This window comes from Battus philenor, unplaced genomic scaffold, assembly GCF_028537555.1.
Source record: "Battus philenor isolate CCGP_79_NKW_IND1 unplaced genomic scaffold, ilBatPhil1.0.hap1 SCAF_20, whole genome shotgun sequence".
Taxonomy (NCBI): domain Eukaryota; kingdom Metazoa; phylum Arthropoda; class Insecta; order Lepidoptera; family Papilionidae; genus Battus; species Battus philenor.
In genome coordinates this window covers 8,640,497-8,928,854 of record NW_027181683.1, presented here as the reverse complement: position 1 = coordinate 8,928,854, position 288,358 = coordinate 8,640,497, and the positions used below count along the sequence as shown (strand labels likewise).

General features: G+C 32.7%; 15 protein-coding genes, 3 non-coding genes and 1 pseudogene across 26 annotated transcripts; 10 read left to right on the top strand and 9 right to left on the bottom strand.

Moving 5' to 3' along the window:
* Nucleotides 1–35,255: 35,255 nt before the first annotated feature.
* On the bottom strand, nt 35,256–40,716 carry LOC137922910 (LHFPL tetraspan subfamily member 2 protein). The gene is made up of 5 exons (XM_068766020.1): nt 40,463–40,716; nt 38,668–38,786; nt 37,889–37,999; nt 36,790–36,903; nt 35,256–35,436 (listed from the first exon to the last, which is right to left on the bottom strand). The coding sequence occupies exons 1-5, from the start codon at nt 40,636–40,638 to the stop codon at nt 35,294–35,296; spliced, it is 663 nt and encodes a 220-aa protein (XP_068622121.1). The 5' UTR covers nt 40,639–40,716; the 3' UTR covers nt 35,256–35,293.
* Nucleotides 40,717–41,377: 661 nt separating this feature from the next.
* On the top strand, nt 41,378–80,790 carry Cul1 (cullin 1). Of its 3 annotated transcripts, none has more exons than XM_068766216.1 (21): nt 41,378–41,605; nt 43,426–43,680; nt 64,427–64,509; nt 65,386–65,494; nt 66,450–66,545; nt 67,610–67,756; nt 69,349–69,495; nt 69,872–70,051; nt 70,538–70,672; nt 71,699–71,857; nt 72,990–73,119; nt 73,533–73,666; nt 73,786–73,893; nt 74,451–74,522; nt 75,026–75,178; nt 76,023–76,141; nt 77,199–77,319; nt 78,437–78,537; nt 78,925–79,030; nt 79,876–79,989; nt 80,653–80,790. In XM_068766216.1, exons 2-21 carry the CDS (start codon nt 43,615–43,617, stop codon nt 80,731–80,733), a joined length of 2,361 nt encoding a protein of 786 aa, XP_068622317.1. In that variant the 5' UTR covers nt 41,378–41,605; nt 43,426–43,614; the 3' UTR covers nt 80,734–80,790. The 3 variants fall into 3 exon arrangements, with proteins under 3 accessions (XP_068622317.1, XP_068622315.1, XP_068622316.1); XM_068766214.1 differs by having other exon boundaries at nt 69,337–69,495; XM_068766215.1 differs by lacking the exon at nt 41,378–41,605 and adding an exon at nt 41,753–41,846 and having other exon boundaries at nt 69,337–69,495.
* A 6,899-nt stretch (nt 80,791–87,689) lies between these two features.
* TRNAL-CAA (transfer RNA leucine (anticodon CAA)) lies at nt 87,690–87,804 on the bottom strand. Its single transcript has 2 exons — nt 87,767–87,804; nt 87,690–87,734 (listed from the first exon to the last, which is right to left on the bottom strand). It is a non-coding gene; the product is annotated as a tRNA-Leu (tRNA).
* Nucleotides 87,805–90,620: 2,816 nt separating this feature from the next.
* Nucleotides 90,621–90,735, top strand: TRNAL-CAA (transfer RNA leucine (anticodon CAA)). The gene is made up of 2 exons: nt 90,621–90,658; nt 90,691–90,735. It is a non-coding gene; the product is annotated as a tRNA-Leu (tRNA).
* Nucleotides 90,736–96,821: 6,086 nt separating this feature from the next.
* LOC137922693 (luciferin 4-monooxygenase-like) lies at nt 96,822–106,979 on the top strand. Its single transcript, XM_068765720.1, has 9 exons — nt 96,822–96,971; nt 98,419–98,626; nt 100,279–100,615; nt 100,746–100,908; nt 102,495–102,634; nt 103,249–103,387; nt 105,257–105,478; nt 105,719–105,889; nt 106,808–106,979. Exons 1-9 carry the CDS (start codon nt 96,855–96,857, stop codon nt 106,919–106,921), a joined length of 1,611 nt encoding a protein of 536 aa, XP_068621821.1. The 5' UTR covers nt 96,822–96,854; the 3' UTR covers nt 106,922–106,979.
* A 5,020-nt stretch (nt 106,980–111,999) lies between these two features.
* LOC137922694 (luciferin 4-monooxygenase-like) lies at nt 112,000–121,483 on the top strand. Its single transcript, XM_068765721.1, has 9 exons — nt 112,000–112,123; nt 115,311–115,518; nt 116,647–116,983; nt 117,433–117,595; nt 118,426–118,565; nt 119,266–119,404; nt 119,601–119,822; nt 120,039–120,209; nt 121,376–121,483. Exons 1-9 carry the CDS (start codon nt 112,007–112,009, stop codon nt 121,481–121,483), a joined length of 1,605 nt encoding a protein of 534 aa, XP_068621822.1. The 5' UTR covers nt 112,000–112,006.
* On the top strand, nt 114,614–114,728 carry TRNAL-CAA (transfer RNA leucine (anticodon CAA)). Its single transcript has 2 exons — nt 114,614–114,651; nt 114,684–114,728. It is a non-coding gene; the product is annotated as a tRNA-Leu (tRNA).
* Nucleotides 121,484–122,806: 1,323 nt separating the features above from the next.
* LOC137923033 (luciferin 4-monooxygenase-like) lies at nt 122,807–129,110 on the top strand. The gene is made up of 9 exons (XM_068766154.1): nt 122,807–122,920; nt 123,939–124,146; nt 124,935–125,268; nt 125,783–125,945; nt 126,234–126,373; nt 127,562–127,700; nt 127,841–128,062; nt 128,548–128,718; nt 128,994–129,110. Exons 1-9 carry the CDS (start codon nt 122,807–122,809, stop codon nt 129,108–129,110), a joined length of 1,608 nt encoding a protein of 535 aa, XP_068622255.1.
* Nucleotides 129,111–131,107: 1,997 nt separating this feature from the next.
* On the bottom strand, nt 131,108–138,265 carry LOC137923032 (luciferin 4-monooxygenase-like; annotated as a pseudogene).
* Nucleotides 138,266–149,059: 10,794 nt separating this feature from the next.
* Nucleotides 149,060–154,573, bottom strand: LOC137922745 (fatty acyl-CoA reductase wat-like). The gene is made up of 11 exons (XM_068765795.1): nt 154,490–154,573; nt 154,123–154,294; nt 153,797–153,887; nt 153,037–153,159; nt 152,767–152,891; nt 152,525–152,683; nt 152,276–152,385; nt 151,301–151,368; nt 150,423–150,615; nt 149,962–150,142; nt 149,060–149,885 (listed from the first exon to the last, which is right to left on the bottom strand). The coding sequence occupies exons 2-11, from the start codon at nt 154,290–154,292 to the stop codon at nt 149,531–149,533; spliced, it is 1,575 nt and encodes a 524-aa protein (XP_068621896.1). The 5' UTR covers nt 154,293–154,294; nt 154,490–154,573; the 3' UTR covers nt 149,060–149,530.
* A 4,919-nt stretch (nt 154,574–159,492) lies between these two features.
* On the bottom strand, nt 159,493–170,320 carry Ets97D (DNA-binding protein Ets97D). Of its 4 annotated transcripts, none has more exons than XM_068765753.1 (11): nt 170,269–170,320; nt 168,626–168,724; nt 167,748–167,869; nt 166,831–166,990; nt 165,837–165,999; nt 164,765–164,890; nt 163,723–163,796; nt 163,293–163,372; nt 162,932–163,073; nt 162,128–162,281; nt 159,493–161,170 (listed from the first exon to the last, which is right to left on the bottom strand). In XM_068765753.1, exons 2-11 carry the CDS (start codon nt 168,717–168,719, stop codon nt 161,056–161,058), a joined length of 1,230 nt encoding a protein of 409 aa, XP_068621854.1. In that variant the 5' UTR covers nt 168,720–168,724; nt 170,269–170,320; the 3' UTR covers nt 159,493–161,055. The 4 variants fall into 4 exon arrangements, with proteins under 4 accessions (XP_068621854.1, XP_068621850.1, XP_068621851.1 ...); XM_068765749.1 differs by lacking the exon at nt 170,269–170,320 and adding an exon at nt 169,982–170,238; XM_068765750.1 differs by lacking the exon at nt 170,269–170,320 and adding an exon at nt 169,982–170,238 and having other exon boundaries at nt 167,748–167,866.
* A 1,640-nt stretch (nt 170,321–171,960) lies between these two features.
* LOC137922719 (aldo-keto reductase AKR2E4-like) lies at nt 171,961–185,068 on the bottom strand. Of its 2 annotated transcripts, none has more exons than XM_068765762.1 (7): nt 185,027–185,068; nt 178,053–178,157; nt 176,488–176,670; nt 175,420–175,536; nt 174,856–175,023; nt 174,168–174,368; nt 171,961–172,942 (listed from the first exon to the last, which is right to left on the bottom strand). In XM_068765762.1, the coding sequence occupies exons 1-7, from the start codon at nt 185,051–185,053 to the stop codon at nt 172,715–172,717; spliced, it is 1,029 nt and encodes a 342-aa protein (XP_068621863.1). In that variant the 5' UTR covers nt 185,054–185,068; the 3' UTR covers nt 171,961–172,714. The 2 variants fall into 2 exon arrangements, with proteins under 2 accessions (XP_068621863.1, XP_068621864.1); XM_068765763.1 differs by lacking the exon at nt 185,027–185,068 and adding an exon at nt 180,468–180,512.
* Nucleotides 185,069–191,419: 6,351 nt separating this feature from the next.
* LOC137922738 (protein prune homolog 2) lies at nt 191,420–199,450 on the bottom strand. Its single transcript, XM_068765786.1, has 10 exons — nt 199,263–199,450; nt 197,841–198,666; nt 197,651–197,743; nt 197,246–197,392; nt 196,384–196,514; nt 195,400–195,532; nt 194,467–194,603; nt 193,834–193,965; nt 192,536–192,622; nt 191,420–192,079 (listed from the first exon to the last, which is right to left on the bottom strand). Exons 1-10 carry the CDS (start codon nt 199,265–199,267, stop codon nt 191,950–191,952), a joined length of 1,821 nt encoding a protein of 606 aa, XP_068621887.1. The 5' UTR covers nt 199,268–199,450; the 3' UTR covers nt 191,420–191,949.
* A 1,163-nt stretch (nt 199,451–200,613) lies between these two features.
* On the top strand, nt 200,614–203,355 carry LOC137922739 (uncharacterized). 2 transcript variants are annotated; one of them, XM_068765788.1, is made up of 7 exons: nt 200,614–200,761; nt 201,136–201,225; nt 201,297–201,423; nt 201,497–201,564; nt 201,844–201,943; nt 202,483–202,610; nt 202,972–203,355. In XM_068765788.1, the coding sequence occupies exons 1-7, from the start codon at nt 200,758–200,760 to the stop codon at nt 203,217–203,219; spliced, it is 765 nt and encodes a 254-aa protein (XP_068621889.1). In that variant the 5' UTR covers nt 200,614–200,757; the 3' UTR covers nt 203,220–203,355. The 2 variants fall into 2 exon arrangements, with proteins under 2 accessions (XP_068621889.1, XP_068621888.1); XM_068765787.1 differs by having other exon boundaries at nt 202,483–202,619.
* Nucleotides 203,356–205,018: 1,663 nt separating this feature from the next.
* LOC137923101 (F-box/LRR-repeat protein 20) lies at nt 205,019–219,723 on the top strand. The gene is made up of 14 exons (XM_068766237.1): nt 205,019–205,191; nt 206,203–206,316; nt 207,010–207,093; nt 207,187–207,294; nt 207,899–207,996; nt 208,353–208,419; nt 210,444–210,546; nt 211,242–211,327; nt 211,755–211,937; nt 212,509–212,610; nt 213,186–213,273; nt 213,465–213,589; nt 215,225–215,380; nt 216,227–219,723. The coding sequence occupies exons 1-13, from the start codon at nt 205,162–205,164 to the stop codon at nt 215,330–215,332; spliced, it is 1,296 nt and encodes a 431-aa protein (XP_068622338.1). The 5' UTR covers nt 205,019–205,161; the 3' UTR covers nt 215,333–215,380; nt 216,227–219,723.
* A 1,797-nt stretch (nt 219,724–221,520) lies between these two features.
* qvr (protein quiver) lies at nt 221,521–247,244 on the top strand. Its single transcript, XM_068766018.1, has 5 exons — nt 221,521–221,659; nt 223,655–223,758; nt 238,506–238,565; nt 244,765–244,911; nt 246,914–247,244. The coding sequence occupies exons 2-5, from the start codon at nt 223,734–223,736 to the stop codon at nt 247,114–247,116; spliced, it is 435 nt and encodes a 144-aa protein (XP_068622119.1). The 5' UTR covers nt 221,521–221,659; nt 223,655–223,733; the 3' UTR covers nt 247,117–247,244.
* A 9,276-nt stretch (nt 247,245–256,520) lies between these two features.
* Nucleotides 256,521–263,873, bottom strand: Atf-2 (Activating transcription factor-2). 2 transcript variants are annotated; one of them, XM_068765831.1, is made up of 6 exons: nt 263,546–263,873; nt 262,790–262,907; nt 262,351–262,500; nt 258,733–259,980; nt 257,692–257,837; nt 256,521–257,165 (listed from the first exon to the last, which is right to left on the bottom strand). In XM_068765831.1, the coding sequence occupies exons 1-6, from the start codon at nt 263,682–263,684 to the stop codon at nt 257,122–257,124; spliced, it is 1,845 nt and encodes a 614-aa protein (XP_068621932.1). In that variant the 5' UTR covers nt 263,685–263,873; the 3' UTR covers nt 256,521–257,121. The 2 variants fall into 2 exon arrangements, with proteins under 2 accessions (XP_068621932.1, XP_068621933.1); XM_068765832.1 differs by having other exon boundaries at nt 262,790–262,904.
* A 1,593-nt stretch (nt 263,874–265,466) lies between these two features.
* LOC137923031 (uncharacterized) lies at nt 265,467–274,894 on the top strand. The gene is made up of 12 exons (XM_068766152.1): nt 265,467–265,548; nt 266,647–266,767; nt 268,041–268,136; nt 268,689–268,823; nt 270,113–270,257; nt 270,466–270,521; nt 270,810–270,927; nt 271,872–271,961; nt 272,297–272,499; nt 273,122–273,238; nt 273,734–273,860; nt 274,549–274,894. Exons 1-12 carry the CDS (start codon nt 265,467–265,469, stop codon nt 274,798–274,800), a joined length of 1,542 nt encoding a protein of 513 aa, XP_068622253.1. The 3' UTR covers nt 274,801–274,894.
* A 429-nt stretch (nt 274,895–275,323) lies between these two features.
* Nucleotides 275,324–277,848, bottom strand: bcn92 (LYR motif-containing protein bcn92). The gene is made up of 3 exons (XM_068765947.1): nt 277,712–277,848; nt 277,418–277,538; nt 275,324–276,575 (listed from the first exon to the last, which is right to left on the bottom strand). Exons 1-3 carry the CDS (start codon nt 277,789–277,791, stop codon nt 276,519–276,521), a joined length of 258 nt encoding a protein of 85 aa, XP_068622048.1. The 5' UTR covers nt 277,792–277,848; the 3' UTR covers nt 275,324–276,518.
* Between the last annotated feature and the right edge of the window lie 10,510 nt (nt 277,849–288,358).

Below are 288,358 nucleotides of genomic sequence, written 5' to 3'. Positions count from 1 at the left end.
AGCTGTCTCAGGAGCCTCGGTTTGAATAATTATTTTATTTATATCTTGTTTTTGTATTATAAAAATCTTTAATCGTAGTCTTAAATGTAAATAGTATGATATTCACATTCCCTATTTATAATGTGTATTAATTCTTCCGATCTTATTACAAATCTAACGACGCGGCCTATTCAAATTTAAAAAATATATTTATTGAAGCAAGCCACGCATTTTTGAATCTTCTATTATTTTAACCATTAAAGATTGTCGGTATAGTCTGTAGATTAGCTATAACCGGCTCTGAATGAAGATTTGTTGAGAAACACTGACCAGAAACTCAACAGTTGCTGTTTTTTAATTGAAAATTAAAAAAAAATGTGTATGTCCGGCAGTGGCCTTCCTGTGGCTGAAATAATAATTAAATAATTCAAAGTGTTTTAATTCAAATAGATATTTACAGGTACTTTTGAATAGTTAAATATTTTAAGATTATTAGAAGTAAGCTACCACCGGTTCGAAATGCTGATCTTCTAAGAAGAGCTGGTAAGAAACTTGACAGTTAATGTTGATGATGATCACTTAGTATAGAGTGTGGATATCACTTTGAATATAAGAATACTTCAAAATACAGACGGCCTGTACACGGAGGCAGCGGTCGCTTGCTTGCCTTAGGCCGTCTTGCAACGTGCCCGATGTTATAATTACGTCGGACCTTTCGGGGAACAGCAGCTTTTATTATCTTCTGCTACCGTGATTAGATGGTACACAGATAAATTTGAGCGCGGGAAGAAAAAAATTAAAAAACCATAAATATTCCAAAAAAAAAATCAATACTCTGTTATGTCTCTCAACTGGGTCGATTATAAATAGGTTGTATTAACAAGTTAAGAATTATAACCTAATGTTTGGGCAGCTACTTGAAATAAAATAATGTAGCAACTAATATATAATTGAGTATTCTAAATTGTATTGTTATTGTATGTATTTACCCGTAAGAAAAAATTGTGTAAGAAAAATTGTAAAAAATGATAAAACGCTGTCGTGCCTCGCAGCTGGGAGAAGAAAGATCCGTATCAAATAGCGGCAACCCTCTCCCAACTGTCTGCGTTTAGCTAAAGCGAAAAATAAATATTGTAAAAAAAAAACACTAGCGATACAAATTAGAATTAATAAAAAAAAACCTAATGTTTGAAATCCAAGACCTTTATCGCATCGGTACGCATATGTTACCTTATATATGTTTCTATAATTAGTACAACAACCTTTCATCCAAGACCATCTAAACCCAAACTGTGAAGACCAGCTGTATGAATGAGTTATTATCCGGTATTTTAGTAAAAACTAACTCGAAATTTAAAAAAAAAGTTTTATTCATTATTTTGACAACGGACTTCTACACATTTTTTTCATCTTTCAGATAAGTCATAAAAGCTTTATATCTTAGCAAATCTTGTCGATAGAGTCAACATTACAGTCCTGGCAGTATATGGTATGTATAGTAATATTAAAATTTACATTATAACAAATGTCCTGGCACGAAAGTGCTTAGCAAAGGTGATTCGTAATAATGAATATTTGTTTCATTGTTCAAAGTAAAACCATTCGACAACCCATTTTCTAACTTCTTCGTAATTGCGTAGGTGCTGCTCTACGAGTGCGTGACCTTTTGATGCCAAGATATGATAGTCAGATGGCGCCAGGTCTGGGGAGTGCAACGGTTTCGGCAGACTGTCCCATTCAAGCAATTTCAAGGTGCCTTTCACTAATTTTTTACATTATGTTTTTAAAATAATATTATTCTACTGTGTAAATCTAAGGAAAATGCAGTTATGGACACATAATAAATACAAGAATTAAAAATAAACTCGTAACCCCTAAATTTCGTATGGAAAAAGTTAACAAATCTCGCGTGGCTCTGAATTTACGTAATAATAGAATTTCACATTACTGGATGTAATAAAAGACATTCCTTTTCTTAGTTTTAAATCCAATATGTAACATTCAAGAGTTTATTGTTAATCGAAATGTGTAACTTGTTGACCCATTTACAAAGTTGATATTATACACATATTGGTATAAATACATCAAACATTGTTAAATTTTATTAAAATAGTGTAAATGGCGACGTTCTGGCCGGCTTTTCTCCGAAGATCAGTATTCTGAGCTTACTATTTATAATAGTTAACGATTCAAAAGCGCCTGTAAATGTCTAATAGAATAGAGATATTTTGAAAAGTGTAGTCATAATAAAAGAACGTACGTGTATGTAAATTTACTTATCCTTTATTAGTAGAAAAGATTACGAATGTTCTAGAATTTTGAGTTGTCTACAACATAAAAAAGCGAAATAAAAATACCCATATATATTTTGTACGCCTGTGGCGGAGTCCAAACCTACGCCTCTTTGAAAGGTAGCAGCAAAGTCAAAAATCAAATAATTATATATTACGATCAATACTTTACTGTATTTCCATAACTTTAGGTCTATTTTTAAACAAACCATTACATACGTCGTTATATTTCCAAATAGCGTGCTCTAACAAATGATAAGAGAATTCAATGTAATACATTGATATTACTACTTAATGCAATGTCAGCTGTAAAACTTACAGCCTAAAGTTGAATTTAATGTAATAGCCGGGAGTAATGTAAATTTAATGTTAAAAAATAATTTATTTCTGTCTTTGACCGCAACCACCATTTTATTAACAATAGAGCTTACGTTGAGTAGTACATGTATAAAGAAAATTAAGCTTTACGGCGTTAGTTTAATGTTTAAATTCGCTTGGTGGTGTAAAGAGTAAGATTTCCATGTTCGTCGCGTCGTCGTGACATCGATGGAGTTATTTTGAATATTTAAAAATATCCACGTTGAATATTAATGATTGAGCGATGCATTTTTTGTATCCTTTTTATAGTCAACGATATCTTGATTGGATGGCATATATCGCATTTTAACAGCTTCACGTTAATATGCTATAATAAAAATAGCAAGGTAGCGCATGAAATGAATTATGAAATAATTAATGATCCCTGTTCTATTATAAAGTGCACGTATTTCAATAAACTGTTCAGCCAATCGAAAATGCTATAAATTTAGAATTTTTGGTTGCATAGTTTTAACATCCTTTTTTTTATTAAAATATAAACCATATTTTAAATCCATTAAATTAAAAAAAAATGTTTTTAAAGTTTTTTTTCTGTTTTTTTTTTATAGTTTGGCATCAAAAGGATTGGTAAAGATTATTATTGAAGACTGAATTTAGTATATTATAAAATAACAAAAGACGATAAAAAATTACCCCTCAAAAATTTTATTGTACAAATTAGGTTGGAATCTGAACGTTCTCGGTATATATAGAAATACTGATGACTTGTGTGTATATTTTTTTCTGATTTACAAATAAATGAACTGCTCGTATAAATCTAACTATAATGTTTCACTATTTAAAGTGTACATAACGATTTTCTTTCCAGGTTCTTCTTGGTAGAATCAAGAATACCAATTCCTGGCAATAACAAAATATGGAGAAAATTGGGACCTGTAACACTATATACAAATAAAAATAACTATACGTTATGTCAATGTTTTGATATTTTAAGGCGCTGACTAAGGCTTTTCGAATAAATAAATATTTGTTTATAATTAAATTTTTATTTTATTTTATACAGTATGTCTCTGTTTTTGAATTTTATTTTGAATTTTATTATCATTTATTAACCTTATTTAAATTTAAGTTCTTAAAAACAGTAAATGAAAGTATATAAATAAAAATATATAGTCTCTTTTATTTGTTTAATTATGTTTTAAATAGAAAAGCTTGTGGCTAAGAACTTAATAAAAGTCAATATTGTTACGTCTTAGTTTGAAAATAAAATTAAATAATCTTCACTGATAATATAAAAACTTTTTTAATAATAACCCAATTATGTATAGTGTAAATTAAGTAAATTAATGTGTAAATATAAATATATAATTTCTTTTACAGGTTTATGCTACAGTTGATTCTAAGCGACGAGTCTATAAACAATATCGGATTTAATCTTTCGATATCGCTTTCGTTGAGATTTATGAATCATAAAGTTATTCATATGTAAAAAAAAGCAAATGCCTTTCGGAAGCCGCTGAAGCCGCCCGGTTCGCTCGACTTAATACCTTCCAGAATATAACCGATAGATTAATTCGATAAATGTACGTTGTAACCCGCAATTATGAATTTATCGGGGAGAGAATATCTCTTTGATATTTTGGTTGTGAGCTACGGATGAATTAGATTGATTTTTAGGTTAACTTTTTTTTTTGTCAAATAATATAGCAAACCGCGGATTACCATGCGGCAAGGTTCAAATGGCGTCTAGCCAAGAGTTTTTAAACGTTGCAAAGGTTGTACTTCTAACTCACCGAATTGAGAGTCTACTAAACTATTACGTATCGTATCGTTTCGGCGGAGGCTCCATGAAATAAAATTGTATCGTGTATTTTTTAAAAAGAAGGTCAGTGTTGCCTTCCAAGCATTTACAGATTCCGAAGAAGTCTTATAAGAAGATTTATGATAACCCTGAGAGGAAAGAACAGGGCTATGCTCGGAGCTTCACCTTGATATCAACAAAAAAACTAGATGGGCAGAAGAATGTCACCAATATAGATCGAAGAATTATTTGTCTAAAATAGCAGCGGCCGGGACACATCAATCGTGCAACCGTCGACAGCCGTTGGGGCCAAAAGATTCCCGAGTGACGACCATAAGCTTGTAGACGCGGCATAGTTAGGCCCCTCACTCGGTACACCGATAACATAGTCAAAGTAACAGGAAGTAACTGAATGCGGGCAACGCAAAACCGGTCTTCCAGGCGATTTTTAGTAAAGTTTGTCTTGCTGTGGGCAGATGCCATAATGATGATAATGATTGAATCAGCGCTTATCTTAGACCTTATTTTAAGCTTCAAGGATTGTATCGTGGAACAGAGCGATGATTTCAATAAATAATATATATACAATATATATACATACAATAGCTCTTCACTTGCTTTAGCCTAAAGGCCCTAGCGGCAGTAGTGACTTATATATTTATAAGTGGTTGATAAAAGAAAGCAAACCCACAATGAACAAACCTAAGCTTAACCCTTGCCGTCAAATTACTCAGTATTTATACCCACATGTCCACAGATGAACTATTAGAAAAGTTAAAAAGTGAGTTTGTATTCGGAGGTTCAAAAATATAAAGCCCCATCTCTACAAGACAAATGCAGGGAGGTCAAGATAAGGCTTCATTTAATGCATAGGCTTTTTCTGCTGCACACGTCAATATCAAACCTAAATATCAAATGCCACGAAGGTTTTATTTATTTATATAAATATTATACAGAGTATAAGTATAACGGTGACCTTAATGACTGAGATTTTCTCTACCAGTTACCATTTGGGAGGTGCAGATATATAAAATAAAAAATGAATGAGTTAAATGTAAAAATCTAACATAGCATATATAATCCTTTATAAATCTATTTTATCACCAGAATTTTCAAAGGTTTTCTAAAAGATTACTGACGTGGAAACAAGTGCATGGATTATGTGCCCGTCATACCTTATATAAAAAAATAATCTAATTGTCCCGACAGACTATACTGCCAGAAGTAATTAGCCTTGCATTACAATAGAAAAAATAAATGAATTAATCATATTTCAGAGTTATCACCTTGTTCATTGATTAATTGTGTAATAAATTAATTTTATATTCTATAAACACTGACCTATGCAGGTGTTAAACGACAACATAAATTTGCAGCGGGTGAACTGTCAAACGCGAGAGATCCAAAGCGAACTGTCAATTAAAAATAAAGCCTTTCTACGAGATTAAAAAGAATGTTGTGTGAAGACAAACGTCTTTGTCCATTGTGTTTTTTTATTGCCAATGATGACTTACGGTTCCAAGACGTCGTCGCTTACGACTGGCCTCATGAGATGGTTCAAAGTCACCTAGAGATAATCAGAAATGAAGACTTCTACAGCAGGACTAAGGCTCGAAGAATTGCTCGCTTGAAGTGACAGTGGGCGGGGCACAACGCTCTTGCAACCGATGGCCATTAGAACCGAAAGGTTCTCAAGTGGCAACCACCAGCCAGTAAACGCGGCGTGTGTAATCCCACTAGGTAGATCGACAACATCGATCGAACAACTACAACGTCTTAAAAAACTGTTAAAAAATAGTGATTTTTTAAGAAAACAATCTTCTTAAAGTATTTGGAAAAATAAAAAAAATTGGTAAAGTTGTTCTTGTTATGGCGTGACCAACAGAAATAGGGAATAATTATAATATCAGTTGATAAAAACTGCTAATTATACTCTGTGTTAACCAGAGGCAGATGCGATGTGCGAACTTCACTTGCACGATTATAAATGTATAGATTCGATAAAGATACGAGTACAAAAAGATTTAAAAAGACAGTGTTCTAAAAATGAATAAACACGATTTTTTTTATTTTCAGCTAAAATTATGTTAATGGCCAGTTATGTATGTATGTTTTTAATGAACGAGTTAAACAGCCTTTTTAAATGTTACTCAATATTGAGAAATAATATTCCTTATGTGATGTACTCACAATAAGATCGATGGTAGCTATTCCGAACAGTTAAAAAGCGAAGATATTATAATATGTATTCAAATTGTTGCTACAAGGCTTTATTCGTCCATTTTTATATATCAATCAATTGAAATACATCCACTTATAACGTCTATAAATGTAAGGTAATGTTTTGGATGGAAAAATAATCTTTTGACTATCTTTAGAATTTGTTCACAACCAATAAATAAATAGATGCTTGTAATTTACGCACTTACATAATAAACAGATAATTCAACAAACTGGAAGATATGCGATTATACGTAATATATATATATTTATTTATACACCGCCATGGAGTATGCACATGGATGTACATATATATAAAATAATACTATATAAACAACTTATACATTTACTTGTATGTATATGTATCTATTTGATGGGTTTTCTTTCTTTTTATTCACATATTACAATGCTCCGTGTAATAGAAAGGAACTCTCCGGTATCTAAAAGACAGACTATAAGTAATTTTGATACTAAATGAAAAACGATATAACAATATACACTATTATTATTTTATAACACATAGTAATAGTGGTATAACGGAGTATTTTATAATGTGAACATTGTCGTATATTTTCCCATCGCCTTTAACAACAAGGGGGCTGTAATAAATTGTGTATAAAAAATTAATGACAGTAGACTCATTAACTAATAATGAACCATTCTATGATGGGCAACGGATATTTTTTTCTAAGTCTTATTACATTTATTTACTTCCACTTGCCCTGAACCTGTTGCGTTCGTTACCCTTTACCTTTTTATACGTGAAAAGTTGACGAGGACGTTCACCTGATTTAAAATGTCATGATTTTCCATATACAAAACAGTGCTACGTAGATTTTCATGTCATTGCTAATACTGATTTATAATCATAATAATTTCTGCTATTGGGCCTTAAATACTGAAAATAAGCCTCACCCATATATTTCTTACAGGACCGTTTGGTAGCGGACAGCATCCAGCGTCTAATAAAGGCTTTAACAAGCGCTTGGTCTGTGGTCTTTACTCTAGGCTCCATAGGCTAACAGTTCTGCGAGCTACGTGGCCTGTCAACTGTCACTTCAACTGACAAATCAGCAGCGGATGTACTACAGCTGAAATGAAGACGATGAAGCATAAATCGCAAAAAAAGTATTCTTCTTTTCAGCCGATGGACGACCTATGCAAGGCTTTGGCCTCAACCAAAGATCACTGCGATGACCGGTCCTGCGCTGCCAGTATTCAAGGACTTCCTGCGACCTGAACTATGTCGTCGTTCCATCAGGAGAAGGGCTTACCCACGCTGCGTCTACCGGCTCTTGGTCGCAACCCGAGATTCTTTTGGCACCAATTGCACGGTTGCACGAGCGAAAAAAAATCTCTTATATAATTATTTTACGATTATATGTTAAGTAAAAAAGGACCCATATTTAGCCACATCCGCACATGCAGTGATAGTCGCGCAACAAAGTGCACCGCCCGCTAGCCCGCTGATAAATGCGCATGCGGCAAACAATGCGAATTACACAACTGTCACCGTTAAACCACTCAACACGTGTTTCACCCCTCCACGGGGCATCTTCAGGAGTTATGTTACACTGATTAGTGACATTATTATATATTTTACACAGACACAAACACAGAGTCTTACTTATAATGGACTTACGCAAGGTAACGCCTGATTCCATTAAATATTACTATGTTACTATGATCATTTATGTAACGTGACAAGACCGTGCGCTCTAAACTCCGCAGGCTTATGAAAGCCTTGCACGCCTCACCAAGTCTGTGGTCTCATCCTGAAAAGTCTAATTGCACACACATAAAACATAACATAACTCGTATACACGAACATGCACACATACAAATACTATTCCGATCATTAAGATATATTTTCATGTGTGTATCTATTTATTGTTATTGAAGCTTATTTCTTTTTTAATGTGATTGTATTTTGTGATATTCATAAGTTAAATTACTGTAATTATTGTTTGTAAAATGTCGTCGTTCGCTTAACAATAATAATTCGTTTAATAAATAAGGTAACAAAGCTTAGGGACTCTCTTGAAGGGCTGACGAGTTTAACTGATCACTTAGGCGGACGTAGTATGGAGGATTTCGACTTAGATTGTTATTCAATATGCTTATAAATTACAACTCGGAGTATCGAAACAAACTTCTACTTTTGGTAGAAATATAATTATACTATTACCAACCTCGATAAAAAATACAAAATCATAAATTCAAAAGTTATTTATTCAACATGGTTTGGTTTATCACTTATTGACATCAAGTTTAGTCTACTACCTGTTGGATGGAAAAATGTTTCAGACCTGAAAGAACAGCCATTTATTATAAATTTAAATAGCCTGGTATCATTGTCACATTGGCGCTACGATGGGCGCCAATGTAAAGTTGACGTCTCAATAGAGTTCCATCGTCACACTGGAAGCCAACACGTCATTCCCGAGGTGTACTATCTTCTATGAAGTATATCAATCCTCAGCAAACAAATATTTTTCTTAAATCAGGCAATCAAAACTTTCTGAAAATTATTAGGAATACTATAAAAACGTATACATGCTGCTAACTCGATGAACACGAGTCGTAAATATATGCAATGACATCTAAAAGTTATTATCATAACTTTGTTAAACTCGCTAAGAGATATTTTACGAGAACAGTAGCGCAAGACACTGTAATTACAAATTTCGAAAATTATTATAATCATGCCAACGAAAATTCCATACCAACACTAAGTACTATGGAGTACAGTCAGCAACACAATACATAAGTTGTCACAAAACTTTTGCTTCATACGTATCATACAGATTATATTAGGTGGACTGGAAAGCAATGTCGCTTTCTTAAGTTAAATTCACACGATTACATTCTTAACAAGTTTTTATTTCTAATCAACAATATTTTCACCTCCGTTATCAACAACTTTTTCTGTAAAATATGTCGACAGAAACGATATTACTTTCCGGTCTTACCGATATATAAAGATTATATCATCATAATCCTGTCTATTTTAATCAAAAATTGTTGCAATTCATTTTGCTAAGCGCAAGACTCTAGAACGACTCGAATTGAGCAGTTTTTTTATTTTTTCAAGCACGAGTGCAATAGAGAAGAATATGCTCGAAGCTTCGATGCAAAATCCGCAGGAGAAAGATCACAAACGTATCTTAAAAATTGCTCGGAAGGGTTCTCGAGTCGTCACCACCACGAAGATACGGCGTAAATAAGCGCCTCACTTGATGGTCAGACAACCTCGTTAGAGTCGTTGGGAAATGCTTGATAGAGAACGCTTCTAGCTGGTCCTGTTGGAAATCTGTGGCAGATACCTTTAGCCAGCAGTAAATATCCTACGTTTGAAATAGTGATAACGACGAAAGTTTTTATCTCAGACAAAAATCCGAATTGAGACGAATACTAAGTAGATGATACCGATATGTTAGTATTTGTAAAAACTTTATATTTTGCCGACCATACTTTGAAATTCTCGCCCGCAGCATTTTCGTGAAGGTTTTTTTTTAGAAAATAAGAATGAACGATTATTTCGTCGGTCTGTTTAGAACTGGATATTTTTTGTTAGATTGTTTCCTGAACCAAAAAGACAGTATGAACGTAATGATACTAACTTTATAACATCCGGTGTAATGTCAAAAGATTTGAAAATGTGAATTCATAAAAGAAATTGAAATCAACCCAATTAATTTAATAATTACAGTGATATTACATAACGCAATTCACACATTCGTAATTCTTTCTATAAATTACTTTTTACTCTTTAACAACATAGACTGGATAAAATATCATCAAATAAATATACGACTACAAAAGGGTCAAGTCAGTACAAATTATCGCTGCAAAATTAAGCAACCAGCTAATCCTTTGGGGGGTAAAAAGAAAAATTAATGAAAATAGATAAAATATGTACATATCATAAAAGAGGAAAATAAATGAATTATATTTAAAATAATACTAGTCATTTTTTAAGACAATTTATAATTAATGTCTCTTTTAACACGTTTTAAATATATTTTAGTACTAATTCAGCGAAAGATATGTGCCATCGTAAGCAATGACACAAAAAGTGTTTGATCAAGTATACAAAAAACTATTATAATATACGAATATTACAGACGTTATTTTTTACCGCAAATTAATTATTTTTATTAGCAATATCGTCATGTAACCTTATGATACCACAATGTTCTAAGAACCACCCACTTATTAAAGATTAAAATCTACAGAGGACGCTCAAATGTCAACTCGAACGACGACGTAAACAAACATAAAAAAAGAATAAAGTTTTCATAATGACCAGTATTACCATAAATAATTTAACATTTTAAAGGCGGCCAGTATCGGCTAGTGATTTCAATTGAGATTTTCTTATATCTTACTGTTGATATTTACAGGGTATGTTTATATTTTTATGACATGGACAACGCTCTTTACTATTTACTAAAGTTAGACCAGATTTTATGTATACTTGTTACTATAATACCTTAAGTTACGATTTTAGCGAATCCCGTGCGATGACACACTTTAAGCGAAGCGAAGAAATAACAGCCGTATTTTTGACAGACAACGTATTTCTAGAAATGCCTAAAATGCAACAGTACACTGCATTGACAAACGCGGTTACAACGTACTAATTCTCAGTCTGTTGTGTCTGCTAGAGCTCAGTAACTGTGACTTTGAAGGAACCAAAGATTTTATTTACCGCACTCGGAGAAGGATCTGTATTTGTGGGAACTCGATTTCTGAGTCCCTTTGGCCTTAACGAGACGTAATGGGTGCGAGCACTCTCCCCGGGTACGTTTAGGTATAGCAACCGTGAAGTTTACTTAGGAGAAGAATTTCAGATTTTTTTCTCTCTCGGAATCGCGAGGATTACCGTCGCCGGCAGGGCTGCTGAAGTGTCAAAATATGGCGTCATATGGCGATGACAAAGGAACATTATGATGGTTTTAATACGCGCAAGTCCGACATAACCTGTCCTTTCATCATGCAACGGGACGCAGCCCATTGAAGGAGTCAGAAGAAACCACGAACCTCTGCAGTGAGGTAAACGACGAGAGAGAAAGAGAAAATGAATTCAGTATTACATTGTCATTTGCATGTATGAGATGAAATAGCGCTGAAGGCGCTAAGATTTTTTACAGTAACTAGGTTTGAAAACGCAATCGAGTGTCCCAGTTAAGAGCGGATTGTGGTACAAATAAAGTAATCAAATATAGGTAGACCTTTATCTATGAATGTACATAAAATTAGGTGTAAATATTACATATCGCCATAGTTGGAGTAAGGTACAAAAAGCGAGGCCTGGCTCGACCCCCACACCCTTGCAGCGGGCGTATTTTTAATAAGAAACTAATACATTTTATCATCGGATCGCGTCAGCCGCTCGCGGCACTAAATCACGATATCTCGGCATTCCGGAATTTTGACCGAACATTAATACGTCGAAAAATAAGAATGGAGGAAACGATGCATCAATTAAAATATTGCGCAAGAATCTATAGAGTGGACAGTAACTAAAATCATTTATTTAAGTATCATTATCCATACAGTGTCTTTCGATGAACTCGATAAAATCTTCTGTAAGACTGTGGTCTCCACATCAGAACCTTCTGGCCATCTGTTTTGCGTGCTATGTATCCTGCCCATTGCCACTTCTAGTTGCCAATCCTCTGAACTATGTCTTTGTTAATCCACGGATTTTCTATTCGTTACTCTTTCCCCATGGAGAGATGGCGTAACTGTATTGATAGCTAGCCTCATATTTAAAGTACTGTATTTAGCCCAATGGAGATCATTTTTAATGAGCTTTGTATTTCCACGTTATTGTATTAATGTATTAACTAAATCAATTTACAGTAATAAATGATTTAAGTAACAGAAAAGAGTTTCTGTTTGTAACAATATTTATGACTACACTTCGTGAATTGTGAAAGTCACGAAAACAATACAAAATTTTATTTGTGTGTAACCTTCTTACTGTCGCACTGTATTTTATTTCTCGAATAGACAGGGTGGTTTGTTTTAGGTGTTAAAACTTTAAAGGGATAGATGTACAGTTGATTTACTGTCAATTAATGTATGGTGTACCATACCTAAAAATCATCGGTTCTGTAAAAAATGAATATTGTAGTAGTGTTACATAGTAAGAGAAAACCCTTTCAAAATTCTAATTACTACATATTAAAATTAATTATTGTTTACTCTCTGTCCAGTATTTTCATATAAAAAAATAATATAACATATTTCAGAGTGATCGGTTTTTACAGGATGGTTGGAAATTGGTGTAAAGCCTTTGATGATTTTTTTTATAACACCTTTAAAGATTTTTACATCTTTTAACTTAAAAAATTAAATCAGTATATTTTTATAACATTTTCACAGGTTAGCGTTACATGAAGAAACAAAAATTTTAATTTTTATTATTTATTTCTATTATTATATTAATGACGTTGATGAAAATCTGTTGTTTATACTCATCTATCTTAAAATATTTTTAAAACTATTGCGGCTCCACGCACGCCGTGCGCGGTCGATTCATCACCGATCAATCAGTGAACGTCTCGTGGGCAATAAATTTGATTTTTTCCACGTAAATGCACCGTATTATTACAACGAATAATATCGGCTCGAACCTGCAATTAACCGGCTATAAGTCTATTGATCTAGTGACCGATAGAATTTCGGTAAATCGTTCTTGTTTGGCGTACGCCCTTTTGTTTTTATCGACGTTCCTCACTCGCCGTTTATTCCGTAACTACAATCTGATTATTCCATACAATCAAAGATATTCTATACGAGATCACGAACCAGCCAATAACCTTGTTAAGGTTGTCGGAAAACGCTAACACATTCTACGGCAGAAACGATAGTGAAAGCTATTTTATAGATTCGAATATCGTACTTCGGTACTAATATTATAAAAACTTAAAGTATATGTAGACCAATGAAGACTGCATCGTCTATTAACTACGGGCTGTTCTTCAAAATTAATATATTTATTATAAATCTTACAGATCGACCAAAGTTTTCTCTTGGGTAACTTCGTATGGAAGTTCTAAATACGATTCTATTTACAGCATAAAGTTTCCTCTCGAAGGGCCTTTCGCACCGTCATTCCATGGAGTACCCATAGGAATAAATCGGTAGATTCCTAACATAGTTAAATAATGCAATGACCTATACCGCAACATACGAAGGAGTTCTTAAGATTAATTTCTATAGACGTCAAGGCTTAATGGCGGCTGTGGAGTCACATGCTAGCTCTCGTATCGTTTAGTACTCTACGCACACCTTCGCGCGATATTTATCTGGAGAAAAAATAACTTGAGGTGGTTAAAGTCACGAGATAAAAAAACGCGAGTGAGTCCAACTATAAGAAGATAAAAAAACTAAGAAAATCTGGTAAAAATTCGAATAATCGTTGAGGAAGTAAAGGTACTACTGTATTTTAAATAGTATAAAATATGTTCACAGTTAAAAAAAAAAATTTTACCGCTCTCTATCACGTAAAACCTTGTCATGTGTAGCGGGCAAATGTGGTAACACTGCATATTTAGTAAATATTTCATGCATTTTCGAAATTCCTGGAGAAAAACTTTTGCTAAGAAACTGAATACATCAACATACTAAACAATATCCATTAATTCATTCTATAATGATATCCAAAAGTAATTAACAGCTAAGAACCGTCATTATATATACCATTCGAGTAAAAGATATTTTTTAACTGTATGATTTTTTTCTTTGCTAATGATTTGATAATTCAAGAACGAAGTATAAATGCGTTTTAAAATTTCTGTTTAATTGTTGACATTTGCTTACAAAGGTATAGATGAAAGAGTTATTGACTCTTTCAGGCCACTATGTAATCGACATCGTCATACCTACCGTAGGTCGTTCTCAAGGACCGGTTGAAACCAGCCTGTGTCTCTACAAGGTCGTCTGTCCACCTCATGGCTCGTCATTGGTACAGTCTTGACGTGTCGTCATATCTTTGTATTGAAAACGTACATACGTATGTAGTACATCATTTACATAGCGCCTTGACATAATCACAGAGACTTTCGCAAAATGTTCCGGGCGAGGAAGGCAAGGCTCGCGTGCGTCGGTCGCGTGACTGGCCACAATTACCGGCGGCCAGTTACCGCAGGCTCTGGGGCCCGTTTCGTTTTGTTTGTTCTTTCGTTTCTTTTATCTTTGTCTTTGTTGCGTGGAAAGCAGTAGGGTTAGAACGCTCCGAGGTTGGTTAATCGCGGGAATTAAATCGAGATAAGATTTCTACGAATGCGCTATGTAGAATTGTAAATGAGATATTTTCTATTTCGGCTCGATATTAATCTATTTATTTCATTTTTCGGTCATCGTGACGAGCTTGGGGCTATTCTGTAGGTGCCTGTGTGTTCATTGACTAACATAAGATAATGATGATTATTTTTTCGAACGTAAATAGCCAACATCTATAAATTCAACATTTCTGTAGAGGATATTTATTCAACACTTAAACTAATTTGTAAATTTATTTTGTAATTTAAATCATTATTTGTATTAAAATAGAAACCATACAGTAGTCAGATATTAACTATTTAATTATTAATACTGTAATCTGGATATAACTAGTTATTTTATCTGTATTTATAAGTAGCTTATTTACACAAATTTTTGTTTTAAATGTTATCACCGGTTTATAAGTACAGTCTCTGTATGAAATTTTTTCTTTTATTTACCTGCTATGAAGTAGCAGTAAAGTGAATTAATAAATTAAAAAAGTACTTTTTTTCCTATTGGAAATAATTGGGTTTTTTATGACGGTTACAGTATATATGAATAAGAGAAATATTTCTAGCTCGCATCAAAGTTTAAACTAAATATGTGCTCAAATTTAAAATGGAAAGTTGACATGTATGCAGCAAGTTTATTGTGAATAAATAAATTTTAGTACATCGTCTTTTGCTTAACGTCTGGTGGCGCCATCTATTGTTCAATAGTATTGAACGCCTTGATAGCTTTGGAGACGATTATTTATTTACAGTTGTTAACATATTTTAGTAGTTTTTATAATGATATTAATGTGATACACTTGCTAAAATTGTTTTTTTTTTGTTCTTAAAATATAAAAATTACAATTTAATCATTTACATTAAGGTGCTATTGAGAACACGATAAAGCTTTAAAGGCTATACCTAAAATTTAATGAAATATTACTTAAAGGAAAATTTACGGCACGACAGTTATATTTTAGAACTTAAACTGACACTGATTTACATAAATTCTTACCGCTAAGGCACGAATTCGTCGAAGAAGTATTTCAATTTTCCTCGGCAAACTCACTTCTTGGTAGTAGGAGTTACGTCACTGCGTCCACTTCTTGGACCCGTGGGGTAATACATAAACAAATTAGTAATTTAAAGTATTATTATTTTTTTAGCTACATTTTATATTTTCAACAGTCGAAAAATACTTCCTTTCATTCGTTTGGTAAAAGTTTTAGATTTCAAAAATGAATGAGATACACAATATATTTTAATACAAATCCAGATTTAAAATATCTTTATTGAAGTAGACCTTTACATGCTCTTTTACGTCGTCGATTATTTTAAAACTGTAAGCTTCAAGAAGGTAGACCAGTTCGGAACGCTGATCTACTGAGAAGAGCCAGCTAAAAACTCAACAGTTGCTCTTTTAAATTAAATTTAACAATTATTCATAAGTCAATCATATAAATGAACATCAAACCAAGTTAAAATTTGGTCAACTTAATATTCGTGAATGCTATAATAAGATTTATTTAATAATAAACTTTTAATTTTAGATTCAAAACTAAGAAAAGAAGTCTTTATAATATGCGTACGTTCAGACCCATAAAAGATTTGTTAACTGTTTGAAGACGAAATATAGGCGTTACGAATTATCTTCTGTTTCTTGTATTTATCATGTATATCACAATTTTTATAAGGTTTTAAATTAGGTCGCATAAATAGTGTTACTAAAAATGCATTGCCAAGCAACTGCTAGGATGTCAATTTCGAACTCGAACTCTAGCTTTTAAGTTATAAGTAAATATCCCATACAGCTCTTTTCTGTAAAACAAATTAAGAATAATATAGGTGGCACTGTCTTATGATAAAATACCAGAAGCTAAAACAAATTACGTGTTCTTGAGTCTCGATTTTATTGAATTAGCAAATTTTTTGGTGAGCAATGTATGCCATTTAAAAAAGGATTCCAGGTAATATTCTGAAAGCTTCTATTGCTGGATTTCCAAAATTTGTGTAAGAACTTTTGTGTGCTAAGGGACCACCTACTGTGATTGACTTCATAGAAGATAGCGTACCTTGGGAATGATATGTTCGCTTCCAGGCAGAGATAAATTATAATCACACTGTGTACATTGTTTTCATTGGCCTGTTCTTTTCAAGTTTGTGGCATTTGATGATAGACTCATTGACATCAACAAGAGATGTTCCATGATATTTTGAATAAAGAATTTCTGAATTTGAATTTGAATAAGCAGAAGTAAGTATATCACACATCATCCCCAAACTGCAGTGTATCTTATAAATCAAAGCCGAGCCGACGGTACGCATGAGTTATGAACCGTGTTTTCGCCGGTTTGATTCCCCGGCGTAATCGCAGCTCGAGGCGGTGGAATTAGTTGCAATTAACTGCACATTTCGAGAACCTCGACGTTTAGCTTTTTTCAAAAACAAATCGCCGTTCCTTTTCTGCGTTTGATAACTGCCTGCTGTAGTTTTTTTTTTCTAATCTAAATCGAATTTGATAGACGCAACGTTTGCCTGTGGGTATATCTTAAAAAACTATGTCTAACATATAAGGGCACCTTCATTTTTCATCGTTAAAATTATTTTTTTGTAACAATAACCTGAATATTTAATATTGTTACACAGTACTTATAACCATGTTGTCTTTACAGAAATCAGTTAAGGTCATTTTGACCTTAAACGCCCAGTGCAAGGCACAAGTCTCTCCCAAAGATCATGGGGGATCATCTATGGGGGGATCGCAGTGTGGTATTATGGTACGCAGAGGACGCTGCTGCCCATCCTTCGGAAACTTGTTTGTGAGCAGTGGCAATTCAATGTAATAATGCACAAAGTGTGAATAAGAAAATATTATATCTTGGGAATGGAACCCGCGACTTACGACCGTTAGTCTCAATCCTCTATTGCTGAGCTACCACTACCCAACAGAAGTTAGAATTAGAAGCGAAAACTCTGAGATTCAAATTGTAGATCACATTAAGCCTATAATCTCAATTTACGATCCAAATTATTACCGTAGAATGTAAAACAAGCTCTAATTTCATTAACATTCACTGTAGTAATGGTTTAGGACATTCTTCATATTTTCAAGTGAAACATATTTTCATGGATGCTTGCGGCTTTTTATATGTTTTCGTTAAGTTGCAAGAAATATTCATACTCAACTTAACTCCTGAAGATGCCCCGTGGAGGGGTGAAACACGTGTTGAGTAATTTGGCGGTGGCGGTTGTGTAATTCGCATTGTTTGCCGCATACGCATTTATCAACGGGCTGGTGGGCGGTGCACTTTGTTGCACGACTACCACTGAATGTGCGGAAGTGGCTAAATATTGGTCCATTTCTTACTTAGGATGGACTTCCGCAAGGTAACGCCTGATTCCATTAAATAGGATACTTCTCCACGTGTCTCTGCAACTCACCAAGTGTCTGAAGTATGTTCAACGAACTCACTCAAAGTGACCTCCTCGAGGACCAGAACGCGGCTATTGAGCCCGCTCACCATAGGACAAGAACCAGTTCGGTGGGGTTTGTAACAGAGTCTAGTCTAACCCAATGTTTAGTTATATAGATTTCGGAAGTTAATTCTTAGATTTCGTTTCTGTACAATTCTTTTTATCATATTCTCTGGTCTTAATGGCTATACCTGTAGTTTCAACTAATCTTTGTCTTCTCCCCAGTAGTGCCCTTGGGACATCGTTTCCACACTTACGTACTTCACATACATATATCAGGAACGGTTTTTTAAGATTCAATGGAGAGCCATTGAAAACTTGAGTGACATCTGAATCTTCAACCATTCATTTTATTCTGATCAACCAGTATTTAAATAGCGTCGCCATTCTTGCGCAAAACGTGGTCCATTTATTTTAAAATTTGGTAAAGGTCCAACTCCTGGATAATGAAGATATTGGTGCGGCGTCCATAACGTCCACTCAAGTCTGAGGCATTTATAATCTGAACAGCTTTTAGATTCAGCTTTCCGTCAATGTAAAATGAAATCCATTCTATGTTGATTAAAGAACTTTCGGTTTTTATGTAATACGTCTAGATATTTGTCTTTTTATACTCTTAAAATATATAAAATGTCTTATTTTCTTATCGATGATTTATTAAATTATTCATAAGAAGTTTGAGCTCATTGCGGTTTTTGTCTGCGGTCAGCGCGTAGGTTTGAATTACATTTTTCTTATCATTGTAATTGCGGTAGCATAACGGTATGATTTTAAACAGAAATAGTCGGATTTACGTCGTCGTGGATACAAATTTATAGGATTATTCTTTAAAAATCTTTATATTAAAATCAACACAAATATATTGTTAAAATAAAACACAACGAAATCAAGTACTGATTAAATAACTAAAGTAAACCAATTAAGTATCATGGCTGTGGGCAGATCACAGCGCGCAGAACAGATCGCCTTTTGGACCATGTTCTGTAGAATCATTCTGGAGATCACAAACCAACTAGCATAGCATAAGACGTCCATCCACAAGCCGGACAGACGACCCAGTTAAGGTCGTTGGAAGACGCTGGTACAGATCGTTTCTTACCGATCCTATTGGACATATTTGTCCAGCGGTGGACCGCAATCCACTGAAATGATGATGATTATGAATATACAATTATAACAATTATCACTAGTTAGTATCTCGCGACATAAGATGGTGGATGGCGCCATGTGTCACGCAGCCATAGAAAATTCATACTTTTTTAAAAGAAATACTTATTGAAAATCAAATTTCACATAAATTTACGTATTAAGTTAAACTCTTAATGATATCTCCGATCATGACCACGTTTAGACTGCACTGAATCACATGTTTGTGGTGTTATACTAAAATAAAGTCTACAAAAAGCCAATCGAATTAATTTCAACAATAAATCTCAAAATTCATGACATGTAATTAACATAAATAAAATATACTATAGTAATAAGACGTTACCGTAAATATATTTATAAAAAAGTACAAAAGTAGCCAGTAATGCCCATAACTGGAAACTTGTGGAACATTTTTTCCTGCATTTTACATTTTTTTTAATGAGGTCTCTGCTATTGGGACCTCTCCTTCCACCCCTATTTTGTTGGGAACAAGATTTTTTATTTCTTAACTATTTTTTCACATGAATTTTTTATTTTCGTCCTCGTCTTCCATAGTTCACAATATCTTTTTTTCTTCCGTCTATCATTCCATAATTCCATCTTCCTTTCTCAATCATTCCATTCCTTTCATCCATCCTTAAACACTTCAGTTGTATTTTCAATTGCAGTATCATTATTTAGTTTATTTATTTTTCTCGTGTACATAAATTTTACATTTTTTATTTTTATTTCAATAAATCTATCTTAATAAGATTAAATTGCATTTTACATTGGAAACATTCCAAAAATACTCAAAGGTGAAACACTATCTGTAGATGCCGAATTTGATAGAAACGGATTAAGCCTGCAATAACATAATACGGGTTTATTCGTTGGGGGCGACGATATCATGTATGAACACGCTGGTATTAGACCTTAGGTCACATTATATTTATTTAGAAGAACAATTATGTTTTAGTGGTACACTGACGTAATGTGTATTATGTAAAAGAATTTTATTACACTTCATCATCATCATTTAAGCCATAGCTCGTCCACTGGTGAACATAGACCTCACTCATAGTTTTCCAATATTAGGGGTTTAGAGCTGCCTCTCTGACAATTTGTTTAAGAACATTCTATGCTGCGCTTCCTGTCAAATATTACATACTTAATCAAATGAAAATTCTTAATTGAAACAAGCGTTGTACAAATTGCATACAGGTAGTATTTTTACTTATACCGGTAAAGTACCAACGCCTAAAAAGGAACAAAATATCCATGAATTAAAGCTGATATGGAACATGGATTTTGAATTAAAAATTCTAATTTTTCACCCTCTTTTTTAAATAATTGATTAAGGCAAGACCAGACTCTTGTATTATGTTATTCGATATTAATTCCGTACATACAATTTGAAATAGGAAAAATTTCTTCGTTGATGTTCAAGAAAAGAAATTATGTACACTAATCATCTATCTAGTCAGGGAAATTATTCTAATTGCTATATACGAATAGCTCGTCTTGTACCTTTGAAAATAATAAGAAGGCTACGTTTGAATGTGGATTGTATGAAATAGAGAAATGCTTTATTTATTTTCAGTAACTAACCTATTCAGGATGATTATTGTTGTTTATTTGTGCCTCATGTTTTTAATTAACATACAATCTATCTAAAAATTAAGGTTTTAGAAATGAAATTACGTAATGATACTAAAAAAAAATTTCTACATAAAATATAAATAATAATTGTTCTTTACTATGTTGTATGCTATTACGCCAAAAGTTGGCTGGCCCGTTCCATATCAATGATCAAAACTGATCACTTTATACAGGTATTATATAAAAAAATCATCGTTTTAAACTTATTGTTAAAGTTATAAAATTTGAACCGAATATTTTTGTGCATATTAAAAAATTACCAATAATATATTTTATGTAATTAAACTCACAAAAAGTAGGGCAACGCAGAGCGACTTATACATAAAAGTAAAGAGAAACAGTTCTTGCAAATGTTCTGTTAACATTTTTGTTGTCGTTATGCATACTGTTTGTGGAGGGGTCAAGAAGAAAAGTGTGCACATACTGGCGTGTCTTCACTTGGAAGCATAAGTCTCCTTATATAGTTTTTCTTTCGAGACTGGCCTGGCCGTGGATGGCTGCCACTAGCTAAACTCATGATATTTAAAAACGTTCCAGAGATCCCTCCTTATGACGAAATCAGAAGAACATTCTGGTAGTTTTAGTCAGTGCAAACCTGGTCCCGTTATTGACCAAAGGTATTCGAAGGCAATTCAAATAGTTCATGGTAATGATATGCAAGAAATAATATTGAATGATTATAACTTGAACCGAATTAAGTTCAAAAATCGTCTGTATAGGATATTAATACAGCTAAAAGGAATGCATTGGCGCACAACTGTCAATCCATCCGACAATCCTTTGTTTAATTATAGAAGGCACTGTTAGCTATGTATAAACGCACGTACGTCCGACGGCCGGCTAATTGCGGAGCCGCGATTGGTTGATTATAGGGGGTTCGATTCCCGGGCCGTTCTCACGCCGTACCTACATGTGCGCATGATATATTGATACAAATGCGTGGATTGTTGTAGGGTGGATATGCGAGATACATAAAACTATTTTACTAATGTCTGTAAGCAAAGTCAATCAAAAGTGATGACATTTTTCTTGTCTATTAAATGGAATCAGGCGTTACCTCGCGGAAGTCCATCCTAAGTAAGAAAAGAACCAATATTTAGCCACTTCCGTACATGCAGTAGTAGCCGTGCAACAAAGTGCACCACCCGCCAACACAGTCTCTGTGTTTAGCACTAATTGGTGTAACATAACTCCTGAAGATACCCCGTGAAGGGGTGAAACACGTGTTGAGTAATTTGGCGGTGGCGGTTGTGTGATTCGCATTGTTTGCCGCATACGCATTTATCAGCGGGCTGGCGGGCGGTGCATTTTATTGCATGACTACCACTACGTGTGCGGAAGTGGCTAAATATTGGACCTTTTCTTACTTAAATTTTCTTGTCTTCATCAGACTCTGGAACTATAGAGGTCCACGGAAGACCCGATGAGAGTCAACATGGATGTGACACTAAAAAGAGGGTTCACGTTTTGTTAACTAGAGTCTACGAAAACGTATCTAATTTCGAGAATGAATAACTAAACATTAGCCTCTCCATATAGACAGGTAATATTTTAAGAAGCTCAGCGCCTATCACTTGTAAAAACTTGCATATTTCATATTCGGTACAACGTGTAAAGACTAGCAAAAGTTCAACTTTAATTTTTCCATTCACTGTACAATCAAATAATTAATTAAATAATCAATTCTCACTTTTTTTGTAAACTATTAATTCGTGGCTGGAACACGCAACGTAAATTATAAATATATATATATAATTTTTACATTTTCAGTAGAGTTTTAGAAAATTGGTAGAAATGGAGGTCCACTGGAACTAGGTAAGTTTTGGAAATTGTCTATGAGAAAAAAGGCTAGAACCTTTGGTTGAGGGTAAAAAAATGCACAATCCTTTAGTCCAGATTCATTAGATTTAGGGTAAAGTATCCCCTGCCTGTCGTAAAAGGCGACTAAAAGATACTACTCAAAGCAAATTCGAGAAAGGCAGCATTGCGAAGTGATCTAATGTTGCTGCGGCATAAAGAGGATGTCGAAGAAGGGTCAGCTTCACCCAAATATGTGCCTTCACACAATGCATAACGCGCGCATGTACAGTGCATTTGCGCAGGTGCAGGAGTTTTCCAGATGCACCTCTAAATTTTTCCTTTCGAATTTTATTTTGGTTGTCTTAAAAATTTCCCCAAATGCATAGTCACTCTATTGGTTAGCGCGAGCGAAAATGCAACGATTTGAAATGTATTTTATTTCGGTGTTGCGAGGAGGATTTAGGCTGTATAATCGGTACAAATTAATAATATTCCTGATGTATAAATTTAATTTTGTAAATTTTATAATTACTATGAATTTCAGAGTTTCGAATTCGATAGGGGAAAGAACGAAATCATGTTTAAAAATAAAGGATATTCCCGGTTATCTACATAGTGTTTAACTGCAACACTAGAAGCTACATACAATCTTTCTTTGAGTGAAAAGAGGACAACTATCTTTTTTAACATGCGACTCGCCTTTAAGTACAGCGTCGCAAAACTTTGTCAAATGTCGTCACATCGTGTTTTTATATGCCTCGCGACTGTCGAAACTCTTTATAATATTCCAACGATTTATTAGCCATGGAAGAGTTATCAATACAAGCCTTAAGATTATCAATCTTCAGAGAAGACGTTCACGCCTTTCACCCACGAACGAATAAATGTCAATTAGTAAATACATTATGTCAGGCGACACATCTAATGTATTTTTTTAATCTATTAGATTGCAGATTTTGGATCCACCAGCTATAACTCCGATGAATATGTAAAATTCAGAAAGGCTAACAATACCGAGCATAAATCGAATATAGCTAGTCAATACAAACATTCTATGTCATGAGATTTAATTCACACAACAATGCTTGATTTTAATTAAAATGGATAACCGTTCTGCTCCTAAAATTCTATGAAATAGTCCAGATTTTATTTGAGTACTGAATCAATCCTTTTTATACCTTTGTTCTTGTATTCAGCAGCAGATTGTAAACTAAAAATAATCCCTATTTATTGTTTATATATTTATATGTATCCATGTCAAACGCATTTATTGCGCATTTGACAGTTTGCTTTGATCTTTGCTCGTTTGACAGTTCACGAAATGCAAATTTATAATGTCGTTTAATAGCGAAATTGATCAATATTTATCGATAACAAATTTTGTCAATTATTACACATTTAATTAGAAATTGAAGTGACCAAATCCGAAATGTACACTTATTGTATTAATTCATTGTGTACTATTTAATTTTTTTTTTATGTTAGGATGCGACAAGCAAATAAATATTTACATTAATCTAAGACATTATTAAGCTAACTGTTTTCAAAAGTTACGTGGATTTTAATAATATATAAATGAATAAAACTCGACTTTTAACTATAAAATTTTTAAGTAAAATACTAAGGCATTTCCCACAATATCACAAACAAAAACGACATAATTAAATGTCCATTGCCGTCAAAATATAAGTTAATGCTCTCTAATTGGTAGCCGAGTACGGTAGTTGTTAGGAGCTTTATGTTTCCGTGGTGTAATTACAGGTTACATTTGATGCGGCCAAGAAGCGCACTGCTCCAGGGCAGACGCTATGAGTCGGCTTCCAGATCATTACTAAATTTAGGGAGTTCATCTACTTACTTGGTACTTGGACTTGGGCTACTTAAATGGTCTCTTTTTAAGACGATGACATAGCTCCAAATATTTTATTTAAGTAAATAATATTTCTTGTTAGATGATTGTCTGATCATGAACTATGTACCTAATTTGTCATTAATTATAATCAACCTCAAATAATAAAATTATATTTACCTACCTCCAGACTTCAGACTTATTATTAGTGCTAAATATTAAGTCTGCGAATATAATAATTTAAATTGATTTTATTACCTGTATTAAATAAATTGAATCATTGGGAATAATTCGTTTTCGTCGGAATCATTAAAAATATTGCTGCCATGTTTCTATAATAAAAGCTTCATGATATATTGTATACCTATTTTTAAAAATCTATAAAATAGTAAGAAGGCTCTTACTTTATTCAATAAAACATTAGTATGCATTTTATCACTACTATACAAAGGAAGAAAATCCGTCTAAATCCCAAGGCGGATAGAAATAAATTCAGTTTTAATTACAGCCTTTTTTAAGGAATAATAAATGGCCATGTTCATTCTTTTAATTTAAGTAATTAATTATTACAGCAGATAATTACAGTCTACTGTTTGTACTTGTAACGAAGCATTCTTTCAATGAAAGTTTGGGAATTAATGACAGTTATTTTTTTCATAGACCACTCAAAAATTTTAAAAAGGAATTGTTATTGTTTTTGTTCGGACAAATTCGTTTATCTGTAAATGTTTTTTTTTTGTACAAACTGTCAAACAAGATTTGGTGCTGTCAAAAGTCATTGACAAAAAAAAATTAAAAATATATGTATTGTACTTTAAATCATATTTTTATTAATATAATTTTTTTATAATAAATAATGATTACTTGCAAAATTTTGTTTTATATCTTGTATTGTTGTTGTACATTTCGATAGCAATGGAATATAATTTTCATTGTAATGTTTCGTGGTAAAAAATATTTTTAATTTGATTATATCTTATCATAAATTTTTGGTTTTGAAAGACGACAAATATTTTACATCTATGGTCAGGTGTTTAATTATACTCAATGTATTTGTATGGGAAAAGTGACGATGAGGTTCATCAGATAGTAACAGGTGCGATAAAGAAGATGCCTTATCAACAGACAAGATTTTATTGTCGCCAATGATGTTTCACTGCATTCTTAAGGCAAACCGAATGAAGTTGAAATAGGCCTCCCTTAATGTACGTCCCCTAACGTATGTAACTAATTCTAGGTGACTGAAAATTATATATACATATATCCCTTTAAAAATATGTATGTGAAATAAAATTCAGAAATCTGTGTAACATCGTACGCGCTGTGATAACACACAATTTGAAGTACAACGTTTGATTTCATGTTCGCTTACTAAGATTTACGTCTCGTTATCTCCATAGCGAGAGGCAGGATTTATTCGGTCATATATATCATACAATAACCACAACCTCGCAACTGTCAGAAGTGTAAAAGGAAAACGATAGCATTAGGATATGTATTACAAAAGGGAGCCCTCGAATCGTGATCGGCTGCGGGCGTGCTGCCCCGCCATTGGTCGACGCCGCGTGATATTTGTTACTTAGATCGAAGCCCCGGCGCAATGGTGCACGAGAACCTTCGTATTTATAGATTTTACGTGTATACTGGACCACACAAACTTGCAACGGATTTGACAGCTATAACAATAATGTACCCGACTATCTAGCGTAATGGGTTAGAAAAAAAGATGTAAAAATATCTAAACTTATAGAATTATGCACTTTTTTACACATTAGCTACGTTTCTTATAAAAGCTTGGAAAAAAATCTTGTCAAAGTACATATGACATAAGCTAAATGTGAGGATATTTTCCACAACTAAAAAACTGTAATAGATGAGAAAACTCTAATTATTTTCCCTATAACCTGTGCAAAAGATTTATTAAAGGAATACATAAAACGATAAAAAATTATAACAAAAAAAAACTTAAATTGACGTGTATAATCAATTTCGCAACTATTTATTACAGTTTATTTAAAAAAAAAAACTTTAAAAAAGATCCGTGCTGCAACAAAAAAATCTAGTGAAAAAGTAAATTTATTCTTAACCGTAAAACGCGTTTTTTTTTAAATTGTAAAAAATGTTTAATTAAAAGAAGAGTTGGGTGTACTTGTATAGTCAAAGGCATATTAAAAATAAAAAATTTAATCGTGTACGATTCACTTTTTTAAAATGCAATGTCAATAATTAAGTTGAAGTATAAAGTAAAAAAGCATCAACCATTCAATATTTAACAGTAGTGAATTTACTTTTAAAAGTAAATCCATACTGACCAGAAAGATAAAAAATAAAAAGGTTAACGAGAAGTTAGGATTTGTAAATCACAAAGAGAAAAATAGACGAGTTTTGATTGATGTCTCACACGCATAGGCATCGAACGCACTACCCTCGGGTAACGTCGCTCTGTAATCACTGGCTTGCTATCCACTTGATTGATTTACTGAAGCCGCAACATCTAACCGGTTTATAAACCACAGACGATTTTCAACCGCAATACAGTGTCGGTAAACGCCGCCATATTGCTGACCAATTTTCCCGCCCGCACTGAAAAGTTGGCGCGAATTTTAAGACGGAATTCAAAAATGGCTGCAGGAGACGTTGGTTTTTTGATTGATAGAAGTGATTTTTCGATTCTTTTCTGAAGATGTATCGTTTTTCGGTTAGATTCATGGTAGATGGTTGTATTTTATACGTTCGTAAATCTCTTTTTTTAATCAAAATGTTGGTGTGGTTGAAGATTAATAACCGGATAAAATAAATAAATCTATTATACATCCATTGTACATCAAAAAAATTATAAATATTTCTATTTATTTTATTTCATTCGAATTTTTAATATTTATGTTTTATTAATTACGAACGAAAATTACAACGATTAACATTAAAAAAAATTTCTTAACCTAAACATATTGTGACACGTTATTCAAATGATTTGAAATTTGTCATGTGAATATTACTAAAATTCTTTCTTCCTCTCTTCTTATTTTTTTCTTAGTTGTTTCCTTATGACTGAGAGTCTGACCAATCATGTCAGTCTCCGTTACCCTTTTTCTCCAGGCTGTACTATTTTCTGAAAGTTTTATGAAGAACGTTAAAGAAGATGCCTTAGTCCAGCAAGTACCTTCCTCTAGCTCTTTGTAAATTAGCTATTATAATTTGAAAAGAATGTTACCCAGAACACAAATAATGTCGTATCAATTGTAGTGTACAAATAAATGTCGTGACTTATAAATCCAAACTCTGTGGATTATGAAGTAAAACAACCAGAGGACAAAGGTATATTTTGGGCATATTGGTTAAAAAATATGTTTATATCTGGCAAATTGTACTGAGATCGCGTTGTTGATGAAAGCCCGTGCCTTGTAGGTGAGAGAAAGCTTGGTATAAAACAGTGGAAATATAAACCTAAAAAAAACTGTTTCCTTTTCACCCTATCGTTGTTACAAAGCAAGTCTCTTGGATTTTTTTTTTTGAATAATTAAGATTGACTGGGGATATTACGTCATCATCATTATTTCAGCCGTAGAATGTACAAAGCTAAACAAAGTCACACCTACAGATTTTTAACGGGACTGCCAATTTTACTCGCCTTTTCAGCTGCTGTTGGTACATTACATACAGTTGCATTGGAGGTCTGACAAGTTTAGGTTGAGGAGATTTCATTTAGGGTACAACGGCCCAAAAAAAAATAAGTCGTCTTGGTCTCGAAATTCATTAAGAATTCTGATTCAGATATGCCAGCAGAATTTGGTACATAGTATAACTTATGTATTACAGTATTTAATATAGTCAACAACTGATTCATACCTAGCAAATTTAAGCTACATACACAGGTGGATGTTGTACAAAAACGGTTGGTTGCGAAAGTAAATGGTAGGTGAACACTCAGCATAACGTTGTGATATAGTGCAAATTACATCATAACACTGATTTTCAATGATCACGAAGTTAGTTCTACGAATGCTAAAACTATGCGACAGTAATGTAAAACCAAAAAGTATGAAAATATACAAAATAATTTATACTGTAATTATTTGCAACCAACTGCTCTATGCTATCATGCATAACTCACCAAAAAAATTTATTTTAATATAGAATGACCTGTAAATAATATCTTTATTTTTTTATATAACACTGTTGACAGATGACTTTTTTAAGATCTTCGAAAGACGCTGTATGCAGGCCGCTTTCAACCTGTTCTATTGGAAATCTATACGGGGACGCATATGTCCAGCAGGAGACAACCTACGATTGAGACGATGATCATTTATTTATTCCCATGTCCCCGAGATCGTGCAGAGGGCGTCCACAGTACGTCGCCATCCCGAGCGGTCTTGAGCCTCGCGCATACTTCGCTCCACGTCATTCCAATTGCCTTCATTTCTGCAGTGATCATTCGCCGCCAGATTTGAGGATTCCATTCTAGGGCTTGCCTCAATATCTGATCAGAGTCCCTTCGAAGTGTGTGTCCTATCCAGTTCCACTTGCGGCGCTTGATCTGCTGGTCGATCGGCATCTCACCGCAGCGTTTTCAGAGATCTACTTTGGAGGCTTTCTCTGGCCAGTATATACCGAGAACATGTCGAAGACAGTTGTTAGCGAAGACTCGAAGCCCACACGAGATATACGCACGAGGTATAGGTGAAACGACGATAAAGAATAAATTTTCGAAATTACAATGCACTTAAGGGTATTTAATGTTAGCTGTCTCTGGGCCACGAGTTTAGATTACTGTTTAAATAATTGGGTTCGGATGTTCATATTTAAAAATAAAAAAGGATTTACATGTCTTTATAAAGGTATTACTCTATGTCACAGTACCAGCGTATACACGAGTGGCTAAAATAAGCGACAAATAAATAATTTAACTTACATAACTACACGGAATTGATTACGTAATATGGCATGTCATAATAAAAGCCCTATCGGAATAGTAAATGTAATAAAATTAGATCTTTTAGTTCAGTAATTGCTACAAGAAAGCAACTTGTCGCTAATGGACGGCGCAGTGGTCGTCGTGCGGAATTGGGGTTTCAATAATTAATCGACAACCTGGACGCCATATTGTGATTTTATAATGTCCGACGCACATACCTATATGGAGTGGCAGTAATTAAATTGGAATAATTTAAATAAAGAACATGTAATAATTATACGACTTTTTCGATTGCCAGCAATATACGTACAAATACGTATATGATTCACGAAAAACATTTTTATTAAGTCCTTTTAATATGGTACGAAAAGGACCAATATTTAGCCACTTCCGCACCCGCACATGCAGTGGTAGTCGTGCAACAAAGTGCACCGCCCGCCAGCCCACTGATAAATGCGTTTGCGGCAAACACACAGAGAGTCACTCTGTGTTTGGCACTAATCGGTGTAACATAACTCCTGAAGATGCCCCGTGGAGGGGTGAAACACGTGTTGAGTAATTTGGCGGTGGCGATTGTGTGATTCGCATTTTTTACTTAGGATGGACTTCCGCAAGGTAACACCTGATTCCATTAAATGACCTTTTAATAGTTTTTGTTTTAATAAATCTTATCCCACATAAGATTTTAAACACAGTCCTTCTATTGGCTAAGGAAGGTAACAATTTTTAAAAACTTACAAATTTACGATAACAAATTTGCAGTTGTCGTCACACTCTGTTGCGTAAAAAGTGCCAGCAGTGTTTGATGACCACACACACACACACTCTTCATCAAATAAACTAAAAAAACTCGTTTCTTCATCAAATAAATAGAAAAGGTATTGAAACAAGAATTGATAAATTTTTCATCGTCAACATCATTTAGCTGTAAAACGTTTAGTTGGAAGTTTAATTAAAATATACAGTACGCTTTTTTATATATTTATCTTTGTAATATTTTACGTCTTTTCGACCGCATAAAATTCTTGTTGTTTTTTATTATTACTTTTGTTGCTCCAATACATCATCAAGTTATAAAATAGGATCAATACATTTTGCATAAAATTCAGACTTCGAGCTCCAATAAAAAACACAACTACAATTAAATATTAACTTTTTGAAATAATCAAAAATAGAAATTGTGCGGTTTTTTTTTTTTAAATATGTCATCTCAATGCTGATTAGTATTTCATACCACTCGCTACAGGTGATCGTGGGATAGCGGACTCGCGAACGATATTTTCTGTAAGTTTGGTCACCGAGTTCATTTCGAAGGCCCTCTAAATATCGTACTAAAAAAGTCCATGTGCGTAAGACCCGGTAACATACGTTGCCAGGAGATTTCACCAAAACGACTTCTAAATTTTAGGGAAGGAATCATGTAAAAGCGCTATGGTTTTTCTAGCCGTGTGAACTGTGGCATCATCTTGTTAAAACTACGTGTGGGAACTCTAATGACATGAAATAATTGTTGAACATTTACCGTTAAAAAACACTGATCACAGTTATTGTTAGTCCTCGTTGATTTTCTTTGGGAGGATGCTTCAATTGTGGGTTCTGTGCACAGAGCGAACAATAACGGCAATTTCGTTCGATCGTTTGTCGAAAATGAGTTACGTCACTCCAAAAGATGGCATTACTCTACAAAAACGCTGTGACATTTTCTTACAGATTTTTTTACGCAATTCGTAATCATCGCGTTTAAGTGCTTGCACGATCTAAATTTTAAACATACATGTATTTGTTCCTTCTCTTTGTCGAGGAATATATAGGCCAGTTGTAGAAGTGATGTGTTGTATATGTATACAAAGACTTTTACAAACATATTTACTGTTTATAATTTTGACACCAACACACATGGCAGCGACTTTCACTGATACGTTCGAATTCGAATCGGGATATGAATATGATTAAAATTCGAATGCTAAAAGATAACAAATTGTTAAAAGTATTACGGTTGAAGAGGGCAGTATTATGGAGCGTTCTCACGTAAACACTACACCTGCTAAAACAGATACTTGTTAAGCCAAAAAAAAACCAGTCAAATTGTAAAAAAGTATATTTTTGTAAAAATATGTCATCGTATAAATGTGTGTAAAATTCTTAATGTAACAAAATTTACTTAAATCTCATAAATGTTTAATTACACATCAAGAGTACAAACTTTGTGAAAAATTAAAATAAAATAGTGACTAAAATTTCAGTCATGAATAGTGCCTAGTCACAATCATAGTCATAATAATTGCATAAGATCATAGTCTTGATTGGGTCACAAATGAATTATGAGTCAGTCATAAAATATACCCTCACGGGCTTAATCTACAGGAATAGTAAAATTAGCACCAATATTATAGTTTAAAAAACTGTAAAAAATATTCTAACGTCTTATACATCTCTGGTAAATATTGTGATGTAAATATAATGTAATTCTAATGTAAAATAGAAAAGAAAATTATCATTAAACAGGTATATCAATAACATATTATTTTTTTAAAAATATGGAATATTTTTAAATACATGGTTAAATTATAAACTACTACAAGTATTCTCTCACCTTCACAACCATTTGAATCATAAAAATAATTATATAGCCACAGAAATAATTAAAAAACAAAGTTTGCAGTCATTTCAAGTTTTTTTTTTACTAGCGATAAGAGTTCATGGAGGCTTCTAATGCATGCAAAGACCAGACCCCTCGCCATACTTAAGCAAATTTTAATTCATACTACCAATGCTGCTGTGGAAGCCCATTCCAAAAATAAGCTGATGTTCACTATTGACAGGCCTAAATCCTTCAGCAGGTTATAAAGATATTTTGCTCTCTCTCGCTCATACCTTTATCTAATATTGCAAAAAAAAATTATGTAATCTTTGCAATAAATTATACATTGAAGTGATGAATAAAAATATAAGAAAGTTCCACATTAAACATAGTATGTAAACAAAAACTAATAGTAGTAACTAGTAGTAGTATAATCAACAGATGATATATTATGAAGTGATATATGTGTATATATAGATAATATATAATAGTTAAAAATACAGGACTAATATTAAAATTACATTCGTAATATATTTTACATCGTACGTACAACAAAAGTATACCTTTAAGAATATTTGTGAAATCGAGCTTATTCTACATGGTTTTATATAAATTATTAGTGTAATCTCTATGATAGACCATAGTAACGTCATATTTGCATATTCAACCATTTGACTTACAGAAATTTCAAACTTATAATTTCTATGTCTGAAAATGTAAGTCAGCAATACCACAGTTACAGATTATGTTTAACATTTATTTCACAGATTAAAGTATATACCAACTTACACCAAAAACACAAATCGTTAATTTCAAAGGAACAATTTTCAAAATAATACTGGTGGATAATAAATATGTGTAAAACCATTCTAAGAACACTATGGCACCGAATTTTGTTCATTTTTCTTCTTCTTTCAAGCTGATAGACGCATGTTGCGATGCTTAGGCATCTCCCCAAAGATCCTCACGTTGAACAGCCTTAAGCTGCCCACATCTAGATACGTCCTATCTCCTATCTAGTGGGGGGGGGCTACGATCACCGCACCTACTGGTTCGTGGTCACCACTTGAGAACCGACTCCAGGGGTCATCGGATGTAAGAGTGATGTGCTACACCCACTACCATTTCAGACGAGCAATTCTTTTTAGGTGACCTTGAGCTTTTTTACTAAGCCCACTCTACACGACCGTGTCTCGGATTCGTAATTTATCATAACTAATACTAGACTATTTAAAAATATTTTAGAAAAACTATTACAAATTTCAAACTGTTCATTATTCGAGGACAAATATGTATGTAAAAGATGGAACAATATCCAACAAAACTGGTTGGAAGCCATCGCCCTACATACAGCGTCTTATCACCTAAAGTGTGTTTACTTTTCGGGTGGACTTCAGCTCTTGATTCTTAAGCTCCCAGCGGCAATCTATTCTACTATGTTGATTTCCTAAATCGCAGGGCTGTGTCTAATAATATTAATTTTGTAAAATTAATCGTAAAAGCATTCTCCATAGTATACCAGCACTTCAACCGAACTCTAATAATATTTAACAATGGCGAATAAATAATCCATCAAAAATATCAGTTTTACATAATGTCATAAAATGAGTATTATAGAAAAAGAAATTCTTTGATTTTTTCCGACTATATATGGGTAAACGTACTGTATATGTTATGCCTAACTTTTTAAGTTAATAATATTAACCATTGTAAGAATTGTATTTAAAAATAAATTATAATTAATTATTAACCGTTATAATAACCTTACAAGTTCTATATAAAATAGATGTTAATTTTTAATCTATGGTTACATGATAGACGTGGTTAAGATCAACAATCGAATAATCGGACGCATATTTACTAAAATAAAATTTCAAATTATGAAAACGGCTTAAGTGACTTATACAGGTTGATTAGATATAGGGGAAATAATTTTGAATAGGTGAAAGTATAGCTTAATTTGTCAGCATCAAGCTTTACGAGTAAAGCTTTAACAACCATCCCCAATCACCCTGTATAAAGTGACCATTCTGAAACTATTGAAATGAGTTAGACCAACAACTTCTTGGTAAACTCTTCTTGGGTAGGTAGTAAACAATAATTAATTTCAACATACAGTAATCCGAATTTTTATAACACCTTTTATAATAAAACATAACATTGTTTGTATTTCTGAACAGTTATTGCATAAACAGTTATTATTGGGTGAATTCAATAGAAGTAATTTCCATAGTAAACCAACACATGATCTTTATGTAAATATGCATCCGAATATCCAGATTATAATACACTATTTCTTAAATAATATTCAAGGATTACAAATACCTTAAGCGAGGTTTTGTGATAATTGCGTATTTCTATATTATAGAATTAAAATTATTGTAGATATGTATATATTATAATTTTTTTCATCAGCCGTAGGTTGTCCATAGCTGGACATAGGCCTCCTCCATACAAGAAGCGGCCTGCATCCAGAGTTTTTGACAACCTTAACGAAGTCGTCTGACCATCTTGTGGGATTAGTTTGAGTTCAAATATAAATATATATAGATGTTCACTGTTATCTAACCTTCTTTCAATATTGTCTAACAACATGTTGAAATAACATGTTGGACTGGTATCAACTTAATTTACTAAGATATTATTAAAAAAAATTATCATTGTTATACATTAAACATCAAAAAATATAATAATGTATTTTAAACTTTATGCGAGCTTACTAGCACCTAAGTTAATTAAGGATATCAGTACGAAAATGAAGATTACATTACTACTTGTGCACAATACAAAAGCGTTTTCCATAATAAGCAAACCATTCAACTTTAGGTAAACATACATTAGAACATTTGGCTTTTTATATAACTTGAATATGCATGATTAAGAGAGTATTTTCACATCGTATCAAAATACACGGTTATTGTGCAAAATAGGATTAATTACAAAGTTTACATGTAAGAATTCCCATGTATATATGATTAAAAATTTGTGATGAATAAATTATTTCACGCAAGACATATGAGCTGCTTTCCTTCATCTATTTGAAACTGTACTTTGTCAGAGTTGGAAGCCCTGTCCGCTGACTTCGAAAGAGCGCTTGCAATAAAAATCTGAGCCACCCCTGTTGCAGTCACAAAGAAAGCCCAACCTGAAATTAATACAAATTAATATTTAATTTGTACATCCTTACAAATATGTTACACGATAATCAAATTATTCATCCCATAATTTAAAGTTTACAAAGAAAAATGTAAATATATAATAACAAACGAAAAATAATGGACTACTAATTAAAGAAAAAACAATTTTTCATTTTTAAAAATAAATATTTATCGATAAACAGTATAATTGGTAACATGTGCGATAGTTTAGGCTGAATGTATAGCTCATATGTTAGCAAAAAAACATTAAAGCTATTTCACCAATTTTTAATTACAGAGTATAAAGTGATCATTCCCAAATATGTTTTATAATAATTATTTTTTTCTATTGAAATGCGACAGGCCAATAACTTCTGGTAGTACAAAGTCTGCAGGGACAGATAATAAAGAATACAAAACACGAAACAAAACAGGATATTTGGATAAGCTAAATATCTTCTTGTTCTGTGCTGTAGAACTTTTCCTTTATCGCACAATAGCGGAAATGGCAACAGACAATGTAAAAGGTTATCTTTTTTTTACTTTGCTTAAAATGAATGTTTGTCTATCTATCCATCTTAACAAAACCTTAGCCGAATATTTCACTCTTACTTCTGAAGTCTTAAAGTTAACTGTAACCGTTCCAAAGGTCCTTTCTCTAGAATCCGTTACTTTTTACATAAATACATTAAGGAAAAATGAAAGAATAATTAACATAAATACGATCTCACTTAAAACAACACACACATTTTAAAAATAAAAAATACCATGGTTGTTAAGTTTATGGTGATCCAACATTATGACATTGAATTCTCAAAACACATATATAATATGTACTTGTACATACTTGAAAATTTTATTGTTTAAAAAAACTTAACATGTATCAAAACGCCGTAACCTGGGCCAGCGCTGATAGATGGCGCTTGTAGACGATTGACCCGCGCTATCGCTTAACGCAGTTGCACGAAGAAGCACCACCGCTTGCTTGAATCGAAAACTAAATTAAATTTGGTAAAGACAAGAAACCCAATACCTGTGACATTTGAGAAGTGAGGCGAAGGATGAAAGGTGATGAAAAGAAGGAAACTAAAAATGAATGAGTATGTAAAATCATGTGAAGTATCTTAGAAGAACGAATGAATGATACTAAGAAGGCTGAAAGAGTGTATGTATAAATAAGTGAAATAATTAATTAAAAATTGTAAGTTCCCTGTTCTTAAACGAGATAGGGAAGAACGAGAGTTCCCCAAAAAGAAGGTCATTATAAAAAGAAATAGCTATTATCATAAATAATAAATTGATCAATCACAGAAATCACTACAAATGTTTACCTAAAATATAGACAAGTTTTAAACACTTACCAATGGAACAGTCACCAGGGATATACGGTTCAGAATTTTCACCACACAGACGTTTTACTCTTTGCGCCCCCCATCCCCATGGATACAGCAATAGACCAAGGACACCAAATAATCCTAAAATATGGATACATTAATAAATATATATTGCATTCCCTGTTCTAATATCACAAGCTCAAAAAAGGTGACAATAAGGTTAAAAAGGAAATGAGATTACAAATTATTTTACATTTGTTGGTTAAAAAAATGAAACATCACTTTGTGATAAATGATTTATCCCTACATAATATGGAACAAATACTGAGTCATCTTTGCTTTAACTAGTATGTTGACGTCGTAATCTCGATTGGACGCTGCTGCCCATCCTCTGGAAACGTGTTCGTGAGCAGTGGCAATCTTACATATTTAATATACAAACTGTGAATTATATAAAAGTATATTCTAGTAATCGAACCCGCGACCTACGATTGCAAATCTCAGTTCTCTACCACTGGGCTACCAATGCTCAGTACATACAAATCAATATTTAAAAATTATCCGTATTCGCTGTAGAGAGTTATTAGCAGACCTTATCTCATTGATTAGCAATAAAGAGCAAAGCCGCGTTTATACTAAAGATTAATATATTTAATTTCTCATTTTCATTCTCAGAAGTAAAATAATAATCTGTGTCTATTATTTGCGGTATCGACGCGTTCACTTGCTCATTTCGATTGTTCATTATAACCATATTACTTGGTGTGCTTTTGTAGTGATTTCTATTTAATCAGCGATTGAAACTTGTGGAGGTTTTGAAGTCAAATGTGATTGCCATATACCTGAACATGGTAATAATGACTTAAAAATCATTTAAATCAAATAATGGCAATATCTTAGAATAAAAAAAAACTTCACAGTTACACACCTTGTAACAAAGGTATACGCAAACTAATTTTTAAATTTCTTTAGCCTTTTTGACGCGCGCTAGTATCATTTATACGTTATATTAACTCGTTTCGGCGAATTTACTATAACACTAGTCACGTGTCTTAAAAGGCGCAAAGAAACCTAAACACACATGAATTAATTTTTAAATATAGAATAAAATACTTATTTACTTTACCTCCTAAAGCTTGCATTGCTCCTGCCAGAGATATAACACTTTTCTTGAACACAGACTGCACACAACACGCTAAGACTCCAGCAAGTACAGTGGAGAATTGTATTGCTGCACCTATAAGTGCACAAAACCAGTTATAGCATTTTAAATAAAATTTACTACTTTATATTTGACAATTATATTAATGATTATAAATGATGAATTATTTCCTTAATACTTTGTTCAATAACATAAATTTGCTCAAAAAATGGGAAAAAAGCATTATTTTGGGAAAACGTCACAGAGTAATTTTCAACGCCATCTGTTGTTTTATTTTAACATTATCGGCAGTAAACTAGCGGAATGATAGCAATACATGATAACAATAAATAAAATTAATGTATAGTACATTAATCAGTTTACTACGACATTCTTGTAAAAGAGTGCAAAACAGAGCGACAGAAATAACATGGTCTTGAATATATGCTCAAATAGTCTCATATACCTGATTAATAATCAGTATAAATGATACTATGCTGCTCATTTATTTCAATGCATATATTGTCCCCCACATCAAAATGTACTTTTGACTTACTAAGTAGCAAAAAATATAAACTTCTAAAACACCCTTATAGTCATAGGGAAATCCTGCATGGGATACTCCTCCATTGCGGACTCCTAGGGGTTTTAACCAACTGTACAGTTTTGACCCTACAATCTTTTTTAACCCCTTTTAAAACTAGACTATAAACAGTTTTAACTTTTACAGATGTAGTTTTTTTCTTAAAAATGGTATTACTTACATAATGACAAAAAAAACATTGCAGCTTTCCATGGAGTTGGATAAACGGTGGAATCAGTTGCAAGTCCGTAGAAGGAAAAAGATGCACAATGGTTGTGATCATGAGGCATTCGAATACAGCTGTAATTAAAAAAGTGTTTATCAGCATTGAATTAATAATAATTATGGATCAAGTACCTTATACTTGAGTCCTATCTGAAACTATAAAGATAACACTCCTTTCATAAAGGCATCAATTTAAATATCATGCACTACTCAACAAACATTAAATGATTAGTATATTTGAAGCAACTCTAATAATATAAATGATCTAATAGAAATGATTGGAAAATTATAATAATTAATTAACGCTTTTTCTGCCCATCCTATGTTCACTTGAAAGAGTTATTTTAGTAGTCATAGAACAGTGGTAACCCTATGGTAGAGGACAAAGACTCGTAATCATAGGTTGCAGGTTTGATTCCCATGACATTCTTTTGTAATTCACAATATGTTAATTATATAAGATTGCCACTGTTCACACAAGTTTCCATAACTTAGGCAGTAGCATTCTCTACATACTGTAATACCAAACTGAGATCGCCAACTGTCCTGCTAAACACGGCAATTATGGTAAATATATATTTTAGATATTTTATACCATAGATATTTTTGAGGGAAGTCTATAACCTGCAGTGAGCATCTATAGGCTGAAATGACATAGACCACAGAACTAAAGTGCATTGGTTCAATGACCTAAAAAACAAAATTACTACAAATAAAGTCATATTGAATTTGTATATGGAAAAGGTAAGAGCAAGTACTGTAACAACAAGAATGAACATCAGTACATTTTTGAAACTGGTTCCTAAAGCAGCATTGGTAGGATTATTTAAAATTTGGTTGGGTGGAATGAAGAGTCAAAAGAGAGGAGAGTCTATCAGTAAAAAGGTAAACATAGGAGCAAACTCATTAGAAAGTATCATTCCAAAACTTGCTATATGGGTCATAAGTGTGGAGTACCATACCTAGCCTCTATCCCTGCAAAATGATGAACATGGCACCCACATTGAAAGTCCATGGAATGCTAAGTTTGTCTTTCAACCACTCTTAGTGAAAAAGAATGTAATCCTTTTGCAGTGACCATATTCTTTTTAAAGTAGTTACAGAGAATTATCATTATGTGATCACTTTCAGTTCTGGGTATCTTACATTAATTATAAATTGCTCTATTTTGTTGAAGGTTGGAATATCATTTTTTAAAAGAACTGACAATATTCTTAAAAGTGCATTAATTGTGGGTGAAGTTGAATACTGTTATAGGGTGGCCTTTTCTTTAAAGGTGATAAATCAGAACTGGTCATTGTTCCAAATTTTTTTTCTCAACAAAAGTTTACTGCCATTTTAATATGTAAATGGACAAATATATGTGTATATGACTACACAATTATATAAATTATACATTTTATAATATTAACTCTGATAAATACAATAAAGAAAATAGTGGTCAAGTCATAATCAATACTATACACATTATTAATATTGTATTGATTCCTACGGTATTTTTTCTGATTGCTATTAGTAACATGGTAGTATACCGGTTGGAAAAGGCGAAGCTTGTGGGAGTTCTGGGCATAATAATTACCGAATCATCTATCGAAAACCACGAGAACATTTCCTTAGCAAATTTAATAGCTTATTATTAGTTAATATTAAAACATTCCTAAAATATTAACAAGTAACAAATTTAATTTTCCCCTATTTTTCAAACTCAACATCTCTTCGCTGTATAACTTAAATTTTTAAATAATACTTACCGATTGTAAATACCAACTGTAGGCACAAAAAATCCAGTAACATTATTGTCATTCGTAATTACAGGCTGTCCCAAAAGCCATTTAGGTGTCATAATGCCGGTTAATATTAACATAAATGCAGCTAAACTTAGTAATAACCAGGCTAAACTTCGTCCCGTTATTATCACAAAACACATTTTGAAGTTTTTTAATATTAATGTTATTTGGCATCAAAAGAATCTTCCTACAGGATAAACAAATTTATATAATTTCGGATAACAGTTTTAGTCACTTTTAGTATGTAAATAAATAAATAAAAAACAGATGTTTTTATTTCGTATACATTTACGCCATTCGCTTCTACTTGTTTAGTATAAGTGTTTCCATCGCCATTTTTTCATTTTCCCTAAATTTGCCCATTAAATTTTTTGTTAAATATTATGGAATGATAAAATTGAAAAAAAATGCTAGACGATTAATTTGACGATTTGATGAATCTTTTTCTTAATTATTAATAATAACATGTTTTGATTAACTTAACATATTTATTATTAACATATTTACCATTGTTTGATTCACTACCTGTTTTGGTTAGTTTATATTAGTTATAAAGTTTATTTACCACTAGTTATAAAATTACCCTATTGGCATTAATCTTTGGTTCAAGGACCTTGTTAAAATGATTGATATAATTTTTAAACAAGTAGTATACATAAAACAATTAACGTATGAGCAAGGGCATGTTTATGCCCGAAAAAGGTGACGTAGATATTAGTTTTGTCGCAAAAAATAAATTTGGCGTACAAACGAAGCCTTGTAATCGCTAACAAAGTAAATCAGTTTTGGATTTTTTGTTACTAATAATTTTTTTGTTATTTTCAACCACCACACTAACGCTTACCATAAAGATTATTAGAACCATAGACTTTCTGGATCTCATATGTGTATGTGTATATATTTTCTTTTTTCATCAGACGAACAAGTGCGTGAAATGGTTAATCGAAACAAGGCCTACTGATAATTCATTTAGCAGTAATGTATGTTTATTTTACAAAAATATCCACTGCTGTTGTATAAAAGTGTTAGAAATCTAATTGTTCAATGTGTCGCGCTAGATCCCGAAGTGAAATGTGGTCGATGACAGTGTAAAACGGTGCTCGCTACGTAAGTATAATTTTGCTGATTTAGATAGTAATGTCTTCTTCGATTGTTAAACCAACTCCTTTGGTATTTTCTATTTCGCCGTGTTTGACGGTAATTTGACAGGTAAATTCAGGTGATTTACATTTTGATAGTACCTCAGAAAGCAGGATGAAGCAATTTATTTAAAAGAAATCTTTTATTAGTACACATTAATAACTGTAAAACTTGATCTTCAATTGTTTTGTAAAGATCCGAAAGAAAGGTACGTTTGTGATGCTTACGGAAGTTGATAAAACATGTTTTCGTTTGCCCTTGTTCGTTGCTAAATCTCGATTCCTTTGTCATACTTATTTTACTTTTACTTTTAATAATAAGCTGCAGTCATGAACGATAAATATTTATGTTTATTTTCGCTAATTTAAATATTTTTGTGTAACAGAATTACTATTTTGTAATAATTTCTATATTACCCTCACTAGTTAAAAAGCGTAAATATTACCAGGGTACAATTTACGCTAGACAAGTCTCATGTTGCAGAACTAGTTTTAATGCAATACTTTTTTATTTATTTTACTCATACTCATGAACATTGTGTAATTGACCAACTTTTTAATGTTGTACTATTTTACATATACAGGTTTTCATTTTCATTGTGATACAATACAAAATATAACCCCATTAATTATTAAAAATATTAATGTTCATTGTATTGGGATTATCTATCTTATATTTATTACTTGTTAAAAGGCTTAGATAGAGGTTTCTATAGTGAGTAATTAACAAATGAAATTCTTTATCTTTGAAACCTTACACACACTATTTTCAAGGGAATTCAGCGGTTGTTATTTATTATCTACATAATAGATATTGAAAATATGGTATATGAAAACAAGACTATTTTTACCAATTGGAATGTCAATACAAATTTGTTATTTGTGTAATAGCCTTTCAATTTTGATTTTCTCTTATTAGTGTCAAATTTAGTAGTATCAACATGACATGTATTTAAGAAGATTATTCCATTGTTTTAAGTTAATATTTTTCATTCTGCACTATAACTGATATAGGAGGTCCAGTTAATAGTAAAGTATGCCTTACCTTTATAATCAGAAATAATATCTATTATATAGGCAGAGTATAAACTTTCGAATTCTAGAATTTTAAAATAGATTTTAGTTATTTTAGTAACTAATAAGTATTAAACTTTTAGGCTACTAATCTTATTAAATTACCAATAATTAGTGTTTATGTATAGTTTGCTTTGAAAATTTAAATTAAATTTTCCCAAAGTTGCTGGTTATAAAAATTGCTTTTTCAGTTCCAATTATTCCATATGATTTTAAAATTAAAAATCCAGTAAAAATGCTATTGGTGTCAGTTGTTTTGTTGCATGCATATTAAGTTAAATATATTGGCATTGTCATAGTTTCTCAGTTAGCATTTTAGTAAGATGTTGAATGATATGAGTGGAAAGTTGAGTATTTCCACATAGCCCATACGGGTTACCAATGAACCATCTTTTACTGATTTTTTGTAGAAATGTTTCCCTCAACCTATTTAACACAACAAACAGAAGAAACTGCGGCTCTGTTGTCTAACTAGACAGTGTGGTTTTCACACTCACATTAAAAAAAACCCCTATGGGTTTTGCGTCTTTTGCTATTCAACTAAAACTAGGTAAAAGTCATAAAATTTTATTTTATGCATAAATAATCGCTTTCCATATATTTTAGAATGTAAATCACAATTAAGTCATAAAGCAAGCAAAATCCTAAATTATTTAATCCTAATTGCAATTGCAATTTACATTCCCTTATTAATAGCTGATTTTTTTGTTTCAGAGCCAACAGACCAGAATTCAAACAGACAGTGCCGTTCCAGTAAAAAATATTAACAAATTATGTTATTTTAAATAACATTCAACTGTGATCTCCATTTTGTGACTAGTTATATTTTTATACTCATATGAATTGTGGTGGGCTATAGTGCAATTTGTTTGTTTACTATTTATGAACAAGTGCTGATTGAGGATGAGTTCAATCAATTCAAACAATGTGAGGCCACAGTTGCCTTTACGGCAGATCGATTTGGACCAGGTGAGTTTTGTCTCAAATTTCTTATGTAACCTTTGTATTATGAGCAATCATTGAATATTTGGTTTATGTAGTTACTTACTATAGACAGTATAGTTAAGGGGCTTATCATATTTGTCTAAGTGAAGCACACAACTATTTCTGATTGTAAGAGTGAGATAACAAACTATTGTTGCTTATTCGCAACACCCCCCCTTCCTCTGTTGTTTTGTCTTTCTGAAAGGTGTTGCCATTTTTAAATGTCTTTATGTAAAGCTCTTTCCATACTATTCTCGTTTCTGCTTTCCTTAAGAAAGTAGTAATGAAGACTCAGTGTAGTTATTGATTTGACTTGGTCAGACTCTAGGCAGTAGATGATCATGTAGGCATATGGTCTTTTACTATCAAAGTTATCAGGTTGTCTGAGCCGGATGTGGTCAAAACAGGACTCATTATGGAGAACCTGGTCTTATTCTTGTGCCCTGGTTTTGAATGGTCTTACTGATGTCCATGGTATGCTTAACATTTTTGTTTATCATTTTTTTAAAATTTTTAATAACATTTTTTTTTAAACAGGAGATTTATTATTATTAAAACTTATTAGATTATATGTTATGTTTAACAGGACTATAAATAACTTCATTAAGTCTCTTTCATAATTTGGTTGTCAGAAATGTTTCTGGAAGATATGCATTTTGTATTTGAAGACTAATTATCAGTATTTCTGCATTAACTGCACTACACATAAAAATTAGGTGACCTTACAACATATTCCATATCTGAATAGAAATAATTAAAATTAACAATTTACCATGTTTTGTAACACACTCATCACTTTAATTTTTTTTTTATTTTTCTTATTACATATGCTTAGTTGTAACAATAAACATACTATGTGAATAGTATTTTTATCACCTTAAGTTTATTATTATAACTATACCCTTTTTACAATTTTATTCATGTATTAATAAAAAGATATAATATTGCTTGCAAATAAATATTGCTTTTATGTTTTTATTATCGCTACTGTTCATTATAATACTATCATAAAATCTGTAGTTTCTTTTTAATTCACAAGAGATTTTCTTTAGATTACAGTAGAATATAGAAAATAATTAATGTAAATGACTTGTGGGTCAATATGGTTTACATAAAAACTAATGTTATGAATGTTTTAATTCTTTTTGGTTATGTAATCAAGTGTTTATATATGTACATACACAAGTGCATGCTTGAGTAACTTATCTATCATTTAATATGGATTCCATTATGTAAACTTTAAATCTAAGCAACATTAGTTGCTTATATGTTTTCTAGTAAAATGTTAGAAATCACAGCAGATATATTTACGAGTTTAATTTGTTGAATTTGGTAAGAAGTTGAGGGACATTTATTTATAAGCTTGTAGATGAATTTGTCTGTTAAAATAGGCATTTAAATAAATCATAAAAAAATCAGATTTAACTATACTTTACCATAGTATACATAGACCATTCTGGGAAACAGTGGTTTACCACTGGTATACATATATGTGGACTCTCTTTGACCATGGGAGACTTGACAGGGTCTATGTTGGCGTGAAGAAAATGGGGGTTCACGATATATAGGCAAAGGTCCTTGAAAATTTCTCTGCCTTATATAGTGAAGAGAGAAATGTTGGTTTGACTTCATTTATTCTGCCTATATTGGCAGATAATATTTTAAGAAGCTCAGCAACTGTTAATAAAAACTTGCATATTCCATATTCAGTACATGTAAAGCCCTGCTGTCATCTGTGACACTTATTCACACCTGTGAAGGGACAAATTACGACTTGTATGTGTGTGCTTGCAATCTTGCATAAACTTGTTTGATTCTTCTTTAATATAAATATGGATGCTAAAAATAAATATTAGAGTTTTGGAAATATTGTAGAAATTTATTTTAATATTTATTTATTGTGTAATTACACTGGCAATAAAATAAGAATCTATCTTATCTGTAAGTTGATATAATGCCATTGCACTGTATACAGGAAAAACAATGGATAAATGTGTATCTCTTCTGTTGTATAGAGGTCTTAAAGGCCATCATGCAGAGATATGTTGGCCAGTTTCTGTAAAAAAAATTGTCAGTATAATATATGGATCATTAAGTTTAATATATGAAATCTTTACTACACTAATCTCTTAAAAATATTCGTCGTCGAAGAACAAAGGATATTTAATAATCGTCGATTATTAAATATCCTTTGTTCTTCTACTACAGCAGAAATGTCCATTTTTTATTTAATTAAAATTATAAAGTGTTCTAGTAAGTTGTTGGCAGTTGTACTAATTATTAACTACATAACAGCTGTCACCATACTCCTCCTTAAATATCTAAATAATTAAATGATACATTCAAATGTTCACAAAAATTCAAGTTAAGAATTGTATATGTACAAACAAGTACAATTTATTTATTCCTTAACCTGTGACACTTTTTTGTCTGTGTTTAAGTGTATAAAGAGCTTGATAGAATTTGTTTTCATTTATAATATTTTTTCTTAAAGAACCTGTGTATATTTAATGTTACACTGTCTCAATACAATTTTTCCTTATTTAATTGCAAACTATATTCTTTTAGTAATTAAAACTTATTTTGATAGAACAAAGCCAGAACCTTGTTATGAAAGGAAATCAATAATTGATTGCTGTTTGAACAGCATAATAAATACGTTGTCATCTCCATCATTTCAGTCGTAGATCATCTACTATCAGACGTGAGCCTCGCCTATAGATTTTCAAGGTTGGAATTGACTTGCACCCAAAGTCGAGAACTTTTACAAGGTGATTTGTCCTGAGCTTCTTATGTCTCCACTCCAGAACCTATTCTGCGCTTAATGCCCACTGCCTGATGATTTTCAAAGTACAACTTGACAAAGCAATAGTTACATGTACAAATAAAAATACCTTTGCATATTTAATTAAAGGAGATTAGCAAACCGTGCTAAAAATGTAGATATTTTTCTTGCTTATCGATATGTATTATTGTTACGTCGACCTAGTTGTGTTACAATAGCGCCTTTATGTTCGTGCGACTAGTGACGTTCGTGCACGTGTCCTTACGTATTGTTTAACTCTCCAACTTTTGCTGACAATTGTTTTTGAAGATGAAAAATAAAATTGTTTAAAAAATTTGTTAAATTCTTAGTAGTATACATAAGCATAGGCGCATATTTAATCACGAGTTGTTCCTGATCTCTTTTAGAACCTTGTAAGGAACGGCAGCTTGAACCAAGTTAGACTCGATTCCAATTGCTTTGATGCTGGTAGTAAGGTAGTATGATCCTCAATATTTTAATTTAAATGCTCAGGATCAAATAAACCATATCAAATTAAGCTTAATAATAAGTGTTATTAATTATAATCGAAAAAAATAGCTATGTATGTATATACGTACATAAGCGCTAGCGCCCTAGTTACATAACACGCAAACATTCGCAGGCCCTCTCTCATACGCGCACACATCCCTATGCGCACACGCGTGCGTCCATACGCATTCACATATATACTCGATCTCCAAAAAAGTTACACTGAAATTTTGAAGTATGATGTTTAAAAACTTTAATTTTAATATAATTTCTTTGTCAAAGTCAAAAGGGTGTAGAAAGATATGTATAAATGTTATCAGCTGTTTGAAAAATAGAAACGAGATTCATTCATTAAATATTAGGCTGTTTTTGATTATAGTAGTAAAACTGTTTTGTCGATTTTCGGAATGTCAAAGCACATCACTATACGATACACTGTTTTGAAAGCTACACCGGTGTGTTGCTAATTGAAATAACTGTACTTTTATTTACTGGTTTCGTGGCGGATGTGACCCCAAATAGATTGGATTTGGTATAATTAATGTAAAATAACTAAAATCATTTTTTTTAATCCAGCTGTGCATGTAAGCTTTTTTATATGATACACGGGATAGATGGTTATATGTGTAAAGTTTTAAAAAGGTAAATCACCGTGTATAAAGTGAATATTTTGGCATATTTTACATTAATTTTATTTTTCTGTTTGACTGCGACAAGCCATTACCTTCTGGCAGTACAAAGTCAGATGAAATAGATAGTAAACATTAATTATTTTAATACGTAGTAACACGAATTTTTAAAATGCTTTTTTTTCCTTACTATTTTAGCATTATGTTATTTTTTATATCAGAAACCATTGATTTTACGATGGGGCGTTATCCGCAATAATTGAAAGCAAAAGTCCGATACACTCCTTTAAAGATTAACACCTGTAACTAATCACTCTGTATAAATATTATAAAAATATGCCTTAAAGTTGACTCAAAGACGATGCGTCGACGCAGGTGGGCGTTACCGTATATGTACTGGGCCCTTTGACCGGTTTTGATCTTGTTTTTAAATTTGCTCATTGACCGTATTACGACGTTGAATACTAAGAAAGAGAAAAAAACAGTTATGGCTTTCTGGAATATTAAAAAGCAACAAATAATGTCGAATATATGATGTCAATGTTTCTAATTTAACACATTTCATGCCATGTGTACCGTATACGACCCCCGTTGCAATTTCCGTTCAGGCCATTTGCAATTCTCATTGAAAAATAAAGGATTCTTAAAAAATCAATTGTAGTTTCGAATATAGATAACTTCATATCACGTATGTGCGTACGTAATGCATATTAAAATTTATAAAATTTTCTCGCTAATTATGGCTTTGCAATATTGAAAAAGCATACGTCTTAAACGACTTATATTTTAATTTTTAAAGTGGGTCGTATACGCCCCACGCGGCCTCAATGGAAAATCTTTAAAAATTGCCGTGGCACGGAACATTTTAATAATCCTGTTAATAGTACTAAAACTACATTATTTTACGTTTACCATGCTCCTGCTAAACCTTGTATTTGTCATCAACCAACAATTGTTATAAAAATGTCCTAATTACGAATACAGAGTGATTGTTAGTAGATGTAAAAGCTGTAAAAAATGTTTAATGGATTCAGGCGTTACATTGCGGAAGTCCATCCTAAATAAGAAAGGACCAATATCTAGCCACCTCCGCACATGCAGTGGTTGTCGTGCATGAAAGTGCACCGCCCGCCAGCCCGCTCGTAAATGCGCATGCGACAGACAATGCCAACTACACAACCGCCACCGTAAATTCACTCAACACGTGTTTCACCCCTCCACGGGGCATCTTCAGGAGTTGTTACACAGATTAGTGCTAAACACCGAGTCATGACTCGGCGGTTTCTGGCATTTACGAGCGGGCTGGCGGGCGGTGCACTTTCATGCACGACAACCACTGCATGTGCGGAGGTGGCTAGATATTGGTCCTTTCTTATTTGTAAAAAATGTATTACTCATTTTCTGCCAATTTATGCATTGTACACCCTATATGCATATAACATACAAATGGTTCTAGAAATAAGAAGAAATAACGTAACAATAAATAAATAATAAGCGTTTTCAAAATTCTTATTACTACGCAGTAAAATTAATTATTGTTTACTGTTTGTCCCTGCAGACTTTGTACTGTCAGAAGTTATTGACCTGTCATATTTTAATAGAAAAAATTGATATTTCCTAGTGGTTACTTTATACAGGATGGTTGAAAGTTGGTGTGAAAACTTTAAACCTGTATACTCACAAATAAGCAAGTAACAAGTTTGTTGTTGTTCGTTTGTCTAAAACTTTTAAGGTAGCGATGCTCAAGGGCTCCTATCGGAGTCTCGGCCTGCTATACACTACACATCTAGTTCACGGACCCTTCCGCTCCGTGAACTCGGTATCGATGAAGCTGTAAAAGCCTTAGGGCTACCAGCATTAACATCAACAGAGAAAAGGCAAAGCAAGTATATACTACAGCTTTACTTCATTGTCTCTCCCAAGAGAGCAAAGTATCTCGTGTATAGTAGATTTTGTTTCGGTTCTATATTAATAGTATGTATATTAAGATCTTGTCTATATTCCATAAATACCGTGACTTTTTCAAAGTGAGAACGACAACCAAGTAGATTTAAGTGTAGTAGAAAGTTCCACATAACACCGTCTTCAACCAAAAAACAAAAGATTTATATCCCCGAAACAAAAAACACAGTTCTTGAGGCCGTCAAGCACAGACTATGGACTTCCTGCGTACGTGAACGACCACCAAGTAGGTTTTTTTATGTATAAATCCTATGTAATCATTGCCTTTGCCCTAAAGAGTCTAGTTTTATTTTGTATAGATTTCATCCCCGAAATATAAAATTAAGGATTTAGGGCCATTAATTACAGCATTAGGAACTCTTCAGAATTCTATTGCAGATTCTAAGACCCTTTGACTAAAACTTTGTCTTTTCTCCCAGGTAGCAGAGTATCTTGTGTATAAAAGATTTTGTCTTAGAAATAAAAAAAATGGTCATAAGGCAATCTAGATGGTGACGCTTATACCGTCAAAGCGTCTTCCGGTTTTAATATACCGTAGCTAATGCAATTGCTGGCGCAATGAGGCGTACGTTTCCTAAGGTGTCCCAAGCAGATTAGGTGTTTTGAAGGATATTGTATTACAAAATTCTACGTTGTGCTTCCGTGATGGTCGATATTGATCTAACTATAATCTCAATTTATTCAGTATTAAAAAAAATTACGTATGTTTTACAAGTGTTGGATAATTGATTTTTAAATCTATTGAATAGAAGTACATTTATTATGAGGAAAATTCTGAATATATGTAGTGACAAAATAGAACACAAAGATTCGTTCATTAAGTGACGAAAATAATTAGACACAATTAACTAATCATATATGAAATTTAAAGAAACTGTTGATATTGGAAATCTCTGGGGAAGGCCTAGGACCAACAGTGGACATATTACGGCTAACATAACTATAATGCCTGTCAAATTTTTTTAAGTAAAAGATTGTTTAAAATCGTCATCATTTTAGACCGTAAACGCTCAGGGCAAGGCATATCGCCACGCTTGACCGGTGGATTGGCGATCGCAGTATAATATTATAGTAGGCAGAAGACGCTGCTGACCATCATTTGGCAACTTGTTTGTGAGCAGTGGCAATCTTTTATAATTACCCCACAAAGTGTAAATTATATAAGATTGCATATCGGGAAACGAACCTGCGTCCTGTGATTGCAAGTCTCAGTCCTCTACTGTTGGGCTACTAATTCCTACGAAATTACTTCTGTGTCACACATCTGTTAGTAAAAATTATGTTATGTATAATACGATTATTCTAACGTGTTATCGTATATCTTAAATTGATTCCTTGGCTTTTATTTAATAATGTTAACCATTTCGTTACCAGTGCCGGAGTTAGCCGGCATCCACCTTTTGATGTGGGCTTATGTGTAGATCCCTGTTTTTAGATTTGTCACAGCCATATAAATTACTTAGAACTAGCCTAACTTCTATTTTTAATTAATATACCAGTAGAATCTTTAAATATGTAACCCAAATGAGAAAATTCCAACATCAGCTTACCGCTATGCAATGTATATAATGCGCACTTCGCAGCGCACATGCCCGGTTCAGTAGCGTCACTTCGGCGGAACGGACTACGATAAGGAAAGGGTTAAATGTAAAGTAATATTAAGAACGTTTGAACTATCACGAAGACTTCAATACAGAGCCGTTAGTATAGAAACATTACACGGTGGCGAGAGACACGTTCTTACAACACCATCCTGAGACATAAACATTCACTTTCTATGTAACAAGACATCTGTAAAAATGTATCTTGTTTAGACTTGTACTCGTATATCACGTCATGTAAAAAACCCTAATGATGATAAAAAACAAAATTGTATCGCCGCTTAGGAAAACGCTGCGAGTATTGACCAAGGGAAAATAACTTGAGAGCCGCCGCCACGAGTTTTGACATCAGATTGACGGATAGATACGCCGATACGCCACATTCTATCTATCTAAGGCGCGGTACAGAGGTTTCGGTAGCACTATAATTAGAGTGCTATACAGAATGGATATTCGAATGTTGATGTGTTGGTTTATTATGGAACGCACTTCTGTATCGATAGTCCAGAAATGGTCATGTCAGACGTTTGACCTTGAGAGTAGGCAGGGATATTAAAAATAGTTATTTTGGTAATTTATATATTATTTACTCAATGACTAGAATTTGAATGAAGCTGGTCTCAAAATTTCGTATCGGAATTTTCTCTCTTAGTATAATTCATTTTATTAATTTCTTACTCGTGGTATAATGTAAATATATGTACTATTTCAATTAATGTGACATTAAATGTCAATGAAATTTATTCATAAATAATAAATAATATCATGTTATAATAAGAAAAATCATTTTCAAAATTTGGTTTATTATATATAAAAATTAAATATTGTTTATCTGTCTCTGCAAACTGCCAGAAGTCGTAGATCAGTTGAATTCCAATAGAAAAAAAAACGTGACAAATTTCTGTGAATACTTTAAACAGATTGATAGGTGTAAAAGCGTTTTGCTAAGAAATGAGATATACATTTACACCTTTAAAGCTTCAACAAATATAATCAATCGCCAGGTATAAACTTAGTAACAAAAATTTTCTTATTTATTTCAATGCAGATTCAATAAAGAGTTTTGCAAAGAAATTGGACCCTCTTGTAACATTCACTCCCGTTGTCAATCAAAATCAGACTGTCCGAGCTTAGTACTTTCACCAGGCTACATGCTCCACCAAGTCCGAGGCCGTGTAACACCACGGATGCGAAAAGAACTTCCTCATGACGTCATTAACTTTGAACATTGTACGTGCTGTATCGTGTAACTCAAATCCGCATTTACGCCGTCGCTTTGCTCGTATTTGGCGGTGACCTACATGCTAAGGTTTCCTTGTTTTGTATTAATGCATACGTTGAGAAATTTAAATTAACTCATAATTAAAAATTTACTACGAATAGCGAAAAATAATTCCCGATAATATTATTCTTTTAAATTTTACATTCAGCCACAATGTTACAAACGTTTGGCAAGTGTGACGTACATCCACACGGTTTTTCGACGATGTTTCGATTTAATCCATCTATCAAACGCTTTCTTAAGTTAAATTCACACGACTACATTTTTAAGATTTTTTTTGTAATCAACAATATATTCACCTTCGTTATCGGAGCAGTAAAAATCAATCGGTTTTTCTGTAAAATATGTCGACAGAAACGACATTACTCTCCGGTCCCTCTAATATTTTCATCGCGTAGATATCCCAAAGTAACCTTTAATAAGTAGTTAAATAGTAGTAGCCCAGCGCTAGAGCAATGAGTCTTGCGATAATAGGTCGAGGTTTCGATTTCCGAGATACAATCTTATGTAATTCATTCTTTGTGCATTAATTATTTAGGATTGTAAGTGCTTACAAGCAAGTTTACAGAGGATAGGCAGCAGGGTCCGCTGCGTACCATAATACCCTGCTATCTCCAGACCCACTGCCAAGAATGGTGATTATAGTATATCCCCCATAGATATCTTGCCGTTGGCGTCTATGGGCTGAAACGACAAAACTTAAATAAGGCACACCTTGCAAAAATTAATATCGTGTGTAGATTTTACTCTTCATATAATGTTTTCGCCATTTTGAATTTAATTGAGGTGATTAATGCCAAAAATATGTCGATACATATATATTTTCCGTATTAACATACGTCTAAAAATAAAAATTTATAATTAAAAATCAAAATATATGAGAATTATTCTTATTTATAGCAATTTTATATTGTAACTTTAACCAAGTGAAAATAATTGTCAATGTTTAATCAAGGATTGCTGTGAAAAAATCCAAAACAATTAGGTATCTCTTGTCATATATATTCATTCATTCATATCATTTGTGTACATCATAATAAGAATGCCAGAAAAGCCCAATTTGATAGAAACTAATTAATTTGAGCTTCCCTAATTATGGATTGTTGGATTGTTTTAGGATGTTTCCAAACGCGCCCCGATTTGATGAAAACCCACACAAATTCAGCTGGGATTTTTTTAAAGGCAATTCATTATTTATTTCAAAGAGATTATTTTATGAGTTATTTGTTTAATAAAATTTAAATTTATTGTTACAAATGAATACTGTAAAAATATATATACAGTTGCCCACAAAAATTATGAATATTGATATTATGATTTTTAATATTAATACATTTTTTTATTTTTATGCGTGCGCTATTTTTATTAGAATATTTAATCAGTGTGAAGATTTGTAATATTTTTAAATTCACTGTTTTGTTCTTGATCGTGTTTCACCATTTTATCGTAATGTGTTTACCAATGTATACAATATAAAAACTTCAATTCCTTTTTTCCCGTTAGTTATTATAGCTTCAACTTTACAGCCACAAATCTCGAGTGATCATACGGGAGCAGCGTCTCAAAATGTTATGTTATATACTCCACCGGGTTGGGAGACTGCCAACCTCATAGAGTGAATGGGCACAAAGGGTCTCCGAAAAGTTCCGCGTATATGTACCGCGCTTAGGTATTCATTTCCGGCCCTAATGTTCTTTTTTTCTAGGCTACAACCTAGCCGCACTTTCCTAAGTCGGGTACAGGGGTTTTAGTACAATATATCAATTATTGGATTTGTAGTAAGCATGCTGCAATATGTTATACAACAGAGACTAGAAACATATTTTTTTTATTCGTCTGCCTGCAAGTTATCTTCCCATGTCCTCATTGATTCTGATTGTCCCATGCAATTATTTGTTTTTCTGTGAAAACACTATACATTTCTTCAAAACTAGATGAATTATTTGAAATGTCATGTTTTTCATAATAATTCCTTCCAATGTTTAATAATGTATGATCTGTCTTTACTTCGACAGAGAAAACATTTAAAGTTAAAAAAATGACAATGTTCAGTTATATAGTCTCTGATATTGTCAGATTTGTCCATATTTTGAAAGAACTGTGTTGTTATGCTTTACATTGAGTAGATCATTACTTTTAAAGATCAGTTAGAGGACTGGGACTTGCAAGCGTAAGGGCGCAGGTTCGATTTCCAGGGTACATTCTTATTTTATTTTAACATTTATTAGCGAAGGTGAATCGCTTGATGTTAAGCGTTGACGAAGTCTACGATGGTACTGTATATTGCATTTGCAACACGTTGCCTACAAGAAATCTATTCACTGTTGTCTTGATTTTCACACTTTGTACATTCATTATATAGTATTGTCACTGATTACAAAGAAGTTTCCAAATGATGGGCAGTAGTGTCATACCACACAGCGATTGTCAACCTGCCTGTGTCAAGTGTGGCAAGTGTGGCAATTATGGTATACCCCCCCCCCCCCATACAAATCTACAAGAGGAATGCCTTGCAGTGGGTCTATGGCCTATTCACAAAATTTAAAAATACAAAATATGGAATGAGTATAATACGTTCAAATCATTTGGGTTTAATAATACAATATTTGCTAGACTTCTTTAATTCTATTTGTGCGGTTTTAAAACAGTGAAAATAATTTAAATATTATATTTTTAAGTAAGTTTTTAAATTGTATTACGTTTCGCCATGTTCAAATATGCTATGCGTTCAAAATCGCGAACCTCTTTGAATACAGTTTTATTTCACCGTGAAGTGACACGAGGTTCCGCTTAACAAAATATTATTTTTTATACAGAATATAAATAGTTGATTCAACGGTCTATAAACTGGGTCGCTGAATACCCGTTTTAATAAATATTTACGACATCTTCGACAAAAGGTGACGATCAGATGACGTTGGATCGCGTTGCAATTGTGCAATTAAACGGTAATCAATAAATTTAACCTCGTTCGGTATTTGCGTATTATAATTGCATTTTCGTCATCTTACTTCGAGTTCCTTTCACACAAACAAATAAAACAGATACATTATCTATGAATATTTATAACATTTATTAGCAGTCTTTAGTATTTTTTTTTAAATATGACATGTCTAATTACTAGTTGTATTAAATTGTTTATTGTGTTACTGCCGTCAGCGTTCTCCGGATAGTAAAAAATAAATAAATAATATTCAAATGTATGGAATGTCCGGTGGCAGAATTCGGATTTCAAATTCAATTTTTTTCTTAACTGTTAGGCGGGGGAGAGGCAACTTCGTTATCCGTGGTGGTTTTTTAGTCATCATTACGCATTGGTCGGAATAACAACGCGCGGTCGCTATCAAAGCGTATTTAGCCCTTTAAATGTTTAATTTTGTTTCGAAAACCTTATTCTGCCTGCTTAAATATTTTTCAGCGAAGACGAGTATACTCGACATAAACAGAGTAAAATGTTTCTGCCTGTAAAAGTAGGCAATTATGATTAAAAACCAACGTTGCGTGTTGGTTTTTGAAAATATGTATTTTTATTCATTGTTAACAAACAAAATTATTAATTCATTGATTAAAAAAAATGTCACAGTTAAAGATAAAATTAAGGCATTATAGGAATAAAAACAGAAGCATGAAAATAAATTACAGTTGATTTGTTTAATAATAATACGAATGTGATTTTTTATATCTTTTTGACGAGAGAGTCACATTATGCGAAAAAATTTCGTTTCGCTATCACGAGAATACTCGACATAAACAATTAAAGGGTTAAAGGCCAATATGATTCGTGTGATTGTTCGTGAGTTACGTGATGCTCCAAGTGAAGATCTGATTCATTTGTGGGTGCGGAGGTTCCGAGCAGCAGATTCAACAAACAACTCTATATATACATCTATCTATCTATCTATCTATATATATATTCAATATATAAAAATACAAATAGCTTAGTTACATATTAAGGCATTTTAAACAGTGTCCAATTTTTTCCCACAGGAGTAGATTTATGCATATATAACCGTCCTTCTTGGTACATTTTACAGTCACGTCAATCAAAATTTCAATTTAAAAATGTTGTTGTTAGAATGTGTTTGTTTTCTTTTAGTTCTACCGCCGCGTAAACTTTGTATAAGAAGTGAGAGCATGCTTAAATAATAAAAATATATTCGGTTCTTCAAACTTCATATAAACCAGAGTTAACTGAGATCGCCATACTGCATTCAAATATGTATCGATAAAAGAAAGTTTCCAATAACGTACCGCTTTCGGCGGACATAAGTTGCCTTACAAGGAATGATTAAAAAAAATTCTTATTGCGCTTTACTAGTGCGATCCAACATTTACAATATCTGACATGACCGCCATTTATGACACTTTCTCCGAATTATTTGCATTCGTTTCTCTGCTTTTTGCCTGATAACAAATATAGTTTCGGTTCTTGCAAAATAACTAGCATTGCACTGAGTCTCTTTTGAAAGAGGTCGTCTAGGTTACATCGTGACGACTGTATCTACTGTCAAATAATATTGTACAAAGGTTATTGTATACCTGTTCAAAGAACGTCATTATATATATATATATATATAGTTGAACTGAACTGAAGCTGAACCAATTTCCATCATTTAAAAATACAATTTTTTAAATTCTCTCCGTCCCAAATTGGGCTATTAAGTATTATAACATGCACATATGCGTCGTAAGAAAAGTAATCAGTCTAGTCGTTCATTTAATAAAACAAACTCGTGTTAATTACACCATTTATAACAAAAATACCTTTTAATTTATTTATGTTTATTATCCTAATAAAATAATTGATTTTCGGTAATTATTCATAATCGTAATGATTCATTTACAGTAATTATTGAAGAAACGTGTGCCTTAGGTCTTGAGGCAAAGGCTCGATGGTGGTTTGTAAATTAAAAATTCCGTGTAACCTCCTAGCTCCACGTATCATTTAATATCAGTTTGATTGTTTATATATTATTATATAAAATAAAAAAAAACTTAAGAGATATTTCATTTTGTTCCGAATAACGCAGTATGAATGTGACATTTATTCAATAATTTGTTATTTAATAATAATAAACTTTGCATAAATGGTTATTAATATCATGCCTTTCACGAACATGTTTTGTGGTTACGCGAAAAGAAATTTTCTGGGAACGAAACAACCTACTCTCTAAAGAGTTCTCCTAAAAAGTTATGTAGTATTGCTACTTTAAAACCATCGTGGTGGTCGTCTTAAGTGCTTGTGACACCATGGAACCTCCATCAGCATACTGCTGTACTCCACGGGTTGAATAATAGATGAAGGGCCCCTAGCATCTACTTCTGCGAATCTGACGACCCCTTTTCTTTGAGAATAGAAGAATTTCATTTTGTAACAATGTACTGCTGTTTGAGGATGTTCTATTGTCACTAGATATTCAAAAATTCATAATAGTGATAACGATTTTTGTAACAAGTATCTGAGGCATGCGCATGCCGGATGTCGATTCCTTCACTATTATGTGTTTAATATATATTCATCTCACTCGCACTTGCCAGCCCGCTTTTTGTTGTGTGCAATCAATATTATCTTAATTATTCGAAGTGGTGAAATCTTTTCTTATATCAATACGTACTTAACAGAAATATTATAGCAATTGCGCTTTTTAGGAGTTTTTACATTATTCATGCATTAGTTATCTATGCCAAAAGTGTTGCATTTAATATTAGTACTTACATTAGAGAGTCAATTTCAGACAGCTTATGACGGTAAAAGATATGAATGCATACCATTTGCTGTCAATTTATGCTGCATACTATCCAAAAATTAGTAGACTCAGAAATAATAAATAACGTAAGTATAATATAATAAGACAGACTTTTTAAAATTTGGATTAGTGCATTTAAAATTAATTTATTGTTGCCCTTTATCCGTGCAGACTTTGTACTTTCAGAAGTTATTAATTAGCCTTTTGCATTCCAATAGAAAAAAATATATTGATCAGTAATAAGTGTAAAACATTTAAAGCTTTTTCCTGACAAATAACGACCTCAACATTCATACCTACGTCTCCATGCTTCTTATCCAATTATACAAAACATTAATACTCGTAAGACCTTCAGTGACGTCGTCGTCGATAAACGAGGTTTTACATTATGGTAAAACTTACCACATTAGCATGCACACCTCTGTTGCAGAAACTCGTGTATGATATCAACGTTTTTAAATCAGCAGCCAAGCTATTGTTTTCAAACATTAATGTTAGCATTTAAAGGACACCGAGATATGTAAAATTAAGATTTCTTAAAATACTCAACGCTATTTATTGTTAGGGTATGTTGTTTGATTATAGATAAACGTAAATTGTTACGCATTATAAAATATTGAATAATATTATACAATATTTTATATAATAATGTTTTGGTGCAGTGGTTTGGAACTGAATAAAAGAAAACTCATAAAAAACGTTTTAAAAACGTTTTTTATGAGTTTCCGCAACGTTTTCGCAACAATGGTATCTTTATGCGGTGAATAGGGTTCCGCATTAAAAATTCTCATGTAGGAAATATCTCAGACTCGGAACCTTACGAAATTATTAGGGAATATAATATAATATGTACAAGCATTATCTTTAGTAATCTGACAATATGTGTACTTGTTGTAAATTGGTTCATTACACTTTCGTCACCTGATAGTCAAGAGGTCATCAAGATACTGCCTCTCACTCTTTTAGTGTTGACTATTTATTATTTACCTTGTAGTACCTATGATCAGTTTTAACAACTGCTGTTTCGTTAGATTGTATGGGTGTCTGATGGCAGATTAATGTTTTTGAATACGATTATTAAAAAAAAAGGTTGGGGGGTGGGCAGATCTTAGTCACAAATGCAGTGGTCGAGTGGCATTGCGCGTTCTCAGTCGAGTAATAATGATTCTTACTTAAATGCCCAAGGAAAAGATTGTTCTCACTTCTCATGATGGACCGAGTGTAAATTTAATTCGTTTCTGGGTGTAGAGATTCCACACAACTGCTACGGCTATGGCATCCCAGGGCCAGGACCCAGTTGATCTTCAACGACTCCCGAAAACATCGAACTGGCTTAAAGCAGTTTAAATTTCAAAAAAAGAATTCGAAGATCCATCCTTTTAAAAGTGAATTTGGTTCACGCAAATTATTTTTACAAACTGTATTGGAGTGTTTTTGCATTGTAAATCCCAGTCACCAAGAACACGCAACCTTGAAACAAAAAAATGCTATGACCACGAGTGGTATAATGGGACAATTTTTTTTTTCGAAAATGCTCAAGGCCAGACAACGATTATCAATGTTGAGAATTATAGACGCATGATTATGGATTTCTTTTTGCTGAACCTGGGAGCTCATACATCGTAATCATTACACACGTGGTTCCAACATGATGGTGCAACTGAACACATGCCCACGCGGCTTCGATAAATTTGCTTCGGAAAGCTTTCTTTCAAAAACTGAAGAGTCGCTTTGGTATTATCTCGTGGTCATAGAGGTCACCCGTCTTACCTCCAATGGATATCTTTTATGTGGCTACCTCAGAGATAGAGCTTACAATAACAATCCCGAACTCTTATGAATTTAAAAGAGAATATTCGTCGAGGAATTATCACAATTGAAGCACGTTTACTGTGGTAAAGAATACAATGCTCCGTTCGGAACATTGTGTGTAAATCGATAGAAGACATTTGGATGACATACTCTTTAAAAAATTAATTCCGCATTACTGTTCTATAGTTCAATGCTTTCATTAAAAATACGTGTCATATATTTCATATTTTAAGATTGAAAACATAAGACATACTGCATATGCCTCGTTTCGTTAGCTAGTTATAAAAGTCCTACCTACTTATTTTTATTTTTCAATTATGTTTAAATTTGTTCGAAATTTTCATATACCACGCAAAAAAAGACCGCAGAGAAACAGACCTGCGTGTAAAATATTAAAAAAAACACTGTCAAAAAATTATCCACAATGGTGGGCTTTTGATAGTCTTGTGACATTTACGACTGAATAGTTGAGATATTGCGAAAATGTCTCAGCTGGCCCTTGCTTGCGACGATGAGGCGAGATGAAATGAAAACACCGTTTAGCGTTTCCACTTTATAACCGTTTGCTTTAACGCAACGCAAATCAAAACTGGTTTAGTGGGTCAGTGTCGATTAGTTTAGTTGCTATAATATATTTCATAATATTATTTTACGTATTTATAGAGTATTCCTGTTGATTTGCAACAATTTTTGTCGTTATAAGTTGTTATCTATAATAATGGTGATATTAAAAGTCATAAATTTGGAATAACTTCTTTATTAAAACTTTATTATAACAGAAATATCTCGTTTATAAGAACTCAAGGTCTCAAGACAGAGGTCTGTGACCAGTTTCCTTATGAATCTAAGACGGAGTCTGACGCGAACTTGACTATGTCGTGCTCACCCTCCTGTAGGTGGATCGACGACATAGTCAAGGTCTCTGGAAGTTGCTGGATGTGAGCAGCGCAAGTCTGGTCATCGTGGCGATCTTCGAGAGAGGCTTACGCCTTCCAGTTGGAGTCTATCGGCTGACATGCTGATGTTTATAATCGTGTTGCTAATTGATAATTGTTAGCTCACATCAATATTCTGTGGCATAAGTTCCAATAGACTTTTTATTGCTAGAAGTTATTAAGCAGTTCAATTTCAAACGAAAACATAAATTAGGATACTATATTCCAGAGTACTCACTTTTCTTTATTAAATGAGAAATAAATATTTTAATCTCGTGATCGATTAACACTGGCCGAAGCAGCTGTTGTTGAACAACAAATGTTATAAAGTTTCAATAGTCATTAAATTTTCTAAACATTTACTAGTTACTGTGCAATTTTAATTTTACAATTTTTACGGAAAAGAATCGCCTATTAAGTGTGGAGAAATATACAAATGATACAGTTATCAATTTTTAATTGAACAGATTTATAATTCTAATGTTATCTTACGTTTAGTGTAAATTTAGGATACAATTTTAAATTGCTACATCGAGCCGCAGAATACGAACATTATATCAATCTTTATGCATAAAAAGTATTTTTTTTTAAAATACATGGCATCGTAAGATTTAAACTTGAATATTGAATATATAATACGGAGATACTCTTTCCGATTTTGTTATATAAGGCGTGGTATTGAATTATGGAGACATGAGAACACAGGTATGCAAATAGATATACTACCTACTTTCTGTTTCTGAATAAAGTTTAGCTTAATAATTTCTTGACCGATTGATAATATTACGTTAGTTAAAAATTTTTTGCTGTACTGATAAAGCTATAGAATGAATTATTGTAAATTGAAATCTCTTAAAGATGCAACTAATTAACTACAATAGTTAAGCAATGGATATCATGTATACGACTAAGAATAACCTTAACATTCGTATATAATTGCAAACGTAAAGCGAAGCGGTCAGATTGTTTAACCACAGTGCGCAGTTCCCGGATTTGCAATAACGAGTATGTCCGTGACGTTCAAGTGTGCTCGATTTGTTACACAACAAAAGACAAACGATTTATCAAATGCTAAATATGTTTGAAAAATATCTTTCCATTTAAGCTATAACATAAAGGTTGGTGATATGTCAATATCAAACAGACATCTTACTGGCACACACTTTGTTTACAGTTATTTAAAAAAGAATATTTTATTTTTTCGTCATTGATGCAACTTGTGAATGTCGATATAAAATTAAAAAGATTTAATTATTATATTAAAGGCTGACTTTCATATTTTGATTATGGAAAGAAATATTTATAATCTGGATGTATATAAGATACACTGCCTTCTAAATGAAGAACAGATATTAGTCTTCTCCAATAACTCTTTTTTTACAGAAATACTGCGTAAATAGCGTTTGTAAATTCCGCGAGATCAAGGCAACAGGGCGCAGAGGGCGCCTAGCCTAAGACCTCTTTTAAGGTTAAGGTCTCGAGGGCTCCCGTTGGTGCCTCGGCTCAGGCGGCTATTTACTACTACTATTACTACTTTATCGGACTATCCTCTGTTCGGACGTTTAGCCTCTAGCCCTGTGCTATAAAAATAAATGGTTAATTACCAATTTGCGCTATTACACAGATTCGAGACCACGTTGACCTATCGTCCTACGCCGTGACGCCGTCCTCGGTCGATCCCCTTTGTTAAAAACATACTAACCTGACTTAATGAAACTTATTGCAAATATTTTCGTTAAACTGCCGACAATTTTCTATGTTTTACATCACCAAAATGACACATTAGGAGATGTAACTTTAATAAGAAATATATGTGAAATATCTTTGGTATTTGTTAAGTACGGACGATAAAGTTCCAATTGCAACTAAAAAAATTTAATTAAATAATTTTGTGCACGTTTAAGAAACAATTTGCAAAGCACTATTAAACGCCTAATCCGGTTAAACGTTGACTGGGCCACAGCCGAGGCTCAAGTTCCCGAATTAACTTAGTGTACAGTTCAACGTTATATAAAAGCAAACGTGATATAGCCAAGTGTTTTCATGGGAATTATATCATGCTTGTTTTGAACGGGTTTGTTTTTTTTTTGGGCGAAAAACAACGAATAATAAAAATTGGGACTCGGTGACGTATAGACGTATTAGTACGTATATTTTCTTTTCGCCATTATAAAATGCTGTAATATCTCCGTCTATTTTGAGTATAACTCAATTTACTCCTGACGATGCGTAGCGTATATTTTGTGCGTGCAATTTTGATTATTTTTATTGCAACGCCTGGCCGGACGCCAGGCAAATTTTTCAATACCCTGTTATAAGCAATTTTTTTAGGATTTGGCCCCGTTTCTCCGTCGCTAATTTTAAATTTATTTATGATTCATGCTATAGTTACTGCAATCTTAAAGCTTTCCATAAGTTGTAGTTAACATTACAACTTTGCAAAATATACCCCGCCTACTGCCACTTTAAACATGCAATTCTTCAGGCAATGTCGTTGACCTTGATTATATTGCTGATCTCCTCATTTCTGACGCGATGTCGCAGCAAATTATAATCATAATTTTATACTAACTAGAAAAGTTAATCTATCTATATAAACAAAAATTTATCGCCAAATATATTGCTAATCGTTAAACACAAGGACGTTTCGTCCGATTCGGATTTTTTTTTATATTTACGTTAAGGTACTACATAATTTCGTTCTTTAGTTTGAGAAATAAAATTGTGTTTAAATAAAAATGTTTTTTAACACATTTCTTCTCACGTACAAATCACAATAAATTAAAACCCCGTTCCCAGCTGCCAAACATTTGACGTCAATCAAAACCAAAAATGTATATTAGGATCAAAAACTATTCCGTCCAACAATACAATGACACAAATGACGCATTATCAAAGAAATAAACTAATGTACGGAATAGAAAATATAGTTTAGTAAGTAATCTTTTTTAATTAATTAAAGACACGATTTATTTATTTTTCCTGTGGGACTCCGATACAATTTGACGGAACGAAATCTGCCGGAGTGGAGAAATAAAACTTGTTACGGATACAATTATAAGGGCATTTAATCTGATTCTAGTTTCTCTTGAATATGATTCTTCTGGTAATCTTCCTATGACTTGCACAAGTGTTCACATTAAATCATCATATGTGAATAATAAAATTTTATATGAATAAATGAATAAAATATTCTGATTGTCTGAAGTGGCAGTGGGCGGGACATATCGCTCGTGCAGCCGATGGCCTTCAGGACCTAAAGGTTCACTCACTGGTGGTGACCACAAATCTGTTGATGCAGCATGGGTAGGCCCCTAGATGCGGACAGCGCTAGACCATTGCTTAAGTCATTGTGGTGGTATTCGGGTGAGACCTATGCCTTGCTGCGAGAATCTATCGGCAGATATGAATAAATTAATTAAAATGTTGTTTTGAAGCAACATTTAAAATAATTTCTGTCTGTTTCAGATATGGGGCGATTTACGAGAGGGCATTGAACAAGTATACAAGAGACAGCATATGGTGAAAAATAGATACATTTACTTGTATACGTATCCTTTTAAAAACTTTTTGAGAAGGAAAAGAAAAGTTTTACTTTTATGAAAACTCACAGAAGAAAACACACTCAAGGAAGCTGTGTATTATTTATAACCGAATAGAATAAATTACTATACATCGTGTCTCTGTTATTGCTGCCCGCCATGCCACTTACACAGGGCATACGAAAAAAAAATCCAACAAATATCGTCACGGATAATTATGGAGATGAGCAACGCAATCAAAGCTCATTGACTTGCCTTTATGTAGGTGTAGTTGTTTAAAAACAGTAATAAAATATTGATTGATAATAGATATATCAAATTCGGATTTTTCTTTATTAGTAGTTCTTGATGTGTCGTTTGTTTTTATTAGTATTTTTCGGACTAGACTAATTCATTAGAAAATTGTTTAACAGGTTGTTGTTTAACTTGGAAATGCAACATAAATTTTAACCTTACTGATGGTAGCTTACTTGTGATCGTAGGTCTCGTGTTCCATTTTCCGGATGCAATGTCATAGTTCACACTTTGTGTTTATTATAAGGGATTGCCACTGCTCACAAACAAGTTTCCAGAGGATGGGCAGCAGCGTCCTCTGAGGACACTTTTACCACACTGCGATCGCCAATCCGCTTGCCAAAGCATGGCGATTATGATATATCCCCCCATAAATATCTTTGGGGATACCTATGCCTTGTGGTGGGCGTCTATCAGCCAAGGAGGTGCACCTGTGTGTAACCAAAGCAATCTCCTATGCAATCTCTATGGTATGTTTATTAAAACTTTGCCTAGTTGTATATGTTTATGTATGCATTTCTAACCATTTGCATCATACATAATTTTTATCTGTTGCAACTTTGTGTTATGATTTCTTAACCGGCAATATAGCCATGTTTACAACTACTGCACATCTGTGCACCAGCAAAGCGCCTGCGCCACTTCGGGCAGAGGTAGCAGTAACAACTCCGGGCGAAACAACTACGGTGGCAAAAAACAGGTAAACCCCCGTTTTCTTTTATTTTAAACGCAAGTCTATAAATACTATTTGTAACGCAACTACTTAGCGTGTGTTTTTTTATAATACATGTACTGCTGAAGCTAGTACAAGCTTAGCGTGCGGCAGCGTTTAGTGCTACCAGATAATTCCTAATCCTAAAGTTAAAAATAATACGTAGATCTTTTATGTACAGACTGATTGGTTGTAAGTTTGTGAATGTATATCTCATTTAATACACCCCCAAAATTAATGGATTCAGGAATTACAACTACTAACTAACGTAATTTAATATGGTAATAAAAATCGATTAGATGATAAGACTTACTACGTACTTAAATTATTTTTGTTCAATATCTGTCTCTGCAGACTTAAACACTGTCATAAGTAATTGGCCTGTCGTAATCCTAAAAAAACAATACTTAATGTTACCATATTTTAGAGCGTGTGATCACATTATATGTGATCTAGCGCTGGGCTACCACTGCTTATACCATAAAGTATTACAATGAAAATGTTATTACTAAAGTCTTGTAGTGAGCGAAATATAAACATCAATTTTTATTCACACACTATAATTAATCACAGTTTATTTTTAAAATTTTACAATAAATAAAGTGATCGTTCAGAAATACGTATATTTTTTAGTTATTAGACTGTATTATATGTAGTATACTCGTAATATCACAAGCTAATAGCTTGTGACAGTTCTAGTCAATCCGGAGGCAAGTAACACAGAAAACTATTTTTCTTAAAAGTGTTTGTAAAACAGTGAAATGTTTGAATATCACCAAGCACATCGTCTAAATTGTCACTGGGCCAGTGTTGTCTGTATCTGTCCTATTTAAAAAAAAAGATACAATGTAAATTACTACTGTGACGTGGTTTAAGTTTTGTAATGAAACAATATCAAGTTATAATTCGGACTACCTACTACAAGTAACGATTTGTTTTCCAGGGCGGACAAGTTCAAGGCGGCGCGCAATTTGTCGGCCTGGAGCTATACAAGAGGTTGCGAGAGTTCCTGAGAGTTTATCTTATTAATTTATTGAAGGTAAATTTTATATTAACCGAAATCATACGTTAAATTATTTATTTATTAACATTATAAATATTAGTTATGTATATTTCTGTTGCTAGTCTTATAGCACCAGGTATAAAGAAATGATTGTTATAAATTTCTCTAAGCTTTATTAAACTACTCTACCCTTCCTTATAATATTTCTAAATTATTTTAAAATAAAGTAAACAAATTTATCAAACAAAATCTTAAATAATAGGTCATTCTGTGCATTACTTCGAAAGTTTTTTTAGAAATTAAAATAAAAGCTTAAAATAAACTTGTCTTCTAACTTAATATTATTTTAATGAAAAGTAAAATAATTTTCATTTTTGTAATCATTGCGCTATGTAATGGTAGATTTGTTCCGTTTGCGAAGTGTTTTAAAACTACAAACACTTTCAATATCAGCAAAATTTAAAGTCGCTACTTGGTATGAAAATGAAGAAAACGCCGTTAAAATAAAATTGAATTTCAAAACAATTACAGTTTATACCAGGGGTGTTTATACAGTGGGTCACGATAAATTTACCCGAGTTCGCTTTTCATTCTTGTGTTATAATGAATTTAAAAAAATATTCAAACCTAAATTTTAAACACCGATCAGCATTAACTAATCAGCATCTGGGTAACACTCCTGCCCCACACGTGGAAGGGGGGACTAGAGGTCTTTAAAAACGGAGGCCATGAAAAAACCAGCATCTGAAAGAATTACTGCGAAGTGTTATTACAAATTTTTAATTAAAATAATATACTTTGTAACTACTATTTGTTAAGTCAATATAATTTCTATATTGTTTCCTGTATTAGTCGTCGTGTACAAGGAGAATCCCTGAATTTGAAAAAGTTTATTCTAAAAACAAGGCAATGACATGTGAAGAGTTAAGATAGATCTAGCTGTCCTTGTAGTGAGCTTCGAGAGTTCATCGATTTTTAAGGACTTTCTAGCACATAAGTATTCATGTCTCATAAAAGTAATTTTCATGAAAAGAGAGCTAACAGCATTAGTAAAAATTAATGTATTTAAAGAAATATTGAGACACAATCAACAATCGCAGAATGGAGCCGATCTCATGGGCGAAGACGTGCTGGCGTTCTACACAAAGCAGTGGGAGGAGTACCAGTTTTCCTCTCGGGTCTTAAACGGGGTCTGTGCCTACTTGAATAGGCATTGGGTTAAACGCGAATGCGAGGAGGGACGAAAGGTTAGTAAGATTTCTTACGGAACTGAAACGATTATTGGTCACAGTTTAGTTCTGTCTATTATCCTTCAGTTTCGTCAGATTTAAGGTATCAAAGCACTGATGCTACGAAAGAAAGGATTTTATTGTTCGTTTAGCTTCAAATTTAGTATATAATAGTAGAGGGTGCCAGTGTAACTTAGTTATTTGTATTTTTACGGCCGGCCGTTACTGCTCGTTACTCTAATTAAGGGTAATGAAGGTTAATTAAATGAGAATTCGCACTAGCAATAAACATAAACTTGTTACTACTCTAAGCGTCATATAATCTTACTTAATTTCTGAATTATCAAGTAATCAATTTAAACAGCAGAAATTGAGTAGTTTTAGTCCAAATGTAGAGAACAGGGACTATCGATCGTAGGTCACGGGTTCGATTCCCGGTATAGTCTTATTTATTTCACTCTTTGTGCACTTTGTACACTTGCACAAACAGGTTTTTACAGAGTCTTCTGTATACCATAATACACTGCGTTCGAAAACCCGTTGTTCATGTGTGGCGATTGTAATGTATTTCCCCGTAGATATCTTATGGGGAGACCTGTGCCTTGCAGTGGATGTCTTTAGTCTGAAACGTCTATGGCAACGACGACCTGAAAGTCGACTATCAGACATCTTCTAGTTAGTAAATTTTTATATAGGAAATATATACTTTGTTGCAATAAGATCCTAGATTATTTTCAAAAGATTCATTTAAAAAAATGTCAAAGAAGGTTCTAGTTCTAAGAGTTAGAACACTGTAGAGGGAAGGCTTATGCCTTGCAGTGGGCATTTATGGGCTGATACGACGAAATATATAAATTTTTATCGTAAAATTTGTTAATGATATTGTAAAAGTGATAACAAAAAAATTGTTCAAGATTTTATAGGCTCTTCTGAGATTAAGGCGCGTTTGGAACCCTTGTAACTTTATGTCTATAATGGAATTCTTTATTCCATTATAGGGGAGATCAATCTGTTTCTAGTTTCTACAAAATTAGGTTCTTCTCGTTATCTTATGGCGTACACATGTAGTCCTTGCAAATGATCCTATCTGCTAGTTATATGAAGAGAAACAAAAGCTACTATGGGTTATTGTCTTATAAAAATATATTTCGGTGTGATTGCTACAGCAATTCAAAAATTACAAAATCATAATTGAAAAAACATTTATTCAGGTAGCCATTTTACATGCACTTTTGAATCATCTATTATTATAACATATATATACATACGTAGTAAGGTACAGCACCGGCTAGGAATGCTCATCTGCTGAGAAGAACCGATAAGAAACTCAACAGTTGCTCTTTTAAAATTAATCAATGCTTTGTGTGAACATTATGATATCAACTATGTAAATGAAAACAAACCACACATTTCGATCAGCCAAAAACACTTTAATGCTATAATAAGATTTATTAAATAACATGCTTTCATTTTAGATTTAGTACTAAGAAAATGGAGGCTCAGCATATGTTCTGGAACGATTGAAGTGACGAAAGCGAATAGTTTTATATGTTGTTATATGTAGCTTATATTCAGTGATGAGTGTAAAGAATACTTAGTACTTGATTCAGGGCATCTACGAGATCTACCAGTTGGCGCTGGTAACATGGCGCGACAACCTGTTCAAGTGCCTCAACAAGCAGGTCACCAACGCTGTGCTGAAACTAATAGAGAGGGAGCGCAACGGCGAAACCATCAACACTAGACTTGTTTCCGGGGTCTGTATCTTCATTTTATTTATTCAAACGTTTAATTTCTTTAAATAGTAAAAAGCGAAGCTGGAAAGTACTTTGTCCGGCAGCGGTTGTCTTATGGTTTTGATAATATATACCTATAACACGGCAATGTCGGTTTTATTTTAATGTCAAATCTTATTAAATTAATTAATATTATATTTTATTCTTATGTATAATTATTGCTATAATGAATGTTGTATGAATTTATCTAATGGATATTGCAAAAATTATTTCAGTGTAATTAAAATTGTTCAAAATAAAAATAAAATTTTATGCTGTACATGTCTAATTACCGATATCGTAATATCGGTTTTAATTCTGTCAAAAATAAATTATTAAAATAATCGATTTTTTGTAGGTAATCAATTGCTACGTAGCACTAGGCTTGAACGAAGAGGACCCAAGCGCCCGCGGACAGAACCTGGCCGTGTACAAGGACACGTTCGAAGCCGTGTTCCTCGAGGATACGGAGCGATTCTACACTCGCGAGAGCACAGACTTCCTTAGGAATAGCCCTGTCACTGAATATATGATTAAGGTAAATAAACAGAAAAATTAAAAAAAAAACTAGGGCTGTAATGAGGGAAGGAAGTAGTTGTAAAAGATTGTTTAAAATAATCAAATATTTCTAGAAATACACGTCACATATTTTTTAAAATGTACTGAAATAATTTGTGGAGTGGCAAGGGAAAACGCATAAAAAACACGCGAAAATACTACTCGCGAGGTTAAGTTATGAGAAGCTATGAACAAATAGCTTTCGTAGCACAAAATTTATGCGGTGCATAAATGAAGTGTCATGTAGAGAGTCATTAATTATATATATATATATATATATATATATATCTTATTTTTTGACAAGGACTATCTCTGCTGCCCAAATGACGTTAGTAAGTTCTGTCATATATAGGGGCCTTTCTTAACACCCCACATAAACCCCTAAATAGAGTTTCTCTATTATCCCAAATCTGTTACATTAAAAAATATCCAGCTTACTAAAAACTAAAATAATCTTCACCCACAGGCCGAGCAGCGACTGCAAGAGGAACAAAGACGTGTGCAGGTGTACCTGCATGAAACAACAGCTGAGAGGCTCGCCAAGACTTGCGACAGGGTCCTCATAGAGAAGCACCTCGAAATTTTCCATGCAGAGTTCCAGGTTTGTTACAACACCTCATTGTGATGTCATTTACTTCGATTTTATAAACTCGGTTTCTTACTTTGGGCTTCATTGGCAAATTCACAGAATCGAGAGTGATTCAAAAATGAAGAGATTCGTGGAAGAAATTGCAAATGAGAGTGAGAAACCGACATAGCCCAGTAGAATGACAAGACGTGGCAGTAGGCAGGCCACATAGGTCATAAAAAGGTTGGCCGCCGGGGACTTAAGGTTCTATAGTGGAGACCAGCATCGCAAGTTAGCAGTTAATGTCCTGCGGCTGAAATGTGGATAATGCACAGCTAAGCTGCATAGCCATGTATTTTCTCATTTCAAATTGGTCGTACAAAAGAAGAAATTAAACTTTACATAACTAACAGTGAGAAAATACCGGCCGTACTTGCTTTTTTATATCCTAAAAGTTCAATGTCGTCATCTTGATTTTAGTATATCTTCTACTCTTACGTAACGCTCTTTCTATTACGTAATTTTTACGATTGAGATATTTTTCGATACGAGTCCATGTGTTTGAAAAACTCATTAAGATATCAACTTTAAATCATTATAAGTCAAAGAATGTCATGTGTAAATAGGAAGCAACTTTAAAAATGTAAACTGATAGCATAAAATAAATTTCTTGAGAGATTGCCACCTATGTATTGACTTAGAATAATAAGGCTTAATGGTTTAAAGGTAGGAATATTCCTTTCACCGACTAGAGGTCAACTAAGAAGGGATTTTACGGAACTCATTCCGCAACAGCCCATTCCCCTGAGGTTCGTGAAATAAAGAAAATTTTCAAAGTATAGTTCGTATATGTATAGAACTTAGAATATTTTTACATGTTAAAAAGTACCATATATAAATTTTCAAAAATTACATCCAGAAAAGACTGCGAGCAACAAGAAGCGGCCATAAGACAGGTGGTGGTAATATAATGGGATTATAAAACTGATAATCTTTTCTCTAATCAATTATTCCTCACATCGGTCATTGAAATAAATCAACTTGTATATTTGTTTACAGAAACTTCTAGATGCCGATAAGAATGCGGACCTCGGTCGCATGTTTAGCCTGGTGGCGCGCATCCCGGACGGGCTTTGCGAGCTGCGGCGTCTGCTAGAGCAACACATACACGTTCAGGGCTTACAGGCCATTGACAAGTGCGGCGAGAGCGCTCACACGGTATGTAGCTGATGAAGTGGTCTTCATCACCATTATGTCGCATAAAGTCACAAGACTTCCCCAAAGATCGCCACGATCTTTCGATCACGAGCTGTCTGCATCCAGCAATGTCCTGCTACTTTGACTATGTCGTCACTCCACCTAGTGGAGGGTCTACCCACGCCTTGTCTACCACGTGGTCGCCACTCGGCTACTTTCGGTCTCACCAAATTAGAAGTTGTATTATTATCCATATAGGATAACTTACAACAGAAATTCACAGACTTTTTGTTCATAAACCACTTAAAAAATTTAACTGGTTCCAGTGGATCCCCTGCGACTTATTTACCATATTCCCAAAATTCAACAAAAATGTGAACGTTAGATCTAAGTATGGGATTACGCTTCGCTGCCCAGTCCAATCATAAATTAATAATTTTGGATAAAAATAAACCGTAAGTTGATATAAACCATAAGCACTTCAAGGTGTCATGAAAAGATAGCAACGTATCTGCCATCACCAATATAAGATTTTAGAGCTGAATAGTGTATTGACGCTGTTATTGGGATCAAATAAAATGTAAGATCTACCCACGTTATACAGACATCAGGCTTCATGTTTATACATTTTAAAATTAATACAGTATATTATATGTTTTCGAAAAATCCAAACTTTTACATAGCAATACCATGAAACGGCAACAACTGTTATGTGTGGTACTTGATAAAAGCCATATATCTTAAATTACTATTGACATATGTATTTTTTACATTTCTGCTATTTTGTTAACGGCACTTGTTCTATATATGAAATTTGGCGTTTTAATTTCGTTAGTGACGTGAGCAGTAGTGGCCTAGTAGTGATTAAGAACTATTTCAATGGTAAGTAGCTGTATCGTTTTGCTAACATATGGTGAAGGAAAATATTGTGAAAACCGGCATATCGTCCCTAGAAGTTAGAGATATTTTAAGGAATATCTCTCATATGCCGGACTATACCAAAATTGGAAATCTGTAAGATATATGACGTCTGTTGATCCTTGCTGACCCCGTTTTGTATTTCACCTTCTTTTTGAGGGAGAGGTTTTTAATCTCAGCAATGGGAAAATTACAGGGTTAAAATTAACCTAAATGTCAAATATTCCTTTCACAGGATCCGAAAGTGTATGTATCAACTATACTTGAGGTGCACAAGAAGTATAACGCACTCGTTCTTGTCGCCTTCAACAATGACTCCGGATTCGTGGCCGCCCTCGACAAAGCCTGTGGCAGGTTTATAAATAGTGAGTATTTCGTATTTGTGTCACGATAGCATATTACATACAAACAAATAAACGAACCTTGGTAAAAAAAAAAACATGAAAAAGCTACAAGTTCATTATATTAACATTTGACTATAAATTACAATGTATTGTCTATAAACGATACAATGCTGTCCAGGTTTTTGAAAAAAAAATGTGTTTCACTAACTATACTTAAAAATAATTAATTTCGTTAGCCTACAGTACTTTGATTATTTTTATTGTCTGTAGCATAAAAGTATAGCGTGTCAACCATTCCACATATTGTAATAATTTAAAAATAAACTATTTGTATCAATATTTGTTGGAAGGAATATTTTACTTTAAAATCTTTGAGAAATTGATTAATTGCGCTATTTATTTTCGTGTCTATATTTGTTTCATACTTGTTCCAGGTAATGCTGTGACAAAGGCTGCAAACTCCTCTTCCAAGAGTCCTGAACTACTTGCTAAATACTGCGATCTGTTACTCAAGAAATCAAGCAAGAACCCAGAAGACGCTGAATTAGAAGACACTCTTAACCAAGTGGTATGTAAAGACAGTTTATTTTTAAATATTTATTTAACGCAAATTCTTATTATAAGTATCATCTTATGTCTATTTATTCTATAGAAATTTATTTAATAATTATTATTAAATGTTTTCAGATGGTGGTATTTAAATACATAGAAGATAAAGATGTGTTCCAGAAATTCTACAGTAAAATGTTAGCTAAGAGACTTGTACAACACATGTCTGCTAGCGACGATGCAGAGGTGATGTTTATTCATTGATTTTCACCCTAAATATAATTTGTGATGAGAGTAAACATGATTGCGGAAAATGCCTAGATTCACCCCTGACATGAGCTCAAATTAAAAGTTTATTTAACATTACTGCTCTTTATTGGCGCTGGTAAAATATCCTAACTACCACTTCAAGATTCAGAATTATTTTATCGGACTTAGCATAGTTAACACTAGTAATAATGTTAACTAGTTAACACTAATATCTGTTAATTTTTTTGTATGTCTGTTTGCGAGTTGGCAAAGACCTTAAACCTTTTTGATATCTTTATATCCTCTGCCATTTAGTATATATTTTATATGGCATTATCTCATTTACATAGTTAACGAAATCTTAATAAAATTCTAACGTGAAAATTGTCATATTGTAAACAAGTGTTTAAGAAAATCAACAGAAAATGTTATTTATTTTCTGTTGATTTATGAAAAAATTAAGTTGGTAGATGTGCTAGGTCTAGGCTAGATCTAGCTAGGTAACATAAATTGGCTTAAGAAAAAATGGCTTATTTTTACCTTTCATCCTTCAGGCATCGATGATCTCAAAACTGAAACAGGCATGCGGTTTCGAATATACAAGCAAGTTGCAGAGGATGTTCCAAGTGAGTTATCACCTATTCTTGTGTTTCCTTTCTTTTATCTTTTTAAACAATTTCTAAATTCTTTAATTTAGACTATGCTTACATTTGCAAGTAACTTGATTCAAAAGTTTGATTACATCAATGATAGTGAAGGAATGTAAAAAAAATTAATCACTTTAAAATCCAACTGTAATATTTTAATAAAAGAAAATGTCTAACCTCATGAAAGTAAATATTTTAAAAAGGGGATTAATTTTTGAACTTCTGTTTACTTAATAAATAATTTACTTTACACATCTCTTGATTTAAATTTTCATCATTGTACTTTGAAACTACACTAGAACTTTTGGATGATATATAATTTGTTGTAATCTTTTTAGTAATGATTGTGGTGCCAAATTGTTTATTTAAAATTGGTTATCGTAATCCAAGTTAAAATATTGACATTAATAAAATATATATTAAAACTTTACCTTGACTATATGCTTTTAGCTATGAGTTTTAATAATGTAATGATATTTCAGGATATTGGTGTATCAAAAGATCTTAACGAAAACTTCCGCAAACACATGGCCAGTACATCGGAACAGCCGCTGCATATCGATTTTAGCATTCAAGTGCTCTCTTCTGGCTCCTGGCCATTCCAGCAGTCTTCATCCTTCCAGTTGCCTACCGAGGTATTAGAAAGCTTCAAGAGACTGCCTAAGTTAACGCTATGTTAACTCAGTTACCAATTGCATATAATTAATAAGTTTAAGTACCAGCATGTAAGGCTGCGGAAATACTGCCGTAGCACAGCGGATTGTGTAGTTTAAATGGCAGAGAACAAGCCACATAGTACGAAAGTAATGGCCGTTGTTGCCTTAAGATTCTGGGGAGATGATTCCTACCGGTCTTATTAGAAATCTCTATATGGGAATGGATACATTCCCATATAGAGCAGCAGTAGACATCCTAAGACTAAAATGCTGAGAATGAACAAAATTATAATTTATTTCATAATCGTCGTCTTAAATAGCCCATAGACGCCCACTGCAATATCGTTACGATGACCAATTTTGCACTGCTCACATTCAGCGACCTGTCGTCGCTTAACCTAGCGGCGAGCTTACCCACGTCACGTCCATCGGCTCGTGGTCACCATCCCAGAACAAACAGTTCGGCCCCAACGATCATCGGTTGCATGAACAATGTACCCTTCCAATGTCACTTTAGATGAGCGATGCGAGATACTTCGAGATACGTCGGTGACTGGTTCTTCTGGATCTCCTCATTTCTGATTCGATCTCTCAGTGGCAATCCCAGCATAGCCTTCCATTGCTCTCTGGATATCATTGAGCTTTATGACGCACATTGTTAGCAACTATTTCTCAGATCTATATGTCACCACACACACATTGGTCAAACAAAAAATTGGTCAAAGACAAAGATCTTTGTTTTCAGACATTGCGGTATTTTGCGATGCGTAAATAATTAAGAATTTAGCTTAATTTCTTCGTTAAATAAAGTGTTTGTTAACAGTTGGAGCGCTCGGTGCATCGGTTCACGACGTTTTACTCTTCGCAGCACTCTGGTCGCAAGCTCAACTGGCTCTACAACATGAGCAAGGGCGAGCTTGTGACCAACTGCTTCAAAAACAGGTACACGTTGAACTCTGTTTCTATTGAGTAATTCAGGCACAGGACACAAGAAAAGGCCTATTAACTGCTTTGGTACGGGCATCCACTTTAGTTGACTTCAGTAACAATCACGAATTCTTATATGTTGTTTGTGTACGACTATGATGTTATTTTTGTATTAATTCAGTAGCCGCACTGAATAAAAATAATGATTTTAAAATAGGAGAAGCCCATACTATACAACGCACCATGAAAAACTGGCAATATCAATGTTTAGACTGCTAAATATCTCGATTCAATTTTAATGAATGGAATCAATTTTTTTTTAATAAAATTCCACGAAATATTATTAGGCTACAATTTATAAAATTAAAGTAAATTGAAAAAAAGTTATATTATTCAATAAGAGAATTTTTAAATGACAAGAATCCTTGATGAATGATCTAAATGAAAACAAATGATCCAATGATGTCATTGGATTATTTGTTTTCATTTAGACTATAGCTGTCAAAGTGTACATGTACAAAATGTATTGTTAAAAGATGTGTTGTGGAGTTTCATCCTGTTTTTTATCCACAACTATAACACCTTACGCAGAGTGGAGTCAAAAAAAATACATTTCAAAAAAATTGTGATCAATAAGAGTCTTGTTAAAAGGTCCAATGTTGAAATAAATTTTAATCTTATCTTTAACTTTTAAAAGTATTCATATTAGTATTTTCTTCCAATATAACAATATTAATATTATTGAGTATAAGGGAAAAGATAATGTCTTACATTAGATGGACATGTCCACCCTCAAGGTCAACAGATAAACTTGTTAATGTCTTCGGAAGCTACTGAATATATAGACAATTTCCAACCAGTCCAAGCTCTGAACTTCCTACGGCTGAAATGATGATTGTAATTAAATAAAACATATCTCATATTTTAATTTATTTGTACCAAAACTTGTGTTCATTTCATTAACCGGAAGTTGGTGAAAAAATGAAAATTAATAACTAAAACTTGGTTATATATTATAGTTCTCACGGAGAAAAAGTAGATGATTGTTTTTAAACTTAATTAATATTTTTAGATATACCTTGCAAGCGAGCACATTCCAAATGGCGGTGCTGTTGCAATACAACGAGAACATCTCATGGACCGTGCGCCAGCTGGAACAGCACACCGGAATCAAAGGGGACTTCCTTATTCAGGTAAAAATTCTAGACCCTTGTTTCGTTCTTTTTATTTTACACTGCAAAATTCCGGGAGACAGGTGAAGAAACCCTGATAGTAGACTATATGGTTAATTTCACCCCTTCACATGCCATTCCACGCTATTGAAAAGCAAATTGGAAGAGAAAGAAAACATAATAGAGAAGGGAGCGGACTATTATCCCGCCTGTCCCGCCGCTTTTATTTAAGGCTCGGTACCGGTAGTACTATAATTATGATATTTGTGTAAGAACTATATCTAATTTTAAATGATCTTATTGAGTGTAAATATTTCTATTTGACTGCTCAGAGACTACATAATTTCTTTTATCATTTAACCAATGTTTATCGACATCATTTTTGGTGATTAACTCTCATTTCAGTTTTTAAAGTAAGCTCCTGAGGAAGTTGATATTAGACAATTTGTATCTCGCAAGTAAAATGAATTATAATAATGATGGCCACCCTACCTACTTGAAAATTAAAAGTTATCCTATTCATTTTGAAAGACTGTAGTTAAGACAAGTGATTATTAAAATGTATTAGACGAACGAATTATTCATCTTAAGTAGAATGATAAGTCTTGATAAGTATATATAATTGTTTATACTAAAAATATATGCCTCAAAATAAAAATATGGCATATACTACATAAAAGAATATATCTTGTAGTAAGTCCCAGGTAATCCACAAACTATTTGGGCCTGTTAAGTAGTAACTATTAATTCTGGTTCTGAGAGTTGAGAAGGCTCAATGTCACCCAGAAAGCAATGAAGGGAGTCATACTCGGAGTTTCGCTGGGATATCGAAACAGTAATGAGGAGGTCCGCAGAAGAACCAATGTAACCGACGCAGCTCGAAGAATTGCTCATCTGAAGTGGCTGTGGGCGGGGCACATCACTAGTGCATCCGTTGGCCGTTGAAACCGAAAGATGGGAGAGCCTACCACTAGGTAGACCGATCATATAGTGAAGAACGAGGGAAGTTGCTGAATGGGTGCAGTGCAAATGTCTCACCAGGATAACAGTTTTTGTTATATATGGTTTATGCAAATTCAATTCACTTGAACCGCAATATAAGAATTCAGTAATAAAACTATTTTAATATAATTTCCAGGTTCTACAAATCCTGTTGAAGGCGAAATTGTTGGTATGTCAAGATGACGAAAGTGAATTGACGGAGTCTTCTGTCGTCGATCTGTATTTAGGCTATAAGAAGTGAGTTATTTTTTTACATTTATACCATCACAGTCTAATATATTTTTCCTCTTTCCATTGCAATGTATAACTAGTAAGAATGCTTTAATAATAGCTAATGTTATTCCACGTGACGTCCATCAATTTATCATCATCATATTACCCATCGATGTCCACTTTAAGGCATAGGCCTCGCCAAAAATTCGCCAGTCTCGCGTTTCTCGCATCCAGTTTCTTCCTAGACTATGTTTTCAGTACACCTAGAGGGGCACCTTCAGTTACACGAGTGATATTACTCGATTATTGCTATATCAGATAAGCAATTCTTCAAGCTATGTCCATCAATTAGAGCTACTGTTTTTAACTTCTATAATTCATAAGCAATTAACATTTACATTACTCTTATAGCAAAAAGCTCCGTGTTAACATCAACATACCGCTTAAGACGGAGCTGAAGGTAGAGCAAGAAGCGACGCACAAACACATTGAGGAGGACAGGAAGATGCTCATTCAGGTAACTACATCTTAGATACGTAATGTATTTACTTAAACGTGTCAATAATATAAACATTTGCATTCTAATAACAATTATTATATGTCTATATAATAATTTTTAAATCATATGTATATAAAAATGTATATTTTCTTGTTTTGTCTTTGCGGACTGGTTACCGCAATTTTGCGTTAGCCTTAATTAAGCCAACCCAACTACTGGAGGAATTCCTGTGTTTATGTGTACCTGTGTCTGTATTTCCTTGGCTATATTACACACAGCTTGGTTTGATTCGGCCACAAAATTTCAAAGTTAAAATCAAAGTCTTACATTAGTTCGTAACCTATTGAGAGCTAACAGGAATCTCGATTGAGTTTGTAATTTTTCCTTATGTTTTTTTAAGTGTTTTTAAAAAATAAGAGAAGTATATTTAATTATATAAATATGAAATTATTTATTTATTTCATATTTAATCAATAAGTAGAGCAATTACTCTAAAATATTTGGCATTAATTTATTTTTTCTTTTCAACTGTGACAAGTCAAAAACATCTTAAAATATAAAGCCTGATCAGTTCTAGCTTAAAATATGGAACCTTTATGTTACTTATTAAAATAATTAATAAATTATTTAATTCTGCAAGAGTAAACAGTTTCTAAATTAAAATTCGTTGGTCCTTGTCTACAGCTCGATTTTTAGTAATATGTAGACATAATACTATTATATAAGTGTTATGCTCATATAATAATACATTATCTACAAGTATTTTTGTATAATGAGTGTCTGCAAACTATTTATATAAGTAAACATTCTGGATGTTTAAACTATTATAGTCATTTTCATAATTTTATTTCTGTCACTTCCAGGCCGCCATTGTCAGGATAATGAAGACTCGTAAGACATTAAAACACCAGCACCTTGTTGTGGAAGTCCTCAACCAGTTGTCCTCCCGCTTCAAGCCACGTGTTCCCGTTATCAAGGTATAAAAATCTAGATTATAATTTAGATCTTGTTACTAATCTCAAACAGATAATTGCAAGATATGGTAATGAATTCAAAATATGTATGATTTTTTTTGGATTGGCTATATGAAGTGACATAAGGTGCGACAGATGGCCATTGAACTCTAAGGGTTTTAGAGAGGACCACAGATTGGCAAGTACAGCATAGGACACTCACGACGTGAACAAATGACCTTGGTAGTCGTTGGAATACGATGGATATAAATCACTTCCAATCGGTCCCATTGAAAATCTATTAGGGCGGCTTAAGTTCAATAGTAGATTTCATGCAGCTAATAAAAAAAAGATTGTGCCATTACATGTTTTCTGGTTTTGAGAATGTTAGTGTCTCCTTATTATCGGGCAGTTTTATTTAATGTTTTTATTTATCTGAAATTATATGAATAACCAATTGTGTTGTAATTAAAAGTAACTTGTAAGAAAGTTTTCCTATCTTAAATATATTTATTAAAAAATTGCAGGGCCTCTATCGGACGTAAATGTAACTAGAATTGAACAGTACAAACTAAATATCTAATATTCGTAACGCAATCGTGTCTCTTTTTGTATATTAGCTGTTAATTTTCCAACAAATTAGATAAATTAATGAATGCAGTTACTTATTACTTGTGTGTCCCACAGAAATGCATTGACATCCTCATTGAGAAGGAATACCTCGAACGCACCGAAGGAGAGAAGGACACTTACAGCTATTTGGCGTGATGCGGTCACCGCGGCGGACCATTATATGTTAATAAATAAATATAACAGTATTATGTTTACTTGTTTTTTAATAACCTTATACATATATAAAACATGTCAAAAGAACTTAAGCGCAAAGAAATATAGGCTGAGCTTTCATTTGATAATTATATGAATAATTAACAGTACTCAGTTGTACATGTTTAAGAAAAAATTTCGTAATATACAATGCGATTAAAATAAGAATAGGACCGGCCTAGCGCTATGTTGTGACGTCACAACGGGAACGGTGTAGTGTGCAAAAAAAGCAATGTTAAAAAATAATACCAGTGGCTAAAGTCACTCGCTCGGTTACCTTCGAAGCAGTTTCCAAATGCTTAAGGAAACTTCCAAATACATCACGCGATATATGAATATTGCCATCTGGCCCTGGTACAATTCTTGCTTGTTTTAACTGGTCCAACAACATAATGGCACGTTTTTTCTCTTCCTCGAAGTACTTATCAACATTGCTGATGATTATCAGAGATTTCTCGAGCTCGCCGATGTAAAACACTACCTCTTTTGCTCATTGTAGAATAAATTAAACAATCAACAAAAACAATTATTATTATTTTTTTATTTTATATACTTAATGCTGACCGTACTTATATGAGTGAAGTTAGCCGAGAGCCCGTCCTATTCCTATTTTAATCGCATTGTACTGGGTAATTGAAAATCGGAAGTACATACTACCTAGCAATCACTGGTTGCAGAAATAATAAATAACATATTGATAATGAAGTAAAAAAAGTGTTCCAAATTCGAATTTATCACGTATTAAAATGAATTAAACCAAGGTCACCGATGTAGTTCGCCGAATAGCTTGTCTGAAGTCGCAGTGGCACCGCTCGCGCAACCAGAATATCGCTGGATGCGGGCAGTGCAAGACCGGTCAATCGTTTAATAGTGTCCTCGTAATAGGTTACTTACGTTTCCATAGTTATATGGTATATAAATTATAGAAGAAAACTATATATATTTCTTAAAAGGACAGAAGGCATTTTAATCGTAAAGGTGGTGTACATTTGTAGTGGCAGTGGACAACCCACACAACGTGCAGAACAGTGTCGCTGGAGCCTTGATAATAAATATTATTTTACTGAATAAAATATTACCCATATTGTTAATTGATAAAAAATTATCTTTCATTTTCTATATAAAATATTTCTGAATATGTTACTGACCTGCTAGGGGCAAAATAGTATTCGCATGCCAGTAGCTCGATTCGCCTTGCCTGGTTTCACATATGCTAGCTACTGACATAAAAGGCTGGCAGCTGCAGTGCTATTGTACCCGCAAGCTAGAGCCAGATTGTATTAGAGAAATGTTATAGTGGACGTTAAAACGGTCACCAAAACTTATGTTGATTTTGATTGTTTTTATGACTTCGTTCAAATCCTTCAGGCTAGATTCCACGCGGAGACTTTCAAGAAAAGATTTGCGCATATTGCGATTTTCATTAATAATCTAAATTCCAAAGATTTGTTCGATTTTTGTACATTTTTTTAAAATTAAATAAATCAATAACAAAATATAATAAAATAAAACTTTTGTGGTTAATCGGCACTGGCATACTAACTTTACATAATTTCATTACAATTGAGGTCCGAGCAAGAGGTGAGTAAAAACAAAAAGTTTAAAATAGCTCATAGAGGCGAGTCACTTGCCTCTTGTTACTCGTACTTAATTTTCATTAAAATGTATAAATTTCTAATTTTTTATTATTCATAAAAGGTACTTAGTAATACCTTTGTCGAGTTATACCCGGGGAACGTGGTTCATAAATCAAGGTATAAAATATGAGTTAATTTTAATCAAATAGTTTTATTAAGTTATAAGGCAAAACATCTCATAGTTATATTTGCAGACTAAACTCCTCGTTGGCGTTAATCTATTTTTTTTTTTTTTTTTTTTTTTTTTTTTTTTTTAATTCTCGTACCCCTATCTGATTTTTGGGACAGGGACCTTTTCAGCAATATTTTTCACATACGTTTTTATTTTCTTACTCGTCTTTCTTTCTTTACATTATCATTTCTTTCAGTCTGTTTTCTATCTTTCATTCAACAATTCATCTTTCTTTCTCATTTGCTCTATTCAACTTTCATTCTTTCCTCTTTTCTTATTACTAATTCCATTTTATGTTTTTATGTTACCTTTTTTATTTTACAATAATAACAATTTATTAATATTTTACAATAAATTTCTTACTCTATAATTATTTTTCATTTATCACAGGTTTATGTTTCATTTTGTCACTTTATTTTCTATTTTCTATTTGTTTATTATGTTTGCGTTTTGTTAATGCTTGTGGCTTTTTTGACTATTTCTTTACAGAGGGTTAAGAATGAACTTTTGAATTCCCCGCCTATCAGGGAGGCAATCGAGTCCTCCCTGATTTGCACGCCAGACCGGCACTCGAAGTCGTACCGGAGTCCCCCGAATGCGGGACACCGGGCCACAAGGTGGATCACGGTCTGGCCCACGCCCGGTTCACAGAAGCACGAGGGGTCCTCCTTGAGCTTAAACCTATAAAGGTACTCAGAGAACCCCCCGTGCCCCGTGAAGAGCTGGGCCGAGACCGCGTCCACCTCGATGCTGCGGAGCACGCGGTAAGCTGAGGCGGCGTCCGGGAAAAACATCCTCGTTACCGAAGCCGTCGTTCCTTCTACATACCTCCTGTTCCATTCGTCGAGCGACTCCTGTCTCAGTTGCCGCTTGACGAATGAAACAGGGCATCTCTCATATTCTGGTCGTCTTTTACTCTTCAGGGCCGCTTCCTTGGCAAGCTGGTCCGCCCTCTCGTTCCCCTCCATCCCCGCGTGCGCTTTCACCCAATACAACCTTACATCCTTCCCTTTTTCTCTCACTTTCATCACATTCTCCTTCACTCTTAACGCTAAGGGATGGAGGGTGTCCGATCTTGCGACAGTTTCGAGAGCGGACCGCGAGTCGCTCAGTACGGCGCAGACTTGCGCCGACTCGCCGGCCGCGTACCCTGTTGCCTCAGCTAGAGCCAGCAGCTCTGCCTGGTATACGGTGCAGAAGTTGCCCAACTTGAGTTTCTTTGTGTATGACTCTACGGCGCCCCGCTTGACGCAGAACGCCGCACCCACCTTATCCTCTATGCGGCTGCCGTCGGTATAAATTACCAGATCGGCAGCCGCGGTGGCAAGTCGGACTTCCTCCGCACTTTCCCCCAGACAGGAGAACTCCACACCAACTTGACCAGACGGGTGTGGTAGTCTCAGGTAGCTGACCGGTACCTCCAGGTCTCGGTCCTTTACCACCTGCCGGGAATGACCCTTTCTTATTTCAAATAAGCGGGCTGCTTCTTGGACCCGAAGGTCCAGGGGAAGCAACCCGGCAAGTATAAGGGCCGAGTGCAGGGACGCGGTCCTGTGGGTCCTCGCGATCTTCTGCGCGAAGCCCCGCTGGACCGCGCCCAACTGCCTGCGGACCAGCAGCTTCCTAGCCGCCGGCGCCCATGCACTCGCTGCATACAAAATCGTCGGCTCCAGCACCGCCAGATACATCGTTCTGATCACCTCCGAGTTCAGACCCCAAGATACCTTCGCAGCCCTGCACAGCTGACGATAGAGGCCCTGTGCCTTCTTGCTCACGTTCTTCACGTGACTGTTGAACGTGAGCCTATCGTCAACTGTGAGGCCTAGTATCCGGACCTCCCCAGTCCGGCCAAGCGGCTCACCTCCCATGCTCAGTAATGGGTAGTCGAACTTTAGCTTGTTGGTTAGCACCATCACCTTGGTTTTGTGTGGTGCGAACCTCAGCTTGTTCCTGACCCCCCACTCATGAACATGGGCGAGAACGGCGTTGGCCCGACTCGAGATGTCCTGGGCCTTCTGCCCCGAGAAGACCAGCACGACGTCATCTGCGAACGCCTGGCAGTGTGTCCCGGTCTTTGCCACCTCCTCCAGGAGAGGGTTGATGAGGAGGGTCCAGAAGGTTGGGCCGCCTACGGATCCCTGCACGCACCCCTTGGTGGTCTCTCTGGCCCACTCTGCCCCCGCGTACCGTACGGACACCTTGCGATCGCTAAAATAGCTGTCAACAAGACGCCGCAGATTCGCGGGGCAGCGAGTCTCTGCCAGTCTGCACCGTATAGCAGGCCACCAGGCGTTATCGAAGGGTCCCTCTATGTCCAATGATACCAGCACTGCGATCTCCTTCTCCTTCAGCCGGGTTCGCAGATGCTGGATCAGGTCATACAGGGAGTCTTCGGTACACCTCTGCGGCATGAAGCCGTATTGGTGGCTACTGATATACGGTGCAGTGTACCACCGGATCCTACGGACCATCATTTTCTCAAGGACCTTGCCGAGAATCGGCAAGAGTCCGATGGGCCTGTAGGATTTCGGGTGCGTGTAGTCCTCCTTGTCCGGCTTCCGCAACGCTACGACCACTGCCTCCTTCCATCTCGTGGGGAAGTGGGAAAGCGCGAGACACCGGTTGGAGAGCGCGAGGTACAGAACGGGGTCCACGGCGACGGCCGCACGGCAGATGTCCGCGGTGAGTCCGTCAGAGCCAGGTGCCTTCTTGGCGTTGAAGGTCGATACGGACCATCGGAGCTCCTCCATCGTAAACGGGGGGTCGCATGTTCCATCATGGTCCCCCGAATTGACTTCATCGGCTTTAGCTCTTACAGTTCTGTGGTCCGCATTGTCCTTCCCGGGGTCGTCCTCCGGGAAGAAAACCTCCGCCAGCAACCTGGCTGATCCCGCTGCGTCCAGCACTTTACCTGACTGGACGAGGGGGACGTCCTCTCGCCTCACCTCCGTGCGACGCATCACACGGTGGATCCCGTCCCACATGGTCTCGCGATCCTGTCTCTCACAGAAACGCTTCCAGCTATGGGTCTGAGCGCGCCTCGCCTCAAGGCGGTATGCCTCCTTCGCGTCGCAGTACTCGCGCCAGACCAGCTCCTTACGAGCCGGCCTCGCGGCCCTGATCCTTCTCTTCTTCCTCAAGACATCCGCCTTGAGGAGAGAGAGCTGTTCGGACCACCAGGGCAATTCCGTCCTCTTCCGCTTGGAGACCTTCGGCAGGACCAACTCGCAAGCGTCCCTCACGGTTTCCACATACCGACCGACCGTGCTGTCCAACGCCCCCTTTTCGGTGATCTGATTCACCTCGGTAGGCGTCAGACAGCGATCCGATAGCAGCCGAGCGACAGTTCGATGGAACTCGCCCCAGTCTGCCCTACGGGTAGTGTACTGCCGTGTGGTCCGCTTGACGTCCGTGCCTTGGGACCTCTCAAACTTCAGATTGAACACAATTGCCCTGTGGTCCGACGAGGATATGTCGTCCACGAGGCTCCAGCCCACCGCTCGGTCGAGCAGGGTGGTCGAGCAAGCAGTAATGTCGACGCGACTGGAGTAATGCTTACCGCCCCGATACGTATCAAGGCGTTAATCTATTACCAACGGGCTTTCTTACCACAATTCTATAAACGAGTGAAAGAGACAAATGATTGTTGTGGGTGTCAAAATTAAATAGATGGAAAATTGCGTTTACCTATAGTTACTAAAAAAAAACTACATTTTCTAAATGATCTATCTCCATCGATCTCCATAGCATGTTTCAATGACAAAATAACTACACATCAGTTCTAAAACACGAAAAGTATAAAAGTAAACAAGAACAATCAAAATAGCACAAGAATACGTCATAACCACGTGAACGACTGACATAAACTGACTTTTTGCCACCATGTGAACGCATCCTTTGCTTGTCATTACTAACTTATGAGATATGTTTTTGTTGTAGTTTTCTCCTTTCTCAATTTCTAGGCCAACAAAGTTTTTAGGTTCACATACTTTTATTTCAAAATTTACTTTTAAATCATCAATAACTTTGTTTAACACACTTTTATCTTTGGAAATTATTAGTCCATCATCCACATACAGTATTAGGTACACCTTACTACCATTTAACTGACCAATATAGATACACTTGTCTGAGTGACTATTGGTGAAACCAAATTTCTTTAAAACAGAATCAAATGTTTGATTCCAGCACCTGGGTGCTTGTTTTAACCCATATAATGACCTTTTAAGTTTACAAACATGCCCTTCAGGTACATCTAAACCATCTGGTGGATTCATATAGATATCTTCAGTTATGGATCCATAGAGAAAAGCAGTTTTAATATCAAACTGTATCATTTGCAAGTTATCCTGACACACTTTAGAAAGCAAAACTCTTACAGAGTCATACCTGACAGTTGGTGAGAATGTTTCTGTGTAATCAACCTGGTGTTTCTGTGAGCAGCCCATGGCCCATAACCTGATGTAATTAATAGGCTTTATACTTAATTACTTATTTATTTAACAGAATAATACACATTAGCAAAACCTTTTATAGCAGAGAGGGCGGCAAGGACGTTTAACAAAACAGTCAAACGTCATGACGTAGTGAGAAGTTGAGAACGCGGCAATTTCAAATTACTACAACAGTTTTGCATATTATGGCATTAAGTCTTAATTTTCGATAAATATAGTTAGTGTTTTAAACTGGTAATTTGACAGCGATAAAGATTAACTGACTAAATAGCTAAATTATTTTTTTTTATTCACGGATAATTACTTTTTATGGGATTGAAAGATGCGAGGCGTAGCCAATACAAGCCGTTAAATGCGGCGTAGAAAAGTCCTCCATTAGGTGGATCGTCGACATAATTAAAGCCACGGGAAGTCGACGGATTCGTACAGGGAAAGACCGGTCATCGAGTCATTCCTTGCCTCCCCGGCTTAAACCTTGCAGTGGACATCTATCGAATAATATGGTGACGATAGTAATTTATTTTGAAATGTTAGATGGCAGTTTATAAAAAAATATTTTAACACACACTATGAGAAAAAATGAATTCTAATTAATAATAATTTTATAACATTACAAAAATGAATTAAAAAAGTATTTGTCAGAAGTGGGATTCGAACCCACGCCCTCAGAGAGGACCAGAACGCCCGTCACCCATTCTAATGAGCAAGGAAACCTTGAGTCTGGCGCCTTAGACCGCTCGGCCATCCTGACAGTTATTGTTACTGTCATAATAATGCATATGTATCTATTGTTCGTACAAAATCATTGAAATAATAGTAACAAATATATACATCTATATAATACATTTAGATGTCGTTTTTGCAAAAAAAGCTAATAATTATTTACATTGTACGAAAAGGTTGCTTATAGGTGTAAAAGCTTTCAAGGGTTGAATGTACAGCTCATTTTCTGACAATTAACGTACGACACACTATACAAAAATCAATGGTTTCATATATAATAAATAACGTAATGATAATATGGTAAAAAAGCGTTTACAAAATTCGGATTATTACAAATTGAAAATAATTATTATATACCACCTATCCCTGTAAACTTTTAAATACCAGGAGTTATTGGCTTGTCGCATTCAAGTAACATATTCCAAAGTTGGAAAAGATTGGAAACAGGTATAAAACCTATAAAGCTTTTCGCTGACAAATGTGCTATAAATGCACTCCTTTTAAACTTTAACGCCTATAAATAATCACCTGTGTTATTAAAGAGTGAACTATTTTTTTTCTATTGTATTTTTTTTAAGAATTTGCGATGTCAGGGGCAGCTTAACCTATAGTGCAGGGTGTGCAATGCACACGGGCGCCGCCGTCTTGGACCATCATGCTCGCTTAGTTTCGCTACAGAGATGTGCTACAGGCATAAATACAATGAGTGCTATTCTACCGTCATAATAAGAAAGGCCGTAACTAATACCATACTGTAAGCTATACCTACTTATAAAATAGCTTGTTGGAATATGAAAAAACTTTCTTATTACGAATGGTTTTCAAAGGTTTCATTGCACATTGGCGCTTCACGAGTTAGAGCCGCCCCTGATGTCAGCAACATCAGTCATTAATATGATTCTGTCAATTATAACACATTTAAAATATAATACAAATTGTCAAATCTCAGTAGGCACGTAGGAACTTATTTCATCGTTGCAATTTATGTTAAATTTGTGTCAATTGAATTTTTTTATGCTTCCGTAATAACATCATCGCAGCAGTAGGTTAGGTTAGATTTTTTTTAAGTTTCTTTATAAATAAAGTGGTTTTGACAGTGTTTGGATTTAAAATAAAGTGTTTTATCTTTATGATAAATTGCAAAAAATTTAACCGTAGAAAGTTTAAGACGGTATGGTAAACCGCTAAATCAATAACTGCGGTGGCGTTAAAAAATATACAAAATATACACAGTAATAAACATGTTTTGAAACATAATTTAAAATTTATATACATGTTTTTAGACAGTATCCAGTCCTAAATGTTCAATATAATATTAAACATTTTATGAATAATTCTGTCGACAATGTTTGTTTTTTAAATGAACACAATGTAATTTAGTATTCAGGTCAAGAGAACTTTAGGCGTTGAAGGGTACTATCGTAAATGAAATGTATCATTGTTGTGTGGAGTAAACCTCATAACGTTCTATGCTTTTTGACGGAACCTGAAACTAAGTAACTGAAAGATGCCCACTGCAAGGCACAGGCCTCCCCCAAGGTACGTCACGTTGTTCGGTCTTGCACTGCCCGTATCCAAGCGACTTCCCGAGACCTTGACTATATCGTCGGTAGTCCTTTCGGCGAACTTAGTAAACACGGAATGCTTTGACGAAATGCTCATATTTATAGAATTACATAGATATTTATATATCAGCAGGAAAAATGTCATTAATGACTTCAAAATACGCACAACGTATGTGTGGCTCGTTGTTTTGTTTTCGGTTGCAGTTGATTCTGTTAGCCCGGGGGCTTTTACAGCTTCATCGGAACTGAGTTCGCGGAGTGGAAGGGTCCGTGAATTTAAAAATGTAACAGAAGCTGAACAGGCGCATTGCAATTGCACGATGTCGTTCGCACGTGGTAGACTGCTCTGCCCGAACAGAGCTGTGTAGTGTTTATGGCGTATATATGCGGCTTGGGACTCCCACATTGTTCGCGGTTGGGAAACTTGCGGCCGCATCCTATGCCCGTTGTGGCGAAGTATACTTTAGGTTTGAAAAAATATGATGTCTGACGGGACTTGCGAGTTAACTATAGCTAATGGCTTCAACAGCGTTAGTGTGACAGCTATTTTTTTTCCTTTCTACCGGATGTTATATTCACCGATAGAAAGTACAGCTAATTGTAATCAGAAAAATACAAAAACAAACAAGAATGTAACAGGTTTTATGATCTTAGTATGTAAGGTTTTTATTACGTTTGACCTTCAATAGAGTTATTTAAATGCATTATTATTATTTTTTTAATTACTCGCTTTGTAGCACTAAACGATGTACATAATTATTTGAAAACCTGATGATATTTTAAGAAAAATCTACTTGTAATAATATGAAATAACATGAATATGTTTGATGACATTTGTAATTATCGGTAAAGTGTGTCAGCAAGCATTACCTGGTACCCTAGTCACCGACTTAGCTCGAAGAAAGGCTCGTCTGTAGCGAGAGAGAAGCACGGCATATTGTTTGTGTAACCAATGGCAGTTGGAGCCGAAGGGTTCTCGAGTAACCACAGACGGGTAAACGTGGCGTGGGTAGATCCACTAGGTGCAGCGATGATATGTTTCAGATCGCTGGACGTCACTGGGCATGAGCAGCGTAAAACCGTGGTGATTTTTGGTGATGGACTATGCCTTGAAGTAGACGTCTATGAGCTGACACGGTGACAATGATGGTGATGATTATCTAGTAATATTATTAACACAGTAGAATTATTACTTCTTAAAATTTCTTTTTGTTGAATGACAAAAGACCGTGTACGTACAATAATAACATATGTATTATTTTGATAACAATGTGTATCTGTTAGGATGGCCGAGCGGTCTAAGGCGCCAGACTCAAGGTTTCCTTGCCCATTGCAGTGGGTGACGGGCGTTCTGGTCCTCTCTGAGGGCGTGGGTTCGAATCCCACTTCTGACATAATGTTTTTTACTGAAGTTTTTACTAGAATGTTCAATCCTTTTTTGTATGAAATGTAAATACAAGTGTGAATAAAATTGTACATTTAAAAACACATAATTTAAAGATATTTTATTCAGTGTATTCATATAATGTTTTGAAATTCTTATGACTTTTGAAAACAGTAATTACAAAGTTCTGTTACTGCTCGAGTTGAGTTACGTGAGTTTATGAATGCGTTCTAGTTCATACTTGTACCAAATGGACTTTGATAGATAGGGTTGTCACTTATTTAAACCAAACTTACCCAAATAGCGTTAATATATTTTAAATAAAAAATACCTTTTTTGCGTTCACGCAAGAATGTTTTGTATTACTGGCAAATATGGCCACAACACTTTTGTTTCAAATCATTATCGCGCATTGTAAATCAAATTAGGATGCCGATTTACATTATGCCGCAGTCAGAGATGTGACAGCCGTTATGATATTTTGGGTTGATATCAAGGAACAAATACATCCACGGGTAGTAGTTTCCATCTTCGCTGCTTAACGTGTACAGATCCTTAGTGTCAAGTCTTTAAAATCATTCCTAGTTGTTAACTTTAGTTAGCGAGTGATCTCGACGTTCATTTTTTAGATCAAAACTTCTATGTCGGAAGCGTTCAAATTAATAAAATGAGAGTTCATTTGTAGTGTTCTCTCCAAACACATTGGGCATGTGGATAAAACTCAAGAAACGCTATATCTCTTATATTTTTATACATAATTTTGAGTCATAAGTATGCAGTTCTTCCAACTCAAAATTAATATCGAATATTTAAAGTAACTAAAAAGAGCTGAGAAGTTGTTTACCAAAAAAACATTAATTTTATTCATTGAATATTTATTATTATTCAATGAATATTTATTATTATTAACCGATTGCGCAAATATATTATTATGTTATAATTTTCGAATAATTATTTTCCAGGAAGCATTAATTTTTTTTTTAAAACACAGGGTGATAAATTTTCCGTGATGGCTTTTTATATGTTTACTGACTGGATATCTGGGAAAATTTGTAGACTTTGTCAATTCATCATCTTCAATTTCATTTCATTCATCATCAGTCAATTTGTTGTTTGGTCTGAGATCATATAGAATACCTTCATGTCAGCAAATGGACGCTCAGTGCAAATTTTAGGCCTCCTTCAATGATTCCCACAATGACCGGTCATGCAGCGCCCCCAACCAGCGATTTGCTTGACTTTGTGGTCAGTTCACCTGGGGGCAGCTATCCACTCCGTGTTCAGCAGCTCGTAGTAGCCACCGAAGAACCTTTAGGCTCGGGTCTCTTCATTTCTGATTCGGAGGCGTTTGCTTTTGGTCAAAGTTACTTTGAGCAAAATGTCTAAAATAAAGACAACAATATCTCCATCGCATCCAAGGTGAGACTCGTAAGATTGCTTGTATTATCGATCTTCATATACAGCTCAGAATCATAGTTAAGTCTGGAAAAGGATTGGAGGCTTTTGAAATGTAGTGTTGGAGTAAAAGGTTACGTATATCATTGAATATAAGAACCACCAAAAAGTTCATCATTCAAGTCAAGATTAAGACTAGGGTTTCCATGATATGTCACCAACGAGTCAAGTTATTTTGGCCATATCACTCGCAGACAACCATATAATTTCAATTAATCGCAATGGTATGGTAAAATACCATGTGAATTATCATGGTAAAATCAAACAAAGTAAGTATTGAAGTTGCAGAACAAGCACGAACTAGCGAATGAAACATCGTAATCGGTATAAGTAACATTTGTATATATATATATATATATATATATACAAATGTTACTTATATATATATATATATATATATATATATATATATATATATATATATATATATATATATATATATATATATATATATATATATATATATATATAGGCTCACTTTTAACTGTTGTACTGGATTTCCAGTAATTTGTTGTTAATATTTGTTAGTATGTATACTAACATATTAAATTAATACATTCTGATTTGAATGCAGGTACTCGGACTACACCGCTTGTATTCTAACAATGGGAGGTTGTCAGTCGTTTCTTGTATTGTTGTCAAAGATTGAACCGTCACTAAAATAAATATTTGACATTAATTTTTTTTTCTAAATTTGGCGTAAGTTTAAAATCAGAGGTGCGTAACCTTAGCGGTGGATAGAAATAAGACCTACTTTTTTGTTTTTTCCGAACACAATTTTTTTTCGTGTCGCAAAATTAAGTTCTAATTTTAATTTTGTGATCTAAAATTCAGCAAAACTTTTAAATATGATTTTTCGTGGTGACAGCATTCTGCAATTTAGATCCGTCCCCAAATTGTTTTGTTCGCAGATATAATATTTGAAAAACCTTTTTGCCAGAGACTAACAGCTCTTATTATGCATCAATATATATAAGCGAAAATAAAATAAATAGTAGTGCCGGGTAATGACCTTTGAAGGTTGCTATTCTCTATTGTCTCAGCCATAATACGATAGATAAGAATACAGCACCTCAAAATGATTTAGACATGGATTTCAAAAGAACTTAATAATGTGGGAGATTCATAGTAGATGATGGTGGAAGAAAAAAAACACTCGACTATTCAAACAATCTTCTGTTTCAGTGTCCTCATAATACTGACTTTAATTACGCCTCCTTCGCGATATAATTCTTCTGTGGAATGCCTTTTCCGTCGATATTAAGATGGTCAGTATTTATCAGACATCATAATATTATGTGTTTTTTTGGTTTATATTCTTTTATCATATGAAATAAACATTATTGTAATTAAAAATAAATAGAATATTATAATACATTTAAATTTGGAATCTGTCATATTTATAGGATTGTCCATTAAGTTTTATTTTCGAGCCAATATAGTGTTAAATATTTTGTGCTGTTAAAATGCAGTGAGATGATAAACTGAACCAAATCATTCCAACTGTATTACATGAAGTAAGTATGGTGGCAAATACAATTTTTAATCTTTTATACATTTGGCATAATTCAAATGTTTGAGTACCAGGATAGTGATAGGTACAATGAAACCTCTTTTGTTTGTGTCAGAAAAAGATTTGGCCACCCACTTAGTGTTCGTATGACAAAGGCGATCGAGGAAGAGTAAATCAAAGAGATCTCCATTTAAGAAATCAGTTTTCACATCAAAACGTGTACACTTTTAAGTGTTGCACTACTAGAGATGTTGTTTCACCATTTGTCTGAAAGATCTGCCATTGAAGATTTATGTGGACTATTCTGTGATTGCTTGTCATTTATCATTTCAATTTCGATCATATTTTCATGATGAGGTAACTTTTCATTTATGATGATTTCTCAACTGGCTATAATAGCTTTTCTTAAAGGGTTGTATAACCTTTTGACATATCATTTCCATATACAATCTCCATTGGGCCACATATTTCACTGTGTACTATTTTCATAATATCTATCTATCTATAAGAAAATGCCTAAAGGCATAACGTTCGCCATTACAAAAAATGTAAAAAGAATGAATAATTAAATAATTTTATTAATTAGCTTATTACCTACTTATCTAACATCTTAGAAATTTAAAGTTGAATGATTATTTTTGTTAAGTAACATTAGCCTAATGGCATTTATTTAATTCCGACGGAACGAAGATGGTAAGGCGTTGTGGGCATCAAGCCTTCTGGTAACTAAGCATGAAGACTCCATTAAGAGCCGCGGCTCAGACCAGATCTACTTTTATTGGGAAGTCGCTTCATGGACCCTGACTTGGCATTAAATCTCATTACACGTGGCCATGAGGCAGTAAAACTGCATTAAAGTGTTGTCGATGTGTGATCGTTTGTTGTCTTTGCATTCTATCAAGATGACTCTGTTTATCTCGTAATTTATCGTAAAAAATATTTTTAGCGAGCAATTGAAAAGTTTAAAATGTGTAGGCTTATTACTTTATTATAATTTTAATTTATGCGATTTATTGTTTGGGTATATTTTATATTGACCTATTAGAATAATATTTCTTACAATTTACATAAAAGAATCAGAAAGACACTTTATAGTCGAATATTTCTGGCGGGGCTATTAAAAATCAGATTTATATTATATATGTTCGTTATCTTTAGATTAACAGGTCAAGTTTCTTGACTCGTTTATCCACGACAACATCAAAAAAAATCATTGACGTGTCTTATTTAAAATTTAATTTAATTTAAAATTTTTATTGTATTGTAATTTTTTAGGTTATTAAAAGCAATTAAATATTTAATAATTCATGTTTCACGACGTGTGCACAAAAAATATAATTATGTACGTAATCATTAGACCACATGATATTTTGTCCGCACTCGGCTGAAGATTACATTCCTTTATATGTTAACGAGATGCAATATAAGAATCTCCGACATTTTTTATACAGGGCTGATAAATTATAGGTGTGAACGCTTTTAAGGAGTGAATGTATAGCTCATTTCTTAACAAAAAGCTTTAAAGCTTCTACACTTATTTTCAATCACCATGTAAAAATTGATCTGTCTAAACATGCTACATTTATTTATTGATTCTTTAGTAAAATATCGTTTTAGCCAACAACTTCTTGCAGACACAAATAGTAAACAATAGTTTTTGAAAACTCTTTTTCTTACGATACGTCATTAATTTGCTTATTATTTCTGGAGTCATTGATTTCTTTGTCATTGCCCAAAACAATGTGCATCATAATAATAATCGACTAAAAATTAGCCATACGATGACCTCTTTAAATAAGTTCTGTTACAAAGAAAATATCCGATAATTGTTTAAATATATTTTTATTTAAAGTATTATATGTGATTATGTAGAGTGAAAAAGATATGTGTACGTACTAAATTAGGAATTCAAATTGTCTACCCTTGGCTTTAACGCACGCTTTCAAACGGTCGGGCCATGCGTCGATGGATTTATGAACGGTTCCCATTTTAAACTTGGTCACTGCTGCCTCCAAAGATTTCTTGAGCAACTCAATATTTGGGTGACACTTAGAGCAGACCATGTGCTCTAGCACAAACCACAATTTATAGCAAAGGGTTTAAGTCCGGACTCATCAGCTCTTATGAAGTCTGGAACATTTTGCTCAGGCCAAATTTGGGTAGTGCGCGCCTTATGACCCGGGGCTGAATCCTGTTGGAATACCCACGCTTCGTTATTGAACAAGGTGTTGTTTAGAGGTTTAACTACCGCTTCAAACACGGTATCTTGATACACTTTGGCTGAAGTTTTCACTTCTTTTTCGTAAAAATGGAGATTTGTCACCCCTTGGTAGGAGACACCCCACCAAACCATGTCGTATGCTGGATGATGGCTTCACTGAACTTTGGCCACTACCCCGAAAGCTTCTTAAAAGCTGTGTGCATACACTCGATCATTTTGTTTGTTGTAATGCTCTTCGATTGTAATTTTTTTTTTCATCTGTAAAAAGGATTTTTCGGTGTTTTTTTTTCGGTGTTTAACAGCTGTTTTGATCTTTCGACTCTCTTTTGTTTTAGTACCAGGTTTAATGTATGTGCTGTGTATATCCGATAAGCCTCATAACCTAAGTTTTGTTTGATAATCCGAGAAAGTGAACTCGGTGGGATTCTCGTTTCTCTGGAAAGGATTTTCTGCGTCCTTCTAGGATTTAGACAAATTATGGCCTTGACTGCATTAACGGCCTCGTTTGTTTGAATAAACCAGACCGGTCGGCCGGATCTCTCATGGTCATCAACAGACATGGTTTCAGTGAACCTTTGGATGGTACGATACATAAACATTCAGCTAATCCTTAGCTGTTTCAATATATCAAAACTGACGGCTGGCTCTTTACCTAGTTTGTACAGTGCAATTACTGCAATCCTATTATTTTTAGTGCCCCACTCCATTTTCAAAACAAAAAACATACAATAATGACGGAAAAAGTCTATTTTTAATCATAGAAGCTAATATTCGAAATTGAAATGATCGTTTTTTTTAATGTATGTAAACAGCCAGTAACAGAATTTATGGCTAGGTATCAATTTAAAATTAAGTATATATTATAGGACAGCACATATAATCGGTAGCATAATTTCGCAAACTCATTATAGTGTTGGCTTGCATATAGCTTAGACGTAAAATGTTGAAAAATTCTAAATACTTATATAGCTCGGATTCTAATTGTGTACCTGTTAAACTGAATTTGGGAGAGTTTGTAATAAACAACTTAAAGAAATATGGAAATAAGCTTGCTATTGTAAGTAATTACCTGAATTTTGTTTGTTGTCATGATAAACTTTTATTTAGAAATTGTTGGGTGTTTACCTTATGCAAAGGAGTAATATATATAGAGGGTGATTAGTAACGAGTGTAAAAGCTATTCAGGAGTGTATGCGTAGCTCATTTTTTGCCAATTAATATATGATACACCTTGTCCAAAAATCGATGTTTCCATAACTTATAAATAACGTTACAATCATTTAATAAAGAAGCGTATTCATAATCCGGATGACTACATATTGAAATTAATTAGTGATTGCTTTTAGCCCCTGCAAACTTTGAATTTACAGAACAAACTGCTGACAACTGACAACTGCAACAACAAGCAAACAATTAAAAAAGTTATTGGCCAGCCACATTATAGTAGAAAAAACTAATTAATGATATAACATTTCTGAGTTATCACTTTATACATGGTGATTGGAAATATAATAAAAATTATTTTTGCCTGCTAATGTTTAAATTTTTAGAGATTCTACTCTTGTAATCAACTACTTTGTGTATTAATATTACCATGTCCAGTTTAAATTATTTAATTTTTTTATTCGAATTCGGATGTAATATTGTGTAAAGATGTCACATACAGAATAAGATGGGCATATGTAGAATTTCTACCTGCTATAACTACATCAATGAACCTCAGAAAGAGGCATCAAGACCTCCATATCACACCAGAGGCATTTGGAATTGTGCATGTCGCCAGACCGGCTCCATCATTTCTATACCTACGCTGTGATACTTACTCTCGCCTTAAAGAATGGTAGATGAACCTACCTAACGTAGCAGCTATATTTGATTTTTCAATTTATTATGTAATAAAACACACTAAACATTACGTACGTTTATTAACTTGTTCTATTTCGACTACCGGAAAGTGTTAATTTGATTTTATGAAACAACATTTAAATTATATCTCTTCATCGTCAGCGTAATTACTATAAAGGCCATCGAATATTGTATATTTAATTATCAGTTAACATTTTGACCTTGTTTCATTACTAAACAAAGTCAAGGTAATGCAACGAAAGATAATTATATATCAATAATGCAGCAAAAAAATATCTGGAAAAGTCGATTTAGTCGGAACAATTCCCTTTATGAACGTCTAACAAAGACCAGCAAGCGCAGCGCAAGACGTCTGTCTGCCCACGAGTTAGACTTTGAACGTAGGCCGCTTCTAATCGGGGAGACCCAGAAGCTGTATGGTCTATGGCTAAAATGACGATAATGATGAGAATAGATTTCGGCGAAAGTCTGGAACTTATCTATGATATATCGCTGAAAATATTGGAATCCGATTAAATAGATAAAAAGGTTAAACTTACTTAACTTTTTTAAAATAAATTTAAATAATTTTATTAAGTTAATTTTTCATAATCAACATTTATGATGCCTAAACTTTGCCACAAATTATTTATTTTAAGGTCAATGCCGTCACTGATGAGGGACTAACATATGATGATATACTTCAATCGTCATTGAACATTGCCGTATCTTTGATTAAAATGGGAGTCAAGAAAGGTGACGTTGTGGGAATTTGTTCAGAAACGCAGCTCGAAAATTGGCCTACTATTATAGGTATCGCCTGTACAGGAGCTGCTGTGACGCCATTCAGCAATGGATTTTCTAAAGGTATGGTGATTTTTGAAAAATGAGATATTCCAAACAGTAAAACTACGCATATTTATAATGAATGTTCTATAAATCAACGTCAAGCCAAACAGAGTAATACAATTGGTAGTCTCACATATTTTTTAAACAAATGCCATTCAAAAAAGTAAATGAATTTTATGCACTGGGATATTATTTCTATTACTATTACAATATTCCTCATTTTTATATATTTTTTAACTCACGTATTATGTAGCGTAATTCTTCTGCAAACGACAGACAAAAAATATGCTGCAATGGAGTGATTTAAAAAAAAAAACGCTTTTTGTGAAACTCAAAAATATCATCACATTCAAGTTCAATAAATTTTAACAATACGTGACTAAGATTATTTAATCGTTTTTTTCTTTTTCTGGGGTTAGGCAATACCCGCCGGCATAACAATGATTTATAGATAAAACGTAAACAAAAGCATAGGCCTAAGCAAAAAAAGTCATTTGCTGTCAATTAATGTACAGTAAACCCTAGCGAAATATCAAAGATTTCAAAGACATTGACGATTTAGTTTTTTTTTATTTTAGTAGTAAATGCCTTAATAAAATTATTATGCCTAAAAAAGTATGTAATGTGAGGTTATACGTGGTTTATAAGGAATAGAACAACCGAACAAAAAAATGTTTTATTCCATTGTTAACATAATTATACTATTGTTATATGTTCTGAAAAAGTATCTGTTTTGTGGTATTTATATTAGAATTTTTTACATAAAATACCTCCAGTATTTAGTGAATTTGCCTTCTTGTCCACCGTTTTCAATAGCAGGCGTTTCTTTTTCCTTATATGGCATGTTTTCAAATGCTATAAAAAGAAAAACAAAACAAAAATTAAATAAAAACATCGCAAAAAAACATGCTTACAGAGTGAGGTCACGCAATTCGAATAAAGGTTACGTGTTAGAAACCGTAACGGTCAGTTTGTTTATGAACTAAATTAATTATTATTTGAACAAACATGAAAACAAAATAATGAATCCCGAATGATCTTATTCAGATAATGACGTGTTTAATTAATATTAAACTTAAAAAATTGTTACTTGTGTTAAGATTTATAATTGTTGACGCCTATTATAATAGATACTTCTTTTATATTATTTATACTCCTACTTTTTCCGTACTATAGTTGTCTGTAAGACATTGCCTTGCGTGATCAGACCGCCTATTATACTTTCTTGTATTATTATGAAACTATTTTAATTTATCTTAGTGTGTATAATAAAGAATATTAAAAATCTGTGGCTTTTACTTGTATAGAAAAGTGCAGTTGAAAGAGCTCTATTTTTTTTTAATGGCACCCGCTATTGAGGGTCTCTCGTCCTCGTATCGTTGGGAAGGACAGCATCGTTTTTTGTCTTATTAATTTTTTTTCACTGTCTTTTTTTATATTCATTCTTTACTATTATTCTTCAGATAATCTTTCTTTTCACAATTAATTCTATCTTTCTCTTTCGTTCTAATTCTCGTTCAGACTACGCCTTCTTATTTCTCTATTTTATAATTTTGTTAACATTTCAAATTTTTATTTACATTTTTATGCTTGCTCAATTAGACTGATTATATTATATGCAACCGCACGTATTATAGGTTTTGGATTACATTATCATATACTTTTTGCAGATGAATTGAAGCATCTTATGAATATTTCCAAACCGAAATATTTGTTTTGCTCAATGCCTGTTTACAAAACACAAAAAGATCTCTTTAAATCTCTGGATTACATCGAAACGATAATACTATTTGGAGACGAGAGGCTTGATGATTTGTTACTTTATCAAGATTTAGCGAAAGTATCTTCAAAGTCTGTGATATCGAGAAATGTTTGTTACGAAGAATTTGTACCAGTTGAAGTAGAAGGACAAACTGATGTAGTTTTGTTAATGTATTCCTCTGGTTCAACGGGTCTTCCGAAAGGTGTAATGTTATCCCATCTCAACGTAATCACTGCATGCCAATTGTAAGTTCCGTCTTCAATATTAGGATATTTTGCAAAAGCTTATAATTTTAATTATATATTTATAAAAACAAATTTTATTTATTCTGTAATAGTTACCATAATTTCAAGAGTTAAATGTTATATTCTACAGGTCCTATACAATTGATCCAACACTGAGATTGCTGAATATAATACCTTGGCATCACGCATACGGTATGATGTCTGGGCTCATCTTTCTATGTCGTGGAATGGACGTTAAATACGTACCGAAATTCGAAATAGACTTATATCTCAGGTCCATAGAAAAATATAAGGTATTTATTGTTTGCGTTATGATTATTTACAATTGACTAATTGTATACAAATCAATATTAAAATGTATGTGTTAAAATCTATAAGTAAGAAAAAATTGCCAAGAGATAAGACCGCAAATTTTGCATTAATAATGATAGCTTTTATGCAATTTTTTCAGTTTAATACAAAACGAGTATAAAAGGTTTAATACTAAAAAATTTAAAGTTGCAACTGGAGTCTTATAATTGTTTTTAGGTGTACCTATATGTTCGTTAATAATCTACCAAATGCAACGTACGAAACCATCAACAAAAAAAATTTGTGTTGAAATGTATAAGATTATTTTCACTACATCGAATTAGAACTGAGAACATCCAGAACCTAGGTCACCGACATAGCTCGAAGAATTGCTTGTCTAAAGTGGCACTCTCAGAGACACTTCGTTCATGCAACCGATAGTCATTGGTGACAAACACGGTTTCACGAGTAGCGACCAAGAGCTACTAGCTCTACTAGTACCCCTCTAGGACTTACGACGGTAGAAGGTCGCGGAAAGTCGCTACATAAATCATCGTGGCGATCTATGGGGGAAGCCATGTCTTGCAGTGGGTGTCATCGTCTTACATGATGATAATGATGATAAGGTTTACTACACCGTTGTATCGTCGCTGCAAGCAACAATATAACAATACAACAGTACAACAAAATGTTGGCGAGGATATTTTTGCATGGCCGATACGTGTAGTGAACATGCTCTCTTACATTTTAACTAAGAATAATCCGCTTTTGATTATTTTCATTATACATATACATAGTAAATCGTGCTTCTTTACGTACCTGATATGTATTACGTACGCCGACGTGAATTCATCATTAGTGATGAAGGCTTCAAATGTTGCGCAAAGATTTAGCGGTCAGTATAAGGCATTTAATAAGGCATCGATAATTTCAACATGAAAGAAGAGATATTATATAATGTGTTAGCCAGTGTTCGGGAAAGTATGAAACATCTTCTCTTTCTATATCGCTCTGTGCTTTAAACGATATGGAGACTTCAACGCCATTGCGACAAAATCGAAACATGAAAGACGAGATCCGTAGATGAAGGAATGTAAACGAAATAGTGCAACGGATTGGAAAGTTGAAATGGTACTGGGTAGGCGACGTAACGTTGCGTAAGACGTCCATCCACAATGGACAGACGATCTAGTCAATGTCATCTGAAATACTGGATATAGGCCGCATTCCAAAGCGGAAATGGTGCTAATGATATAGAACAGCATTAGTTTCGTTAACCATGCCATATGCCATGCCATCTTTGACTTAGGTTTTTTGAGTGCCCAATTATAATTATAATTTAGATTTAAATCGTAAAAAAGGTTAAGTTAGGTAAAAGTGAGAGAGGCTAAAGCCCGATACGGTGTTCAGAACAGATATGCAGTTGTTACCTCATAGTGGTGTAATACTTCTAGCAAGGGCAGATGAAAATCAGCAGAGAAAAACGACTGTAAAGAGATCTTAATTAATTCATTTACAACCTCGTATTTCATGAAATTGAAAGCAAAGAAGTTAAAGGTAATCGATTGATTTGACGTGTATATTTCAGGCTCAACAGCTTATATTGGTTCCGTCTGTTGTTGTAGCTATAACAAAAACAACGTCGCCATATGACCTCAGCTCTGTTGTGAATATACTCTGCGCAGCCGCTATCCTTGAGAAGAGTGTAATAGAAGCTGTAAAAGAAAAGTCAGTAAAGTTTTTATATTATACTCATTATTATTGCATCTAATATTTTATATTTACAATAAAAGGGTATTATAATTCATGAATACGTATATTTGCCATTGAAATAAAAAATTAAACAATTATAGAGGCAAAAAAAGTTACAAGACACAGTTTGAGGTTAACAGTTTTTTTTAAACTAATTAACAAAACTGTTTACCATAAACTAATTTACATAATATATTTCCAACTCTTAATATAATTATAAAATTATGCAGAAATCTGAAACTGTTATTATTAATTTTTCAGTTCGCTATAAACTTCGCGTTTGACAGTTCAAGAACTGTTAATTGCAATTGAAATTGAATGCGACTGTCCAATATTTTACTCGTATTAGTACGAATTATCGGAACAGCTAGTTATGTATAAAGGTTCACCTGTAATTTATGAACGAAATGAATGAAATTATAACAAAGAATGTATGGTTTATAAGCGATCATATTTTATATCATTATGCCTAAAATCAATAAGTCTTTGTATATAAAAATTTTGCTAATAAATATTGGTATAAGTCTTTAAAGATGCATATGGCAAAAAGAGGTTTCACAGTAACGATGTAATAAAATATTAAATTACAGATTAAAAAATTTGAAAGCCGTCGTCCAAGCTTACGGCTTGACTGAAACAACATACGTCATAACTGTCGATACCTATTTTAGGGACGGAAAATGTTGCATGGGTAGTGTTGGTAAAGTTATTTCTGACACGGTGATAAAGGTATGTTTGGTAAATAATTTGTTTTTTTAAATTATATCTTAAAAATTATTCTTATTACATAAACTAGTGTCGGCCGTTAATGTTTTACTCCTATATACTACTTTAACTATTTTCATTTATTCTTGGCATTACTACATTTCATCTATGGTTCTATAAAATACATGTTATACTATTCTCCATCATTATCATCATCTCAGTCAATAGACGTCCACTGCAAGATTTAGGCCTTCTCCTCTTTCCTTCTGTGTTCTTGAGATCACCAAAATGAACAGTCTTGGGCTCACGGCATTCAGCGATTTCTAGTGACTTAGATTATGTTAATGATCCAACTAGAGATAGATGGTTTACCCACGCTGCGTCTATCTTTCTTTGGGGTATTACCATTCGATAGGGGGCTCAGTGTTTAGTGTTCCGACGCATCTTACAACTATCCCGCTTCCATTATTACTGATTTGCAATTAGGGCCCTCGATTTAATTACATCGGTATAAAGTCATCTTGCGATATCGGCGCTTCATGTTCAGAAGTGTCTCCTGACTTTCCCGCCTCCCTTATGGAGAAAATTCAGTTTCTGGCTAAGAGAAGATCATAGTCGCCGTACACGGTTATAGTCCATCTTCGTGCAAACTTTATCGTGAAACTGTAATATGGTCAGTTCCCCGAATTCAATTTCGATGAAGCTGCAGAAGCCCTACGTGCTGGCAGCTACGACTTAAACAGAATCAATATCTATCTTTATTTTGGCTTCATAAATTTCATTATTAACTTCATTAAATTAGTAACTGTTTTACACTACACTCCTATATATTGTCTCTGAATTATCATGTATTAAAAATTATGATTTCTAACAATCTTTGAATGTATATATATATATTTTAATTCATGTAACATTCTGTAAAGAATTTTTTTGACGCGAGATTACATGCCTCAATGGGGAACTTGTTTTCGAAAATGTTAAGTATGTACTAGTTTGGTAATAAAATTTCTTAGGCTGCACTATTTGTATCTAGCTGGTTCTAACATTTAAAAGGTAGCATTTAAAAAATTAATAAATCAGTAAAACTTTTTTTCTAACTCTGTTTCATTTATTTTTATTTCTGTCAAAATGAGTAAATCTAACGAAGATATTCCTTTTTTCTTTAATGTTACTTCAAAAATGGTTAAAATGCAACGCAAGCAGCGAAGAAATTGTGACATTTATGGACTTAATGTATTGTTAATATGACGAGAACAAAGTTGGTTTGAGCGGTTTCAATCCAGGAATTTTGATGTCAAAGATGTACCTCGCTCTTATCGCCCAGTTACGAATAAAATAACACTTTAATATACAACATTTGAAAAGTAGAATCGATGTATTATAGTTGTAGTTTCGATGTAGCTGAAAATTAAAAAATTACTAGAGAACACTTTTTCACTAATTATACCAAAAAGTCAGATTCTTTGGTACCGCACTAATTCTCTGAAAAAGTATAGATAACATTGCACACAACTGTGTTCTTATTGGCAACGTAATGGAACCGAACGATTTGTGAAGAGGTTGATAACTGATGATGAAAACTGGACATCTACGACAAGAACATACATAAAAGGTCGTGGTCGAAGATTGGTCAGGCTTCCCAGATTGTGGCAAAATCTGGATTAGCTCACAATAAAGATGTATTCAATGCTCAGTGTGTTTTAAAACTGGATATAAGGATAAGAATTGTTTTTAAATAAAATTGTTTTCTACGCCAATTTTAATATTATTTATTCACGTTTTAAATTATGTTAATATATGAATAAATTAAAAACTGCGATTGTTTTTAGTTTAAATATTCTCCGAATTTTTCTTTTTTATATATTTCAAGATTGTAATTTTCTTTTGCTTCAGATTGTGGACATAGAAACACGAGAGCCACTTGGTCCAAACCAACACGGTGAAGTATGTGTTAAAAATCCTTCCATCATGAAAGGCTATGTTGGATACGACCGGAAACGTGATTTCGACAGTGAAGGGTTTTTGAAAACAGGAGATATTGGTTACTACGACGAAAACGAATACTTATACCTCGTTGATCGTTTAAAAGAGATAATCAAATATAAGGGTTACCAGGTAACTCTACGCAAGTAATTTTAAATTTTCTACTTACTTCTTACTGATACACTGTTAGGTTGAGTTTAGAGAGAATGTTACCATACCTAGACATAAACGTCCCGATGACGTTTTGCAACAAAAGTTTGTATAGAACACATGAATAAAGCCACAAATAGTATGAAGTGTATTTTATGTCTTTCTTTTACGGTATATTCAAACTTGTTGTTTGGTTTTATGCTAAAAATATTATAATAACAGGTTCCACCAGCAGAGGTGGAAGCAGTTCTTCTACAACACCCAGGAGTACGAGAAGCTGCAGTGGTAGGACTACCTGATCCAAAAGCAGGAGAACTACCATTGGCCTTTGTAGTTCCTCAGTCAGAAAACAGCGTCACAGAGACAGAATTGCAGCAATTCGTGGCTGAAAGAGTAAGTTATTCAAATTTACTTGAGAATTCAATTGGCAAAAAATTAGAAAGGAATCTTCTAGATGCTTAAGATACCCTTTCGGGAGGAGGACGGGATTATGTGGATTTTTTGCTCCCTAAAACCCCTTCCGTGATTGCTCTCTGTGATGTCTGAGGGAGACTCAGTTATCTCAAAGTTAAATAACCTCTTCCGAAATATGTGTCGATCACGCTATCTTTGAAATTCTCGTAGTGATATCATGATTGTTCCTAAGGCAAGCAGTCAAAGTAAGCAGGTACAACTTTGACAAAGAGTTCAATTGTCAAATCTTTCTTGACCGGGTAGCGTACGAAAAACTAAGAAATATCTTTTCGTTGACCAATGACCAACCATGGTCTTCATTACTTCTGGGATCCATGGAGAAGGCTGGATTTCTGTACGAGATCGTACCAAAATTAGTGTTCCCCTGACCGAACAAAAGTAACCCATATAGTCCAGCTAAATGAAAATATAAGGGTTGACCATGAAGTTAGGATAAGCATCATCATGGTCAGCCATCTTAAGCACGCGGAATCTTTAAATACAAATAATAATAATATTGACCCAGACCGTAAAAATTCCTACAATAACATATTTGAGGATTTCATAATATATATTTGTTATCAAAGATAATTAAAAATTATTTAAAATTTTATATAATAACAGGTTCATGAATTGATATTTTATTAAAAATTTTCAAGAAAGTGCCAAACGAAGTGCCTTTAGATGAGGGCTATGTGTTGCAGTTGACGTGTTCGTTATTAAAATTATGAATTTAGTCTGTTAGTGCCTATACTAAAGTTTTTTTTATACAGCGTTAGTTTTACTACATATATCAAAACGATCAAACTTTTTAACCTACTGCGAATGCATCATGTATGTGTATGCTTTTTGTTACAGTTGTCAAACCCAAAACATTTACGAGGTGGAGTACGTTTCATTAAGGAGATACCTAAAACATTAATAGGGAAAACGTTACGAAAATATCTTCGGGAAAAGCTTAATCAAAATTAAAATGGCAACGAGTTTTGAGATGATTTTATCATGTAGTGTTTGGCTATTGTAAAATAAAGATTCGACGAAAATTTTTGTTTCATTTATTGCATGGGAACTCAGGTCTTTTCATGTAGATGTAGTAAATTATTTTACATTTGCATTGATTTACTTGTTAATTAGTATATCTTCACTTTGCTCATAATTAGAGAGTTTAAAAAACAAGAATAAAGACATAAGTAATAACAAACAATACCTATTTTCTGTTGATGTGGGTGCTGTTAGTCCGGAGGCTTTTACAGCTTCACATGAGCTGAGTTCACGAAGCGGAAGGGTCCATTAACTTAAAAACAAACAATAAGAAATAAACGAATGCTTCGCATTCGGCTAGATGATATACTTCATAATTGTTATAATACTATAATTAAAACATGAATAATTAAAAGGAAGATCGCAAAAAAGCAAAAACAAATTTTAATTAAACTGAATTTTTATATTTATATACTTAATTACGTGTTAAGTTTTTAATATCATCAAAACCAGGCAGATACACATAGTAAGGCCAAAGATATTTTATTAGAAGTATATATATCCTGTTTGCGAATATACTTTTCCCCGATTTAATATTATTTTTTCTGGTAATAGCTACTTTAGAGCAATTCTTTATAGTTATTATATCAATTCTTGCTTGCTTCTTCACCAAATAAAAAAAAATTGTATAGAATAACACTAAAAAGATAAAAATAGTGGTAATATTCAGAAATGTAAATAAAAATAATCTCTAAAAAATGTGAAGAAGTATGAACAGCGATGTGTAAATGAAATGTAAATGTACGTTTTGAGAATGAGGGAAAACGTGAAAGAAGAAAGAGAGAACGTGAAACGGTCATAAAAAAGACTGCAGAGCAGAATAGAGTCGGAAAAAAGTTGACGATAAATGAGAGTCCTATTGACAGTTCCATTAATGAATAAATTAAGTTTATTTTTTATCTTTGTTTTTTATAACTATACACCCATCGTTAAATCTAGGGTTCTAATATGACTCGCACCGTCTATAAAGACTGTGCAACACTCTAATAGATGAGAAGGCCTTTGTACCAGAAAAGGGAATATAACTTGTTGGATTAAGCTACAAGTGTACCTTGTGAACTAATTTTTCTGTACTGACATACTAGGTATTACCTAGACTTAAGCAATCAGCACTCATAGACATGCGGTCGGGCACGACGCTCAGGGTCATCGACCTACGTGGCACGTTTAAAGAGACCACAATACAATGGCGTTCATCTGAATCCCTACTTAAACAAATTTAAAATAATTATACGAATGCTACTTTGGAACTCCTTTCAAGAAATTAATTGATTTTTGCGCTTGACAGGCCTATATCCTTGAGCAGGTTATAGAAAGATTTCACTGATTTCGTCTTTTACTTTTACCTCCCATCATTTCAGATCATAGACGCTTTATGAAAAGTATAGGCATCTCTCAAAGATATCTGTGGGGGATGTACCATAATCGCCATGCTTGGCAGGCGGGTTGGCGATCGCAGTGTGGTATTATTATGATGTAATAGTAAAATCATTTGGGAAAATAAACATTGCGTCAATAGCCAATAATTTCGCAATCGAACTATGTAAAAAAAAACTTACGCAAGTAAAATAAGTTCATTTTACAAAGCTACGAATGATAAAGTATGCACTTTATTCAAACGATTTAATAAATCGCTAGAGATGAACTTAATAATATGTGTAGCTGTAAAACTCATATGCGATGATTTGACAGGTATTATTAGAAAGCCGATCAAGGCAAGTGTCAATCATGGGGTCTAAAAAATGCTTTGTTTGACCCATATTTAAAAAAGGCAGACGAAACTGTTATGAAAACTACAAACCTTTTATTTTATCTCCAGTCAGAAAAAAATTTTGAGAAATATTTATCTAATAATTTTTAACTTCTATACAAATACTCAGATTACATGTAACTTCAAAATATGCTACAAAAATCAACCTTGCCACTACTTTTAAAATTTACCAACGAAATTAACACCGACCTTGAGAAAAAATAACAAGTAATGTTGCTACTGGTTTTATTTCAGTAAAAATATTTAATTGTAGTCATCACAATATGTCTGCGCAAGATTAAGAGCGTAGTTTTCAAAATTAAATACTTAAAATTTCTTATTAAATTGAAAGTGTCCCCATAGATGTTCTATACAATATTTATGGAACAAAATTGCTGTATTCAAGAAAACTTGTGTAATTATATTATACCGAAAAAGCATATTTAATATAATTATATTGTATTATATATGCTTTTTTGCGTAGGTATGATTTAAAAGTGGGCCCGTAATTAAAAGAGAAACATAGATGAAAAGGAGCATTATTTTTTAAGCGAATTTATTTAAATATATCATACAGAAAAAGCATATTTAATATTACATAATTATCATACAAAATAATTTTTTATATGATTTTTTTTACAATATAATTAAACAATTATTAATATAAATATTCTACAAGATTTTACATAATCATAAAAAAATTCACGTCTCATTGCTAATAGAATAAAATAGTAATAATGATGTACAAAGGCTAATTACTCATAAAATATGCATAAGGAACGTAATGTTTCTTACAAATGATCACAAATCAAAAAAGTAAAAAACGATTACGGAAGGTGATAATTAGCCTGTATTATATCCACCATGTTAAATGATATACCTGAGTTTAAATAACAAATAAATAATAGAAATATTAGGGGGGCCGGAAACTAATGTTGCTTTCTTAAGTTAAACTCACACGAAATTTTAACAATTTTTATTTCTATACAACAATATATTCGCCTTCGTTAACAAAAACCTTTTTCCATCTGGTATACAAATTTTCAATGTCGGAGCGGTAAAATTCAATCGGTTTTTCTGTAAAATATGTCGACAGTTGCAGTTGCTTAAAGGGATATGTACTACCTAAAAACCGTCACGCTGTATAGGTACCACACAATTGTGGGTAATCGTGTGGTACCTATCCTATACATATCACACCATCGTTATACAATAATAATAGTAAATAATATTATACAGTAGTATTGTAATAAGACTTTATTAGTTGATGTAAATAAACTAAACATAATTTACTTTTTAATCTAAGCAAATGTGAGATTCAGTACAACCAATTAGTTTATACAGTGCATTAGAAAAAAAACGACATAGCCCCGGTGACTGCCAAGTTGAAGTTACAGTTCGCAGGCCATATTGGGCACAGAACTGATGGCCGCTGGGTCCTAGTCTCTGTAAATATGGTGGTGATTTTTTCGCCTAGTTCATATTGAATTTTCCAAAACGCAAAAGCCGATAGCATCCCTATAGTCTCTGGCGTCTCTTTTTCACGCGTGCTACTTCAAGATACGCGGCTCGGATCGTAAATACCGATTTTTCGGAGACTACTTATGCTACAAATAACTTTACACAAGTCAATTCAACATGAACTGTCCTGATTTCATAATATCAAAGGAAAAAACAATATCCTATTGTCGTTAAATATCTTTCAAATCTCAGCCCAAATAGTTTGTTTTCAAACCAAAAAAACACAATGAGGCAATGACCAATTTTCATTTAACCGTACCATACAAAAAAAATCGTGAGAATCAAGTGGAACATTGAGAAATTATTTCTGAAATATATACAAGACGATTTAATATAGACATTGATTTAACGTGTAATTATTAAAAATAAAAACAACAATAGTTTCTCTTGAAATTTATAAAATGTTACTAGCGCAACACACAAAAGGATATATGAGTATCGTGGTCAAATGCAATAACTATGGTGAGAATGTGTTGTAAAATTAAATTAAACTTTTCCATAAAATTCAACACTTATCTTTTACATTCATAGTTTCAACTAGGTATTACTATTATTTCTCATTACTAGCTCTCTTTTAATAAAAACTACTTCGCACTTCTTATTGTGTTTTTAATATGAAAAAGTTATTTATAAACTAAATATATTTAAGGATTATTTAATCTGTATTATTTTTAAATTATTTTACAGAAATGTTAAAATAAATCATACTATCATGGCAACTGTGGCCATTTATTGGGACTAAAAAAGGTTATACACCTGTGAAAAATTAATTACAAATTCTCATATTTCACGTTTTGATATATTATGTTATCAGGTACATTAGACGGTGATTTTTAATTCTTAGAAATGTAATGAACATGAAAGGTAGTAACCAATATAGGCCAGCTAGTGACAGTGAGGAGGCCACATAGGTATTGAATTGGAAGGCTGGGGCATTAGGGTTCTGCAGTGAAGACCACGCACCAGAAGTCCATAATTAAGGTCATCGGATGACGTTGGATACAGTCCGCTTCCAACGGGTTCTGTAGTAAATCTATAGAGGACACGTTCAGCAGTGGGCACGGCCTCCTCGGGGACATTATGATGACGATTATTAACAGCATAAGTTCTTAAGCAAATTTGAACACATCACACTAAAATTAGTAAAACATTACATTTTGTATTATTATTTTAATTTTTTAATAGGTTTCGTCATTACGTAGATTTTTCTTTATTATTCGAAATACTCTACCTAGCGATATTTTTATGTATCATTACCTAATTAAGGCAATCATCTACTAATGTTATCTATCAGCGCATCCAAAATTACAGCGTTCTGACGTATTAAAATATTTACGAAATTTACTTAGTCTTGTCTTCTCTTATTGCTCAGTAATTACTAGTCCTTTGTTGATGATATGGTAGAAATTAAATGCAAAAATTCTGCGTAAACTTAACATAAATCAGATTTAAGTCTCTCGAGTATTACTTGGAGTATATTAGGTAGACGGATATACCCCATAGAATACCAAGTTTGCAAAATAGAAAATGTATAAATAAAAAAAACCGAATACACCCATAAACAAAGCCAGGAGTACAAATAGTATGTACGTAATAATAATTTAATTTACATACCGAATCCCAAAGCGTGGGAAAAGATAAATTTTATTGTTTTATAGAAAACGAAATTGCTGCTGCGTATACATAAGAGGCGTAAATTTTAATGAAGTCATTTCAAGATTTGCTTTGTTATTATAACAGTCAACATGTTACGGAATCCAAAGTACTTGTATGGGTCGCAACCATGCAATGTTCCGGCAAAATTAAATTTGGGAGAGTTCTTGATTCATAAGTTAAAGAAACACGGAAATAAGATCGCAATGGTGAGTAGTTCTTTGGATATCATTACATCAGTTTTTAGCTAAAATCTAATTTTTTAATAAAAAAATTGTATATTGTTACCCCGGTGATTCAGGAATATTGCTGTATGCACAAACTGTTATTGAAACAAAATTTGCTTGTAGAATTAAGTAAACAGAACCCAGCTCAAAGCATATAAGTTTATAACATACATATGTTCCAGACAGTTAAATTGATTATTTTTTTATAATAACTATTATGTTTGTTACGAATTTACAGTATTTTATTAATTTATTTATACGTTATTTATTGGTTACCTCTTTATGTATTTGTTGTTATTGTATCTCTTTATATCATTTTACAGGACACTGGTTTCTCATGTGTTTTTTGTTGTTTTAGTGTATGACAATGTGGCTTATATAACAAGCATTTATATTTAAATTGTGTACTAGGGATATTTAAATATACATTGTCTCTCTAAATCCATATCATAAGCTAAATCCAATGAAACTGATATCTATGTACTAATATATTATAGAGCGATAATATATATGCGTTGATAGTCATTTATTAAAAAAAGTGGCATGTATTTCCAAAATTATTGCCATGGTTAATAATAAATGACGCAATCTGTGATGATTTTTCTATTTCTATGACTATAAATCATTTTTTTTAATTTTAATTTAATTTCATATATCGTAAGTGACGTGTGTTAAACAAAAATTATAACTTTAAATTAAAATAAAATTAAAAAAGTTGATTTTAAAAAAAATAAGTAGTAATAAATTGATTTTAAAAAATAAATAATATCTTTTGTCAAATCTCATGTACTCATAACATCCACTAATCGAAATACAATATACGTATTTTTTTTAAACTTTTTTGGTATTGGCTTTTTACTGTATCACCTGTTTTTGTATTAACTGTGATTTAAATTAATCAATAATCAAAAAAATACACAAAATCAGAAAAAAATCTTGAAGATCTACAAATTAAAAAAGGAAATAAAAGTGTTGTTACGAGAACAGTGATATGACATCAATAATAATTTAAAATACCAATTTTTTTCGTTGTATATGTATAACATTGCATTATTTCCTCACTAATCCGGTAATCCAAGGGAGACCCCGAGTTTTGCTATTAATAAATGAGGTTTAGTCTAAATAACATCTGCAAGGTTCTAATTTCGAATTACGTTTTGTTATTCGTCTATAAATCTATAAAATATTCTAAAATTCAATATTTTTTTATGAATATTATAAAATATTTTTTAATTATTTATTTAAAGAGGTTTCTTAGTTTAGGACAATTTCGTATTTTAGTCCTATACATGTATATACTAATAGACGTGTGATATATAACTAAACAACTGTTTTAAAATTTTGATTCTTTGATGTTATTAAATAAATATTTCATTATTAAAAAATACATTTACACTACTTCGTGGGAACATGGAAACTTAAATTGGCTTTACTACATAATTGTTAGACAGTATTAACATTGAAAAGCCAGTTATTTTCTGTAATCATGTGTATATACTATCGTTGAATATACTTAATTACTTATTGTATCTTAGAAGTAAAAAATATAAGAGCGGAGGTCCCAAATTAGCGGGTGAATTTACGTATTTAATAAGTTATATAAGTAATCAGAGCAGTGGTAACCCAGCAGTAGAGGATTGAGACTTGCATTCGTAGATTTCAGGTTCGATTCCCGTAATACAATTCTATATAAGTCACATTTTGTGCATTAATTATATTTTATATGATTGCCAATGCTCACCAACTAATTTCCAGAGGATACGCATTGTCCTCTGCGTACCATAATACTACACTGCGGTCGCCAACCTTCCTGCCAAGCGTAGCGAATATGATATACCCTCTATAGTAACCTTTGGTAGAAGATCTGTGCCTTGCAGTGGTCGTGTACAGGCGGAAATAAAAGAAATCAACAATCATGTAATAATAAATTAGATAGTATTGATACATGGTATGCAAATCCGTTAAATTTTCTAAGTGAGGAAAAAAGGTTTTACGGCGAAAATAAAGTGTCATAAGGACATTGTTAAAGAGATCATAAGAAAACCCGAGTTTATTTTAAGATGTTAGTCGTTCAGGGCGTATTTAGAACCCTCGTACCTTTAAATTGAAAAATCTTTAAATAAAAGATAATAAGGTACCTCGATACGATTCTTGTGCGTATCAAATTAGGTTCTTTTGTCATTCTTCCCTGTCTTACACGAGTAAAGATTGTAAATGATTCTAAGTGGATAATAATTTAAATAGTTGAAAGCTAAAGTTGTTTCGTAGCGAATTAAATCTATAACTCCAATATTTTATTATTTAGATTTTACGTAATTGTTAATATACGTTACCTCTGTGTAGTGCAACGTAACGTACAAGTAAATTGTGAAATAAATTAATTATTAACTTACCTGCAAGAAAAATGAATTTAAATGTAATTACTTCACAATGTTTAGTACAGAACTATATTTTTGAAAACCTTAGTCAATTGTCAGGATGGCCGAGCGGTCTAAGACGCCAGACTCAAGGTTTCCTTGCCCATTGCAGTGGGTGACGGGCGTTCTGGTCCTCTCTGAGGGCGTGGGTTCGAATCCCACTTCTGACATATTATTTTAATAATTATTATTTTCTATTTTGATTTTTGATTTGGCTAAGTCAAATTTATTATAAATGTACAATCTTTGCTTTAACCACTACATAAGTTAGACTTAACCATATGTTGAGCATCCTCCCAATCTGAATTGTAACTGTTAAAAGGAAATTTAAATATTTTTAGGTTTAAACTTAAATTGTAATTTTCACATAGAAATATTCTTTACAGAAGAGAATTTATTTAAAAAAATATTTAACAGGAGTGTCACACTGGAAAGAATTTATTTAAATGGTAATAGATTAAAAACGTTCACAACGGTACAAAACAGACTGGAGGAAAATAATTAGTAATAATTGAACAATAGCAAACCCAAGATAGTAAAAAAGTACTATTTTGTAGTTGATTAATAATAGTGGATCTATGTAAATAAACAAATCATTTCTAATTATATATGATAATATCGACAATGTTTTATCATAAATTTTGTTTCACGACACTTGGCTCTAACTGAGTCTTTTTCTCTTATATTATAGATATATACAATGAAAACTATTGTATTTAAAGTCCAACTTTTTAAATCAAACCTTTTTACAGATTAATGCTGCTACTCAAGAGAAACTTACTTACGATGGAATTCTACAAGCGTCTATGAATGTTGCAGTTTCTCTTGTAAAAATTGGTGTCAAAAAGGGAGACGTTGTCGGGATATGTGCGGAGAAAATATCAGAGTTTTGGCCAACCGTCATCGGGATCGCTTGTGCGGGAGCTATAATGACTCCGTATAGCTACGAATTCATAAAAGGTACCGCATCCGTGCCACGAGAGCCTAGTAGTTATGATCTTTGATTCAAAACTATAAGCCTCTGGTATAACTGATATGATTTTCAACAAGCTTATTTATTTTATCTAATATTATCTATTGTATTACATCCAATATGATTAAATTTTCAATTTTGTACAAGAAACTCAAATTAGATAAATATGTAATGGTACTTCTTAATTGGTTTGTGAACTTCTGCAGTCACTTTTCATCACTTACGGCGATCACTTATGTATATTGAGAGTTATGAGAAAAAAGTCAGCCATTTTGATAGGCTAGAATCAGATTAAGCCCTACTACAACAGGATCCTTCAACTTAAAGCTACAAGGGTTCCAAATACGACCTAATCTAAGTAAACAAACCATATCTCTGTTACCGTTATGAATTCCAGTCTACAATTAGTTAGTACAATATTATTTAAATATTTGAATCTCGCTACCGGAGAAAATCTAGCTGTGTCAATACGAGTCAACGGGACCCTGAATACCTTTTCTTATTCGATACCTTACGTTTGGAACAAATAAGCAGAACTAAGCTAAGGTTAACGAATTGTTTACTGTGCGTTATTTATTTGTGCAGAAACAAGAAAAACAATAATATTTTTAGAAAGAAATTTTTAATGAACGCCAAAATCTCTAAACTTTTTTTAAATTCCTTATAGTTTTTCAAAGGAAAATCATGAAACGAATATAATATAAAGATTAATTACTGAAAAGTGAAATTTTCCTTTCCGTAAACTTTAATTAATTTTTACTAAAAGTAAGATGGTTAGAAAAAAACGAAGTGTAACACTGAAAATAATCACATGTATTTGGAGTACTACGAGCGTTTCAAATACAAAACTTGTTTTTGTAAGTAATCACTTCATCAATTAAGTGACTACTCCGCTAGATTTATTTTGTTTAATTATATTGACTTTTGACTTTACGAAGTCAGTTAGGGAAGCTAGCTACAAATTATTTACATGTTATTGGAATTCCTTCAGTTAACAAACAGACTTTACTATTTCATATTTTCAGAAAATCCGTTGATTGTACTTGTTTGACAGATATTTCATAATTTACATTAAATGCGCATAAATTGGTAATAAATACTCACACTGTTCACAGATGAGCTGAAACACGTTATGGACCTATCGAAGCCAAAATATCTTTTCTGCTCAAAGCGAGCTTACGAAACTCATGGTGCAATTTTCAAATCATTAGATTACCTTGATACTATAATTCTTTATGGAGAAGATAGAATTGAAAATTCATTACTCTACAATGATTTGGCCATTGTATCCGACCGTTCTATTATTACTAAAAATGTGGAGTATGATGAATTCGTGGCGATTGACGTAGATGGTCAAAATGATACAGTTTTTCTGATGTACTCTTCTGGAACAACGGGTTTGCCGAAAGCTGTAATGCAAACTCATTTGAACACAATAGTAATATACAGTGTGTAAGTATCATATTTAATGTTTTATTTCTTTTGTTTGTTTTAACAATTTTCAATTTGATGCAATTTATAATGACATATTATTATGTGACACTCGTACTTTCGATTGCCCGGATATAAACTTATATAATACACAGTTTGTTCATTAATTATGTAGGATTACCACTGCTAACAAACAAGTTTTCAGAGAATAAGACACTACGATTGTAGACACGTCTGCCAAGCATGGCGATTAAGATATATCACCCCCATAGGTATCTTTGGCCTATGCCTTGCAGCGTCTATATGCTGAAATGACAACGATTATGATGTAATGCAGACATATAAACTAATGTATATCCTTATAATCTCATTTCTACTATAATGAATTGCAGATAGGAAAGCGTTTGCCAAAAATAACTAACAGTGAATTATGTTTATTTGATACAAAATTGTATTTTACCTGATTATAGATCCGGTACTGTTGATCCCGCATTAAAAATACTAAATATTACACCTTGGTATCACGTGTTTGGACTGATGTCTGGCTTAATGTACCTTTCCCATGGAGCTCATATGGTTTATTTACCGAAATTCGAGATGGATCTATACTTGAGCACGATTGAAAAATATAAGGTAAAAGTGAAAAACCTATTACACAAAATAAATTATAGGTTATGTTACGTATAGATGTAAGATACTGCTTTTAAAGGTTAATTATTTAGTTTAAGTAGTTTTGTTCTTAAAATCAAGCAATAACTAACAATTTTAACGAAAATTAATAATAAATAAATATAAATTAATATAAATATATCAAAATTACATTTTGTAAAAATTTATGTTTATCTGTATGTTTGTTCAGCCTAATCTCTAAAATGGCTAAACCGATTTTGACGGGACTTATACTGGCAGGTGTAATAATGATTTATGGTACTTTTATTCAAAAAAAGTTATTTGACAAAAAAAAAAAAACTAAATATAGCAAATATTTTTTTTGTTAAATTTCATGCGGACGAAATCGCAGGTACAGCTAATCATAAATAAAAATGATATCAGACTTGTGGTCATCAAGAAAACGCTTGTCGTTTTTATTATAAAAAATTTCCAATATATTTTGGTAAATTCTCAGGTATATTCCCTAAAGAATGTCACTGATTTTGAATTTCATGCCTGTATTCTATGTTTTCCCTATAGAATCTCTTTAATTTGATGAGAAATAATCTAATGTTATTAAATAACATGACCGTGCAACTAATGGACGGCCAAATTGCTATTATGCGATAAAGAAACTTCGTTTGAAATAAATTTATCATTTTTTTGGCTGTATGACATATTAGATCATACATGGCGAACAAAATTGTTATTGAAAAACTCTGCTATTAAAAAACTCTGCTAAAAAACTGTGCTCTGTTATAAATTGTTATTGAAAAATTGTTTTATAATAACATGCATTACTAATGTTTCAGATTAATCAGCTCGTATTAATACCATCGGTGGTCATGGCCCTCTCGAAAATCTCTATCAAATATGACGTCAGTTCAGTTGAAGTTATATTATGTGCAGCTTCCGTTCTTGAGACTAAAGTCATCGATGCTGTTGAAGCAAAGTAATCAATGTTTTCCATATATTCATACACTTATCTCGTTCATCATGTAAAAAATTGTTTGTCTTAAGTGGCTGTAGGCGTGGCATATCAGTCGTACAATCGACGGTCATTGGGGATGTATGATTCACGAGTGTCAACTACGTGTCGATAGATGCGGAGTGGGTACACCCTCCATTAGGCGTATCGATGACATAGTCAAGTTCGCGGGATGTCACTAGATGTGAGCAGTGCAATACCAATCATCATGGCAATCTTTCGGTGTGGCCTATGCCTTCAATCTATCATCGTGCATGCTTGGGGTCTACATAACCTGATTCGATGATGATAGTGATCGATATATACGAATGATTTTTAATGATTTTTGGTGCACATATAACACAAAAGTTATTAAAAACCACGAAATCTTATACCCTTATTGTTAATCAAGTCTATAAGACTTCGTAAAGGCCAGCAAAAATCTGGCCATCACTGCGGTAGACATGGCAAGCATTCGACATCCATCGGTGATGGTAATGTTTTAAAATAGTAACTAATATTATGTTTTCTACTTTGAAATAAATAACTGTTTTAGAATTGTTGATGACTAGTCGATGCGGAAATAGTAAATTAATTAAAAAAATAAATTATTTAAATCGATTCGTGCTATCAATTTTTTTATAAATTTCTTTTCTGGACATTGAATAATAAACCATCATTTCAGGTTTAGAAATCTCGAGGCCGTCGTGCAAGGCTATGGTATGACCGAAACCACGTTTATGGTAACAATCGACGACTACTTTAAGAACAAAATTTTCCGGACCGGTAGCGTGGGAAAAGTCATTTCTGATACTGTTATAAAGGTATGTTAGACCACGACTGGCAAGCGCAACGTAGGATGTCTACCCAAGAGTAAGACGACCTTGTTAGGGTTGTTGGAAGATGCTTGATACAGGCCGCTTCCAAATGGCTATTTGAAATCTACGCAGGAGGCCTATATACAGAAGTGGACATTCTACATTTGAAATGATATTGATAAAGTATCTTTTTGTGTTTCAGATATCAGATATTGTAACACGGGAGCCATTGGGACCATATCAACGCGGTGAAATATGTGTCAAAGGACCAACTATTTTGAAAGGCTACATTGGAATCGATAATAAAAATGATTTTGACGACGAAGGTTTCCTTAAGACTGGCGACATTGGATATTATGACGATGATAAATATTTATATATCGTTGAAAGGTTGAAAGAGTTGATCAAGTACAATGGTTATCAGGTGAGAAACTTTGAATATTTATTTTTTATCTCTTCCGTGATCACGTCGTGAGAAATCGGAATTTAATAATACAATAATTTAAATTCAAGTACTCGTATTTCGGTTTCGTTAAAAATAAGCATATCGGCGTGGCAACGAGTACAAAGGTCAACCATTGTCTGCATTTTTTGGTCTTACAGTTGACGTGTGAAAATTCAATTTATTTACTATTGTTAGGTTCCCCCCGCTGAAGTAGAAGCTGTTCTTCTCCAACACTCGGGAGTGCGTGACGCTGGAGTTATAGGACTACCTCACGCTTCATCCGGCGAGGTTCCACTTGCCTTCGTAGTTCTACAAAAAGGGGTCAATGTTACGGAAATAGAACTGCAGCGATTTGTCGCTGAAAGGGTGCGTATAGATCAAATGATGCTGGTATGACTTAAAATACGGATTAACTTTCGCAATAACATACAATCGATTAACAAAGCCCATGGATAAAGAATAGTGCAATTTGTCAAATAATCACACTCGGGCATATCTTAAATATCACGCAGCTTAAAGAGGAAAGCAGGAAATTTATTATTCCTATGACTGTGTTTCATAAATAACTCCAATATACTTGATTGCATTAACTGGAATCGTAATTCCAAGGAATGGCTACTGGGCCATTCCAACGTTCTTAGGTAACACGATTACAGAGCCTTTGAAGTTGGAACGCGGAGTTAGGCAAGGCGTCATTCTCTGACAACAATTGTTCAACCGAAAAGTTTAACATATCAAAATTATTTATATAGGCAGTTCTGTAAGCGTGAGAGACAAGTTTTGAGGTTAAATACATTATTTGTTTTGTTATGTTTTGTTACTACGGTTGTTTATTCAAAAGTATATATTCAACATTTTTATTAGTTACTTTCGGGTGCATGATTTAAAACCACCAGTAAGTACCACCATATTACAATCGTGTCCAGAGCACCACACGATATACTATATGTAATACTTTATAACATATAAATACTTATAACTTCATTACTTTTACTTATTTTTTTACTTATATTTTTATCTAACTTGTACTGTTACTCAAGTAGCATTTGTAGAGGGCCCTTAGCCGAAACCTCTGATAAGATAGCAAAATACGAGGGTTCACTAGAAAGACTCGACACGGGACGCTGTGTACTATCGATTAAGCGGAGGCTTCATGGAATAACTAGGTCCAAGAAGTCACCTCGAGGGGATTTCGGTTTAGCTGTCAATCGTTGAATGAATGATGAATACCAGTTTAGCATTCCAACTCAAAGATGCTCTAGAGGGTTGAGCCTCGATTTGATCGGTTGCTTTGCCTGGCGAATATTACAACCACTTCAGAAAACGACAGCGCTGAGAGAAAAAGTGACGTAAGAAACTACAACTCCGCTTCTATCTAGAGCAATCGGGAGTTGGCTCGTTTAAATGTACATTAAAATGTTTTTAATAGAAGCGTCGCACACTTACTCCTGTTATGTTTCACGCGTTTTGTTTTACTGGCAAATGTTAAAATAAAAAAGTAGTTGCTTAAAGTTTTATATAATTTGTTGCAGTTATCAAACCCAAAACATTTACGGGGTGGAGTGCGTTTCGTCGATGAAATCCCAAGGACAGGCAGCGGTAAAATTTTGCGAAAAAATCTACGTCAAATGATTGAGTAAAATAAAGATGATTTATGTTAAATAAGCTTTTTGTTTACTTTATTTACGATTTTCTATTAAATAGTTTTCATGTACGCTTATTTTATTTATTACCTATAAAGACACGTTTCATCCGTCTTGTACTAAGTGATACTTTCAATGTCTTTGTTGCCTAAAAGTGAAACAAAAATCAAATTTTATACGACTAATAAAATGGCAGTATGTTTTTTTAAAAAAAAAACTGTCAACGTCTTACGCCGTATACAGATAGAAAGCAGGCAGCTGGCGCCGATTTATTAGCACTTATCGAAGCCAGCGCAGGTTATCTGCGCCGGTAATAGGCGCCGAGTGTCAAAAGCAGCGATGACATGCTTGTCTGTTTCTTGTCTGTTTGTTTGCGAAACCTGTCAAAGACGTTTGGCGCCAGCCAGCTTTCTTTCTACAGCTTATGGTAGAACTGCAGATACCTACTCATTGTCATAAAGACAATAGCAGAATTAGCGCGCGCCATCACAGGGTGCGACGAATCACCCTGAAAACACTACCAAGTTCTTGTTACGGGGGCTTGTAGAGTGCGTGGTATAATCTCATTCGACGTCCAAATCTCTAGCAGCGAATGAGGAACTCTGATGTTATTTCTCCTTCTTCTACGCAACCTTCTTATTTTATCACGGAAAGACCCAGAAACCCCCCTAACATAATTCTACACATCACCCGTCATATCAAAAAATCATAGTGCAACTTTTTTGACACTAGGTAAATCTGAACCTCGCGTTGATATTACACATTTGTGTTGAACAAAATAAATTTATCTGAGGCTATATTGTTACGGTAGTCGAAATACGAAGAATGCATTTTAATAGGACCGGTGGCCTATGTTAAACCGTGGACTTTTTAGAGCTGCAATTATGATAATGATGAAGGTTATATTTGGGTAACAAGGAAATAATACCGGGGAATTATAAATATGTCTACAAAATGACCTAGAGATACTAAACAAGCAGAGGGAAAACAGTTAATTCTTCTTGTGAAAAAGATGAAATAAACCTATGAATCTGGGGAATTGTAAATTTTCAATTATTCATGTAATTACATGTAATAGAATAACAGTGGAAAAAAAGGTTTTACTTCGCTACTACTAACAGGGAAATTAGATTTAAGCCGACTTGAAATGAGATGAAATATAATTTACTGAGAAACTTACGAATAATTTTTTTCTGTACACATTCATCGTTGATAATATTAAAATAAAAATTCAAGTTTTATAATTTATTTTCATGGCGACATTTATTCTTAGTATTAATTCACTGCACTCTTGTCTTTGTAAGTGTATTAACGTGCGTCATGTTGAAAAATTCAAAATATTTATATGGCTCGGAAGAGATGCTCGTTCCAGTACAGTTCAATCTGGGAGACTTTCTAGTGAAAAAACTTATGAATCATGGAGATAAGGCCTTAGTAAGTAATAGACACTAGATTTTATTGGTTGTGTGATATTTGCATCATTAAATAGATATGTTAAGTCGTTAAGCAAGTACATACATAATAATAATACATCATTATACATTATTACATTACATTATACATTATTATATAACAATAATACATTATTCAAGGAAGGGAAATATGTGATATAAGGTAATAATAATAAAAGTCCTGTTAAAATAAAGACTTGAATACGTTTAAGCATAAAAGAATTCATTTTAATATTATACGTTTAATGGACATTATTTCAAAATCTGAAGGTATTTGAAAATGAATCTACTTGTCTATCAGTTATTTGTGCTTTTAATTTCAAGTGTTACGATTTCAAACTGTGGTATTCAGTTTTATTCTATTAATGATTTTCTCCGCTGGTTTTTGTGCAATGTCTGAAGACGAAGGTCCTTGATCAGTGTGTGTTGCCGGGGATGACATACAGAGCCGAGATGTGGTTACTAACTCAAGGCTTAAGAGAGCAATGGAGAGGGCTATGCTCGGAGTTTCGCAGCGAGATCGAATCAAAAATGAGGAGATCCGCAGAAGAATTGCCCTTCTTAAGTGGCATCTAGCGGGGCATATCAGTCGGGCAACGGCCATCCCGTAGAGGCTGAAAGGTATACGAGTGGTGACCCCGAAACATTAGACGTGGCGTGAGTAGGTCCCTTTCTAGGTGGACCCACGACATAGTTAAGGTCGCGGGAAGTCGCGGAAAGGCGCTGGATGCGGGCAGCGCAGGACCGGACATCGTGACGATCTTTGAAGGAAGCCTATGCCTTGCAATAGGCGTTCATCACCTGAAAATAAGACGGTTTTTCGTCGTATTCTAAAATTCTCGCAAGGAATGGATCGGTTCGTGGTCTCAACCGTAAGGCCCCAGCTGACATCTGAACTGTGTGCTATGTGACTTCCCTATAAATAATTATCACTACTGTAGATTTGAAAGATCTAATTTTTAACATTTAGATAAAAATTAAATGATCACGTGATTTGACAGACCAATGCGATTAATGATGATGTTATGACATACAAGGACATAGCTCAAGCTGCTATGAATATCGCTGTGTCTCTGACTAAAATTGGCGTAAAGAAAGGAGATGTTGTCGGAGTGTGCTCCGAGAATAGACTTGAAAATTGGCCGACGTTAAACGGCATTGTTTGTACCGGTGCTGTATTGACTCCCATAAGCATTTCTTATGTAAAAGGTACGTTTTATCACTATCGCAAAGAACCTAATTTATCATATTGATGTCAAAAAAATTGCCAAAATCTTCTGTGCTACGTATTTCTTATATCATTATAGCTTCAGCCGTATAGCTCATAGGTCTCTGCCTGTCTATGTTTCCAATAGCTTGGGTTGAAAGTGGTCAGCCTCAATAAGATCATCTGTCCATTTCGTAGTCGTGGTCTCCATTTCATAATCGTAAGGACTCAGTAATCACCAGTTAAACGCACTATGTGGTCTGCCCAATGCCACTTCAATTTACCAATGCTCTAGGCTTGCTCTTGGCTTGAGCGAAATCCGAAGTGACTGACAACGTTTCACTTTATTTTTGTTAATAAATATGTGGCATTGCAATAAAACTCAACACTACATACAAAGTGTCGGGTATGGCTCGCAGAAAATTAACAAAACTATGATAAAAGTCACAAAAGTAATACAGGAAAAATAGCAAAATTTTTAAAAAGAACAATTTTCAATGATAATTATAAAACTAGAAATAAAATATGTTTAAATGAAGAAAGAATTATAAAAATCTGTGCTGGGTAATGTAAAAATTATGAACAGGGAATGTATATAAGGGTTGAACAAGAGGTCCCCAAAACCAGGGGTCATTTAAAAGAATATCTTGGTGGTAAATAAAGGCATTAATAACACTTAATCAATTTCCTTGGCATATGTTAAGCCGTGTACATTCTACTGCTGAGATGATAATGATTACGACTTTAGAATTATATTTATGTTAATCAATCATCATGTAATTTATTTCAGATGAATTGAGACATGTAATGAACATTTCGAAACCGAAATATCTCTTCTGCTCGAAAAAAGCCGCTGAAATCCATTTGTCTGTTTTCAAATGTTTAGATTATGTGAAGAATATAATATTATACGATTATGAAGAACAAAGCGATATGTTATTCTATAAAGATCTAGCGATAGCTTCATCAGAGTCGATTGTCAAAGCAAATGTTAAGTTTGAAGAGTTTGAAGCAGTCGATGTAGATTGGTCTCACACAGCTTTTATCATGTACTCTTCTGGTACAACAGGATTACCCAAGGGTGCGATGATAAGCCATTTAAATGTCATTGCGACTTGTTGTTTGTGAGTATTACAATAAATACTAATTACGACAATTTAACATTTCCAGTATTTTAAAAGTTAATAATATATGCTCTTTTTAATATTTCTCATAAAGTATTTTCATGACAGACGGTCAAGGTTTTGTCAAATGACACAAGTGTGTGTGTATATGTGTAGTCAAAGAATGAATAAACTCACTTTGATCATATTGACATTGTGACTTATGCCTCTCCTGACTATTAACCCTCTAAAAAGTCATAAGTTATACAAATTTAAAGATACTATGTTTTTGCTGATTGCAACGATTATTATGAGACAAACAAAATTTTAGTAAACAAAGAGTCGTATTTTATCTTTTGCGACAGATATATAAGCCAATCGAATTCTCAAATAATTAACTAATTTTTAAATGAAAATTAATCTACTTTAGAGAACTTTTAGGCTTTGTTATCTTTTAATCAATGTAAGTCAATACATACTGTTGCAAGTCAATTTATACTGTTCTAAAATAAATTGATTTAATTTTTGTTTTCAGACGTAATGTAAGTGAGTCCAAAATGAGAGTTCTCAATATTGCGCCGTGGTATCACGCCATGGGTTTGATGTTAAACTTAGGTTATATTACTTCAGGGGCCACTATAATATTTTTCCCAAAATTTGTACCAGAGCTGTATTTGAGAGCGATAGAAAAATATAAGGTGGGTAAAATATAACAGCTGCGTCGAAGTTTAATGATAATTCATGACATCCATTTTAATTTTGAAATCCGCTGACTTGCCATTTTCGCTAAATATAGCCATAGTTATTTATATTTTTAAACTATTTGTAGTGAAAAAGACGAGTCTCTATTACGGTTTTGATTTATTTTTCAAAATTCTAAGTTTTCGTTTCTATTCGTTATTTAATATAAAAAAATATTTTAAATAGCTTGAAAAGTACAATTAATAAATAAAATCTGTTTTTAAATGTGATTTTTTACATTTTAGATTAATTATCTATTATTGGTGCCATCAGCGCTACTGACGCTCAATAAAACACCTTTCAACCACGACGTAAGCACTGTAGAAATAATATTCTGTGGATCTGCAGTACTACAAAAGGAGATCACTGAAGACGTGAAAGCCAAGTAAAATTGAAATTTGTAATGCTTTCTTTCGCTTGTATTGTTCAAATTAAACACCGCAAGACTATAATTTATGGTATTCTGTGCATATTTTAACAATATACACAAACTATATTAATGAACTGTTACAGTCTTTTCTGTATGCGATGTTTATGAGCAGACCTTGGTTGCCCGAGTGCAGTGTCTCTCTAGTTCACGGACCCTTCCGCTCCGTGAACTCAGTACCGACGAAGCTGTAAAAGCCTTAGGGCTAACAGCACTAACATCACCAGAGAAAAAGCAAAAGAGAGTGCAGTGTGAATTTCTCATTAAAGAACCTCAATCTTTATAACCAGCTGCGCGCTACTAGGGTTTCTTCCGCCACTAGTTCACCCAGCACTAACGCTTTCCGAATTGTTAGTTACGTAATAGCAAAAGACAAAGTTAGGATTCGGTCCTATCTGGTGGCGAGGAGTTGGAATGCTAAATGTTTATTATGGGCTAGTTGTGTAACTAGTTAGTAGGTTTGTAACATTCAGTTGTCTCAAGCCTCATTCCCCTCGTGCGGGGAGCGTTCACCTAAACGATGTAAGTCGGTGACCTTCCAATACGGTGTAATTGTAGTATTTAACGGTCCGAGATTATGCTCCCCAGGGAGCCTACGAACTTCGAAAGTTCGCAATGTAAGGTACTTCATCACGTAAAAATCTAGTACAAAAACATTAGAATTCATCATTTTCATCATCATTCATTCATGGACCAAAATCTGATGAAAAAAAATTATAAGCAAATCATATGCGGCCTAAATTCTAATATCTATTTATTCATGTAAAGTCAGGTGTCAGGTCTAAGCATTCACGTACAATACGTAAATGCTTAGATCTGAGACGATTAGACACTGATTTAATGAAGACAAATACTCATAAAATTAGTCGTTATTTCTGTGCAAGGTTGTGCAATCAATGTTTTAAGCTTATTATCAACAATTTTTAAACATATTGTAATTGGGTAATATAAATATTAACAAATCTTCTTTAATTCGTTTCGGCTTGTGTTGCGTCTTGTCGTCTTGTCTTGAGTACTACCTTTTGCTGTGCGCATTCATGTTGGTACCGCTGTTTTCATAATGGCATTCTCCCATCCCTAGTTCTATCTACCTCTACACTAAATGGTTTGCTAAATTTGAATACAAACAAGCATTTAAATTGACAGATTTAAGAACATGAGGGACATTTTCCAAGGTTATGGAATGACAGAAGCTACGCTGGTTATAGCATTCAATTCACACATGAATGGAATGAAATGTAAACACGGAAGCGTAGGAAAAGTTGTTGAAAACACAATTCTTAAGGTAATATTTATGTAAGCAATATATATGTACTTAAGCTGTATAATATATATACCACACCATCTTTTATGAATATTTCAAAATTCTACATTTTCATTATCAGGTTTAATCCGAAAGTTTTTGTCACAATGATTTTTTTTAAGATCTTGGACGTAGAAACTCGTGAGCCGTTAGGACCACATCAAAGAGGTGAAATATGTTTCAAAGGTCCAACTCTGATGAAAGGTTATTTAGGACAAGACAATAGAGACGATTTTGATGAAGAAGGTTTCTTTAAATCTGGCGATATTGGATACTATGATGACGAAGAATATTTGTACGTAGTGGATCGGTTGAAAGAATTAATTAAATTCAAAGGTTATCAGGTAATAAATTGTTTTAATTCTTTATTAATTTAATTAGAAAAAAAAATATGAGTGTATTAGGCGTCCATAATTGTTATGAATTACGCAGATGCGTTTGCGTGGTAATTTTTTAACAGGCACACTATAAAATTTTATTATTATTGTTATTGGAAGCATTTCACTGACACTTTTCAAGTTTTGCACGTTAGCAAGAAATTTTTCAGTGACTTTATTATGATTCAAAACATTTAATTTTACGACATCCGCAATAAGCTTCAATTATTTTATAAAAAAAAACATACTTAAAATTGCTTTAAATCGTTTATTTAAAAAACAAACTACATAACAGCAAAAACGCGCAATTCTGCACTAACATAATTGCATCTTTACAACAATCTGATGAAGTAAATTGTGCGTAACGAAGAATATCCACTCACCAAGTAGATTGACAACCTCGTAAAGGTGTTACTAGAAATATATTTAACATGGTTAATTATCTCTTATAGGTTCCTCCAGCGGAAATAGAAACAGTTCTCATACAACATAGTGGTGTTCGTGACGTGGGCGTGGTGGGGCTACCGCATCCAACGGCTGGAGAGGTGCCGCTTGCCTTCGTTGTGCTTCAGCCTGGAGCCATCGTTACTGATACCGAGCTGCAGCAATATGTGGCTGAACGGGTGTGTTTCTTTCACTTTATAATTTATTTAACGTAATTGTTATTTTTTTATAATTTATCATAAATGCTTATCATAAGAGCTATAACGTATTACATAACCATGAACTTATGCATATGTTTATTGACTTTATCATTTGTCTAAAGACATAAACGGATATCTTAAGGTTATTTTAAATAATGATTGAAAGTTTTTAAACATAATAACTACAAGACTGTTTATAACGATTATATAAGAAATAAACTATTTCTCTATTTATATTTGATGTATGTTTTCAGTTGTCAAATCCGAAACATTTACGAGGTGGTGTACGATTTGTGACGGCAATACCAAGAAATCAAAACGGAAAAATTTTGAGAAAAAATCTTCGAGAGATGATTAAAACGAACAAATAAATGTGATGTATATTGATATAATTTTATTTTAAAACAATTGTCAAAAAAATTTATCCGTTAACGTTTGTTCCAAAAATAAATCTCACTATTCTGTTTTCGTTCTAGCCGTACTACTCGAAGAGACAGACAGCACTTTTATTATTTCAGTCATTTAATAATAATTATGGCATTTATTGTCGAGTTACCTGATGTTTTTAACACAGTCTTTATTACTTTAATTATTTAATAATAAATAGAGTAATTATTTTAAGCGGGTAAAGGTCAAGGATCTTTGCGGGAAGCTTGTCATGCTGTGGGCGCCTATCGGCTGATCGATGTAGATTATAATAGCAATTATTTTTAGGTATTAAAATTATGTTATAATAAAGATAAACTGCCATTGTATTGTTTCAGTTATTAATATTTGCTACCGTTAAAATTTTCACAGTATTAAAATAAAGAATTTCATTTTGGATAACGTTTTCAGAAGTAACGAAAGGATATTATAGTAAATTAAAACGGCTGTAGTTTTTCATCCATGGGGTATAAGATCACTATTCGTAATTGGGTTTCCAATTTTATCAGCTGCTTTTTATGAATATATTGTTTGTATTTTTAATTTTCGTCTACTAATATAGGTAGATAAATATTATAGCACAAATGTGTTATTTAAAGCAAATTTTATAATGTTTTATGTTTAACTTCGAGATTAGCTTTATATTGTATTGTATTGTTTCTATGATGTTTTTGCTGTTAGCCCTAAGGCTTTAAGCTAAAAGCTTAAAGCTGTACTTCATCGGAAATGAGTTCACGGAACGGAAGGATCCATGAACTATACTAAAAACTAATGGTATCGGGTTTCCGAGCCTATATGGACGTGGAGGATGAGCCAGTGAAGACTAGGCTTTCCTCGTCTAGTCTGTACTATTGTTTGTATGAGTGTTTAGTGGAAAATTGAGGGGCACCTTTCAGCAATCTAAGGAAGGATACTGATCCTACCTCGGATCGCCCTCGCTGTTCGCGACGACAGCGTCGGGAGCGACAAACGTCGTTTACGTGACTGACGGTGGAGGGTTTTATGCTTGGTTTTTGAGCATCGCACGCGTTTTTTCATGCGATGAGCAGTCATCAGTGGAGTCGTTATTCTTGAGGATGTGAGCTTTATATTACTTCTTTGGTTACGGACAGCCATTTTGTAAAATACTCTATTAATATCTCATGCAATCAATTTACAATATTATTATAAAAATACTTCTTTCTTTCAAGCCTAAATATAAATTATATAATGAAACAGTCTTTGTTTATTTAATTGTCTGTTAATAGTACAAAAACATCGGCATTATAAAGAAAATAGGTAAAAAAAAGATGAAGGTCGAAAGGCAGTCTTATCAGAAACGTCGATTTCTCTCGTAGAAGAATTAAATTAATAGGGAAAAATAGAGCGGGCGGTCATGACATCATAGAAGTGGTTGAAAATGGATGTGCATACATATTATAGATTAAGCATAATACAAAGTACTTATAATACTAAGCAGAGAAACAATACACATAGCTGAACCGGCAGTTGTTGGATCATATGGTTCTCGAATAATACTAGGAGCTCGTAGACGCGGCGTGGCTAGGACCTCACTAGGTGGAACGACGGTATAGTCAAGGCCACAGGAAGTCGTTGAATGTGGGTCTAAATTGATCATAAAATTTCTTTCATAGTAGACTACTCAAAAAATACATAATACAATATATTTTAAATACTTTAATCATATCTCAATTTTACTTTTACCCATTAAAAGACGTAAGTAACACTAGATGTTTCACTCAGTCTGAGATAGGAGATAGGAGCTTTTTCTCTTTCTACGAAATACCAAATGAATATAAAAAATTTAAACAAAAGGCTGTCCGTCTCTATTGGTAGTATTGCAAGAATCAAACAACAATCTTTCGGTTTATAATTGGATTTATTCAAGTTTCCCATGCCAGTTGTATTAAAGTAAAAATTTTATCAACACACAACATCATAGTTATTTGTTTATTTTGATCATCTCTCGGAGATTTTTTCTCAAAATTTTTCCGTTCTGATTTCTTGGTATTGCCGCTACAAATCGTATACCACCTCTTAAATGTTTCGGATTTGACAGCTGAAATTTAATATAACCATTCTCTATTGTTACTGAATTATTATTAAACAAATTTTCATTCTTTTAATATTTATTTAACATATTTAGTATTAAAAATAACATTTACGTGTAACATATGATACTCTTTGCTTATAAACTGCAGCCCAAGTGGTAGTTGCAAATTCCGCGGTTGCAAGACGCAGAGTTACTAGGTTCAAAGGCCTTCTCGAGAAAAACTCTGCTAGGGCTACACCTGTCTTACAGTTTGTGTAAAAAGAGTTGATAAATATTTTTACCTTACCAAAAATATTTTCATCGTACAGTAAATCGCCGAGAACTAAAAGCTTTTGATATACGTATAAAATAGAAGCAATTATAAATATTTCTACAAACTTTGTATCTAAGTTAAAGTAATAAAAGATGTAATTAAAAAACTCATAATATTTTTTTAAGATATATTACTTCCATTAATGGGCACTATAAAATCAACACATGGTATGTTCAATTTTTTTCACACCGAGTTTAAAACCACAATTCAAGACATGCTCATTATTGTTGCATTAATATATAAATTTCATACAATGTAGAAGGGATGTAATTTTTTAAGGCTAACAGATCTCAAGTAACTTATTTATTGTTTAACTGTCATTCAGAAAGACAGCATCCAGTGCCTCACTGCATTCGATTGCTAGTCTGAAAACTTTATCAACTGTAAAAACCCTTAATCAATATACACTTTTCTTTTACATTGTCACCCTAGTGTTCGTTCGGCCATTGCAAATTATAAAATCTTTCAAAGATCGCCAATGACCGGACTTGTGGTTTCACCTCGATGCCGTCGGTCCACTTAGTTAGTCCAGTCCACTAGGCCTACCCACGAAGCGGCTCATGGTCGCCACTCGAGAACCCAATGTCCATTGACTATACGAGTGATACCTCCACGTGCGATGAACAAGGAACTTCGCTACGAGTGACCCCACACGTAGCGAAGTTCCTATCGTAAACGACCACGTCTCAGACCCTTATTTCCTCATTGGTCAAATGATCTTTTTAAACGATCTTCAGATATTTCGTATTTCGGATGAAGAGACATTTCTCTAAACATCTTCTCGTCCAAGTTGGATTCGGCGAATGGACCCTATCTCGAAATCGGACTTACTTTTCTGGACGCTTAGTCCCAGGAATATGAAATCGTCCACAACTTTGAGCGTAGCCCTGATAACAATATAAGTGGATATGATATAGATATTAAACATCAACTTCCTCTGGTCCATGTTCATTTTGAGGCCTACTTGTCCGAAGGCTCTACCGTGATTATTGAAAATAGTAACCAAATCTTTCATAGGCTCAGTCATTATGGCAATGTCATTAAAAAACCAAAGGTAAGTTATGTGTTCGCCGTTTATGTTACTGAGCTCGATCCAGTCCATGAGTTTGAAGACGTCATCCGTGCAGCGGTGAACAGTTTCAGAGAGATAATGTCGACATGTTTAACACCTCTCAGCAACTAGATTGGTTTGGGCCTCCGTTTATGTGCCGGACGTACTTATTGTCTATGGAGCATTGGAGAGTCTGCAGAACAGTCCGAGTCTTAACTGAACCGAAGGCTTTCCTCATAGTCCAAAAAACCGAATATAGTGGCCGATTATAATCTCTTCAGTCTTCTATATAATCTGCAGCTGTATCTATATGGTGTATTGTATTAAAGACTTTATGAAAATAGGTTTTTCGGTTTTTCAGGAGGCTGGAAGTCTTCAAGCCTGCGTCTGCGCCATAACGAGCCACAGGAACAACGTTTAGACATGGATCAGAAGTGAGATGGGTCTGAAATTTTTCTGCAAGGTATTATCAGCCTCTTTGTAGCACCACCAACCTTCTGTTCCATGCCTGTCGCTTCTTGTCGTCGTTAAGAACGATATTAAATAGCTTCTGAAGACGTTTTTAAACTGGTTGTCCACCTTCAGAAGCTCTTTCGTTATTCCAATCCTGACTCGGCGCTTTATTGTTCTTTATTTGTTTAAGGGCCATACTAATTTCGTTCAAGCTGATTTACGGCAGATTTTCGATGCTATTTCTAAAGATACTATATAATTAAATATACAATTACATATTTTTTAAACGAGCTTCTGTTCTACTGGAAACAAATCTCAGAAGCATAGATAGATAAAGTCTCAAATAATATGATAACATTCGCTCACGGTTGAACAAAAAAAAACACACCCGTTCAGCCACATATTGCTGCAGTTCGGTATCAGTAACGATGGCTCCAGGCTGAAGCACAACGAAGGCAAGCGGCACCTCTCCAGCCGTGGGATGCGGTAGCCCCACCACGCCCACGTCACGAACACCACTATGTTGTATGAGAACTGTTTCTATTTCCGCTGGAGGAACCTTTAAAACATATTTAATTATATTGTACTCGTATATTTAGTTCCGTTGTTATCATTATATTGTTAAATTAATAACAATACAGGCACCACAAAACCCTACTTAAGAGATACTAAACCTTTTAAAACATGTTGCTTTCGGACTGTAATTCATACTCTTGATCAGATACGTTAATTCCAAAAAATCTTATTATAGGAATCGAGGAACAAGTCTTTTGCAACAAATTCTAATTTATAGTATATTATCGCACCTTTTTACCATAGAGATCTATACCAGTAATAGAAAAAACAGGACAGCTGGACATATACCTACGCCTTCATATAAATAAAACACTTCGTTTAAAAGGCCCATTTTAATGAACTATTATAATACAAAATGACAGCAATGTTTTAGTTTCTTAAGAAATATTATTCAAAACCAAAATATAATTAAATTGAAGATCGAATCTGGATCGTCATCATAGTATCCGATATCGCCAGATTTAAAGAAACCTTCTTCATCGAAATCGTCTCTATTTTCTTTTCCTAAATAACCGTTCATTATTGATGGACCTTTGAAACATATTTCACCTCTTTGATATGGTCCTAATGGCTCACGAGTTTCTACGTCCACGATCTTAAAAAAATATATTTATTAAAATCGTTGTGACAAAAACATTTCATTTAATAATGAAACTGTAGTATTTTGAAATATAAATCAAATATTGACTTGGTATTATAATTTTTTTTTAATAATTTATGTTGGTATTATACAGATAAGGAGTGGAATCAGGGAAATTTGATAGATTACTGAATTTATAAGTGTTTGACAAGTCATATCACATGCAGTTTCCTATAATTTAAGTTGCATATTACCTTAATTATTGCATTTTCAACCACCTTTCCCACACTCCCGTGTTTACACTTCATTCCATTGATGTGTGAATTTAATAAGATAATTGCCGTAGTTTCTGTCATTCCAAAAGCTTGAAAAATGTCTTTTATATTCTTATATCTGTTAATATAGAAAGCTTATATATTTTCTTTTTTAGTAAACTATTAAAGATATTTTATCGCAGAATGTAATGATCTGTGAAACCAAGGACACGGAAATAGTGCATATTAAATCAATGTGTAATCCCGTCACGGACTTAAACAGTCAGGAACCACCGCATAAATAAACAGACATTAGAAAAACATGAAATTACTAAAACAAAATAATTTATTTTCTTGTACATAGTCTACTCACAAAACCTTCTTTCTCTCTTTATTCTTTAATACTCTGTGACTTTGTGTTTGGCACTAATCGGTGTAACATAACTCCTGAAGATGTCCCGTGGAGGGGTGAAACACGTGTTGAGTGATTTAACGGTGGCAGTTGTGTAATTCGCATTGTTTGCCGCATGCGCATTTATCAGCGGGCTGGCGAGCGATGCACTTTGTTGCACAACTACCACTGCATGTGCGGAAGTGGTTAAATATTGGTTCTTTTCTTACTTTCTTTAATAAATATGAGTAAATAAAAATTTGTTACATGAATGCTATTGGTTTACCAGATGTTCGTAAAGTGAAACAGATATCCCAGTAACGATTTATCTAATAGAAGTGTAACTCACACTGCATTCGGTCGTTCGTTCAGGCTGGGTCCGATTACCGTGAACGTCACTTATAGAAAGTACTGTCACAATCCTTTAACATCGTTTGTGTATTCATACTGTGAAGTGCATTTACTTTGATACAGGGAATAAAATGTAAAGAGAGCATTACAAATTTTTATTTACTTGGTTTTCACGTCTTCAGTGACCTCCTTTCGTCGTATGCAGATGTACTTAATATTACTTATACGGTGCTTACATCGTGGTTGAAAGGTGTTTTATTAAGTGTTAGAAGCGCTGATGGCGCCAATAATAAATAGTTAATCTAAAATTATGAGAAACACTTGATTAAATGTTTTTGTTTACAAATTGTTTTTTTAAAACAAATTTATAATATATTGTTTATTTTAAGTAACGAAGAGTTATGAAAAAATAGTTTTTTGAGATAAATTCTTTGAGAAATAGAGACTCCTCTGATGAATAACCTAAATTTTGTCAAGTTTTAGTTTAAGCGAACATTGCAGATATACTCGTAATTAATAAAAATATAATATAATAATTAATAATTATATATTATATTATACTAACCTTGTGTTTTTCTATCGCTCTCAAATATAAATCTGGGTCGAATTTCGAGAAAAATATTACAGTGGCTCCTGAAGTAACGTAACATAAGTTCAATACCAAACCCATGGCATGATACCACGGCGCAACGTTGAGAACTTTCATTTTGGAGTCACTGATATTAGATCTAAAAATAAAAGTTAAAGAAGTATTATTTAAAAAAAAATAGAATTAGTATGTATATACTTATATTGGGATTTCTGGAATTTTCCATGCCTTAAATCAGGACAAAAAGGCTAATGTGTTCCACGTAATCGAACAGAAGGAAAAAAAAAATAAAGAATATATATTATTATACACACACTACTCACAAACTACATGTTACCATGGCATTTAAATGGCTTATCATTACTCCTTTTGGTAATCCTGTTGTACCAGAATAGTACATGATAAAAGCTGTATGAGACCAATCTACATCGATTGCTTGAAACTCCTCATACTTAACATTTGCTTTGACTACCGAATCTAATGAAGCTACCGCCAGATCTTTGTAGAATAACATATCGTTTTGTTTTTCACAATCAAATAATATTACCTTCTTCACATAATCTAAACTTTTGAAAACAGACCAATGGTTTTTTTACGGCTTTTATTGAGCAGAAAAGATATTTCGGTTTTGAAATGTTCATTATGTGTCTCAGTTCATCTGAAATAAATACATAAGTTTAAGTTTTTGTTTGTTTATTTGTTATTGACTTCTAATTCTGAGATTCTGATGTCGCAAGATCGTAATAGTTTTTCGCACAAACAATTTTTAAATATAATTTTGCAAGTAGAATCACTATGGTCCTTGTTTTAGCCACAGAAAGTTTATAACAGAACACATGCCAAGTAGAACGACATAGTTTTATTAAGGCGTTTATATGTATCTAATATATAAACTATAACGACATGAAACTTAGCGTCTCACTTACTCAGCAAGTTCACAGTCGCTTAACGAGCCATGAAAAGAATGAATAGAGAAGCAGGAGATACATAAACGAACGATAGTAATCCGCATAGCCCAGCGGATTGTCACGTTAAAGCCGAAAGCAGGGTACATAGCACGCAGAGCTGATGGCAGCTGGAGTCTAAAGGTTCTGCAGCATAAACAACAGCCTCGGAAAGCACAGCGTAAGCCTTCCTTTTTGTAAGTACAAGATGGAAAAATAACCTTGATAATATTGTCGGTAGACTTTGGATGCAGACCGCTTTCAACCGCACCCATTGGGAATATAGATACTGATATAATGACGATAATAGCAAAATATTTCAACACTGTGATGATAATTTAGATTTTTTATAAATCTTATAAAAGACGTACCTTTTACATATGAAATGCTTATAATACTGCACCGGTACAAACAACGCCGATTAACGTCGGCCAATTTTCAAGTCTATTCTCGGAGCATACCCCGACAAAATCTCCTTTCTTTACACCAATCTTCGTTAGAGACACAGCGATATTCATAGCAGCTAGAGCTATGTCCTTATATGTTAGAAGTTTGCCAGTAACTGCATTGGTCTGTCAAATAATACTCGTTTTATTCGTACCTTAATGATTAAAATTAGATCTTTTATATCCCTCCTTGCTAACAGTTTTTTTTTTAATCTTGATTCATAAATATCGTATACCCTAGCGCAGATAGTTCATCAACATTTACTGGGCAAGCCACATGGTATACAGAACAGGTGGCCACTGGGACATTACGGTTCCAGATTTGAAACTACGGACCGGCAGCGGAGTGTGAAATGTCCACCCACAAGGTTACCGATAGGCGATATCAAGGTCGTCGGGCCGGGTGAAAACCGCGATCAAACGACGCTATTAGAAATGTACGGAGAAGGCCAATGTCTTACAGTGGACTTCCTTCAGATGAAATAATGATGATCATGATAAAACGTCATCTTACAAAAGAATCCTATCGTCTGACATTGTCATAAAAATTATGGAGAGTGATATCAAAACATTAATTTTTTATCCATTATTTTTTATAACATAAATAATTAAATAACTGTAGGTATTTTTTATCCACAGATGAGCTTTTGTGAGTAAATGTATTAAGTAAGCAATTCGTATCAGAAGACATTATTTATAAATAATTGCTTTATTTAAATTTAAATTTAAATTTATTTAAATTTAAATTTAATAACTAACAAAATTAAATTTAAATTAAATTCTCCTCCGAAGCTTGAAAGAACAAATAGACAAGTAGATTATTTTACAGAACTGTCATAAAATTTTCAAATAATCTTTTTTTGATACTTTCTTCTTTTATTGCACCGAATAATCATAGCTTTTATCAATATTAAATATTAAATTCTAAAACATCAATATGTTTGCCTTTATCCTTATAACCTTTTTGGTATATCCCTTATTTAAATAACGAACTTCCTTGACCAACAAACATAAAAATCTTATGATGCTTATATTAAATAAACAATGAAATTTAGTGGCTATGATGACTTACCAATGCTGGCTTGTCTCCATGTTCCATAAGTTTACGAAAATCTCCTCAAGACCATACAAATATTTTGAATTTTTCAACATGTCGCACGTCGGTTTTCCTTTCAGAGTCACCAACGTAATGAATTATTAAAGACAAGATAACAGTTGTCATGAAAATAAATTTTATACCATAATTTTCTATTGCATGTCTTTGACAAATAATAAGTTTAATATAATTAATAACAAAAATGTTTTGTCGCGTGAACGTTTATATTTTTATCCATTTAGAATCTTTAACAGCGACTACTTGTTTACGTAACGATAAGAATGAATGAAGAGGCTAATTCGATAGAAACTAGAATCAGGTTGCGCCCTAAAATAGAATCCTTCCACGTAAAGGCACAAGGTATTTAAATACCCTCTGAAAAGAGCCTACAACAACGACAAAAGCGGAGTGCACATTGCACCGCACTGGTCGTATCCTTTGTCCTATCTCTTAAACATGTTTTTTTTTTAAATCGTGCACCCTTATCTGGTTTTGGACAGTGTTTCACGAGATTTTTAATTTATAACATTATTTCAATTTTTTTAAATTTTGTATCTATCTTCATATTATGTTCAAAATTCTTGACTTCAAACTATTATTTTCATTTCTTCCTGTTTATTTTGATCACATCACACAACTATGGCCCTGCAGTATTTGAGAAACGCAGGCCTATCTTTATCGTCATTTATTAGTGAGACGATACTGTCCTTACTAAATGTTTTTCCTTGCAAGAGCACGGACTCTCATCGAAGTCTTCCGAATGCGGGACAGTTGGCCACAACGTGCACCAGGGTCTGGTCCACCCGTGGCTCAGAGATGGTTAAAAGTTGCAAGCTTAAATCTAAACGCCCGCCACGCAGACATTGCTGTCCTTAGTTGGTTCTCAGTTCCGAAAAAGCTGATGGTACGCCCTGAACCGGGTCTCTTTTAGTCCAAGTCGGACCACGCTTGATACCACCCACACTATCATCACTTTGCGGGCACCTATCCCCCAACTGTGGAACACGCCTATTGGAAGTTCTAGCAACTCCACACGAAGTCTGCTGATCACCTAGATTAACGATCGATTAAATTATCGGACAGAAATAAAACATTTTTATCATAGCTCAGTTTGAATAGAGTTATATAGTCGCATTATTATTAAAATCGTAGTATTATTAAAGTGCAACTTAATTTTTTAAAATAATAAATTTGTCGTTTTTGGTCTCTCTTACATACATACTCTACAATTGTGGCAGAATCCTCTAATGTATGAGTAAATAAGCTAAATTACTTTTTACAATACTATTCTTGCTATTAACTATATTTTCTTATGGTCTATTGTTTTATATCTGTGTATCTTGTTGGAAATTAGAAAAATTTTTAAAGATCTGGAAAGACCGCAGAACAACCAGAAACACAAATGTTCGTTCATTCATGTGGTCTTTTCTTTCTTTCTATACGGATCTGAGACCTGGACGCTGAGGTTTCTGGACCATCGGAAAATTGACGCCTATAATGCTTGAGATGGATACTCAGAATCCCGTGTACGGCTCATCGAACCAACGTTTCGATCCTCAAAGAATTAAACATAAGAGTCAGATTATCGTCGACTGTGCAAATACGAATCCTCAAGTTCTTTGGACATGTCACTCGTTATAAGGACTCAATGGAACGTTCGGCGGTGCAAAGCAAAGTGGAAGGTAATCAATCTCGTGGACGCTATCCTAAAAGATGTATAGATCTTATTAAAACTGCCACTAAAAACTCAGAAAATTAGAATTCCGTCCAGCGAATTAAGCAACAAGCGACGTATAGCGATAGCAGCGGGGGCATCTGAACCAATTGCGGCATGACCACAACCCTTCTGACAAGAGTACACCACTGAGAATAATATCTAATTAACATTTAGTGCCTATTTTACTATATTATATCAATTCTTTTATTTCGTTTATTATCTACTAACATCTTTAATAGAAAATTTAAAATTTCTTAGATAACTGAAGACTATCTTGATGTTTATATATAATATATATAATTCTATCTTTATACATGTTCTATTTTTTTCAAGTGCAACTTTATTCATACATATGATAATATTGACATGAGCAAAATAAATAAATAAATTTATCCAAGATTATATTTGGGCAAAATTAGAGCCAAGAGATTTTCTATTCGTAACATATTCATCTGATTACAAGACATGATATGCCGGATTGACAGAGAGGAAATAGTTATTTCTAGTAGTAAAAAAGAGGAGGACGAGGGGACTTTACCTCAAAATCGCGTAACTACGAATAAGGACAGGAATTAGATTGATGTAACAGCTCGAATGAATAAAGAAAATCCCAAAAAAAATCGAAATGGAATTACTGCGGCCGGCCCCTTTTTTGCTGCATAAATTATCGAAGATTATTTTAATTAAAAAGATTTATTTCCCATTGTTGTATCTGTAATTAAACGTAATTATTCGCTGTATGCGTTTACTTGGGTTGACATTGGAAAATACGTAATTAGTTAATATTCTTATCGTACTTAAAATTAATAAAACATATTTGTAGCTGACTAACAAAGTTTCGGTAGTGTAGATATGAAGCTACATATTTTGAGCTTACAGATTATTTTACAATATTTTTATGTCTAATCACTAAAATCAATTCAACTTATTTGGTTGTTAAAATAAAAACACTGATTTAATATAAAAACATCACAAATATTACTTGTAATATCTTTGCAGCCCTCCTAATCTTTCTTTATTTTTCTTTCTCCTAAATAATAATCTTGAATAGGTCAATTCTCAATAACGTCAACTTAGAAACTCGTTTTATTTTAAATTAAAGCAAACAGAATTTTCTTTTTAAATTATTTTTTTATTTGTTTGTACCTTATTTGTTGTTCTGATCAGCACGGTTTGCAATTATGAAAAAAAAAACACTTCCATTCTATAAATTTTCATCTTATATAGGAACCCCATGTACAACCAGAGACGCAAATTTATCGCAAAAAGATCTATCGCAAACCAGATCTTAACCAGTTTTATTACTATAATAAATTATTAATTCTCTACTTATAGTTATTTTATTATATGTTATTATGTTTAAAAAAGCCATCTGAGTATATTTCAGGCTCTTCTCTGGTGAGAGCGCATTTGAAACCCTGGAGGCTTTACGTAGAAGGATGCGATTATATGTTTCCTCCGAAATGAACTTCTCATGCACTTTTCTCGTGACGTTAACAAGTATTCACTATTTTATAATATATTGTACGAGCAACAATATATATAAAACAAGGCAATATGTATAATATAAAGAGAAAAATTAAAATATAAAGAGAAGAAAGAATGGTATCGTATAAAAGGAAAAATGGATATGAAAGGAAAAGAAAGAAGAATTGCAGGAAGAAAGAAAATAAAGAAATGAAAAATCAAAGGAGGAACAATAGAAGAGGGCGAAAAAGTATTAAATAAAAACAAAGTCCCTGTCTCATAATAGATAGGGGGGTACGAAAACGACTTATAAAGTGAAAAAAAAGTATTCACTATAAATCATCCTATGTAGATTAAAATTTGAATAAATGATTACGTTATAAAACATTTTAATTAATTATATCAAACGTATTATTTACCAAAGTAATAGAAAATTGTTTTACATGACTTATTTTAATGAGGACTGTTATCCTTACCCTTAAACCATTACATGGTTGACTTTTAAAAGAGAACGGACGTGTGACATGTTGAAAAATTCTAAATATCTAAGTGCTCCGGATGAGATATTAATATTATATTTCAATCTGAGAGACCTTCAGGTAAAAAAATTTATAAAACATGGTGATAAGCCAGCATTGGTAAGTTTTCATAACTACTAGATTTTATTAGATTTATAAGTTTTTTCGAGAAGCATGTAAAAATCGTTATTTAAGGAAAGTACATACAAAAAGTGTTATAAATATACGAACGAATATGTTTAAGCATAAAATATTAGGATAGTAGGAATGGAGAATTCAAATAACTAGATCAAATCAGACAAGGTATTAGTTTTGGTTCTGTCAAATTAAATAACGAGTTTAATAATAAATAACGCGCTTTATTACTAATTACGGCTTAATAAATTTATTCACAGAAGCTCAATTGTACATAAAAATAATTATAGTTATTTTTTTATTCATATTATAATAAACTGCGGTTTGAAAATTTTATGTCAGTAATATTTATGTAACTCTCTATAATTTTTTGATACTATCAGTAGATAGGTATCTTTTATAATAATAGGTTGTCAAATATCTCCCTTCCGCCTTTTTGTCTTTTGAATTTCGCGGCTATGTACAAAGCGCTACAGAGCTCGTATCTGGCAATACTATACATAATTTGTAAGGTCTTGACATAACCTACAAAACGACGCTATGCATGATTAGTTTGGATATTGCGTTCAACAGTTATAGACGTGTAAACATGGAGTTCACTAATACCGAAATTCGCGCTATTTTAAAGTTTTCCTTCGTTAAAGGCAAATCCGCTAGAGAAACGTTCCGTGAGATTAATGGTGTTTTGGGGGATGGTACTCTATCACTTCGAACCGCGGAGGAATGGTTTCGACGATTCAGAGCCGGCGAAAACGACACCATGGATAAGCCAGCAGGCGGAAGACCTGTGACGACAAATACCGATCAAATCATGGACTACATCGAGTTAGACCGGCATGTGGCATCTCGTGACATCGCCCAGGAGATGGGAGTTAGTCACCAAACCATTTTAAACCATCTGCAGAAGGCTGGATACAAAAAAAAGCTTGATGTTTGGGTGCCGCATAATTTGACGCAAAAAAACCTTCTGGACCGAATTAACGCCTGCGATATGCTGCTGAAACGGAACGAGCTCGACCCATTCTTGAAGCGGATGGTGACTGGCGACGAAAAATGGATCACATACGACAATATCAAGCGAAAACAGTGGCCAAGCCGGGATTGACGGCCAGGAAGGTTTTGCTGTGTGTTTGGTGGGATTGGAAGGGAATCATCCACTATGAGCTGCTCCCATATGGCCAGACGCTTAATTCTACCATCTACTGCGAACAACTGGACCGCTTGAAGCAGGCGATCGACCAGAAGCGTCCAGAATTGGCCAACAGGAAGGGTGTAGTGTTCCATCAGGACAACGCCAGACCACACACTTCGTTAATGACTCGTCAGAAGCTACGGGAGCTCGGATGGGAGGTTTTATCACATCCACCATATAGCCCGGACATAGCGCCAAGTGATTACCACCTGTTCCTGTCCATGGCGAACGAACTTGGTGGTGTAAAGTTGAACTCAAAAGAGGTTTGTGAAAAGTGGCTTTCCGAGTTCTTCGCAAATAAGGAGGGGGGCTTCTACGAGGGAGGTATTATGAAGTTTCCGTCTAGATGGAAACAGATTATCGAACAAAACGGCGCATATTTGAACTAAATCCGATCACTGTAACACTTTTTATAAAGCATTGAATAAAGAGCAAAAAAGCGGAAGGGAGATATTTGACAACCTTATATGTTTCATCATCATTATCATCATTATTTCAGCCGAAATACTTCCACTGTTGGACATAGCCCTCCTAGCCGGACGATCTCAATAAAGTCGTCTGTAACCATCTGGTTATTGCAAGGAACGACAGCGTCCACAACCATGAATTTTTTTCTTCCCGGACGCAGTATCACTCTAACGCATTCGCCGGGAAACTTCCGCTGAACACATGCTCACGAGGCATGGGAGATTCTCTGTGCATCTGTATAGGTGCAAGTTCATGGAGAATCCATCGTGCACCTGTGACGGTTGATGCATTTCACATAATATAAACGAGATTAAAGGACCGTTATAGTATTTTTAATTTTTGACTTTCGCGGTAAACGAACCGACTCTGAACAAACGACCGGGTGCAGTGTGACTCTTCCAATATATAAATCGCTACTTGGATATTTATCCCTTGTATAACAGCGTGTGGCGTAAGCTACTTCATCCTACGAACATGTGGTAAAACAATAGCATTAACCCTAAAAATTTATATTTGTTAAATAAAGCACAGGGTCTCACACCAAGATCTCGTAAGTAAACTATGTATGTAGAAGAAAATACATAATTTTGTTTTGACAATTTCACTCTGGTCTAATGTCTATTTATTGATGCAATGGTTCCTGACTGTTTAGGTCTGTGACGGGATTGCACATTGATTTAATATCCACTATTTCCATGTCCACGGTTTGTTAGATTGTTACATTTTGCGATAAGATAATTTTAATAGTTTACTAAAAAAGTTTTCTTAATTAACAGATTTAAGAATATAAGAGACATTTTCCAAGCGTATGGGATGAATGAAACTACCGCGATTATAGCATTAAATTCACTCATCAATGGAATGAAGTGTAAACATGGGAGCGTTGGAAATGTGGTTAAAAAGTGCAACACTTAAGGTAATATGCTACTTAAATTATATGAAACTGTATGTGAAGTGACTTCTCAAACACCTAAAAGTTCAATAATCCAGCAAATTTCCCTGTTACCTTATATGTGTATAATATGCTCATGAATTATTAAATAACTTAAATACCACATTATCATTTTACTTATAATTCTACAGTTTCATTATCAGATTTCAGCTTTTATTTAAAAGTTTTTGCCACAACGATTATATTAAATATAGTTTACTTTCAGATCGTGGACATGGAAACTCGTGAGCCGTTAGGACCAAAGAGGTGAAATATGTTGCAAAAGTCGAACTCTAATGAGCGATTATTTAGAAAAAAGACTACAGATATAATTTTGATGAAGAAGGCGTTTCTAAATCCGATGATGTTGGATACTGTGATGATGCAGAATAATTGTACGTAGTAGATCGGTTGAAAGTATTAAAAAATAGCTTTCTACTTTTTAAAATTAATAGTTTTTAAAACGTAAATTTTTCCATACCAAATGTATGTATACCGCGTACCTTGCGTATGCAAAAATATCGTCACGTGGCGCGGGGCAGCTGGGTAGTGGTGGCGATGCCCTTTGAACTTGACCTCAGTCTTACGTCACGGTCGATTAGAAATGCATGCGCCGCGTGCGTCTTCCGCCCCCGTTTCCGCGTAACCGTATTTCGATTCGTGAGTGCCCACAGAAAACAGCACCGCGATACCATACCGTTACACAAATATTGTGGACACAGAGATGGTGCGAGCGCTGTTATGGTGACAAGGTTCACGAAGCCTGCCGCAAGTGTGCACGGCTACCTCCTAACGTACAGCCCTCTATATTCGAATGTTGATGCGCGCTGTTAGCCGTTTTGGCTTTTACAGGTTCATCGGACCGTACAGCCCTCATATAACACGGTTTCGCTATAACACGATTCTTGAATTGCGGGAACCTTCTTACAGCAATGAATCTTCTAACACAGTTTCGCTATAACGTGATGAGAAAACAATGCAAGCACGAGGCGATAAGCCTCATGCGTATTGGGTATTCCAAGGCATGCACCGGCACTTGAGACGATAGCCAACGCAGACTGTTTAGTTTTTGGTGGAGTTTAACAGGTTAAGTAGGCAATTTTAGAGACAACATCTCTGATATCTCATATCATCTGATCATCATCAACGATACGAGCTGGAGCACAAAAATTAAAACGCTTGAATGAAAGATAGGCACAGTTTATTTTAAAAGTCATCCGCCGACAACTTCAGATACAACAACGCCGCAACATAAATTATTTGTCATGCGAATGAAATAATTTTTACATGAAACTTTCACCACTCATTTGTACATATTATATTAAACATTGATTCAAAATTAATATTAAATGGTCTTGAATTTAATATTCCGACACGCACTAAAGATTTAATGCAAATTCACAAAGAACAACACATACGTCACTTGACGCCGTTTGCTATTATTATATTTCATAATATTTTTAAGCGTGAGATGAGGTTTTTGACAACCGCCTACTAATCATACGGGGCGCGTCCTTAACGCCGAATTAAAAAAAATGTTTTTAATTAATTTTGGGGACGTATCTTTTTGTACTATCTCTGGGTCTCATACAACACGAAATTTTCTTAAAACCTAACGACCGCGTAGTAGGTGGGTTACTTGTTCAACTTCATTCTCAGAGCATCTTTAAAATCATGCCACAATCTTTATACCACCTCGCACCCCAAAGGTTGTTAGTGTTGAACAAATATTATAAAAACATTAATATTAAGTAGCGTTTAGTTATAAGTTAGAGCTCAACATTTTGTCTGTGCTCGTAGTTCCATCATTAGGTATTTCTTATTATTTTTCACTTTGTTTTTTTTTATCTCCTTTTTTTGTTTAACAATGCTTTAAATTTTCTTACTCCGTTCTGACAGTAAACAATCACATCAAATGCTTTCGGTTTCTTCCCTTCCTTCATCGCAAGCCATCTTTGGGTTTACTGTCAGCGGAGCAAATTGTAAATATATTTATATATGTATATTATAATTGTGACCTTTATTCATAGGTGCGAGTTTTATACTAAAAATAAACTTCGGTCATTGAGGATAAATCTATTCGTACCTCGCACCGGAAGGAACACATCCTGTCAACTACCGGCGCTTCCTGCTTTCGACCTGCTGCCGCCTGACCAGTCCTGGGAGATCGTGCGGCTGCTTATCACCACCATCAAGAGAGTACCGAACTGCGGTGTAAAATCAGATCAGGCATTCTGCCCACTGCCCTTTTGATTTAAATATATTTTTTCCTGTTGCCGAATCTTTTCACGTTACCAACTACAGCTAATACGGTAAACTTGTGCCTACGTCTTCGATTAAGACAATGTTAGGCAACACAGTGATTGCTCGATCACGGGCAATTTCAACCTAGATCTAGCGATAGTGGTCGTCTGCCGTGGCACACAGTGCGCGAAGAAGATGAGATATAGGAGTTTTTTGAAGCCAATCCAGCTGCGAGTACCAATGACGCCGCTGTTATTGTATCGCAATATTTCGCATGTAGAGTCATTTATAACGAAGGGAATTAATTACCCATATCGCCTTCATCGTTTCCAAGAGCGTACCAATCCAGGTAATAATTGCGTAGTTTAAATTTGACTTCAATTGACCGAGTAAGAAAAAAGCGCGTGGAACTGTAGTAAGTAGTACAGAAATGTTAAATGCATGCATGGACGTTGTCGTTTTAGGAACTCCTTACAAAACAAATAAATAATAACAGACAAATAAATAACCGAGAGAGCAAAAATTATACTATTTTTTTATCGCTTACTGTTTTTATACTAAGATTGTGTGGGAGAAATTGTCTCGCGTGATAAAAACCGTCCATTGTACTTTTTTCTTTATTGTTATGCTAATATGTATATATTTTTTATCGTTTTCAACAAAAAGTATTAAATAAAGTAATAAAGAATCTACGTGTTATAAAAAAATTCACTTTACTTTTTGACACAATATTATGCCTGAGACAATTGATTTTCATCGTCAGCTCTGTTTCAACGAGCGTTAAACAAAGAGAGATGTAAACGATGTCTAGATGTAAGGATGGACGTTATTCACCACTGTGAGCTATGTATAGTGTACTTTTTTTAGTTTAGTTACTATATTTTTACTCATCTGACGATCATAACAAAATTATAACAAGTTAGGTATTCTACACTCCCGAACCTTGCATGCGCGCTGCTCTATCTCGCCTGCCTGCCAATTTAATTGCCTACACGATGAGCTGTGACAATACTCTCGTTTATCTACAAATCTGTTCATTCCAGATTTGATCTTCAATTGAAATATTTTTTGGTTTTGAATGATATTTCTCAAGAAAAAAAGACATTGTAGTCATGTATTACAATAAAACTGGTCATTTTAAGAGAAGGAGTTTTAAGGATATGCAATTTAAACTCATAGATATTTCGAAATTGAAAAAATACTGTATGGTGTACAGTTTTTGTTATTTAAACCTGTATATAAAGTTTATAGGAATACATTCGGAATAGCTACAATTACAGACATATATTTAAAAGTTTCAATTGTTCTCAGCGATGCACAGTATTATGTAAAATATTTTTTAGAAAGAATAAAATTTTTATAAACTTTTTTTACGCAACCGTAATAATTCAATCTGTAATAAAAGGCAATAACACCATATAAACATCTAAAGTGTATTATCGACCAGTAACAGCCCAAGTAAAGGACACCACGAGGAGGCCCTTGAGCCTCGAAACCGCGGGATGCAATTTCCACTTGGACAGCAGTGAAAATCAGGTAAAAAAAGTTTGTAAGCAACTTCAGATACTAAATATGTTAAATAACTTTAAATAGAATTAAAATTTGTATACAATGACATAATTTTCATATTAAAACAATGTCAATGAAAACTTCAATAAATCCGAAAATAAACCTAAAGATTCTTGTTTGACTCTGGAAATATCATCAATAGAGACAGACAGGCCTTTTCGTTGTTTCAGTTAATTAATAGCATTCATTCACGGGTAATGTATTGGGTTACTATATATACTTTTTTTTATTTTAAAATCGATCTTTGATAAAGTTATCAATATAATACTCAGTTCTTAAGGTTGGTCTAGATATTCGTAATTTTAACGCTCGACGGCTAATTTTAAGAAAGCGTACGAATTAAGTGGTAGTTCTTTTCAACGTGTTTATAATTTAAACTTTACAACAAAGATAGGTAGTACTTATTAGCATAGTATGTAAATAAGTACGCGGATACTAATGAGGACCCATTTGTTGAAAAGCAAACATTAAAACATTGGAAGCCCACGCCGTGCAGTGGGCGTCCATCGACTGACACGAGTAAACAAATGAAACATTGCAAAGTGTTGCAGACAGTAGTCTACGTGCACTGGAGTCCGTACAAATCTTTATTAAATAAATTAATACCAGACGATACAAGAATAACAAGTTTATTACTTCTGTATTAGCTTTTGTAACCTATTGTTCCCTTGTTTCCATTTTTTACCACTAACTTCAATGTTCGCAACCATTTTTTTACAAATAGCGACCAAATAAAAGTTTTTGCTAATTTTTAAACGTTGTTTTATTACAATTTAATTCTAGTACAAATTCACGTCTTCTATGCTAGCCGTGTAAGCGTGTCAAATCGCAGCATTTACATGTGCGCTTCTTTGTAATTTATGGTTATTCATAACAAATGATACATTTGTTTATAAATAAATCATATACAATATTCAAAAGTAAACGAGTATAAGTTTTGCGAGCCTAGTAATTTGTCAATATTAAATAAATTTAACAAAACAGATCTAAAGGTCAGAAGGATTTTAACAACCTTGAATCAAAGAAATTAAATAATTATGCTGAAAGTTTTGTAAACAAAAGAAAGAAGAAGATATAATAAATATATAAATAAACCGAAAATAATGTACGTCAATATTTTTAACACAAATTGTTTTCTTTTAATATTTGTGCTATCTAAAGTTTCATCCTTGATTATGTATTTACGAACGCCTGTGGTCCAAGCTTTGAGCAATTGTTCGTTGTTCACCGTCGCCATGTCACAATTAAAGATGTCGCGGTCAGTTTTGCCCATGCTATTGTGCAAACGGAGAGTGTTATCGTCTTGAAATTGAAAATCGCTGTTTATGAAAAAATCTAACACAGAGTGCAATTTACTTATCTTTTTATATATTTTTAGGAACCTGAAAAATTGATAAATTTTTATTAGCTGTCATTTTAGTCTTACCAAATAATTTATTTATTAAAAAAAAAACTTACATGGGAGGCTTCCCCATTACTCTTAATGCTATGTCTACAAAGAATCCAGGCACGTAATGTAAAAGCCAGAAGTATATAACATACAGAAACTTGCTCGATGTTACGATAGCGAAGCAGTACCACACCGCCTGTGATGATATTGCCTCTCTTCCGAAAGTGTTCATAAATTTAATGTAATATTCTAAAATCAAATAAGAGATCTTAATAAGGTAAAATGTTAGGTATATAATCTGTCAAGTTAATGGATGTATATATATTGTATTTTTAGAGCGCTCAAACCGCTTCGCCTTAAATTTTACTGTAATTAAACCTCCTCAAGAAAGTCAGCCCGAGCCTTACAACACAATGGTAACTTCTTTCCAATATATGTGCCAGAAAAGCGTCCAGATGTTATACTAAATTTTAATTCTGTATATTTATATAAGTGATTTAGTATAATTTTTATTAGTAATTTTATTTACCCCAATCGAAAGCATTTCGATTATTAACGACGTTGTATATCCTTATTTTATCATAGTTCGACTGCTGTATGGTTGTCTCCCGACCAGCCACTACTGTCACGTTGGTAACGACATCGGCTGGCACTGCGCATAATTTTACGTCTGTGGTCGCCCTTAGCACATGAATAACGCCAACAATAGTGCCCAAAACCACCTAGCAAACAACAAAATATGAGTTATGATATAACTTATCAATACTCTAATCAATACACTATATATAAATCAATACAGGTTTTTCGCTATATTTTTTATATTACGATCATTTTTTTCTATAATAATATCTTTATTCGTCAAAACACAGATAACTTCGAACAAAGCGACCACCATACTTTTAATACAAGAACAAGAGCATGTAACACTACATTTTAGATTACTTAAAGTTGATTTATCATGGGATTATAGAAATTTTTATTTTATTCCCGTTAAAAATCAAAGTTTATGTTAAGGCAAGGTTATTCAGTAAAGCATATCGCTGTATTAATAACTAGATAGGTGATAAACATGCCTGGGATTACATCATGTAGAATTTGATGTGACAAATAGATGGAAATAATAAGAAAAAAATTGTAAAATTGCGGCTACAATAATTACTATCAAGTTTCTTACTTTTCTTCGATAGATTCAACAATTAAAACAGGATAGTAATCTATGCATGAACACATATTTATATGTGCTTTGAACTAATCTCTTATGTTTTATAAAGCCAATTGTAAAAACAGGCTTTTCAAAAAAACCTCTTTTGTGTCCGTATAGTACGCCCTTCACTAGGCTTCCATGTATGAACTAAACATCGCCAAAGAAGCAATTTACATCATTGCAAATACTATAAAACTACTTACTCCACTAGCACCAAATACATTGTTTGGATCAATCCAGCCAGGCATTGGCTCCCGGTACGAAGACACCACTGTGAAATTAATATAAAGTAATCAACTATGACATTTAATTATTACAATTCATTCACGAGTTCATATAAACTAACACAGGCAGGTTGAGGTCTGAGTGCTTAGTATGGCATGAGGAGCAAGCTGGCGGAGATGTTCACGATCTGTCTACCGAGCTACGTTCCCGAAGCCTTGAAACATGAGGCGCGTTTCATCCTCTTCGGGAAAGAAGTCCTGTTCGCCTACTGACCCGTATGCCTCTACTGCGACTACTTATTCGTAATCTCGCTTACTATGCGGTTCTGCTTGTCAATCTCCCTTCTAAACTAAGCGTCGACTATTACAGCGACACTATGCTGGTGGTCGCTGGCAAAGACAACTTAGAGAGGGCCAAAGGCCTCGCCGAGCTTGAGATGAAGGTCAGAGTCGCGGGTGTTAAATGTGGGAGCCTTACACTCTGACTGACTTCAGCGTTTCTATGGCGGACAAAGGATCGATGTGGTCTAGAACCATCGTGTTAGTACTTCCAGAGTTTTAGGAGCGTGAACAACGCTGTATAGTGTACCTAGGGATTATATCTCGAGAATAGAACAGTGTTCAGGTCTGTGATGAATATAAAAAAGTTCCTATGGAGATACCATAGTCCCGAACACCTGCAAAGGGCAACCACCGAAAGGAGTTATCGTGAGTATGGTTCACATAACCCTGTCTTTCCCCCAAAGACAGAGTTTTTCAACTATACATAAAATTTCTACCCGAAACTAAATATATATAAATACAGGCTATCCCTGAACTGGAGTCTATCCAGTCGCTGCCATGAACGCTTTTTTTTAATAGTACTATTTGCATTTCTTACGTTTCTGCCTTGCTTTGATTTGATAATTACCGTATTCTTTTGATTTGAAACATATGTAGAAAAACCATGTTTACCTACAGCGGGTCTAACGATACAAATAGGTAAATCTTGTCCCTCGGAACGTACTACTTGTTCAGCCAATGCTTTTGAGAATGAGTAGTTATTAGGCCAGTCTTGTTTTAATCTGAAATTATAAATTAAAGACAGTTATTTGGACTTGAAAATATAAAGAGGCACGTAAAGGACAAAAAAAATTTCTTGAATAGTAACAATACTATGGGTACAAATATTATAACAATTAAAAACACATAAATTAGACATACATTTTTGCCATTTCATTCAGCTTAGTTTCCTCAACGGTTTCAGCGAGTTCTATCATAGTGCTATAAGAAATCGGACAGTCATAAAACAGCTCTTTGACTGGTAAGTTTACACGACTTCTGGTAGCATGCGAAAAGGCCGTCGACACGTGAACCACAGACCTGAGCAAACAATGGTTCGAGTGAAATAAAAATATTACCAATACTAGAGTTAAATTTATTATATTTCCAACACTAATACTTGCCTTAAATTTTTACAACATTTTGCAAGGCGCAAAAGCTCCCTGGTCCCGCGGACGTTGATTAATGTCACTGATTTTATTGTTCCATCAAAACTGACATTCGCAGCGGAATGGAAAATAACGTTGACCTTCAAATAGATATTAAGACATACGTAAAATTAAATCATGTCATAGATTTTTTCAGTGTTCGATAAACAATTTATAACAAGTTCGTAGAAGTCTGGCGTAACATATTTATCGTCTTTTATGTGAAAAGCAATCGACTAACTCTACCTGCTCAGTGATCATGATCCGATCATCTTCACTCAGTCCAAGTTCAAGTTGGCTGACGTCTCCCGCGATTGCCAGCACATTCTTCACGAACTCCGGTTTGTGTTTGTGCAAATAATCGAAAACCTGTGTGGGACATAAAAATCACGATTGTAATGATTGTAAAATACGATTGTAAAATACGACATGCCAATAAATTGTCGAATGATACCAAAACTTCAGTATTTTTCTAGTACTGCATTATAAAGTTTTTTTGCCATATTTTACTTTCTTTAGGTACGTTAACGATTTTAATTAAATTAAATTTAAGTTAGACTATCCACGAACCAGATAATTTTAACGAACATAATTTGAAAATAGGTACCATTTTTGAATATTATTTAATGCCTATTTTTAACACAGTTTGCGTAATACAACAATAAAAAAAACACACAAATTTACAATTTTATAATTCAATAATATTCTATGAACACGTCTTTGGAGATCGAAAAGTAATATAGCTTTCTTAAGTTAAAATCACACGACTATAGTTTTAGCAAATTTTTATTTTTAATCAACAATATATTCACCTACATTATCAACAACCTTTTGCCATATAGTATACAAATTTTAAATGCCGGAGCGGTAAAAATCATCGGTTTTTCTATAAAATATGTAAACAGAAACGACATTACTTTCCGGTTGAATAAATTTAATTAATAATTGAGTTACTTGTTAATTACACTGACTAATCAACAATAAACATAAGGAATGTAAAACTCACAGGATTACTTATTATTTCGTCAAGTCTCTCTTGCAAACTTTTATTTTTCTTTGGTCTTAATAGTAGAAAAACTTTATTTACATTACAGCACCTTCAAAGAAAAAAACAGACTACAGTAAAATTTCCGATTAATTTGATTAAATTAAAGGCAATTTAATGCTGATTTATCAACATGAATTAAATTAGTTCAAATTTCTGCTTATTAGCAAATATTAGAATGTGATTAATAAATGTTTTTTTTTGGTCGAAAACAATTTTTATTTATTTAATAAAATTTCCATTAAATTAATTACATTCATTGAATTTTAGTGACAAACATTACTTACCTTATCAATTTTTCGATAAGATTTTTTCCGACGAAACCGGAACCACCGGTGATGAAAACATTGGCACCGGAATAAAACCTTTGCACATCTGATTCGCCGCTTTCTACGGCTTTTGTTATATAATTATTCCTTAGTACTGCTTCCCTTTCCAGATTTAACAATTCTTCCATCTCTACAATAATACTCAACGCATAAAGATTAAATTTTTATAACTTTAGAAAATTAATTGATAGAATTAAAAATAATGTCACTTTTATCCGTATACTTCAACAGTAGCTACAATTATCTAAGTGATATATCTTCCACACTCGTATTTATTAAATTTATTCTTAATAATACAAAGCTTATTTAAAAAATAATTACTCACCTATGTTATTAAGTACTCACTTGTGTAAGACACGAGTACGTTGGATAATAATGCCAATAAGAATCACATAAGCGCACGTTTTATATTAGTACAGGATTGATTAAAAAACAGCGTAAGTATTGTTGCTTTTTACATATTCATTTGTTGTTTAACTATTCAGAATGAATGTATTAGTTTTAACACGGTTTTTGGAAACTTATTTATGATTGATTTGATTAACGTACTTTATTAACTTTTTATAGTACTTAAAGACTTATTCACGTAATATTTCTGCCAATTTTTGGCATAAAAATGTTTTGATACCATGTATTATCTTATTTCCGCCTTTAACCGAGAGATGATTTAATACACGAAAATTTATCTATCTATATATAAAAACAAGTAATGCATACAAACAAACAATTAGCATTAAGACTTTTATTTATTTTTAAATGTTATTAAAATTACTACTTAGAATAATTAGTAGATCGTAAATATTATATACTCAAGTATTTTAATGAATTACGTAGTTTATAGCTTTATTTAATGTTACTCATACGTTTATACTCATTATTATCCACTTGTGATCATAAACTATTACCACTTGTGTTCTTCGATAGAAAAATGCCAGAAGAATTATTTGAGTGAAAATCAATAAGGAGTCCCTTTCCTTTATACTTGACATTAAGGACACTGAACAAAGGCTTCCATACACACACCTCCCATCGGTTCTTTTGGAAATCCATAGGCGAGGCCTGAGTCCAATAGGTGAGGTATTACCGGTTAAGTGATAATGATGGAGATATATATTCAACAAAACATTTATTGATTATGAAATATAGAAAAAAAAATTATGCCAAGCTTGTGTTTTAATTTAAAAATCTGTTATTAAATCTGATAAACACAAAGTAACTGTGGTTTATAACTTTGCACTACTTTTAGATAAATCTAACTTTGTACAAAACTTAAGTTCAAGCATAACGCACCATTTACTTTAAGGTTGTAGGTGCGGCCGCCTACGCCCGCCTCCTCGTACAGCGCGGGCGATCCGGGGCAGGATCCGTATACCAATTTCGATCACAGAGTACTCCTCGCTCGGATTCTGCGAATTCTCACACACTAGACTCTACACTCAGACGAGTATAAACGGGACGGGTATTTTAGTTCCGCGAACTCAAGTGAAAGCTGCATATAAGATTACGGGCTAAAACAAAACTCGTCCGCTCACAAAGCTGGAGTAGTCATGGCTGTAGTCAAAAAACGGACATTGAACGAGTGGAACTCCTATACTCCTATGAAAAAATAATTTGATTTTTTATGGGCAAAGTAAAGAGTTTTGTAATAGGATACCAGAAAATGTTAAACCTTTCTATGGTATATTTTTAAAAAAATTGTCAAAATATTGTTTATTAAATATGTAGTTTTTTAAATCGTTTCAAAAAATTCTAGGTTGAATTTTTTTCGCCTGTTATACGAACAAAAGGTGGTCTCATGTTAACGTTAATAAGAGATGTAATTGAACGTAGATTGAATAATTTTTTTTTAAAGTTTCAGCTATTATATGTACTTACATTATATTTAAATATTCTCACGCCATTACATCATTGTCTACATTAAGTTAGCCGCATAAAGCAAATGTGTCGATGAAGGCTTCGCCTAGTTCAGATACACTAATAAATTGCCAGGTATGTAATAATTTAATGTTTCTTTCTTGACTCGGCAGGGCTTCAGGAGCCCCGGGGCTCACTCTACATACTAGTTGTACAGGATGAACAGTCACTCGCCTACAATAACATAAGAAGTGGCGAAAGGAACTCCAGAAATACCTCTATCTAGAATGATCGGGGATGTGCGACTCCTTTGATACAAGAGCCGAGACAGTTTTCGGTTTTCAAACGGCTGTTTATTTCCTGTCATTTTAATGAAATCTTTATAACACAGATTTTGCTCGCAAGCGATTGTTAACATAAAATAATAGTGAGATTGTTGAATATTTTCCATATTAAAAATCTTTTTCGATAACTATCACATATACCAACATAATCATTTATAACAATTATTTACTCTAACAATAGTTCTTCTGTCTTTAAAGAAGTAAAAGATAAAATTACTTTTACCAAAACTTTAACAGGAAATTACTCATGTATGAAATTAACATTTACGTAATAGACGAATAAATGTAAAATGAATTAAGTGCATTAACCTAAAAAAAAAACTGGCTTTATTAGCTGTAGTTCGCTCACACAAAAAGCATCGTGGTTTTGACTTTATTATACTGGTCAAAATTTCAGATAATTATAAACTTTCTTTGAAAAAAAAACCATGTAAAAAATGTTGTATTTTTTGTTTTATCTCATAATAAAAATACTTAATGGATTATAACGTGTTATTGGAATTTATAATGTCGTGAGGTTGATAAAGCGTAACTTTTAACATAAGGGCTCCAGCAATAATATGAGTTATTACAGTACTGGCTCGCCGAGCTCTTAGAACGCTTAGACGGGCTCTCCACGGACTTCTGCATAAGCTGTCACACAATAATGGACCGTCATAAGCGTTCCACCATTACGTCAAATTCTATCACGTTACTTAACAATAAATCACTAATGTACTACAGTTTGAAATCTGTTGGTCATAGCGATTGGGCTGCAAGACTGACAGACCATTTTCAAAATAACATAAAGAAATCGTTATTACAAAGAAAACCTGCAAAGATCTTCCATTACCTTCTATTAAGTATTAATTAGAACGTTCGAATAGTAATTAGAGCTAAAACATCACCGGTCTGTCGTAAAAAACGACTAAAAAGGGCGTCGATTTCGCGGGCGTCGACAATAGGGGCCTGCATCGTCCACTCAAAGCGAACCCGAGAAAGGCAAGAACTTTCTTCTTTCTAAGACTTCTTACTTCTTCCAAAACTTCTTTCTTTCTAAGTGTCAGCCTGTCCGCGGATGTGCCTTGGGACCGTATTCAGTGTGATTCACCAACGCCTCCAAAGGTATAGAAAGTGATCACCGAGGGAATTGTATTCGGTAGATATCTCAGGTAACCGTGTCCTCCCAGAGGGCAGGGTATCTTGTATATATCCAAATGATTTCTCTCCCGAAACGCAAAAAAAAGTATACTAAGCTTTAAATTTAATGTAAATTCGAACAGTTTATAAAAATGAATCAATATTTTAGGATAACTGGGTAAAATTAAAAAGATAAGACAATTGATATATCACTTGTCAAGTGACAATCATATCTCGTCACATAATTTTTAAACCGTTAACTAACAAGGAAACTGAAGTCTTATAGAGAAAAAGCTTATATATCAATAAGTAACAATAACTTTCAATAATATTTAATAAAAAGAACTGTCTTCCAAGAGCAGGGAGCCCGCCAACAGGACATAAGAAACTCAAGAGAGAACCAGTACAAAACGACAGCAACAACTACGGAACGAGGACTGTTCCGTCCAATAATAATTCTTAAGTCATATTAAGTCCAATACAAGGGACTCAGAAACATTGTAGTCGACTCTCACAGACGCCCCACATAATATCCTAATGGCACAAGAGAGTGGGCAAAACTAGTAGAAGAAGAAATTTAAATATTAGCACGCGAACTTCCTATCTAGCCCTGTGACTAATGAAGCTGTAAGAAATTCAATTTCAAAATATCTTTATTCAAGTTGGCAATAACATGCACTTTTGAATCGTCAATTGTTTTAATATTATAAGCAGCAAGCTACCACCGGCTCCGAAAGCTGATCTGCTGATAAGAGCTGGCTAGATGTTCAACAGAAGCTCTATTAAAATTATTAAAGTACATTATAATATCAACCACGTGAATTAGTCGACAAACCATGTTCCTCACATTTCGATCAACTAAAAACTCTTGAATGCCATAATAAGATTTATTCAATAAAATACTTCTAATTTTAGATTTGAAACCAGGAAAAGGAAGGTCTGAGATATTTTGAGGATCTTTTACATATATACGTTGAATCAGACCAATGAAAGATTTGTTAACTTTTTATGACGAAATTTAGGCGTTACGTACGAGTTTTTACTTTTTACCTCTTTGTATTTTTATTATTTTATTCATCTTTATATAATTATTAAAATGGACCCCGCTATTGGAAGCCTCTCGCTCTCCCTTATCATATTTATGGGACAAGGCATTAAAACCTAATTATAATGTTTATAATTCTTAATTTAAAATACTTCATAGGTTTCTGGTTTGTTTATTTTAGCTCTATTTATTTCACATTAGTATCCTTTTCCTATTCCTTTAATTTCTTATCCAACCTATTTTCACCTTTATTCCTATTATTACTTCTTCAATTATGGCTCTACAACATTTTAGGAACGCAGGCCTGTCGTCGTCACTGGTCATCAGTGAGGCGATACTGTACTCTAATCTTTTTTCCCACCAGGAGATCGGAATCGCACCGAAGTCTTCCAAATGCGGGGCAGTTGCCCACTGGGTGCATGCACTTATCGTGTGTCAGCGACTAATTTTTAAATTATGGGGCAGAAACAAGGCTATCAACGTCGACATCTAACAAGCTAGAAAGAAAGCAGGAAATGTAAATACCAAATAAGTTTAGTCTTTAAAGGTAATATGTAGCGATTTTTTTATAAATAAACAGAACGTCATTATGTTTTCAATGTATTCTAATTAGTATAGTCCTTGACCACCTCGACAAAGGTAAATTATTCCATTTTATTTAATGATGAATAATATATTAAGCGAAGATTGACTTGTCTTTATTTTTAAATATATGCAAAACTTCGTACTTGCTGAAATATTTTACGCTCCTTACTATTACTAAACATTATTAAAAAATAACTTCAAAATAAATTATATATACTACTACTTTACTCACCCAAAGAGACACCCGCAGATAGATTCATTGCATTTTTTTGTGACAATTTTTTTAATAGATTTGTTTTTAAGACGTTTGTATGTAAGCCGTTAAATAATACAGACCCATTAACATAATAAAATAAACTTTATTTGTACAGAAAGTCTTAATACTAAATAAATATCTATTCTTATATACATCGTTATAATGACTATGCACAAAAAATGTTTGCCGCAATGGAACAATCCATTGTATTACACATACGTTAATAACCTATTAAGTATTCCTCAATCACGTCACATTTTAAACGGACATATTCGACCAAGGAATATTAGATAAAACAATATGCCTGTTAAACACCTGTTTCCAAGTTATATATACATCAAGAGATTTATATTATGATATGGCATTTCAAAAACAATGTAGTGATCTAAAGAAATATGTCTAAATCATATCGATTAATTACTTTATAAGACTAGATTTACATTATCTAATGCATCCTTTTCGGTGTTAGTTATTAAATCTGTTATTAAAAATAATAATTTTCTGAGGATTATAAATGATTGTAATGATCTCATATAAAAAAGCTATTTTGACTTTAACTTTGAAATTAACAATCACCATCATCATGTTAACCGGTAGATGCACGTTGCAGGGCATAAAGCCCCCGTCAGAGGTCGCCCACAATTACCGGTCTTGCATTCAGCGATTTTCCGCGACCTTGACTATGTCGTAGGTCCACCTAGTAACAGGCCATATTGCAGCGCAAGGCGATGATCAGGGAGCCAGTATGCTGATGGAACGGAACGGTTGATGCTCTACCAGTCTCACCACGCGCAAAATAAGAAGCAATATAGCGGTGTGTCACTATCATACATAATTTAACAAATAAAATATTTTTGTTATTTCCAACTGCTCTAAAATATGTAATTTTTCATCCCTCTCGCACAGATAGATATGATTATCCGTCTCGCTCGCCCATTCGCATTAAAGATTTCTTATGTTAGACGTGATTATCATATTAAGCTCACACTTCATCTTTAGGTAAATATTTATCCAAATATTCGTTCTCCGATTTTCACCGATTGTTTTTGATTATTCTTGTCTTCGTATATATTTATGTTTAAATATGTAATCGCGTAATGTGTATTAATATCTTTCAACATAACAATTCAGTTTGATTTTAGTACTTTTTGAAATAATTCCAAATACTTTTTCCAAATGTAAATGATCAGATTTACTTTAGTTTCTTCTCACTAACATAATTGATATAATACCTTAACATGTCAGTACATCGATGCATTTTATAATGTATGCTTTACGACCCACCGCTAGGCCTACCGTACTATTCCAATTCGGGTTAAACCAAAACCAGAAAATAAGTTAAATTTATTAATTAAAATTTAGATTGTAGGTAGTAAATATACAAAATACTTTATATTCTTATGAATTATGAATAAAAATTACTAATTTTTACAAACTTGTTTCAGCGATGTAGCAAAAGAACTAAAACTTAATAGTATTAATTCAATTTAAAAACTACGCTGTCCTTGGCAATACGGCCACACGGCTTATTTTGAAACATTGAATCTTATATGGAACACTTGAGTGGCTTCCATTGCTTAAAAGGTTCAGCGAGTGATGGTTCACCGGTGAGCCGGGTAGCCTTTTATGGAAATACTCGATTCTCCACAAGGCGTTCAACAACATCAAATATTTGGTCATTTAGATTTCTAACTCTGTACATCTTCATCCTTCGACTCATGTACTTCTTTCACGAGCTCCGCTAATTCGTCTGCTCCGTAGCCCAGCAATTGGCGTAGGTCACATACAAACTTGTATACAAACCTATTGGAAATAAAAAAAAAAACAATTTATTACACAACTTATAGTTTTAAAAATATTGTCTGACAATTAATTTATTAATTACTTTTTACAGATAGAATCACTAATAGTGACCACTTGTATATCTCATGGGGGAAAATGCCAGAAATGACATGACAGAATACTCTAATTATATACAACTTCCATACAATGGTATAGTTCAACTTAAAGCGACGAGGGTTCCAAACTCATCTTTTTATATGATTTGGGACGCAGTCCACAACTCTAGCCCACTGCTCACACACGGTTGCTAAATTGCCCAATATTTTCTCTTGATTTTGTCCCTACTGATTATATACCACCTTTTACGGAATTTGTATCAGTTGTTCATCTTCATATTACGCTCACTGAAGCCAGAGGCCTCTTCCAAAGATCGACTCGATGACCGGTTTTGCGCTGCCCACATTCAGCTACTTCCAACCTTGACTGTCGTTTGAACGAAAACTTGTATGCCTCTACTAACTGCCACTTGGTACGAACAATTCTTAAAACTACATTTGTGGTTTTTATATATATTTTCTCAGTGAAAAACTAATCTATATATTTACACTTTTTTGTACACCATAGACAATAGAGGAAAAAAAGAAACAATTCATATGGTACAACATGCATTCTCATGATTCTCACCTTTGGATGGAGATGAGAGACATGAAAAGGGCAGTTTAGGGTGTATGTACTACTACATCACTATACAAACAAACATGTATACAAGAATATTTAATATATACATATATATATATATGTATATATATATATATATATATATATATAGATGTGGAAAAGGTACTACATAAATAAGTATAAATAACAGATGCTACACCATAATTATAATATATAAATTATAATTTTAGAAGCTAAGAAAGTAATTTTTTACCATTTTTTTCTCTTTTTCTTTATATATATAGATAAAATTTTATGTACCTTTTTCCAGCGACCTTAGCTATCATATCACCGTCATAGTAGTATCGAAGAGCCCTGGAGAGCTTCTCGTAGTTCATGGCTGGTTTGTGTTTACGCGCGCCCCAAAGTCGCGCCACCCGTTCCGGCTCCAATAGTTTGAATTCGCCTTCTGTACCTGCAAAGGAACAATCAAAAATGTTAATTACAAAAAAATCTGGTCAATTCATTTATATTTGAAGTGACAATAACACCCTTCTCTCATATTTCTTTTTTAAAATGATAAATTTTTTAATTTGTTTTCATTATAATAAACAACAGTTAAATAATCCTCGTATATGTTTTTTTCAACATGTTTTCTTCCTAGAGAGACCTTCCCTTTACTAAGAAGTACTACAAACCCCATTCCTAATGTTTTAGAAATGCCAATGGTGTGTGTTATCTAATGAATGTTATAAACAAAAAAAAATGTAGCCGTTCAAATTAAAACCGAATCCCGTTGACACTTTTGTAATGTTCATGCACAAAGATACTCTTAAATAAATTCAATTCAGATTGGACAATAAGAGGAAATCTATTAAACCTTCGGTCCTAGGAAAGGTGATTTTACTCAGAACCTTTTCTATCACCGCTTGTGAGCAGTTAAGAATTAATTTTAAACCCCTTGAAAAATTTTCTTATCAATATATAATCGTACTTGAGATGCCCTTCCGCCGCGAGGGCAAAAATATTGTTGTGTTGGACTCCCACTTGCTAAAACCCCACGGTCTTCTAAGGAATACAGCAATTTTTACTATCCAGTAACGTTGAGCATGTAGTTACACCAACCATGCCACCGTATAACGTCGAAATACTCTGCGCTGGTTAGGAGTTCCAGGAGGAACTGCCACAGCTGTATCTGGCCATTGTAGCCAGTGCGGGTCGTCGCGTACTGGCACATGTCCTCTTCGTTGCAATCCCGCAGTATCATCTGAAATTAACCAACCTTATCAACCAGGAACCGAAATATGTATCTTCTTTTTCTTCTTTTCAGCCGTTATACGCTTACTGCAAGGCATGAGTCTTCCCCAAAAGATCATCATCTTCATCATCTTCATTTTATTGGAGCCAGATAATTAAACATAAGAATTCGATAAGATATCATCAAACAATTAATATAGGACACTACCTAAAGAAAAACATTACACACCTGCTTCGGTTTTTTCTTAATAGCAGATTGCGGCATTTCCAATACATGCTTCACAGTTTGTTCGTCATTTTGTACCACGGCTGAAATACATAAGCTCTATTTATAATAAGAATATTTAATTGTTAAATATGTATATATATATACATAAATATATATATATATATATATACATATGTATATGTGTAGGTTTGTGTGTGTGTATATGCATATAAAACCAAATGTTATTCAATTACATCTATAACCAATTAGCCTGTATATTAATTTACATAACAAACACATAACAATATCCATTGATTTTTTAAAAAGTTTGTAGTACCTGACAATTTAGGTGTTGTTTATCATGAAATAATTTTGATCCAATAAATCTTGTGTTTAGTTATTAAGTATCTAAAACTATAAAGTTTAAACGAATTAAATATTAATTACTCACCAATAAATTTACACTTCCTTAAAAGTTCAAAATGAGTCCAGAATAAATCCCCCGGGTCAGATGGAACTTTTTCTCTGTAATAGATAGATAACTCATGTATATGTACAAAGATTTGGGTCAGGAAAAGAAAGACATCCGTAAAAGAACCAAGGTCACCGATATTGCTTGAAGAATTGCTAATCTGTAATGGGTGGCGGTGCGGTCACAACGTTCATCAGTTACACATTGCTCGTATAACTGATGACAGTTGGGGCCGAAAGGTTCTTGCGTAGCAACTGCGACGCGTGAGACACGTATTAAAAAATCGCTGTCCGTCTCTTACCGAAATAATCAATGTTTTTTACATGCTGTCTTTAAATGACACCCATATTGATAGGGTAATGCATCCAAATGGATGACAAAAATTCTTTGCCTATTTATTGTAAATATTTACATCAATAACCATATAATAACATACCAACAATAAATCCTATTTGACAATCTCTAAAAATAAAGTATTAGATATCATTTTAATTTTAAAAAGTTATTAAAGAAAATAGTTTTTATAATACTTAAAATGCATGTAATTATTCGAGATTATAATAATTTTAAAACATACAAGTTTGCCCGAATTGTATGGTCACTTCTATTGTATATCCTAAATTTCTGTGTGGTAATTAATGTGCTAAGAAAATAGAATGTCAATCTTTTTACAAATACTATATAAGAAAATATATATTTAATATTGAATATATGACAAGTAATTATGCCAAGTCATACTAAAAGTTATAGTTTAAATGTAAGATTTTAATTTTCATTCAGTTTATTTATGCCTACTTTTAGTTTTTTTTTCTTTTCTGGGACTATAACCCATACTAACATATCAAAAGGCAGCACAAATTCAATGGTAAGTAGTATTTTGTATTTTAATCAGTAGTACAACATTGTACAGGGTACATTGATCATCTGATAATTGATATCATAAAGTGGGTACTTTCTCATCTCACCAAAGAATTACAAACATAATACAAATACAATACCAAATAATTACAATAAAACCTACTTAAAGTCAACATTCAAAAGGGCACACAGCTCTGTCCCGCTAATATTCCAGTCCGATAGCTTTATGCCAGTCAAATTGAACTGACGAACTGCCCACTGTATCCATAACTTGACGTGTTGAATTGACCTGGAAGTACAATAAAATAGCTTTAAATACATTTTATTCTTATAATTACACAGGTAAATAGAGTTAATAATAATATTGTAAAAACTGAGTTATCGATGAGCAGAGGTAGCTCAGCGGTAAAGGACAGAGACTTGCTATCGTATATCTTCGACTTGCGCTTTGATTCAGATTTTATGCATTAATTTTATAGGATTGCCACTGCTCACATGTTTCTAGATGATTTCCATTAGCGTCTTCTGCGTTCTGTAATACCAGACTGCGATCGCCAACCTACTTACCAAGCGTGGTAAAGTATATTATAGTCTAATATATCCCCCATAGATATTTTTGGGGGAGGGCTATGCCTTGTGGGCTGAAATGATGATAAGGCACCCACCCTTAAGATAATGTTACATAGATATACTCGCCAAATGTAAAATTATATTTCATAATAAATAAACCAGTATTATGTAAAGATATAAATAAGAACAATACTATATAATATATATGTAAACCCATCTTTAAATCTCTATAATTATAATTTTCACAATTATTACAACCGTTAATATTTTCTATAGCTTACACGTAATAATAAAATCCTCTTTGAAAAAGCGTTATGTTAACTCTGTCCGGCGAATAAAGTATAGACGCAATATGGAAATAAGAAATGTTTATTGTGACATCACACGATTTTTCATCATCATCATCGTATTAGTCGATAGACGCCAACTGCAAAGCATTGGTCTCGCCTTTCCTAAAGATCGCCACGATGGCGTCATGCGCTGCCCACATCCATCGACTTTCCGCGACTTTAACTATGTCGTCGGTACAGTTAGTAAACCGTAATTAAGTTTAACATAGTTGTCAGTACAGTTTTAAGTTGTATATAGCATACCAGTACAACTGTGATACCAAAATAATCCTCTTATTTCTAGGACAATGTAAGACCAAGGTGTCTATAACTCACCAATCAGCAGGATCATCTGGGATAGGAACCCTGCTATGATCAGTGCGAAATTGCGTGTCGACCACCCATTTAACAGCAGCTGCGTGAGGTTGTGTAACATCTCCCTCCACGGCCGAAGGTATTTCTATTGCTCCTATTGTCATCTCCTCCACTTTCATATCAACTAAAATAAAAACCACACAAAATGTTCAAAATATAAAATTTACAATTTATCCCATTTAATTACAATTTTAATAAATGAGAGATGTTAGACCCATACAAATGAAGTAACTAGATAATGACCTCAATAAATCCAAGTTATGAATCCTAACATCTTTAGAATACAGTATATCATAATAATCAAAGTAGTCCACCAGTTATAGGCCATACTTAAAAATGTAACAGCTAATCAGAAATAATATGATTGGTATATTTATGTCCAAAGAAACATAGTCATATTTGAAAAAGTATGTCTATTTGAACAGTATGTTTGTATTGTTTAAAAAGAAAATTTAATAAGAGACATAAACTGCTTTTGTAACTTGCACAACAAGAAAACCTTGTTATGATTATAAACTAATATCCTTTTTTAAATATCATGAAACATATGAATTGTATTGGTCACCCGCATAACAATGGGGAAGAATTTGCTAAAAGATTAGCTGCAAGATCAGATCAGAAATGAGTAAATCCGCAAAAGAATTTAGCCCACCAACATAGCTCGAAGAGTTGCTTGTCTGAAATGGCTGCCACTGGGGTTGAAAGGTTTTTCCCGACTTGCGACCACGAGCCGGTAGACACAAGATGGCTTCCCATTTAGTAGAACAGATTTAGGTAAGGTAGCAAGGAGTCCTAGCACACAGCACAAGACCAGTCATTGTGACGATCTTTAGAAGACGATTACATCTTGCAGTAGGCGTCTTTTTCCTGACATGATTATGATATGAATTGTAGTTACTTTAATTTTCAGGTCATGATAAAATTTTTTTTTGAAGGTATAAACTTTTGTACTTACACTCATTGTCTGACTGCTGAGGCAACTGCACCAACTCCTCATCAGGTTTAAGAACATCCAGAATGTTTATCTTTTTCTCAGCTGGCTTGATCTGAACATTCACTTGTACCACTCCCTCACCTCTTATACATTGTTCTACTAGGGTTTTGTGATTTTCCAACTGTAACAATTTTGGTAAGTATATCAAATTATTAATTTTATTACTATGATAAACAATTATTTTATCCACTATATTAATCAGAGATTCCTAAAATATATTATCTAAAATTAACTAATACCTCAGACTGTACTTTAAAATACTCCAAGAGTCTTTTAGTTATTTTTCTTTCAATACAAAAAACTTTTATTAAAAAAGTTAAGTTAGTAGTTAAAAGAGTAAATCAAACATTGTTTTCTGTGCCAAAAGTTTTCATATTGTATAATCTTTTGCATGCTTATTGTTTTTATTAACACAATAATAATAAAATAACGTGATAAAATAACATAAGAATTAGTAATATTTTAGGAGAAAATTTCAACACAATGTTATACATTCTTACAAAAATTTGATACACCTAAGAACTTAGTGAACTCAGAATTTAAACTACTTTAATTCCCAAAACCATTTTTCAGGGTCTAAATTGGTTTCTCACTTTGGTAATCTTTGATCTAAGTGTTATCCATAATTTATTTCAAATTTATTATACAAAGGATATGTGGGAGGATGACCTTAAAGCTTATTCTTAATATATATGTATATATATATATCTTAATAGAGGAATGTTGGAAGAGAGATTTGTCTTAGAGACAACCTAACAAATCAGAATTTGATTTCAAAATGTAAAATATAGTTGTTACGAGATAAAGGCTTGTTAAGATAAATGAATTATTATAATTTATTTGAAATTATAACTAATGTATTTTAAAAATCGATTTACCATTTTAGCATCTTGCAACCAAAATGTATACTCAGATAAATCATCTCCCAGCCTTTGCTCCAACATGGACCGAAGTCGTGATAAACTGGTCCTAATGTCCATCAATTGCACTATCACCTCTTCTGGAAAATGAACTTTGTATTCATAACATAATATATGTATATGTATAAACTGCCAGATGAAAAATGTTTAAAGAATCATTGAATATATTTCTCCATTCCGACATTGAAAATTTGTATACTAGATGGCAAAAGGTTGTTGATAATAAGGGTCAATATATGGTTGATTAGAAACAAATTTAAAAATTGTTAAATATGTAGTAGTGCGACTAATTTAAGAAAGCAACATTACTCTCCGGTCCCCCTAACATATCTTCCACATCATATCAAAGACCCACTCATTCTATGCAGCAAGTCCCCAGATGTAGCCTAACAACCAATGATATTCTTTGGTTGATGTAAAGCAAGCATAGTATGGAGGATGCTGTTTATAAGTATTATTTGATGCAAATGGATGCTTCACTGGACATTCACAAGAAAACCACTGGGATAATAAAAATTGTTATTGCGAACTATGACTACTGCATGTTTGAAAAGAAACCTAATCTCAAAAACTGTCTAATACTTCGTTTCTAATGCTGGCTCTAAACACCAAAAAAACATAGCTGAGATCTGCAACCCCAACAGGCAAGGATATATTTTATTTAAGTTAACTCATGAATGCTTACGGAAAATATTTCATGACTCTAAGGATAGCTAGCCACTATCTAATATCTAGACTAGCTAATATTTGGATATCATGCACAAGATCACATCAGGTTACCCAACAAAGAAAACATTACAAGAGTAATGACCAAAGAGTAATATCAATATACATACCGGCAGAATCATTGCTTTGCATAGTGTCTTCATCTTCAGGTGTATCAGAGAAAACTGCTAGGGGAGCTGACAGTATCTCACTTCCTGGCTGCATAAGACCTGTAATAGTAATAAAAATATTGTTTAATACCAAGATTGTGTTTATTTACTACATATTTCTGTTATTAATATTTTGTACTTTCACATATTTCACAAAATCTACTAATAATTTAATTGTTATTGAAGACAGCTACGGTAGGCCTCACCAAGTGGACTGACAACATAGTCAAGGTCAAGAGAAGTCACTGTTAATACAGGCTGGGCAAGACTGGTCATTGTGGCAATCCTTTTAAGGAGGCCTATGCTTTGAAGTCGACTTTTATCGACTGACATAATGATGATGATTGCAATTATCTCTTAGTTGTACTAAATGGATGAACATTTAAAAATTATAAAAATTCCCATAAAGAACATTTATTTACTCAAAGTTTTTGAGTATAACATATACCTAGACTATATTCAGGTGTCTTATTTTTTTATCAACAGTGTCCTTTTAAAGAAAGAACTTTTGTTGAAAAAAATTCAAGAATACAAGTGGGTAAGTGAAATAGTGCTGTACCTGCTTTAACAAGTGACAAGTGAGACAAGCGAGGCAACAGCCAACACCATACAAAGATGTCACAATAAACAAATTTACAGATACACATCTAATTTAAAAGGTTAGTGAAGTACTAAAAAAATGAAGGTATTACATGAAAAGTAAAATTGACTTCATTCACAGACCAAGCATCACCAAGTCCATCTACCCACATAAAAACTTTTGTTAAAGTTCTTAATACCTGTGCATGATAATATCATACAATATTTTATTGGGGCATATGTATTTGATACCCAGTACACAGAAAATATTCAGATACTTATATTTATTAAGAAATTACAATGAATAGTACACATTTCATAACTTGTAATGTTAAATATGACTTATTGATATCTAAAACAATAATGACAGAACGCAATAATTAATATAATATTCCAAGTAATTAATACTAATTAAGTTTAAATGATATTCCAACCTTCAAATCTAATATTTTAAAATAGTAAAAGATTTCTACGGGATATTCCAATAAAGAATCAGTGTGAGGTAATAAACAATTCTTAAAATTACCTACTGCCAAAATTAACTTATCGAAATACTAACATTGGATAGTAGATAGAAAATATGTTTTAACTGTTATGAAATTTTTGTTTATTATACTGTTATATTGTTTGTTATACTGTTATGAAATTTTTGTTGTTATTAAATTAAAATTAAAAACTGTGTACAATAGTAGAAACAGTCCTAAATTTTGGCAAGGGTTCCTTTATAAAGTTACTTACCTAAATCAGACTCTGTCACGTATTGAGGAATTATAGATAGTGGATCTGTTGATTCAACATCTTCGGACTCATCTCCAAAAGTATTTTCAACACTTTCCATCTTAATTGTACGAACATTCAATAAATCGTTAATATCAGATACCTCCATCGTGAATAACTTAACAATAACAATGTTATTACAGTTATATCCTTCACACCAAACAGATAAACGTAGTTAAAAAGTTTTCCATACAAAACTTATGAAAATGATTACATTTGAAAAATAATAGGAAAAGGAAATTGGTTACAGTTCCTCTTCCGCGTGCGCCAATATCACAAATTCATAGACATTGCAAGATACGAACAGTTTGACGCAACATCAAAATCGATTTTTATGCAATGGACTTACTCATTCGATTATTTTATTTCGCATTATTTTTTTAAAATAAAAAATAATAATTTAATCTACTTTTATTTAAAAAAATAGTTAATAATATTCAGTGTTATTTAATGGCGATGTCTTATATATAGTGTTATTTAATGGCGATGTCTTTGATCTTATGTTTAATTTGATTGGTTGTATTTAGTACATATCCGCGCTGTTAAAAACTATCGAAAAAAATATGTTATATCCCTTCGCAACCTGACCTCACAGACACTGAAAAATTTCAATGTTTCAAACATCGATAGGTTTTTGTATTGAGACGCCTACAATATCCACGATCCATCATTAAGAACCAAATAATAGCACCCAAGTTCTGTAGGCAAGTGTTAATAATGTTATGTTTGTGTTTAAAAACTATGACGTCCGATATTGTGATGTATTTATTCAGGTCAGACAACAGTGTTCATCAAATATATCAGTGCAAAAATCTAACTATTAATAAACAAAATACGCGAAACATAATAATAAATTTAAAACAAAAAAAAATAATAACATTTTATACCAATATGTTTATTCAATAGGAAAGTATTATTTAATAATTTGCCGACTCTATTGTACGTTCAAATAATGATGAAAATTAAACGTACGATTATTAACAACGAAATCTGATTTTATTATTCCAATATTCCATAGTCGATATTACTTTAAATCAAAGCATACCATAATGGTATGATAATGAATAGTTCTAATCGTAGGTTATATTTTCAAAATAATATCTTAACGACATGTTTTGACTCTCTCCGCGCGGGCCCCGCATTGGCGGCGCCGGCTCGCGCCCACGTTGGCGGCAACAAAATGACGTCACGACACAGAACGCACACTCAAGAGTTTTCATGATGAACGTTATTTGTTAGATGAATTAATAATGTAACCTCCATCTCGACTTCTTCCGGGAGAACAGTCGCGTCAATCGGTCAGAAGTTGCAGGATTATATATAATAATAAAATAATAGTATTAACAACGTAGTGTAAAAAATGTTTTATTTTTGAACAAAAGTTAATGCACAATGAAAATTAAATGCCGCTACGTATAAAATTTGTTTAGCAAATATTGTAGAAAATATTAAAATGGACGATAGATTAATGTCAGAAGTAGATATGAAGGAGCATTTTTTCAATAACTTAATTTCTTTTTTGTTATTGGAATCTTAATCAGAAAATACTTTATTTATGATTGAAAAATCATAATTACTAACAATTAACACTGTATATTCAACATTTACGGTTACATAGAAATTTGATTTCTTCAAAATTAATATCTTATTTATTACCTATATTTTCGGCAATATTTTTACAACGTTAATTATTTACGTAATGACAAACACGTTTAAAAAACTGAAAAAATAAATGTCATTTTTTCCTTTTTTAATGACAGAAAATCCACACGTTTACTTATACATAGCTTAATACCTATTTCTTTTAAAAACAGCTCTTAATTTTTTAAAGAAAAATACAGGAGCATTCAACGTTTTTTATAACGGTTGGTTATTTCTTACAGTATCTAATTGTATTGTTTGGGAGACAGCAGAAATAAAAACTCAATATCATTCTTCAATCAATTTAATAAGTGATGTATAAATTTAGTTAAGAAATTAAATCTATGGAGAGTATGTAGAACAAACTGGCTAGCAACAGTTCACCGATAAATCATTTTATTTTCAATGTAAAATTCTACTTATTTATTATACTTCTTATGCCTAAATAAAATAGTTAAATACTAATTAATGTCTAACAAGTCGGTGGTATTATTTATCTCCTTTTTATATTATAATGAAATAAATTCCGACGCAAAATAAGCGCAGTGCCGCATAATTGCGGAACCCAGCTCTCAGAGACAAGATAAAATAATATTTTACGAATATTATGTATAACATACAACTCCTAAAAATATTTAAAATGCACAATTATATTGAATCTAGAGTACAAAATTTCAAATACTTATACATTCATACAAAAATAAAGTGGAACAATATTTCCATTTATTTTGACATTTCAAAATGACAATACTTGTTTTTCTTATGTCATGTGGATTAAGCTGCCTTTACAGTTAATAGAAAAGACTAGACTATATATAAATACCAGTTCTTAGAAATGAGCAATTACGCTTTATTTCCTTATACTTTTGATTAAAATTCGTCATTGTACACACTAATAGATAGCTTATATCAATGATATGCGTCATGAAAAACTTTTAGAATCGTAGAAAGGGGTAATGGATTTACAAACAGTGTCATCTTTATTCATTATTAATTTTATAAACGTATCAAATTTATCAAAAAAATATATAATATATATACTGTATTAGTTCATTATTTGTATGTTTTAATAAAAGGATCATTAATAGGATTATCGACTTTCTCGAACGGATAGTAAGGATGTGTCTGCCAAAACGTCGGGAACGTATATCTAATATGTCCGTCGAATTGATTTATTTTTTCTATTTCTTGTTCCTCAAGTTTAAAATCGAAGATACTTATGTTTTCCTTTAACCTTTCCAAATTTACCGACTTGGATACAGGGACGACGTTTCTATCAACCTGTAACGTAATTAGTACACAAAATCAATATAAATACAAATGAATTGCCAAATTTCTTACTAAACACAAAACCTAAGTAGCTCTACTGATTCGGCTATTTTTTACTTTATATTTTTGTTAAGAGCCGATAAATTTTCTAATAAATATAAAAATAGTAGAAAAACGCTAGAATAGTCATATAAAAAACTTCCCTTTTTTGAAAGAAACCACAGAGTAAATTAACTTGACCGTTGGTTAAGCGTTTGATGACAAACAGAACAAAAACGGCAATAATTAAATAATGAAACAACGTGAACCATAAAGCATTAGTACATTGACAATATAATTAGTAACATAATTTACACTGCTGCAGGTTCCGGAAGTGCGAGGCGGCAAGACGCAGAGGGTACTCAGTCTAGAACAGTGTTTCCCAAAGTGGAGTCTTCACCCCACAGGGGGGCAATTTAATTGTTAAGGGGGGCAATTCGAAAATGGACTCGACACGAGTTTAACCCTTTCGCTTTAATACAAAAAAATATGTTACATAGGGCGCATAAGAATTTTCGAAAGACTAAAGTGGAGCATGGCACATAAAAGGTTGAAAAATACTGGGATAAACTTTCTGTTAAGGTAGCGAAGCTCGAGATCTCCCTGGAGGACCTGGGTTCGGGCCGCTACATACTACAGTTTTACCAGTTTGGGAATGCGCAAAGCTCTTAGATTGCTCAAGCCGATGCTCCATAGAATGAGTAGACCCAAGAGCCCCCTTGAAGGGATCCTAGCTTTGGCTGTCACTCTTCATTATCACCTGTTACCAAAGATAAAAATTGGCGGAAAAAATCCCACAACGCATCTATCCAGAATCTTCGTGAGTTAGCAAATCCTGTGATACGCGAGCCGACCTCGATTTTAACGAGGCCGGCCGATTTTTGAACAGTTAGGAAATGTTTCATACGGTGCCTGTCTGAAAGTCGTCCGGAGACTTGAGCTTTTATTTTGGTCTCATAATGGCGCGGCGACTGAATGTGCCGAGAATGGTTGTTTTGGAAGTAGCGGCTCTGACAATCAACTAGTGTGTTGATCGGCAGTATAAGCAGTGGATTGACGTCTCTTTTAAGAAGTAGGCAATCATTGGCAGTTCTGAGTCTACGTGCGCGTGACCCTTGTCTCTGCGCATGAACCTGTTAACTGTTTTTGTACGGTTATAAATAAAACATAAGAGGTTTTAGTGTAAAACTTTGCTTACCAGCCATCTTAAAACAACTTGTGGCGTAGTTTTATTATATTTCTTCGCAATTTCAACCAAAACTGGATCATCCATCTTAGGTCCTGGGGATTGTACACCGTACCTCGAAACTAGGGAACCCAAAGGACTATACCCCATAACAACAAGGCCTTCAGACGAAGCATTTTCTATCATATCCTTTTGGATATTTTGTGGGTGAACCTGTTCAAAAATTTAAAAAAAAAGTATTTTTCTATATCTAACATTTTATTTATATGAATTAAAAATATTTTTTAAAGAAATAATCGTTTAAACCGTAGGAATTTTACAAAGTGTGAACGTATTCCTAAGTAAAAAGTCAATAAAAGCTTATAGCTTTTACGTAAAGTGATCAATCACTCAGAAATGTGAAACATTTAATTTTTCTATGTGAATAAAACAGGCCAATAACTTCTGACAGTACAAAGTGTTCAGGGACAGATAGTAAACATATATTAATTTTAACATGCAAAAAACCTAAAAAAAAATTTGAAATTACTTTCTCTTATGTTATTTATTATTTATGAAGGCATAAATTTTTAGATAATGTGTACCGTACATTAGTTGATAGCAAATGAGCTATACATTAAAATGTGCAATTAAATCTATACAAGAATTATTATATATCTGTGTTCTAATTTTGAAATAATATTTTTTTTTAAATCATTACCTCTATTTCAATAGCTACAGGTTTAATGGTACCTTCTTCGATTACTCGTTTCAATTGCTCTGCATTAAAGTTAGAGACTCCTAAAGACTTCACTAGACCCAGATTTTGCGCGTCTTCCATACCACGCCAGGTTTCCATGAAATCCACATCAGAGAATGTGTAGTCCTCCTGTGATTCAGCGTGAAATTAATGTCTTTATAATTATAATGTTGAAAATAATAGTATCTAATTAGAAATTTAGTATGTTTCTCTTTTCAAAAAAATCCGTATTTTTGGATTCTATAATTTAATTATCTATAATAATTATCATAACTTTTAAGCGAAACTTCACGGAGTTATGTGTTTTTTTTTTAAGTAAACTTCTATTTAATTAAAGTTTAAATATAATAACGTTTTTTTAAATTATGTTATGGAATTCAGTACGTCAGCATTTAATCAAGAGTCATATATGTTGAAAAAACTATATGTAATAATTGTTTAAATAAATATTCGTTTCTATTTATTTGTCGTAAGAGATGATAATGGTAATGAACTAAAATATAAGTAATGCATTAAAATACTCACATTTAAAGCCATTGGCCAATGCATTAAATATAAATCCACATAGGTTAAGCCCATTTTGTCTAAACTTTTTTTTAAAACCATTGGCACCTGCTCTCTCTTATGAAATGTGTTCCAGATCTGGAAAAATATTTTTTTTTAATTTTAAATCACAACTGTAATACAACTCTTACATTAAAAACTGGGTTATTAATTATTTTTAGTGAAATTAACTAATATATTTTTTAATTTTTTAAATTCTTTAATAAAATATATTGTGAGACGCACAGTGCAAAGAATAGGCCTTTTTTTCGTGGGGAAAATACTGCGTGGGATAACCCTCCGCTGCGTGGGCAAAGAAATGGTTATGCCGGAATCCTACCGACTAAAACCCAACAGTCTTCATCAACGCCTTTTGTTAAAACTACGGGAACGCTTTCGCATACTACCGTGGTTTCAACAGCAGTGGCCTAGTGCCTCAACTCCTCAGAATAGAGCTGCAGTCCTCCACTCATATAAATACGAGAGATTCAGTTCGAGTGCCACTGTTGGGTAAGGACACACTAGCGGCTGATCACCCCGAATCCGTCGCCGACTAAATGGGGGTTGGAGAAGGGTGCCGAATGCTCTTCGACGTCCAGGTCTCCGACTGCAGATAGGGAGGTCAGATATTCTTTCTCTCTCTCTGTCCGGAGCCTCCTTCTATAACATCACTTTTTCGCAGAAGGTTATACGAGCGGTCCATGACTGCGCGTTCTAGACCATCGACTTAACGAAGCCTGGTCACGATAGGTCATTCTCAACGGCAAAGAATAGCCTTCCCCAGCGATCCTCATGATGACCATGTTTGCGCTGCTCGCACCAGGTGTCTTCCCGCGACCTTGACTAAGTCGTCGATCCTCCTAGTGGGGGGACTACGCATATCCCCATTCATTACTCTCTATTTGACCTTGACCCTTCTTATAAGTTCCATCGCCAACAACCTAATTAAGTCCAAGACCAAACGTCTCGGATCCATTAGTCATCACCGGCAACACACACTGGTCAAAGACCTACGTCGCATGTCGTATACAGTTACTAAATTACCCTTACTTTAGTGGTCACAAACATATCATCTCTATTAATGACGCCCTCGTCGATCTTCATACGAATTGCTTCTCCGATTTCTTCCTCAGTTTCGTAAATATATGCGGTGTCGATGTGTCTATACCCTATGTCAATTGCATTCATAATTACGTCACGAAATTGTTTATTTTGAGATTTTACAACACCATTCTGTAAAACAATAGAGAATATTGTAGTTACCTTCCAGCTAATAATTAAATCTTATATTAGGGGGACCGAAAAGTAATGTCACTGTTTTAAGTTAAATTCACACGACAAAATTTTTGAAAAGTTTTTATTTCTAATCAACAATATATTCACCTTCGTTATCAACAATCGTTTGCCATCTAGTATACAAAATCAATGCCAGAGCGGTAAAAATCAATTGGTTTTTCTGTAAAATATTTCCACAGAAAAGACATTTCTATCCGGCCCCGCTAATAGATAATTTAAAAAACAAATTAATATTTACACCTCATCGTAGTAAAAATATTGGACTACCTAACTTATGACGAATAAACGGTAAACCCGGTTGTACACAGGATTTTAAATTTGGAAGCCAGTTAGTGCTCCTGTATTTTTATAAAGCATGTAACTTGCCTTGGCACGTATAATGAACGTAATTATACGTAATGTAAAAAAGATAAAAAGCAATTAATTATACGTTTTGATTTAAACATTAAATTTAAATTTCTTAATTTTAACAGACTGACGTAACTGTGACCAGTCACCACCTATGCTGATGATATCGATTTTCTGGCAATGGATAATGGTCCTAAGGTAGCTAGTAAAAAGTTATAGAGCATTCTTGACAATAACTAAGACCGGCTAAGAGCCAGTTCACGAAAGTTCATACACGTATCTTTTACAATAAACAAAGATGATTGTTTTTCTTTCCGTTCTGAAAAAAAATACTTTTTTTTGGAATATTTGTGTACAAGATAGGGATAGAAGCGTAACATTTGCAAATCATAGAAAAACAAAAAGATAAAGTGAACCCCAAATTCAAAAAACTTTCTGTGGATAATTAGCTACATCAGATTTGGATTGTAGCCAGCAACGACAATGTGGCGTGCTTGCAAAGAGTTCATAATATCGTTCTTATAAAGGCTATAAAAACATGATAACCAACGTCACAATCATCAAGAATCTTCTGAATCACTTGAAGACCAATAAGGATAAAAGATTCACAATAGAAATCACGTGTTTTATATAGTTTCCAACTGATTGTAAACGAAAAGATCAAGATCATCATCATGTCACCCCATAGACGTAGGCGTCTGTATACAAGGCTTAGCGGGTGGCCCTTAGATCACTATGAAGATCAGGCTTGCGCTACCCGCATCCAGACACTGTTCGCAGCTTTTACTATGAATAAAATATAATAAAAGAATATCTATCAAGTGATAATAATAAATCTTAAAAGTCCAGCGATAAATACATTCGATGAATGTGTTCGTATTAATATATTTATTCATAAACGATTTTAAAGAAATACGACAACAAATAAATTTATTGGAAACATACATAGTTTGTTAAAAAATATTACCAACCTTGTCAAATCCTAAATAAGTCCCCAGAGCAATCGCTGGCATCATTCTCCCATTGTTCAATTTAAGCTTGGGAACTTCATTTGAAACGACTTTGGACAGCGCCATCTACATAAGTAATTTAAAACCCAAAAATGTTTAAATTTATTTTTTTATTTAATTCATTAACACTGTCTTCGGTAAGACAGCTTACTTTTTACTAAAACAGCCTTTAGGATGATTAGAATAATATTTTTTGTTCCAGAATTTCGAAAAAAACATTCATTTATCTAACAATTAACCTGTCAACTATTTATGGAAATATCTGCCCGAAACTTAGTAGACTATATTATATCGAATTGCTTCAAATACACAGTCTAAAATTGCTTGCTCTGGACATTTACAGACATAAAGAATAACATTTCATTCATTATTTTTTAAAAAAACGTTCCAGACACTGACAGGTGCCATGTTGAAACCTTCCCGGCCAACCAAAGGTTAATTACATTTGAATTAAAACAAATATATCAATCGTAAAATAATCAAATACAAATTTAACATTGCCTCAGTTATCATATTTGTTTCTATTACATTTTATTATATATGGAAGTAATGGATCCAGTATTTGAACTCATAAAATAGTATATCATTGACTATAACCGAACTATTTTCCGTCTAATAATAAGATCACGGGAACATTTACACAGACCACAGTTCCCTGCAGTTATTTTTGGGCTGACATCTTAACCCCAAAATCGCCTCCGATTGCATGACGTAGTTTCTAGCGAGTTCCTTTCCAAGAAGAAGACAGCTAATGTAAATACAGTTATACGCATTTGACGAATATTCCCTACTTAATCTAGGAGAACATCAAACACAAGTCTTATAATTTAGAATTAACTAATATTTAACTATACTGATAAGAGAGGGTGGTATCTTGGTGCTCTCTCTTTTCGCCTCTTTGGTCAAGACAGTGATGGAAGAAATTAAGAAGTAAACTGCGCTTCCACTACTGGCGCACAATTTCTAGGTAGCGGAGATTTATCTCTCCAAAGACGAAGATTAGGAGGAAAAACGAGGTTTTAAGTCGGTGCGGCTGATAATTATAAAGAAAATATGTGTTAAATGTATGAACAATATATGTAATGTTGCAAAAAAATGTAAAATGTGATATAAATAAAATTGTAAGGAATGTAGTGGTTGGGGATGGATGTATGGTTAATGGAATGAAAAAGAAAGACTGGGAAAATTATTGAACGAAAGAAGCAGTACGACAGATAAAATATATACATACAGGAGAATGATAATCATAAAAATTATATAAATAAATTATAAGCAATATAAAGTCCCTGTCCCACACAAGATAGGGGAACGAGAGGTCCCCAATAGCAGGGACCATTAAAAAAAAGTCGATGTGGCAAATTAATTATTCCAGTTTTTGATTTATAAATAGTACATCAAAAAAATCAAGATGGCTATTTTTTGTCGTGGCATGACGTGGGGGCGATTAGCCTTGCCCCCATGTTAAGTTATCGAAGCTCGAGGGCTTCCGGTGGAAATTCAGCTAAGGCCGTTACTTACTGCAAGTAGACTGGATCGCCCAGACAACTTTAATTTGCCGTTAAATCATTTCAAAAATATATTGAAAGATATAAATATAAACATTGCTTAATATCCGAATAATTAATACATAAATAAATAAATCATTGATTAAGAATTTACATTTTTACACAGTAATAATTAAATATCACCTATAAAATACAAATCATTGGTTAGTATCAAAAATACTTTTTTTATCAATAATTACTAAGAATAAACATTTAGATAATAAACTGGAATCAAGATATGGGAGAAATAACGTCAACTTAAAATCAAAAAACTTATTGAGCAAAAAGTATTAACCAATTGGTAATAATTATAGACAACTGTATAGTAATAACAATTAATCTAATAATTGGTCTACAACTAAAAGATTATTTTAATTCCAAATTCACAGCTTACTTGTAAAAACTAGCCTTTTCAATCCTGACTAAGACACAGCTAACTAAAGATAATATCAACTTATTATTTATAAGGATAAAGTGCAATGCCTCATTATCACTGAATAGGTCCTTTAATGACCTTTACTCAGCACACAAACCACTCAGAAGTACCTACCCGACTCAATAAGTATCTTCACTAAATTAACAGATTATAATATTTATTTTAAAGAGTATTATCCTTTAAATACATTAACAAGGTTTCTCCAAAAAAATATTTAAGAAATTAAAATTTTCAACTGTGTAACGAACTTTTAATTTTTTTATTAGTTTTATTTTGTTAAAAATAAATAATTTAATATTATCACAATTCTCAAAAGTATGTAAAATATTTAATCAAGAAAATTAAATAAGCTCATTATTTTTAATCGTTTTGAAAAGAAATTCGCGATTAACTTACCATAGACAAGAGCGCGTATTGCACGAACAAGCGACCGTACCACGACATGATTGAAAACGTATTACCTAGAACTAGAGATGGGTAGCTCGCGAGCTAAAGACAAGAAAGATAAATATCTTTACAAAAGATATCATCACTCTTTAGCTCGCATGTGTTTAAATTATATCTCTATATCTTTATACATACGAGTCAATTTTCGTGATGAGTTACGGCTCGTTCAGAGTTAGAAAGAAAGAGATGGGCTTATACAGATTTACACGTAAAAGAAAGAGATGGCTATCTATAGCATGTTTGTATTAATAATGTAAATTACGGATTTTCGGAACGACAACATCACACACTCGGGCCTTTAATTTTTTTTTTTATATGACATTGGCTGTAACGCATTCCATTATTTCAACTTCACACGTTTTATTCCGCCTTATTGAGTTCTCCAGTCTGAGCTGAAAGAGCCGAAGATATAAAGGATATATTTTTAGTCTTAGCTGCCTTATTCTCTGTCTGAGCGGTACTGAGCTAAATGAGTTAAAGATATAAAAGAGAGTATATAAATCCCAAAAACGAAAAAACATGTATCACTCTTTTTGTCAGGAATACATTTTGCCCATCCTTACCCAGAATACTTTTTGTGCTTATAAGCTTATGGCTTAAAAACACACGGTCCGAAAAGTATTTACTGTGTTACTCGGTTAAGAATATTGAATGATCGAATAAGCATTTGTTACATGCAGACACGAAAATATTTATACTTTTAGGTTGTCGATATTCATATATACACAACTGAATACAAAAATATTTTATTTTATTGGAAAGATGTTAATTATATACTGTTTTTTAAAATATCCATTTTTAACAATTTTTTTAATAATTTGTCGGTAATTTGGATACATTATATACCTTAAAATGATTTATTAACTTTATTAAATAAAATACTTGTTTTTTGATTGTTCGTTCTCTGTAATTCTTTACAGAACCGTGTAAGTTTGATTTTTGTTTTAAAATATGTACTTAGTCTAGCCATAAATACTCTTATAATTAAAGAAAAACATTACTTTTGATTTTAGAATCTGTCATTTTTATTTGATTGTTCGTTTGTTATTTTACTTTCACGCCAATATATTGTAAAATATTTTCTTGTATTAAAATGGAGTTGGTGATAAAGAGAGCCGAATCGCTGTGCATGGCATTACATAAAGTAGGTATGGTGCCAAATATAATTTTTAAAATCCTTCATACGCTTGGTATTAGTCAAACACTTATGTACCAGGCTATTGATAAGTACAATGAAACTTCCTCTGTTTGTGACAGAAAAGGATCTACCTGTCCACAGCGTTCGTACGAAAAAGTCGATCAGAGCAGTAAGGGAATGAATTCGAAGAAATCCTGTCCGAAAGGGAAATGAAAATAGCACCTAGAAACATGTCGCGAATTTTAAACGATGCCAAGACTTGCAGTCATTGAGGAAGGCACTGGTCATTTCTCTACCGACAATTTAAAAAAGAATAGGATGGTAAAATTAAAACAACTACTTAAGCAAAAGAGGTGACAGGAAATTTTTTTTTACGGATGAGAAAATTTTTACAATCGAGCAAATTTTAACAAACAAAAAGATCGTATGTATGCTGAAAGCTCTAAAAAAAGCTTCCCAATTAGTCAACAGAGTACAACAGAGTAGGTATTATCCGACTTCCTGGTCTTAATCCACTTATTTTTCTTTATGATTTATGGTCAGTTTTAGACAGTAAGATCAAGCAGGCCTAACTGCCATCTGAAGAATTTTCCAATAGAAAAATTGCTGCTATTGATTACTTCAAATAATTCTATCAAATTTTAAATTTTTATGTTAATGTATTAAACTAACGTATTTCATAAAAATGTTGTTTTTCTTTGTGAAAATATTTCTTACAAAACTAAGAAAGCTAGCATAATTATAGCTGGAGCTGTGTACGCCTATAATAAGCAAACTTATTTAATTTTTAACTTTAATAATTGAACTTAATGTAATCTTACATTGAAGATGAAATTTTAATTTGTTGCCTATTTGAAATAAATGAGTATAGAATATTAAAAAAAATATTTTGTAAATATGAGACCTAAAGGATAATACATATTAACGCCATTTTATTAAAATAAATAAATTTCCGTCGCTCACCGAAGCGAACGATTGGATATCTTTGATTATAACTCAACAAAAACAAATCCCTGGCCGATGAATCTTGAGATATTTTTTTTATTTGGAAAGGACGTTTTTCGGCCAGACAGTTTTCAATCGTATAAGAATTAAACTGTAAATTTCAATAGATAGCTAACATTATTAAATTTCAGTTTAAAAACTTAAGAAAATTACTAGCACTTTATGTCCTAATTGTAGTAAATGAAAACATGCGTAATTTTTCCTTTTCATTCCGGCTAATCTCTAAAATGAAAACAAAAATATCATGACTTTTATATTGGTCATGAGATACGAGTACTAATAAAAAGGCCTGTGCTTTAGATCTATTGTTGACACACTTTACTATATTTATTTGCGTATTGCAGTTTTGCTTTTGACATATCTTAAGCAGTAAGGGAGTTTTATAAAAAAAAAAAAAAAAACAGATAAATGATAATACGATTTATTAGCAAAACTTTTCAGCTGACAGTCGCCATCTTACGCTGCCCGCATTCAGCGACTTCCCGCGACCCCGACCCGCCGCGTCTACCGACTCGTGATCGCCACTCTAGACTTTTCAGCCCTAACAGCCACCGGTTGCACAAGCGATGTGCCGCGACCACTGCCACTTCAGAGGAGCAATTTCTCGAGCTTCGTCGGTAATCTTGGTTCATCTGTGGATTTCCTCATTTCTATTCGATCTCGAAGCGAAATTCCGATCATAGCTCTCTCCATTGCTCCCGGGATGACTTTAAGCCTTCTTGTGAAGCCACGTCTCGCACCTGTTTTTTAAATATTTAATGGAATCAGGCGTTACCTCGCGGAAGTCGTGGAGGGGTGAACCACGTGTTGGCGGTGGCGGTTGTGTGATTCGCATTGTTAGCCGCATACGCATTTATCAGCGGGCTGGCGGGCGGTGCATTTTATTGCACGACTACCGCTGCATGTGCGGAAGTGGCTAAATATTGGTCCTTATCTTACTCGCACCTCTTTGTCATCACTGGCAACACACATTGTCCAAATATATTGTTTTACGTGTAAATAAATAAAAAAGACTAATATACAACTTTGAACTGTATCAGAGGTGGTCAAGCTCATTTTTGAAATTTATGGCGAGCTGCAATTAAAATGCATTTTATATTTTTTCTTATTTCGCATCCTTCACTACTGAGAATTGTGACTGTTTTTTTTTGTAAAATTGTCGCACTTTATATTACGCCGTCTATGCTGGTCTTGGCCGGTGTGCATTGCTTCGGCTACCATGTTATTTTACGCGGTTCTTTTCAAAATTCGTGTTTTAAAGGTATGCAAAAAAAGTTATTTGTAGAATTGTTCATGAAAATGTATATATTACAAAGTATGTCTGTAGAATTAAAATATTAAGAATTAGAGACAACAACATTGTTATACTCCCCACGATAACTCTTTAAAATTTAGTGTACTTCTAAGTGATTTGCAATGCACGTTAGTTAATACTGATCGGTTTTTGGATTTCACGAATTTTAAAGTGGCATAAAATGATTAACATATGCTATCGAATGCCACAAATAATCCTTCAAAGACTCGCAAGTGGCGACCCACAGGTTGGCTCTCTCTGATCTATACAATGTAATACAAACTGAGTTTTTTTCGTGCATAATAGTGTCATCAGAAATTGTTGTTGTTTATTTAATTACGATATTGATTATAAGGTAACCTTTAATGGCCTTTAGAATAGTTTTCCGCCAATTTTTTGCTTTGCAAAAGCAAAAGCATACGTTTAATTTTTCATTTTGATTATGTGTTTCACCTGGTAACACATCTTAACGTTTCGAAGTGTTAAACTTTTTTTTTCAAACAGGGCTTTTATTAATATTGATTCCTATGTGGAATTGGAAGAGTTTTAATAAATCTAATATATTACAATATATAGATGTATGTGAACGTATTAATATATTACATGATTTATTAGCATCTTATAACGTCAAGAACGATTAAGGCGTATGAGTCGCAAGAAGTACAGATTTATTAAAGAGTTTACTCGTCTAAACCAGTTAGAGGGGTTAAAAACTAATGTCATGAACTCGTGTCATAAACTCGTTTAAACATAAAAAAAAAACTCAAGATTTCATTATTTTTTTAATGCTTTTTTAAATGATAGGTTGTTATTCGTAAGATATATATCGATTTGACAAAGTGCCTTATTTATTCTCTCCTTTAAGGCAATTATAATTGTGACCAATCACAAAGAAAAACCGTACTCCAATAAGAATGCCTTTTTCATTTGATGTTCCATAAAAGAGTTTTAATATGAAACTCAAATGTACATCTTCGTATCATATATTCACAATAGTATGGCATACCGAAGACAGGATTACCTTATCTACGAATTCGAACGATAGTTAAACATAAAATCATGCGAACAAACCTTTACTTTGAAGCTTGCCGGCCACATAATGTAAATATTTACAAGTTAATCAAATGGACATGATAAATATATTTTATTAGATAAGCAAAAGAAGCACCCATTTTTATGAAGATGGGATACCATTTGCTTTGACATAATAATATCAGGACATTTGACGTTAACTTGTATTATGTTATACGTAGTTTAGATTACATAGATCCACAAATAAATCCAACATGTCGATATTTTCACGGCGCGACGTGTCTTCAAGTAGCGCGCGAAAGAGTCACGTCTGTGACGTTTAGTGTTGCGTTTAGGAATCAATTTTGCGACAAATCCTTATAATTATTTTTAATAATTCTGCTGTAGTGTACAATCGCGAACTCGAATATCGCAAAAACAAAATTTCGAATGATTATAACGGTTTTTTTTTACAATTACTATTCTCATTTTCATTTTTTAAACTTAACGATTCCATTTACACATATTTATAAATATCGTTATCATTGATCAAAACAAATTTACACTTTATTCGCCGAACAGAGTTGATAATCTGCACATTCAATACTTTTAAGCAAATGAATGGCACAAATAGTAGACTATATATAATCGCATTAGGTGGATCGACATGTCAAGGTTACGGAAAGTTGTAAAATGCGGGTAGCGCAGGAGCGTTCGTTGTGGCGATTTTTAGACGTTTACCGGCTGATGATGAATGGGACAAATCGTTGGAAGGGGAGCTTTTAATATGCAGTATGCTGTAAAGGAGTGTTTATATTCTGTGCGGATGGTGATAACGGCAGCACTCAAAAATTCGACGATTTGCCTACGTCGGGTGCTCCCTAGGTCTACGACCTGTGGAGGCAAATCGTCGAATCCTCGTTCAAGGCTTTCCGGGATAGGCGTGACCTTCAGCAATAAAGATAAACGACCGAGAACAAAATGCTATGACGGCGAACTGTTCCATAAATGGGTTTATACTTCGGTATTTTTTAAGTTAGTAATAATATTTTTGACTTACATCAGTTTTTGGGTTCCATACATAATAAATATTATTGGCAGTCATTAGTTTTCCTCTTACGATTCATGATAATTATTTTTTTATGTAATGGTTATACAGGAACAATCTTCAAAATAGTAACAGATTGCGTCCTCCCCATCAGTGAACTGCGATATTACCTTCACTAAAACGCATAATTATTACGGTAACAGTGTTACCGAAACTGCTGTATCGCGCCTAAGGTATGCTTGCACTGAGGGAGGTTGGGGGGGAGTGTTATTGTCTGATCATTTCCGTAAATCAACTAATGCTCTATTTCTCAGCCCCCACTTTGCCGTAGTAGCTAAAAAGAAAAGTTTTGCATTTTCTGGTATTAACTCTGTCGGCCAAAAATAATAGAAATGAAACATGCAGTAATTTTTGATGCAGTACAAGGATCGAGACCAGAATTTTGAAAATAAATCAGATTCTGGGTCCATAGTTGGATGAAAACGTGGGAAAATACTGTTTCTGTATCAAAGTTTTAAAATGTTACTAAATTGGTTAAAAAAAAGACACACATTATCTCATAGACACTTTACTTCACTCTCAATAACAAAACTACAAATATATTTAAAGCAGTTTACAGCAAATCAATCGGAATGTATAGAGACCGAATATTAAACCAAGAAAGTTACAGACGAAACGACATAAATCAAATAATTCAATTACGTAAATAACACACGATATTGTTTTTAGATATATTACACTAAATGTAATTATTCCTAAGATTATTGTGTATAAAATTTGAATAATCTAGATGCTTCCACTAATAAATGCAAACGACAATATTCCTTGTTTAAACCGGCAAGGCATTTCTGTCTATAACTTCCTTTAGTCTGCCTGGTCACATATATAAAATCGTATATATTAAAGCAATGTTATTGGCTCTTCACGTACACACGTCTAATATTGTACCGTCACATTAATTGTTGTAATGATTGATTTCTTTAGCACCAGATCTATATAAAAATCAAACGTGATTATACATCAGAGAAGTCGAAGACAATTTTGAAAATAATCTCGGCCAACATCTCAAATAGCTTTCTTATTTATAGCATCACAAAAGAGATATCAAGTATCAGAACGTAAATAATAGTCTTAATATGAACGTCGATTTTTTTTCAACCCTCCTGAAACCAAGTGTTGTTTATTTGACACTAGGTAAATTTTATGTTTGCCACCCCTGATGTGCAATAAACACTACGATATTAAATAGAAACATTGCCGCGAATCAGAAATAATCAAACACGGTGAAAGACCATGTATAAACAGATTACAAATTTATTAGGAACTTCAGGACTTTGTTATAAACAACGAAATTCCAACAAAGGATTAAGATAATTTCCCTAAAAATAAAAAAATGATAATTAAGGATATATTCTATGCCATTGTCTTTCACTGATTTGATTGATCTGATACATCGTTTAATTCCATGAAATCAATATTTTATTTTTAATCATTACAACAACTAAATATAGATATATATTCTGTACGTGAAAGTTTTGACTAAAACAGTACCATTGACATCCTATTCTAATATTCGATATATTGCTATGTGCTCACTAATGTGCTATCGAAAAATACTTTTTCTTATATACTTAATTAGGTACATTACTTTTGATGATATTTCGAATGGTCGGGAACAGATGGATGCAAATATTTGCATTAAAACAAATTTATATTCAAACGTTGTGTTCAAAATAAGTATTTTAAAGTCATTGTTGCAAATATAATAATTTTTGGTACCAAAATTTTCAATTATAAATCGATGCTACTTTTACATTAGCCGGGCGCAAGCGAAATACCAAGTAGTAATAAAAGTTTTTTTTTTTAAACCTAATTTCAACACCAAGAAACTTACACAGTTAAAAAATACAAATCTCAAAAAATAATAAATGTAGCTTAACAAAGTTCTTTAAAAACTAAAATATATTTTTTAATAAATAATCTGTACAAACAAATTTTGACAAATCAGTTAGGTTTTTCCTTTATGCCCAGCTAAGGGAAAAGGTTACAAGTGGCCCATTTAATCAATATGTATTAATTAGAGTAGAATTATAATTCCAAACATAAATTAAAATACTACCTGCAGTTAACTCACTAGAAATAATAATATAAACAACAGAGATTCCTTAAGGAGTTACATTAAAGCCATTCTTAAAATTGCTTTATTTTTCTTGAATATTACTTTAAAGCAAAAACGTTTCGCCCTGTGAATCATTACACATAATTGTTTCATAAATCAACGTCAAAATATTAAGTATTCGTTCACTTTCAAGTTACCTTCTGAAAACAATATATTGCGATGACCTGATTTGAAATATAATTGCAGTTTTTATTTCAAAACATTTATTCAAATAATGCACTTCTAAAAATTTTGAAATATCTGACAAACTTTTTTTTAATTATCTCAACTGTCCCCAGGTTACATAATTTGACCTTGTTTTATGAGATATCTATGTATAATAAAAAAGAATCATTGGTTTATCTACTCCTAAAATACTTCATTGCAAACTCAAACAATTTCAAACACCATATATCCAACTAATAATAAGGAAACTCTGAAATTATTCAACAGTACATGTTTTTTTTTTATTTGAAATCAAAATGTCTATCTAATAGACTTCGGCAGTTCAAGTCTAATTCTATTAGATTAAAAAATGACAAGTAATTTACATTCATGAGATCCACAGATACCATACAGATCTATGACAGATATAGGCTTGCGTTTATAAAACGTAACCAAACGTTTAAAATTAGATATAAGAGATTAACATACATAAATTATCTTAAAGATTTTCATTTGTACTAAAGTGAGAATTTTTTAAAAAAATAGTGCAGATTATTATTTTCAAATATCTCTTTCACATAATCACTAAGTAACAAGAAATGTATAAACATTTGAAAACAATGTAAACTGTATACAAATGAGTTAGAGAATTTACTAACCAATTGCTTTTAATTTTTAATTGTAAAAAAGTGATGGATACTATATATTTACTTCTTTTATCACCAGATTTCTAGTCCATAAAATCGTTTGTGCATTTATCTAAAAGTAGCTCATTGAATTTGCCTCCATAATTTCCTAGTGTAATTAAAAAAGATAAATATGCACTTGGACATCCGACTTTGATCACCGAACTATATCCCTCGCACTCCCCTAAGCCATTACATCATTAGACTCACCACTAAACAAACCAACTACATATTTTCGGCTATATGCACTCAATTGTAATTCCTAGATATCTACATACAACAATTCTAAGTTTATATGGCCTTAAAAATATATATTTAGTCGTCCAGTAATATCACGCGAGTAATGACAATCCTTTAATCCCAGTTTTTAATGTTCCCTAAATGCCTTTTTAAATATTTTTCATGATAAAAGGCAATTTAATTTACCATCTTTATTTAAATATATATACTTGTGCTTATCAAACACTATTATGGCTACATAAATTGTTCCATTGTGTTTGCTATTTACACAGTAATTCAAATATGTGACTAAAGATGTATTAAATTATACAAATATTATTTATATGTTTGGCAAAAATACATATGACATTATACTAGCGACAATAACACTAATATCAATTCCAATTTTTATACAATATTTAATTTTTTTAATAACTGTTATTAATTAGTTTTATAAACATTTATTATTAAGTAATAAATGTGCATGGCGACATACATATAAATAATAAATTTACTTAAAAAAATCACTGGCCGATCTATTTACAAAACAAAAAAAGAACAGTTTCGTTGTGCTTTTTTATAATTTACATACTTAATTTTAAAGGAATGGCAACACTGTAATTAAAGTAGCAACAATAAATATAAATTACAAATATAATCATCGTATTTATTGTTGCCAACCATATACATATTGAACTTCTGTAATCAATATGACCCAGCATCTTTAAATGAAAGACTTCAAATTAAAAAAGGCAGTCTTCTCATACTGAAGCAGTACTTATTATTATCCTATATTTGCTTATATAATAATATATATTGTTGCTTAGTATATCTGTAGCCATTTTATATTTAAGTACATACTTTTCGCTAAAGATATTGCATATACCTTATAAGTTAACCATAGACTATCAAACATTTTTAAAGCAATACTTAAGTTTTAATTTTTTTTTACTCTAAGCGAAAGCATAAATGTTAACAAAAATATAAGGAAATTGTACATAATGATATTACTAGAAATATAAAAATGCCAGATATAAATGAGTTGTATGAAAATTAAAAAAAAAATCAAGTGAAAATTCGTTCACAAACAAAAAAATTCTGAAAATACAAGAGTTTCACCTATCTTATATTAAAAAAAAAAAGATCTTTGAAGTCATTGCATATTTCTTAATATTTATTCAAAGACTATAAAACTCTTTTAAAGCAATACTTATGTTTTTGTTAAGGTGTAAATGGTAATACTAGAAGAAATTATGAAAAGAAGTATAATACTTTCTAGAAAATCAAAAATGCAAAATATGCAAAAATATTACTTAAAAATTAAAAAAAAATTGTGAACTAAAATTAAATAGAAAATAGAAAAAAGTTAGTAATTATTTTTAAAACAACATTTTCATTTATCTTGTATGTGTTAAAAAGCTTTTACTGAAGATATTGGATATTTCTTATAAGTTATACAATGATTCTTAAGTCATAACGTTTAAAGTCATTCTATTTTAATTCGTTTTTCTCAGAGAGAGTATAAATGGGAACGAAACGACGGTATTGAAAGACATTATATAAGCAAAATATATTATTACTTATAGCAAGCCGAATGCTATGAACTAAAATCAACAGCAAAATCATTCCGAAAATATAGGTAACACTAATTTAATTTTCATAAACCTTTGAACAAGATCTAAATTTATCTTATTTACGCAACTAGAAATATTTGAACCCAATAATGATAAACTTGATTATATTTAGAACACAACTCTTGGTATTTTGCTTTTTTAATATATTCGTCATTTAAAATTTGATAATCATTAACATTTCACTGAAATATTATTAATATTTAATTTTTTTTCTTTTAAAAGCAATTATTGGCAATTTTTGTATTGATAAGTTTTTATTGAATAAAATGCATGCGTAAAAAAGACGCCCTTAATATTACGTTGGTTTGCTGCTTACAAATTTTAAAAAATATATTAGTTTGTTATCGCCCACTAGTCCGCCTTCGACCACTCTCCTAGTGGAAAGGAATGATGTGGTCGAAAATGTAGTACGCAGATGCTGGGTTACGCAAAGACCTGGGTTAAATTTCTCAGGATATAAGATAGCCGGTAGAGTATTCCATACTCTGGCTGAGTGGATTAGAAACGTAAACGTAAAAAGTTACCAACATTTATTACCAATTTTTCTGGCACAATTACGGGTGAAAAGCATCAACAAAAGCTAATTATAGAAAAAGTATTTTTGAAACATTTTTTACTTAAAATAGATGTTCAGACTATAGTTTTAATTAACTGAATTTGTGGCGTTCATGTACCTATTATTTATAAAAAATTATCACCAAAATTGTGCAACTTTAATATGAAATGGCAACATTAATACTACGGTTACGCCATGTTGACATAAGCAAGATTTCCCATAAATTAATGTCAAGCTGAATCTTATAATGATGTTCTCTGTTACTATTAATTGCTAAATTAAATTATTCAAAAAACGTGACAAAATTTTGTTAATTAAATTTCTGCCACTACCTTACATTACCCTACTTTACCACCCAATTCCGGCTAGACGTTAATTTATGGGACAATCTGTGTCAATGTTTCTAATTAATTAGCGTGTTTATGTAATCGATCGACCTTATACATACTGTTACGTTATGCTCGAATAATAAAGCCTAAATAAAATATTTACATGCACATTGTTTTCTCAGCTCAATTCAAATCTTTTGACGGAGGGTTGCATCATATTCTTTCACGATCTCTGGTATTGCATTTGGTTCTACAGGTACTAGTCGCATAAGTTCCTCTAGATTTCGGATATAACTCAGCTTGCGGAAGAATTTTGAACTGGCAAAAAATAATGATTACTTTATTCTAATTCTATTTTTAAAAAAGTGTTTTGAAATAAACGTATAAAACTTTAATTCAAATAATAAATAATAACGCAGAATGTAGACCGCTACCAACCGGATTGAAATCTATTGGGAGAAGCCCACGTTCAACAGTGGACGTCATACGGCTAAACTGATGATAATAATGATGATATATATTTATAAGTCAAACTAGGAAATAAAATGTACAATGTTTTTTTATAACACTATCTATTGTTACAACCAAAGATAAATGTTACAAATCTAAACAGGATTTTTAAAGGTCGTAAACTTTGAAACTCAGAGCTCAAAAAGGGCGTGCTATTTACAGATAAATGTTGTCACGCTGATACATTTTTTTTGGTACAAAAATTAATATTTTCCTTTGTAAATGTCAAATAGGTACTTCTTTTATAATATTTTTGTGACTCACCTTACAAAATGCTTTGTTATAACTACAAAAGATTTCAGCCAAAACGTGGGATGCACCAGGTACAAATGTTTCAGATTTTTTCTTAACCTAAAATAAAAATGATAATTATCAACTCAACTAATTAAAGCGAAACTGGCAGTACAATACAGAGACTATATGCAGAAAATTAGGTACCATTAATCTCATCATCAGGACATAGGTATCCCTCAAAGATCGCCAGAATTATCGCGCAAGCGCAAGAAAGCGCTACCGGTATTTAGCTACTTCCCGCGACCTTGACGATATCGTCGGTTTACCTAGTGGGGGGGGCCCTCCTGAGCCGTGTCTACCGTCCATTGGTCGCCCCTCAAGAACCTCCGGCCCCTATAGCACCATGTATATATAATTATATATAAATTTAAGGTTTCGTTTCATTTGGTATTCTTTTTTAAATCTATATTGTCGGACTAAATAATCATTGTTTAGTTTACTTTACATTATATATATATATATATTTAAATGTATTTGTGAAACCCTCGTCATAAAGTTACAAAATATTTAAATACTTTAATAATAAAATAAATATAATTTTATAGACAAGTGATAACGGTAGCCGTAGAAATGCGCAGGAATTACAATTTTAGGTAATTTCCCTTTCACAACTGCATACTTTTGACGCCTTCAGCACATGATTCCAACATGGATGGCGCGACGTCCCGTACATCCAAAGATTCTTAAGCAGTTGTAAATGAAATATTCATTCCTCAATATTCCAAATTAGTGAATTTTTTTTTATGTGTACTTTATAAGCCGTGTTTATAGGAAAAAAAATAAAAACAACGATTGTCTAACTTAAAAACAACATTCACAAAGAAATGTGTTTTTAATAATTTGATATCTAAATTCCAGGTTTTGGACCAGAGTCTCACTGCTGACCAAATGGCATTAGCAGAATCCGGATCCAGAAGTTCGAAGCGGCAGGTTGACCTCTTTCAAGGTAGCAAAGCTCCAGGGCTCCCAAAAGAGTCTCATCTGAAGCAGCTACATACTACTATTTCACCGAATTAAAATTTTAAGAGTGGGTATGTATGTATAGATGACACACAGCTCAGTGGTCTTATTTAAAAAAAGTACCTTATTTGTTATATAAACATAAACTTCCTATACTAAGCGTTGCAGTTTTTTTTTGTGTTTTTTAGATGAGATACACTCAATTTGATGACCTATACAGGGTGACAAAAAATGCCAACATGTAAGTAGATTCTCTAATGAAGGATCCATTTATAACAAAGACAAATAGCAAAGATTGTATTTCTTACCTTCTATCTATGAGTTTGTAACACTCATGTAACCATACAAATGTTGGTAAGCGTCTTTTTCCTGCACTGCCGTGTAAATAAACCAAAACATATTCATCTGTAACTAGTCGCTCTAAACTCCATATAACGTATCTAAAAGATAAATAAAACTTTGTTTTTAACATTGTTACTATAAAATGGTTTACATGTGTATGGCACATATAAGGTTTTTATTTTACTGTATGCCGTAACTTAAATGCTGAATTTTCTTACAAAACATCTAAAAACGGTTGCAGGTTGCAGTTATATAAAAAAAACCTGGCATATATTTCTGATGCAACAGAAAGTTTTAGAAGCTACGGACGCTTTTCCGCGCTTTAGGAAAACGCAATGAATGTGGTTGGCTAGAAAAGGACAGACTGGGTAGAGCGGTTGATACTTTCCCTCTCCTCACCGTCTCACCGAGCACATACCTAAAGCGCGGTACGGCGGTTTCGGTTCATAATAAAATTAATCAGTTAACGAAGACTATAAAATTTACTAATTTCCGGACTGAAATATTTTCACTTAACACTGTTTATTCTTTCTATATTTTAATTTTAGACAATTTTTTACACATTTTATTGACGTACGTGTACTAAAGAGACAACTTACAGAAACAGGTTGTCCATCACGTATCTGTAGTCGGGGCGAGCGGTGTCGGGTAAATGACAGGCGCTGAATACAATGATGGCTGCACCGCTGGACTCGTACCCTCCGTGGGACAGCACGCGCTTGTATGGTTCTATGACCTATCAAACAAACACACCCACATAGTTATTTACACAAAATATAAAGTCAACTGACGCTACCCGACCTGTCAGTCTTGCAGTTATTATTTATAGTAAATAAAAGGACGCATTTATGCTAAATTATTTAACATCAACTTTGTTTAATGGCGCTTTCAAAAATAAAAGCACCATTAAGTAAAATTTGACTATGAGAAACCTAGTTTAAAAAAGTGGAAGTAGGCGTGGCAAGTCATGGCTGTTGGGGCCTAAAGAGTTTCAAGGAGCGACCATGAGCCGGTAAACACAGTGTGGGTTCTCACTATGTGGACCGACGACATAGTTAAGGTCGCGGAAGGCGCTGAATGCGGACAGCTTAAAAACGGTCGTCGTGATGATCTTTGAGGAAGGTCAATGCATAGCAAAGGGTGTCTGTTGGCTAAAAAGAAGACGAAGACGACGTAACTTATGGTTAGATTCTTTCATTATATTGTCACCTGTAGCCAACTCAGGTCAGCTTGTCTAGACACTACCTACCTACCACAAGACACTAGCTTTATATAAATAATAGCAATAGCATACCTCGTACAATCTGGGGTCAGTAGGAGAGATGCTATTGTTTCGTCTAACACATAATGAGTAACAGGAGTTTAACGGTTGTTAAGAAAGGCAAATATACCTGACTTTACTCAATAGCCTGTTTAACTATGCCTCATGTACCATGGTACAGAAGAATACCAGATTTTAACTGCTTTGCACCACAGTATAGTTTGTGTTATTTGTAAAATCGTTATCTCGGTAACATTATATTATTAAATACCTTCATATCACAGGTGGCATTACGTCCTCCATGCTGCACAGTTAGCCAGGAGCGTTCATCATGTAATTCCTCTGCAGCTGAATATTCAGGAATGGGATCACTACATTCACTAACCGTATTTGTTGATTTCGATCTGTAATTTTAAAATAGTTTCTATAATACTACTGCTAGCCAGAGCTAGTAATAGAGACAGAGTCTCGACTTTGTACCGTCACTACAACTAACGGTTTTCCGCTAAGCCTTCTTGTAAATTTTTTAATTAAATTCGTAACTGCACAATCTTCATCAGAGTCATCGTCCTCAAAATCGTGGAATCCATCAAATCGTCTTCGTCAACTTCTTCCACTAATAAATCTTGAATGTTTTTACTAGCTACTGGAATTTTCCAACATGGCCAAAAAAAATATTTCTAATTTAAACACACAAACTTGTCTATACAGCAACAAAATACACTTAGAGGAATATCATACGTCGTGTTGCACTGAAATCGGTCGGATTATGACCATTGACTATATGATCATCAACATTTAGTGTTAAGTAAACATGCCCTAAAAATGACCTTGGTCTTCTTCAGGGCATGTTTACTTAAGAAAGAATGTCGATTTTTATTATCGTTTTTTCCGCATCTCATTGAACTTCAACTTGAACACAGCATTTCATTATACAGTATCATGTCCATTACATAGGACATTATTTTAAATTAAACTTTTTTTTTTAATTAGATGCTTAAATTTTCAGTTTAAATTATCTTGTGGATACATTGTTAAGAATTAATTCATGTGCACAGTTTTTAGGCAAAATATTTATAGTTTCGTTCATTTTGCACAAATTTTTTAATTGTGGAAAAATTTATCATAATGTCACATGTATTTTTTGCACCATTTTTAATACACTTTCTTTTTTTGTAAGGAATGTACTTATCATCTAAAAAAAAGAAAGTTGTTATATACCATCCTAATGCAAAGAAACATTTTTTTAACTTACCTCTTCTCATCAACATCTGTTTCAGTTGCTACTTGGTCCACAGATTCAGGCTCGGGCTCTGGAGGCTCATCTTCAGACTCTAATGAATCACCACTTATACTATCCAGACTGCATCGGTCATCCTCAGGTGGCTGAGGAAATAATGGAAATAACTTTATATATTTATTCTTCATTATTTTTGCAAAAGAAATAGTTTTATTTAAATTTAGCATATTTTATTTATTTATTTGACATTCTTAATTGTACACGCTAAGATACATTTAAATAGTCACTTAGTCAAAATTACAAATGAAGTACAATGGGCGGTGTTACCAAAGGCAATATCTTCAGACAACCATAGTATGTAAAAGATAGAAATATAAATAATGGGTAGTTAATGTGTTCAAAACATATATATATGTATAGGTGCATGTATGTGTGTATATATATATATATATAAATATGTGTGTGTGTATATATATATATGTACTAATATACAATAAATATAGCACGATAATAAATAGAAACATCAAACTGATTAGCATTGCCGTTGCCCCAAAAAGAATAAAGAAACATGAAAAGAATAAGAAATGAATTAAAAGATAGGTCTAGTAAGTAGTTCTTAACCATTTTCTTCAAAATAGGTAGTGACTTAGCACGTTTTATATTACTGTAACATAGTACGTATACAATATGTAATTTAAAATGGACCTCATAAATAACAGGTAATTGTATTATGTACATGTTGGATTGTTTTCAAACAACTCTGATCAGTTAATCAAAACATCATTGTCCTGATTAAAAAAATTGTTTATGTGCGGCTTTTTATACAAATTACTTATATTATAAACATAAATAATTATATGAAAACAAATTATCATACCAAGTGTATTTTCCTGCGAGGCGGAGCAGGGCTTTTAGGAACTCTTTGACGAAGTGCTACACTGCCTGTGTATGGATCTAAGAGTGCCTGATATGCTGACTTGTCTTCTTGAGTAGATGATGTTGATAGATCAGGAGAATCTAAATCCTAAAGTAACATTTAACAATAATGAAGTTACATTTTGCACTAGTGACTAAATTTTGTTGTTTTATCAACAGGTAAATATAAAAGTTATTCTTTATATAGTTTTAGACGGTCAACCCTAAAATAAAAATATTTAGGACACTAAAAGTTAATCAAAACAATTTTTAATTAAAAAATAATGTACATATTATAACTAATATATATAGATATATTGGAGTGAACATTTATAAGCATTTTGCGATTGAATATTATGAAACTTACATTCCGAGTTCCAATAGTACTTGACATTTCTATTGGCAATTCAAAATTTGGTAAAGAGCGCAAATGAGAAGGAGATTCACACCATTCTGCTACCTGAGAAAGAAGAAGGAAATTGTTGCTAAAGTTAAAACAATATATTTATGTTTACCTCAACAAGCTAAAATAAAAAATATTCACTGGGAACACATACTGCAGAATGGTTTTCATCTGGTTGAGGTATGCTGAGACCTTTAGGTGTACTTTGACTAGACATTTTTTTACTTTTCTCTTCTATATACTTAATTATGGCACTATCTTTTTCTTCATCTGGCACATTTTTATTTTTTGGTGTTAATAAGAGTTTATTAGGTGTTTCTGTGAACTTTGGAACAATTTTTCTTTTTTCCTTCTGGTTACTTTGTTCAACCCTAGCAACATCTGGAGGAATTACATTTAAGGATGTACTAAGGAGATGACTCTCAGCTGTAACAAAGTTCTCAGAGAAATAGAGATTATTTTTTGAAGTATTCATTTGAGGACTATAAAATTCATATCCATTGGTCTGATTAAGAACCTTTTCATCTTCTATGCTAGATAAACTTAAATCTTTTTCATCCTCAACCTTAAGTGCTTTCTTTGGTATTATATCAGGAAAATTATCATCTGGACTTCCTACAGACATGAGCGGATGATTTGTGGTGAGAGTTAATATACTACTTATTTTGGGTGGGCTTATACCAAGGTGTTTAGGTCTATCGCTCTCAGTGGTTACATTAAGTTTAAGTTTAGACATTTTTGAGACTAAGCTGTCATCTACATCCTCCTTAAATTTGGACACTTTTGTTCTTTCAACTTTTTCTGGTGCAGATAATCGCAAAACTGTATTGTGTTCAACATGGTCTTCAAAATCAGAAGACAAAACTGAGTTAGGAGTATTCTGTGTAGATTGAAATGATTCTGAAGCTGTATCCATCCTTTCATCAGATGACTGAGAGCTAAGTATATCTTCTTCGCATACCCGTGGAGTATACAAATTACTGGAATGGCAAAAATCAAACATTAGTATTAAAAAAAAAACTCAAATAGTGAAAAACAAACAATGAATTTTAAGTTTTACTTGTCTGTAAAACGTCTATGAAATTTATCATCCGATTTTTTGGGATTTACATATAAGGATTGTTTGTTAGATAAGTAGAAAAAAGTAGCTGAACTTGATTTTAAAATGAAAAAATTATTGTAGGTACTTTTAAAAATGTTGTTACAAATCTATATATATACCGCTGTATAATAGCTAAACACAAACAATTTAAAAGATTATTCGATACAGAAAAGTTATTCAAATTAATAGCATTTAATTTGTGAACAAAACTTTAAAGTGAAGTGAAACATACTTCAATTATATATTGTAGATAAACAATTATAACAAGTTTAATTAAATAATAATAGCCCAGGAGGAGGGTGGATACAGAAATAATTAATACATATTGAGAATATAAATCCAAAGGATAAACAAATTTACATACAATAAACTAATAAAGATAATATATTCAATAATAATTAAGAAAAGAACTGCAATAATAGCATTTCTTTAGTAAAACAATTGAAAATAATTCAAAAGTTTGTAATAACTTACTTCATTTGTGCTGTTACTTTATATTTAATTGAAAATCCTACCTAAAACGTTATTTTTATTTTCTACTGCACTTGACATAAAACTAAACAAAATTAAATTCGTAACTTTGCAAATTTAACGTACAAAGGCAAGCAAGTTTTAGTGGCATTTGATTTGATTGACGCAATCGCCATTGTATTGCTGTTGCGTTCTGTTCCCACGATTTAATTCGTGAAAGATTATTTTTGTTTTTTAATTACCCACATTCACATACTTTGCCTTTAACAGTTTACCACGGATAAAAAGATTGTTATCGGTGTAAAATTATCAAAAGTTTTATAACTGTAATGTTTATAAATGATGACCGAAATATCGATATTTTATGTAAAAGATGCACGATTTTTATGTACACACCTAAAAAATATCTTCGATTACTAACTGCAAATATTGCAAGAGTAACTTTAAATATGAAACATCAACATGGTTATTCGTCTATTACTTGGAGAGTAATGTAAAAAAATATTTTTATATTAGTAAAATCTATTATTTAATAAAATAAAACTGTTATTACACTACTACTTTAAGTTTAGTACCCAAAGTAACCTCTTTGTTCTTACAATTCCGTTTAGTTTTTTTTCTTCCCTCTTAATCACTTAAAAATGTGATTGTTTTTTAAACATTTATTAAAAAATGTCGTAGCTTTTTTGGTTGTGCTATTAGGTGTTATACATTTTATGCACTATTTAAGTTTGAATTCATCTAGCTGACTACAAATTTCCTTTACGGATATTTTTATTAATTGTACAAGTTTATTACATTTTTATTTGGATATAAGTAATAACACAGCAGTACCGTAAAGACCTTTTGTGTTATATTTCCTTTAAACCTGTGACAAAATGGCTTGTACCAATATGCTATATATTTTAATGTTTGAATAACTATAATTTATTCTATTTAATCTCCTCTATAACAATGTTTTACATAAAAGTTATTCAATTTTACAATGTCCTATCTCCCAGTGAACATTTCCTGAAAGACTTACTAATTTTCCTAAATATCTTATCTATCATCTTGAATGCAGGCCACTTTCAACCAGTTCTATTAGAAATCTATGAGGAACCCCTTGTCTAGCAATTGACGTCTTATAGCTGAAATGATGGTTAGAATCAAATAAAAGACTACATGTATTATAAGTGATTAAAAACATATAATTATTTATTTTCTCTTTTTTAATGCTGTTAATAAAATGGTCTTTATCAATATTACCATTTTGTTAACAACGTTAATATTAGTAAATAAAGTAAGAATACTTTACTTACGAGAATGCATTTGATGATAAAATATTTCACAAAACTTCACAATCAAGCTCTCGTTTGTATTCAACCACATTTCGTGGAATATACATTTTCATTTCAAAGCAAAAGCAAGTAGTTATTGGTCATTCAAAGGTTTATTCGCCTGATAACAGGCCTTGCGAACAAACAGCACTATTCAGCTATAAGAAATATCTTAGAATATGGGTAAATATCTTTAATATAATTTATCATAATAAATTTCTAATTTACTAACCATATTATTAACAAAAATTACATTACATACATCATGATTAATGTATACATTTAATAAAATTATACTATTGTTCTAAGTTACACAAAATTAGATTATGGTTATTTTTGTTTTTTTTATAAGTGGACCGTTTGTTGAGCTCGAACCAGGAAGCTTGTAAAGATTCACATAACATTTCAGTTTCCTTTTACAACGCCTGGTTTCAGATTTCTCGTGTTTTCTAAATATTGCCCGCATAAAATAGTATTTTAGGCCGCCGAATAGCATTATAATTCAGTTGGTGTTTGGTATTGCAAACAGACATTAACGGTTCAGTTTTCTGTTCTAGGTTTTACCAATTTAGTAAAAATGCAATTCGCTGCCTTAATTTACTTAACGTATTTCATAATGCCTGCTATTTTTGCCGAAGATGTCAGTTGTAAGTGGAACAAATTTTAAATATTTGTTTTTTTTTTAAAAGAAAACATTAACAATTTAAATAATTTACAGATCAAGCTTGTGTAGATAAATATTCTAGAAAAGGCTATCAGCCTTGGCAAGAGTGGTCGGATCACTATACATGCCACCGATATAGATGCGAAATACGAGACGGAAAATATTTCATTGCAGCCGTCGGGTAATGCATAAATTCATATAAAAACTTATACTTATTTATTGCTGTTATGTGTTCTAAATTAAAATTTTTTTAGGTGCCGAAAACCGAAAATTCCAGAAAATGCTTTAGAATGTCACGAATATATTGAAGATGAAAACGTTGGTATGTTACAAAGATCTCAAAGATAGAAGTATGACGTAATAAGGCGTAAAGTTTATAAAATTTCAATAAAAAAACGTAATTAGTTCAGTTGAATGTCTGTTCAACTGAATTAATAAGTGATATATCTAGTACTATAGTATAAATAAATATCACAATTGATATTTATTTATACTATAGACACATAAAACCTGGAATCTGTTCTTTTAATTTTACATTGAGTATAATGATAATATGTTATAGATCGGTTTATTTTTACTGGGTTATATTCTTTTTTTCTAGAATTTCCGACATGTTGTGCAAGGTTGCGATGCGTAGTAGAAGTTAATGGCGAAAGAATAGTCCAGACAAGAGGACAGCCCGGAGAACTGTTCCCGGATAAGTAAGTGTCTATCAAGGTGCAGTAACTTATGTTCTTCTTTTTAGTCGCTTCCCAATGACTCAAGATCGTGCCCCAAGATGACAATAATCGCTGCTATTATATTTCAAGTTGTTCTATTTTGTGTAAGTTTTAAGAAGCCATGAACGGTTGTCTTGTATGTTTTTGAAAGTTATAAATTTAAATTATCTTTATTCAAGTAACAATTTACATGCACTTTTAAATTGTCATACATATTAAGATTAAGATTACTCCACCTAGAAATTACCCGCCGAATCGCAATGCTGATCTGTTAAAGGAACCGGCTAGAAACTCAACGGTTGCTCTTTTTAAATAAAATTTTACAACGTTCAATGTGTACATTATACAATCAATCATTTTCATGGGCCAACAAATCATGTTCAATACATTTCGATCAACTAAAAACTGTTGAATGCTTTTAGATTTATATACTCTTTTAATTTTAGGTTTAAAACTAAAAGGAAGGAATATGACGTGTTGTGGAACCTTATTATATAACTTTCGACGATTTTATATTTCAGACCATGGAAAGGACAACAGAATGAACCTAACCCCGCCGTCGTAGGCATGGGAAGCATTCAACAGAACACAGTTGGAGGTGAAGCTCAAACTCAGTCGGCACCTGGAATTTTTAACAGCAGAGGCGCAGGCAAGCAAAGTAAGGTGTTATTGACCATTGAGTGAATTGATTTATTACTATACATTTTTTTTTTCAATTTACATCAATGGGTAATAATATCTTAAAAATATAATGTCAGATTGTTTAGACCTGAGCTGATGACGAGCAATCATTTTAAATGTACATTGTACTACTTTTTTACATATAGAGTGTACAAAAGTTTAATTATAATTTATAATTTAATGTTTTACTCAATATCAGCTCATCAAACAAGAAAATTTTAAACTATAATTTGACTTTGAGCATTAAAATCCATTGATTAAATTCAAAACAGTTGAAAAATAGTTTAACATAAATATTTTATTAATTTAGCCAACGATATTCCCGACAGCGGATGGCAACGATATTAATGGACGTCGCTTCGTAGATCCATACCCAAGTCAGCAGATGCAAGAGTCGCCTCGAAGGAAGAGATCAACCGTCTACCCTATATTTGACAAAAACATGGTACGCGAATCGAACGCATACCAACCTATTCAAGTAAAATTGCACGGATATTCCGCCGAAAAATATACTTCATATTTTTCAAATAATATGAAATCCCTGTCCAATGCCAGGGTCCACGTTAATCACAATTAATAACATTTTAACACTGGCGCAATCATATCAATTGCCGCCTATGATATTAAAAATATTTTTACCTGATATAACCAGCCTACCATGACATAGGGTACCACATTATTGTAATGCGATTGTAATTCTATTATTGTTATTGTTTAGTGAGTTATTTTGTTATTTTTGAAAAGAATAATATAATTTGTTTGTTCTTAACTTTTGTATCATTGTGTTAGAAACCATTTTGAAATTTTTTATTTTTAAATTTAGATATCTATAACTTCTCTTGTAAATAACCTTGGTTTCTCTTGTAAAGATACTTGGTTATTGACGGAAAATTATTTTATCCACAATGTCGGTTTAAACTTTTTGTGGAAGCTAGTACCGAAATTTCATTTAAAAAAAAATCTTATCCTTGCCGCACATTTATTCCAATATAAAATATTAATTCTTGAATAAATAATAACGTCAGAAAATATATCAAAACATTATTCATATTTTACTTCAGGTTATGACGCTAAAACATGAATCTCAACTTTCGTTTTGCTAAAGTTTTAAACAATTTAACTCACTTATATATTAAGCTGATAATAAATATATTTTATTCTGAAAGAATGCGGTTTTAATTGCAAATGTATAAAGTAAAAAGCCCGGTAACCTTTACGTGTTCAAAAAAGCATTTTGATCTTTTCCAAAAGTTTTAAACCGCTATATTATAGATTAGGCAAATGCTAACATGATCCTTCGTAATTAACATTAATTATTTACAAAACTTAGTGGTCCAATTAATACAAAGACAACCAATAATTTAATAAAAATCAATATAATTTTAAAAAATACAGTACGCGTGTAATTATTGCACATTAAAACAAATAAATCGAACATATATAGTTAATAATACTTTTTAAATTTCTCTGAATAAAAATATATATTCACAAAACCTTATAAAAGTCCGAATAGCCGTATATATAACCGTAGTGTTTCGTAACCGTAAATAAGCTAACCAAACTAATATTGTTTTGTATTGTTGCCTTTTGTTCACGGTAGAACTTTTAGTACGAAATTTTTCTTTTTTTGCAGATATAATAAAAAATCATGCATAACGCAAGAGCAATTTATATTTAGTTAATAAGGGTAATGTTAAAAAAGTGGAAATATTGTCTATGTTTCAATAACCCATTTCTTCAAAATCCCAATTTATAAAGACTAAATTTAAAGGCAAACTACAAATAACTGTGTGAATGTCTTGCTAAAGTTTAATAAAATTTTATTAGGTTGTTATTACCTATATAATTAAACGTAATAAATAATAACTTTATTGTGCTACAAGGAACTAATACCGTCGATAGATCTAATGTTAGTAGTGGACAGTCTATCTCAAAATTATTACCCAATCACGAATGTTGCACGCCCGTTTTTCGCGGTAATATCATCAATTATAATGCATAAATATTCTAACTTTGCATCTATAATAGACTTTCCGTATATATTTATTCCAATCAAAAACCTATAACTTATAAATACAGTAAAAAAAGCGCAGCTGCATTGCAGAAGTTTATTTTCAGAAAATTACAGTTTTAAACAGATGGCGTCGCATATTGAGTTTGTTTATTGACAAGTGCATCAGACGTTTTCCGAGTGTGTTCAAAACACACGACTAAACCGTATATATTTAACAAAAAAATAATTGTTACATTTAATATATTAGTAAAAAATAATAGGAAACATCGACTATGTTTAAATTATTGTGACAGAAGAAAATATATACGGATAACTGTAACTTCATGTTTACAATTCTGAACGTACCTGAAGTCTAAGAACGAAAATCGGCTCCGGCCATTGTGGATTTAGAAAATCTTAATTTTAAGCCGTCCTCTTGCGCGTCACGTAGTGTCAGTGTTTCATTTTTATAACCAGTGTATCAATACAATTTGGCGCTGTGGCTAAAGTGACACCGTACCCGAATATGTCGTATTCCGGCAGGAATAAATTTGAGGTAAGTCTCATTGATTTACATATTTGTTTGTTTTCATTTTGATTGAAACAGCTGACATGTACAGTAAAAGAAGTTTAAAGCACCGGAGAACAAAGAACTTTAAGCTAAAATTGACTTTATCACTTTTGGGACATTCATATCTATATGATTCTCATAAATATTAGTTTTTAGCGGATTAATAGAAAAGAAATATGGTAAATAATATTAGTCTGTTTTCAATAAAATGGTTATTTACGTAGCTTTATCAATATTAAAATAACATCGCATTATATACGTAAAACATCGTAATGTTATTGAAAGATTTTATAAATATTTTTGCGTAAAATATGTAAGTACATGTTATTTCTTTGTTGTTTAGTGTATTGACCTCTGTTCGAACGAGCAATCAACTCGGATAATGTTTTATACCGTTATCTCGACGATTTGTGAAAATCTTAATTGGTCTACTAAATAGAATATGCCATGTGAATTAGATTTGTAGATAATGATTTTATACATCACACATTTATCTCTAATTTTTTTATAGATTTCACTTCGAATATTTTATCATAAATGTTAGTTTAGTTACATATTTAATCTTGAAAAACCTGAATACAAACAAAATTTATCCAAAATATCTTGTTTGGTTCTATTACATATTATTTTTATTTTTAAGTGGTGATAAACTAATTAGTTATTCTTTCATATTATTTGAAACTTCATTATCACAAATAGCAATTTCATTTATTAATATTATTTGCCAACTTGTTGAATTTTCAATTGTTTATTATTTTTAATAATAGGAGTGATACAGCACAATCAAAGGTAGCAATAGTTATTAAGGGAATCAAGGAAAAGGAATCAAGAGTATGGGTTTATTTTATTACAGTAAATCTAAATAGCATACTTTTAAATATGCCTATAATAATTGTGTAATGACATTACAACAATTTTTCATATAAAAATTATTGAGTTATGTTTAAAGTATGCTAATATTACATGTAAAATTTATTTTAAAAAATCTTATTACAGATAGCACGATTTTCCAGTGAAGATGAAAATCATATTAACAGGAAACTTCCAAAGGAGTTGCTTCTTCGGATATTATCATACTTGGATGTGGTTTCTCTCTGCCGTTGTGCACAGGTACAGTTTGTACTTTAATTAATTTGTAATTATTTATTTACATAAGATAAAAACTTATTGCTGTAAATTTTATCAAACCTGAATTTGAAACTTACTCATAAAAATCCTTTCTGTATACAAATATGTGAGTTATATTTAAAATTTTAATTGCTTAAAGAACTTATTGTAATAAAGTAGTGGATTATATCAATTTTTTAAAGAAAAATGAGACAGTTACTTGTAAAGATTTTTAATTTTCTTTTCTGAATTAATATGACATTTATTTAATGTGTAGGATTAATTTCTAGTGAGGTCGAACTAAATGTATTACAAATAAATTGCAATGTTTTGGTGTATTGTTATATCTTGTGTAATATTACACAACCTAATTTATTTAAAACATTTTGACTACATTTATCACAACTAAAAATTTATATAATCTATGCAAAACATCTTCACTATCATCTAAACATTCCATCTGCAAGGACAACCTCTATAACTATTTATGCCTTTTTAAGGAAACCCAATGAAGTGTTAATGATTAATGAGAATGCAATGGGACATAATACAAATTTTAATTTGTGAAAAGGAATTTCTTTTCTTATTGCCAATGTTTTTCTTCATACATGGAATATATAGTCTTCATCTTGGTCATTGAATTAACCACCTTTTACATTAACTTACTGATGACCTTGACTATTTGTTGTATCATAGGTATCAAAACTATGGAACATATTGGCTTTGGATGGCTCCAACTGGCAGAGGATAGACTTGTTTGACTTTCAGAGAGATGTAGAGGTAAAAATTTGCATAATTTTGGATTTTTTCAAATACAAGTGCTTTATTATGATTTAATGTTTAATTATAATAATTACTAATAAATATTTAAAGGGACCTGTAATAGAAAATATATCACGAAGATGTGGAGGATTCCTTCGGCAGCTATCACTACGTGGATGTGAAAGTATAGCAGATGGCTCTATGAAAACACTTGCACAGGTAAGAGTACTTTTACATAAAGTAATGAGAAGAATGAATCCATGTATAATATTTTTTTATTTTTATTTAAACTGTACTAGATTTCACAAATTGCATAGTTCTACCTTTGTCTGAAAGCTTGTCTTTTTCTGAAAGTTTTATGGGAGCAGTGCTGTTGTAACCTTTTGCAATTGTATCAGCCTAAAATGTATGTAACTATCCTCTAGCCCTTTTTACCTTTTTTGGTCTCTTCAGATTTTCTATGCTCCCTCCTCCATACAATACTCTTCATTAGATTCTTTGATAGAAGAATTAGTAGGGTATGCTGTCTACATGACTCGTTACATTTGGTGTCAAAACCATCTAAAATGCGTCTTTCTTTTGCCTTGTACAAGATTTAAAAACCAGGTTTTGTAGGTGTACAAAAATGTGTAGAACATGCATTGGTTTCACTGATGCTTTTGCGAATTTCCCTGTTTTTCCAACAAACTGCAGTTTTAGCAATTTTTTTATTGTTTCTTGTGCTCTATATATAAATATTAAGGACTTTTTCTCAAATCATCATTTTCATATGTTTACAATTTTAGATAAAAATGTTTTTAAACAGTATTTTATCATTTTCCAGTCCTGCCCAAACATAGAAGACTTAAATCTGAACAAATGCAAAAAATTAACTGATCAAACATGTCAAGCTCTTGGCAGAAGGTGCAGTAAATTGCAAAGGTACAATGTGCATATTCACTTTATATTTTTATTTGCTCAGTGTCAGTTTTCAGTTATAAAACCGAATTTACCCGAAAATAAAGTACTTTATTATTAATAAGCGACTACAAGCTAAGGATTGTTGATTGCACAGTGTGACCACATTCTCATACTTTAATGTGATTGTTTATGTTTACTCTACCACTTGCCGGGACTGATTCTATTTGCTCTGTCTGTGTATTTTTAATGTTTTCTTTTTACTTGCTGCCTTTATCTACATTGATTACTTATACATAGATATTTATATGGCATGAGTTAGTAATATAAAACATTGACAAATCGATTACTTACCATATTCTGTTATATTTTTTTTCCAGAATAAATCTTGACTCCTGTTCAACTATGTCGGATATTTCTTTAAAAGCTCTTTCAGACGGTTGTCCTGTGAGTTGATTTTGTTATACTTTCAATACTTTGTTTAACTTTATAAATATGAGTGTTAACTAAGATGAAGGGATATACATTTAAAAAAAAAAATAGTCTCATTAAAAGATTTAAAATTCATACTTATAATTTTATTAAGGGGATTTGAAAGCAATGTTGCTTCTGTCGACATATCGAGCGACATCATGTCGCTCTGGCATTGAAAATTTGTATTCCAGATAGGCAATCCAGCAATAGGTTGTTGATAATGATAGTGAATATATTGATTAGGAATAAAAACTTGTTAAAATTGTTTTCGTGTGAATTCAACTTAAGAAAGAGTCATTACTTTCTGGTCCCCCTATAGTATCAAAAATGGTCTCTTTGGTCTACAATTAGTATATAATAAGCACATATTCAATTTTAGCTTTGTATCTTGCAACAATGGTTTTGGTTCGTAACTAAGCAACTTTCCTCTCATTTTTGGGTAAATTTAGTTAGATATAGATTTAATTGTAGTCTGTGTTTATCTGTCTGTTTTTTTTGTCTGTGAATTGGATTGTTGTTTATCATTGAGATTCCTATATCTGCAATGAAAAACTAGGACCAAAACACTGCTTTGTTCAAATTTGAGAAAGAATTGATAAAATGACTGATCCAACTGTAAATGTGACAGTGTGTCTGATTTTATACACAATTTTAATTAGTACAAATGTAAAGCACAACACTTTTGGGAAAACTTTATTAAGATTGTTTTTATTTATTACGCAGGATGTGCTACAAATGTGAAGATACCTATATCACGTATTTTTAAAATGACTACCATTTAAAAATATTAATAATATTAATGCACTTAGTAATGGTCTTCCTTTTACTATAAGCCAATATGCCTTTATATTCTACTTGTTTCTTTAATTTTTTACGCTTTTGTTACTGTATGTGTTCCCTTTTTTATCTTTTAGACAAAAAATCATACCACAATGACATAATTTTGAAAAAAAGAAAAGAATATTTATTAATGTTTAATTTTAAAAAATATTGATTTTCTGCAGTTTGTCACTACTTGCCCTATGACCTGATTTAGGCTTGAATCATGACACACCTATATAATATACAGTTTTATGAACATTTGAATTTTGGATAAATTGAGTGAGATTGGTATATTCTCAAATGGGGTAGTCCACATTTTCTGTATGTTTTAAATATTAATTTATTATGTAAGAACCATATTGTAATTTATACAAATTAAAACTTGCATATATTAGTGTAATATAGCCTTTTTCGTGTAATATTTTTTAAAGTACATCTTTAATAATATATGATTACTGTGGTATAATTTAAAATCTTATATGAAAAACACCAATATACTTATGATAATTACAAGATATAAAAATAAACTCGTTTCATTTCGTCTTCAAAAAGTTTAATTTTTTATGGTTATGCATGCAAGATAAAGTTCCACAAGATATATCAGACCTTCAGTTTCCTAGTTTTGTACCATAAATTTAAAGTATACTATTAAATAAATTTTATTATAACATTCAACAGTTTTTAGTTGATCAGAATTTGTGAGACGGTTTTGTTGACTCATTTACATGGTCGATATTATAATGAACACGTAAATAATTGATAAATTTTATTTAAAAACAACAACTGTTGAGTTTCTAGTTGGGCTCTTCTCAACAGATCAAGAGTCGGTGGTAAAATAATCGACCATTCAAAAGTGCCTACTTGAATAAAAATATCTTGAAAAAAGTTTTAAGGTCTTTATATAATTATTGGCGTTCCACCTTTGTATCATAACTGTCATTAAATTTTGTTATGGCTTATTTGATGCAACCGTAATTTTTCGTTCATATTTATAATAGTTATAAGAGGCTGTCAGTAAACTAATTTGAGGCTTATTAGGTTTTACATAAAATAAAAACAAAGAAATTAATAATTTTAGTATTATCACATAGATTATTTTAAGTGGATATGGTCAGGTAACATGTAAAAATAAGTTTCATTTAATGATTTATATTTCTAACAATTTTTTTTTTCAGTTATTGACACATGTAAATGTGTCGTGGTGCAAATCAATTACGGATAATGGTGTTGAAGCCTTGGCTAGAGGTTGCCCTAAATTGAAGAGCTTTATTTGTATAGGTAAGTGTATAAATATTGTAATGAAATAATTTAAAATTAAAAAACAAAAATATTTCAATACCACTGCCAGGTTAATGATATTAGCACATTGTTGTTTTGGCTCTTTTTAACAGATTTTTGTTTAACATATCTCCAATATACATTAATTGAACAAATCTTTTCATTGAATCAATGTATGCGGTTAAATTAATGAAAAATTAAACTAAGACATATATTGATGTAAAAAAAATATAAATCAATATTATTACATACTGCCCCGGCAGACTTCATACTGTAAAAAGTTATTGAAATGACAAAGTTCGGTAAACAGATAATAATTTAATACATAGTGATCTCATGATTTATTTATTAAATGTCTTATTAAATTACAATTAAGAAACAAATACGAAATAAATTTTACATTTAGCACAAGTCTAATAACGTGATTATATGTGCTATGAGATGCACAATTTAAAATTTAAGATTATACGTGTTATGAGATACACAATTTAAATAGATCACATCCAAACACTTGCAGTTTGTATAGGAAGGGAAAAGTTATTTTTTTATTATTTTTTGTTTTTATCTTGATGAGAACTTTCCTCGTGCTTCAACAAATAACACATTTAGCGATTAATTATTATCATATATATAGATATACAGAAAAAAGTTATACATAATAAAAACATATGCATGTACATGTTATATTTTATTAGGCTGCAAAAATGTGAACGACAAAGCCGTGTCAAGTCTAGCCACTCATTGTCCAGATTTAGAAGTCCTCAATGTACAGGGTTGTGATGTGAGTATAATTTGTCTATTATCAGTAATAATATTTTCAATAATACATTTCAATTACTACCATACTTTGTATCCTTTTGATATTTATTCTCTTTCTAGATCCTATCCCTAGAAACAGTGTATTAGTAATGTATTTTTAAATTGACAATAGATAGAGCTTAAGAGAAACGACAGGAATTATTAAAAGTAGGTATTAATACAGACAGTATTTTTTGTGGGCGCAAGTTGTATCTCCAAGGAAAATATTTGGATTTTTTCTATAACGACAAAATTATTTTATAACATTCTATTTTCAAAAGTTTTGTTTTTAAACAATAAAATTTAATTAGGTTATTCCCCTAAAATGCATGAGCTAAGAGAGAGATGTTTCAAAAGGAATTTGCAAGCATTTTCAAAAGAAATTTTTTATAATATATTTAATTATCCAGAACCTGACGGACGAATCGATATCGAAGCTGGGTGGTGGTATGCGCCGATTATGCGTGTCTGGCTGTACTAGGCTGACGGACGCAGCCCTGGCGGCTGTCGCAGCTCATTGTCCTGCCCTCGTCACTTTGGAGCTGGCACAGTGCAGCCAGCTCACTGACGCAGGCTTCCAGGCGCTTGCAAGGGTAAGATTCATTACACCTTGGATGCAAAATGTCCTTCACGGCATTTTTAATCTGGCTACGAATATGACATCATAAGTTTGATATGTGTTTGATTAATTATTAACTGTCCAAACATTAAATGTAAAGTATATTGTGTATCTTAATTCACTATATCTTTTAAAAAATTATAAGCAACAATTTACTTATATATAATGAGGAAAGGTGATATACAGTTAGCGTTCGTGTATAATAATATAGTTATTGAGTGGACGAACACATAATAGTTAAATAAATAAAGGTAGACAAACCAAACATTGAAGACTTAAAAGACTTTGACTTAGTCCAAGAACTCTTATTAATTTAAACGAAAAATACAGGTTTTTGTAGGTATATATATATATATATATATGTATATATATACTTTCTTTAACTGTTGCTCACATGCATGGTGGTGCAAAAGAAGAAAATAACATTAAATGACTATATTTTAGTTACAGATTTATGACTATAAGTTTTTTATACAATACTTTTTATTCATAAATTATGGCCTTTTTAACTGATTCTTAGACGTCCATTTGTTTATTTGACACAGAATTGCAGGATGCTCGAGCGTATGGATCTAGAGGAATGTGTTCTGATAACAGACACAACATTGGTTCATCTATCAATGGGTTGCCCGAGACTTGAGAAGTTGGTTAGTAGTTTTTCAATTTAAAAATCACATAAAGACAGATTTCAGCAATATTATCTAAATTATCGCACATGTATAATAATATATTTGATTGACTGAACGAGACAAGTAATGGAATGGTACCTATTTTACAATAAAACAAACATAGGGAGACAAACCAAACATTTGTAAGATTTTAAAAAGATAGTCCAATTGACACATATTCAAATTGAAAATATATTTATTATTCAAGCAAGCATTTTTGCACACGTTCTATTAAAATTGTTTGCTCATTTTAAGTCAAATTTAAAAATGTTTAATGTGATATCAACCATGCTAATATATATATTAGCAATTAAAGAAGACCTTTGTTGAAGGCCAACCTGAAAAACAAACTTGTTACAGATAAGGTATAAAATTATAATTCATGTCAAATTAAAGTATCTACTGTTAATTAAGGATTAAGTGTCGGTAATAAAGTCATATTCAAGTAATGTTTATTAACATTAAAATCACTAACAAATAAATTAATAAAAACTGCAGTAGTTAATTTTAAAGAAGATATTTATGAATAAAGCAATAATTTTATTTCTTTTCAGACACTCTCCCACTGTGAATTGATAACCGACTATGGAATTAAACAGTTGTCTATGTCTCCATGTGCCGCAGAGCATCTTACCGTTTTAGGTAAATAATTGTATATTGTGTATATATTTGTTCAATGCCTATTATGCAAGAAATATTATTTTTAAAATAGATTAATTTGTAAGATTCAAACTTAATTCGATTATATATCAATTATTATATATTACATATATTTATGATATAATACATAATCAAGCTATTACAACTGTTGATATGTGTAATTATATTTTCAGGTTTAGATAATTGCCCCTTGGTGACTGATGGGGCTTTAGAGCATTTAACTTCGTGTCATAACCTGCAGCTTATTGAATTGTATGACTGTCAGATGGTAACAAAGAATGCGATACGAAAACTAAGGGTATGTGAAATTTTTAAATTAAAAAAAGTTTTAAATTACGTATTTATTTTTCATTCACAAAAACACGGAAAAATACCATAATCGCCAAGGCTTGCCAGGCAGGTTGGCGATCGCAGTGCGGTGTTATGGTACACAAAGGACGATGCTAACTATGCCAAACTTGTTTGTAGTGTGGCAATCCTATATAATTAATGCACAAAGTGTGGATTATATAAGATCGTATCCCAGAAATCGAATCCGCGATTTACGATTACAAATCTCAATCCACTAGCACTAACCAAAAATACGTAATAAAACACAATTATTTTAAGACTAAATAAATTAATGACAAATAAATGCAATCAATCTAATACTTCTCTTACTAATCTTGTCATCAGTGTTCACTACCAATTTCCTCCTCAGTGTTACAATACCACATCTCGAATATGTATCCTATCTTGTACGAGGTACATTCAGAATTTACATTTTATTAAAATATGATAAAGACATAGACACGATAGTTTCACTGGTGCTTTTGTGGAACCCTCATGTAGAGTGAGAGGATCAAAAACATACTTTCTTTAACCATTTTACTTAAATTCTAGGCATTTACATTCTCCGTATTATTAGTTCAGCGTCATAATCTCCATTGGAAAATCTAATACAGTACATTTTTCAAAATTTATTAGATATACATACATATACATATACATACATGTAGGACAATTTTTTTTATTAAATGTAGTAATGTTATAATTGGTAAACGGTGTGTAAGATGATATCTAAACCACGCCTGTATGAAAGAGATAGATGTATGCGGAAGTATAGCTCTGACTTTCACGACGACGCTGCCATTGTGTAAGACGTATTAAGATTTTCTTTCCATTAACCTTCTAACTGCCAAGCTGTTTTGGCCATGACTTCCCCAGGTGCCAAATGGAAATATCAAGTGTTGTTTGTGTGAAAATTTGGGATCTTTACATTCTATGAATGAATATAACACATTATGTATATCATTATGTACTGAGACCGCCGGCGACCTTCATGGCACTTAAAGGCAACAGAATACTCGGAGTGCCATGAGGTCGCCGGCGGGTCACGTTTTTGTAACACAGAAAACACGATAGGTTTTTAAAGCCAGCTTTGAAATATGAATAAATTGTAAATTCAATACAAAGAAAGGTTTCTATATACATATTCTTATGTAAATTTTATATAAAAAGTGAGGCCGCCCGCGGTCTCATTGGCACCCATGGTAACCGCTTCTAAAACATGCTGCAAATCATAAACCATCCCGTGATCCAGTTGCTAGGTGCCTAATGAAGCTAATAATTACCGGAGGGTCGGAAAAAAAAATATTCCTTAGATGTACAGATGAAAAATTGTGAGGTAGCCGGCGGCCCTCACGGCACCTATCGTTGGGTATCGTGAGGTAGCCGGCGGTCCTCATGGCACTTAAAAGGTTAAAATTAGTTTGAATACTAAATTGTCGCCTATCATTTAGACACACCTTCACTTACACTACCATAATTACTAATAATAGTAATCTGTGCTGCAATGCCTAATTAGTAAAACCAGAATTTACCTGCAAAATCTGGAAAAAATGATTTCGGAAATAACGCACGTTTATTTACTTGTCAATTTATTTGTTTACAGAGCCATTTGCCCAACATAAAGGTGCACGCGTACTTCGCGCCCGTGACGCCGCCGGTGGCTGGAGGAGGCGCGAGGCCGCGGTACTGCCGCTGCTGCAACATCATATGAGAGCGGCTCTAGTGGCGCCCGATTTCGCCGCACGCCGCATGCCTACACGTGGGATTTGTTTACAACTAAACTAAAAAAAATTCTCTCCCTACCATCTCTCCGACTTTGCTTGTACTATCAATGAAGCTATCTCCTCCTATCTCTTTTTGTTAGTTCTATTTAATATTTGACTTTATTTTTATATCAATCATCATTATGAGATAGAAATAAAATAACTATATTTTTAAGTGCAACCGATGGCTGTCTAACAGCCGAAGGATCCACGAGTGGCGACCATGAGCCGGCAAACGCAGCGTAGGTAGGGCATCCGACTTAATTAAAGATGCGAGTAGTTGACCGGTCATATTAGCAGTCTTTGAGTAAGGCCTACGCCTTGCAGTGGTAAAGTATCCTAAAAAGTTGATACTTTTACTGAAACTGCTCACTTATATGGTGTATACTCATTTCAGCCACAGGACGTCCACTGTTGGATTTTGGCGTCCGTCGCACATTTCCCAATAGGACCGGTTTAAAGCGGCCTGCATTAAGCCTCTTCGAACGTATCCTGAGGTCAGACCTCTTGCGCAGCGCAATTGTCAGTCTGTTATCTCCATTCCAAAACCTTTAGGCCCCAGCGGCTATTTGCCATGAGTGCCCCGTGGCTTATCTACTCACTGCCACTTCAATTTGCCACCTACCTAACCTGTTACCTCACTTCGTCGGATCTTTTTGTTCCATTTCAATAACTTGTTATTATTTTAATATGTTTATAATTTCGAATATAATTGGTTTAAACCCTGCATTTGATCGGGCATAAGGAAGCTTCCATTGCTAGATTTAAAAAAAAAGTACAAATGAGCATTTGTAAGCTATGGGTTTCATTCGCTAAATTTTCAAAAATCCATTTTGTTACAGGTCTCCTTTCACGAAGCTCATCGTACATTTGGGTCCAGGCTGTTTACTTCACTGAAACGGTCTCCATGTTGTGGTCTCCGACTGAATTAGACCGAGGAATGATTCAAGGAAAGTAACCTTCCATATGGGTATTGAATCCAGATTTCTCAAAATTCTTTCATTCATCTTCATAGTTGAGATCGGAACAAATAAATTTGGGAATATATTCGAAACGAAATGTTTTTAATGAAGAAGTGGAAAAACTGAATTGTCTGACATTATAAGAATCTAAATGTTAAAATCAAGCTCTTAATGTTTTATTGTCTTGAATAATCACCGCAAAGTTACATAACACTATACTAACATGCTTAGATAATTCTTCTGTAACTATAAGATTCTATATTACATGTAATAAAAAATAAGACAACATATAATTGTTCTGTGGAAGCACTTAGGAAATAGTTGCAGTGATATTTAAATCAATAGCTGTTTAAAAAAACCGGCAAATGTTATTCTAATCTGCGTCTATGTTACTGGTAATTAACAAGAAAAATCCATGCATGACTATATTAGTAGGAAGAAAAAGATATATACTAATTTTATAATTATAAGGATTTATGGCATTTGAACATAAGAAAACTTATCACGTTTATTCTATCGTGAAGAACTTAGGACTCTGCCATGAGGTATGTTATGTGTTCATATTCTTCTCTAGTTGTATTTTAAATATAAATATATAATCGTATTTAATGAACTTAGAAAAACATACAATAATTCATAAAATCCGTCTCATAAACAATTCTAACAAATAGAAAGGTGATCATATAAAAAAGTGCAAAGTTTTGGAACGATTCATCTATATACGCTTAATATTTGAATTTATAATGTAATAAATACTTCATTGTTTTACAAAAATATTTTACAATGTAAAGTATAGTGAGCTATATGCTGTGATGGGGGAATCTTGGAAGTAGGAGGTAAGGTTTAATAGAAAATATCTGAATGATATTTGAACACATTATTTTTTCGTATCTTAAAATTCAGAAAAAAGGTATATACAATCAAATGATCTAAGATATAAATTATCGATTGGTATATTTATTATTTTTTTAACAAACAATGTAACATTATGCCTACAATGTTTAAAATAAGTCCTACATGTAACAGATTGTAATTTAACCTAAATAGAATGCAGTGTTATTTACATATGACGTATTTTTCATACAGCACAAAATATATTTGGGCATTTGTAATGAACATTTGCAGAAATCGAATAATCTGATGCATATTGGCTGCGAAGCTATAGAGGCGGCTATAATAAAGTACGAATAGATAGAATTACAAGAGATGTGTATTTTCCCAAAAGCAGGTTTAATTTGTCGTAGCAGTCGCATAAGCAGATATTACCTTTCATTTGGCCAAACGAAAAAAGTTTAGTAGAATGTTTGAAATATTTTGTATTAAAAATACAAAAGTAAACCTATAAAAGTTCTTTCCAGGCCAATGCTGTAAAATTCCGAATATTCAATTTCTGTTAATAATAATTTTTTTTAAAATTCCTGTTTTAACTTTAAATATTGCCGAAAAATAATTTCGAACATTGTAAGAATTTAATAAAAACAGAAAAGTTGTAAGATTAGAACTTTAAATGTAGACAGTAATTAGTTTTTCAATGCTTGCTGTAGTTATTATGTACCAAAAATTAATTGTATTGAACATACATTTATAGTTAAATCAAGTTTGCAGCAATGTTTCTATTAAGTAGCATTTTTAATGTTAATTTTATGACTAAATTACCTATTTGCCATAATATCTAAATAGAACCTAATGAAATCTCACGTTACCTTAGTCTCAAACTGCATGTTTAAAAAGTCTGTCCTTAGGAAATAATATAAAAATCCAATTTGTTTAAATATGTTTAACTTACAAAAGATTGATTGTTATATTTTACTAAAAATTGTTATGGTTTCGGTGATTATTAATAGTAATTGTGTAATTCTGCATTTTCAATTGTACAAAAAATATGTAAACATTTCAATAGCCATGGTTCATTTCATCATATAATTTTTTAACAATGCATTAATTATTTCAGGGATTTGAACGGGTTTAGGACCATAATATTGTAATCTTCATTAACATAGCTAAAATTAATTTGGTTTACAAAATATTTTTTTACCGCTTATCTAGTATTAAATGAGTAGCCTGTACGCTATTAATAGTGAAGTAATCACATGTTACAATTATATTGTGTACTTTCTTCATTTACAGGTATGAATATTAAAAAAGAAACACAAATGGAAAAATATTTTGTCGATTGAGTACACCCAAATATTTTTTACACGATTTTGAATAATCCAGTTCATCAATAATAGTATAATCATGAATGTAATCTTAAGCTGGATGTCAATAGTTATAAAAGTAACTTTTGAAATAAAAACAGAACGGCTGCTTAAAACAGACTATATATATTATGCATATAACAAGAAAAAATCAACCAAGCTCCCTAATAATGAAAGTAATTCTTCAAACTAAACACTTACAGATCTAAATATATCTATAATAATATTTTTAGCCCGGTTCAATAAAGTGGCTATAAATAGTTGCAAAAGTAATTTTTGTTTTCAATTATATTTGGTACTTATGGATTGAATTTTCACTGTACACTTATGTAAAAGTTAATTGTTTATATTTCATAAACACATATATGTATTTATTATAATATTACTTCTTTTCTCTTACTTTTTTGGAAAATATGTTTTTTTTTTTCTCTTCACAATATCTGTCAGATGTATTTGTTTTAAACGATTATTTGAACATTTTTCTCCAGGAAAGTATGAACCATGTAAAAAAGTTAGGTGTACTCTAACATCATTTACCTCCTATATATTTAGTAATTAAAACGATAAATTTTGATCAAATGTATGTTATTGTAGGTTGGCTATACATTTCATGTATATGTATTAATTTTTAATTATGTGAGTAATGGACTGTTTCATATGAGTAAATTAAAAAAATGTATGGCTTTATAGTGTACTAAGTAGCAAAATGTACATGTTCAAAAAAATTCTTACTCATAATTGAAATAGCAGTAATTTCAAGTGAAATTATAAAATAAATTTAACTCTTAACGTATTCGCGCCCAAAGTACAATATTAAAAATATAATGTACTAACTTTATAATGAGCTTTTTTCTTTATATGTTTGCACCATCTCGTGGTAAGTAGTAACAAAACAGAAACGCATCCAAGACCAGCGCTAGTCAAACAAACAAAATCAAATCTTGCGAACAAATTGTCGCAGCGGTCTCCCACAGATCTTTACGTCTTCTTGATACTTGACGTTATTGAAACAGGTACTATCAACTTAAGAATAAATAAATTTACAAAAGTGTGACTAATAATGATCATTGTTTAAGTACATAGATATATTGCGTATTCAGTTGCTAATAAGACATTTTCAATCTGTATTTGAAATTGTTTTGAATGTGACTCAATTGTAGTGTACAAGATCTTCAAATATACAGCAATGAAAATTTAAATATCTTTTATTAATTCACCTAAATTCTTTTCGCTAATTTTACGAATCACCGATTTGAACAATATGTCACTTACATATCGAATATTTGGCTACAGCGTTAGTATTTACCATTATATTTTATTATCACTATAATTTGAAAAATTGATGATGTTAAAAACTAATTTAGGAACATAATTTATAGGTATCGATAAAGTACACGGTGATATATAATTTATTGTGTTGACGATAAATAGAAACATTTCTCGACAACGATTAACGCTTCAATCTTATTTTTCAAAACAAAATTTCGTAGTTCTTTAAAAATGCTCGTATATTTTTGCCAAAATAAGATTATTTTAATGAAATTTATAATAGCAAAAGAGCAGTGCAAACGACAGTTAAAAGAAATAAAAATTATGTTAATAAATTATAGAACATTAAAATTGTACAAATGTAAAGTTGTATATAATAATTATACATAAAACAGACAATATATGTGTGTGTAAAGCTAAGTATTAAACGTAAGATAAATTTTAAGTAAATATATTTTCCTAACTATAAGAAGTATAGTGCCTTGTGAATCTAGAAAAATTGTATTTGACCAGAAACAAGAATTTTCATTGGAATTATTTTCTTCGATGATAGATGGCGTTATTTCTAGCAATGTAAAATTTAAAAATATCAACCCTATTATAAATAAATAAACCAAAATTAATGTTCAGAAGTTTTAAGATTTAACAATTTTTACGTAATGACACTCACTGGGTGTAAGTAACAGGTTTGCTGTCTAATTTTGATCATTAAAATCTTAATCCCTTAGGTTTCTGTGTAATTTCATTTGCACAAACATGATTAAATAATAATACTTGGGCACTCACACGGGAAATAACGAAATACTTATTATTACATAATTTGACGTCAGTATGCTTGCAACAACATAGTTATTGGAAATTGATTTTATGATAACGTATTGTCATCTGTGTTGAGGCAGATAGTATTATAGACGCTATAAATAATTTAAAATATTTTGATGCGAACATGGTACATTAGTATAATATGAATTGGTAATTCTTGAATTCTGTGATCCGTTCGGTTTACTACTGGTTTATTATAAATGTAAGCACGCCGAAGTGATAAATTTACAAAAGTATTCCTTTTTTATGTAAAAGATTATTTTATAACTTTTTAATTTCAATTAATTAGTAGTCATAACTAAAATCAAATTTTTAAATTTTAAAAACTTTGAAATGGGCTTCGATTAAGTTTCCGCTAAGTCTGAGTGCTTTGTGTGTTCTTCTATGAAGTAACATTTATAAGCTCATGGTTTAAATACACCATCGACAAAGTCTTACTCATCTCCGCATAGCGGCAGCTAACGGCCAATGGGCGGCTTGCAATGTTGCCAGCACACTAATATTTAAAGAGTTCTGGGGTAATTTTAAAATCTCTCCTGTTTCAAAATTTCGTTTATAACTTCATTAAAAACTTCTTTTGTATAAATTACATAAAAGCGGTATCTTTATGAATCTATAACTATTACATTATTGCATTAAGTCCAATCAGATGTGTGAAAATAATAATTTTATGCGCATTTACTTAAAAACTGTTATTATTTTGTAAAGCTACATTTACGCCAATTAAATGACTTACATCTTATTTAAATGATTAAAATATAAATTGCGTAACTTGTAATTTTCCTTATTGTGGAAACTGAAAACATTGTGCTGTTAACTTCGTCAGTTTTGATCTGGTTGGCGTGCGGTTGTAAGCCGAATTTCCCGCATAAAATGGGACCGAAGCAAATTTATTTCCGCGAAAATTTATAGAAAACATTTAACAAAAATTGCGTAATTATGATTATTTTAAATTTATAACATCCGGTGTATCTATGTGGTGATTTCTTTCAAAAATAATTGTTGGGTTTTCATATTTTCGCTGGTAAGGTTTAATTGTAAATTTTGAAATATAATAGACACAATATTAATTATTTCTACGCTATTTATTTCCTTAAAATTAGTACACGATTTAAGCTTTTTTCGTGAAAAATTAATACAAGTTTTCGTAAATTATAGCTCACAAGATTTCGTTCGAAGGTTATTTTAGTGAATATAATAAATGAATACGGCAATCTAAATGCTACAGTATTTTTCTATTAAAATTTTTAAAAAATACCCGGTACGCTTTTTGCTTCAAAATCAATAATGTCTGCGCATAGCATTGTTCGTAGATACGCTAGCGTAAAACGCTTTATTGCTGTGGTCATTAAATGTGCCCCTATGCGTAAACTACCACAGCGATGAATATTTATGAAAAAATGACTTGTTGAAATTTTTATTCTACGTTAAAAAACTAGCGCTATGGCTTGTGATAGAGCGAAAGTAAAAAGTAAAAGATTCGCGCCTTTATTTTTGTAACATCACATTTGATCTGATAGAATAATTCTATAACTTTTATAGAGGACGTAAATACTATAATGATGTTCAACAACATTAAACATACTTCGTTACAAATGCGGTTATGGTGCTAAAAATAAAACGCCGTATTTTCATAAACATAAAACAAAAATAGTGACACCAATTTGACGCTCACGCAATCTATTAAATCATATACATATTTTTATACGATTTTTATTTGTTTTTGTGATTTGAGATGTGAAATAATTTCTGCAGAGAAATTAAAGATGTGACGCTATACATAAGTTTGGTGTATTGCGGCACAGAACAATTAGGCTTAATCTTATTATCGCATTTTTGTTCTACTTCTTTTTTCCGTATGTTAAAACACTCACAATTTTTTTAATTCGAAGTCGATTTGCAATATAAAACTGAAAATAAATACCATTTCGTTTTCGTTACAAGGACATAACCCTCATCACATTAGGTTAAATAATATCATTTTAAATTTTTGAATCAAGCATATTGTTTTTTTTTTATCTGTTAATAGTTATATAACTGTGAATAATATTGGAATGAATTATATAATTCAAACCAAAACTTATGCAAGTTTTATGTGTGGCGATAAACTACAGCGTATTATAAAAACTTTTTTTTTATGCTTATAGTTGTTTTTTTCTTTTTACAGACAACTCAAAAATATTGTATAGGGTCTCCTTTCGATGTATTCGAAATTTAAATTTTAGAGCCTCATTTAACATAGGGTCTGGTGATCCGCATCTCGCTGTTAAAACATGTAGGTTTCTGTAAAGCTTCTTTATTCTGTATTATACCTCGAATAAAGTATATAATGTCGTCGGCTTTGGAAAGTGCGTGCTTCTGACGACCTTTACTTGTATCGATGTTTTTCATACTGCGTCAGTACAATAAAGCAATATATCAATGTGGCCGTATTGCGTTATTCATTTCTCTCATTTTTTTTTGCTCGCGTTCATCTTAATTTTAGAATTGCGGCGATAGCTCGTTATTAACGAACCTGCTATTTTGGCTATCATTAAAGAATAAAGCAAGTACAATTTGAAATTTGTAGTATGATGTCGATCATTTTGTGACAAAAGTTTATATGATCATATTTTATCGATCGAAAAAATAACTTTCGTACATCTTTACGAATCGTAATTACGTGATTTAACAATAAGAAAAAGTTTACTACGTATTGTTTACTACGTATTAACGATTAATTCGAAAAATAACTAAAAAACTAGATACAGAATTACTAACGGAGATAAATCAATTGTTTTTTTTTACACTAAACATTGTACATGTATGGTTCGAAAAAGAATAAATTGGTTACAAATTTATCTAAGATTATTTGTCGCAACCCTTATATAATACAAGCTTATAGTAGCCGATCAGCACTCGTCTTCCAATTTAAAAAATAGTCTGATTCGAAATTTAAATGATATGTAATAAGGTCAGATGTATGAATATAAACCGGTAAATTTAATTAACTTTTATAATATTTTTCTATTGTGTAAAGTTTGGAAGCAGCCATGGCTATACAGTTCAGCTGAGAGCGGACGAAGATAGCGGTGGTCGAGTTGGTGAAGATACGAAAAATGCGCTGGATATTCCCCGTGCCAGGTAATTCAAAATATTTTCTTTACGTATATTAAAAAGAAATATAACCAAAAAAATTTTTTTTTTCGTAAGAGAATTCTAGAAACACGTTTAAATTTTAAAATAAAAAAGGAAAATCAGTCCATGAACAATTCAAGAGGAAGGTGTTAATAATTTATTACAACGGTGCCTATATGTTATGCAACGATGTCTTAGTTGTCAGTTCAACGTTGGACGTTTTTCAAGGCTCAATTGAAACCATATAAAATTAACATCTTAAGAACTGTGACGTTGGAACAGATATTAGCTAGTAATGATATAAAGACTCGGTCTCCGCTATAAGACGTCCATTGCTTGACATAAGCATTACTAATAGATTTCAAATAGGACATGTTAGAAGCGGCCTGCACCCTACGTCTATCGACGATCTTATCAAGATCGTTTACCAAACTTGTAGATGGACGTCATACTTCGCTGTTTACTGCTCCGTGGTCTTCACTTTAGATACTTAAGATTCCTAGCTGCCTTCAAATTTGCACGCTAAGAGATCTGCCACTGTCACTTCAATTTGCCAATCCGCTGGGCTATGTTTGATTGTCCTTTATTCAACCCAGGGCTTGTGACTTTAACATATTAGCACACTATAAAATATGACACAATGGTAACCTAATGAATTACATCGAAAATCTTATAAAATGAGTGTGTGAATTTAGAATTTAAAATGATCGCATATTGTAACCGCTTATAGAAAAAAATTATTTACTTTTTAAACATACGGTTATAAGTATAAAACTTATTAAAACAGTAAAGACGAATAAAAGCATAATGCATGTAATTTCATTTACACAAAAAAACATTCAAAATGTCTGCATTACGGCATAATTTGACGCACAAACGATGCATGAAAAATCCTTTCAAAAGTTCGCGCGAATACACGTGAGAACATAGACATAAAAAATAGCGTTTACAGATTAAACCTTGTACATATTTTGTAGTCATGTTAAAATGCTTGATTTATCATATTTGAGCAACAAAATACTTTAAGAACAATTTTTAACCTATTTAAATAAACTGTAATAACACGAATACTCCTGTAAAATAACGAAAGTAAGAAAATCAATAAATGAACTATAATTAATATTTTTTTTTTCAAGTAAACTATTTTAAATTGGGTTTATGTTACTCAGCCCAACCAAGGCAGTGTACAATGCCAGTGACAATAATGTGAGAATCATTACTTGCATCATAAATTGATTTTAAATAAGTTGCCATGAATGAACTGAGCCTTAATTACAGCAATATCGGAACCTGAAGACTCCACCATGATAATATCGTGAAATAATTTCCGACTCAATTTCAACGCGCAAAATTTCTTCTAGATTAATGTTTAGTGTCAAGTTATTTTTTTTTGTCATGTACTATTTCTGTTTCCCGTTGGCACAGCTAAAGGCACATTGCTTATATCTCCTTACTGACTCCTTACTAACTGAGTTCGAAGGCGCCTTCAGGAAACAATGTACGGAGTGTTGCCATGACACGAGATGGTAGACGCGGCATGGTAGGTAGTGGGGGCTACCTAGATGGACCGACGACGTATTTAAGGTAGCGGGGAGTCGGACCGATCGCGGGAAGTCGTTAGATGCGGGTAGCGCAAGACTGGTCATCGGAGCGATTCTTGAGAGAGACCTATGCCTTGCCTTGTAGAGCCGGCTACCAGCTGATACAATGATGATTATGATGATGAACGGAGTGGATGGGCGCAAGAGACACCGGACTAACACAAGAAACGCGTTTACACTTCCGTTTCGGGTTGCCAGATTAAGTCATCATCAACCACAGTTCAATCGGTTGCTATTATCTGAAGAACTTCTAAAATCATCATTAATGCATTTTCCCAAGACATTCATCTGGCAGAAGAAATTCTTACAACGTTTCTATCATTAATAGGAGGAGGCCTAGAGTAGTACGTGGCGGTATTATAATGAACTACTAGGCCGTCCCCCTCGTTGAAGTTGGCATGTCACCCAACTTCTTAACTGTTTATTCGGTTCTGAGCTATTGTCGCATTTGCTTGTTGTCCAGTAATTCTTGCATTATGTTTTTATTCTTGAATAGCTGCTATTTTGAGCAATGTTTGTTTAGCTTCAATTATTAATCCGCTAAACAACTGACTTAGTCGTTTCCACGTATAGTTCTAATTTCGAAGACCTGCATTTGAAAACCGGCAGTCACTTTGAGTTCTACTCTATTTTGTGTTGATATGATGAAATTTTTCTTCTCGTTCATCCTTTCGGGTAAAGAAACACTATGGTTCTGATAGTATTTGATTTTGATTTTTGGAACCTTTAGTCGTATCCGTTCCCTATTTGAGTATTAAATACAGATATTTATGTATGGCTATACTGGCGAGTGATCGATGTTTTTGAATAACTCACCCCTTGAATGTGGTGTCTTTTAGCTGTGAGAGCACTTCACATGAGACCGCACGACTTCGCATTACTGACCTTGTATCGTCAGCAAACTGGTTTTCCATTGTTTAATGTTATATTATGGATTTTTTAATTCTTTGATATTACGAACTTATCCTTTTGAGTAATTTTAAGCTCTACAAGGAAATAAATACGTGCAAAAACATTGACATTTCTAATGCCTGACGTGATAGTCTTTTAGATTGGCTTTACTTTACATAATTTAGATTGAATTGAATTTACTTAAGCGCTATTTTATTTGAAATATACTGATGATATGCCTTGTTTCTTTCTAGTATTTCTTATAAATAAACAATTATTACCTGAGCTTAGGCACGACCCTCTCGAGCGCATATAAACAGCAGATTGTATGTGAAACACTTTATTAATCTTTCATTTCATCCGTCGGAAATCCACTGTTGGGTATGCCCAATGGTCTTTTCCATAGATTTTCAATAAGACCAACTGGTAACATGCATTCAGCCTCTTCGTACGGCTAAGATGTTTCTCAATTTTGTGGACGCCTTATCCTACGCTTGCTGGCTATCTGTTTTGCGTGCTAGGTGGCTTACCCTCTGCCACTTCAACTTGCAACTCCTCTGGGCTTATTTCTTGCCTCGTTGAGTTACTATGAGTTTACCAATGAGACTCGAAGTGTGACACCACGTTTCACTGTATTCACGTTAGTCATAGACAATCGTCTGTATGTACGAGAGATATTGTACCGGACTTGGATTCGACTATTGACCTGTTTCTATAAGTTGAACTTATCAAGTTTGTTCATGAGATTTAATTGTTTCAATTACCCTCAGTTTTTTTTCTTTTGAGTAAAGTGATTCCGGTTTTTTGTACCTGAGTTTGATCTTATCTCATTTCATGTATTCTTTGTCTTATACACCGGGTTTCTCACCATTTCACACTAATTGGTCCGGAGAGTCCACCAAAGAGAACTCGTTTCATTCATCCCACTGCAAGAAGCATCTTCTTGATGTACTATAATTGCCCTTCTGATAAGGCGGGTTGTTCGTAGTGTGGTATTATGTGTGTAAAGGACGCTGCTGCACATGCTCTTGAATCATTGTTTGATAGCAGTGGCAATCCTGTATAATTATTGCACGAAGTGTGATTTGTATAAGATTATATCCCGAGAATCGAACCCAAAACCCATGACCGCAAGTCTCAGTCCTCTACCGCTGGGCTACGGCTGCCCGTGATATGAGATCCGATCTTCCAATCTCGTGAAATAGCAGTATGTAGACGAGTCTAAGATCCATCGGGAGCCCTCGAGCATAAGGTAACGCTCTGTCATCTCTAACCCACGTAATCTGCAAATGCTACTTTTCCCAAGTACTTATCTAGTATTACGCAGTGAAATTCAAGTCCTAGGAAAACCCGAGTTACTCGTTGAATAATTTTAAAGATATATGAATATATTCTTTATCCTTATCCTTCCAGACTTTGACTTACTACCATTTTAATATTTATATTAATATTTCCTTCTTTTTCTGCTTCATATTTTCTTTTGTTCATCATCTTTAATTCTTCGCAATTTCTGTCGCTCTTTAAATTCTTTGCATTTCATTCAGACTTTCTTCTAACATTAACTTTCCTGCGTTCCCAATATATCGTAGATTTGTTTTTACAATCACATTACTTTGCTTCCTAAATGGATAAACCAACATTTAGAATACTGAATTTTCTACGTAAGATATTAAAGTTTTTACTATGTAATGTTTTACTATACCTTCTCATTCTAACCAGTAACAGTAACGGTGTACTGTTGGATATAATTGCAACGAATCTAAACTGTTGTAAGCTGTTCTAAATCGTATGAATGCTAATGTTACGTCCAATCTTCCAAAAAGCAGATCGCTATGTGATTTAAGTTCCTTAAACTTTGCTTTACAACAGCCGTTAGAACTTTTAGTTAGCCACTAGGACATTGATCACAGTTTAGCAACTTTGTTCTCTGGTATTTCTACAACGGGATTCCGGTTCGGAACCAATCGTCGATAAATCCTGCATGCTGGCAGCTGCCAACTGGTTCTATGGCAAGTCTATGGTAGAGGCCTATGTCCAGCAGCTGGTGTCTTAGGACTAAAATGATAACAATAGAAAGATAATTATTGTACCTCACGGCATTTAAGACGCCTTTTAATAACTTATATTGACCAAAATATATTTTTTGAGGAGATCAAAAAAGCTACTGCGACCACTGACTTTATTTATATTTCAATTTCTTTTATTTAAAATTATTTCATTTCCAAGTTTCAAGAATTAATAACAAGTTGACATAGAAAATAGACATGTATTACATAAAAAAAATAACCTCCAGGTATTATTTACTATAACTTATTAAAGTATAAAATAATTTAAAAGAAAATTGTAAACATACTGCAAACTGTTTAATAAAGTAGAAATATTTGAACTTGATTTGATATTGACTTAGTGTTTTACAATAAACATAAACTTTTATTGATGTGTCCGCACATAATTGTCGTCTCAAATCTTTGCTTGCATGCAGTTTGGTCCCCAAGGCACAGTTTATAATTAAATTAACAATACTGTCGTCGCTCTTCTTCCATGAACTCGGTGGTTTTACATAAGTAATAAATCTAAGCATGAATCATAAAGAGTAGACATTGTGGATATACCACATTACTAAATAATTTTTGTACATTTATATCGAGCTAAATTCTTAGTTAGTGATTTAAAATTTTGAACACACCTTGACTTGTTAAGAAAACGTATATATATCTCTCTGTTAACCTCAAATTTGTTATATATAAATAAATTACGAACTAATACCTTAATCGTCGTCGTTTCAGCTCTTAGACCCCACTGTAAGGCATAGGCCCTCCCCCAATGATATCTATGGGGGGATAAACCATTATCGCCACGCTTCGCAGGCGGGTCTGCGAATGTAGTGTTGTATTATGGTACACAGAGAACGCTTCGGCTCATCCTCTGGAAACTTGTTTGTGAGCAGAGGCAATCCTATATAATTAATCATGGGAATCGAATCCGCAGCCCACGATCGCAAGTCTCAATCCATTACCTGTTGGCTACCACAGATTAATTCTATAAAGGCATAAAAGCTTTAAAGTGGTTAATGTATAGCTCATTTTTATCGAAATATGTATAAAATATGAAAACAACGGTTTAGGAATAATAAATAACGTAAGTAAATAAAAAAAAAATTTTTGGTAATCTATCCGGATTAGTACATAAAAATTAATTATTGTTAAATATCTCTCTTCGCCAACCTTACACTTCTAGAAGTTCGGACCTGTCGCATTCTAGTAAAAAAAATAATAATTGTAATGTAATTCAAAATTATCACCTAACATAGGGTAATTGGAAATAGGTATAAAAGCTGTAAAGTTTATACACCTCTAACCAATAACCCTTTACATTTGCTAATTACTAGCTTGGATATACAGATAATATAGTTCGAATTCTCGTTGATTTGTAATATATTAGTGAGAAATGTACCATAAATAATTTAAAAAAAAAAATTAAAAATAATCGGTACAAGAATATTAAACAAACCTTTACTATGGGATATTTTTCTTATTTTAAACAGTCAGACGAATATTTAATAACAAGATTAAATGTTGTGATAGAAAAGGATATCCGCAATTCCGTATTTAATGTGAAAAATTGTAATTTAAATTAACACACATAAATTGATATTAATTAAACCTTGCTGGTACGGTATTTTGTTTAAAACGAGTCGAGAAATTAGCGATAGCATAGGATATATCCTTTCAATTGGCCATGAAAAGTAACACGAACAATTAGATTGTGTTTGTGAAACTTAATAATAGTCGGTATTTCTATATATCTTTAACTTTAATATTTAACCCATAATTATTTATTACTGGTCCAGACATTATTCAGATTAATTATCATAATTAAAATTTCTTTATTGCATAAGTAAATAACCAGTGTTAGCCGCTAATAAAGAAGAATTAATACCTACATACTATTATACCAACATCATTCCAGCTGTAAGAAGTATACTGGACAGAACTCTCCACCAAAGTATTAGGGGGACTGGAAAGTAATGTCGCTTTCTTAAGTCGATTTCACACGACTACATTTTTAACAAGTTTATATTTCTAATCAACAATATATTCAGCTTCGTTATCAACAACCTTCTGCCGTCTGCTATTCAAATTTTCAATGCCGGATTGGTAAAAATCAACCTGTAAAATATGTCGACAGAAACGACATTACTTTCCGGTCCTCAATGTGTTCATAATATCATAATTGTCTGTTTTTAATTATTTATATTTTACAGTTCATGATTATTGATGGACGTGGTATATTTCTCATCACCTTTTTATATCATCCATTTCATTAATTTATATATTAACAAATTGTTTTCGAGATATTTGAGTTTAAGATTTTCATCTAACTTAAATTTATTATTATATAGGAATATATATTAGTGTCATTTATATATAAAACGTAATGTACAGGTTAAATAGTTATAGGTGTGAAAGTATTAAAATATAAAGCTAGCCATAAAGAATATATATAGCATTTGTTGTATTTATGTATGGTACACCATATCCGAAAATCAGAAATTATAAATAAAATTATGATAATAGTGTAAGAAAAAGGGTTTTTAAAATTCCATCTACGAATTAATATTAATTATTGTGTACTACTATCCGTGTTACGTGTTTCAGATCACTTTATACAAGCTTTTTACTGACCAATAACCAATTACACAGACAGTACAGTACACTTTTAATGACAATGTAAGTTCTGCATCTGTCTTAGATTTACATTACATTACATATGAAGTGTTAATTTATGACATTTGTATAATAAATGTTACTTTATAGACAAGTAGGGTTCGACTGAAATGGTTTAGTAATAATCACAATTGGCTGTTCAATGTTTCAATTGTCTATTCGGTGCACAAGTACTTATTAGTACTAACAAATGACGTTTGAAGAGGTACATTCTTCAGCCAACTACTTATATTATTTAATACTGCGAAAGTATATCGAAAGTCAGGTTTAAAAATCTTATATTTTATCTTTCAAGAATTGCTAATTCGATGCCGACGGGTAAATTTCACATATTTATTCAAGTGTCTCGGTAATAGATTGCGCCGAAAGCTCGATTACGGTGAATTTAGGTTTATGATACCTAAACGGTAGGTATGCGCGCTAACCTGAAATAATATTAGATTGCTACTGGTTGACTGTTAGTGCTGTTTTAATCACTACTTTATACGTAAAAACACACCGCTAAATATTATATAATTAATGTCATACATAATTATATATAGTATATTATGATACAATGTAATAAAATATAATATATACATGGTAATAACAAAAAGATTATAATAATAAATTACTTTTAAAATTTATTTAAATTATTTATTAATTAGTAGAGTTTACATGGATATATCTCTTTTTGCTTGACGCAAGGACGGGTTATGTCGGACTTGTAAAGACTAAAATCTATGGTATAGGCAGACTGTGTTGGGATGATGCAGGAACATCACTCTTCCATACCCGCGGAATTCTTCGTTATCTAAAGTCACCCACGCAGTCCCATAAGAAAACATCCCCACTCTGAACAGCGGTTCAGCTCAAAACGCAGTCAACTGACTTCCTCGGATCCGTCACAAGTACAAAGTACAGATCTTCGTTAGCTCCTGCGAGGGATGTGGTATAATTTGGCCATGGAGGCATATTATCCACAGCTTCGCCACTGCTACCACTGCACATCAGCAGTGCGGCTCCGCGCAGACGCGGAGGATAGAGAAAGCGGTGCATCACTACACCTTCCCAGCTTCCACTGTTAAAGCAAAAAAAATTATGAATCAGGCGTTACCTTGCGAAAGTCCATCCTAACTAAGAAAAGGACTAATATTTAGCCACTTCCGTACATGTAGTGGTAGTCGTGCAACAAAGTGCACCGCCCGCCAGTCCGCTGATAAATGCGTATGCGGCAAACAATGCGAATTACACAACTGCCACCGCCAAATCACTCAACACGTGCTTCATCCCTCCACGGAGCATCTTCAGGAGTTATGTTACACCGATTAGTGCCAAACACTCTGTGTTGAGTGATGGTCCTTTTGTTACTGTTAAGGCAAAGATAGACTTCTGCTCTGCAGCAAGCCTTATCGCGTGAACCTGCAGTCAGCTATAAGATCCTATTAAGAACCAATCTATTCAATACAAAAATCAATATAACAGTACTATAAAAACAAACAGACTTTCACAACTACCCCGGCTTAGAATATTACTTTTAGTTGTTTACACGTGTATATAATATTTAGAGAGAGCCCGCGCTGTCAGAAACTTTACATACGTCAACATCACGCAACAAACACCAGATATAAAAGTATTAGTATAAGAACAAGATCAAAAACAATAAAAACAAAAAAGGGAAGCGGAATATGTTCAATAGTAACCCAACAGTAGAGGACAAAGTCTTGCAATCGTATGTAGCAGGTTCGATTCATGGAGCACATATCATTCACACTCTGCATTAATTATATAGGATTGCTTCTTTCAAAGTTTCAAAAGAATGAGCAGCAGCGTCAAGATCAACTCGCCTGCGTGGCAATTATTGTATATCCCCCATAGATATCTCTGGGGAAGGTCTATACCTTGTGGACGTCTATGCGCTGAAACGTCGACTAATAAACATTCGATGTCGACCGTTTTTTTATGTCAATCTATAGGATATACAATTAAGATACGTATAATATTTTATTTTTAATATAGATTTTATTGAAAATATTTTAGATTATTTTACATCGTATTAGCTTTAACACCCTATAACTTTACGATGTACAAGTAAATAAAACTTGTTAATCCGGTACTAAAACCTATAACTTTTGGTTTCCAATGTCTCATTTGAATTTAAATTTGCGGTGTATTCATTATTTCAATCATAATATTGTAGAATGTATAGTTTTGTTATTTTAGAGGTATAAGTATGGATAAATTAGCGAGACATTCAAATGGTTTGTCAAGACGCGAAAAACCGTGAGTGTTAAGTTAATAGACTAAATTTATAACGTTCCCTGTGCAGTCTCTTTTCAGATTTCAGTCTATTTTCGAACTGAATCCGCTGTAATGTGATGTAGCGGAGACGTTTAAATAAAATGAAGCAGATGTTATATTTTTGACACGGTGTTTGCCCATTAAAAATTATTATTGACGTTTATATCACCATAAAATTTTTAAAAATGAACTGTTCTATTTTTAAAATTCTCGGCAGCATTAATTCTTTCGAGAGCTTTCTATGTGAGTAAGGGAGACGAATACTGGTAACAAGTATTCAGATCTTACTCCGCAGAATTAATAGCGTTTACATAACAATTTTTGTACATATTATTTTCCGTAAATGTCTAAATAAATGATTTTAAATATCAATTTCGAAAAGCATTTTATATTCTTTCTTCCATAAAAATTGTATTGAGGTTTTGTGTAGGTTTTAATGAGAAATTTACCATCATAATCATTTCAGACGCAAGACATCTACTGCTAGATAGATAGAGAGACCTTAGAAATTTTGAAAAGGTCTAGAGAAATTTAAAAGCAATAAAAATTTTAATTAATAATATAAGAATAAAACGTCAATTATGGGAATAAATCTATCAATTTTCTTTTTAACCTATGAGTCCCAATAGGTTTATACTCCATCAAGAAACTATTGTTTTTCTGCAGACGACTTGTAGTGTCGTACTAATGTAAATGAGATTGTATAACGAAAAGCTCCACAAACTATATTTATTTATAGTGAATGTTTTTATAGTTAACTATGTCGCGAGCCAGTGTTGGCTTATAATAGCATCTGGAAATAATCAAGTTAATGGTTTTCTAAATAGGAAGAATTTTTTTTTCATTTTATGACTTTTATTGCTGGATATTTGATTCCTTCAAAAACATGATGTAGATTAAAATCTCGTTCTCTCAAAAAGTTTTCGTTTAATATCACGATACTATTTACAAAAAGGCAAAATATAACGTGGAATTTCGCGAGTATTTCGCAATGGGAAACCCCGTGATTGTTATGACAATGGAGGCGTCTTTTGCCACGAAGTTGTTTGCTCTTTTTCTTCGTTGTCATCTCTCTGGCCTTGGCAGTACTACGGATTCTGCGGTCCGTCAGCCTTTGTTTGACCACTATCTTTTGTCTCGTATTCACCAGCTCCTATTTTATACGCGAGGTAAAGATACATTTATTTTTGTTAACTTTTTACTTACGTATCTTAATAAAATATTTTTATTTTGCTCATAAATAAATGGTTTTAAAATTTAATGGATTTAGTTAGATGCTATAAAATTTGATACTTCTGCAATTGTAAAAATACTTCTTATGTGACTTGTTGAACGCTTTATACAAATACACGTTAGCACGTTCATTATTTTTTTGTGTCGTTAAGCTTATCGCTCACTAGATATTTCCAATAGGACCGGTTGGAAGCGAACTACATCCAGCATCTTGAGATAACCTTATGGTCGAACGTCCTATCAGTATTAAACCCAGCCTTTTAATGTCCATGTGATCACTCTAATTATTAAGTGTTTGAATTCTTCTTTTTTCTCATTGCTATAAACCGGGGATCGCGTCCTTAAGTCTCTTTTGAACGACTAAACAAAGGAAATTTTTTATCGGTTCCTTGTGCATCATTGTTTACAACGATATTGGTAATTTTTCTTTCCGAAACATCAAAATCACCAACATTTGGACTGGTGTGTAGCATTAGACAATAGTAAAAGAAGATTACGTAAAGATATAAATATAGATTATTAAACTAATTTATATAATAGCAATGTTGAAAAAAAGAAAATAAAAAAGTAAATATAAAAGGAGAATGATCAAATGGCGTGTAAATAAGAGTAATTTTTAAAGACGCCTTTGAGACAATCTCAACCTTTAATTTTGCTGTAGTTTTTTTTTTTCATTAAATCTAATTTGTAACGCGAATATGTGTTTTTGTTGATGTCAATGTTTTTTACGTTTATCGAGCGCAGGCAGATGGAAGTGGGATTGTCGCTATTTGATACGGATCTTTTTCCTCCCAGCTGCGAATCTCGCGATTGCCTTTTATTGTATACAATTTTTCTTATGGATATTCTTATAATATATAATATCTGAACTAAATTCTACACAACGTTTCTTATATTTTACTTGAAATGAACTTAAATGCCTTAAGGTTTAAAACAAGGTACCGGGTCAGCTCCTGAAAAGATTCTGCAGTAGATTCTTGCATGACGAGATCCTGCAAGTTGGTATACCACCGACCAAGGTTATTACAAATGGTCACGTGGTTTGATTTTTGAATATAAATATGGTTTTATATCGACCTTAGTCGCTAAGTGTTTGAAAATTGGAATGGAATGAACTACTCGGTGTCATTCTAGAAGTCATTCATTCTTAGGGCAGAATGAATAGATTCGTAATGCAAAGAACCTGAAATGTTTTTTAAACGCGGTGTGTGGGGAACCTAAAGTGGCTTTTTAATCTTTTATAATAGCCCTTTGCGCTATCCGAATCCAAGAAGATGCAAGTTGACTTATAGTTTAACAAAAGCAACCAATAAATCTGATTCACGCTCTCATATCGACGGACTGTGTCAATTCACGACGCGTCCATCAAAGCTACATTATGGCTTGAAAGCCTTTCGAGTCGGAGAAATAAATATTGTAATAGACTGTACCGAAGCTCCTGAAGGATCTCTTCAGCTTGGATATTGTAGAGGTTAAGGATTAATACGTTACGCGCTTTTAAACGGCAACACGTAAAGTTATAAACGCCAACCTGCAAATAGAATTTGGCAAAAAAAATAACAAGAGTTATTTAGACAGGTTTGTAGAAATACGATTATGAATAAGGGTGTCCTACCTTTAGAGAATAAATTAGACAGTTTGAAACATTTTTTTTGTTTTTTTCTATAAAGAAAATTAAAGTTATCCAATGGTAAGTTTGAATTAGGGACAAAAGCGCTCGAAAATAAACATCATTCGCTTTCAACATTTTAACTGAGAAATTGCGGCTGTAATTTACTCTCGTAATTTTAAATTCTCCAGCGCTGAAAAAATATGGAAAAAGTATACATTTTGCGGGGTAAATATTCAATCGTGACGTGATGTTGTTGGTCACGCAAAGCAAGGGACCTGGCATTGCATGATAAGTATTAATTATGGTTTGCATTTTAAATCGTGTATGTATATGCTATTTAATCGTTGGTTTTGACCTCGTCATGAAATAACATTTCGTTTTGAATTCCATTTTAGGTATACACGGATTTATTTCTTACAGTACTGTCTATACTTGTATACTTTAGAGATATTATAATAACTGGGTAACTATAATCAACAACAACAATCATTATCATTTTAGGCGATAAACGCCTACTGCAAGACCCCCTCCCCTCCACCGAAGATCGCCACTTCGTCGGTCCGTCTAGGGAAGCCTACCTACGCACGATTACCGGATCGTTGTCGCCACTTGAGCCTCAACTGCTGACAGTTGTACGACCGATGTGCCCCGCCCAGTGCCACTTCGGTTACAATAATATGGAATTTAAATTGCCGTTAGTTCCATAATTATACGTTAAACATTTCTCCTAACACCACGGGAAGCAGATGAAGCTGAAACCCAGCGTTACTCGGAACCACTGTCTCGTCCAATATAAGCTAAACACCTTCCTTCTGTTTTTGTTAAATCCTGAATAGAAGAGTCTGTTTATTTATTTAAATTGTAAATCAATTATAATATCACCATGTAGACAGCAGACTTATCGATAAAGATCCGAGTGAAGTGTGATTGAAAGATAACGTAGTCTATTGAGCAATTAACACTAAGTTGTTTACACTGGAAATAATTATGCATTTATTTCTTTTCTTAATGATTGTTTTGAATAAGAAATTAGTAACGCCGATAGAAGTTATAATTGTAAAATAGCAGTTCGTTATACAGAATTGAAATCTCTGCGATAATACCCTATGAGATAACTACAAAGATATAAAAAAATATAAAATTGTATCATAATTAAATTTAGACACTAATGCAATGCAAGTTTGAACGCAGAGAACAGAAAAGTATTATAGAAAAAATTTCATACCTCACTTAATTTCAAGAATAAGAGAGCGGTATGGGTCATGTTATATAAATCCAACTTATAGGATTTGTCAAGATAGATCTATCGCTATGTCCAGCAGTGAAAATCCTGCGGCTGAAATAATGGTGATGATTAATTAAAACTTTGAAAAAAAATCTCCTACCTGTTAATTAAAACGAGACAGAAGGCGGGTCAGCCAAAAATAATATAATGTCCACGTCAACCAGTGAAAACTGTCATGAAAAACATCGTCTACTTTATACAAATGAGCTTTTGATTATGCTGTCGCATGTAGAGAAGCGCCGGACGTATTTTTACCTTCTGAAGACTTTTTATTATAAAGTTTTTATTCACATTGTTTGTACATACTTACACTTATATTATTTAATGACCGTGTACAAAAGATGACGAGTATTTAATCATTTACATTATAAGATAGTTATTTAAATTAAAAAAACAACACGTAGCACTGTATTTAATGGACTTTTAGACGCTCAAGGTGTCATGGAGACAGTTAGAGGACATCGGGACTTTTCTACGAGATCGAACTAAAAATGTAGAGATTCGTAGAAAAATATGTTTCCGACACAGCTCAGCGGATGTGTAAATAGAAGTGGCATTGGAGAGGCTACGTAGCGCGCAGAACAGATGGCTGGTGGGGCCTCAAGGTTTTGAAGCGGAGACCACGGACCGGGAAGCGTAGCACATGATGTCCAGCCAGGAGGGTACCGGTCACATTGAACATCTGGGAGGCCTATTTCCAGCAGTGGGCGTCTTACAAATGATGACGATGAAGACACAATTTAAATTAAAAAAAAAACTGGAAAATGATCAGTGTTTTTTGTAATTTGAATAAATTTTAGTTATTATTATAAACCATTAGGTTCATCTGTATACACGCTACTATCATTCGCTTTTCCTTCGTGTCAACTATTGTTGTACATCGAATTTTAATACGATTTATTAAAAAAAAAATATTTTATTGCTTATTTTCCTATGTAAAATGTTTAATCATATATTTCAAAAATACGTCATATTTCTCGAAAGTCTGCAAGATATAGATTATCATACACTTTCCAATCATTGGTCATAGTTTTAGTAGTAATTAAAACATAAATTATTTTTTTAAAATCTGCTTTTTACTTTATATATAAATTTTAATTTGTTTAATTGTTAATTTTTTACAGTTCTTCTGATGTCCTGGTTTGGAGTGGACCAAGTTAAAGCAAATTCGTGCATCAGAACTGGTAACATACGAAACTACATATGTTAAATGTACTCGTGTATATGTGAACATCGATGTCGTATTTTTGTTTAACGTCAATTCTGGGATTACGCAATTGTTATCAACTGTTTATCAAGGTTAAATCTTATTACTACGAATCAAGGCATTAATATATAACATTAAAAATTTTTTGTCGGGAAATTTAAAACTACAATATGGAGGTCTTTCCAAATGTAATCTGTTAGTAAAAAGTTCATCGGAATAATATTAGAATTAATTATAATGCGTTGTTTCGTATATATATATATATATGCCTTATTTATGTACATTTACAATCTACACTTTTTTAATCTACTCAAAATTAGTGTTGCTTATATGAAAAAAATATTAAATTAGAAATTATTTCTATGTAGTCCAATGAATAACTTTATTTGTACAAATAAATAATATTACATATTAGTATGATTATGACATATTTTATGTTTAGTTAATGGCGGAAAACAAAATGGTATCTGAGCTTTCGTAAGAACTTTAGAAAAACAATACTAAATATATTGTGACGAGAGCATACGGGCTGCTCCAGTTATTCACAAATTTACTGCATTTTTTTCTCGGAATATATTAATAACCAGTTCAGAAATAGATCAACCACACTAATATGTAAAATACATTTCAATGCTTCATGATTCTTCGGCATGATTAGTTAGAAGTTTTATTTTAATTATTTACTTTTATTATAAATTAAAGTTATTTACGGGATTACAGGCAATAAACTCTGAGCATGGCATGGCTGCGTTAGATTTTTTGTAGTTTGTTTTTAATGCATGCATTATATTCGTAAGTCTTAAACAATTAGTTTAATGTATTGCTGCAATTTAATATGTAAATAAATGATAAAACCCGCTACAATTTTTGTCTTAAGTTAACAAAAGAATAATAGTCAACTGTCATTTTATTGTCATATTTTTTGAAGAAATATATATAACTTTTTTAATTTAACTAAAAAAAAAAATACAATATTAAGCATTGCAACATATAAATAACTCTTTTTAGTTTGTGCTCACATTATTTTCGATTATAAACTCGTCTTTTCTGCCTATAGGCGCCCACTGTAAGGCATAGTTCTCCCTGAAGGATATCTATGGGGGATATAATGGTATATCGCCCAGCGATTATAGGATTGCGTTTAGTGGGCGGCAGGTTTGTGATCGCAGTGTAGTGTTATGGTACGCAGAGAACGCTGATGCCCATCCTCTAGAAGCTTGTTTGCGAGCAGTGGCAATCCTATATAATTTAGGCACAAAATGTGAATTATATAAGATTGTATTCCGGGAATCGAACTCGCGACATACAATAGCAACTCTCAATTCTCTATCTCTGGGCTACCATTTCTTTCAACTATAAACTATATAGACATAATTAATATAACTTCATAATTAACTAATTTACATCAACTTAAAATAAACTAAATGTTTCGACAACTATCTGGAATATATTTGTTTTATTACAGTAAATATCATACCATTTATTTTTGCAAAACGTTGATGTGTGATATAGTGATGTAGTGGGTAATTGCGTAACTGAGAGGCACTTATACACAGTCTTGCTTTTTGGTGGTACTATTTAGTTTAAATTATAATAAAAAGCTTCGCATCTCTAAAGAAATGTTTGTATTTCACTTTGCAATTTCTATTATTTATTTTAATCTTCCCGCGACTTTAATTGTCTCATGGGCCCACTTAGTGAAGACCTATCCACGCCGTGTCTACCGGCTCGTGGTCGCTATTTCATAACCTTCCTTCGATTCCGCCTAATGCCACTTCAAACGGGCAATTTTTCGCGCTATGCCAGTGACCTTGTTTCTTTTACGGATCTCCTCATTTCTGATTTGATGGATATCCGAGCATAGCCCTCTCTATTGCTCTTTGATTGACCTTTAACCATCTTCTAAGGCACATCGTAAGCGACCACGTCTCCGATCCTTATGTCATCACCTGCAACACAAAAAAGTTTATTAAGTTTATTTAGCTGCTTCTTTTCACTGGATTCGGTCAGCGCAAGACCAATCATCGTGGTGATCTTTGGGGGAGGCCTAAGTTTTGCAGTGAACGTCTGTAGGCTGATGATTTGAAAATAATATGATGATGATTTTAATTTCCTTTATATTGTAGTGTAATAAATGAAATTTTTGTATTACCTTTAGTTGTTTACACGTGTGTTTTCATATTTTAATTTATTTTTTTGTTTGTTAGTTCATTTTGTTTTGAATATGTTCGGCATATGAAGACAATGTCTAACTTTATTCATGCAGTATTAAAATAGTACATATCACATATGTTACGTGTCTCACACACGTGGCGGCAGCAGTTAGGTTCAGTATTATTGTAATATTTACACACGAGAGCTTGCATTTCAATGCTTTGTACATTTTTATACGTTAACTCTAGCAATAAATTGGAGCATTCGTCGTTTTACATTACCTATATATAACTGAAATAATATGTTCATATACTTAAATTAGAGTCTGTATATATAGAAAGATGTTTTTATGGTTGATCAAAAGAATGTTCATTTCTGTTTAGTTAAAACTTTCATAACTTTCTTAGCAAAGTGAATGGTTTCAATAGGCTATAGCTTTGTCGTATATAAACAATACTTCTTTGACATGCAGTAATCGTATATTGTGATTATAAACGTACAGAAGAACTGAGAATGGTTTCAATGAAATTTTGACTTCAAATTTGAGATAACCTGAGAAAATTAAAAGAGTTATTGTAGAGAGAATTCTCGTTTTTACTCGCGAGATATCTAGTCGCTGCAAGAGCATTAATAGGGTTGTGCCAGTCCACGGAATTCTGTTGCACTGAACTGCTTGCAAGCTTTTGTAAGCTTTTTAACTCACGTCATCGCAAGGTCTTATTATAGGGAGAAATGATCAGGCAAAGCGCATTTCCCGAATATTTGTTACGTAAAACCATTGCGGAATATACTATCTACGCTCTATAAAAGGCTCGTATAATTTCAATTTTTTATTCCTGTCAATTGTGTTATCGATCCTACCACACATAAACTTTCTTATGAAACATATATTTCAAAAATGCGACATTAATTTTATAACCTTGAGTGGTGAACGTTTGAGGGTAACCTATTTGGCAGCGACTGGCACGTCCTTGATGCATAAGTCGGTCTAGACACGGCGGCGTCTATTTCCAATTCCAAGTAGTATTAAGTAAATATTGGGGTCCTTGTTTTGAAGGTCGCTGTAGCTGGTGAAGTTTCTAGGTTAATAAAATATGCAACTGACGTCATATAGCATTGCGTTTTGTTTCGTAACGAAAAGATTAAAGACAAAAGACAGCCTTAAAGACGCTTAAACTAATCCACTTATTTAGTGACCAAGCTCATTATATATTTTACTATATTACGAAGCCGCCATACGCTTCACAAGCGCTTAATACAAGCTGTACCTTAATACAAGCTTAGCATGCCGATTCAAGAAAGACCAAAGAAGTAAAATGATAAGTATAATTTAAAACTAGACGTTTTTGAAATGATATTGCAAAATTGCAACAAAAAATTAAAAAAATATATTCATGCTTTAGAGTATATTCCGTATGTTTTTAAATAAATGATTCTGTTTACGTATCAAGATTATATGACCAAAGAAAAGGTAATGATAGTATCGCATTCTTTTTTCTTTTTTTGGTAAATAAAATAAAATAAATGTTTAAATATTTTATTATTTACCTTTAACGATACATGATGTTTTTTTAATCAAACGAGCAATACGCTAATAATTGTTTTAAAAAACTGTTTTTTAACTTTTGTATCAAACAGTATTTTTAGTGCCAGTATAATTATTACTTTTTGATTTTATGTATCTTGCTTTTTTCGTTATTTGCTTTATATAGGCTTTTAGATGTACGATGCAACTGCGTATTTTTATAAGGTAAGTCTTTCGAATAATTATTTATATATATTCGCTATGTAATTTCAAAAGAATTAGTGTTATTTTTACACACTGTTTTATTTCAATGTAGCGCACCTATTGTTTGGATAACGGCATTGTGCATATTAGCAAATATAAATAGTCTTGTTGAGGTACATTGGTATTTTATATCGATTCGCAATAGCATTTATAACGCGTAAGCCCTATAGTTCGTTCGCGTTAATACTACAGTGAATCATTATTGTCCGCCAGCCTCCATTATATCTCCTTCGTCATCATCATGAACATCATTAGCTCGGCGGTAAGGAATAATACTTGCGATCGTAGGTGGCGGGTTCGATTTCCGGAATATAATCTTTTATAATTCACACTGTGTATTACTTACATAAGATTGCCACTGCTCACAACGAATTTCTGCTCGCATCCATTGCGGTCGCCATTCCTCCTGCTACACGTGGCGATTATGGTGAATCCCCCCTAGATAACTTTGGGGGGAAGCCCATGCCTTGCATTGAGCGTCTACTGGCTGAAACGACGATTGTTATGATCATCATAGACCATGTCAGTACTTGGCTGTTTGATTTCAATTATTATTAGAAAAACAAGATAAATCTGTCAACTGCCTATGGACATATCTGTCCGATCACCCGGGGTGCGTACGGGTCAGATATGCCCGATATAAAGAAGGCTGCATTGTATCGAATGTCTTTAAAAATACGGTTTAAAATCGCTTGCTGTGAATGTACTACAGACCACAGGATCATAAACAATAATGTATCATTTATCATTAAAAAAAATAGTTTCCGATATTGACAGACGCCATGTTGCAGTACACGAAGGGTTTAAACAAATTAGTGTACACTTATATACACCGAATCCGTAAAACATGATCATCATCGTTTCGTTCATAAGATGATGTGTGATACTGAACATAAGCCTCACCCATAGATTTCCAATATGACCGTTAGGGATCGGCCTTTATCCAGAGACTTATGACGAATTTAACAACTTTGTCTGACACGTGTCATTTAAATTAAAAAGTCATTTTGACCTGTATGTCTAATCACAGTGACCTGTTAAGGTCGTACTTTTGTATGCAACGATTAGCTGTTAGATTACCGAGCGTAGGTCGATGGACAAGGCTGTTTCACTGCATTTATAACGCGCACGGACTGCAGTGCATTAGTACTGGCTGCTACGCCTGGCGTTAATAAATAGCCACCGGTGACCCACTGAAGGTCCAAAAAATTTTATATGGTTTAACTGGTGATGTGACGTGCTATGATTCGCTTTCTTAGTATCTAACTTGGCATTACTTCAATACTCAACAAGGTAAAATATGACGCAATACGGAATCGCATTAATGTGGGAATGAAGCCAGCAGAATGCACACAGATAGACATCGAGCCTCCTAGTTCAGTTCGCTTCACTTCTCCTACACAGCGATGTTTGTCGAATCATTGTTGCGTGTAAAATAATAGACAACTTAATTGATATTTGTTTATTAAAGTTAATTATTTTTTAATAACAAAATATTCAAAAATAAACTTTAAGTGTGTTGGTACAATGTTACGAATTATAATCTGTGGCTGCATCTTGGGATTGTTATTTGAAAATATACTGGGTAAATGTTTTATTTTATTTATCATTTTACATTTATTACAACTCGCTTTTATTCTTAGCGAGAAGTTTATAATTTTTATATTTTCATATACAATATATCTCATGTGTACATATATTGCATTGGATCTGTACGATGTTGTATATAGGACGATTGGTTATAGGTGTAAAAGTTTAGAACGGGTTAATGTATAGTTCATTTGTTGCCAAATAATGTAATAATAACGCAAAGACAAAATATCAGGGGAACCGGAAAGTAATGTCGTTTCTGTCGACATATTTTACGGAAAAATTGTTTGATTTTTACCGCTGAGGCATTGAAAAATTGTGAACTACATGGCAAAAAGTTGTTGATAACGATGGTGAATATATTGTTGATTAGAAATAAAATCTTGTTAAAAATGTAGTCGTGTGAATTTAACTTAAGAAAGCAACATTACGTACCGGTCCCCCTAATATTTGTACTGTCAGAAGTTATTGGCCTGTAGCATTTCAATAGAAAAACTAATGTAACACATTTCAGACTGATTGTTATACAGTGTCATTGGAAATACATTTTTAAAGCTTATTGCGGACAAATGAGCTATACGTCTACGCTTTTAGATCTATAAATAATCATCCTGTATAAAGGGGAATGTGCATGTATGTACAGCCCGCACGATATACTGCTACGAGTGCGACAGTTGGACGGACTTCAGGTGCAAGGATCCGTTCAACTACACCGCCCTGCCCAGGGACCAGCCGCCGTTGCAGACTTGTAACGGCTGCTGCGTGAAGATGGTGCGATACTCTAAAACTCGTAAGTATTTTAATGCAGCCAAATATATTTTTTTAAATTCTCTGCCATAATAATACTACAACATTGATATCGTCTCCGTCACCGAATAAACCCGTATTATGATATTGCGGGCTTATTACATTTCTCTGATAATCGGCATCTTTAGTTAGTATTTCACCTAGTGATTTGTTTTTGGATGTTGCTAATGTAAAATGAAGGGATCGAAATTCTAGCAAGAAGAATCGTTAGAGTGATAATGATATTTGCAGGAAATATGTTCGATGTTTCCAGTAAGAAGTATTACTGGTTACTTTTGTACTTTTTATGAATATGTATACGTTAACGTCTTATTACCATAATCTATTTTAGAGCATCGACCACAAACTAAGCCAGTGTCTCGAAAAAACCTATAAAGGAACAATTGCGGTGAAAGAGTTGGCAGAAATGTACACATAATATCGTAACGAAACCTTACAAATTTCTTTCGAATAATATCGTAAAGAACATTACTCTCAAAAACGTTTAAATTTAATTCAAGTAAAATCTATTATCCGAAAGAACTTAGATAATTTCGAGAACGTAAACAGAAATTAATTACATGGATGCAGAAATAGCTTTGATCTGTTGTATGAATAACCCTTGTAGGTTGAATATAATGAAAGTTATTAAAGAAATTCGTTTTTTTTGTTTCTCCTGTAAAATGTAATTTTTGCGATTACGGATTTATTCGGCGGGGGGCGACGATTTGTTCTAAATGCAACACAAGTGTCATATTATATATTTCTTAAGCGAATTTATAGAAAAAAAAAACTTTATCGAAGTCACAAATTATTTTGCCCTAACCTTAGTCGAATAAAAACAGACCGACAAGACATTTTAAAACTTAATGATGATGATAATCATTATGATTTATTTAAAATCAATAAACATACGCTAAAAATGTAAGAAAGGTGATAAAAATATCTTTTTATTGTTATTATAAAAACAATCGAAACTCTTCTTACTCGTCGCTTATTTGTTACTTATGTATTGTGTTCTTAATTTAAAAAAAAATCAAACAAATGTTTATTCGTTAATGGTCACCTGATATTAAATTTGGGCTTACAAATTATGGTAAATTGAGTTTAAACTATTTTGTCTTTTTGCTTGAACGTTAATTTTATACAGGTGATTGTAAATTGCAGTAATAATAAAGATTATAATAAAAGGATGAATGTCATTTGTCAGCAAAGTAAGCAATCACTCTGGAATCTTTTACATTATTTTTTTTGTTGCAATGCGACTCTCTAATAACTTCCTAAAGCATAAGTCTGCAGAAACAATAACTAATGTTTTTTCGTTTATTTTATTTATTTTTTCGGAGACCATTAATTTTGGATAAAATGAGAGGTTTGCTGCACAAATTGAGAAACCCAATCACACAACTGTCTTCTAATTCAAACGTTTATCGAATAACATACACGTACAGCCATAAGGAAGTACAAGCACAAAGAACAGAGTCAATATTTTAACACAATACTTTAACTGACAGCAAATAAGCTTTACATGGACCAGTGGTAGCCTAACAATTTATAATTAGGACTTGCGACAGTAGGTTTCGATTGTCGTCGTTCGACTCCTGGGATATAATTTTATATATTCCACAAGTTGTGCATTAATTAAATAGGATCGCCACTGCTCACAAAACAAGTTGGCAGAAGATGGACAGCAGTGTCCGTTGCGTTCCATAACACCACACTACAATTGCCAAGCGTGGCGATTAAGCTATTTCTTTGGGAGAGGCCTATGTCTTGTCGTGGACGTCTGTAAGCTAAAACGTAGACTTACGCGAGCTTTTTGGTGTCCTTGTACGATAAATATCTAATTTAGCGTTTAAAAACTACATTATACAATTATATCGACATAGATGTCAATAATATTGTTAGCAATAATATGATTGGTTATAATTTTAATTTCTGTAGTTATATTTTGATTTCACAAGATGAATAATAATAACATTTTGATATTGTTTTTCTAATTCCAGCTTACGAGGTCGTCCGACGCACCTGCACATCGCAGTTGCAAATCAATCTGTTCATGGTGGACCACGTTTGTATGATGGAAAGTACAGGCAAAGGTCACATGTGTTTCTGCGAGGAGGACATGTGCAATTCTGGCTCGATTGTCGACATCACACTGCCGTTGGTCGCAGCACTAACATTACTAGCATGTGCATGTTGCAGGTGAAGTAGGAAGGTAGTGATGGCCAGTTGTTATCGATCGATTTTCGGCATCCAATATTGTTGACGATTTTAATCGATTCGATTTTTCACATGTGTTGTACACATTTGTAGCTGCCACTTGAATCTTCATATCGTATCGGCGGCTTGCTAACCCTCGGGCCCAAAAATAACCGTCTTGTTGACGACGGACTTTGAACAACGGCTGAACCGCATTCAGACGATAACTTATACATCGCGCTACTGTGATACTGGCAAATACGTTCAGTAACCATTCATGCAGTTTACTTCACTCAACAATCTTTTATTTAAAAGAAAAGAACAACGAACCTTTCTCTCTCCAAGGTTCAAGTTGCAGTTTCACGATGAAAAATTACTATTTAAGGTAATTACAACAATCGGACAAGTATCCAAAATCGATCGACTGGTTCAACAAGGCGTTGCTCTAGCTTAGATTTAATTACATTCTTCGTCCAATAGTAGAAGTAGATTTAGTATTGAAGTGCTTAGTTTTCACAGATTTTGAATTGGATACATGAAACGATGGTTCGGCTATGCGTATAAGCGGTTTGAAATATTAAATAACTTTTCATTACGATCAAAACAATAAATAAATCATTAATTGTTTCGCAAATAACATATCTTTAATTTAGATATTTTAAATCGAAACTCGCGAATTATTTTAAATAAATAATCTTTTATTTGAAAAATAAAGTCAATATGTTTTGATCTATTGAAAATTGAAAAAAAAAATGTTTTTGGATATGCACTATTTTAATCTTCCAGCTCTTATGCGTTACGATAATGCTTTAGATAAGGTTAAAATAAATTAATAGACTTAATTAACAATGATCGAGTGTGAAAACTAACCGCTTGAATTTTTTTAATTAATTTAAGAACATTCGTGATTTACAAAAATTGCCCTGAAATGCAAAAGAATAAATGAGAATATAGATTCTAGAGATACAATATTATATATAAAATGTTAAGCTTGTAAATATAAGCAGGCACATAACAAATTAAGTTTATATTTATATAAATAGGTAACATCGTAAATAAATTGACGATCATACGTCACTTCCTTTGTCCAATATAACATAATTGCGCTCATAGATGCACTTTTACGAATAGACATCAGGCACGACATTAGATAGATACAATACGACGAATACTAGCGACTACTGCCGAATGTAGGGGAATAATAGCACGATAATAGCGAGGTTTAAAACCGCAGTAGTTCGGGGAACATTTGGAAGTTGCAAGTGAAAAGTTACGTTTTAGATAAATTCTTCTCAGATCTTCAACAAATGCCCATACTTATCCGTTAGCCGAGCGTAAATGTCATTTTATTTTCAAATTCAAAACATATTTAACAAAAACGGCGGTGTAGTAAGTCCATGAGAAAGCTAGTTGGAAATAATCTACTAAGAACAGCCGGATCCGAAACTGTAATTAAACGTATATAATCATAAGTTTTAGCTTAAATTGTTTAGTTTAGAATTCACTAATACTTGTTTATAACCTAACTTGATATAAATATTTTGATCGCAATTGAAAAAAAAGAGACTGGATCTTTCAATTGTAACTAAGTAAAAACGTACATGAATATAAAAACCATTTTTTTTAAATGACTACAGAAAATAGGGCACATGGCCTTAAACAGACATTACATTTGTTTTTGTTACAAACTTAGGGAAATTACATAAATTATTTGAGGATTTTTTATTTGCGCCCGGCTAACGAATAAGTAAACAAAAATGCTAAAAATATCATGTGAACGACGTTTCATTAATGAGAAGAATTTAACTGAAAATCCTTTTACTTTAAAAATTTGTGATATAGTTTATTCGACGATCGTTACTATAGATAGTTTAGGTTAAAAGAAATTTATTTACATTGAGGCTTATTATATCGAGCGGACGGCGTATGTTCATACGAGCACCGTAATCGATGATTTTAAATTAACATAAACGCTTACGGAAAGACAAACTATTAATACATAGATGATAGTTGTAAAAAAATAAACACAGAAGTAAATTAATAACATTAGGTACCAACGAAAGTGCAAAAAAAAAAGAAATGTTTTATGACAATTATAAACATGGTTACTATACGTTTAAATGTAATGTATATTTATAACGATTGCAGAAAAATGCGGAAAGACTGGATCATGTGTTTAGTGCAGCTAGGGTCCTATAGTTTTCAATTCTATACTGCCAAAAAATAATTCATATATATGAAACAAATTGGATCTAGAGCATATCATACATGCACGTTATAAATTAAAATATTCCTAGGTTTTTTTGAAAACAAACGTTATTTTTTGAGTTTAAGCTATAAAACAAAAAAAAGTATGATTAATAAAAAATTAAGTTCATTCATTTGCATATTGTCACAAAATATATCGAATGAACAAATGAACAAATGAAAATGCCTTAACTTAGATAACGTAAATCAATAAACAAAACATAGAATAAATAGTACATTGCTTAATCATAACGATGGATCTTTTGTTACGCTTTGAAGCAATATTAAAGGTAATGTCGGAAGTGCAGTTCGTAGGTTACGGGTCAATTAGATATAAGTAATGAACAAAACGTACATATTAACGGATTCACGTAAACGTGAATTTATTTTAAATTAAGGAAAGTTAACACCAAATAATTTTAAACATAATAAATTAAGATTTATAATCTGTTGAATCTGCTTTTAATTAAAGGCTAGTAATATTTTATCTACATATTAATGTTATATTTTTATCGATGCTAGCTTTTCGTTTATATGTCCTTAAAAGGTAATCATGTTATATCTTTCTAGTTATATTGCTAGATGTAACTACAACGTGCAAAATTAAATAAATATGTAAATACAGATACGATAGCACTTAAACGAATGTAGGTAGAAAGAAATTCTTCGCGTGATTAAAATAATCTTTATTCTTCGATTTCAAAAAAAGTTATTTTTAATCTTTCTCTCTCGTACGCTAGTTTTACAAAAAAAAATGTTGCGATATCGTTTTTTATTGTTTGGAATTTTGATACATTAATTTTATTGCAAAAGATCGATATTAACAGCTTATAAATTTCCAGTACCTTTTTGATGACATCACTAAGTATTGACTATTTATGGAATATTAATGAAATATTAATTTATCTTTAGTGTATATTTTATGGTAACATTGGTTTTTACCTGCAACCTCTGAAATAAATGTTCTATTTTGTATTTACCATATCCATAAATCTGTTAAATTATTTTAAAGGGCAATTAATTAATCGTAACAAAATTATTCATTGCATGTTTAATTTCCTAACAGAACATTCTCAAGTCTTTATAGGTCTGGCATGGGAAACTGCACTGTCATTGGACCTACGTAACTTAAATAATGCAAAATTCGAGATAGCTGTCAATATATTAATATGTTTAAATTTATATCAAACACTAACAATTTTTCCTTATTTTCTGAAAAGAAAAAAGTACAAATCGGCTCTAAGAGATTTTGTTTTGGCGGTGACATTAAAACTATTACGGTCAACGTTAACGAGTACATGTGTACTCGTTAATCAAATATACAAAGATGGCTAACTTGAATTGTAACACTCAGAATATTCGAAAAAAAATGCTCTTTTTGAGAAATACTTTAAGAATAAATAACTTTTAAATCTTACCGCTTTATTTTTACAATATTATCATTTATTACTAATGTTATAACGCTACACTGTGTTGAAATATGTTCTTATATAAGACAGAAAATAATAAAATATAACATAAGTTCCAGAGATGAAGTTAATGTAAAGCTAAAGTTACCTTGCATATATTAAAATTCGGTTCCGAAATCAATTCTTATCTATGATTATCCCATTTGCACCATATGGTAATACAAAGGGCCATAAAAAGGACTGTGTGACTGATTTTTTAAGTGTGAAATTATGCATTATTTATCAGTAATTTTGTTCAGTATGGTAACATTTACAACGTGGCATGCATATATTCAATTCACAAATTTCCCATCATTTAATTTTTAAGGTTACGATTAAATTCTTTTATAATAAAGGAGAAGCAAAATAACAAGGCATCATTGCATCTAAGCAATGAAACAGTTATGCATGTCTGTGAATTTAATTTGAACGCAGCTATATACCCTACGGTGTTAGTGGTGAGGAAATTGAGCGTATATTAGTTTATTTTATTTATATAGTTTATTAATTATTATTAAATATTATTAGCTTGTGGTGCAAATGGAATAATGAACATAGTAACATTAGTTTGAAGAGACCATTTAGTTAAAAATAATTTGTGATAATTTTTGGATGATCAATGTTTAGTTTAAAAATATATTTCAACACTTTGATTGATAGATAGTAAGTAATAACAATTTTCTTCTTTCACTTTTCTAATTGCATATCACGCATATTTAGAAGGGATATAGTTGTTCTTGTTATTACAAATAGGTATAATAAAATAGTGATTTTTTACATATCTGCACAGCTAAGGGCTCCATAATATTATGTAACGCTCTGAATGAAGACGATCGCATTTGGACCCTGGCTAGGGTTGTCATCTAAAATGGATTTTTTTAAGAATTTATCTTTTAATGACCAAAGAAAATTATTTAAAAAAATATATATTTAATTATCTGTAACATCAATGTATGTTTATGCGTACAGAACTGAAGCGGATATATAATACAAGTATTTAAAGAGTGATATTTTATAATTTTTCCAAAATGAAACTATTTTTCATAGACGCGAATTTATTTTAATAACGTTTTGATGGCAACCCGATATCCCCGAGCATGTACCTGTTATATAATACAAAAATAATTAATTAAGTTTGGATAAAACGATTCTATAATGGTTAGTGAATTAATATCGCGTACGTATATATAGTTAAGAATATATTATAGATAATGTTATTTTATATATATATATTTAATTTTGTTTCGTTATTGTTGCTACGCGCTAGGCTGGCGGGTTAATCGTTTTATCCAACAGTACTATCTTATTTATATCTTGCACTTTTTTAATTCCTTACTGTCAATACGCCTCACAGTTAACTTTTAACCATCTAACCACCAGTTGAGTCGACAATGTGTCTGTTAAATACGTCCTTAAAGAAGCATCGAACAATTACAACTGATTATACAGTTTACTGTGGCCCCGCACAAGGTGGACCAACGACATAGCCAAGGTTGCAGGAAGTCGCTGAATGCAGCGTAATTCCGATCAATGTGCCCATTGTTAGGGGAGGCCTATACTTCGCAGTGGGTGTCATTCTGACATGATAATATAACATACAGTTTATGTTGTTTATTTATAATTGACAATGTACTGCGTCAATAGGTACTAGTGTCAAACTATGATTCCTTTATAAATATTCATTGGAACTAATTTTCTCAAGTTTTAACAACACAATTATCATGTCATTCGATACGCTCACAGCAAGGAATAAGACTAAAAATTGCAACAATGATCGTTCACGAGCTGCCCTTATCAACCGACTTCCCACGATATCGACTATTTTTTGCACCGGACTGTCACTGCTGCCCAAATGGCTTTTGCAGATTCTCCAGATTTTAGATGGCAGGTCGCGGAGACTGCCTTGCTTCTTTTAAAATGGCCAAGTTCAAAAACTTCTGTTGGAGAGTCGGCTCGGATACGTACAAATATTATACCGGATTAGGAGGCCGCCGTGCAGTTAGATTACTTCGGTGAAAGCTCCATGAAGGGATCAGGCGGAACAACCCCCACAAGGGGGTACAACCTTGACTAAGTTGTCGGTACACCGAATGTTGTGTCCACATACGCCGCGTCTACCGGCTCTTACATAAAAAATAAACAATGAAAAACTCAGTTTGTTTAAATTTAGCTAAATTTTTGTTATTAGCTTTGGGATTAGGCAAATGATTTTAAATAGAAAGTGATGGAAGATCAATGTGTACTATTTTAACATACAAATGTTGTTGATAATCTCATTGAAATTTTAACGATTTATAAATAAATATATAAATATGGTAAACAAGACAGTCGGTGTGATTGTTAGATGCTAATTTAGTGGCGTATTTATATGCATATATAAAATATGTGGTCTGTCTGTGATGTTTTCTTCATGTCATCTGTGGTCCAGATTGCTCCTTGAAGCTCTCTATTATATGTTTCGTGTTTTGTTTCTCATTAAATGTTTACACGTAAATATAAACATAAATGTGTATTTATTTATAATTTTCGCTTTGTTTTATCACCCATCATGTCTCATTGCAGTGTCTTTAAATTATAATGATTATATATAATAATTATAGCATTGCGGTATAATAAAAAAATTATAAGATTTCTATTTAATGCTTTAATATTTGTAGACTTTAGTCCATAATATATTATTACTATGTGTATAGGATCCGAATGAAATGATACAAAAATATAGAAACATTTATGTTTGGTCTATAAGATTAGTTAAGTCAACTTTAATTTTATTTTAGAATAATAATATAATTTTTGTAATAAGTGATTTCATTGATCGAATTTTATAAATATTAGTATTTTTAAAGTGAATAATCTTTGATTTACTTTTTTAATATGTTATTCTTTATGTAAACCAAATAGTCCACGAAGATAACATAGCGATGGCTAGATTGCGTAATATTTAGATATATAATAAATAATGTTCAAAGTTGATATATAAACGCCTCATTGAAGAAATCCTTGTTAGTTATCTGTTTGTTAATTATAACTGCATATTTAATTTTTATTTTTACTTTTACCAAGCCTACTGGTTATTTTATTAGGTAAATTAAAAGTGTTTATATCTAATTGAGTCTAGTCCACATTAATTTCATATAAAAATCTTATTGTCGAAGTGTTCTGATTTTAAATATGTACGAAAAATATGCAGTTATATTTGTTAATGTTTCGTTATTTAAATATAGAATTAAATATTGTAATACACCAAATGTTAAATAAAAACAAACATAAATTAAAAACATTGAAACTTGAGACATCGACAGAAACGATTCTTATTTTAAAATAGTCCGCGTTTAATATAAATTGGCATTGACATGGTATGTGCACAGGATGCACGTATAAGCACATGTTAAGCCTATCGGCCGGCGGTTGAAAATTTTAATATGATATTGTATAAAAAGCTAGCATTTGCAGACAATAAAAGAATAAGCAATACAAATCGGTTTACATTTAGTCTCGAACCTAAGGGCGACCTGTTTTAGGCTTTCGGAGCTAAAATGTTCGCAGCAACATTTTCAATAACCTCTCGCTGAATAGTTTGGGTAGCCTCACAAATCTTTTCAACTATAAAAGTGCCATAAATATAGAGATATTGTTATAAAATTTGTTTTATTTAAACCCGTTTTATTAATATGGAGAAGAAAAATCTTGGATCTTGTAAGAGATGTATCAGTGTTTAATTGTATATATATACACAGGGTGAATGATTTAAGTTTGTTAGTATTGTGGCGATTTTCTCGATATTTTTTCTTCATATTGGGCGTTCAATATTCGACAACACACATATGTGCACTAAAAAACACGCGACCCGACTTGGAAATATCGACCTGTTCAATTTTGTTTTGAATCTATGTAACCTACGATACGTATAACATTATACGAGTCAACTATCACGGTTTCATCACACCAAAGCCGCAGATGATATCCCATAGCTTTAAAAAGGTTAATGTATAGCACATTTGTGAGCAAAAAGCTTTAACACCAGTTTTAAATCACCGTGTGTGATCTTTCTTAAAAATGTTACATTAATTTGTTTTTTTTTTTTTTATTAGGACAGGACAATAATTATTGGCAATAAAAAGTGCGGGGACAGAAAGTGAATTAGAATAACAATTAATTCTAATTTCTACTAAACCGATTTCTTTCATGTTTTGAATTATTTCTGAAACCATTTATTTTAGGACAAGGTGTACCTTAGATTAATTGTCAGCAAATAAGCTATTATTTACCTTTTTATAACTTTTACACCTATCACTACCCAGTTTTACAGGATACCTATATACAGGCAAACAAACAAAACTATTGTATGCAATACCGAAAAGAAATGTAAATATAACAAATCATTTGTCGCGTTGCTTTGGATGAATGGAATATGCTTTTATATAATCAAACCAAATTAAATCTATTAATGAAAATTATTAAATTTGTTAAAAAAAGGCAAAGATAATTTTATGATTTTTTGTTTAGCCATATTATATTTCACTTTGGATCTTTAATCATGATCACATGTGCACGTAATGAGAAAAATGCCAAAAGAACCAATTTGATAGATACTAGATATAAATTGAGATTTCTTATATTGGCTTTGCGGGATTCTTCCTAGGCCCGGTGGGTCTTGATTTAATAACGACACACAGCAGTAGTATGTATATTCCTTCGAAATTCGCCCGTATTTATTTTCGCCCCTTTTGGATGCGCCGCTGTCGATGACGTAATGTTGCTTTCACAGCTTCTTAAATTTCAAATATGTTATTACGATACTTTCAAAGGCGCGCTGAACAAAAACTCGGTCATTATCTCTAGTCCTAACCTTCTGTACATTCCTGTTCAACTTTTCATTACGATGTGATAATTAATATCTTATCTATACAGATTATGTATGATGTAATAGATATTTTATTAATAAGTTGCATGAATGCAGAGCAATTTATAGCAATAATGTCATTAACTTAATTATTTTAGGTCTAGGTTATATCGTTGCCTGAATTCTTTGCAGTCTATAGATGCCCGCTGCATGGCACGGGCCACCCTTAAAAATCGCCACGATGACCGTCTTGCGATACTCGCATCTAGCGACTTCCGATATTAACTATGTCGGTTACTATCGGCCCACAGAGAGAGAGAACAATCGAGAACCTTTCGGTCTCAAAGGCCATAGGTTGCACGAGCGATATGCCACGCCCACTGCCACTACAACCAACTTAGTAGGTAGCTAACCTTGAGCCTTTTTATAAAGCGCACCGTAAGCAATTACGTCTCGGATCCATAAGGTATCACCTCAGAATTTTCATGTAATAAATTTAAAGTTTATTTAACAAAAACCTATAAAATCCCATCACAGTGTGAAGCATTTTTAAGTGATAAAGGTTGGGAATGAACTGCGTTACTACTTTAATAAGGAAATTGTGTAATTTATCACAAAAAAAATTTCGTTTATTTTTAGCTGTTTTCACACCAGGCCACGTGTAAAATCCTCGTTGCTTTGACTGTCTTATAGGGGGAGATCGATCTAATTCTAGCTTACGTCAAATTAGGCTCCCTATAAATGATTCTAAGTGGATAATTTCTATGTGAATAAATATTTTTAAAACAATTAAAAAAACTGATAATAATTGATAAAATTTATTGTAAGTAGCTTAATTAATTTACAAAATATTTACATCCCTTCTTTGTCATTTTAAAATTCGCTTTGTCAACTATACACTATACATACATTTCATATTAGCATTTATTTCTCCACAAAACTTACCCCGAGAGATAAATAATTATTTTAAAGTTTTGTTATAAAAATGTGGAAGCCCAGAAAATGTTAAAAAATAAGTTACGCTGTAGGCGTACGCAGAACATAATTTGTTTTCGTCGTCCAAAAAACAATGTTTTAAAACGTTGACGAATTTCACAGTTCCTAACCAACCTTACAAAGTTTTCATTATGGTGTATCATATGCGATGTGAACACTGATATAGATAATAGGACTATATTAAAACTTTTATCATTTAGGCCGTAATATATCCTCTGCTTGGCTTGAGGCGTACCCCTTAGATTTTTACAATAGTAAGACGTGGACTGCATTGAGTGTCTTCCAACGACTTTAATATTATGGTCATCTGTTCACATTGTGGGTGGACGCTCTATCGATTTTGTTTCTTAATGGCCTTTATCTAATGTAATGCTTGAAAACGAGAAAGCCCCGTATTCGATGTCCTGATTGTCACATAAATCTTTAAAAAAAAACTTAATGATACTGAATTTTTGTTAATTGTTTAATTTTCTTATTGCTATAAACCGGTGGTAGCTTTCTTCAGTCTCTCTTGAATGTCTCCTGTAAACAAAATATATATTTTTTTAATTATTGACTCTGCCGGATTTAAGATAGCCACAAACTGCAGGCATTTAGAATGAAATGTATTAGCGTTCATCACTTCAATTGAAATACGACAGACCTAAATCTTTCAGCAAGTTATTCAGATTTCATTGTTATACCTGTCACCCTGTGACACATGTAGTAGTACCAATTCCAGAGTTCGTCAGAGAGCCAAACAACTGCACTGGTGGCTATTATGAATAAGAACAAACGCCATCGACGTAGCTACAAAAATAGCTCGTCTAGAGTGGCAGTGGGCAGGGCACATCTCCCTTGCAATTAACAGCTGTTGGAGCCAAAAGATACTCGAGCGGTGACCACAGACCGAAAACGTAGTCAAAGTGGCGGTAAGTCGCTAGGTTCAGGGAATGTATAGGGGGGGGGGGGGGGGCTTAAAATGGGCATCTATCGGCTGATATGATGATGGATAATTATTAACTAAAACTATAACAAATTGATTTTAAAATCTAGTTAGCTAACTTACTTAAATCGTCACCAATAGGACATTTCCTCATATGCTCTGTTATTATAAGTTTCAATTCTGCCTTTTCCGCTGTCAGTCTTTTATTACTCTCTTTCAATAGTCTATTTTCTTCACTTTGACGACGCATTGTTTCTTTTAAACGTTCCCTAAATACATAATATTAATTAGAAAAAAAATCAAAGTAAATCGAGGATATTGAAATTTTACAATAATATTGATGCCAAAGGGCGGCAGTAAAGCAAATGGAATAGTCAAGTTATATGAAATACCTAAGTTTTTATACAAAAACTTTTTATATAGCCATCTTAAATGTTAATAATCACGATCCTTTGCCATAAATACAAAAATAACGATATTTCAGAAAGAGAGAGCATTATTATTAAATTTGTGATTATTAATAGTTGATAGACAGATAAAGTGGCAATAGGCAGGCCTTATCACGCGCAGATGGCGTGAAAACCACAAGAATCTGCAAACGCAGCGTATGACGTTCACCTACTTCAAGGTTGACAGACTATCTTGTAAAGGTCATTGGAAGACGCTGGATACAGGCCATTTCCAACCTGTCTTATTGGAACCTCATGACCCATGTCCAACAGTGGATAAAATGATAATGTGACAGGTATACAAGGTGATTGATTATAGGTGTAGGTTTAACTCTTTAAATTTAACTCTGAAACATGTTACACTAATTTAATTTTTTTTATGGCATAATTATTATCTTTATTAATAACGCAAATAACTTTTAGCAATACAGTCTGCAAATACAAATAGTAATCAATAAATAATTATATTATGTAGTTATCCAAATGTATTATATCTGAAACTATTGATTTTTAAATAGGGTTTATCATACATTATTTCACAGCAAATAAGTTTTACATTAACCCCTTTTAAAGCTTTTATTTTAGACACCAATCACCCTGTATAATATTGGCATTAATCATTGTGTATAAGAGAGAGTTGAAATCTATTATATGGAACAATAGCAGCATTTCCTTAAAAGCTATGATGGCGACAATGTAATTGTACATGTCATACCTGTACCGCCTAGAGGCAGCGCTTCGATTTTCTAGATAATGTTTTGAAGGAGAGTTTCTTTTTTGTGTTTGAGAATTATTATTGTTCTCAACTATAACACAGTCATCTTCGCTGAGGTTTGAGTCTTTACAATGTTCAGGCAAAGTATTCTGTAATGGTGCTATGGCTAAATTTTTCACATCACATTTAACACTTGTATCAACTTGTTTATTAGCTTTATTAACAGTTCTCCCTGGTTTTCTTTTAACATATTTATAATTACCTGATTTTTCTACTTTTACTGTATTAATTGGTACAATAGAAACTTTTGGTAAGGATGGCTGTAAAATTGAATTTGGAGGACTAACTATTGTAACAGGTATAAGAGTGCCTGTAGAAATTGGTAGAATATTTTGTATAATTTGTGCGTTTTGTATATTCGGAAGTCTCTGTAATGGTATTTTAGATTGTGACTTATCTTTCACTTTATTTGTTAACACTTGTTTTAATTTCTCTTTAGTGTCAATTTGTACTGTTTTCTCAGTTGCTACATCGTCCTCCACAGCCTTCATTCGCACTTGTTTTCCATTTGGTAGTTTTATAATTACTTCATAATCATTGTCTATGACATCATTACCATCATTTTTACCCTCTTTATTTTCCATTTTATTTTTACCATTGTTAACGTAACCTGATTTATCAGCTAAACTAGGATTGTTTTTGTTTATAGCACTGTCATAGTTTCTTTTAAGTGTTTTGAATAATTGTTCTTTATCTTTATCAATTATTGCTTCATTGTGAAATGCATCTGATGTGAGATTATCCACAACAAAGTCCAAAGACTTTTGACTCATTATCGGAGGAATTTTTCCCTGTGATACATGTAACTTGTTAGTGTCTGTTAGCAAAACATCTTTTGTCACTACATTAGTGGCATCTTTAATTACAGAATCAGTATATGAAATCATTGTTACAGGGACTTGTGTGTTTTTTGTGTTCTCAATATTGACAATATTGCCATCTTTTCTTATCTCTACATTACTATGAATTTTTATGATATTGTTTGTGTAAGAAACGGATGTCTCATTGACACCATCTTTGTTGCGAGCTGTTTCTTCATGTCTCACTATTGACACATCGTCTGTTGTAGTGACTCTGTCTAGTACATCTTTACCAACCACTCTGCTAATGGTAGTGACCTCGTTTGTTAGTTTTGATATGGTTGTAGTTTCATATTCTTTAACGGCACCCGATTCGTCGCTCGAAGACCTGCAATAACAGTAAAATGTATTATTGTTTATTTATCTTTAAGGATCCAATTAGTTGTACAAAGTTCATATTAGTAACCAATCATCTAGCTTACACAGTCGAACATATTAACCCTTCTTTGCATGGTGATGGAAATTTCAATCATAACATTTAGTCAACAAAAAAAGATACTCAAAACCCTTGTAACGTAAATTTGTTGTTGCTCGCAACTTTTTAAGCGACTATTGCGTACAACAAAACGCGGTTGTCGAAAAATAGCAAAGGTCACTGTGAATTTCCAGACCTAGAACTTGTTATTCTGCTGTTTGTTGAGACGGGAAGAAAGGAGCGAGATTTTAAATTGTTTTATGGAAATAAACGGAGATATAAAATACAATAAAAAATGAAAATGAGTGGAAAAAAGGTTTGTTTTCATGTTTTTGTTATTTTATGTACAATTTATATCAAAACACTATAAATGAATTTCTCAAAACGTGATAGAAATTTTCATCACTATGCAGTAACTTCACTTGTAATGTATGGGAATTTTTTTTGTAAATGTTTATTTTATGTTGTTTTTTGGGGAAACTTGAATGAAAGAGATATTGCAGATTATCTTTGTAAGTTATAAGGCGGTTGGCTCTCAGAAGATGGCCTTAATGACCAAGATTCCAAAACCACGATGCTGATGAAATTATAAGTGTTGCAGGAGGAGAATGATGACGATGTGGATGCATGACGATGATGATGAACTGCTGACGTTGAACCTCCTCTTGTAGAACCAGACGATCAAGAACCCTCTCACACATCAACTTCATCTAATTTGCAGTCTTCATCCAGTTTTACATTTGACAAAAGAAACTTGATTTGGAAAAAAAGGAATCTGGTGTGTGACACAGATAAAATTACTTTCTTGGGGAATTCTGCTGCTTCAGGTGATCTATCACACCTAAACTCCATATCAATGTTTTAACCATTTTATCACTGAAGATTTTATCAAAACATTAGTAAAGGAGACAAATTTATATAAAAAACAGAGTAATCCCAGTTCATCTATATCATTTACAGAATATGATTTGTATAAGTTCTTTGGTATATTATTATACATGCCAGTAATCAAATTTCCTAGCACAAGATCATACTGGTATACATACTGATATTACTTGTCCGTTTATTGTCCAAGAATACAATAAACATATGGGAGGAGTAGATCTCATGGATAGCTTTTTGGGCAGAAATCATATAAAAATGGGGTCTAAAAAGTGGTATTTGCGTATTTTTTTCATCTATTTGGTCTTGCTATTATAAACTCTTGGATTGTTTATTAAAAACATGCTCAAGAAAGTGATGAACATAAAAAGAGTCTGCTTACAATGGGCCAATTCAGAAATGAATTGTCCTTTGTGCTATGCAACAAAGAAACCACCAAAGCAGCTAAAAGGGGGCGTCCTGGTACCAGTGTACTAGAAGAAGAATTACAATCAAAAAAAGAAAAGGTTCTCCAGCTCCACCACCTCCAAAAGACATAAGAAAAGATGGTGCTGAACATTGACCAAAAGTAGGTGGGTCACCCCGGTGCAAATTTTCCAAATGTAAAGGCTATTTTACAATTTCGTGTAATAAATGTGAAAAAATAATTATTGTTTTTTTAATTATCACTAAGAATAAAGAAGACTAAGTAAACAACATTTTTTTATTTATTTAGTACCGGGCTAAATATGTGAAAATGCATGATGATGTAAATTTCCATCATATTGTTTTTTACATAATACATGTTTTTATTCGCACTAGGATTTTTTTAAATATTTTTCCTTTAATCTAGAGCATTAATTACATCACCCAGTTTTATTTTAAAAAAATAGTAAAAATCATGCAAAGAAGGGTTAAGGCGAAATTTTTTGAAAATGACTCCTAAAAAATCAGTAAGTTTGACAAAATTCAATATCGGTATGCTCTTTAATCAGCAATGTGTTATTTAATTGTGAACAATTTACATGTCCTATTAGACATATCTAATTTTGTCAAGTTTTTATATTTAACAGAAAAAGAAAACATTTAACACAAACTTGTAAAAAACACTCAGTTTATAAAAAAAGTAGTCATTATTTCAAAACTTTTGATTCTTACTAAATATATACCAAAAATCCTTGTATTGAAAGAAGTGTTGCAAATAATGCAACATTAATTTAGAATTAATGACAATAACATATTTATTCTATTTATTTACATAAGTACACAGAAGCAGATACATCAAAATGGTACCAGTAAGCATTATACCAATTTAAAATTCTGATGCTTATTTAAAGTGTAACATTCATTTTTATGATTAACATTAGCAAATAAGTGGACTTTTCCAGGCTAATATCTAATAATTTAATATGAATATTTTACCTGCTAATAGTTATATTTCTTTGATTATTGGTGGTACTGAACAATGCACAGTCCCCAGAATCTATTAAGGGGAAAACCATGTGGGGCGTGTGAAGTACATCATCCGATGAACCACCAGCTGTTACACCTTCCAGAGATAAAATATTATGTCTGAAAATATTTTTAAGAGTAAGCGACAGATTTATAACCAGTATTTTTTTATTCTCAATTGAAAAACATAAATCATAGGCATAAAAATATTTTTAAAAATTAAATTGATGGTTTTAAAAAAAATTAATCATAAATTTCTTAATACAAAATATTTCTAGATAAGTAGCAAGCAAGGTCATTAAGTAATATTTTATTTAAAGCTAGTTTGTTTCCTAAGATTTTGAAAAATACAGATTATATCATGCTCAGTATCACAAATAATATAAATAATCTTAATATATGAACCCACTTTGTCTCCATAGCCCTTTTAAAACCTTCATCAAATGGGTTGACATTTTGTAGATCTTGGAACAATCCCACTTCTTCACAATTTCTAATGAAGCGTGTTGGAGTTGGGGTCTGGTCTGCTGTACAAGTAAAACAAATATTTTTTATTTTAAAAATTATACAATGGCATTTGAATTTTATCATAATCATTTAATACAGTTTTTCTAATATTAATAATCCTTAAGTTTTTTTTAATACATAGTAAAATATATCAGGCTTCTTCATAGTGGCCATGTACTACAGGGAATTAATATTGTTAACCATGTTACATTACTGTGAGCAGGATTTTACCACTGCACCACAAGCACTAATCTCTTAGCATGCTTTGTTTGACACTCACTGATGTCTTGATACAAGGGCCTCTCTATAGGTACCTAAATGCTCTAAGCCAGGGTACAGTTGGTTGATATTAGATGACATGGCCAATTACAAAATAAAAGTGGAAGGAAAACCTCTATAATTATTGTTTCTATAGCTGGTGAAATAACTGCAACTAAAGTTTAAAGTATATACATAGGATAGCATAAGGGTATTAAGTATTTTAAATTTCAAAATCTTGGTTAGGTTCATTTTATTTTGGGCAGGGTATTTGAATTATCATTTAGCTTTGTTGTAATACTCCATCAACATGAGAGATTCTATTGTAAAAATGCTCCAAAAAATGATGATTTTAGTTAGATTTCCAGTGATAATAATTTAAATCAAATATTTTATTTACCGACAAATGCTGCTTTTTGTTCTAATCCTAATTGTAAGACCATATCATGTTTTTTTGTATGTACATGAAGATGATCTTCATTGGTAAAGGTCATTCCGCAGTCAGGAATAGTGCACGCGAATGGTTTTTCAGGTTCCATTGCACTATAATTTCAATTAAACCTTACTTTGTGATATAATAATTACATAAATATATTAATATTCTTTCGATCTGTAACTTATATACATGACTAGGCAATACGTATGCGAGTTAATTATTATAAAAACATATTTTTTTTGTATCTTAAATATAATTATTTTTTTATTAAAACTTTCCTTGTGAATTGACATAAAACAATAATAGCAACAACTTAACATCCAATTGTCGATTGCGTGTGACATTGACAATTACACTCACTATCTACAACGCTTTGTCTTTGATTTATTCAACCTATATAAGATTATGTTATTTCCAAAACACTACCTATGCATTTTTATATTAATTTTTATATATCATATTTAATCTAAATAATTTTAATTTTCAAGTTATTTCTCGATGAAAATAGATATTTACGGTATTACTTGATTATGTCTTCATTTTGTTTTTGATAAACTGGAGTGTTATAATTGATTAACAAAATTTGGTAAATGTATTATTTTGTTGTAGTCGTTTATGACACTTTAATAATATACAATAAAGATTTTTAAAACTTTAGGAAATATGTTTCTAAAAATAAGTATATATATATATATATGTTTATACTTTAGATAAAAATAACTTTCTCCACGAAGTACGTCTGTAATATGTGAAATTCGTTTATATTCTCTTTCCATACATTAATATTGAATATAATAAATTAGTAGCACTGTTTTATTTTGAATTGTGAATAAAATCATGTTTCGGTTGATAGATTAAACAAAGAAAATTTTTACAATTATAAAATGAATCGGCTAGATAACCGTAGTGGCTAAATTTGCAGTAGTTTTTTAAGGAGCTTGTACTGCTATTTTATTAAACAATAATAGTAAACATAATAGTTTAAAATAGCTTCCTTTCGTTTGTTGCCTAAAAATATTAAGACTTATTTTATTAACGAGGTCACTAGGCTGTATTGCTGTTTTATTGGCAGAAAGGCTAGCGCACCAAAAAACGCCGGATACGTCGTTTACGTATGTTTTGTAAACAAGCAATTTTAATTGCTTACATGATATGAAGTACAGTCGTGACGCTAAATTAAAATCGTCGAAAATTTGTATTTAGTCCATTTTTATCAGTAATTTTTTTCTTGGAAATTTTAGTAACCTAGATTCTTAACAAGTTTTTGTCACTAGCGGCCCATAAATAAAAATATTGTTTCTTGAAGCTCTTATCTTAACGATTTTTGGACTATAATTAATGTTATCGCCCGATTACTAATCCGCAACTGCCAACTGATGGCACATCTCAAGCAAAGAGACATCGTCTTGTTGGCAGACGATGGATGATCAACTTCGAGAAACAGGGCACGGGTTGAGAAACGTCGCCACAATCAGCTACACATTCGCCGCGCGGCTTAGGGAACTCTCCATCTTATAATTTTCGCAGGTGTATAAATAGCTATGTAACTTTCAAATAAAAACATCGCGTATGGAATAATAACGTTCCGTATGGAATACTTATGCGGTTTACTTTCCACGCCTGTCTTTACCTGATGTTCTCTACTTCTAAAGTATATTTAGGAGAGAGAACTCTCTCCGAGTCCTAAAGCTTTCGACTCCTAAAACCTAAGATTAAATTACTCATATATGAAATTCCTTATGGGCTTATTCCAAAATATTTCTCCTTAACTGTACTAATCACTGACCAGTTAAGATGCTAAAAATCTGTACTGATCTTTTCAATCTGTGAAAAGTTGTTAGCGTATAATGTCCTATTAAGTGAATGTAATTTTATATCCAATAAAATGTTTGTTTTATATATTTTGCTATGTCTTCACATAATAAGTGTAAAAGCTGCTCCAGTGACTGAAAGTTTTAAGAACCAGCGTAAGTCTCGTTATGTTATTTGACCTATGTTTAAAACAGTTAAATTTGATGCTATTTGTTATTAAGAAGTATAGTTAAAAATTATTATCAGACAAAGACGCGGTAACAGAAGATTATAATGAAGTGTATCCATTAAATCTCTATCTGGTCTGCAGTCCCCATTCCAGAAACTCAAGACCCCAGCGGCCATCTGTTCTGCTACTTCAACTGGCCACTTCGATACGCTGGGCTCTGTTTGATACTTTCATTCGTCTACGGAACTCTTTACTTCTGACTCGATCACGTAGAGAAATCCTGAGCATAGTCTTCTATATGGCCTTTGAGAGACTTTGGGCTTAACTATGAAGTTCGAAGTGGGAGATCACAAATCGTTGCCATAGGTCATCACTAGTAATAATAGGAATGGAAAATAGCCTCGGCTAGCCAAATATGTGGAACACGGCTGCTCGTTTCTTTACTATTGTGGGCGTACAACTCATTATTGTGTGTTTATTGTTCAAAATTTCAACGTTAAACACATTTCAACCGACACCCCAGGTCTAAATCTTTTCTTGGAAGCCTTATCTTGAACCGTCATTCTAAAAAGTTTAAGAGCTTGATCAGTTTTCAATTCAATATTTAATTTAAGCACCCCACAAGAAGTTCGTGAGGCAGCCTTCGAGCTAAGTTACTATAAAGAGGTTATAAAACTCTTCTCTTCCAGATTCTCGCTCTGCCACAGGTCTCATAAAGCTAAATATCACAAATTCTCACACTTTTCATCCGAATTTTGTTTTTTTGCACGCCTGAAAAAGCGTTATGAACGGCGGCGGCTCCTTGTAAATCTCGACACGTTATACAGAATATAGAATATGAACGTTTTGACAAACAATACTGGCTTTCGAAAGCAAATAAACTTTCGTAGACAACAATTGTGAATCTCCATTTTTTGTGATATCAACGTAGATCCCCGTGGAGTCTTTCGTAGACCCCGGTGGGCCACATGGACCACTAAGGGAATCACTGCTATATGCAAGGTAAACAGGAACAACTTACACGAAAAAATATTAAGATCTCTGATGACGAATGAATGAATCGACTCTCTGCTGATATCTACAGATTGCACGGATCCACGAACAATGAAAAAACACGCGGCTTATACGGAGTGGGCTGACGCTTACTCCTGCACGAGGCATCGCTGCCAACCAGGAGGACGTAGTTTAGCTATCTACACTGTCGGGTTAGTCTTTAAAGTAATAAATATTCTGTATTATTCTTATATTTACACAAAATTGTTAAAAACACATTTACTTCATTTTGATATGTATGTCTTTTTATTCGAACAAGGAACACATGAATTATTTTATTTTTATTAAAAATAAAAGTGATTTTATGGTTATTTCCAATGAAGACATTACTGTATTTTATTACAGTACAGATAATAAATAGTGGTGGTGTGGTATTTTGCGTTAAAATGATTTAGCTCACTACACTTTTGTATTGACATTTTGTATTGTAAGATTTTTTTTTGACAGAACTGTAACTGCTGCCTATATGGCACATACAGATTCCGCACTTTTAATATGATAGGATACAGACGGCGCTTAGCCTAACAGATATTTAAGGCAGCGAAGCTCGGGTGCTCCCCATTCATTCTTGTGTGATGATATTGAAATGGATAAAGTTAATATTAACTTTGTGCGGTGGATATAGCCCTCTTCAACACACCTTTGGGAACGCGAAAGGAAATGATGATTGTTGTGGGCACCAGGTTACAGATTAAGTAGGAATTAATGCAATAACACGTCATTTTGATTAAAAATCAGTACAAAAACATAACTATAACATCGGGTTTTTTCTAGTTTCGAAACTAGGCCTAGTTCCTATGTATTACATGGTACATTATATTTACTTGAATTATCTGTATGACTTGTAAGCATGCATATTATAAGTTTCAGTTCAGTTAATAGTTGAGAGTAAGTTTTTAAGATAGTCTTAGGATTTATAGTGAAATCAATGAGAAAGAAATGCATGGCAACACATGCTTATCTCGTTTTCATTTGCCAATTTCATCTTATTGGTAATTGTTGTACATTTTGTGATTTTAATTTAACCAAGAGAATATAGAAATGTAGCTGTAACAAGATGTCGCTGTAAGAATTATTGTGTTACAAACTCTGTGTAGCGTCTATTTATTATACGAAGGCTGCATCACAAAACGTTACAAGCACTATGCTTTTGTATCTGTAATATACACTTGGTAGGTCACAGCGAGCTGGTAGTCGTGACGTGAGCAGGTCCCGCACTTGGACCTAAGATATAGTCAATGTTACGGGAAGTTGCTTGATACTAGTATGTAAGACCAGTCATCTTGGCGATTTTTGGTGGAGGCCTATGTCTCGTGGCGGGCGTCTATCGGCTCACATGATAATTATGGCGATGGAATCACAACTGATTGATTATTGATTGATTGATTTTAATAATATTTATATATAGATAATATTTTTTCGTAGATGTAAGCGCGTCGAACCGCCTGAATCTGCCATCGAATGCGAGGAGGTCGTGGAGGACACTAACATGCAATTCCCCTACTGCTGTCCACGCTTAAGGTATGCTCTTATGACCAGTTACTGCTTCACTGTTGGTATTCAAAGCTTCAGGAATTCAGCTTAAAACTGATAAACCCCAAGGTTTCGAATAAGAGGATATTTTATAAAATCTTTTAAAAAAACAATAACAACTTAGCGCTTTTGATTTGATATTAATTTGTTTTGGATATTCGTAGTTGTTGGACAAGTGTTACTTATAAAAATTGTAACACATCGTAACATGCTCAATGCTATGAAAATATTATTTATGAAGAATTCAAGTTTGTAGTCTTTTCACGGTTAATATTTATATAAATTTATAACCGAGACAACAATGTAATAAACTTAGATATATAAATATTTTACAATTAACATAATCTGCACTGAAATGCATGGCTGTTAAAAATGTTAAAAATATTACGTCCTTTTAAGTCCCATTTAATAAGAAACTTGAATAAAAAAAATTAAGAGAGTCATCGTTTCTTTTAAATAAATATGAAAACGAAATAAGTTAATAAGATAAATAAAAGTCAATTATCTAAAATTAGACTATCGCTATTGGGAACTTTTCAGATGTTTAGTTGTAGTGCGAGGAGAGGTTTGGACTCGCGTATTGGGTCAACCCTGGGAGACGCTGCCCGCAGCGCCCTGGAGTCACATGTACAAGATGAAGAAACCTCCTCCAACTGACAACACTTTCCTTCCAAAGTAAGCATAATTCAAATACAAAATGTTAATTTTTATGATATCTGGTACAAACATCGATCTTAAATAATACTGTTACAGTTTAATTCAACATTCACATCTTTACAAGATTCCCTAGCTTAAGTTAAAATTAATTAACAATATTATAAAGAATCGTATAATAAGAGCATAAATGTGTTAAAAGTATTGTAAAAATAAATATGATATAGATGCAATCTAAATTTACGACAAAGATATTTAAACTGTAAATAAATATGTGGCCAAAGTGGGTTACCAGTGTTACCCTTTCGGGCATCATTGACGAACCACGGAGTGGGCAACACTGTAAATTTTTCTACGATATCGAATTAAGAATAAGGAGATTCGTAGACGAACGAATGTATATGTCATAGCCTAGCGCATTGGCAAGTTAAAGAGTTGGTAGTAAGTGCGTAGAATAGATGACCTCTGGGGCGTTAAGGTTTTGGAATGGAGACCATGGACTGGCAAGCGTAGCGTAGATCGTCCACCAACAAGGACAGACGTAATTTATAGAAGTCGTAGGTCGCTTCAAATCAGTCTTGTTAGAAAACTATGGGAGCGGTCTTTGTCTAACAGTAGATGTCATAACTGACGGACATATTAAAATGTTTTGGTGTATATTTGTATTTTAGGTAAAGCAATACTTGTTTACTATGATCTAAACAGAGGCCGATACACTTGTAATTGTTATAATAAATATAGAATCTCAAAGAAATGAGCACGTAAATACGTGTGTGTGTAAGTAATATAAATATACACCTATCCCCCGATTTACATGGTAGATACGTTCCTGAGTAAAACGTGTAAATCGAAAATTAAAAATTTTCAGGTCAAAACCGTGTAAATCGAAAAACTCGCAGAAAATGCATGATTTTGCTATTTAACAGTTGTGATTATTAGAGTATTTTGTAACATATTTGGAGAATTTTGTAATATAGTTGGAGAAAAATAACGAATTAGTTGTCATGATTGCACATTGGTAATTAGTCTTTTACACATTTTAAGTAGGCTGTGTAGTCTTTAACAATCTGCTATTTAATTCTACATTAAAACAAATCACTTAAATATAATCATTGGTCATAAACATTTTGAAGTGTGCGTTAAAGATGTTATTTATAATGATGTATTGCTTTTCCCATCACCGCTGATCACCGCGTAAGTAGTATTATCCTAGAAAAAACAACATTATCATAGTTAATTGCTGTGTGTTTGAATTCATCTTTAGCTTGTGATTTGAGAGGACTTTAAAAAATAACTTTTTTCTTATGAAGAACCGGCGAAGGTCCCATATACGAACTGGCGGTGGAAAACGAGGAGGACAATGAGAAAGTACTGCGGGCATCGAAGAAATCCGTAACCGAAGGACCCGATTGCAAAGACTTGATACCTAGGGCGAATGCGCCGCCGGATATTGTGGTGAGAATTCCTGTCAACTTTCTCGTGCTAACTTAAGACTGTATTAAAAATTTCTTTCAGTTATTGTGTATGTTTCACATTAATACATAATAATATGACAAATAAATACAATACATTTTTAAATTACTTACATAGTTTAAATTACCATTAAAATCTGTGTACGTTTATAGCCTAAATAGACATAATTGTAAAACAAAAATTGTTACAGATTGCTCTAGCTACAGCAAAAGATGAAAGAGAAAGTAAACTTTCCGATATCGTGAAGTATGTATTAATTTAGCGTCTGATCTTTTAAATTTTTTTTTAATAATTACAACGAGTAATTTTATGATTTTCTCACTAATTTAAAATATTATTATTATTTCGCTTTGCTTATCTGGGCCATATTTTTAAATTTAATTTATGATTAAACTTTGACTACACACAAACTGGTCTCCAAATAAAATATATATAGGTGTTTTAAATATATTTTAATGATATTACGGAGAGTAGATATTTGGAATAATAAAAAATTATGATATTTTCGTATTTTCTAAGTAAACTCTTTTGTAGAAGAAAACGAGTAAAAAAACCGGCATCGCGTCCTTTTTCAAGGCAGGACGTGGAAGATGAAATTAAATATATACCTAATGAGGTTGAATTAGAAGAAATTCCATCGACCACTGAAAAGGTGAGCCAATAATTAACTTTTTAAGTTGCATAATGTACATTCCGAAATAATTTTATGTGCTATTTCCATTATTCTAAGAATATTTATAAAACACAAAAAACCCCGACAAAGTTTATTGTGTGCTTTTCGTAGATTTAGGCGCTTTGGGAACCCTACGAGGGTTTATTATAAGTTTAATTTAATTACAGAAGATCTCAATTTGATGCTTGTTTATAAAATTGAATGCTTCTGGTTTGCGTCTTGTGGGGTATATAAACGATCATTATGATTGATTCAAAGTGGAGAATAAAATTAGCAAGCAAATATATTATTTTTTATTTATGACAGTGTAAGTGTTTAGCATTTATTTTTGAACGTTTAACGCTTCAAAAAATAGAGCGAAAATACAAATTAGAACAGGATTTCTCTTATTTGAGTGCCATGTGTTTTAGACAAATTCCAACATTTTATGGTATAAAGAATAGTAGGACTGCGATTCGCGAACAGCATGCGGCTTTTTGAAGCATTATTTGCGGCTCGCGATAAATATAACAGAGTACACTTTTCATATTTGTGTAATTGTATATAAAAAATTGGTACGTTCCGTACGAGTTTTAAATCTTTTAAATTACAGTTATTTGATATTATGTAACTGTTATAATTTTTTATTAAATAATAATATCTTTTTACATTCCTATTTAAAATTTCATATTTTGAAAAATGACTAACTGTCCAGGTGCTTAACCATCGCTGTCTATAAAAGTTGATTTATGTCTGCAGTCTTACATAGTGCGCTCAAATATTTATTATAAAAGTTAAAAAAATATCTTTCACGGTCTCGTTCGAGTATAATATTTTTATAAAACAAACTAATAATAAGTATTTCCTTTTGTTAAATAGTAACGTAACGTGGTTATATGAAATATTCGATTACAATTAGAAATTAATCAATTGAGTGTTTTCAGCGAGGAAAAGCACGTCAAATTACATGGACCGAAATCCCGCCGAGTCAATGGAGTGACCGCGACCTCATGACGGACTCCGATGGGCCAAAGGTAATTGAATTTCTTTTCTATTACACTTACTTTTATCCCAACCAGTTTGTACAAAAAGTTGACTTATGTAAGGTAGGATCGGTTGTAAATGCCCTGCATCCGTACTGTACCTACCCATTGCCTTCTCATCTTGCCAATCACAACAAGGAATAGGTCTATTTCTTCCGTTCGTCTATTGGTCTTCTCATTGATGAGTCGATTTTTTATAGAAATCCCACGCATTGCCCTTTCCATGGCTTATTGTGCAGCTGTGAGGTTGCTAATAAGGCTCGTAGTGTAAAATCGGCAAAAATTTAATACTACAAAGCTACATACAAGTAAAATATATTTCACAGGAGCCAATAAATAGAAATCAAGAGTATCAAATAGAACAAGAGAAGAAAGATGAAAGGTCATCAAACTTACAAGCATTGGTAGACGCGATCGGGAGCAGAATGCGAGACATCGAGAACGTGGTGCAGAGGATGAGCCAGAAGGTGCACCATGTTAAGCCAGAACAACCGGAATTTGGAAACAGTTTGGCAAGTGTGGAGAGGAGGTAGGCATATAGAAACATATTGGAATCTTCAAATATATATAAAAATAATAATCACTTTTAAAGTTTATTTAAAAATAACGTACTGTATCATAAAAACATTCAATAAGTATTGAAAATAACTAAACTCCGACAAATTACGTGGACCAAATTCAAAATCAATGGAGTGAGCACAACCTAAAAAAGGTTATTCTTTTTAATTCCATTCAAAGTTTTTTAACATTATTAAGAAGAGTTACAAACTTTTTTCCAATAGATAGCCCCCTGGTTATATCCGTAAGAACTAAAGGTATTGCTGTATCTGTAGGTATAATTAAAAAGTTGAATAAAAAGTAGAAGAGAATAATATATTACTGTTCTGTGTAAGGATGAGAAATGTTTTAAGAACTATATAATATAAGGACTAATGGAAAGGAACTATCTAGGTCTCGGTTGTTTATCGATTTATTTATTTATATTTTTAATGTTTAATCATCACAGTAAAAACCACATAACGTAGAAATATAAATTTAGAAAAGTACAATAGGCAAAGGGTGATTGCTTTTAGTCATTGAATAAAAAATTACTTTTATTGACTTAATTAACAAATAAAAATAAATTATTGATATTGATAAAACAATTTCAGAGCTGACATCGATATACAGACACGTAAAAATTTTATGATCGAACCAAAAGAGCACGAGAATGAGGTCATTATTCCTAAACCAATGCGTCCAAATCCCGAGTCTGAACCGTACGTACGGTGAGTGTATAAAATACTATCATTTACTGATGTTAGGTCTCGCACGATTTGTAGATAAAGCAGACCTCAGCTAGCGCGAAATTCCGGAATTAATGTGCCGTTTTATTATAAACAATTAGATTTGTATTACAAAACCTTCTCACTGTAAGACAGTCTTGCTGTTAGTGTTGACCAATTCTGATATAAAAAGGATTTTTTGGAGTTTTCATTGTTAATGTCGACTTTACCGCGCGGTGCCACTTCTAGGAGTTTAGCTACAGAACTACTAGCGCCATCTGTTGACGTCGCCCGAAATAACAAAGTCCCGACAAATATAAACTTGAGACTACACTTTAAACTCACAACAATGACTAAGTATAACTAGTGATGTAAAGTTCTTTTATTATATTTAACACAATTTGTGTTGTCACAGTTTTGTAAAATAATTATATTAAATATCATACTTGTTTTTTTATTATACCTATGCGATTTCATTATTTTTTTTATCTGTAACAGAAGCAAGCATTTGCGCGGTGAAATTGAAACGACTAGCGAACAACCGCTTTACGTGGAGGACACTAATCTGAACGGGTATTTCAGTGATGTTAGTAACAATATACTTAGAAGGGCTGAAATTCCAAAAGTGAGTGCTGATTGCAGTTAAACTACTTTATTATACTTACTTTACTTTTCTTTCATTAGAAGCGAAATATTGAGTACTCTTTACGTTAGCCGCTGTACAAGCTTAATTTTTTATTCCACATCCCTTTTTTTAAGCATTTAGTTAATTGCTACTTACCGTCTTCGGTAACTGCATTTACTCTTTTGGGTTAAATATTTACTTTCGTTTAAGCTCTATATGTAAATTTTGTTGCCAGCTGAAAATTACCGACTATTAAAACTGGTATGGAAATATGGAAACAATTTATCTCTATCAATTTCAAAATACATTAAAAACTTTTTTAACATCGTTTTTATGTCATTTTTTATAAATACAGAATGACGATTTTTTATTGTCCATTGCCGTAAATTTGTTAATCAATTCGTATGAAATTACTACACGAGAAGCGCGTCAGTATTTTTTTTAAATTAACATCTACAACGCCTTATTTAATTATATTTGTTTCTTTCGCCACTTACATCTATAGTTTTCAAAATTAACAACTTTCATTTTTGTTTTCAAATTTAAATTGTCAATTAGAAATATTTTAATAAGCAACAAGGCTTTTTTATTAGAAGTAACAAATCGGTAGCATTCTTTTTAAGTTTACAAAACTGGTCTGGTTTTTCTCTGTATATAGATTGTAACCTATTTTTTATAAATTTTAAAGGAACCTCTCGCAACGTATATGGCTCCGGTCGATAACAACGTGAAGCAACAGGTTCACACACTGGTTGAAAACTCGGAAGAGGTTGAGAATAGTATAAAGAAAAAGCATTCGCATAAAAAGAAAAAAACAGGCAAAGGTCATAAGAAACACCACGTGAACGACGATAAAAAGAGTCGTTACAACCGAAAGAAATCAACCGAAATAGAAAAAAACGTCGTGTCACTTGAAGATAGCAGTTCAGTTACTACGTAACAAATAAACTACAGTCACGTAACTCTCACGTAAATTAAAAAAAAATACATAAGTTTTCACCATAGACATCTATAACAAAACACAATTTTTAACATTTTACAAGCATATAATGAATACTTTAATTTTGTGAAATATACTTATCTTTCTTTAATTTTTAATCATAAGAAAAAATTTAATAACTGTAGTTTTATTATTTTTGGCTTCTTTTGACATATTTCGATAAAAAGCAAAGATTCTCTCTTTGAAATTTATACCATTTTTCCTATTATGTGTTACTTTTAGAATAAAAATACAACTTGTTAATCATTGTTGCAAATTTATTTTCGATACTTTTGGTAAGGAATTATAAAAATAAGGAAATTTGTGTATAATGATAAGTATAAGAATGAATCTCTTGCTGTTTATTGAATAAAATGCATAGGTAATAAATAAGTAAATAATCATATTTATTAGTCTTGAATTATAGTGTCTGTAGCTTAACCTTCTATACCATGTAAAATTTATAATTTTTAATATTTAATAATTAAAAATAATTTACTTCAATAAAATTGTGCAAATATTTTTAATTTCATATCACTATTACCTTTTTACATGAATGACAAACCTAATGTATTTGTCTTTTACTGATGATATGCTTTAATTTAATTGAGCATCTTTGAATGAGAATGCTAAATTGTATTGATTAAAAACCAAAGCCAAGGTCCTGATAATCCACCAGAATAAGTGTCTTATATAATGACTTGTGCTAAGGTCTCCAAGCACATATTAATAAATCGGTCTAGGCTATGCCTTGCCACATTCTATCGTTTAAACCAGTAAATGTTATGGCAATATATTAGCTAAGGGAAAATAAAGTTTCAATGTATAATTGTGCATATTATATAATATAATCATAGTAAAACTGGTAATAATTAGTTTGCCAGATAAGCTTTCATATATTTCTACTTTCAAATAAACTTCAACATCTTAACCACATATAGGAAAATGCATTCCATTACAGTAACAAAATAAAATCTTATATTCTAAGTAATAAGTAATATCTAAAATAATATAAAACAAATTACATTGAAGTGAAATAGCAGAATTATTTTGACTTATCAGTAAATCACTTAATCGCATATGTATTCTTGATACTTATTTAAGCAGAGCTTTGTTTTAGCACTATAACATTAACATCGAGAAATTCTCATCTCGTATAATAATATTATGTAAGGGGTGTAAAGACATGTGAATTGGCAATTACATTCCTGTGACAAATAATGCATCCGAGTATTAGTATCACTTAAAAAAGATATCAATCTTGGTAAACAAGTTTTTTTTTAGGGATCCTCGGTATCAGTTTAAAAAATTTAATACTTTCTTGTTATACTGTTCATTTGGTTCATATAAATGCATATTTATGTACATCAGATGCAACAAGTACACATAATTATTATCAAATATATTTATAACATTCTTTTATTAGCTATTTACAATGCCAACATTGATATTAAATCTCTTATAAGATACTATAGTTTTTGCATTTCCGTTTTGTTGGATTTTATATATTATTCAATGAATACTACACTAGTTGTTCCTCTAATTGTTTGTAAATAAACAAATTGCTTTTAAATATTTGCTATTTGTAATTCTAGCTTTTAATTGAAGGTTCATAAGCTAATATTATTAAAGTTTAGCTCCTCTGATCTTTGTTGCATGTTAATTGTATGAAGGCTGTCTTATTGTCTATTTTCTATGACGAGTTTTTCCGTTCTGTACATATCTCCAACAACTACCTGCAATAAAAATGTAGGTAATAAATGTGTAAGACAGATGTGTCCAAGCTCTATGATAGTGTAATTTTTCGAAATTTGAAATTTTTTGCAAGCTGCAATTAAATATGCATTTAAAACATGCAAAAGAATGATTTTTTTACAAAAATCATATATACTGAAATTATTTAAACAAAAGCACAAAAACATGTATTAAAGTTAGATATAATGGCACATGTATATGACATCACTCTTTATAATACTTAAGATGCTGGTTAATTATTATCAGTATTTGGATTTCGCTAATTATATGGTGGAATAATAATAACAATTATTCACACCAGCAATTATTTCCCGGGAGTTGACATAGGTAATATATATTTAAATATTGAAATAATTCGACTGTCAAACCAAAAATGACTGTTCAAAGAACAGCATGTGATTCGGAAGCTGCAGTTTGGCCACCCCTGGTATAAGCTATATTATCACCATTACAACAATTTTTTGTTAATCAAGCTGTATTCAATTTTATCCATAACAAACATTGAAATAAATATGTGTAACAGAGACAAATTATCACCCATTACTTATATTTGTTTAGGATAAAAACCACATTGCAAACTGCACATACACATACCAAAGAAAAACATATTAAGAAATCAATGTAGAAATTTTTGACAGTTACATTCCAAAAATGCATTGAAATGAATGTGAATGAAGGAAATAGTTTTGGTTGATGCTAAACATTAAGGTCATCAGTTGACTTTGATCCCAATTGTGTTGAGAGGTATTATGGTTTGAACTCAAATTAAATTTGACCATTACTTTTCAATCTTACAATTGAATAATTTAAGATTGTTGCATACCTGGCGCTTAATAACTTCTAAATTAACCTTTGCAAAATCATATTCTTTTTTTATTAACTTCTGATCTTGTAGTGATTTCTTCTCTTTAAAAGCGTCTCTTACTCTTCTTATGGCATACAATCTGAAATAAAACATATCATATAACCTGATTTGTCGCATGATAATGTTAGATAAGCCTTTTTTCTTTATTTGTTGTAAGTAGTTTTTTATATTTGATAAATAAACAGATTTTTAGGAAATAAGTTAAGCAAATTAAAGGTTATGTAATTAAACAATTATTTGTGCAATATTTACCTAAAGTTGTAATTAGGAAATTTCTGCGATTCCCTTAATAAATTTTTGTAGATGGATAAAATTTGAGATTTGGATGCCATTTTAAATTTTTGTTAGTATTGTTTTTATTTTTGTAGAATAGGTACTACCTGATAGCATCGAAGTCAAAGTGACAATGTCAAAAACTGACAAATATCTAAGTGTTACAAGGTTGCAAAAATGATATTGTAATTTTAATTTACGACAATCTACAAACTTATTAAAATTTTTCAATACTCCATGCAATTTTTAAATTATAAGTTTATAGTCACCAAGTTTATTAAATAGAATATAAAGACCCTTTATACAATTATTATGCGCTTTAGTCTGATCAACATTACAGCCAAAGAAACTCCATCAACGAATCTAAATGTAATTAAGGAAAGCCTTCCGGGTACGTGGCGATATCTGGTATATGCGTCATCATCATCACAGACGTCAAGGATGGCATGTTGCCGAAACTAAATATTTATCCATAAAGTCAAGAAGTGTTGGTTGGAAGATGACGGGGCGTCTAAATATTCATGTATACCTACAACAAATTTATTTAGGATTCCGCTTTGAGAGATGATAATAATTGTGGTCTACGTCTGCTAAGACATGATGCTGTCGTCGGTAAGATAGTGTACGCTGAAGTAACCATTGGATTGGATTTAGTTTGAATTTATTGATATATATTTTGAAAAGGTACAATAGTGCTACCATTACAGCTGTACCGCACCGTAAGTATAGGCGGTGAGGTGGGATCCAAAGAAAAACAGTATGAGCGCTTCCACCATGACTGTGGAGCCCCATTCGCAGACGACACTCATTTCTTTACTTCTGACGTCTCTACTCATACCATCACCTAACGCCTCCTGACCTCAGCTAACGCCCTAGGACAATGGTTCCGTAAACGAATCGAACGGGAAGCCCGTGCTTTGCGAATCATGCCTCATCAAGCCATCAAGCCTAGGCTCCCCAATGAGTTTTTGAGCTTCGTTACCTTAAAAGAGAATTTAGGTTAAGCGTCTTCAGCGCCCTGCCTCCGCGTAATCTGCAAACTCCACTTGTATAGCAGTGCAAGCCAGGGCAAAAAAACGAGCGTTGACGAGATACTGACGAAATACACTGCTCTATAATCTTTCTATAATAATTGTTTACCTTACCTATATAATAATTTGAGTAACGAATGTCTCTTGGGAAAATATTGATTCATATTCGATAATATTTCTGTTATATTAACTTTTGCAAATACATACATCAAATGGTTCTCAGATCTAGAATCATTGAACTTAAAGCTATATACCGTAACTTTTGAAAATAGAGCGCCAAGTGAAGCAATTTATAAATCATACTACCCCTCTATACAAAACCTAACAAGAAAAATATCTTCATAAAACTTGTACTGCTTGACAAATGACGTTCCGTACAATGTCACCTAGAGTTAATTTTCAACAATAGCAACATTGTTAATCTATCAATAAATTTAAAGTGGTTGTTTACTTTTTGTGTATTGTGTTACTTTTTTGTTTTAGTAGATAATTAAGAGGACTATGAAATAATTTAATAACAAACTACTTTTGATGACTTGGGGTAAAAGCTCAGTAATTATTTATGCTTTACAACTTTTATTGACGAAATCTTCAAGATACGCAGCATTTATTTTAACGAACTTAGCGCAATTGTTACTAAAACATGAAACATAAAATAACAAATAATGAGGACTTTTTAACAATATCATATTTCTACTATTTTTTTTCTACTTAATATTCAGCCGAAATAAACCAATCATAGAAAATATTTTTAACGACTTTAAGCGCACGAATATGTGAGTGTGTTTATATAAGTCGAGATAAATAATATTATCTACATACATTTTATTGCGTACAGGCTTTTGCCTCCTTTGGTTGGCATTGTTACTTACTCAAGTTGATTTTTTTTAACAGTAAATTTTAGTGTGAAAGATCAATGTTCTTTTGTAAAAGATATTTTAAATACTTAAACGAATACATGTTAAAAATAAAAAGTAATAAAAATGTGTATATAATAATAGAAAATGTTATATAACAAAAATGCGAAAGATCAGCTAAATTCAATGTTAAATTTTGAACACAGTTATGACGATTTAGGGGTATTTGGCAAATTGCTCCGAAAAAGGTTGATATATCACGAATATATCGGAAAACATTAATGGGATTAAATTTAAATAGGATTTCGTAAGAGCTGATATATTTTTTTATATAATTTTAAACTATATTTGCATGAACAATTTAATGTGATTGACTCAATCAATTTATTTAATTTTTTACCTTTATTACTAACGTTTTTAGCCTAGTAGAATTTAAGTCATCGCTGAGAGACAGTCAAAAATCGATGAAGGCAGTTATTTGGCCCAGACCTTTTAACAGTTCTCTGTCTGTTGCCCGTCTTATCATGGACGGTCTCAATAGTTATGGTTTTATCACTCACGATGAAGCTAAAAGAAATTCGAACGATCTGCCCAGGGCCAAGGGTTAGCCCAAAGCAATAGCTCCTGGTATGCCGGTTGTGACTGTATTTGTCACACATGTACCTACGTATTTTATTGTTTAAATTATCCGCGAGTCTCGTTCGACGTCACATTTCAAACAAAGAGAGACTAATTATTTTATTGAGTTGACGTACGAGAGAGAAATGTCTAAAATGCAATAGAACTGTAGCTGCCATATGGATCTTCATATCTTATCGACCGATCCACGCTAAAATAATCGTCTTGTTCATAGACGACGAACTTTGAGAAACGGCTAAATAGCAAAAAAAACTATAATTTAAGCGACGTTTGAGTATAGCAACTTTCCATGGCTTTCATAAACATTTCATATACAATAACTTTCAAATTATTTTCGAAGGTGTATATAGAGCCATGTAATTTTGACAAATACAAGCATTCGTAATGGCTTAAAACCCCTTTTTCTCGAGGTTTTTCGTACGTTTTCGCCTCATTACTTTAAAACCGCCTTAGTAAAGTTAAACCTATGAATAATATGACAAGATTTGTATACAAAAAACTCTGGAGGTGTAACTTTGGATTACGAAGGGAGAGAAAAAAAAATCAAATACTAGTCTTATTTTATAAATATTTATATGCATATAAATATATGCATGAATATATGTATATCATATAGTGATTAATCTTGAGAGTTCTCTCAGTAGCTTTCTCTAAAACCGTTACATCAAATATTTTACCGGTTTTACAAAGTTTTAAGTTTTAAGATATTGTAAAATTTATTAATAATGTTACGAGTGATTGATCCTACAATAATTTTTAAGTAAATTAACAGTTTAATTTATATAAAGGCTATAATATGGATCTAGTATTTTGCATTAATTTGGTTTTTATACTATACGGTGTATGAAGTGTAACAAATAATACATATACTTTGATCTAATAATCGGTAATATGTTTCGATAAAATGAAATTTTTTAAAAATATATATATATTTCGATTAGGTGTATTCAGCTCTATTGAAGTGACATTCCGCCTCATAGATTCACAAAGAAATCTTGTTGTATCCAATGGCAACATACGTATAAAGAGCTCGTTTACATAAAAAAGCAATTCGCTTAACGTACACCGCAGTTAAACCCGAGTGGAATCGCCAGTCGTGCAGTAAATTAACTATCTGGAAATCATTCGGGGCTTTTAGCGGATATCTGAAACTATTCAATACACGCGTTTTATTTAATGACCGCTGTTTAGTTTACATAAATTACTTTTTTACGCTTGTATTAAGTACATTATCAAATTTAAATATTTAATATTGATGGAATTTATAGCAGTATTTATTTTGAACATTCTTTTCGTTACTATAAACGTAATTTAGTTTCATTTCTTTGCTATTAATAAGCCGGTGTTATAGCATTACTTTTGACAATCATCATGATCATTTCACCTGTAAGACACGCACAGTTGGACATAGGTTTCTCACCAGAGATTCCCAATAGGATCGGTTGGAAACTGCCCACATTCAGCGTCTTCTGAAAAACTTAACAAGATCGTCTGCCTTGTTGGAGGACGGTAAGACCTCATTCAACTGTGTGTGTGTGTGTGGCAACTGTCTAGATTAACCTTACAATGACAATTAACCAATATTGATTTACATGAAATGAAACGTCAAAACCTTTTGATTTCAATGATTTACTTAGGTCATCATCATTACAGCCTTGGACTTCGATTAAAATCGATTTGAAGTTTGCGACGACCTAAAATTATGACAGTTCACCTATTGGTTGGACGTCCAAGCCTTGCTTGGCAGGGCGTGGTTTCCAGTCCAGAACCTTAAGTACCTGCCTAGTGCCATTCAACCAGCCGATCCTCTGGCTTATATCGGTTACTTTTGTACGGATCTCTTCATTTGCGTTTCAATTGCATAGATAAGTACTAAACATAGTTCTTTCCGTGGCCCATTGAGCTGCTGTGAGCTTGTCTAGTATTTACCCCGATAAGCAGCCTTTGGAAAACTACTAAAAGCCGGGTGGGATTCAACAATTGACGTATTTTTTATGATTGAATTTTCCTAGTTTGACTGTTTGTTCCGAGTATATGATAACAACTTCCGTAACTGAGCCTGCAAGTGACATGGGCACTTGACATAATTTTCGCCTTATCCATGATCATTTAAAGTTCAGCCGTTGAACAATGAACAATGAAGTCTTTGATCATCGTCTCGAATTCCTCCATTGATTTTGTCATGACCACTACGTGATTGGTACACATCTACGAATCTTTTTGTTATTGTATTCATAGAACGATAAAAAATAATCAAAAACTTAACAAAATATGTAAAGGACCTTGAATTAATATTGACATAAATAAAGACATAAGAAGTCTCAATAGTTTCCAAAGTTGTTAAAGCAAATGGACGTCGGCCGACATTATTGTTTTATTTCGTACAAACAAACACAAATAACCTCCCTCACAGCTTAAACCAAATCGGCTGAAAATCTTTATGATACATTAAGCAAATTACGACAACAAACTGTAATCCCGACGAAAATGTTCGAGATACCCACCAACAATGAAATGAGACTAATTTAGATAAAAGCTTGCGAAATGCGGGCAAAGTGGTCGTAACACTAAAAGTGGCAATAAATATGCCGCAGCGCCATCTATACGACGCCGCTTCATGTTGTATACATGAGACTCTGAACTAATAGGTGGCGGTAGTGGTGATTTAATATCAGAAACAACGAACCCTTTACCGATTTTTAAGATTTATGGAATTCATTTTGCATTGTACACATAAATAAATGCAAACATTTCCGTTAGCGGGACGCAAGCGAAAAATACTTCTTAAAATGCATAAATAAAGAGCGGACATTAACATTTGACATTTTTACAATAACATAATTGTTCATCATTTTAACGATTAGTTTCGATAATTAATTATAATAACCATATTTAGGGAACTTAAGTTAAATTGGGATAGTGCGAGGACTGTGAGTGTTTCTTAACTTGCAGCGCAGAGAACGACCATCGAGCGGGTTTTAGTGGGTAGGAATCCCACATAGACCTGTATTCTCCCTAAAAGGAAGCGTATTTTGAACACCTGGAAGATTTCCCCCTGAAACCGGAAAATGTTAACCTGGAATCATGGAGAACCATGGATTGATGTGACCTCGGTTCACCGTTGTAGTACATGAGTACACCCTAGGACCAGCTTATCAAAATAGCAAAGTTTTTGAGACTGTGGCAAAAAATAGATTCTTACGAAGTCACTCGAACGTAGATTCATTTTTATTTGGTAATATTTTCGCTCGGATATCTTTAAATATTTATTTTAATTATTTTTTATTATTATATTAAACAGCGAGACTGGTCATCATAGCTATATCGACTGATCATGGTGATTTTATTAAATGTCACGTAACTAAGCTGTGTTTTAATATTTTCTTATTCACATTTAGTATTATTTTATATTAATTAATTAAAGAAGGCAAAATATTACAAGGATGTTTACTTGTCAGTACTTAAAGTATTTTTTTCCAAATTGTATCCTAACAAATTATTTTTTGACGCCCTGTAAGTACTTTATGTAGATAATATTTATAGGATATCCAGAATTTGGATTTTGAATTCAAATTTTTCTATAACCGTCTCTGCAAAAGAATAAGAAAGAGGCAATTTCAGCTTTTTATTTATGTAGATTTTTTTAATTATGGTGTCCTTTACAATTAACGACATTAACGGGTCTAATTAATAGGTAAATCGAAGGAGAATTTGTAAATTTAACCTTTCAAATAAACATACTATTTAAAATAATTTTAGTAAATTAGGCCTTTACAACATGTTTTTCATTTAATACTCAGTGTTTTCATGCAAGGAATGATTAATACTTTGTCTGCGACATTTTTTCCACATATTTTTTGTGCATTGTTTATTTATTAGAGGTACTATTTTTATACGACATACATGTCTTTTATATGGCTATTAAATTAATATATTGTTATATGTATAATAAAATCAATTACATTATTTGAATAAACTATCGAAAAGTCAATACTATCGTACCACTCAATGCCCCGGCATTCCGCAAAAGTTCCCGTGATTCGTAAACTAAGCAGGCAAACTGCGTAAATTGTTGGTTGAACGGAACAATGCGGTGTTGCTATACCTCGTCAAACGGTGCCGGGAGCACAATCATCTGAACATTGGCAACTCCGGGGAAAGAATTGTATGGACTATTTGATTTTTAAAACTCTATTACTTTACAGTATTATAAATAAACTATTTGGATAAAATAACAAAAAAGTTTTAATTTTTTTTTAAAACATATTGTTAAAATTGCAAGTTTATTGTAATTATCATTCATAGTTAATGATTAATATAAGGGGAGCAGTATATTGATTGTGTTTGTCCAACAGAAAAAAAAAACAAAAAAAAGAAACATGGGAGTTTCTCATTCCAATTTATACTTATAAATTTGAAAAGTTATATTTACGATATTAAAAGAGGTTTTAACTTTGTATGAATAAATCTTCAACCTTATTTAAATTCAATAATTAAAAACAATGACAAACACTGGACTTTTATATGGGTTTTTCTTTTATAAACACATTTACTGATAAACGTGCTACTGACACTAATGTGTGATAATGTTGTTAACTATGTAAACAGTACATCTTTATTTTATAGTAATTAAGAAGTAAAGCAGATGAACTTAACTTAAGTTACATTCAAACATAGAAAGTTAGTGTCCATGAATGTTAAAATTTTAAAAATGAAATATTTTAAACAACAACTTTTATATACCTATACTTTATAATAAGGCCACACAAGTCTTGTACAAAGTTTCGTATTAAAAATCCTAGATACTGTAAACAATATTTTGGTAGCTAATTTGTTATTTTTTTAATAAATGATATTAAATGGTTTGTCATATCCATTGTTCCAGTCGCACCACAAACGAGCAATCAGCGAGCTATCGCCAACACGACAATACCACCCCGTCCCCTCCCTTCGTCGTGCCGCCGTCCCGCGCGTTTCCCGCGCTTCTTGATTCCAAATTCAATTTGCACCAATCAACGGGCGCCGTCTTCCCGCCTTCTGCGTTGTTGGGCAGCCACCGGACGTGAACGGGAATGCGTTTTACTTTTACTTTTTTATTTTTTCCTTCGATAATTTATTTTTCAATCGTGTATTTATGATTATAACACTGTTAACAATTTGTAAAATTAAGTGAATTAATTACAAATTGATAAACGTGAAAAATTTGTAATTACTATGAAACTATTGATGGATTTGAATATAATGTTCTGTCTTTTTCAATAACTGCCAATTTAAATCATAAGACTCGCAAAGAAACATGTTCACCATAAATATAAACCAATACAACGAAATTAAATAAGAGCCCACTCACTTTATGATATTATTCATTGTCTTATAGGTTATTTGATCATGAGCGACAATAACTTACATGGTGCGTACAAACATAAGGTGTATATAAAAGTTCCATATCACTTTGAGATGTGAATTCCTGGTTATTTTTACATAGGTAAGTGAAAAGCGTGTACACTTTAATTAAATCTTATAATTGAGGAACGCATCAATGGAAACGCAATTGGAGCGAGCCCTTAACTACACTAGTGTCGAAAAGTGATTAGGTTCTGTAATAAAATTCTTTATCAACCAAATATTAAGACGATTATTAAAATACCACATATATGTCCTTCGTAAGAACGAAATAACGCTGGTAATAAGAAAAGGTTTATTGGCATTGAGATTTTTGTAAAATTATAAATTTAAAAATAAAATAAAAAAACGCTTAATTTTATATATTAAGATCTGATATAGGCGAGTACAGCTATCTTGAGCACAGTTATACCTTTAGAAATTGTTATGAAAGTTTTATAAGTTAAAAATGATTTTTATTGATGATTTGTTTATTGAATCATTTTTATGTGGACTTGTGGCATACTAGCTCAATTTCGTTTCTAACATCACGAATATTTAAACTCCAAGATGGAAAATAAAAAAATAATAATACAAAGGAAATTATAGTGACATTGATAGTAGTAGCGATGAATTACAATTTTAGTTTTTAGTTTATAGTGAACATAACGTAAATAGACGATCTTAGCCGTGATAACGTAGACAAAATGAAACTAAGCTATGAACCCGTTTCTAATGATAGTGATATCTTTCCTGTTATGCGACGATACATAACGAGAATTCAAAGTGATATTGAGAGATCTGAAAATGATACAGGAGAAAATGTAGAAGACACTGCAGATTCAACTGGAAATGACGAATGGATAAATGTTTTAGAAGTGAATAATAAAAGGTTGTCAAATATCTCCCTTCCGCCTTTTTGTCTTTTGAATTTCGCGGCTATGTACAAAGCGCTACAGAGCTCGTATCTGGCAATACTATACATAATTTGAAAGGTCTTGACATAACCTACAAAACGACGCTATGCATGATTAGTTTGGATATTGCGTTCAACAGTTATAGACGTGTAAACATGGAGTTCACTAACGCCGAAATTCGCGCTATTTTAAAGTTTTCCTTCGTTAAAGGCAAATCCGCTAGAGAAACATTCCGTGAGATTATTGGTGTTTTGGGGGATGGTACTCTATCACTTCGAACCGCGGAGGAATGGTTTCGACGATTCAGAGCCGGCGAAAACGACACCACGGATAAGCCAGCCGGCGGAAGACCTGTGACGACAAATACCGATCAAATCATGGACTACATCGAGTTAGACCGGCATGTGGCATCTCGTGACATCGCCCAGGAGATGGGAGTTAGTCACCAAACCATTTTAAACCATCTGCAGAAGGCTGGATACAAAAAAAAGCTTGATGTTTGGGTGCCGCATGATTTGACGCAAAAAAACCTTCTGGACCGAATCAACGTCTGCGATATGCTGCTGAAACGGAACGAACTCGACCCATTCTTGAAGCGGATGGTGACTGGCGACGAAAAATGGATCACATATGACAATATCAAGCGAAAACGGTCGTGGTCGAAGGCCGGTGAATCGTCCCAAACAGTGGCCAAGCCGGGATTGACGGCCAGGAAGGTTTTGCTGTGTGTTTGGTGGGATTGGAAGGGAATCATCCACTATAAGCTGCTCCCATATGGCCAGACGCTTAATTCTGCAATCTACTGCGAACAACTGGACCGCTTGAAGCAGGCGATCGACCAGAAGCGTCCAGAATTGGCCAACAGGAAGGGTGTAGTGTTCCACCAGGACAACGCCAGACCACACACTTCGTTGATGACTCGTCAGAAGCTACGGGAGCTCGGATGGGAGGTTTTATCACATCCACCATATAGCCCGGACATAGCGCCAAGTGATTACCACCTGTTCCTGTCCATGGCGAATGCCCTTGGTGGTGTAAAGTTGAACTCAAAAGAGGTTTGTGAAAAGTGGCTGTCCGAGTTCTTCGCAAATAAGGAGGGGGGCTTCTAAGAGGGAGGTATTATGAAGTTGCCGTCTAGATGGAAACAGATTATCGAACAAAACGGCGCATATTTGAACTAAATCCGATCACTGTAACACTTTTTATAAAGCATTGAAAAAAGAGCAAAAAAGCGGAAGGGAGATATTTGACAACCTGTTATTCCATCTCCTGTGGAATTTGATAACATATTACACCTCTAATTGTCGGACTACAAATTTCCAACGATATAAAATTTTCGACAAAATAGCACATACGAGAATACAACACACCAACTACGGAGGGCAGGCTCAATATCCAACAACACATTATACGTTCTAGAACCAAGAAAGATTGTGTATTGTGTTCCAATAGAAAAATTCTGAGAGAAGGAGGCCAGTCACATTCTAGTCTAGTCAGTCATCTGATACAAGACTACATATTGGCAATTGCTACAAGAGGTGTCACTCTTTGGACTATTACAAAATGTAAGAATTTTAATTTTTTTTTTATATATGATATTTTTATTAATAAGCAATTAAAAAAGCAATTAAACATTCAACGATGACTGTTCTTTCAAGGCGTATTTTATTACCTTACTGATAATACGAATGAAAAAAAAACTTTGAGTGCATAGTGTTAAACATACTAATGTAGCTAATTTATATCTGGACTAAAGAGGTCAGGTCCCATATTTTATAAGAAAGTAAGACTTTCGCCCAC

Coding starts and splice junctions, on each gene's coding strand:
- LOC137923031 (XM_068766152.1), top strand. CDS start 265,467: ATGTTTGTTTTATATATTTTGCTATGTCTTCACATAATAAGTGTAAAA. Junction 268,824..270,112: donor GACAACACTTTCCTTCCAAA/GTAAGCATAATT, acceptor TTTCTTATGAAG/AACCGGCGAAGGTCCCATAT. Junction 270,258..270,465: donor ATGCGCCGCCGGATATTGTG/GTGAGAATTCCT, acceptor AAATTGTTACAG/ATTGCTCTAGCTACAGCAAA.
- LOC137923033 (XM_068766154.1), top strand. CDS start 122,807: ATGTTGAAAAATTCAAAATATTTATATGGCTCGGAAGAGATGCTCGTT. Junction 128,063..128,547: donor TTAAATTCAAAGGTTATCAG/GTAATAAATTGT, acceptor TATCTCTTATAG/GTTCCTCCAGCGGAAATAGA. Junction 128,719..128,993: donor AGCAATATGTGGCTGAACGG/GTGTGTTTCTTT, acceptor GTATGTTTTCAG/TTGTCAAATCCGAAACATTT.
- LOC137922694 (XM_068765721.1), top strand. CDS start 112,007: ATGTTACGGAATCCAAAGTACTTGTATGGGTCGCAACCATGCAATGTT. Junction 117,596..118,425: donor GCACGATTGAAAAATATAAG/GTAAAAGTGAAA, acceptor CTAATGTTTCAG/ATTAATCAGCTCGTATTAAT. Junction 118,566..119,265: donor ATCGATGCTGTTGAAGCAAA/GTAATCAATGTT, acceptor CCATCATTTCAG/GTTTAGAAATCTCGAGGCCG.
- LOC137922719 (XM_068765762.1), bottom strand. CDS start 185,053: ATGTGGCCGGCAAGCTTCAAAGTAAAG. Junction 176,671..178,052: donor CTTATTTAGGATTTGACAAG/GTTGGTAATATT, acceptor ATTGTTTTACAG/AATGGTGTTGTAAAATCTCA. Junction 172,943..174,167: donor AAGTTGTTTTAAGATGGCTG/GTAAGCAAAGTT, acceptor ATTACGTTACAG/GTTGATAGAAACGTCGTCCC.
- Atf-2 (XM_068765831.1), bottom strand. CDS start 263,684: ATGGAACCTGAAAAACCATTCGCGTGCACTATTCCTGACTGCGGAATG. Junction 262,501..262,789: donor AAAAGGGCTATGGAGACAAA/GTGGGTTCATAT, acceptor AAATATTTTCAG/ACATAATATTTTATCTCTGG. Junction 259,981..262,350: donor AGAAATATAACTATTAGCAG/GTAAAATATTCA, acceptor CTGTTATTGCAG/GTCTTCGAGCGACGAATCGG.
- LOC137922693 (XM_068765720.1), top strand. CDS start 96,855: ATGTTGAAAAATTCTAAATACTTATATAGCTCGGATTCTAATTGTGTA. Junction 96,972..98,418: donor ATGGAAATAAGCTTGCTATT/GTAAGTAATTAC, acceptor ATTTATTTTAAG/GTCAATGCCGTCACTGATGA. Junction 98,627..100,278: donor CAGCAATGGATTTTCTAAAG/GTATGGTGATTT, acceptor TACTTTTTGCAG/ATGAATTGAAGCATCTTATG.
- LOC137922910 (XM_068766020.1), bottom strand. CDS start 40,638: ATGTGTTTTGTGATAATAACGGGACGAAGTTTAGCCTGGTTATTACTA. Junction 38,787..40,462: donor ACAGTTGGTATTTACAATCG/GTAAGTATTATT, acceptor TTTTAATTACAG/CTGTATTCGAATGCCTCATG. Junction 36,904..37,888: donor AGCAATGCAAGCTTTAGGAG/GTAAAGTAAATA, acceptor TCCATATTTTAG/GATTATTTGGTGTCCTTGGT.
- bcn92 (XM_068765947.1), bottom strand. CDS start 277,791: ATGGCATCCAAATCTCAAATTTTATCCATCTACAAAAATTTATTAAGG. Junction 277,539..277,711: donor TTTCCTAATTACAACTTTAG/GTAAATATTGCA, acceptor GTTTTATTTCAG/ATTGTATGCCATAAGAAGAG. Junction 276,576..277,417: donor TAGAAGTTATTAAGCGCCAG/GTATGCAACAAT, acceptor TTTTTATTGCAG/GTAGTTGTTGGAGATATGTA.
- qvr (XM_068766018.1), top strand. CDS start 223,734: ATGCGCTGGATATTCCCCGTGCCAG. Junction 223,759..238,505: donor CTGGATATTCCCCGTGCCAG/GTAATTCAAAAT, acceptor AATTTTTTACAG/TTCTTCTGATGTCCTGGTTT. Junction 238,566..244,764: donor AAATTCGTGCATCAGAACTG/GTAACATACGAA, acceptor ATGTATGTACAG/CCCGCACGATATACTGCTAC.
- LOC137922738 (XM_068765786.1), bottom strand. Junction 195,533..196,383: donor ACAGATGTTGATGAGAAGAG/GTAAGTTAAAAA, acceptor TTAAAATTACAG/ATCGAAATCAACAAATACGG. Junction 192,623..193,833: donor TACAAACTCATAGATAGAAG/GTAAGAAATACA, acceptor TTTTTATTTTAG/GTTAAGAAAAAATCTGAAAC.
- Ets97D (XM_068765749.1), bottom strand. CDS start 170,129: ATGGAGGTATCTGATATTAACGATTTATTGAATGTTCGTACAATTAAG. Junction 166,991..167,747: donor GGTTGCAAGATGCTAAAATG/GTAAATCGATTT, acceptor AAATTGTTACAG/TTGGAAAATCACAAAACCCT. Junction 163,373..163,722: donor AAGGAAGTGTAAATTTATTG/GTGAGTAATTAA, acceptor TATGTATTTCAG/CCGTGGTACAAAATGACGAA.
- LOC137922745 (XM_068765795.1), bottom strand. CDS start 154,292: ATGGAAGAATTGTTAAATCTGGAAAGGGAAGCAGTACTAAGGAATAAT. Junction 152,684..152,766: donor AAATGTTGTAAAAATTTAAG/GCAAGTATTAGT, acceptor TTGTTTGCTCAG/GTCTGTGGTTCACGTGTCGA. Junction 151,369..152,275: donor TATCGTTAGACCCGCTGTAG/GTAAACATGGTT, acceptor TTAATTTCACAG/TGGTGTCTTCGTACCGGGAG.
- Cul1 (XM_068766214.1), top strand. CDS start 43,615: ATGAGTTCAATCAATTCAAACAATGTGAGGCCACAGTTGCCTTTACGG. Junction 73,120..73,532: donor CTGTGGCAGGTTTATAAATA/GTGAGTATTTCG, acceptor TACTTGTTCCAG/GTAATGCTGTGACAAAGGCT. Junction 76,142..77,198: donor ACCAACTGCTTCAAAAACAG/GTACACGTTGAA, acceptor TAATATTTTTAG/ATATACCTTGCAAGCGAGCA.
- LOC137923101 (XM_068766237.1), top strand. CDS start 205,162: ATGTCGTATTCCGGCAGGAATAAATTTGAG. Junction 212,611..213,185: donor GCCCGAGACTTGAGAAGTTG/GTTAGTAGTTTT, acceptor ATTTCTTTTCAG/ACACTCTCCCACTGTGAATT. Junction 213,274..213,464: donor AGAGCATCTTACCGTTTTAG/GTAAATAATTGT, acceptor TTATATTTTCAG/GTTTAGATAATTGCCCCTTG.
- LOC137922739 (XM_068765787.1), top strand. Junction 201,424..201,496: donor TATTTCATTGCAGCCGTCGG/GTAATGCATAAA, acceptor AAATTTTTTTAG/GTGCCGAAAACCGAAAATTC. Junction 201,944..202,482: donor GGAGAACTGTTCCCGGATAA/GTAAGTGTCTAT, acceptor TTTATATTTCAG/ACCATGGAAAGGACAACAGA.